The following is a 243,793-nucleotide window of genomic DNA, read 5'->3' as shown; positions in this document are numbered from 1 at the left end:
TTAACAATGATCTGAAGATCTAATGAGAAAGTTAAATTATGTTTCCATTGTATGAAAGGTCAGGCTTCTGTATATTTTAGAAAGACATCTTTTATGTCAATGATGTTAAGTACTGAAATATTTGATTTTATTATTTCAAATAATACAATGGTGAGATTTTTCAAAGGACTAATTTTTTTTAAAGATTTATTTATGCATGCATACAAGAACTGGGGTACAGGCCAGAGGTGTGGGGAGTGAGAGGATTCACCAGAGACAGAGTAGGGAACAGAACAGGCAGATTGACAGAAGTACACTGCTGAGGGGAACAGCGGGCAAGTCAGGAGAGGTCTGCTGCGCCATGTGGGTAGCTCCCTGGCCAGGGATTGAGCTCGTGCTGCAGTGTCTGCGGATTGCTTCATAGGTTGTGCCTTAACCTCTTGTGCCACCAGGGAGGCCTGGGACTGATCTTTAAGTATATATTTTCACTTATTTTTTTAAAAATGTATTTAAATGATTTTTTATTTTTATTAATTTTTTTAGAAGATTTATTTATTTTTATATAAGAGCTGGGGTACAGGCCAGAGGCACGGGAGGGTGAGAGGATTCACCAGAGACCAAGCAGGGAGCAGAACAGGTAGATGACTGAAATACACTGTTAAGGGGAGCAGTGGGCGCGACAGGAGAGGTCTGCCATGCCATGTGGGAATCTCCCTGGCCAGCTGGGAATCGAACCCGTACTGCAGAGGCTGCGGACAGCTTCACAGCACTGCGCTCAACTCGCTGCACCACTGACTTATCCAGAAATTTCATTATATGGAATGGATCCATCCCCAGTGTCTCATTAGTGGTACATTAATACACAATCATGAATCACCTACAAAGGCCTTTCCAAATATGCATTATGATGAAATAAGGACAAATGCTAAGATAAACCAAAGTTTTTTGTCAATGGTTTTTGTTTGGTGGTGAAATTTTTGTTGATTAAGGACATGGGAAATCCATTTAGGTAGAAAAAATCTTGTGGAGTTGAATATTAAGTGTCTGTGAAATCGATGCTTCAAGATGGAGATCAAAGTCGTCAGAACACTATAGGATTCACAAAGTTGCATTCTTTTTCCTCTCTTCAACCCAAACTTACAATCCAAACCATTGAGGAATGGCAAGCCCAACGATTAATAACTACTGGGGTTTCATTTATTGAATTGCATTATGTACGGATGAGTAGGAATCTCAAGGAAGTTAGGAGGTGACATATGCCCCAAGGAGGGTGATGACATAAGTATGACACACAAGGGGCATTATTACAATGTGTGCAGGGCTGGCCTGGGAGGAATGGGTGGGAGTCAGGGAGAGAAGTGCCCTCCATCCTGTGCAAGCGCCACTGTGGCCACCCCACTGATCGCTGGCTGACTGGCAGGCTTGTCCAGAGGCATCGTGGCCAGAGGCATGGCGGTGAGTCCTGTGTGGGGAAGGCCAGATGTTGCTAGGAAGGCAGATCTGGGGTTCAGGAGTGATGTTTGTCAGAAAGTTTAGTGGGAGGGGTTGGTTTCACCCACAGAGACTATAGCTAGGAGATAAAACTAGGGAATCTACAGATTTGAAGAGAAACCATTGAAATTGAGACTAAGCAAGCTATTAAAAGTTATAATGGCAAAGAGTTATTGAAGACTGTGTGGGAACTACCAGAAACAATGAGGTTATGCTTATGTATTTTAAATTGGGAAAATGCTGCCATCATTTTGTTCTCTATACTTCATCATTCCTTCATAAAAGAGGGTGTGTTGTTATTCTAGGTTCACGGGTGAGGAGACCGGGCAGTGAACCCCGGCCTCCTCTGGTCACATCAACACAGGACTTGAGCTGAGACGAAATTCACTGCCCTGGAGCTTTTCACTATCAGGTAAGCCTTGACCTGTATTTTTCCAATACTAATTTTTTTTTCCTTTCTAAGTAAAATCCTTCATTTCTAATAAATATATTGTTTTTTCATGGAAGATAGTACATGCTAGAAGATAACATGTACAAAGATATTTGTTTAAAATCATATGTTAATACTCTGGTTTCCTCAGCAAAACTAGCATACTGGGAAGTGGCCTGAATTTTAGGTGGCTTGGTTATTTTAAGTTTTTAGAGTCACCAGTTTTTTAGTGCTTTTAAAACTGAGACTTCTATTTCAGCAGAACAGACTCTACACTAATGTAGGTAACGTACGTGCCCATTAAAGATGTGCTTGACTAAAGATTTTTATCTAAAAACGAAGGCATTCATCTGTTTTATAGGCAATGAAGCAAGTGCTTTTTCTTGTATGTTTGAACCTTCAGTGGAAATTTCAGAAAAACACTCAAATTGAAATTATTTATGTTATTTAAGTCCATAAAAAGATAAGCAGGTTGATGAGAATGAGTCTTGGTCACATTTTCTCAACAGAAAGTTTCATTACTGGGAGTTAAATCTTTAAATCTGATTTACTTCTATTAGTTACAATCCAGATATCTCAAGGCACTGTTAAATTCAATTTACTGTTTGTTCTGCAAACTAGTTTAGGACTTAAAATAACAATAAAATATCAAGGTAGGATCAGTCTTTTCTTCATATCACACCTCTATGGTAGGGCGTTCTTGTAGAAAAAATAACCCTGAAGATTGAAGAAAGATCTTTTGGGTCCTAAAGTGAAAGAGAGAACAAGGCCTTGAAAATCAGGAACGATTAAGGCAAAATATGGCAGTTCACATGTCATCAGACATGTGTCATCAGATCAGAATATTCTGAGATGTTTATTAGAAGTGAGTATTACTAGAAGTCATCCTAGAACTACTGAGTAGAGTCTTTTGGAGAAAAGTTGGGGAATCTGCATGTTAAATAAGTTTTCCAGGTGATTCTGTGCACGTTACTTCTAAGAATTTGTGCATTTGAAGAGGTTATATCAAACTTTTTGTTAAGTCATCTGCCTAATGTAACCTCTTCTGTACACTCTTCTTTCTATGCCCACTTGGTAAGAAATATTTCATTTAATTTTTAACACTTTAGGAAGAGACAGACTTATGTGTGTTCAAAGTGTTCCTTTTCAACAAATGAAAATACATCTGGGAGGATTTAGGGGTTCTCATCTATGTTCACATACTGGGGAAGTTTGACTGAAGGCAGTGTTTCTCAAATCTAGTATTTAATTGGATCCTTTTAAGAAAAAAAATTGATATAAAGTTGTAACTTAAGATTAAAAAAAATAATGTTATATATATGAGCAAATATAATATTAGATATAAACTATGAGGGTAAGTCTTACATATGTCTGAAGCCATAGCAAGATGTACAAATGTAATACAAACAAAACTATAAAACTAATAGAAATTCAAACTGGCAACAGTGATATGAGACAGATGTCACTGTTTACTGAAATTAAATTGCACCTGTTAGGTTTGTAGCAGAAAGATGTAGCTTCAGGTCCAATTCTATTTTTGATTAAAGTGATATGACTGCAGATGAGACTTTATTTTTGCTAAATCAGAATAATCTTTGTATCTAACAAAACTTTCCCTAGCAAGTAATCTTTCAATGTCACATTTAATGAGGTTTCCATGTATCTTTCAGACACCCATAGTTCTCCTGATCAGAAGCTGTACGTTTTGTTTTTTTTTCTGCAAAGGGCCAAATAGCAAATCTTTTAGGCTTTACAGGCAAAGGGGCAAAGTTGAGGATATTACGTAGGTACTTACATGACTAGAAAATGTCTTATCCAAATAGGTACTGCTGAATACTAATATCTTTCATGAGCATGTGATTTTAATTGATATTTTAGATAACTTGAGGCTTTTATAGAATTCTATTATAATCTTTCTTTGATATTTGCCTTTTAGTTTGTTATCACATTATATATTGATGACTCAATTGAAGGTTAAGTGGAAGCTTCTCAACTACATAATTGCATGGATTTTGCAATATGGGACTTTGTGCTTGCACTGAGTTTCAACATACACTGCTGAGACTGTAACCTGAGCTTGGAAAATATATTATTTGCAAATTTATGTGGGATGGATACCTTGCTTTTTGTTTTAATTTATGGCAGCATAGAAAGTGAATAAAACAGCTTGACATTATCTGTGACTCAAACAGTATTTGTGATCCATATGACTTTATTGCAGTATAAGTTTTGTATATAGACTCAGTTTTGCCTAAATGTTTTAGGCAAAATTCATTAAGAAACATCACCTGTTTCTTAACAAGCTCATTTAGCATCTAATAATAGTGGATGAAGAAAGACTTAATTCAGAAAAAATTTCCATCTTGACCCTGAACCAAAAAAAAGAAAATTCAATAAAATTTCACCTCTGCTAGAACCACTGAAATACTGGGGGGTATGGCAAAGATTTCCTTCTATTTATGGTGAAAATTCATGAGGCTAAAGAATCAAGTCCATGTTCACCATTCACTGTTGACACTTCTAATTCAAAAAACACATAGTGGTCAAAAGTTTTTCTCACAAGAACCTGCTGGTGAGTGATACAATGAATATAATAAAGTCTTTAAATACTTCACATTTCCAAAATCTTTGCAAATTTATCCAACTAAGCCTTTTTCTTCTCCACTTACACTTTTATCACCATCAGTTGTAGCATGTTGTAGCAGATTCTAGTTCAAGATATCCTGAGTAATAGTCATCTGTTCCTTAAATGAAAGGAACAGTCTGTCATTAGGAGATTTCATCATTGTGCAAACGTCACAGAGTATGCTTACACAAACTTAGATAGTTTTGCCTAATATACTCCCAGGCTGTCTATGTGAACCACTGTGGTATACACAATATGTTGTGGACTGAAACATCGTACAACAGTACATCACTGTAGGGCTTTCCCAATTTCTTTAAATATATTCTTAATTATAATTGTTCCACATAGATCATTCATAGAAGTAAATGTTAGGGACTTCAGACCTGGCCTTGCCACCTTGTGGAAAAAAAACAACAACCTAACAGAACTATCAGTTGACCTATAATAAAACAAGGAAAACCACTTGAAATCATTTGGTTTGTTTTTCAATTGGCTATTGATGTTGCTTACAATGTCCTCAACTCTCTGAGTAATTTTTTTCCCAAAAAGCTAGTTGTGTTTTCTCTGGACACATTTCTTTGACTTCTGAATTCAGTATGACTTAACTAACTTACCACTGATAAATGGCTTCTTTGTCTTTTTTTAAATTTTATTTTATGTATTTTTTACATCATTTTTCATTTTTTGCACAATGTATGCATTTTCATCTTGGTTATAGTCCCCATACAATTGCCACATGAATGAGCAATTTGGGAACAGTCCATCTTAGAATACGTGTACTTGAAAAGAATGTATATTCTCGGCCTCCCTGTGGCGCAGGCGGTTGAGCGCAGCGCTATGAAGCTGTCCGCAGCCTCAGTAGTGCCAGTACGATCCCTGCCGGCCTTGGAGCAACCCACATGGCGAGCAGACCTCTCCTGTCTCGCCTGCTGCTCCCCTCAGCAGTGTATTTCATCAGTCTGCCTGTTCTGTTCCCCGCTCTGTCTCTGGTGAATCCTCTCACCCTCCCGCACATCTAGCCTGTACCGTGGCTCTTGTATAAATAAAATAAATCTTTTTTTAAAAAAAAAGATGTATATTCTGTATATTCTGCTGTTGCTGCTTGGAGAGTAACATAAATATCAAGGATCCTTTAGATCCTTGCTGACAGTCCACCTACTAGCTTTATAATGGAGAAAGGGGTGTTGAATCTCCAACTACAATTGTGGTTTGTCTATGACTTTCTTTAGCTCTGCTTTTAGTGTCATTAATATTGCAGTTTGAAGTGAAATCATCTGATATTTTTCTTTTTCCTTCTGGCTTATTTCACTGAGAATAATTCTTCTAGCTCCATCCATGTTGCTGCAAATGGCATGAGTTTATTTTGATTGTTGAATAATATTCCATTGTGTTTATATGCCACATCTTCTTAATCCAGTCATCTATTTTTGGGCATTTGGGTTGTTTCCAGGTTTTACCTATTGTAAATAGTGCTGCAATTAACATAGGTATACAGGTGTTCTTTTGAATCAATGTTTTTGTGTCCTTTGGGTAGATCCCTAAGAGTGGAATTGCTGGGTCATATGGTAGCTCCATTTTTAGTAGACTGAGGAACCTCCAGACAGCTTTCCACAATGGTTGGACCAGTTTGCATTCCCACCAGCAATGTAGGAGGATTCCTTTTTCACCACATCCTCTCCAGCATTTGTTGTTGCTTGTTTTTTTGATATGTGCCATTCTTCCTGGTGTAAGGTGGTATCTCAATGTGGTTTTGATTTGCATTCCCCTGATTATAAGGGATGTTGAACATTTTTTCATGTGCCTGTTGCCCTTTTGCATTTCCTTTTAGATTTATTTATTTATTTATTTATACAAGCACTGGGTACAGTCAGAAGCGCAGGAGGGTGAAAGAATTCACCAGAGCCAGAGCGGGGCACAGAACAGGCAGAAGGACCGAAGTACACTGCTGAGAGGAGCAGCGGGCCGCAGGAGAGGTCTGCGCGCCATGTGGGACCCTCACCGGGCAGCCGGGGATCGAATAGGCGCTGCAGAGGCTGCGGGCAGCTACGCAGCCCAGTGCGCAACTGCTGCGCCACTGGGGAGGCCCTCTTCTGCCCATTTCTTGACTGGATTGTTTATTTTGTTTTTGTTGAGCCGTGTGAGTTCTTCTTAAATCTTTGCAATCAGTCCCTTATCAGTTGAATGGAGTGCAAAGATTTTTTCCCAATCAGTGGGGTGTCTCTCTGTTTTGGTTAATGTCACTTATAACAGGAATATAGGGGAACCAAATAAGACATGAGTGTAAAAAAAATAACACTGTAAAACACAACAAAGCAAAAACAGACAATTATCAATCAGAGACATACTGAGGGGAGGAGGAGCGAGAGGGATCAGTTGGAGGGAAGGAGGAGCACAGAGGACAGTGGTGATGGTGTTCGGGTGCCTTGGGGAAGGAAATTCTATGGGGACTCAATCTGATGGGGGGGGGAAGCAAATGTTGTTTAAAAATAAAAAAAATTAAAAATTAATCCACATGGTGCCTCCCCTGGTGGTGCAGCAGTTGAGCGCTGAGCTGTGAAGCTGCCTGCTGCTTCTGCAGCACCAGTTCGATCCCCGGCCGCCGGTGAGGGTCCCACATGGTGCGACAGACCTCTCCTGCTGCGCCTGCTGCTCCCCTCAGCAATGTATTTCATAGGTCTGCCTGTTCTGTTCCCCGCTCTGGCTCTGGTGAATTCTCTCACCCTCCCGCGCTTCTGACTGTACCCAGTGCTAGTATAAATAAATAAATAAATCTTTAAATAAAAAAAAATTAATCCACATGTAGGATTGTTATATCTTCTTGAAGAACTGCCTTTGTATTATTGCGTTATATCTGTCTGTATCCTTGGTAATTTTCTATGTTCTAAAGTCTATTTTGGGGCTGATATAACCACTCTCGGCTGGCCTTTGATTAATATTTGATTGGTATCTCTTCCATCATAGTTTTACTTTTAACCTACTTTAATCATTATATGTGAAGTGGGTTGTTGTAGACCCCATGTAATTGTTTCATTTTAAAATCTGTTTTGAAAATCTGTCTTCAAATTGTGTTTAGAACGTCGCATTTATAAAGATATTATGAATATGTCTGGATTTAGAGCTATCATTATTTGTTTGCTATGTGTTTCCTGTGGGTTCTGTTTCTTTATATTTTGCATTATTTCAATATTTTCTGTGACTTTATTTTAATTTACTATTTATTTTTCACACTATCTCTTTGTAGTTTTTTTTTTTAGTGGTAGCTCTAGGAATTATATATACATACTTAACTTTTCAGTCTACTAAGAACTTTACCTTTGCAATTGGAATGTAGAAACATTGCCACTTTATGTCTTTTACCCTCCTCATTTTGAGTCATAGTTGTCTTATTGTCTTATTAATAATATTTGAAAATTGAAAAATCTATCATATAATGTCATATTTTAAATAATGTCAAACATATATTAAAGAACAACACATTTTAAAGAACTCAAGAGAAGAGTCTTATTTTTACCCAGATAGGTATCATTTCCTTTGCTCCTACTTCTCTATGGACCTTCCATGCCTCCTCCTGATATCATTTCCAGAATGATAGGGATGCTATGACATAAACACATACACAAGTATATAAACACACACACAGAGAAGTGCCTGTCAGGTAGATTTACTTTTTCTTTTTTTTATATATATTTTATTGTATATATATTTTTACATAATTTTTCATTTTTGCACAATGTATGCCTTTCCATCTCAGCTATAGTCCCCATACAATTCCCACCCCCTTTATTTTGACCATAATCCCTCCTACCCCATCCCCACCCCGTAGTGTGTGTCTGGCTTATAGTTGCTTGTTGATTTTGATTTTTACTTTATTATAATTAGTCTCTCTCCTGCTCCCTCATTTAGGTTTTCTAAATTCCTGCTATGAGTGAGGCCATCCGGTATATTTCTTTTACTTTCAGGCTTATTTCAATGAGCATGATCCCTTCCAGCTCCATCCATGTTGCTGCAAATTGCATGAGTTTATCTTTTTTGATTGCTGAGTAATATTCCATTGTGTATTTGTACCACTTTTTCTTGATCCATTCATCTATTTTTGGGCATTTGAGTTGTTTCCATAGCTTACTACTGTAAATAGTGCTGCTATAAACATAGGGGTGCAGGTGCCCTTTTGAATTAATGATTCTGTGTCCTTTGGGTAAATACCTAGGAGTGGAACTGCTGGGTCATATGGAAGCTCTATCTTTAGTAGGTTGAGGAATCTCCACACAGCTTTCCATAGTGGTTGGACCAGTTTGCACTCCCACCAGCAGTGCAGGAGAGTTCCTTTTTCTCTGCATCCTTGCCAACATTTGTTGTTACTGGTTTTTTTAATATGAGCCATTCTCACTGGTGTAAGATGGTATCTCATTGTAGTCTCGATTTGCAGTTCCTTTATTTGCATTTCCCTGAACATTTTTTCATATGCCTGTTGGCCATTTGCATTTCTTCTTTGGAAGAGTTTCTTTTTAGCTCTTCTGCCCATTTTTTGACTGGAGTATTTACTTTGTTTTTGTTGAGAGTATTCGGCTCTTTATAGATTTTTGTGATCAGTCCTTTATCATTAGTGTTGTGTGCAAAAATTTTCTCCTGTCGGTGGGGTGTCTATTTTGGTTACTGTCTCTTTTGCTGTGCAGAAGCTCTTTAATTTGATGTAGTCCCAGCTGTTTATCTTTGCTGTTGCTATCACTGCTTTAGGTGATGAGTCTTTAAAGATGTTACTGAGGTGTATGTCATGTAGTGTTTCACCTATATTTCCTTCTATATATTTTATGGTATCAGGTCTTATGTCTAGTTCTTTAATCCATTTTGAGTTGGTTTTTGTGCATGGTGTGAGGTAGTAGTAAAGATGCATTCTTCTGCATGTAGTGACCCAGTTTTCCCAGCACCATTTATTGAACAAACTGCCTTTGTTCCATTGCATATTCTTTGCTCCTTTGTCAAAGATTAGTTGACTGTAAATCTGTGGGTTTATTTCTGGGTTTTCTATTTGGTTCCATTGTTCTGTGTGTCTGTTCTTGTTCCAATACATGCAGTTTTGATTATTATGGCTTTGTAGTATAGTCTGAAATCTGTGCATGTGATGCCTCCATTCCTTTCTTTTTTCTTTTTCTTTTTTTTTCAGGAGAGCTTTGGCTATTTGGAGGTTTTGGTGACTCCATATGGATTTCATTAATATTTGTTCTATTTATTTGAAGAATTTCATTGAAATTTTTATTGGAAAAGCATTGAATCTGTAAATTGCTTTTGGTAGGATGGCCATTTTGATAATGTTAATTCTTCCAATCCGTGAGCAGGGAATGTCTTTCCATTTCTTTGTGTCTTCTTCTATTTCTTTTAACAATGTTTTATAGTTTTTGTTTTTTTTTTGTATAGGTCCTTTACCTCTTTTGTTAGGTTTATTCCCAAGTATTTGATTTTTTTTTGTTTCAATAATAAAAGGGATGGTTTTCTTGATTTCTTCTTCAGATTTATTGTTTGTATATAGGAAGGCTACTGATTTTTCTGTGTTGATTTTGTATCCTGCTACTTTACTAAACTGATTGATTAGTTTGATTAGTTTTCCTGGGGAGTTTTGGGGGTTCTCTATGTATATTATCATATCATCTGCAAATAGTGATAGTTTGACATCCTCCTTCCCTATTTGGATTCCTTGTCTTATCGCTCTGGCTACAACTTCTAGTATTATATTGAGAGTGGACATCCTTGTCTTGTTCCAAATCTTAATGGAAATGCTTTCAACTTTTCACCACTGAGAATGATATTGGTATGGGCTTGCCAAATATGACCTTTATGATGTTGAGGTATGTTCCTTGTATCCCGAGAATTTCAAGGGCCTTTATCATAAATGGGTGCTGTACTTTGTCGAAAGCTTTCTCAGCATCTATTGATATTATCATATGGTTTTTATATTTCTTTTTGTTGATGTGTTGGATTACACTGATTGATTTTAGGATGTTGAGCCATCCTTGTGTCCCTGGAATGAATCCTACTTGGTCATGGTGAATTATCTTATGGATACATTGTTGGATTCTGATAGCTAAAATTTTATTGAGTATTTTTGCACCTGTGTTCATTAGAGAGATTGGCCTTTAGTTTTCTTTTTTTGTGTTGTCCTTGTTTGGTTTTGGTATTAATGTAATGTTGGCTTTGTGGAATGTATTTGATATTATCCCTTCATTCTCAATTTTTTGAAAGAGTTTATGAAAGATAGGCACTAATTCATTTCTGAATATTTGATAGAATTCATTTGTGAATCCATCTGGTCCTGGGCTTTTGTTTTTGGGGAGGGTTTTGATGACCATTTCAATTTCACTGTTTGTAATTGGTCTGTTTAGGTGTTCTATTTCTTTTTTTTTATTTTTATTATTTATTTATTTATTTATTTATTTATTTATTTATTTATTTATATAAGCACTGGGTACTGTCAGAAGTGCGGGAGGGTGAGAGAATTCACCATAGCCAGAGCCGGGAGCAAAGCAGGCAGAAGGACCAAAGCACACTGCTGAAGGGAGCAGTGGGCAGAAGGAGAGGTCTGCGTGCCTTGCGGGACCCTCCTCCAGTGGCTGGGGAGCAGCTGGGGATCAAACCAGTGCTGCAGAGGCTGCGGGTAGCTTCGCAACCCAGCGCTCAACCGCTGCGCCACTAAGGAGGCCCTAGGTGTTCTATTTCTTCTTTATCTAGCCTGGGTGATTATAAAGTTGCAGGAATTTGTCCATCTCTTCTAGATTGTTAATCTTGTTTGCATATAACCGTTCATAGTAGTTTCTGATTATTCTTTTGATTTCTGCTGTCTGCTGTGATTTCTCTCTCATTTGTGATGCATTTATTTGTGCTTTCTCCCATTTTTCCTTTGTGAGTCTGGCTACGGGTTTGTCTATTTTATTTATTTTTTTGAAGAAACAACTTTTGGTTTCGTTGATCTTTTGGATTTTTTTTTTTTTTAGTTTCAATTTCATTTATTTCTGCTTTGATTTTTATTATTTCCCTTCTTCTACTGGTTTTAGGGTTTTTTGTTGTTCTTTTTCTAGTTCTTTAAGCTGTGAGATTAGGTTGTTTCTTTGAGTTCTTTCTTGTTTCTTGATGTGAGACTGTATTGCTAGATATTTTCTCCTTATTACTGCTTTTACGTGCCCCATACATTTAGGAAATTGATGTCTTCCTTGTCATTTTAACTCAAATTATTTTTTAATTTCTTCTTTGATTTCCTCATTAATCCAGTGGTCTTCCTGTAGGGTGGGTTTCAATCTCCATGAGGTGGGAGGGTTCCTTGTCTTCTTTTTATGATTTATTTCTAGTTTGATGCCTTCATGGTCATAGAAGATGGTTGGTATGATTTCAGTCTTGGTGTATCTGTTGATGTTTGTCTTGTGTCCCAGTATGTGATCGATCCTGGAGAATGATCCATGTGCGATTGAGAAAAATGTGTACTCAGGTTTTTGGGGTGTAGTGATCTATAGATGTCTGTTAAGCCCATGGAGTCTAGATCCTTATTTAGAGCTTTAATGTCCTTACTTATTTTTTTGTCTCATTGATCTATCCATTGTTGATAGTGGTGTGTTCAAATCTTCTACTATATATGTGTTTTCTCTGATGTCTGTTTTCAGAGATGATACTAGTTGTCTGATATATTTTGGTGCTCCCTCATTTGGTGAGTATATGTTAATGAGTGTTATTTCTTCTTGAAGTATTGTCCCCTTGATCATAGTGTAGTGACAGTTGGGGTCTCTTTTTACCTTTTTGAGTTTGAAATCTGTTTTATCTGATAAAAATATAGCTGTTCCTGCCTTCTTTTTTGGTCCATTTGCTTGTAGGGTTGTTTTCTATCCTTTTACTTTCAGTCTATTTTTATCTTTTGTAGTTAAATGAGTTTCCTGGAGACAGAAAAAGGTTGGGTTTTGTTTCTTAATCCAGCCTGCGATTCTGTGTCTTTTTATTGAAGAGTTTAGTCCATTTACATTTAGAGTTTATATTGATATGTTAGGGTCTGTATTTGCCATTTTGTTTGTCTTTTCCCTGGATTTATTTTTTTATTTTGATTTTTTTATTTTGATTTTTTTGTCTTGTTTCTTTCTTATTCATCCCTCTGTTGGTTCTGGATTTAGGACTCCTTGTAGTATTTTTTGGAGTGGGGGTTTAGTCGTAATGAAATTCCAGAGTTTCGGGACTCCCCGGTGGCGCAGCGGTTGAGCGCTGGGTTGCGAAGCTGCCCGCAGACTCTGCAGCGCCGGTTCGATCCCCGGCTGCTCCCCAGCCATGGGAGGAGGGTCCCACATGGTGCGCAGACCTCTCCTGCCGCCCGCTGCTCACCTCAGCAGTGTGCTTCTGTCCTTCTGCCTGCTCTGCTCCCCATTCTGGCTCTGGTGAATTGTCTCACCCTCCGTGCTTCTGACTGTACCCAGTGCTTGTATAAATAAATAAAAATAAATCTTTAAAAAATAAAAATAAATAAATAGATAAATACATAAATAAAGAAAGAAAAAAGAAGAAATTCCAGAGTTTCTGTTTGTCTGGGAAGGTCCTATTCTTTTTTCATAGAGGAAGGTAAGCTTTGAGGGATAGAGTATTCTTGGTTGGCATTTGTTATCATGGAGTCTGTTGACTATATCCCTCCACTCTCTCCTTGACCGTAGTGTTTCTTTGGAGGTCTGATGTCATCCTGATTGGTTTTCCTAATATGTTATGTATGTTATCTGTTTCTTCCCTCTTGTCAACTTCATTATTTTTTCCTTGTCTAGGATTCTTGGGAGCTTTACTATTTTGTGTCTTGCTGTATTTTTCCTTGCATCATGGAAGTTTGGTGTTGTTCTTGCTTTCTGTATGTCTATTTTCAGCTCCTTCTTCATGTTTGGGAAATTCTCTTCAATTATTTCCTTGAATATTTTCTCTGTTCCTAGGTCTCTCTTCTCTCCTTCTGGGATTCCTATAACTCTTATATTTCCTTTCATGGAGTCAGATAGTTCCCAAAGTCTTTCTGCATTCTTTTTCATTTGTACTGCTCTTTCCTTTTCTGTTTTGGTTCTTTTTATTTCAGTGTCTTTGAGAGTACTTATTCATTCTTTCATTTCATCTATTCTGCTTTCACTGCTATTTCCAGAGTTCTTTAGCTCCTCCATTAATCCTTTGATCTCCTCCATTTCTTTCACTTCCCTCTTTGGGGATTCAATTTCATTCTTTTGATTGTTGATTATTTTTCCCTTATCATTGTTTTCCTTTATGACTTCTGTCAGTTTTTTTTTTTTTTATAGAGGCATGCTTTATTTATTTGTTTGTTTGTTTGTTTGGTTATACATGCACTGGGCACAGCCAGAAGCGCGGGAGGGTGAGAGAACTCACCAGAGCCAGAGCGGGGAGCAGAGCAGGCAGAAGGACCGAAGTACACTGCTGAGGGGAGCAGAGGGCGGCAGGAGAGGTCTGCGTGCCATGTGGGACCCTTCTCCGGTGGCTGGGGAGCAGCTGGGGATCGAACCGGCGCTGCAGAGGCTGCAGGTAGCTTTGCAACCCAGCGCTCAACCGCTGCGCCACCGGGGAGGCCCTCTGTCAGTTTTTTAATCATGGCAATTTTAAATTCTCTTTCTGGAATGCTCAGAAGTTCTTCCAAGTCACTGTTGTTGCATTCTGGTGGGTGATTTTCTTTTTGTGGTACGTCATTTCCCTGAGGACTTGCTTGGTTGTTTGTAGTTTTTCTTCTCCCTGCTGCTTGTTTTCTAATTTGTCCTATGCGTTGGGACACTGTATCGCTGGTACTGGCCAGCATCTTTTTGGTGTGCTCTTTCTGGGATGTCAGAAACTGGTGGTCCAATCGAGTCAAATACTGTTATGCCAGAAGTCCAGTAGGGCAGTGGTTCTGTGAATATGTTAATGGTCGCTGTCACAGAATATCTCCTCCTTCTGTATTTGTTTAATTCCAATGGTGTGTCTTGAGTTCCCACAGACTGCCCTGGAGGTGGTGTGGCTGGATGGCTCGCTGGGCTCCAAATCGCTGGATCCCCCTCTGAGCTCCAACTCCCTGCCAAACAGGGCCTGGCCTGGAGTGTGGGGCTTTTCAGCACACCTCTGGCTGTGGGGGCAGCCCTTTCCCTGTTCCAAGGAGTCTCAGTGGACGCAAAGATCCCTGTTCTAAAATGGCAAGTCAGAAGGGCACTTCCCTGCACCCATGGTCTGCCCTGGTGGCAGCCAGATCCCCAATTTACTTTTTCTTTATTAAATTTTTTATAATTTACCTTGTTTCACTAATCAACACTAGAGCCACTCAATTTCCTGTCTGACATTATAGTCCTAAGTAAAATTTTCTTGTTGATTTTAAAATACTAAAGTTTTTCTTTACTAAATTTCAGTAAAATGCATTACTCAATGCATTTTAAGTCAATGTATCAGATATCGTCTGTATAAGTCAATGTATCAGATATCGTCAATGTATCAGATATTGTCATTACATTAAAAAGCTCCCATTTTTTTCAGGGAAATACACATAAAAGGTGTCCTATGCATGTTATTTATATAACATATTAATATAGGTAATATATATAAATTAAGCATAAGAAACTTAATTTCAATTTAGCTACTGAAAGACACCTTTCTAATTCTTAGCTACTTAAGAGGACAAAAGGAAGAGGGCCCATTCTTCTGTTATGTCTCTTTACAGGCCACACAGAAATTAGAGAGAACTTTGAAGTTGTCCATTCTGTCTGGATCGAACAAGGTAATCTCTTAGCCCATTTTTCTGGCAGTAAAAATTTTATAAGTAGGCTGAACTTTTTTTTTTTAATTTAAAAGAATGTCCTCCATTTAGAACTTAAAAGGATTTGTTCATATCGGACTCACAAACTCAAAAGTTAGAATCACTGCCAAGGATCAAAGCAATCATGATTACAAAAATGTTCTATTATATTTTGTCCACATAGAAACATTGTGTCCCTTTTCTTCAAAAAAGAGCAGCAGCTCTAAAATTATTTTAAAGATTTTTTTACTCTATTTAAACAATTTAAAATAATTAAAAATTTAGAGTAAATTTTTTGAGATTAATACAATAAAATGCATTCATTGTACATATACTGTATGATAAGTTTTAACAAATAAGTACATAAGTGTAATGACCACCAAAATCAAGATATAGAACATTTCCATGACATCAAACTGGTTAACATGTCAGTAGGAATCAATCTTCTTCATGCCTGAACCCAGGCAAACACTGATCTTTTTTAGCGAGAGCAGTAGATTACTTTCAGTTGTTCTAGGACTTTATTTAAATGGATTTATATCATATATATTGTTTTGTGTCTAGCTTCTTTTATTCAGCATAATACTTGGGGGGTTTACTCACATTGCTGTGTGTACCAGTAGTTTATTCTTTTTATTGTTAATAATATTCCATTGCACAGATATACCACAGTTTGATTGTTCTTTCACTGTTTTAACTATTGTGAAAAATTGCTATGAAAATTCTTGCAAAAGTCTTTGTGCAGAAATGTGCTTTCACCTCTCTCTTGAGTGAAAACCTAGGAGTGGGTTGGTATGGTGAAAATATGCTTAACTCTATAAGAGAATGCCAAACTGTTTTCCAAACTATAGCATTTATATTCCCACCAACAATGCATGAATGTTACACTTACGCCACATAGTATTGACAATCTTTTTAAATTTCAGCTGTTCCAGTGAGTAGGTAGTAAATATTGTTATAGATTTTATTTCCAATTCTGTAATGACTAAAAACACTGAGCATCCTTTCCTGTGCTTATCAGCACTCCTTTACTGAGAAATAGCTCTTAAAATGATTTGCCCATTTTTAACTTAGATTCTCCTGAGTGTCAAAGTGTGTCTGTGTGTTCTAGTAATGAATCTTATCTGTTGTATGGTCTGCAGTTGTGGCTTGCTTTTTTTTGTTTCCTTCCTGCTATATTTTGAAAGAGAGAAGCTTTAAATTCCAACTTAAATTTATACTTTTTTTTATGGTTTGTGCTTTTGTTGTCCTTAGAAGTCTTTGTTTATCTTAAAAATTGCAAATATCTCCTAGGAGTTTTATAGGTACATAAACCATTTAAAGTTAATTTTGTTTGTGGCATGAGGAGAGGATCTAAGTTTGTTTTGTATATAGCCATAAGGCTATCCAGTTGTGCCAGCACCATTTGTCCGAAGGAATATACTTTCCCTATTCAATCATCTTGCAACCGTTGTGGAAAATGAATTGATCAAATGAAACATTCACTAATGCATTAATATATTTCAGGACTCTTTCTCACTTTGATTATGATAGCTTCATAGTAAGTCTTAAAACCAGGCAGTGTAAACCCTTCAATTTTGTTCTTTTTCATATTTATATTTTGACTACTTGAGGTCCTTTGGAATTTCTTATTAATTCTAGAATTAGTTTTTAAGTTTCAAAAATACTTCTGGAGCAGTGATAGAGACTGCATTGCATCTATAGATCTATATTGAGTTTGTGAATCTGTGAACATTGATACAATTATTTAGATTTTTAAATTTTTGCTTGGAAATGTTTTAAATTTAGTATATAGGTCTTGCATGTGCATTGTCAATTATTTTAAAGATTAATTTTTATTTATGCATGCATGCATGCAAGAACTGGGGTGCAGGCCAGAAGTGCAGGAGGTGAGAGAATTCATCAGAGACAGAGTGGGGAGCAGAACAGGCAGATCTACTGAAACATACTGCTGAGGTCTGCTGTGCCATGTGGGTCAGCTCCCTGGCCAGGGATCAAATTCATGTTGCAGTGGCTGGAGATAGCTTAATAGTGCTGAGACTTAATACCTTGTGCCACCATGGAGGACCTACATTGTCAACTTTTTTCCTTAAGTATTTCATCTGCATATTTTTGAAGTGATATTAAGATTCATTTTCAAAATTTTGTTGCTTGTATGAAAAATAGAGGGTCTTTTATTGACCCTGTATTATATAACCTGTTTATATCACTTCTTAGAACTAAGGTCTTTTTTAAACATTCCTTAGGATTACCCATATATGCAAATATATCCTGTGGGGGGTGATGGATATTTCACTTCTTTCATTCCAAACTGTGAAAATTTTTCTTACTTCATTGCATGAGATAGACCCTTTGGAAAATGAAGAAAGGTAGTGAAGATAAACATCCCACCTTGATGCCAACTAGGGTAAATCATTTGGTGCATCATCATTATTAACTTGGGCTGATTTTTTTTTTGGTTTGTTTTTGTTCTTTGCTAAATTCCTTTATCAGGTCAGAAAAAGTTCCTTTCAAATACTTGTTCGGGGCCTCCCTGGTGGCACAGGGATTAAAGACAGCACTATCAAGTTCACCAACTACTGCAGCATGAGTTCAATACCTGGCTGGCCAGGGAGCAACCCACATAGTGAAGTAGACTTCTCCTGCCTTGAAGTGGGCCTGCTGCTCCCCTCAGCAGTGTATTTCAGTCAATCTGCCTGTTCTGCTCCCCACTCTGTCTCTGGTGAATCCTTTCAACCTCTACCCTGGTACCTCTGGCCTGTACCCCAGTTCTTGTATGCATAAATAAATCTTTAAAAAATACTTGTTTACTAAAAAGTTGTGTTGCTTGTATTTTAAATAATCATAAAAGGTGTTAAACTTTATTTTACTTTTAATCTTTTGAAAAGGTATCTATTTAGCTCTTCTGCCCATTTTTGATTGGATTACTTCTTTACTTGCTGCTGAGTTGTATGTGTTCTTTGTGAATCTTCCATCTCAAAAACAATATGCTAGGCAAAAGGAGACTTATATAAGAGTATTATACAGACTATATAATTATATTTTTATAAAGTATTAGGAAAGATATATATGACCCATAGTGACAGGAAATATCTGAGTGGTTGCCTGGGACTAGGGAAAATTAACTTGAATGGGCACAAGGAAATCAGGAGTAGATGAGGTTGTGATGAAATGTTCTGTATTTGATTGTGGTAGTGGTGATTACACCGACATGTTTTCTCAATACTCATCAAAATTTTTTTAAATTAAAATGTGTGCATTTTGTTTTATGCAAATTAGATATCATTACATTTTTTTGAAAGGGGAAATAAAAAGCATTATAGATATAAACCATTTCAATTTTCTTAGTTCAAATCAAAATCCAGATCTGCTTGTCTGAGCTGTTCTAGTTCATTTTGACTGAATGGGGATGGCCAAACATGTCAGCTTCATATTTCCAAATAAAACAGATAATTTATATTGTTTATACTCTAGTTAATTCTTTGTGTTTTTATAGTGTGTTGATGCTTAAAATTTAAAACTCTCCCAGGAGTTCTTTGAGTAGTGTGATAGTGGATGTTTTCATCATAGCCATCAAAATGCTGTGCACAAATAACTACTATGTAGATTTGTGCACAAATAACTACTACTCAGAGAATTAGAATGGTCATAAAACATCCCTTATGAAGATAATTACTAAATTTAGCCTAATGTTTCTTTTATCCCTCAAAACTACCTCATAATCTTATGGTTTTTTTAGGCATAAAAGCAGCACTCTATAATTAAAAAATTCCTCAGCGGTCTTTTGTATTTTGGTTCTGCATCAATATGAGTTTCCTGTTAAGCCTCCCCAAATCACTAAAGTCTAAGTAATGGTTCCCTCTCTCAACTGTTTCTGGGGATATTGCTTATTTGGCAATTTAACTCTTCCATGTTTGCTAACTCTCTAACCGACTCTTCGTCAACTTGAGGCCATAGCAGATATCCAAGTATTTGTTGATTAATTTCCCTTTATTGATTAATAGAATTGAGGGATTTTTTCAACTATTTTGTTGTATAGGGCTTTCATTACAAATCAAAATAAGCTCAATGTTTAGTAATTTTGAAGAAATGTAGGTCTTCAGATTTATGTTGATCGATCATGCCGTTTAATTCACAGAGCTTAGTTGTCGTGATCGCCTTGAGAGAGGATGATGCACAGGAGAAGGCGCTGACAGAGGAGTGGGAAACCTGGATTCTCGAGTGGGCAGTAACAGGGCTGGATCTGGTTTAACAACACAGGTACTGTGAACCTCCCATTTCTTGGGACAAGGCTCTAAGCTGCACATGCCAGAGTTCTCCTTCTATGGTTTCTTTCTTTTTTTTTTTTAAGATTTATTTCTTTATGCATACAAGAATTGGGGTACAGGTCAGAGGCGTGGGGGGTGAGAGGATTCACCAGAGACAGAGTGGGGAACAGAATAGGGAGACTGACTGAAACACACTACTGAGGGAGCAGCGGGCAAGTCAGGAGAGGTCTGCTGCGCCATGTGGGTAGCTCCCTGTCCAGGATCCCACTCGTGCTGCAGTGGCTGCAGATAACTTCATAGGTTGCGTCTCAACCCCCTGAGCCATCAGGGAAGCCCTCTTTCTATGGTTTCTTAAAAGAAATGAACCATACATCTGTCGGTCTGTTTGGGTTTAAGTTTTAATATTTCACTCTCCCTTTTTACAAATAAATGAAATATATGAACAAATGAATATATATTTGTTATATACACACATATTTGTTATATGTATTTATTTTCAAATTTAAACCTTTGAAAAAATACTTTTCAGTGGAGAAGACAATGGTCTTCATTTTGGATATACTATCTTTTAAAATGTTTTAGTTATTAAAAGGGGCAAGTAGATTCAACATAATGCTTATTACAGCTCCCTTAACTGCATAGCACAACCCTAGGGAGAGAGGGTGGATAAAGGCAGAGGGGTAGCATGGCTCAAAAAAAAAAAAAGAAGCCCAGTGACTGGACATAAGGTATCTTAAGTAGCAGGATAGTCAGCATAATTTTTTTCTTTAAAGCTTTATTTATTTATGCATACAAGAGCTGGGGTACAGGCCAGAGATGTGGGAGGTGAGAGGATTCACCAGAGAAAGAGTGGGGAACATAACAGACAGACTAACTGAAATACACTGCTGAGGGGAGCAATGGGCGAGACTGGAGAGGTCTCGTGTGCCATGTGGTTTCTCCCTGGCCAACCGGGGATTGAACTCGTGCTGCAGAGGCTGTGGATTGCTTCATAGTACGATGCTTAACCCCTTGCACCACCAGGGAGGCCGTCAGCATAATTTTAAACTAAGTTAAATAAAATGGAGGATAATATGTTTAAAGCACAAAGGCAAGAAATTATACTAGTTGATACCTTTTAGCTTAAGAACTAAAATTATATACAGAATGCCAAATTTCTAAGTTGCATTTTCCTGCACTAGAACCACTGTTTCATCTCCTGGTCTAATCACCATGGATGAGGCGTCTTGCAGCTTGGATTCTTTTCCGGCACAGGCATGGATTCTGCGTTACAATTTTTGTTGTTTTAGCAAATCACCATGATTTAGACAAAGACTAGTAGAGGGAAAAGCATATCAGGTAAAGGATTTACTTTGGCTGTTCTTTTTTAAAGACGGAATATGCATTTACTGCTTTTGGGGAAAACAGACAAGTTAAAAAAAACAGGAAAACAATCAACTAAGTTTTGCATTTTGGAGGTAAACATTGTTAACATGGTCTAGTTGTGAATATGCCTAGAGACATCACTTTGCATGTATTTTCACAGGAATACATAGTTTTTCGTAAATAGGATCAAATAATGCATTCGGTTATATGCTTTTTCTCCCAGTATTTCATGGCTTTCTATAATGTCTGGTATATATTCATCTATATTTTAATGACTTCATAGAATTCCATTGTAGGAAGCAAAATTTAATAGTTAATGTCACACCATGGACATTTAGGTTGTGTTGCATTTTCCACTATTATAAATGACACTTCTAACCATATCTTGCTCAAATAACAAACATCTATGGGTGTTACTCTTCTTTTCAAATAATTTTTAATCAATTAGACAGATTTGTGAGTAGAGAAAACTGTTAGCAAGAGTAGAAGTGTTTTATTTCCTGATAAGTTCTTTGCTCTATTTCTTCTTTTCACACTATTTCAATGTGCACCTTCAGAGTAAAGAAGATGGGTGACTTAAAAATTTCATCTCTTCTGTTTAGTCCTTTATACACAGAAGTGTATCCAGGCAAAATTGCAAACTACATTTGGGAGGAGGTTAAAGTGGGAGGACATTAGGTCTTAGGTAAGTCTTCTCTATACTGATTTTACATTTTTCACTGATTCTTTATGCACTTGGTACCCCTAGGTTTTTCCCTAAGAGCCTCAGGCCCTCCTCAATGGCTCCTGGATGGATTCCCTCCCACAGCTGGCCTTGTCTTGCTTTTCTCCTTTCACTCAAGTCCTCCAGAGTTGTAGAGAGTGAAGATGTTACCCTGTGCTTTACCATTGCTTTAGTGCCTTGAGAGGTGATGGTTCTGGCTGATCAGATATACTGTTTCTGTGCCATTAGAGAACAGTGAATGAATGTTCCAAATACCATTTATCAGACACAAAATGAGATTTTAAGGCTTTATTCCCAAAGGGATGGCCGAGTAAGGATTTCAGGTACCCTGTTAGTTAGAGAGGATGGCATCAGCAAGCAAAGTTGGCCTTTGCATCCTTAAGCCACACTAGGCAGGGTGGTCCCTGCTTTTACAGACTCTCTCCAACCCAGTACCATGGCACAAAGAACCATTCAGGGCTTCCCTGGTGGCGCAAGGGATTAAGAGACAGCCTATGAGGCTGTCCGCAGCCACCGCAGCATGAGCTCGATCCCCGGCCAGGGAGCTACCCACATGGCTCAGCAGACCTCTCCTGACTTGCCTGCTGCTTCTCTCAGCAGTGTATTTCAGTAGATCTGCCTGTTCTGTTCCCCACTCTGTCTCTGGTGACTCCTCTCATCCCCCACACCTCTGGCCTGTACCCCAGTTCCTGTACGCATAAATAAGCAAATCTTAAAAAAAAGAGCTATTCAGATGTTATGGAACTGATCTTATTTTAAAACTGAAGATCCTGACTTTTAGGGCTGATGCTAAAAGATATAAAAATGGAGCTGTAATGAAGGCAGTAGAGATCTTCACTTCTTTATGTAAATCATATTTATTGATATTTAGCATACAGTGACTGTTCAGCATTCATTAAAACTTAGCATCATATACTGTGCCAAGTGACGTTCCCAAGAAATGCAGAAGATAGTAACTAAGCAACTGGAAGAGACTTCTGTGAGCCTTGTAATAATTATGTATCATTTCCCAGCTTGTTGAGTGACTTGGGGTAAGATGACACAATTATGAAGAAACATTGCAGGTATAAGTTCATCTGCTGGACAAAATGAAAAACAGGAATGGCAACAGGATAAACAAAGGCAATTTGGAACTTGGGAAAACGATAACCTGAGGATTTGTTAGAGTTGGATTGAGATTAAGATAGTTCTCTAATTTTGACAGCTTCCCTCTGTCAAGTGTGCAAAACTTTATTCTGGTTCACAAAAGGGAAATTGAGAGTGAGACAGTTACTGTTTCTGGTGATTGACCTGAAAAGTGCCTTGGTGTTGATAAGTGTGTTACTATTCTCAGTGGTGGCGTCTGTTTGGCATTACTGTCTTCAGTACTCGGGCTACAAAATATAAGACAAGTTCTGCTTTTCACTTCAGAATTTAATAGGAGAAATGGAGGTTAAAAAAAAATTCATATTGATAAGTGCTGTGGTTACAGGAATGTATAAAATGCTGCCAGAGGCAAAGGAGTCTCATCCAATTGTAGATTACAGAATGGCCAGAATACTCTGAACTTGGAGTATCAATAAGCAAACAATTTACAAGTTAACAACAGTATTAACTCACTAAAATACTGTATGCAATACTTTCCAAGATCTTTTTAAAAGTTTCATTATGGTCAAAATGACTCAGAAACTCATTTTCCAATAATTTCTTTTATGGAAACAAGCAGATGCAGAAAAAGATCAGCATATAAAAATGTTCACCTCAATTTTTTTTTTTTAATTATACTAAACAGAAACAAATGAAATACTCAGTAACTGAGAAAAGTTAAATAAATTATGGTATATAATTTATATTCACTGTAGTTAAAAATTAATTGGTATAGTTTTGATGCTATAGAAAAAAAAGGAGGCTGTACAATTTTATGCCATGATCCCATCATGGTAAAAGAAAAAAGATGGAAAATGATCAAATGATCAAAGGAAATCTATCCCCCAATAAGACAGGAAAAATATTAATGAAATACTGAATGAGAGCTAATATGAAGGAAATATTATCTCTTACTCTAAATAAAGGCAGTAGTTTTTTCTGTACCTTGCACATCATATCAAGTCAAAGACTTCGTCTTCCAAGCTCATAATGAATTTGTTCTCATTTAGTTTTTTTTTTTTTAAGATTTATTTTATTTATTTATACAAGCACTGGGTATAGTCAGAAGTGTGGGAGGGTGAGAGAATTCACCAGAGACAGAGTGGGGAACAGAACAGGCAGACTGACGAAATACACTGCTGAGGGGAGCAGCGGGCGTGGCAGGAGAGATCTTCGCGCCATGTGGGACCCTCTCCCTGGTGGCCGGGGATGGAACTGGTGCTGCAGAGGCTGCGGGCAGCTTCGCAACCCAGCGCTCAACTGCTGTGCCACCAGGGAGGCCCTGTTCTCAATTAGTTTAAGGGAGGAAATCAGGTATAATCCTGCTTAGCTACAACTGGGAAGATTCTGAACTCACATATATCAATATATTTGTAGACTGATTTGGAAAAACTTGAACCAAAATGATTGCTTAAAAAGCCCTTGAGTAGGAATTAAAGTGTTTTGAAATTAACAATCTTTTTTTTTTTAAAAAAAGCAAGTGTCTTATTGTTATAGGACAGGGAGAGGGTCAGCCCAAACCCCGCAAACCTGCCTATTCTAAATGGGTTCTGCCATCCGCCGCATCAACACAAAACATAGGAGACTTGAATGGGAAGGAACTTTAATAAAACTAGGAAACAATACAGGTAAGGCAAAGAGTCTAGTTTCTAAATGAAGCACCCAAAGTTACCCGTCCCCTCGTGGGTAAAAGTCCATCCAAATGGGATTGGCCCAGAACAAGGCCCCAAAGCCTGCCACAAGTCTAAAGCATCTTCCAGTGGGGACCCACAGCAAAGGGTCACAAACAACCGGACAAGCCCGGAAGGAAAAGAGCAAAATCAACATCAAGATAAAAGCTGCCATGGTCACCTCCCCACGGGTCTCACCCACATCTGTGTCACCCAGTCCACGACCAAAAGACAAGCACAGTTTCTTCACGTGTCTCTAGGCTCCATCCTGCTTCCTTCCTTCTTCAGTCTCTTCTTGCAGCTTCTTCTCTTCCTGCTCAGCTCCACCCTTCCTTGGGTGGGGCAGGGAACCTGGAACCTCCCCCTTTCCTGGGGACCACCCTGTTACATTATTTTTTCCTTTTAAGCAGTTTTCAATGGGAAGCTAAACTAGTTAATGAATTCTTGATAGAGTAGGTATTATTTTCTTTCAGTTGCTACCAAAAGTTAAAGGATGTGTATGTTCTGATAGAATGAATGATACATTTTTTTTAAAGATTTATTTATTTATGCATATAAGAACGGGGGGGGGGGTGAGAGGATTCACCAGAGACAGAGTGGGGAACAGAACAGGCAGACTGACTGAAATACACTGCTAAGGGGAGCAGCGGGCGAGTCAGGAGAGGTCTGCTGTGCCATGTGGGCCGCTCCCTGGCTGGGGATCGAACTTGTGCTGTGGCTGCGGATAGGTTGCATCCTAACCCCTTGTGCCACCAAGGAGGCCTGAATGATACATTTGAAGTGAACCATCGGCAAATTTCCACCCAGGTTTTCGCCACCTTAGCACTATTGCCATTTGTGACTGTACAGTTTTGTTGGTGGTGCTGTGCACCGTATCTCTGGCTTCTCCCACTAAATGTTATTATCATCCCCTCCCCACTGGTGACAATTAAAAATATCTTCAGGGTTAAGAACCCTGATAAATATATCTCTTAATTTCTGTTACTGCCTTATGTATGTTGGTACTATTTGATATATATACATACTTATAGAAATCACTTCTTGTGTTAGACCCTTACTCATAATATAGTATCTTACCTCTTTTTAAACTTTCTTACTTGAAAGTTTATTTTATCGGATATATAAGTGCAACAGGGTGGTCCCCAGGAAAGGGGGAGGTTCCCTGCCTCACCCAAGGGAGGGTGGAGCTGAGCAGGAAGAGGAGAAGCTGGAGAAGAGACTGAGGAAGGAAGCAGGATGGAGCCAGGAGACCTGGAGGAGGCGCATGGAGCCTAGAGACACGTGAAGAAACTGCGCTTGTCTTTTGGTCGTGGACTGGGTGACACAGATGTGGGTGAGACCCGTGAGGAGGTGACCATGGCAGCTTTTATCTTGATGTTGATTTTGCTCTTTTCCTTCCGGGCTTGTCCGGTTGTTTGTGACCCTTTGCTGTGGGTCCCCACTGGAAGATGCTTTAGACTTGTGGCAGGCTTTGGGGCCTTGTTCTGGGCCGATCCCATATGGATGGACTTTTACCCACGAGGAGATGGGTAACTTTGGGTGCTTCATTTAGAAACTAGACTCTTTGCCTTACCTGTGTTGTTTCCTAGTTTTATTAAAGTTCCTTCCCATTAAAGTCTCCTATGTTTTGTGTTGATGCGGCGGATGGCAGAACCCATTTAGAATAGGCAGGTTTGCGGGGTTTGGGCTGCCCCTCTCCCTGTCCTATAACATAAGTATACCTGTTCCTGGTTGGGTTTTTCTGTTGTTTGTTTGTTTGTTTTGGCTGCCATTTGCTTGTATTACTGTCTTCCACTACTTTTTAGCTCTAAATTTATGCTTGTCTGTTGTCAAAGTGAGTTGCTTGTAAACAGCAGGAGTTTGGGCTTTGTTTTGAAATTTATTCAATTACTCTTTATCTCGACTTGTGTGTGAGTTCAAGCCATTTGTATTTAAGGTGATTAATGAGATATGAGTGTTCATTGTCATTTATTATGTTTTTGGTTTTGAAAGGTTCGGCTCGGTAAAGAAAAGGAGAGCCAGGCTACATTTCTCAAAGGGAGGGAAAGTTTATTGCGCCCCGGCGGACCTCACGCACCCAAGGTGGGGGTCAGTGAAGCCGCGCACATTGTTAGGGGGAAGCAGGGTTTTATAGGGCGAGGAGAGGTCAGGTGGATAGTTGGGCTCGTAGGGCGGGAAAAGTTTGTAGGGCAGGTAGAGGTTCTTTGTCAGAGATGAGACTCGTAGGGGGAGGGGGGAGGCTCATTGTCTGAGTCCTCCAGGCAGGTATCCGCATTCCTGCCCCCCAGGTGGGCTTCCTGGTTGGCTCCTGCATTCCGGCCTGCTGCATGGACCTTTCAGGTTTTTGTCTTGTCTTTTTTTTTTGAGGGGTTCCTATCACATTTTAAGTTTCATTTTCATTGTTTTATGTGTTCTATTTTTTTCTTTTGAAGGTTCTAATGATGGACTACTGGTGTGAACTGTTAGAAGTTCTGGTCTCCAACCTTTTGTTTTATTTTATTTTATTTTTTTGGCTTCTTTTAATGACCCACATTGTTGCTTTCTTTTTCCTCCCCCATGTTAAGAAATTTAGGTATCTTTGCTGTGATAGTCACTGTTCTGTTGTTTTATAATAACCACTTTAGGAATTCATTCCATATGCAGCTTGGTGTTGATAAATTCTTCTAGTTGATAAATTGCTTTCCAGTGGAGCTCCTAATTCTTTCTTTTATGTTGATTATTAAATCTTGCTGGTATACTTGGCTGAAAGTCTTTTTCCTTTAGCACTTTGAATATATGTTTTCAATCCCTTTGTTATTAGAATGTTTCTATTGAAAAAATCTGCTGGTAGTCTGACTGGCTTTCCCTGTAGATTTCCCTTTTTCTATTGATTATTTTGAGTATTCTGTCCTTGTCACTGGTTTTCAACAGCTTTATCATTATGTGTTTTGGTGTAGGTCTATTGGTATTATTTTGTTTGGAATTCTTTGGGCCTATTGAATCACAATTTCTGGTTCAATCCTAGAGTGAGATGTTTTTCAGTTATTCAGTTATTATTTTGAAAAATAATTGTCTATGCCTTTTCCTTTTCCCTTTCTTTTCTCTTTTCCTTTTCTTGGAGCTACATAATGGATGTTAATTTCTCCTTAAGTTTTTCCAGAGAGCTTTTATACTGTTTCCATTATTTTTATTTTTTTCTTAACTTTGTTCTATTCTTATATTCTCCAGTATTGTGTTTTCAAGTTCATTATCTTCATTGCTTCTGTTTGTCTATTATTGAAGACCCTAAATTGTATTTTTTAAATCAGCTATAATGTTTAATGCCATTACTTCTGAATTTAGCTGCCTCATATTTCCACTATCTTTATTCTGTTTTTTAAATAAATTTATTTATTTTTAATTATTATGTTACTGTTTTATATCCTCTTGCTTTTTTTTTTAAAGTTCCATCAGCATTGCCAGGACTGTTGTCCTGAATTCACCTTCTGTCATGCTCAGCAACTCCTTTGAGTTGGGGCTTCCACTTCATTCAGGGATTTTTTTGTTGTTGTTGTTCTGGCATTTGTATCATGTTCTTCTGTTTCCTTTTTTGATTTAGTGAAGATAAATTTCCAGCTATTGTTTTGTAGTTGTAGTCATGGGCCTGGCTGGTATCAGTGAGGGGTAATATGTTTAAAAGAGGATCAGGACAATAGACATCAAATGATCACCTCTAGTAAACTCAAGAATTTGAAAATCCTTTTGTAAAGTGTTTTGGGTGGCAAGTGTTTTAGATATTTCAGCTTGGGACAGGAGGTGGCTGGTGTTTTGTCTTAGCCTAAGGTGTTGAGTGGCAGATGTTTCAGATATTTGTCTGAACTTCATTAGTAGTTTCTTCTATTAAGTTCAGGTGCTCTGATCCTATTCAAGTTACAGCTGTTCTATGTTATAAGCCTTAAATTCAAGCTGGTCATCCTTGCTCTGTCTCTTCATCCCTGTAGCTAACCCGAAATGCTGCCTTCTTCCTGGATTTCTGCTTGTTCAATCCCTTGTCCAGTGCAGTGCCAAGTCTTAGGAACCATGATCTACAATCATCACCAGCTACTCTCTTCTCCTGCCCCAATTCACCCCCTGCCCTTGTATTACTGAGAACAAAGGGAGGAGAAAGAAAAATACCAGACTAGAAGATGAAGGTTGTAGGGTAAAGAAAATGTCAGGCTTTTCTGCCCTTCCGCCATCAGGATAGATGATGGATTCTTATCCTAAATGCATGCCTGATGGCGGGCACCTGGAATAGGGTGTGGGCATAGGTAGATGGGATTCAGCTGAGCTAAGACTGTGCTTTTTAAGGGCGGTGTCACGGGGGGACGCCAGCAGCACCAGTAGCAGCACCAGTAAAAGCCAAAGCCGAAGCTGAAAGAAAAGCCGAGAAGCAGCAGAACCAACGCCAGAGAGCCCAAATAGAGTGAAGACTTGATGGGGGCTGGGAGGCCTGCCAACCTCCCAGCCCCCCAGCCAGCACCCCGCCTGCCATATGCCTGGTGAACCCCAATAAAAGACTCTGACTCCTCCTTTACCCGGTCTGCATGGGATCAGAAAACCTGCACTGTATCTGCAACAGGGTGGTCCCCAGGAAAGGGGGAGGTTCCCTGCCCCACCCAAGGGAGGGTGGAGCTGAGCAGGAAGAGAGGAAGCTGAGGAAGAGACGGAGGAAGGAAGCAGGATGGAGCCAGGAGACCTGGAGGAGGCGCATGGAGCCTAGAGACACGTGAAGAAACTGCGCTTGTCTTTTGGTCGTGGACTGGGTGACACAGATGTGGGTGAGACCCGTGGGGAGGTGACAATGGCAGCTTTTATCTGGATGTTGATTTTGCTCTTTTCCTTCCGGGCTTGTCCGGTTGTTTGTGACCCTTTGCTGTGGGTCCCCACTGGAAGATGCTTTAGACTTGTGGCAGGCTTTGGGGCCTTGCTCTGGGCCGACCCCATATGGATGGAGTTTTACCCACGAGGGGATGGGTAACTTTGGGTGCTTCATTTAGAAACTAGACTCTTTGCCTCACCTGTATTGTTTCCTAGTTTTTATTAAAGTCCCTTCCCATTAAAGTGTCATATGTTTTGTGTTGATGCGGCGGATGGCAGAACCCATTTAGAATAGGCAGATTTGCGGGGTTTGGGCTGCCCCTCTCCCTGTCCTATAACATATCCAGTCCTGACCTTACAAAGGTAAAAAAGAAAGAATGTTCAGGTACTCATTCAACCTACTCAATCAGCTAACAAATAGTTGTTAGGTGCTTCCAAGATACCAGGCATGACTGACTACAAAGAAGGAACTTGAGGGGGCAAGGGTGTTCTTTAGGAACTTATTTTAGTAGGAAGAGAAAACATATTAATGCATATAAACAACAAAAGTAGACAGAAAATGGCTTTAGATTCACTTTTTGTGAGTGTGTGTTCTCCAGGTTGAAATAGAGAAAAATCAGTGTTTGGGCTGGGTCTTGAAAGGCAAGCAGGAATAAAACCCATGGAACTGGGGGAGGAGGCTGGCTGGATGTTTCAGGAGGATGGGGTTAAATGAGCAAAATGAGAGGCAGAATGGCAGGCATAAGAGTGAGCTGTGAGCAGTTCTAGTGGGCCGGAGAGAAGGTGACTTGGTCGCCCGGCAGGCTGAGTTTTCATTCTAAAAACAAGGAAAAGTTACTGATTTTAAGCAGGGGAGTGACAAAACCACCCACTTCAATAGTATCTAGCTTCTCTTTGTGGAAGAGAAGCTTCTGTTTGGAACTCCAGGGCTATCTGAATCTTGAATTATAGCTGAAGAGTGTTTTGAGTTCCCCAAGGTTAATAATAGGTAGAAGGAATAAGTTCACACAACTCAACTATCCTTGTTTCACTTTTAAAATGCTGGTGGGTTTTCTCATGAACGAAAACAGTGTGAACTGAAGCAAGTAAAACTAGAGTCATGTGAAAGTGCCTTGGTCATGGGAGACACTATCCTCTGTGGGTTCCACCCCTCCCCCTCAGTCATCTTAGACTAGAAAGACTTCTTACCTGTCTTGGAAAGAGTGTAATGTAATAGAAACCACCTTTCCACTCCTTTTCAAATAGCCAATGGAGGAATCATGAAAACTGGCTTAGGAAAGAAAAGTTTTCTTGTTTCTTTTTTTTAATTTTTATTTTGTTTTTTTAAATTTTTATTTAACTTAATTTTTTTATTTTTATATTCCCCATACAATTGCAACCCCCTGATTTTGACCCCAATCCCTCCTTTCCCTGCTCCCCCCAACAAAGTGTGTCTCTGGTTCATAGTTGTTTGTTGATTTTGATTTTTTTCTTTCTTAGTTATTCTTTTCACTGGTCCCTTATTTAGGTTTTCCAGATTCCTGTTATGAGTGAGACCATCCGGTATTTTTCTTTTTCTTTCTGGCTTATTTCGCTGAGCATGATCCCTTCCAGAGCCGTCCATGTTGCTGCAAATTGCATGTGTTTATCTTTTTTGAATGCTGAGTAATATTCCACTGTGTATATGTACCACATCTTCTTGATCCAGTCATCTATTTTTGGGCATTTGGGTTGTTTCCAAAGCTTAGCTATTATAAATTGTGCTGCTATAAACATAGCTATGGTCAACTAATCTTTTACAAAGGAGCAAAGAATATGCAATGGAACAAAGACAGTTTGCTCAATAAATGCTGCTGGGAAAACTGGGTCGCTACATGCAAAAGAATGAAGTTTGACTACTACCTCACACCATGCACAAAAAACCAACTCAAAATGGATTAAAGAACTAGACATAAGACCTAAAACCATAAAATATATAGAAGGAAATACAGGCGAAACACTACATGATATGCACCTCAAAGACATCTGTATAGACGCATCACCCCAAAGCAGTGATAGTGAAGGCAAAGATAAACAGCTGGGACTACATTAAATTAAAGTTTTTTTTTAATTTATTTTTTAAGATTTATTTATGCATACAAGACCTGGGGATACAGGCCAGAGGTGCAGGGGGGTGAGAAGCTTCACTAGAGACCGTGTGGGGAGCAGAACAGGGAGACTGACTGAAATACACTGCTGAGGGGAGCAGTGGGTGAGTCAGGAGAGGTCTGCTGCACCATGTGGTTGTTCTCTGGCCGGCTGGGGATCGAACTCATGCTTAAGAGGCTGTGGACAGCTTCATAGTGCGGTGCATAACCCCTTGAGCCACCAGGGAGGCTGAAAAGTTGTTTTTTTTTTGTTTTTTTTTTTAAACAGGATTCAATTTCCTGGGTCAGGTGGATCTTCAGCATATGAACCAGGTACATTCACGGAGTTTCTTGTTCACAGAAACCTTTAGCTCTATTTCTGGGGATGCTGGAAGGAACACTAAATTAAAAGTATAGCAGACATTTGATTCTTTTAGTTTCTTGGGGAACTAACCTTTCTTTTGGAAGAATTCACTTCTTTTTGCCACCAAGGTGCTGTTTGGGCTCCAGTCTTACTATTGCATTGTAGGGGCAGGAAGGCACAAAGCAGGATCTCTATGACCCTATGCAGAGGGGTAAAGGAGGAGCCCTGGAGTCCTCAGTGGCTTTTCAAGATTTATTTGGGATTTTACAAGGAACACGGCAGGCAGGAGTGCTGGGGGGCCAGCAGGCTGGCAGGCCTCCTAGCCCCAGTGAATCTTCACTCTTTCTGGGCTCTCTGGCGCTCTCTCATGGTCTCTGTGTGTCTGTTGGTTCTTTCATTCTCCTTCCTTCTCTTGTTCTCTCCTCCTGGTTCTCCATGACACAGCCCTTATAAGCCCAGTCTCAGCCCAGGTGCACCCACCTATGCATGCCCACACCCCACTCCAGGTTCCCGCCATCAGGCATGGATGTAGGACCGCAGGGATCCATCATCAATGCTAATAGCAGGAGGGCAGAAAAGCCGGACACTTTTTTCACTTACTCTACATGCATCTTTCCATTTCAACCTGGATTCTGCTGGGGGGTGCTAAGTATATGTGACAACCCCACAGCTATAGATCAGAGTCCCCATTTTCTGGGGCCAGACACTGAAAATTGTCTATGTGAATACATAAAACCGTATTAAAGACTAATGCCAAATCCTGGCCAGATAAGGCTCAGCTACTATAACTTGGGAGTTGAAAATATCAGTGGTTTATACAATGCTTTATTTCTATCATGTAAAGAAAGCATACAGGGACATTATCTTAGTCCATGGCTTCCATTTAAAGGTCACTTGGTATTCAAAAGTGCACACTGAAATTCCAGTCATAATGTCTACATTCTAAGCAAAAAAAATGCCTCGTGTGCATCATTAAAAATGACTATACACTACATTATGTTTACCACTAAAAGCCCAATTCTAGCCTTCACCATACATTTTTAATTTTAGCTGATTTACCAATCACAGCTTCTACTTTCCCTATGGTAATCTCTAACTGGTCTTATAGTATAAAGGTTGTTTTTGTTTTGTTTTGTTTCTGTTCTAGTTAACCATCATTTCCTCTATATACTATGTAGGGGCAGGAATGGACATGGAGCACGTTTTCTGATCCAGCAGACTGGGTGGGATAAAGGAGAGAGTCCTGGAGCCCTTGGTGGCTTTTGCAGGCTTTTATTGGTATTTACCAGGTACACAGCAGGCAGAGGCACTGGGGGGCCGAGAGGCTGGCAGGCCTCCCAGTCCCCAGCAAGTCTTCACTCTGTCTGGGCTCTCCGGCCTTCTCTGGTGGCCTCTCTGCTTCTCTTCTGCTCTCGTGGTTCTGTTCCTTCTGGCAGTTCTGGTCTCTGCTTTTGTTGGCATCCCGGTGACGCCGCCCTTAAAAGCCCAGTCTTAGCCCAGGTGTATCACATCTACACATGCCCACAACCTATTCCAGGTGCCCGCCATCAGGCATGCATTCAGGACTGCAGGGTTCCATCATCTATCCTAATGGCGGGAGGGCAGAAAAGCCTGATACTTTTTACCTTACCCTACAACTACGTGAGTGAAATCACAGTGTGACTCCTTTAGTTTATTTCACTAAGTGTAATACTCTCTAGATCCATTCATCTAATGCCAAATGGCAGAATTTTATCTTTGTTCTAGCTGAGTAGTATTCTGTTGTGTATACATCTTCTTTATCCATTTGCTTGTTGACAGGCACTGAAGGTTGTTTCCAGCTCTTGACATTGTAAGTAATACTGCAGTAAATATGGGGTGCATATATCTCTTCAAATTAGTGTTTTTGTATTTTTTGGTTAAACGCCCAGAAGTGGAATAAGTGGATTTTATGGAATTCCTATATTTAATTTTCTGAGTCATCATCATATTATTTTCCAAAATACCTGTTCCAATTTACATTCCCACCAACAGTGTATAAGTGTACACTTTTCTCCACATCCTGTCCAACACTTGTTTCTTATCTTTTGGGTAATAGTCAGTCTTATAGGTATAAGGTGATATCTCATTTTGATTTGCATTTCTCTAATAACAAGAGATGTGGAGCATTTTTCATGAGTCTTATTGGCTATCTGTACGTCTTCTTTGGAAAAGTGTGTATTCAGATTTTCTGTCCACTGTTTAATCAGGTGGTTTGTTTTTGTTGTTGAGTTTTATGAATGCTTTATGTTTTAGATATTAACCCTTTGTATGAGGTTCAAATATCTTCTCCAATTCAGTAGTGTCTTTTCATTTTAATGCAGGTTTTGTTCATTCCACCTGCCATTTTATTGGCCAGACAGTCACACGGCCAGCTATCATTTTTGAGGTGTGCATATTGCTTTTCCTCAAGAAATGAAGGGACCTGTTACTATAGGAGATGGGAGAAAAGGTATTGGCTAAGGAAGTAGCAGTCTCTCCCATTTTGACCTGTGCATTACCTATGAGAGGCTGGACTTTGCCTTAGCAAAGGTACATGCTAGTTCCCAAGCACTCACACAAACATTGACTATTTCTACTATTGGTGAGCACAGAGGGATAAAGAAGATAGAGTTTAGAAAGAGACGCTGAATTTCCCGTTTAGCTGGGGGGAAGTTGAATATTCTGTGATAGGGCAGACAAATCATTTTCCAGGTGGGCTGTCTTCCAGACCCCCAGAGACTATGGCTAGCCCCTGCTTCATTATTTTCATTCCACAAGCAAAGGTTTTACTCATGGCAGATTTTATTCATGACAGTGTTTTCCCCTGTGTAGCTGGAATGTGATCTCAGCATCCTTCTCAACATAATGTTCCTGGTAGTCTGGTTCAAAAAGACTTGGCATTAGTGTTTTTTTTTTTTTTTTTTTTTTTAAGATTTATGTATTTATGCATACAAGAGCTGGGGTAAAGACCAGAGATGCAGGGGGTGAGAGGATTCACCAGAGACAGATTGGGGAACAGAACAGGCAGATTGACCGAAGTACACTGCTGAGGGGAGCAGTGGGCAAGTCAGGAGAGGTCTGCTGCGCCATGTGGGCTGCTCCCTGGCCGGCGATTGAACTCCTGCTGCAGAGGCTGAGATTGCTTCATAGTACAGTGCTTAACCTCTTGCGCCACCAGGGAGGCCTGGCATTATTGTTTAAATGTACTAGCTATCCTTAACAGAATCACTAGATGTAATTCTTCATAGGAATAAATCTTTCATAGAAGAATTTTTAGGTGTAAACACAGGCAATAAAGGTAAATGGCAGCAGTCTTAGCATTCTTCAGATTTTATCATGAAGTGACTACATTCTTCAGATATTGACATCACTGGCATGTTCTAAACCTGTTCTTTTAACTACCTTAGTAGACTGTGAGTTTCTGAAAGGCAAAAACTGTATCTTATGCACTCTTAACTCAAGGTGCCTGGCTCAGTCTACTTTCAAGAAATATTTTACTAATAAATGAATTACTAACATTGGTCAAGGTCGAGTGGCTATTAAAAACTTTCCTGATAACTGATTACATGGGCTGCTTATTGAGTACCAAAGGGAAGGCCTTAATTGGAGAGAGGTCTCTGGAAAAGAGTGACAGGAAGATCAATGTGTACAACAAAGGGTTTTAGTTATTCCATAACTGCCTTCAGATGTTTGAGTAACAGACACAGGAAACTGGCTTTACCAGGTGATAAGGGATTTACTTGGAGCAAGGTTTTTTTTCCTCTGAAACTGTTTCTTTTCTAGGTCCTGGATTAACTTGTTTCAGTGTTTTCTGTGTCCTAGGAGGTGATTGAAGGAGTTGTAGAAATGATTCATATTTCATGGATATGAGTATGGCTGAAATAAAACTGTAATTATGCTCTACTTGATTCACTTTAAGTCAATCTATTCTGATTTGTTTTTATCTTATGAATTGATACTGATATTGCTGATGTTTTAAATACTGTGGTTCCAATGGAAACTTATTGAAAAGTTACTATTGCTGAAAAAAATTTGAAAAGTTAGTTAGCTCACCTAAGTTCCATATATACTTTTTTATAATGGCCAAAATCTTAGTAATTATGAAGAAAGGATGAAGGAAATACCCAGATGATTTTTTCTGTTCAAAGAAAGGTAGGTTATGAGTAGATCCAGACTGATGCTCGCTTTTTTTTTTTAAAGATTTATTTATGCATACAAGAACTAGTGTGTAAGCCAGAGGTATGGGAGGCGAGAGGATTCACCAGACAGAATGGGGAGCAGAACAGGCAGATCTACTGAAATACACTGCTGAGGGGAGCAGAGGGTGAGGCAGGAGAGGTCTGCTCGCCATGTGGGGTTGCTCCCTTGCCTGAGGATAGAACTAGTCCTGCAGTGGCTGTGAATAGCTGGATAGCGCTGTGTCTTTAACCCCTGCACCCCCATGGAAGCCCCCAGATTGATGCTTTCTAAGAAAACAATGTTTCAAGGAGTAGGTTGCAGAATTCACCTTCCTTTTCCCAGTCATCCCCAATTCTGGGCTAGATCTATATTGTTTTTGAGAACTATCCCTGCTAGGAGATTCCCAACTGATACAATGTCTGAGATGCTGTAGTTAACCATACATGTTATTTCTTCATAAGCTTCCTCTCAACCTTGTTGCCTGTCAAGTGACTGATTAGGAAGACTGGGATCCACAGAAATTACAAGCCTGCTCTTTTCTATCTTTAAGCAATCATTTCTAACTCTCTTCAAAAGAGAACAGAGAGGAGAGAAGCAACACTAGGGTCTCTCTTTTTTTTTTAAGATTTATTTATGCATACAAAAACTGGGGTACAGGCCAGAGGTATGGAGGGGTGAGAGGACTCACCAGAGACAGAGTGGGGAGCAGAACAGGCAGATCTACTGAAATACACTGCTGAGGGGAGCAGCAGGTGACAGGAGAGGTCTGCTGCGCCATGTGGGTAGCTCCCTGGTTGGGGTTTGACCTCGTGCAGCGGCTGAGGATAGCTTCATAGGTTGCGTCTTAACCCCTTGTGCCACCAGGGAGGCCCTAGAGTCTCTTTTCTAGCCAAAACTTCTGCAAATTTCTTCTCTCATTCGAACTGGCAGGATTTTGGGGCAGATGCAACCCTGAGCTCAGGGTTTTTGTAATCAGAACCAAGCTCAAATCCCCAGTTAGGCCATTTCTCAGTAGCCTGACCTTAGACAGCTCTAATTAAAGTGTCTTAATTTGGAAAATAGAGAATAACAGGAGAGGCTCAGATGTCAATAATTCTTGGAACAGTACATGGCATCTAGCAAGTATTCCATAAAGGATACCTTTCCTTAAGTGTCACTGTAAGTCAAGCAAGAGGCATGTCTGGCTGGAGGAGTTTGAAGTGTGTGTGTTAGGTGAGAGTTTAGCATTTATTGTTCCTACCCAAGACTATTGACCAAAAGTCACTTTCCTGACTAAGACCAAGAAATGCACCCCTAAGGGAAATATGGCAGGAACATCAAAGGAAGGTGATAGGATATGAGTGGGGAGGTAAATGAAAAGCCCCTGCAGATTTTTGTCTGTCTCATTCTTTGGGAAGAATCTGTGGCTACCCTGACCACCAAGTCATGTCTGCCCCACCTCCAGATAAGCTTCCCTGTTTATACTTAGTCCAAAGACCCATCAGAACAGGATGCTTGCAGCAGCCAAGCTACATCGTAAGTGCCATTCTATCTCTCTGAAGTCCTTTGAACAATATCATTAATATGAATTTTAGGATTTAATGACTTTAACGTGCCTGAGTGGATATGACATACACATATGCTTCAGTGATAAAATGTTTACTTTCATAGAGTGCCCAAGTTACAAAACAGCAAATAAAAACAAAGTAATCCCTCTCCCACTTTACAGTTATCTGACCGACACATTGTAGTGCTAAAATATGACTGTACACAACCACTGGCTTATAGTTATGTCCCAGTCAAACTTTCCTGGGAAGCACAAAGGTCAGCACTGCCTTCCTAAAGAACATTATTGAGGTTTGTTGCTATGTACTTACCTCTTGGGAGCAGCAATTCTTCAAACTTTCTCACCTTGTCAGCATCAGCCTTTGCTACCATTCATTTTTCAAGGACATCCACCACTTATCCCAACAAATGGCATTATTGCAGTTCAGAACATGAATCTTTTTAAAGCAGGGATTGATAAATATACAAACATTACTGCAAGAGAGGGGAACAGCATAGATTTAAAAAAGACTAGATGCAAACAACAGTGTTTACAAAGCCTTGGGCAAGATGGCCATACATTACTGATACTACAGAACTATTAGTTTCCTTACTCTTTCCTTCCCTTTTATTACTGGTGTCTGACAAACTCCTACCGAGATCTTGGGCACACCAGAGAACATCATCTTTCTGGGTCTCAGTTTCCTCATATATATAAAATTAAAGTTGTACCAGGATTTTTTTTTTTCCTGTTGAATAACAGTTTTTCAGCCGAGTCTGTCCTCATGACTCCTTCACTGACTATTTGGAAAAAGCCTGGAAACGTTATTTATACTGCCTTGTAGCCTTCCCAACACAGGCAAGAAGTGATAGTCTTTCTAGTGGAGGAAGTCTGGTATTGGGGGATAACAGGTGTAGGGGTGTGTGTGTGTGTGTGTGTGTAAATCAACAATTTCTTGGTGTTTCCCATCGGGGTATCAAGCGTAGGGGTGTGTGTGTGTGTAAACCAACAATTTCTTGGTGTTTGCCATGAACCAGGCACTTTTCACATCCCTTTACTTCAGTTACCTGGCCTCAGCTGAAACCCTGTTTCCAACCCCAAAAGCATTTAAAAAGTAAAACGATGACTGAAGCCACGTGTCTCTACCTCACATTCACCTCCACGGAAATCCCAAGCACTCCGCAGTGGTTTTGATTCCGCATTTAAGCAACTCAGAGGTCAGCAAGATTTACTTGAGCCTTGAAAAGGTGACCACAAGTCTTGGGCAGACCCCGAAACGTGAGCATTCCAAGTCAAGGCCCAGCTTCCTCGCACACTTGTAATAACACAACCCCCCCCTTCCCCGCACCACACCCGCGCCCCGGAGCGGCCAGCGCAGTCCCGGGGGGAGGGGGCACCCCCGTGTGGCGCCCGCGTCCCCCGCCCTCCTCCCGTCCTCCGCGGGCCCGGGCGCGCCGCAGGCCGCCGCACGCCCCTCGCGTCCCGGCGTTTGGCCGGGGCGGAGGCCGCGGAGCCCCGCAGGGGGCCGGGACCCGGACGCGGGGCTGCGGGTGACGTCGCGAACGGCTCCCCAACGCCCGCGACGGCGCAGCCCGCGGGCCCGACCCCCACCCTCGCTTGGGCCGCGCCCGCCGGGACCTCCCTCCTCCGCCGCGCATCTGCTTCCAGGGCAGAGGGAAGAGGCGGCGACGCGGCGGGGCGGGGGCTGCGGCGGGGGCGGGCGCCGGGGAGGGCGCCCAGCGTCTCTGCAGGCGGCCCGCGCCTCTCGCCCCGGCCGACGGCCGCGCCCGCCGGCTGCCCCGCCGCCCGCCCGCGCGCGCGTCCGCTCCTGAACCGGAACCTCTCGCCGGGCCCGCGGCCGCCGCGGCGCGCCTCAGGGAGCCGGGAGTCTGTGGGAAGCGCGGGGGGAGGCGGCCTGCGCGGCGCGCCCGCCATGGCCGCGGCGGGGTGATCGGGGCTCGCCGGCCGCGCTCCTCCGCCGCGCACGGGCGCGCCCCGCCGGGGCGAGCGCGCTGAGGCAGGGTCGCCCGTCGCCGCCGCCCATGGCGAGGCCCCGCCGCCGCCGCCGCTGCTGACCCGGGGCACGGCCGCGGCTTCCGCCTCCTCCCGCGGCGGCGCGCGGGCGGGCCTCCCCTCCACGCCCCGGCCGCCCGCGCCCCGCGCCCGCCCGCCCGCGCCCCGCGCCCGGGGACGGCGTGGAAGGCCCGAACGGCAGGAGACCGGGGGCCGCCGAAGATGGGGAACACTACCTCGTGCTGCGTGTCATCCAGCCCCAAGCTCCGGAGGAATGCACACTCCCGGCTGGAGTCCTACCGGCCCGACACGGACCTCAGCCGCGAGGACACCGGCTGCAACCTGCAGCACATCAGCGACCGGGAGAACATAGACGGTGAGGCCGCCGCGGCCGGGCCCCGCGGCGGGCGGGGGCCCGTCTCGCCCTCCGGGCACCCCGCACCGCCCGCCTCCGCGCTGCGCTGGCCCCGCGCGTCTGTCCGGCCGGGCTGCCTTTGCGTCCCGCCCAGCCTGTCCCCAGGACCGGGCCAGGCTGGGGTGGTCGTGCCCGGGATCGGGGCGTTCGCGGCCACGCTGCCGTCCAGCAGCCCCCTGGCGTGTGCCCCCGGCGGGAAACTTTGCCGGCGGGCGCCCGGAGCAGCGCGGGGCGCGGGGTGCGGGCCGCGAGGTGACGGGATCTGACCCGGTCCGTGCGCCGGTCCCCAGTTCCCCGGGCGCGGGCGGCCTCAGAGCCGGGGATTCCAGGCGATTGTCTGATGGAGCCACAAGCTAAGTTAGGAGCGACCAGGGTGAGCTTGTGGGGCCTTTCGGAGGCGAGGGTCTAGGAGACGCTGGCAGAGCTGAGGCGCAAATCCTCCTTTGGGTGTCACGGTCCCTTCCAGGAGTTGAAGAATAGGGTGGGTCTGTGCCAGCGCCGGGGAAACTTACACGTTGACCTCACTTGACTGTCCTCCACCCTCATTTCCGTTAAAAACTTAAAAAGATGAAAGGATTTTTTTGGGGGGGCGAGGGGGAGGGTCGAGAGATTGGAGTCAAGTAGCTTCTCGCTCATCTGAATGCTTGTTTTAGGGTACTATCAAAATTGGAAACTGCTTTGGTTATGTCATCACGTTTTTTCTTGGGGCTGAATTCAATTCTGTGAATTCCTGATTTATGGGAGTCACTTTAGGTTTGGACTAGCGGTTTTTTGTTTGTTTGTTTGTTTTAAAGATTTATTTATTTATTTATTTATACATGCACTGGGTACAGTCAGAAGCACGGGAGGGTGAGAGGATTCACCAGAGCCAGAGCGGGGAGCAGAGCAGGCAGAAGGAAGGACAGAAGTACACTGCTGAGGGGAGCAGAGGGCGTCAGGAGAGGTCTGCGCGCCATGTGGGACCCTCCTCCGGTGGCCGGGAGCAGCGGGCATTGAACTGGCGCTGTAGAGGCTGCGGGCAGCTTCGCAACCCAGCGCTCAACCGCTGCGCCACCGGGGAGGCCCTGGACTAGCGTTTTTAAAGGAAGTTAAAGGGCTGATCACAAGTATCCAGTTGAGTGTGTTTTGTTAGTCTTACAGTATGATAACTAGTACTGTTTTATGTGGCTTAGTGATAGCTTCAGATGGGCAGCCTGTGTATTGTGCTTGAAGTGCAGTTTTCATAATTTCAACTTAAAGGAATTTGAAATGGGAGAGAGTTGCTTTTTATGGCAACTTGACTTTATTTTCCCAAAAATCTCACAGTTGATGTAGTTGAGCTAATCTGGTTAAAAAAGAAGTTCTTGTATGAATGGACATAATTCTTTTCCAGTTCTCCATTGTCAGCTTTAGATTGGTGCATTCCCTCCAGTATAGAAAGCCAAATTTAAACTGTATTACAGGACAGAGTTTTCTCATTGTGTGACCTCCTTTAATATTTTCTAGATAGTTAATCTCTAGGACAGCAACTTTATTAAATGAGTATCATATAGAGACTTGTTACAGCATTGGGTTTAGAGTAAGCACTTAGTAAATTATGGTTCTATATGATATCAAGTGTTCGTATTTTTAGACTTAAATTATTACCTACTCCCCATGTATTTGAACTACAACCATACTTTATTTTGACGGTTGCACATTTAAAGTCACATTGAAGGATGTTTAGACCAGGTCTGTCTTGATCACTGTACAGTCCCAAGTAATATCTAGCACATAATTAAGCATTGTATTTTAAATGAATGAATGAGTTTATTATAGAAAGCCATTACCCAGTCTTCCCAGTGTTGACAGGCAAACATTTGGAAATAATTTCTCATTTATTTTGTGAACTAATATTGGGTACAAATGTTATGTTTATAATGACGCTTACTATTATAGTAAGGAAACAAGGAATAAAGAAATGTAACCAGCTATTTGGCACTAAGACCTAAGTCTTAAGAATTTTACTAGAGGAAAAATAGAAGAGTATTGTGTCTTTCATTTGAAAAAAATGCCTACGTTTTGGTGATTTTTTTGAGAAAACGTTTGAAAGTCTACAACTCTTGGTTTGGAGATTCAGGATAGTTAAAGAGACTATAGAGCAGGTTTAGGGAGTTTATAATCTATGCTCTAGTGTCCTTAAACCTCAGAACACAGTTCACAGGATACTAGTTTAAACTCAGAAATAATAATTCACCATTTAAACAGTGTTCTTTCTGTCTCCCGAATTCAGCGATTCACAGCATTGGTTTCAATTAGACAACTGTCTAAGCATTAGTAAGTTCAAAGCTCTCCAGGTAATTCTAAGATGCAACTAGGGTTGAGAATCCCTGAGTAGTTGAAATCTTGAAAGTGTTACCTGCTTTTCAGGTGTTTTCAGTAGAAATTCATTGAGTATCAGAGGCTGGGAGGAGAAAACAGATTTAAATATAGGCAGATCTACATCTATACTTTAACTTCTGAGTTACATTGATAGATGATTAGTAAACATTTTAAAATTACCTCTCAGGAATTCTTGATTCTAATATATAACAAAAGCTGAAGTGCTTTTTTATATCTTGAAAACTCTCTCAGACAACCAGAATTAAAAGTTTCAGAGAAGCTCATGGGACTTCTGGATAGGTCAGTTTCTTTGAGTCATAGAGATAGGAGGTGTGTATCCACGTTTTCCCTGACTTAACATATAATAGGTAGTGTTTGTCCTGCAGAATTTGAATGACCAAGTTAAGGGAGTTAGGTTTCCTGGGACACCTGCAGTGAACTGGTGCTGTTTTGTACTCAGAGCCAGTGTATCTTAGGTTATTTATGTTTTTGAAATTTATATTATACTCATCAGTTCCTCAGATATAATTTCTCACAAAATCATTGAGATTGAGAAATAACAAAAACACTTAACCACAACGATGGTAATAATTGTAACCCTTATTTATATAAGGTTTTCTCTGTGCCAGATGCTGCTCTAAGTGCTTCACATCTCTTCATTTAGTACAAAATAACCCTTAAGGGTAATAGTAGCCTTACTTGAAGACAAAGAAATGAGACAAAAAAGGAGAAATGACTTGTTCATTCTGCCTGTATACAGCATTAGAAACTTGCCACATTTCTTGAGTAGCCATCAGCATAAACTAGTCTGGGTTGCCTTCTGCGGTATGGGGTCTGTTGTCATTGCAGTTGTATCTGTAGTTTTTCAGAGAAAGATCTTCATTGCTTTGCAGCAGACTGGGCATCTCTAGTTAGCTGGTGTCTGTGGGAAGAGGAGAAAGGGGATGGACTAAAGAGAATTTGAAATTCAGTGAGACTAAATAAATCAGAATACCTGTAACATCTGAACTGTAGTGTGACACTGGGGTTTTGCTCACAATGATTGATAGTAACTTCATCCTTTGTAGATCATCTGTCATCCTTGACAATCCAATTTCTCTTGCATGTCATATTCAATCTGCTAGAAAAGCATGACTCTTTACCTTCAACATTGTATCCACAGTTTGACCACTTCTCAAAGGTCACCTACTCCTTTTCTGATGTAAGCAGCCATCATCTTTGCTAGCCTAAGTGATCTCCTTTTTTCGAACCTTACCCACTACAGACTTCTCAACACAGCAGCCTTGGTGAGATCCTTTTTAAAAACTTTCCATTTAAAAACTTTGCTTAAAAATGCAGTGACTCCTTATTTCTCATTGAGGCAAAACCTTACAATGCACTTTTACAGTGGAGTCCTCAGTGAATTCCAAGTTTCTTTGTGATCTGTCTGCCCTACTAACTCACTCTCTAGATAGCTTACTGCAGCCACACTGACTTCCTGCAGTGCTGTTCCTTGAACACGTCAGACATACTGTCATCCCAGAACCTTTGCTCTATCCCTTGGCTTTTGTGTATCTTCATGGTTAGCTCCCTCAGCGCCTGCAGTCTTGGTTCAAGTCATTGAGACCTTGTAATCGCCCATTTTAACACCTGTCTTGCCACCTAATCCACAATCCAAGTAATGCATTATTTGCACTACTGTTTCTTTATTCCTTATCACCTATAATACATTATATGAGAGTACAAATATATAATGATAACAATTTCTACTTAATGGCATGTAAGTTACATTAGGACATTTTTTCATTTTGTTCACAAATATATCCCAAGTATCTTGAGCAGTGCATGATGTTTTAAAAATTGTACATTTTTGTTGAGTGAAGGACTGAAGCTAGTTCTTACCTGAGTCAGAATATCATCATGTGTATTTATTGAGTGAGAAAAGGTAGGGGGGGGGAGGGAAGAGAATGAACAAAAGTTGTAATGATTACACTAGAGTAAATGCAAAACTTTTTGGTTTTGTTTGCATTGTAACCTGAGAGGTAGCAGATAGGGTGAAGTCCTGAAAATGAAACCCATGAAAAAAACTCAAATGAAACAAAATCCAAAAACACCCACACCCAAACTGAAAGAAAACCTTGGCTCGTGGAAATCTGTTTAACAATGTGTGTATTCGCTCTTTTGTCCTTTCACATGGCTTTAAACTGTGGCCTTAAGTCCTTGAGGGTCAAAATGAAGGACAGTTGGTTAATACATGAGAAGTAGTAGGTAAGCATGTCAGTTATGAACATAGCCACTCATGTTGGTTTTCTTGTGTTAAACAAGTACATACAACAAACAATGTTTGGGCTTCCTGTAGCCAGACTCTGGGTTCCACTGTAGGTAAGAGAAAAATAACTGGGACAAGTACACTCCCTGTTGTGGGGTGACAAATAAGTGGTTTAAAATCCAAGTGTTTGTTGTCTATAGTGTGAATTATTGTTCTTGGTTTCTTTGGGCATCTACAACTTGCTCAACTTTTTCTTGAGTCTCAGTCCCTCCTTAACACTCTTGGTCCAGTGACCAAAAGCATGCCTGTGGACTTTCATTCCAGGCTATAAGATTTATTAGCCATGCTGCCTGTAAGATTTGTGAAGACACTGACCAAGCATGCAATGACTGCCTATTAGCCATGTTGAGAAAGACTGTTTAAAGATTTGCTGAGAGAGCCATTCTCCAAAGCACTGATGACTTCATGACCCACCTCTTACTTATCCTCCTCTCTAATTTAGAATCAGTGAGCCATTTGTTCTCACACCCTCTCTTTATACGGAAGGAAACTGAATCTTGGAGAAGTGCAGTGACTGGCTCAGGTCATGCAAATCATGGACGAGGCAGTCGGATTTACTGTGCAAGTAATTATACTTGCCCGCATTATCTATTTAATTTTTTCAGGGAGTGATCTGAAAAGCAGATCTTATCAAGCATAACCTTCCTGATGCCACACCCACTTTGTTACAAGAGATTGTCATTTCCTGTATGCTTTTGGCTAGCAGTACTTTGTAATTAGGATTTTATTTTTCTTACGCTTCTTGAGAGGAGTGAAGATTAAATAATTTTGTGAAGTGGTAGATTTTTCTCCCCCTTTTCTACAAAACTAACTGTGTATATTATCTAAGGAGATTAATTACTTTCACATTTCTGGCCGGATGAAACTAGCACAAAGATTCAGTCCATCCCCGTGCAGGAAAGGACATAATCAAAAGGAGAAAAAATGAGGCAAGACATGTTGAGTCACTTGGAAATTCTGTTTTAATCACAAGGTCAGATTTAGCTCCAGGCCTGTCATATTGGACTTAACTTTAAGGAAGCGGGGTGGTGATATAAGCCCCTCTCATGCTTTCAGTATCATTTTCAGCTTGTAGCTTGAAGAGGGATAGAAAGTTTAATTTCCTTGCAGCCTTTGCATCATCTTGAATCTTGAGTAGTTTGTTGCTGGGAATCTTGGTCAGGACACCATTTTCAATCTGGCTCTGAGACTCAATATTTATTTCCTGCGAAAGAGGCTCAAGGAGGGTAAATTCAGAGAGGGCTTTTGGGATTTACAGGAGCTGCCTTTAGCTCTTATGAAGTTGGTGGAAGGCAAAGAGCAAGAGCCCAGTAATAAAAACACTTGTGTTCCAGATGTGGCTCCATGTGTACTGTGGGGCTTGTGTCTTGTGGAGGTTTACTTTCCTCCATGTTTAAAAATACTGCCATGCCTATTCCCTGAGGTAACTAAAATGGAGCATCAAGATGAAGCTAAATGCTTAATTAATCAAAAAGTACTAAATGATTATGTCATCATGAAGTAGTACTCAGGTAGATTTTCTTACATTAAATATGAAGTGTTTTCAAGACCTAAAACAGAATATGTTTGAGCTTTCTGTAGCCAGAGAAGCTAGAAGCCTAAGTGACTCACCTAAGAAAGATATCAATGCCACGTTCAGGGTGGTACCAAGAGAATTGAAATTTTAGAACCGGGTGGGATGAGGTTATACAGAACTGTATGACCTTTGAATGGGAAGCTATCAATAACTGGCAGTAGAGTTTGCAGTGGACCCGCTGATCTTTCTAGCATTTATTGCTCTTCTGGGTTGCATCTTTCCAAAGCAACACAGTGAGAGGCCACACAGAGAGCAATGGGATAAGTATTTGGAAAAGCTTTTTCTGACTCTGGGGAATAACAAAGCCCACCCAGGCTGTCTGCTCCCAGAATCTTGGATCCTCAGATGGAGGCTGAAACCACGGCCTTTTTTTTTTTTTTTTAAATCAAAGAATAAGGTTTTCATGCATGCATACATGTGCTTTATGATATTAAAAGACTTCTTTAAATAAAGGGGAATTAATGGATTGAGCAATGAGTTCAGGTAACCCTAAGCAAGATATTGGAGACTATTTGTACCTCTTTCTTCTAGAATATCTGACTGGCTGGATGCATAGTTGTGCAGTGCTCGGGACATACCTAACTCATTTCTCTGTTCCCTTTCTCGGCCACTTGTGCTGATTGTACTTGCTCCCTGTGGTTCTCTTCCTGTACTATTTCTGTGGGTTTCTTACCTATCTGCCAGCTTGTAGGAAAGGAATGTGCTAAAGCTAAAAGTGAGTCTTGTTAGTTAGACAACACACAAATTGGCAAATTCCTCAGATCATCAAGATTTGCCTGGCAAGTCACTTGGTGATTCTTGAGAAGGGAGATTCTCTCAGGGGTCGGTCAACTCTAAACTGCTGTACTCCTGGCATCTTTTTCCTTGCCAGGAAGGTTGCTTTTAAACGCTTGTGTGGAAAACCTTGAAATCTTTTTTACTTCATCTTTGACAGAATATTGACACTCTATGCATTAGCTTTGGCTTTGTAAAGAAAGTGTTTTTTTTTTTTTAATTTGGTTTTTAGTATGGCTCAAAAATTGAATTGAAAGGCAATTCTTTAAAACGTACTTACAAAATATTTAGGCAGTCGTGGTGATAACATCTCTTGCTCTCATAGTTTTATACTGTTTTGATAAATTATTTTGACATGGTTTCATTACTTTATAGATACGTTATGTAGGATATGTAACTTTAATTCCTGGGCCATTATTTTGTGATCTTTATCCCCTACTCAAAATGTATAGGGGACTTCATTAGATCTCACAGATATGTCTTTCTCAGAGATGTGCCAGCAACTGTATACATGTCATTTGGCTCCTGGCACTGAGAGTAACGCAGCTGGAATACACTAACATTAATTGTTCGCAACTGCAGTTAATATTCTTAACAGTGGGCTTGGAGTGCCTTGCACAAATCTTCCTTGGATGGTGAAATGCAAACCACTTCAGACACCTGTGATCATAGACCTGACTGTAAGGAGAGTGAATAGAAAATACTCCGTGTGGAATTCATACTTAATGTTACAAAACTGTTAATACAGGGCTTACAATTTTGGTATAAGCTAGTTCTTTCCTGTGTATAGATGCTTCTGTTCTTGGTTGGAAGAAAGGGGAAAAAGGTTATTTAATATATTTTCATTATATTTGGTGTCATATTTTGCAAATTTAACATCAATCAGGAGAATTAATGCACAGATACATACATTGAGAAGTCTTTCCTTTGCCTGTGAAGACAAGATTTTACTCCAAATTTATAATTCTGTCCATTAATGAACCCTTGACTCTTTCAGAATATTAGTTGATTATAGCTTTTCTGTTAACTGTAATCATAAATGGCCATTAAATTATTTCTGGCTTTTAGATGGGGATGCAGTTTGTATAGTTGCTTGGAAAGTGCAGATGTTAGGACTCTGCATAAAATTGCCGAAGTCTAGGATGAGAAACAAAATCATGATTCTGTGTTTAATATAACTTTAAAAATTTCACACCTATAGATTCATCGAGGATCACTTTCATTTATAGTGAGTATCGTTTTGTCAGTTTATATGGATAATCTTATTTTTCCACAGCCGTTTTTTCCCCTCAAGCTGTGTGTAAATGATGGACTTTATTTTAATGTGTAGTTGTTAACCCTTTTCCTGAAAAGAATTTATGTAGCATTAGAGGTTGCCTTCTGTCTTCTGAAAATTAAAGTTGATGTTGTTGAAAAGATAGTTTATGCACTTTACTTTTTTAGTATGTATTTGACTTTTCTGTAAATCGAGTGTCTAATTTTCCATTTCTTATAATTTTGTAGGCAGTTCTGGAGGAAGCCTAGCAAAGCTGATTTCCAAAAGTGTAACTTTACCATAACACAGGGATTCATTTAAGGGGTAACAAGCATGATCTTGCTTTGCAAACCATTGGCTTGCATTCTTTCTGACACCTGTGATTATAGATGACTGTTTCTGTTAGGTCATATAGCTTGTGCTCTGCAAGTACACTTGGTTGTTTGTAGAATTCTGTTCTGCAGCAAGAGGGCTTCTGCTTAACCTCATGGTGGCAGTCTTTGGAGATTGGAAGTGGAGGAATTGCACAAAGTGGGTGAGGAAGAGCCGTGGCAGCTTTGCTAGCATGGGATGAGTCAGGGTGGAACCAGTGCAAGAAGGTGCATGTTGTGAAAGCAGGTAAAGCATCAAGAAGCAAAAAAAAAAAAAAAAAAAAAAAAGGCATCAGAAGTGCATCATTTGTTTTTATCGTTGGTGATATTTGGTGCATCTGTATCCTTGAGAATGATTTGGTCTGGACAGCAAGTCTGGCAGTGATTTCAGTCAGTGGGGAAGGTCTGTTGGTGTGAGGCTCTGTAGACTTCTGACATGAAACCAGGAGACTGGAGATAACAGCACAGATTTTTCTTGCCTTTAATAATGTTCTGAAAGGAATACTTATTGAAGCCTAAGTTAGGTTTTTTAAAATGAAATTTATTCTTGTGTCCAGAGTATTTATAAAATGGTATCATGACAGGAATAAGAAGAGGAAGTGACAGGAATACATGGTCCTTGTGTGGGAAAACCTGTGTCTGAAGTGAAAGTCAGATAGGAGGGATCATGTAGATGGTGAGCGTGGCCAGCAACCTGCCAGATGACAGCCTGTTAACTCCATTTAGGCATAACTTAGTGTGGCCTTATTCTTGCCGCCCAGTCTCCTGGGTCCTCAGTTTCCATGACAGACAAGGGTGTTTTCCCCATGCCATCTGTGTCTAGCCTTAATTAACATTGTTTAAGTCATGGTGTTAAACTACAATGTTGATGTCCTGTAGAGAAGGACAGACATAAATTGATTATGTACTTTTAAGATTTTTATTCCCCAAACTTACCTTCATAAGTGGGTTTCTGTTCCAATTAACCATACTCATGCATGAAAGTCTATTTACTGAGTGTTTCTTGGTGTGAAAGTCAGGGACATTTTTAATAAAGCAGGAATCCTTAAAACTGTAGCAGGGTTTCTCAACATGGGCATTACTGACATATTGGCAGGATGACTCTCTGTTGCTGGTGGTGACTACTCTGTTGTAGGATATTTTGTAGCATCCTTTCCTCTACCCACTAAATACAGTAGTATCTCTTCACCCCTGGTCATAATAATCAAAAATGTCTCCAGACAGTGCCACCCTCCAAGATTCTTCTTGAGAACCATTGTCCTGTTGGCTCCAGAATTTAAGGTGAGAGAGGCAGAGTACAGACCTACTGGTTCTGCTCTCTCTGTCACTTTCACAAGTGCAAGGCCCCAGGTTAGGACTTCATGGACATCAGCCTGTACGGCTAAGGGAGGCACCTTTGACTTCAAACTTGCCCAGGCCTTCCTCCGCCAGTTTTGACAAGGTTACATTGTAAATTCTGTGTGGCCTGGGAGCAGCCGGGGATCGGGGATCGAACAGGGCTGAACAGGGCTGCAGAGGCTGCGGCAGCTTCGCAACCCAGCGCTCAACCACTGCGCCACCGGGGAGGCCCTGTAACCTCAAAGAGGTTTCTCAACTAACCATCCTGGCCCCCTTTTCAACTAGCCTCCTAACCAAGATAGAAAAGACTTGGACTGAAATTCTGACAATGGATGACAGGCTACCTTTCTTTGAGCACCGTAAAGTTGAAGTTGTATAATTTCTCTACTCAAATTCAAAAATCATTTAATTTTCTTCCCTTAAACACTGCTGCCAAGAAGCCAAGACTGAATCCCAAATAAGTGGATTTTCAGTCTGGAACTCTATTCTGGGTGGTGTGGAAAATTGTGCAGAAATCCCGTGTTTCACCAGCACTGAGGAGGCAGAGAGAACCTGTGTCAATGGAGCCGCTAGAGAGCTGGGGGGCTGACGGGAGATGGTCTCTGGTATGGGATGAACGTTTGTGTCTTTTCAGATCCATATGTTGATTTCCTAATGCCCAATGTGATAATATTAGAGTGTACGACCTTTGGAAGTTGCTTAAGTCACGAGGGCTGTAATGGCAGGATGGGCCACTGAGCAGATTGTCTATGATCCAAGCATACTGGGTAAAGGAGAGTCCTGGAGCCCTCCGTGGCTTTCTCAGGCTTTTATTGAGCTTTTACATGTAGTGCAGCAACCAGGTACATGGCAGGCAGGGGTGCCCCGGGGGCCACAAGGCCTCCAAGCCCCTGGCAAGTCTTCACTCTGGGTCACTCAGGCGTTACTTCTCCCTTTCCCTCGCCTGCCTCTTTTTTCTGTCTCTGCTTCTCTTGGCGAATATATCAATACTGCTCCTATGGCCCACAGAAGTAAACAGTACAACTTACAACAATGTAACAACTGCAGATGCCCTATCAGGCAGGGCAATCCTAATGGCAGAGAGCAGAAAAGCCTGAATATCATTTACCCTACAGGGTGGAGCCTTTTTTTGTGGTAATATAACGTTAAAAAAAACTCCAGAGAGATTGCTTGCTTCTTCCACCACGTGATAGTATAGTGAAAATTCTGTAACCCCAAAGAGGTCTCTCAACTAACCATCCTGGCCCCCTTATTTTGTCCTTCCAATGTCCAGAAATGTGCAAAATAAATTTCTGTTGTTTATTACTCACCCTGTGTGTGCTATTTTGTTATTGCAGTGCAATGGACTAAGAAAGTCTCTTAGTGGCCCCTTGTGGTTTAGTGCATGGTCAGCGAGGAGCCATGGGGGAGCCACTCTTGTGTACCCCTTTCACTTTGTAGTGAGATTGATAACTCTACACAAAAATAGTCTTAATCACCTTTGACTGTCACTCACCTATCTGCTGTAGTTCCCATTGTCCTGCCCAACCTGTCTACAGATCTGTTCTATAGTTAGCTATTGTGTGATCAGTTTGTTCTTAGGGTCCTTTTTTGGTCTATCCTACTCTTTATATCTAATCTAAATTCATAGATGATATTTGCTTGAGTATCCTAGGTCAGGCTGTCCTTGATGTATCTAGAGCCACTGGAGTGGCCAGTGGTTATTGTGGATAGAAGAACATGAGAACATTTCAGGCAGAGTGGAATGACGGCCTAGAGGTGGGAAATTACAGGATTTACTTGGCTCATGGTGAATGGAGTGTTTACTCAGAAAAGACTGGAATAGATTGGACAAGTGTTGAGTCTGATGACTTCATGTATTATAGTTCCCTGAGTGCCACATTAAGGAGTGTCAGGCTTTCCTGATCAAAGTAGCCTCAGGATTAGTATGTTAAAGATAATGGAAACTGTTGATAAATGGGGCGGGAAAGATGGAGCTAATGAGATCAGTTGCATGAGTTCATGGAGAAGGTCTGGGTTGGAAAGGAAGTTAGGGAAGCCACGCTGCACTGTAGTCCTGTTCAGATGTTGAACAAGGCGTTTGAAAAAAGTTTTCGTATTTTCCATCCCTCCCGACACTGAGTACGTATGAAATCATTGTTGAAAGAATGATGAGGTCACAATATAATTGTGTGCCTAAAAGCTGTAAGATAGAGGGAGAGTTCAGAGTTGACCCTGCCTCTTTGGGGACTAGATGAATAGAAATTGAAAAGTGAGGAGGAAAAATTGGTTTTGAGGAGGGAGAGGGTAAAATTTGAGGGTTTAGGCAGTTTTATACAATCTTTGTCAATGTTAAGTGATAGCTTCTGCAAAACTCTTCCTAATATATTCCTGTTAAGAATTTAATTTTCTAATTCTGGTAATACAAAAAGATCTGAATGTTCTCATCTCCAGACTGGTGTCAAAAAGATATGATAGAATGATACAAAATTATAGTCAATTTACATGATGCGAATGTGTGTTTACAGCAGCTTTCCGTAATTTGGGGTCCTGTAATCTTGTTTCTCATATGACTTCTGGTCTTTCAGCCTCTTCAACTACAGTTCACAGCCATCTGAATAAGAGTAGTAGCCAGTGGGGCTGAAATTCAAATACTCAACTTTAACAAATACTGCTTTTTGATTATTTTGGTCTTAAAGCTATTGAAGATAGCATTTTTCTACATTAACAGCAGTAATAGAAAGTTGACTGAATTTTATGTCCTGTTTGTCTCATATGTAATTAGATAAATCAAGAGGTTGCTTTTTGACCATCAGAGCAGTGTTTTTAATTTGTTTAAACATAATGTTATGCATATAACTAAATTTAAAAATATGGTTGATGGGTTAAATTAACCATTAGGATGATTTTTGAAATCATAATCATAGTAGTGTAAACAGTAAGAGATGTGTTTATTTCTAGAGTTTTGAATTCTTACTTGAAAATTGCCTTTAATTGTAACATTACCTAAATTTGTTTTTGTATTACGCATTCCACTTCTCTGAATTCTGTTTTTATACTTCATTTTTTTCCAGTACTGTTTTAGTGTTTTTTAAAAAACTTTGATTCTTTATAGGTTAGCCTCTTCTTTATTTTTATTGCAGCTTAGGAAATCATCTTCTTTACAAATTGAGATATTTACCAAAGCAAAGGCACTATAAATCTTCCTTGGGGAATGGTTCTAAGTGAGAATTGGGTCCTTGTAGTCAAAATGTTGAAATTTTCTGTTATTGCTGGTGGTGTCCAAGACCACCATGTGTATGTCTTTGAAACAAGCTATTCAATCTATATTAATAATCAGTCTTAAATGGAACTTAGGACATTTGCTCCTTGGAAGGTGGAAAATTCCAAATGCTGGTGAAAGATTTTTATCATAGGGCTTTATACTTTTATCTCAAACTTAACTGGCAGTGTTTAGTGAACTGATGAGGTTTATGAAGTATAAATAAGATAGTTTATCTTTCCTGTCGGACATTGATTATCTTTACTGGAGGACATTTGGTATTGAAAGCAAGAGCAACATAAATTTGATATGAAAGAAACACACACACACACCTGTATTTATGTTTAATTTGTCTTTATGATATAAAGACTTTGTAGCAAAGAGTGATTGACTCCCTTTTTAAAAATTGCAGCCTAAATAGCATAAAGTAAAACAAAACTGGGAGTCATTTCTTTTACACTTGACAAATGAGACATGTCTGTGCTTCCTGCTATCAATTGAAAAAAAAAAAAAGTTGCACTTCGGGAATAAAAAATCACATACTAATAAGTAACCAAAACTAAAGTTCTCCCTCATCTGTATGCTGTTACTGTCAAGATTGCCTGCTGCTGGATTACCTACCTCATCTCTGTTTTTGGTTTATTTATCTGGGTTTTGAGGTAGCTAAATTTTTTTTTTTTGCTCCTAATAATCTTTATGGTTAGCAATTGCCATTTTAATATTAGCTAGAAAGAAAATGGCTATTAATGTAAATACATCTTTTGATAATAGTTTTAATGTTAGTTTGAAAACTGACCTGTGTGTTTATTATTAACCTTGGGAACCTATGAAAAAGGCTATATGGGAACGCTGGGCTATTTTATAGTTCTTCTGTAACCTAAAATTTGTTTCAAAATTAGAAGTTAAAAATTATTATCATCTACTATTAGTTTATTATAAAACCTGATAGAAAATTTGTCTGTTGTAGGGACCAGGTAGAGATTCTTTCTCTGTGGATGGTCGAATTCCTTGTTCATGTAATTTAACCTGAAAACATGAATTGATGTGTTGCAGGATGAAGATGCTGTATTAGTGTTTAGTAAATGCAGATTTGTTCTTTTTCTGTGTTATATATCTACATGTGTAGGTACATATAGATAGCAGTTTGCATGCATTATTTTATTCCATGTATCTAAATGAGGTCTCTGGCTTTCTAAAAATGTTATAAAATTTCTTTAGTTTTGGAATTTTGTCCCTGAAACCAGTTGCCAGCTTGGGTGTGTAGTGTGTATGGAGGCTTCTGCATACCAACAACCAATTCTCAAACAACAGCAGAGGGTGTCTGGGAATTCAGCTGAATTTTGACACTATATACCTGGAGATAGCCTCAGGTTCTGCAGGTTAAGGGCTTAAGACTGTCCCCTAGGGCCTTCCCTGGTGGCGCAGAGGTTGAGCGCTGGGCTGCTGGGCCGTTCCCTGGCCGCAGGCGAGGGTCCCACAAAAAAAAAAAGGACTGTCCCCTATTTCAGAACACTGATCTAAAGCCCCAGACAAGCCCTAGCCATTACCTGGGTTTCTGACCAGCTAGCTACAGGCTGATCTCTTCAGTCTTCACATATCCATTGCAAGCTCAGATTATTATCAGTGTGTTTGAATGATTGACTATAAATAAGAGGTTACAGGAACACACTTGTCAGGGTTAATTTAATTTTTGATTGTTTTTTCAGAAAAGCACACAGAAATCAGGAAATCTGGTTACTCACCATATCACCCATTTATTGCAGAGATACAAATCAACAAATGGAAAGACGCATAGGGCAAGGTATGGGGGAAAGGTGCAGCGCCTCCTTGCCTCCTCCATTTGTGTCGTTCTCCCCAAATCTTCACGTTAGCTAACCTGGAAACTTTCTGAAACCATTCCTCTTGGGACTTTTATTAAAGATTCATTACATCGGCATGATTGATTAAACCATTGACCATCAGCTATTGAAGTCAACCTCTTGCCCTTCTCCCCTCCCAGGAAGTCAAGGGGTGAGATTGGAATCTAATCACACGGCAACCAACCCCCATTTTTATGTGCTTTCCAATAGATACTTTATAAATATAGCTAAGTATACCTTCAACGTGTTCAACCCTTAGGAAATTTCAAGGATTTTGGGGAGCTATATATGTATGAATCAAGAATTGTATGGGAAGACCAAAATATACATGAGAAGTAGTTTTCATATAGATGACCAAATGTATGTATATTTATTATAAATCATAGTATCGTTATACATTTATTTTCTTGTTATACGTTTGTTTTCTTGATTGGATGGTGGCAATCATATGCCTCTTGAGAATAGATTAGAATCTTTTATTTTGCCAAAAGCATGTGATTTGGGGCTTCATATATAAGTTGAATGATCAAACGCTTGAGTACTGATTTGCATCTAAATTTAACAAATGAGATTTATTTTCGAAATGAACTCAGAATGAGTTCATTTCCAAAGAATGATGCAGAACTTTTATTTGTGCAGTAGATGTGGACTAAGTAGGCTAAGTTTAGCATTTGCAGATTTCAGCTTGAAAAGATAATGCTTAGATGCATCTTGGCTTATATTTATTATAAATTATTAGTGACATTTTATTACCACATGAAAGAATTCCAGGATTCAGCAGTAGATATATAGGCTATACTATATCCTAGTGTGGGCACTAACCTGGAAGCTTGGTCGGCACTTCCCATTATTTATTAGTTAAGCTCCATTTTATCATCTTTGTGCCTACCATTTTCCCTTTGTTGTAGGGCAGTGCTTACCAGTCAAGTTTTTCGTGATGATAGAACTCTTCCATATGTGGCTATTGAGCACGGAAATGTGTCTAGAGTGAATGAAGAACTGAATTTTAAATTTTCTTTAATTTAATTTTTTTTTTTTAAAGTTTACTTTTTATTTTATTTTTTTTAACACATTTTTTTTTATTTATAGAGGCATGTTTTTATTTATTTATTTATTTATTTGTTTGTTTGTTTGTTTTGTTTATACATGCACTGGGTACAGTCAGAAGCGCGGGAGGGCGAGAGAATTCACCAGAGCCAGAGCGGGGAGCAGAGCAGGCAGAAGGACCGAAGTACACTGCTGAGGGGAGCAGCGGGCGGCAGGAGAGGTCTGCACACCATGTGGGACCCTCCTCCGGTGGCCGGGGAGCAGCTGGGGATCGAACCGCTGCACCGCAGAGGTCGCCGGCAGCTTCGCAACCCAGCGCTCAACCGCTGCGCCACCGGGGAGGCCCAATTTTCTTTAATTTTAAAGAATATAAATGTAGTCGCAATGTGTGGCGAGTGGCTATTGTTATTAGACAGCATAGATAACGGGCTGTCATTGCGGGTTACTAGAGGGGTCTACTTTGAATGCCAGTTTAAGTGTTAAAGAAGGGAATGGAGTGTTCATTGTTAACATAAAATCTCATCAAAAGGGTTTTAACTAACTTGCTGTGGAAATGATATTACCATGTTGACTCCTGGGGTACTCATGTTGCTCTTGGGGTACCTTATATGACACGGTTACTGGCCCTGACCCAAAAGAATGGGTCCTTTGCCCTCTGTGGAAGGAATTCACAAGAGATCTGTTGGTGTAGTTAGAGACTGATGTGTGTAGTTAGAAACTGATGCGTGGGGAAAAGGAGAATTTAGTCTGACTCTTTGATGGGATTAGAAGAGGATATTTAAAGGGTAATTCCACAAAATTAGTGGCAGGAGGGGAAAGCAGCATCATAACTTGATTTGGGTTGAACTGTGCCCGAGAATTGGCATACGGCTTACATTCCAACTGTGCACGCAGGCTTTCGACCTTCTCCCTTCAAGAGATTGTGGGATAATTATTCTGACGCTTATGGTCTATTGTGATGCCTTACGGTCAGTGTGGTAGACCAGATTATTTGGACTGGATGTTGGGACAGGGCTTGCCAGTCTATGATTTAGTCTACCTGTCCAGACAGGATTTGGGGCAACTCTTATAATGCCGGTTTTCAATTTCTTTTACCTAGGCTGTCTCAGAAGATAGTATTTGAGTATCATTTTAAAACTTAATTTTTTTCACATATACTTTTCCATGATAATAAATATACTTACATCTCATTTTTAACAGTGTGGTAGTCTGTTTTATGTACCTGCCATTGTTTACTTATCTAATCCCTATTTATCATTTTTTAGTGTTACATATAGTTTTTATTTACATGCAATTTTAAAAAGATAAATCATATGCATACATTTTGGGGTTGCATCTTTGCTTTGTTCCTGAGGAAATTTCAAGAATTAGAATTTCTAAATCAAAGGGTAGGCATATATATTTAGAGTTTTGTTTTGGTAATACTGCCAAGGGCTCACTGTTCCCCATACCCTTTCCCCTTCATCAAGGTTGGACCCATGTACTCTCGGAGTTAGCATTTGTGAAAGGTTGTTTGCCAGAGTGAGACACATTTTAAGGTTAGTCTTTACACAAAGGTGATTTTAAGATAGCATCTTCATATTCATAGATATTTTGTTTGCCTTCTTTCTATTCTCTGCAGGACAAAAATAAAGTGACCCAGAATGTTGTGTATTTGATATTTGACTTTCTTGGGTTGACACTGGGGTGATTTTTTTCCCTCCTCACCCTGTCCTGGGGTGAGTTCTTAAAGAGGCCTCCATGGAGAGAGTTGAAGCTCATCTGACAGGTCTGTAGGTCTACTATCATTCTCTCTGCCTGTGGTTCCCCACACACTTTCTGTTGCCTTGCTTAAACCCAGTTCCTGGGCTGCAAATGTGTCATCACTGGTTGAGGACAGGACTCTTGTGTTCCTGCCCTAGGTTAGTACTGCTGCCCTCTCTGATACTGAAGGCCCCATCTAAGCACAATGATGTGTTGTTCATGGATCTTATACTGGATTTAGCCGGTTTTCTGTGGTCAGTGCTTTCATTGTGGTTCCACAGTATTGAAAATGGGTTGCTTATTTTACATTTGTGTCAAAAGGAAACCTTTTTTCATTCACACTTTTGTTAGGATGCTATCTAATTTTGAAAATCTTCTCTAGTTCGTAGGTTTTTCACCCCCTTCTATTTTCATTGAAGTAACAGTGAATAACACTGTATATCATAACACACAAGAATAACACTGTATAGATTCACCTCTTCACGTGGATGTGATCACACCAAGTCACCAATGAATCTTCATCATAGTCCAGGTCCCTTCCCTCCTTTGCTTACTACTTCTAGTAGCTACCATTCTGGTAGTCTCATTTTTGTAGTCAGATACCTAGTTTTTTTTTTGTTGTTGTTGTTTTATCTTTTCCTTTGTTTTGTTTCTTTAGAGTCCACATATCAGTGAAATCAACAGGTGTTTTGTCTTTCTCTTTCTGACTTATTTCACTTAGTATAATCCCTTCCTGTTCCATCCATGTCTTCACACACGGCAAGATTTCATCTTTATCATTTTTTTTTATAGCTGATAGCATTGCATTGTGTATTTATGCCACATCTTTTTTTCTTTTAATTTTACTTTTTTTGGGAGGGGAGGTTACATTTACTCTTCCCTATGTGCGAATTCTTCACTCACCCTCCACCAAACTACCTCTGCCAGTACCTCATTTGCCACCCACCCCCATCCCTCTTCTCCTTGCCCCTGTTCCCGCTGGTAACCATGATATTTTTTCAATGAGTTCAAAATTTATTCCTACGGTATATTGCCTGTGTAGCTTTTTTCATTATTTATATTCCACAGAGGAGTGAAACCATCCCATATCTTTCACTTTTTGACTTATTTCACTCAACATAATTACCTCAAAGTCCATCCATTTTGTCCCAAATGACAGTTTCATCTTTTTAATCGCTATGTATGCCATTGTGTATATTTTCCATAATTTCTTTATCTATCCTAAGTGAAGGGACTCTACCCCTGACTCCCTGAATGGGTTCTGCTAGGAACTAGCAGGTGGAGCAGAATTGCCATGGGCATCTTCAGGAGACTGAACGTGGGTGAACTGAACCTCTTTTTTGTTGTCTTCTAATTGTACCCTGGGCTCTGCTCATCTGATCTGTCTGCTAGTAGGACACACATCCTTTTGTATGCCAGCCTATAAAGTTTTTTTTCTCTCTTTGTTCTCCTTTTCCTCAATCCCTGTGTACATCTGCTTTTGGGGCTTGCCCTGTATTATTAAGCAGGCAGGGACTGACAAATTGTCCCCTGTGAATGACAATTTGGCTTCTTTCAAGTTTTGGCATTTTTGGTTCTATATGCAGGTTTTTGCGTAGACATGTTTTCAACTTCTTTGTGTTAATACCAAGAAGCATGATTGCTAGATAGTATAAGGGCATGATTAGTTTTTAAGGTGATCTCCAAAATGCCTATACCAATTCGCATTCCCACCAGCAGTGACTGAGGCTGTTGTTCCGTGTCCTTACCAGCATTTGGTATATTGTCGGTGTTTGGAATTAATCATTTTAATATATGTGCATTGGTGGCTTAATGTTGTTTTAATTTTCATTCTCCTGATGAAAAGATGTGGATAATCTTTTTATATGCTATTTGTCTATATTATAATATAAATTATTAAGTTAAAATTGTGGGAACAGATATATACAAAACTTTAATACTGGTTGGGACAGAATTCTCCAAATTTTAGAATGGATGATGAAAGTTTTTTTTTCATTCAGTAGATACTGAAAATGTGCAGACTATAGGGCTACAAAATGCATGGGGGAGAATAGCAGTGCTTGCTCCTCAGAGAAAAGAGTGTTTATGTGGGAAATATAATGCACATGAAAATTCACAAAATAAGCTACTTTTATTATATAAGAATTTGGAAGAGGCAAGTGGATTGACATTCACTGAGTATTGGTAAATGCTGTTCCTGTTTGCTTTATATCCATTCCTAAATTAAGGTAACTGAAGAGGAATGTCATGGGCACCCACAGGTAGTGTCATATGAATTGTGCCAGCCACATGATTCATCTTGGAGCAGGAAGACCAAGTGTGAGATCAGTAGTATGGTGAAGGCTTGAGTTGATACTGGGAAACAAAGTCAAATTTTGATGAAGAGGAAAGGATGAGCTTACTAGGCATGGAGGTACAGATAAGAGTGTCCTCTTGTATCTGTGGGGCGGAGGCCAAGTCCATCGTTTGTTCCATTATATATACTAGCTTTTAGCGCAGTACTGATGCTAGTGGATGTTCAAGAAATAGTGACAGGCACAGCATCCCAAAGCAGCCGAGAGGTGTGCAGTCCGAAGGCCACTTGTGGTCCAGAGCTGGGAAAGGGGTCATCCTTGTGACAGTGTGGAAGACCCAGTGCCCTAAGGTGGCAGCAGAGGCATGCAGCACCTATAAGACCCCTGGTCCCAGGGTGGGGATGGAGTCACACCCAACAGAAACCGCACCAACAGCAGGGGGGCCCAGAAAGCAAAAAAATGGGGAGTTGGAAAATGTAACAAATGGAAAAAGGAATCCTCAGGGGAATATTAAACCACAGGAAGAGAACAAATCTCCAGAATCTAATCACAAAGACATGAAAGGTCTGTATTTCCTATCAGACACAGAGCTCAGAATTGTCATAAAAAAGAAATTCAAATAAATGGAAGAAAACTCACAAAAGCTGATCGAAGGTATATAAAAGAAGTTATATACAAGTTACTGAACTCAAAGAACAAAGGTGCTAAACAAAATGACTGTTTTGCAACCATCCCAGGCTGGGTAGGTTCACCGTCAGTGCAGGCAGCTTAAAAGAGAAACTTGGAGCCCTTGGAGCCCTTGGCATCATCCCCACATATTTTTTAATAGTACGCAGGGGAAAGAAGCCAGCAGGGAGACAGCAGCTTGGGCCCCCTGTGAATCTTTATATGCTCTTTCCTCTGGGCTTCCCCTTGCAGCCGTCACTTGTCCTCACATAGGCGGTCCCTGATGCAGCTGTCACCTGTGTGACGCAGTCCTTATAGCCTCAGCCTCCGGGCTCATGGGCGCACACTCACACATGCCCACACCATGCACCAGGTATCCCCCATCAGGCAACGCGTACCCTGAGCCCATGTTCCCAATGCCTTCTGCATTCATGGCCGCAGGTGACAGCCACAGAGGGAATCCAGCAGGTAACTTATAAAGGAACCCTGAACAGAATAATACATGATTTCTTTGACGAAGTAGTATGGGCAAGGAGAGAACAGAATGACGAGATCAGACTACTTAAAGATAAAAGCTGCCAGCCAAGAATGCTCTATCCTATGCAGGATAAACCCTTCACTCTGAGCTGTTGTTTGTCTTTGGTGTTCAGGTGTGCTTCATGGCCCTCTGTCTTTAATTTGGTGACCTCATTACATTTACATTAAGCGTGACTGTTGCTATTTGCAAATTTGTTGCAGCCATTCCTTCCATAATTTTGAGATTCTGTTTCTTTGTTCAGTTCTTTGTGGGTGTTCCTCACTTTGGTTTATATACACGAGTCATTTCTTGGGAGATAATATGGGTTTAAACTCATGGATTTTATAGAATTAAAATGCTTTAAAATTTGGGACAGTTTATAAACATAGAGTGGCATGAGATTCTGAAAGAGGCTGGCTTCTACAGAAGTCACGTTTTTAGTGTATCTTCCCTCTTCCTCTTGAGCGTTGTAATCTGGAGATGGGTAGAGTGGTCAGGGTACACCTGTATAAATTTAACTTTTTTCTGATTTGCAGTTTCACAGATTTGCAGTTTCAAAATATTTTTTCTAAGCCGTAGCAAGGCTTGTGAGGGGCCTTCCAGTTTTGCCCAATCTGAGTAATCAGGTACGCAAAAAAAGGCGTATACATAATTCCCTCCTGCTCCCCCTTCTCTCATAGGCACACCCTTTTTTAAAACTTCAGAGTATATAGATCATGGTTAAAAGTGCCTGGTTAATACTAGGTGTAAGCCATTAGTTTTTTTTTTTTTAATCAATAGGAAGAAATGGGTAAAATTATCAGAAGAGTTGTTTAGTTACTTATGTTAAGGAAACCATTGAAGGTAGGAAAGGATAGACTCCGGAATTGATTACAGATGAGACTGCAGAGTCTTCTTGCCTGGAGGTCATTACAACAAAGATGAGAACTGCTTATTTGGGAAGACAGCTCTGTATTGGGAAAACATCCAACCAGAAATCAGAAGCCTGGTATAATGTTCACCTAGCCTTTTAGCCTCACGACCTTGGGACAGTCTTAGACATTTTCTGGGCTTTAAGTTTTAATCCTCAGACTGTGCTCTGGTATTTTTCATTTGTAGAAACTGCTCTGCTACTACTATGGAATATCATAGTCTTTTCCTAATTTGTGAAAAAGCCCAAACTTTAAAAATTGACTTGAGGACCTCCCTGGTGGCTCAAGAGGTTAAGTCGCAGCACTGTGAAGCTATCCACAGCCACTGCAGCATGGTTCAATCCCTGGCCAGGGAGGTGACCCATATGGTGAAAGTAGACTTCCTCTGTCTCGCCCGCTGCTCCCCTCAGTAGTGTATTTCTGTCACTCTGCCCGTTCCTTCTGCTCTCCACTCTGTCTCTGGTGAGTCCTCTCACCTCCCGCATCTCTGGCCTGCACCCCAGCTCTTGTATGCATAAATAAATAAATCTTTAAAGAAATTGAGTTGATAAGCTTTTCTTTATTCTGAATTTTTCCTATATAAGATTGTCTTAAACTTTTTTGCTTCTCTTTCATATATATGTGCTTGTTCTTTTCATAGATGTGGTAGACCATGGTTATTATTTTCTGTTATTCAGCTGTTATAACCATCTCTCTAGTGAAACCATTCCCATATTTGCAGTGGGAACTGTCCACATCCACTTTTCGTGGTGTTTTTGGAGTGCTCTTCAGAGACTGCTAAGTGATACATAGATTCCTGCACTGACTGCTCCACAGACTGACCCTGTGGGTTTGGGGCAGGTCAGTTGCAGGCTTGAAGCATGCCCTTCTCACTTGGGATTAAAGAAGATTTTTGATGGAAAGAGTCATAAAATCATAAATTTTAGATGCTTAAATGGACCTCTGAGACCTCGAGTTTCTTGACCTAAGGCTGGAAGTTATCTGAGGTCACAAAACTGTTTTGTAAAGGACACATGAATTGTGCTGAGTGAACATATCTCTGAATTCAAAGTTGGTGTATTTTCCCCTTATTAATTCTGAGATTTTATGACTCTTTATATTTAGAAATCATTCACTGTCTTGCGTTTTTTTAGCGCACCGGAAGGATAACAGTGACCTGCCTATTATATTGAGGAACTTCCTTCTGATCTGACATCATGGAAACTCATCCACTTTGCCTTGTGGAAATAGTTCAGTGCCAAAACATATAAAAAGCAGTCTGAGCCAATAAATTAGCAGCTCAACACAGCCTTGCAGTCTGTTGTATACAAGATTAGATAAGAGTATATGAGGTGCTGGTGACTGTATGGGCTTTGACTTCCATCCTTGTGGGACATAGGGACAGAGCAACACATGTGAGCCTTGACAGAGTTGGTAACTTTGGACTCATTGGCATCATATTTCATCCCATGAGGGGCATCAGCCAAGCTGTTACGGGTATGACCTTTGCTTAGGTTCAGAGGTGGATTTGTTGTTAATCACATTTGCAAAGCCAAGAATAATGCTCCACCGAGTTTAGGGAAATTGTGGTCTCAGGACAGACTTAAGCAAAACTATTCTTTAATCCCTGAAAACTTGGGTTTTTGCTCTCAGAAAACACAGAAGAAATTTCAGTCAACTTTTATGGCAAAGAATCATGAAAATATAAATTAAAGGAATAAATCTTGCCTTTATATACTCCTTTGAAAAAATTGCTATATTGGGCTTTCCCCTGTTAAGTTTATTTTGCCTGAGATTGTCATAGGATTTTTGCTTTTATTTTTTGTCACTCTAAACTTTTAAAAATATTTAAAATTATGCCCTATAGATACTTACCTGCATCAGAATTACCTGAATAGTTGCTTGAAAATACAGATTTCTAAATCAAAATTTGTAAGGATGAAACTGGGGAATATGCATTTTTAGTAAATTGCCCAGTTGACTTGCCTTAAAGTCTTAGCTCATAAAAGCATCAGGATTTCAGTGGTAAGGCTATATATGCAAAGAGGGAAAGCGAATTCTGTTATCCCACCCTTTTTCTTTAGACATTTATGTATACTTGCTTTGTGCGTGAAAGCAGACTAGATTGGATGCCTAAATTGAATGTTCTATATGTAACCCTGATAATTAGAGATCTTGGACGATGACTATTTGGAATCTTCTGTCTTTTTTGCTGTGTAGTTATTCCAGAGTTAATGTGAAGTACCTCATTCTTTACCCAGCGTTACTTTTTTTTTTTTTTTTAAAGAGGCATGTATTTATTTATTTGTTTGTTTGTTTATTTATACATGCACTGGGTACAGTCAGAAGCGCGGGAGCGGGGAGCAGAGCAGGCAGAAGGACCGAAGTACACTGCTGAGGGGAGCAGCGGGCGGCAGGAGAGGTCTGCGTGCCATGTGGGACCCTCCTCCGGTGGCCAGGGAGCAGCCGAAAAACGGCACCGCAGAGGCCGCGGGCAGCTTCGCAACCCAGTGCTCAACCACTGCGCCACTGGGGAGGCCCTCCCAGCGTTACTTTTCTTCCCTGGTAAACTGTTTACTTTGTGATTTTTGGTAGGGGCTCTTAACACACCCTTCTAAGGTGTTTGTCATTAGGTGACTTATTTTACTTACTGCTCTGTGACCTTTTTAAAAAAGGCTGCCTTTGTTTTCCTGTCTTCCCCACTTAGCCTGTGTGTTCCTTCACAGCAGGAACAATATGGATCATGTTTCTAATACCACTGCCTGGCCCCATGCAGGGACAGAGGAAGAATAAGATGCCTTTTTAGAGACTGATGAGAGAGGACCTCAACAGCTGATTTTCATTTGTTCATTCATCTCCAAAACACTCACAAAACTTCATCCTTTCTTTTCCCACTGTTGCCACGCTAGTGCCTAGTTTTATTTCCCAAAACTGAACAAAATTATCTTCCTTGACTCCATTTCTGTTTTTGGATCCATCCTTCACAATCTTGCCAGCCTAATCTGCAAACATTACTTTGGTCGGGTTACCTCTTTCCTTGATGACCTTCACTGACCCTCCCTGGCGTGTGAGGTCCTCCTCAGTGTCTCTTCTTCCTACCTTTCTAAATGTCTCTTCTTGCCCTTTCCAAACTGAAGTTTGTGCCAGTGGGTGACATATGTTTTCTTGGTTCCCATAGTTTTAAATTTGGGGCTCAAGATTAGTAGGAGGATTGGGACTGGCAGAGATGTTGCAGTTATTCCCATGGCACTGCCATTTGGAGTAGAGGATGGAGGATTTTGACGTGCAGTACCTGTGTTTGGGAGGCAAGTAGAAGAGTGAAAAACAGGATGGTCACAAAACAAAGTCAGAAACTAGGAGAGGCAGCCTTAGAAAAGTCTAAGGAACTTCAAGATAAAGAGAATGATCAATAATATTCAGTATTTGGGTAAGTTAGGAAGACTGAGTAAATTTTATTGCATTTGACGACTTATTGACTACATTTTGGTGTGTTCTTTAAAGATTTCAATAGGAACAGAAACTGAAGTGCCATATTCAAGATGAGAAGGATGCAACCATGAGGGCAAGTCACTCATTTGTGAGATTTGAATGTGAAAAGACCTGTTTAATTTTTTTCTCAAATGACAGCTGCTTATGTGTTTTGAAGATTCGGAGGATGGAGCCAAATTAGAGGGAAATATTCAAAATAATTTTAAAGAGCAGCCTGGAGGAGGAGGGAAATGATGGGTTCCTCCCAGGATTTTGCTAATCCTGATAGTGGGAAAGAAGATGAAGATAGAAGGTAGGAGGGAACCACTACACTCAGATTGCTTCATTTTTTTCCTCTGTCAGGTAGGAGAGGAATTTTACTTGTTAGCAATGTGCATGGGGCAGATTGAATGGAATCTACAAAAGTCTGTCTTGTGTTGTGTCTCTGTAGACGACTCACTGTGAGCCTCTGGTAAGCCCCAGTGACTTTGATATCTTGAAGTATGGCTCAAGTCCATCTCACAGGCCGTTTGCTTTCACTCTGCCTTTGCAGTCTCTCTGCTCCATTTGTCATTCTCTAAACATTCCCTGGCTTGTTTGCCAACGTGCCTCTGCTCACACTGGCTCCTGCCTTTGCCAAGACTTAGCCCTTCCTGTTTTGCCTTTTTCCTTTATTTTTCATTATGTGTTAATTGTGTATCTCATCTCATAGAGAATTGAAACTCACTGCTTGAAATTGATTATTTTTATTCATGCTTTTATTTTCTTTGCTAGGATTTAAACAAAGAATTTTTAAATCTGGGATTTATATTAAACATAATAAAATGTAATGAGAAAACTTAATATTTAAGTATCAGAGGATAAGCCTGGTATTGGACCAACCTGAGATTGAATCCTGGCTGTGCTTCTCACTGGGTGAGGTTGGGCGGTTGCATAGTGTCATTTTTATTAATTTATTAATTAATTAATTATTTATTTTTTTTATAAATTTTATTGTTATATTCCCCATACAATTGCCGCCCCCCATTCTGACCCCAATCCCTCCCCTCCCGCCCCCGCCCCCCTAAAAGTGTCTCTGGTTCATAGTTTTTTGTTGATTTTGATTTTCACTTTCTTATAGTTTTTCATTTTCCTGGTCCATTATTTAAGTTTTCTAGATTCCTGCTATGAGTGAGACCATCTGGTATTTTTCTTTTTCTTTTTGGCTTATTTCGCTGAGCATGATCCCTTCCAGCGCCATCCATGTTGCAGCAAATTGCATGTGTTTATCTTTTTTGAATGCTGAGTAATATTCCATGGTATATATGTACCACATCTTCTTGATCCAGTCATCTATTTTTGGGCATTTGGGTTGTTTCCAAAGCTTAGCTATTGTAAACAGTGCTGCTATAAACATAGGGGTGCAGGTGTTCTTTGGAATTGATGTTTCTGTGTCCTTTGGGTAAATACCTAGGAGTGGAATTGCTGGGTCATATGGAAGCTCTATGTTTAGTAGGTCCAGAAATCTCCACACAGCTTTCCACAGTGGTTGGACCAGTTTGCACTCCCACCAACAGTGCAGAAGAGTTCCTTTTTCTCCACACCCTCGCCAACATTTGTTGTTGCTAGTTTTTTTAATATGTGCCATTCTCACTGGTGTAAGATGGTATCTCATGGTAGTTTTGATTTGCATTTCCCTGATGACAAGTGATGTTGAACATTTTTTCATATGCCTGTTGGCCATTTGCATTTCCTCTTCAGAGAAGTTTCTTTTAAGCTCTTCTGCCCATTTTTTGACTGGATTATTTTCTTTGTTGTTGTTGAGTCTCATCAGCTCTTTGCAGATTTTTGTGATCAGTCCTTTATCATTAGTGTTGGGTGCAAAAATGTTCTCCCAGTTGGTGGGGTTTCTCTTTGTTTTTGTTATTGTCTCTTTTGCTGTGCAAAAGCTCTTTAATTTGATATAGTCCCAGCTGTTTATCTTTGCCTTCACTATCACTGCTTTGGGTGATGTGTCTGTAAAGATGTCTTTGATGTGCAAATCACGTAGTGTTTCGCCTATATTTCCTTCTATATATTTTATGGTTTCAGGTCTTATGTCTAGTTCTTTAATCCATTTTGAGTTGATTTTTGTGTATGGTGTGAGGTGGTGGTCAAGCTTCATTCTTTTGCATGTAGCGACCCAGTTTTCCCAGCACCATTTATTGAACAAACTTTCTTTGCTCCAATGCATAGTCTTTGCTCCTTTGTCAAAGATTAGTTGACCATAAATCTGTGGGTTTATTTCTGGATTTTCTATTCGATTCCATTGGTCTGAATGTCTGTTCTTGTTCCAATACCATGCAGTTTTGATGATTATGGCTTTGTAGTATAGTTTGAAGTCTGGGAGTCTGATGCCTCCATTCCCTTCTTTTTTTTTCAGGAGAGCTTTGGCTATTCGGGGTTTTTTGTGATTCCATATGAATTTCATCAATAATTTTTCTATTTCTTTGAAGAATGACATTGAAATTTTGATTGGAATAGCATTGAATCTGTATATTGCTTTTGGAAGGATGGCCATTTTAATAATGTTTATTCTTCCAATCCATGAGCAGGGGATGTCTCTCCATTTCTTTGTGTCTTCTTCTATTTCTTTTAACAGTGTTTTATAGTTTTCTTTGTATAGGTCCTTTACCTCTTTTGTTAGATTTATTCCCAAATATTCGATTTTTTTTGTTTCAATAACAAAAGGGATGGTCTTTTCGATTTCTTCTTCTTCAGATTTATTGTTTGTGTATAGGAAGGCTACTGACTTTTGCGTGTTGATTTTGTATCCTGCCACTTTACTGAACTGATTGATGAGTTGAATTAGCTTTTCTGTGGAGTTTTTGGGGTTCTCTATTGCTTTTCAATATAATACTGGAAGTCCTAGCCAGGGCAATAAGACAAGAGAAAGACATCCAAGGAATCCAAATAGGAAAAGAAGAAGTCAAACTATCACTATTTGCAGACGATATGATATTATACATTTTTATTAATTTATAAAGTGGGAATAATGAAACCTATGTTTCAGGATTGTGGGGCTTAGGCCTCTACAAATAATGGTTTTACTTTTGCATGGTAATTGCACAGAAGTATTCTAGGAAAGTTGTGTATACATGGTTAATAGTGTCCCTTTGTGCAGGCTTTTTTTCCCCTTAGTTTGCACCTGGTTGGAAAGAGTACATAATTAGATATGTATCGCATTTATAGCAAGAGGCATAGTTTATAAAATGAAAGTTTCCCCAGTTAAGGTCCCTGTGATTTGTCTTTTGCCCATAGACCACTGCACATATTGAATGAATGACTTTTTGTTCTTTTCCTTTTCAGAACAAATGATGAGGCTTAGAAGTTTTATTAAGGCAGCTGTGTGACGTGTACATGTCATATAGTTTGTGAAACCAGAGATGGAATATTACCAGGGGATTATTTTTTTTTCTTATTAATTTTTAATGCATTTGACATTGTTCAGGGGTAGTTGATTCCTCCAGTTTCTCAGTAGGAATACAAATGTTTCCTGTAGAGAAACAGAAAAAGAAACTTTGTTTATACAAACAACACATCAGTATCATGTTTTAACAGAGTACTCTGTTGATCTCCATGGTCAGTCACTTGGGGTTTTATCTCTCATTCATCTTTGTGATATATTTGAGTGCACATTAGTTTTTAGTGCTGTAAAGTATGTCTTATGACTTGGAGACAAGTGACAAATGACACTTTCAATCAAGAGACTGTTGAGATGTTTTGCAGTTGCAGGGGATGTTGTTTCATAACTGAGCCAATTGAAAGTATCCCACTGAATTGTGAACCAGCTATGAAAATTACTCTTTGTCAACTATTTCTTGCCTTGTCAGACATGCATTCTGAAATGATTTATGTCAGTAGCATAGCAGAGGTCCTAATATCTGGTTCTCTGAAAAATAGAAATATGTTAAATATAATGCTTATAAAAAGGGTGGAGGGGAAGTGAAATTACTGCACTTTGAAGAGATTTGGATTGTAAAAAACCAGGATGCAAAGGAGACAAAAGTGAATCGGCAGGACTTGAATGAAGTGGTAGGAAGCAGGTACGCTGATGCTTGTCATTTGACAGAAGAAAGGGCCCAAGAATAAGGGTTCAACCTGTAAGAGAGGAAGATGGAAAACTCAGGGGGGAAAGTGTTAATAGGTGAGTTAGTGCCTTCTTACTTATGGAATAGAGTGGAGGATATGGTGGGAGTAGGGGAGAGGGCAGCAATCTTAAAAGTATAATTTCTAAAAAAAAAAAAAAAAAATTTAAATTGCATTAGTTTTCTACTATGGCTGTGGCAAATTACCACAAATTTAGTGACTTACACCAGCATAAATAGATTATTTTATAGTACTGTAGGCAGAAGTCTGCCATGGGCCTCAGTGTATAGAGTCAAGATGTCGGTAGGACTGTATTCCTTTCCAGAGACTCAAGGGAGAACCCATTTCCTTGCCTTTTCCTGCTTCTGGAAGTTATAAATCAACCACAGTGGGTTGAGTTCTTTTCACACTTTACCATTCTCATTCTTCTGCCTCCCCGTTCACTTTTAAGAATGCTTTTGATTTTATTGGGCTCACCTGAAAAAATCTAGGCTATCTTCCTATTTTAAAGTCTGCTGATTAGCAACTTAAATTCTATCTGCAACCTCACTTCCCCATTGCTGTGAAAGGTAATATATTCCTAGCATCTGGAGATTAGGCATGAACTACTTTGACAGTCATTATTTGTCACATAAAAACATAAAAACCATGCCATTTCTTTACCTTTTTATTCCAGTTGAATTTTATATAAATGAAATTTGCTTTTAGGTTGTGTTCATGTGAAGCACATTCTTAATCCTGTCATCGTACCCCTAAGGAGTCACTGTTGTTTCATGTTCTAAGTATTGAGTGATCTTACATGAATTTTGTTAGGGTACTGAAATTCAGGGGAAACTTCCCTTTGAAAATCATCTGAGATTTGGTTTCAGTATAGTTAGGCCTTGGTTTTTGCTGTTTCACAAATACAATAAATATTGCAAACCTCAGTTAACAGAGAATCCCCCATCCTGGAATTCTGTAGTAGCACTGAAGCTTATGACAAGTTGAGAGAAAATGTATTTGTAGATGAAGAAACAAGTTCTCTGACTAGAGGCAGAAGCTACTTGTTTGATGTAATCCCATTTATTAATTTTTGTTTTTACTACTTGTCCTTTAGGTGTCACATCCAAAAAGTCATTGTCAAGGTAATGCCAAAGGACTTTTCCCCCTGTATTTTCTTACATGAACATTATGGTTTCAAGTCTTACATCTAAGTCTTTTATCAATTTTGATTTAATTTTTATGAGAGGCGTAAGATAGGGGTTAGTTTCCATCTTTTCATGAGAATATTCAGTTTTCCTAGCACCATTTATTGAAGAGACTGTCTTTCCTTCATTGAATATTCTTGGTTCCCTTGTCAAATAATAATTGACCAGATAGGCCTGGATTTATTTTTATCTCTTGATTCTGTTTCATTGGTCTATGTGTCTGTTTTTATCTCAGTATCATACTGTTTTGGTTACTAGAGCTTTATAATATAACCTGAAATCAGAAAGTGTGATATCTCTTGCTTTGTTCTTCTTTCCCAGAATTCACTGTTTGGATCTTTTCTGTTTCCATACAATTTCTGTGAAAAATGCCATTAGATTCTTAATAGAGATTCATAGAATCTATAAAGATTTTGTATAGTATGAATATTTTACCTGTATTCCTCCAGTTCACATGATTTCCTTTCTATTTATTTATATCTTAGATTCTTTTCATCAATGTTTTGTAAATGTTAGTATAGAGATCTTTTACCTCCTTGGTTAAATTTATTCCTGAATGTTTTATTTTTTCCAGTGCTGTTGTAAATTGAATTATTTTTGCTACTTTTCAGATAATTCACTGTTAATGTAAATTTTATCTGCTGCAGTTTTTATTTTTTGTTTTGTTTGTCAACTGAGTTTTTTTTTTTTTTTTTTTGGTAGAAACTAGGATTTTCTATATATAAAGTTATGCCATCTATAAGTAGAGGCAGTTTCATTTGTTACTTTTCAACTCTGTTATTTTATATTTCTTTTTCTTGCTTGATTACTCTAGCAAGGCCTTTTAGTAGTAGTGTGTTGAATCGTAGCAATATGAGTGGGTATTCTTGACCTCAGAAAAGCTTTCAAACTGTCAACATTGAAGTATGATGTTACCCATCATATTACTTACAGCCTTTTTATATCATGTGTATATTCTTTTGCACAATACCAGTACTTATCAGAGATAGTTTATTAAAGGTTAGTTACTATGTGGAACCTAAAACCATTCTGTTACATTAAAATTCATTGATCTTAAAAATTAACAATGATGTAAAAAATAAAAAAATTAATATAATAAAAAAGAAAAAAAAAAAACTGAAAAAAAAAAAAAAAAAAAAAAAATTCATTGATCTAATTCATACTTTAGATGGATCTTTTACCCATGCAAGATTTTGTAATGCTGTGTTTTGATCATTTTGAAAATTGTTTGCTGAGTTATGCAGAGCTTATAAACGTTGACAAATTTCATTATCTTTCTTTCAGACTATCATTGATCTATCAAAAATTGTACTTGTTTCATCACTGGTCTCATGAAAGTCCTTTAATTATGGGAGATTTTAAGATTATGGTGGCAGACATGAGTTTTTCCAAGTTCTAACTTCTAGGTGAAAGCTTGAATTTTATCACTGGCAATTTATATTTGAAGTTACAGACTTATTCCATTAAATGTTTTTGAAGGTATTAATGGATAGGCCAGTCTGCTCTTTGTTCTTTTAGTTAAAAATGGTATTCCTTGAAAAAGTGGCAAATGAACTTTTAACTCAAGTGATTGCCATATGCTGAGTGCTTATCTTCAAGGTGATAATAGAAATACTAATAATTTCATCAAGTAGAATATTTAAAAAAATTGTACTCAAGGATAGAGATTTAATAAAATTAAAAATGTTTTACTTCATCAAGGATACTCTTATGTGAAATTGACCTTTTTTTCAATGAGTGTGTGAGGTAAAGGTGTACCAATAACCACTGGTCTAGTCTAGTGTCACTACCTTGATCTGTGCAAAGATGTCACAGTTTTACCCACCATTCCATTTGCACCATATTGCACATGTCAACACAACACAAAGGCAAATGTCTTAGTATTACAATGCAAATAGTTTCAACCTTGCAGACCTCTAAAAGTTTCTTGGGTACCCCCAGTTATTAAGGCATCACATTTTGAGAACCTTTGGACCAGCACATAGTAAAAGTTAAGTACACACATCCAACAGATATTGTCATCGTATATTTTAATTCTTTATAACTTTATCTTCTTTGGTCCAGACTCTTATCTCTTCATTCCCATGCTGGTCACACTGTACCAACGGTAGTAGGGCATTGATAAGTATATAATTACTGCATGATGTCCTGTGGACTAGTATTGAAAGGAAGTTATATTAAGTAGCTACCTGTTATGCAGGATCTTAAAGTGAAAGAGACTACTTTACTGGATGTATATAGTTCACCACATGGTGCTTTCTTGAAAACTTTGGTGTGGAATGTTTTTCTGAGGTTAACAAGGTAACTGTAAAATATGCATATCTGACATTTGAGTGTTTACCTCACTGGAGTTTCTGTGGGTGAACTTTGAACTCATGAAGACTTCACTTTGTATACAGATGCTCATGAAGTGGGGGCCACTGGTTGACCTCTGCTGAATGTAATAGACACCGAGTGTAATAGACACGAGTGTCAGCTGAGGCAGCTGAGATGGGGAGAGGCTGAGTAGCTCCTTGTTCCACATCAGTTAGTGCCAAAACCATGATCATGACCCAGTTCCCTGAGTTCAATCTGGATCCCTGTCTACATTAAGACCTGATTTCTGTACTTGAATGCTTTCTTTTTTGTGTATTTAAATTTTGATGACCAAAAGTTCTTGAGTACTAGAGCTGTTACTTTAAAGGGTTGAAAGATATTTTTTTTTTTTTCTGTATACTATCCTAGCCTTGATATACCTGGAGGTGACTGTTGTCATATTTAGATTTTCAAAATGGTCATCTGCTTGGCTTCTGAACTTGTCCTTATTGTAAGTGGGAGAAGTTGCTTTCCTTTCCCCCCTTTTTTTGGTAAATGGATTCTCTGTGGCTTGACCAAAATAAATGCTCTTCCAAAGAATTCAGGGGTTGAAAGGCGACCCTAGATGTTGCCTTCTGTGAGTGTGATAAAAAATGTGATCGTCAATAGTTTACAATATAAAAGAATAAATTTTACCTGGCATTAATGTATTTTTTATGGGTAACTCCTTATACAGGATTACCTGGATCATCTCTTGTTGCTTCTTTTTTTTTTTTTTTTTTTTAAAGATTTATTTATTTATTTATACAAGCACTGGGTACAGTCAGAAGCATTGGAGGTTGAGCGAATTCACTAGAGCCAGAGCAGGGAGCAGAACAGGCAGACTGACGAAGAAGTACACTGCTGAGGGGAGCAGCGGGCACCAGGAGAGGTCTGCAGCACCTTGTGGGACCCTCGCCCGGTGGCCGGGCATCAAACCGGTACTGCAGAGGCTGCGGGCAGCTTCACAACCCAGCGATCAACCGCTCCGCCACCAGGGGAGGCCCTCTTGTTCCTTCTTATTCTACAGTTGGCTGTGTGTGTATTGAGAAAAGTTAGGAGGGCTTTTTGGTTCTTTTATTTAGTTTTAGTAACTTAGTAGCTCCCTACAAAAGCCTTTAGATCATTGACGAGATGAGACTAACAGAGCAGAGGGAAGTGTTGGGGGAGATGGAACCTAGAAAGTATTGAGGGAAACTGACTCCTACCTCGGAACTATAGTATGTTTTTGGACTGCTGTCCCATATCTTGCCCATTTTGATTCTCACCATGAATTAACTAAGGAGGTGGTATAATTACACTTCTTTCATAAGTATAAAAATTGAGACTTAGAAATGTCAGTCTTAAAGACATATAGACACTAGTCTAAAGGCCTGCTTCTAATGGCTGGTTGTAACAGCAGTAGGCTTGCTTTCTTAGTGAGAGAAGTTTCTCATGGCCAGAGTCAAGGGAGACCTTGGAGAAACTGGTGTGCAACATGACCTTAGGTCAGACTTGGACTGAAGTCAGAAGGAGTCTACAGACTGAAGAAGATGGCTGCTGTAGTAGGAAGGTTATTCTAGTTTTTGTTTGCTGGATATTTGTCTCCTTTATAGGTTCTATGCTTCTTCCCCCTACCCAGCTTCAGTAACTTTTCTTTGTCTTGAACTCTTGGAACTTTCACTACTATGTATGTTGGTGTATGTCTCATTTTGTTTAGGTATCCTGAACTTTTTTGTTTATTTCCTTCTCCAGGCTTGGAATGTTTTCTGCTGTTATTTTAAAAAAGTTCCTGTCACCTTCTCCCTCCTCCCTCTCTCTTCACTCTATTATTCTTCTATTGCCTTTTCTTGTGTAGTTGGATATTTCTCAAAATGTTTCTTCATCTCTCTTTATTCCCACCTGTTTTATTTATGCATTCACATCTACAAGGTCATTGATTAAATCTTCCATTTGATCTATTCTTTTTTCATAGCTTCCTCCAGAATTTTTCATCTCTTTTGTTCTTTTTACTTTTTTGCATCTGTTGTTTTGTTATTTAGTATGTCAGCTTTGAGCTTCTATTCCTTAATTTTGTTTTTTAGGACACTCATTTGTTTTATGAGTTTTCTTAAAGATCTTTGATCAACTTTTCCGTGTTTTCTGTCATTTCTTTGAATTTATCATGGCCATTTCGAACTTTGTATCTGATAAGAGGGAAAGATTCCCATGTCTTTGTGATTGACTTCTGTATATTTGTTTTCTTTCTGTGGCATGTCATTCCCCTGAGGTCTTATTTTGTTTGTTTGCTCCATTTTCTTTCTCCTTTTTTTTTGCTTTTGTGGGCCCAGTACTTGGAGTGGGACTTAATGGGTATTATGCACCCCTGTATGGAACCAACTATGGCCCGCCATTGCCCCAGGCCTCTGCTCCTGACATGGGGCATTGGGGTTTCTGGGATGGGTGACTAATTTAACTCTAGTAATGTGTGTGTGTGTGTGTGTGCGCGCGTGAGAGAGAGAGAGAGAGAAAAAAAAAGAGAGAGAGAGAGAGAGAAACTCATGTAGATCTTGTTTTTGATAAACCACTTATGGTGGCAGAATCACTTAACTGATCATGTATGTTCTCAATTCCTGAGGTTTATAGTTTATATAGTTATTTTACTTTTTTGTTAGCTGATTTAGTGTCTGTATACATTTCTAGGTATTGATTGTGTATACATAGGGTATTTATTGAACTCATGAGTTACATTTTGAATTCTTTGTAATTAGGATAGGGCTTTATTTTGTATACCTTGGACTCTTTTCTGTTTCCGTAGTACCCTGATCTGTGTTAAGTCATATGGAAGTGATATGTTTAAATATATTTTATTCCTACTAAATTTAACAGACTTCTGAAGGGCAGCCACTGTGTCTGTTTCATCTTTGAATTCCCAGCGTTAACCATCGCACCTGGCACATGTGTGGGTGCTCAACAGTGTTTGCCAAGCTATACAGAATGATTTCAACCTCCTGATTTTATTTATGAACAAATTAAGAGCTAGGGAATTGTGACTTTGAACAGCAAAGCAGCACAAACTCAAAAGCAATTTTATATCTGATGTCCATAGAACTATTAAATGCAAGGCTCAGAAAACCTGTGTGTGCAGTGAAAAGGTGTAATTTTTGCCTTCTCTAAAGGCATCATCTGATACCAGTCACGTGCCTGAAAAAAATTTCACAAAATGAATTACTTCTTGTTTATCTTGTTTATCTGACTGCTCTCCTCTAAACAGACTTTAGTAATAAATAATCTCAACATTTAGAAGAGGATGATCTCATACCTAACACTCACTAGTTTGCTTTTAAAAATTACACTTGCAGCTGTGAGTTCTTTCAGATTATGTTTGTATACGAGATAGAATATAAATTAAATCAACATGATAGCATAATTTGGCCTTGCTTTATCTTACAGTTGACTATAGATACAAACTTGTCAATTGATTTTGACTGTTGAAATTCTCTTTTTGCTGCTGTTCAATACTTTCTTAGGAGAAGACAAACCTAGGATGGAAAAACACCCAGAAAACCTTGCAGAGGAGCCAGCAGACAGCATCCATATCCCAGGGGTAGGGATACTAAGAAAACCTATATTCTTCTACAAGATTTGCACATATCCAGGCAGTTTTAAAATAGAATTCCACATCTGTTGCATTTGTTTTGGTACTTGACATTTTTTATATCAAGCTAGCCCTAATAAAAGGAACATATTTTCTAAAGCTTTTATGTAAATGCTGGTTGCCTTGAGAATGACTGCACATTTGGTTTTGTTGTGCAGCAAGACTGGCAGTGATCAATTAATAAAAGGATTCCTTTTTTAAAAATTTATTTTTTTAAATTTATTTTTGCATAGAAGAACTGGGGCGTAGGCCAGAGGTGCAGGGGCATCAGAGGATTCACCAGAGATAGAGTGGGGAGCAGAACAGGCGGATCTACTGAAATACACTGCTGAGGGGAGCAGTGGGCGAGGCAGGAGAGGTCTGCTGCGCCATGTGTGCAACCTCACTGGCCGGGGATTGAACTCAGGCTGCAGTGGAACTAGCACTGAGACTTAACTCCTAGACCCCAAGACTCCTTATTTTTGCCTTACTTCTGAACCTTGGGAACTTTGTAGGCCCCTCTCATTTCTCTGTGCTTCTCTGTGCTTCTTAGCACATGGCCAGGGCTGGTCTCTTCCTCGTGTTCTGCAGTCCACCATACTTACCAAATATATTTCAGCTCCCTTAGGGCCTTTGTAGTTGACTGTGTGGCATAAGATAATTGTTTTCAAACCATTGTTTGTTCTTCTGAAGTACTGGAACTTCTATTTTTCTTTTTATATGACTTCTTGTACGGGTGGTCAAAATACATAAAATGAATTGAAGTGGAGCAACTCAGATTGATTGATACCAAATGGGAACCCAGAGACTTCTTGCTCAGGGCTGGGGCCTGACACCCAAGTGTCCTTGGATCCCTTGGGTAACATAGAACTCAGTTGAAAAATTACCAGGAGAGTGGAAAGAGCACAGATTGTGTCACTTACTAGATGCATGAGTTTGACAAGGAACTTAAAACTAAAGTCCCTGGCTTTTGGTTTTCTCCTTCTTAAAATGGAAATAATAATAAATGTCCCTGGGTAGTTGCCCCACTCTTCTGTGTCCTTCCTGCTTCCTTCCTTCTCTTCCACACTTCCTCTTTCTTCTCTTCTCCTCACCACCTAGCTCTTTTTTTAGCTTCCAGTTCTTCATGGTCTAACTGGTGCGCCTACACTTTTCACCACTCCTACCTTATTGTTCCCAGTCACATGAATCTCAGCCTTCTCTACATTCCTATAACATTTATTATAAGTTCCTTTAGAGTTTTCAAAGTAACTCTTTATTCCAGGAAATTTAGAAAACATAAATAAGCCTAGAAGAAAATACCCAACTTTCAAGATAAGGACTCTTTTCTTATTGTAAATATAGTGGAAAATATCCATTTCATAATTAATTGTAGTTTTTGATAGACAAAACCTATTATTTTTAACTTTGTGGTGTTTTAGTAACTAATTTGAAAGAAATTTTGAGTTTTTTGATAATGGAAAAAAGGCATTTCCCTTGAAATTATGAATATAATGATCAGGGGATGGTGTTGCAGGTGTTGTGAGGATGCATAGTGGCCTGAGACAAGGATCCCTGTCCTCAGCAAACCTGAAATTCATATGGAGCTAAATGCTTTAAGAAAGTGAATATTAGAAATGTTACAGTTGATATGTCCCCTGGACTCAGCAAAGACGAGGAGGCCATGTCTCACTTCGGGGAGAGATGGTCCTGAGAAGGCTTTTAAAGTCATTGGGATTAGGACCAGAGTTTGAAGTGAGTTAGGATTATGAGTCAGGATTTCAAGAGGTGTCACAAAGGGCATACTCTGGGGGGTGGGAGGGTGTGGGGGGAAGTGGGTAGAAGAAAGGAAAGGAAAGGGGCAGGAAAGTACCAGGTGTCTGACTGAAAACTGTGTCCTCCGAAAACAAAGCAGGTGAGGAAGACCTGGAATCCCAGACGGATCCCCCAGAGCCTGTGATGTAAGTAGTTTAAACGCAAGCATTCATGAGATTGCAGATTTGAAGAGCTCACATTTGCTTAACAAAAATCATTGGGAGAGAGGTCCTTTAAAGTTGACTGGTTTAAGAATCAAGTCTTAAAATATATAAATCACTTTGCTGCATGCTGCTGAGACTACACTTGGTTCTAAGTAATGGACTGTTCTTGGTCTGTTCTTACATAGATCTTAGTTAATATGTGAAGTGACCATAACTTTTTATAAATTTTAGTACAGCATTTTTGTTTGTGTTGTTTTTAGGATAAGTCTCATTTCTAATTTCCCCTCAATTTTGAAAGACCTTCCTGACCACAGGGCTCTCTATAAAATGACAGAACCAGAGTAGGACTCTTAAAAATTGTGATTCTACATCTTATGAAAATTAAATGTACTACTGTAAACTACGAGAACTTTAAGAAGTTATTTTTATTATGGTGAAATAGATATAATGTAGTTACTGTCAGACCCATTTTTAAAGTGTACAATTCAGTGGTATTAAATACATTCCTGTTGTTAGGCAGCTGTCATAACTCTTCATCTTGTAAAGCTGAAATTCTACACATACTAAATAATAAGCCCCATCCTTCCCTCCTCCCAGCCTCTGGGCAACTACCATTATGCTTTCTGTCTTTGATTTGACTAAGTACCTCATGTAAGTGGAATTCATACAGTTGTCATTTTGTAGTTGGTTTATTTCACTAAACACAATGTCTTTAGGGGTCATCTATATTTTGTAGCATATTACAGAATTTCCTTCCCTTTTTATACTAAGTAATATTCCATTATAGGTACATACCACATTTTGCTTATCCTTTCATCTGTTGATAGACACTTGAGTTGTTTCCATGTTTTAGGTATTGTGAATAATTGAGCCATGAACATGGTATGTAAGTATCTTTTTGAAGCCCTGTTTTCAGATTTTTTGGGGGGGGGGATGGGGGAGGTGCGCAGGAGTAGAATTGCAGAATCATATGGTAATTCTATTTTTAATTTTTTGAGGAACTCTGCCTGCCATAAAATGCTTGTACCATTTTATATTTCTATCAGTAGGTTTCCAAATTCTCTGTATAAAGGTTACCTTCTTTCCACTTTCTTGTCAACACTGGAGCAAGGAAAGCCTTTTCAATAAGTGGTGCTGGGAAAACTGGACAGCCACATGCAAAAGAATGAAGCTATATCACTGTCTCATACCACACACAAAAATTAATTCAAAACTTGAGAAGTTTTCAGACATTATTTCTTCACATATTCTTGTTGCCTCTTTTTCTTTTGGGACTGTCATGATACATATGTTAGCTTGCTTAATGGTGTCCCAAAGGTTCCTTAGGATCTGTTTGCTTTTCTATTGTCTTTTTTTTTTTTTCATTCTTGATAGTTTACATTGTTCTATCTTCTAGTTCATTGATTCTTCTCCTTGATGAAATCTTTCTTCGAATATTTATAATGAATTTTTCATTTCAGGTATTATGTATTTCAGTTCTAGAATTTCTTTTTAGGTTTTGTCTCTTTAGTGATATTTCCATTTTGTAAATACATATTTTTCTTGGCTTTCTCAGTGTCTTCCTTACATCTTTAAAATAGTTGTTTTAAAGTCTTTATCTAGTATATCTGCCATTAAGTCTCTTCCAGAAGGGTTTGTGTGGATTTTTGCCCCTCTGAATAGACCATGCTTTTTTTTCTATGCCTTGTGATTTCTTTCTTTCTTTTTTTTTTTTTTTGGCGGCGGGGGTTGGGAGGATGCTGGACATTTGAATCTAATGATGTGGTATTTCTGAAAATAAGATTTTTTTGCCTTTCCCAAGGTTTGCTGTTTTTGCTATTGTTTTTCTTTATTACTACTAGTTTTTATTTGTATAAGTTGTTTCTGTGCCAAGGATTAGCCTGAGTTGTTATTTTTTTTAGATCCTTTCCCTAGGCATGTGCTTTACCAATTTTTTATTTTCTAATTTTTCCTATATATGCAGTTAAAAAATTCTTATTTTTAATGTCTGAGTCTCTAAGAAGAAAAAGTGAAAAGTTCAGTGGAGGGGGAGCACGAAAAGGGGAAAGACTGTTGGCCCGTTAAGTCCCCTGTTAGCCAGAGAGGGAAGGGCTTATTTACAAGGAATGGAATTATGTACGACAATGACTACAGGCCCCTGTGATCAGAAGCAGCAGTCTGCAATCAGATCACAGAGTCCTGATTTTTGGAGGATAGATACCTACCCTGGTTCCTGCACCTTATGTGTAATCTGCTACAGGAACATGTGCAAATATATTGCTGGAATGGAATCCAAATAGAAAGGAGGAACAGTATCCACATGTCTTAAATCAGGCAACAGACTGGGGAGTATGCCCAAAGGGCTTCACTGAGCAATATAATATATTTGATGTGGGCAACTTCACAGAGGAATCCTGATTCACTGTGAAATCCTAAAAACTCATTCTTGTAGTTTGATGAATAGGCATTTTATTCAGAATATCCCTTGTACTGTGTTGGGGGTTTTGGTGCCCTTCTTGAGGGGGGATGCTGCACAGTTACCTTCTTGTCACCCCCTTCCCCCCATTTTGGGAATGAATATTCAGAATAGGTTGGTTTCTTTGAAATAGCCAATTCACAGAAAAAGAATATACTTCTGTTTCATTGCCTGGAGCCTTGTAATTGCTGATCTGAATGGATTACTCAAAATAACCTTTTATCTTTTGTTAAGAGTATGCTTTGTTAAGAAAGAACATTTGTGTTCTAAAAAATTGTTTTTTCCTGGCCAACATCTCTTCTGCCCCCAATCAAAAGAATTATCAGATATTTTCAGTTAGCTATTGTTTGTTAGATAATTAGTTGTAAAAATGTTAATGGTGCAATATGTACTTAAACAGTATTTTGTATGGGGAGAATTAAAGTAGATAAAAAAATGAGGACATGCCTTATCCCTCCTCCAGGACTGTGACTTGATTTTCCTTCCCCCCTCTTCTATCTTTTCTGGAATCTTTTTAAAACATTTTGGAAAGGAATGGTTAATATAACAAGTTGGGCTGTGGAGCAGTTGCTGTGGAAACCATAGCATGAATTTCCCTGCTATTGTGTTTCCTGTTTCGTAGTAGGCATACAGTGGCATTGATCTGTTATTTTAATGTGCTCTTTCTTTATTTAAAGAGAAAGAGAATATGGTAGAGAAGAAAAGAGACTTTTCAATGTGTTCTTTATGGAACACTGACTGAAATAATAAACCATGGGCTAAAGGACTTATAGGATCACCCACAGTGGACGTGCCCAGGCCCACAGACCATAGCCGCAGTTGTGCTTTATCTGCATCCAGAATCATCAGTTCTGTGTTTTTTGTTTTTATACTGAGTATCATGTGCTTGGAATCCTCACACTTGAACTGTGCAGGTTTAATATGAGTAGAATAAGGGAACAGAACGACACAGATGAGTGCAAAGGTCTTCCACTCTGTAGAGGAGTGGAAGCTGCTGATGTGTCTGACTAGTTAAATTCTCATTGCTTGGGAAGTGATACTAAAACACTGGAATCCACAAGAAGACCCCAGAACACTTTCACCTTCCAGCTCTGCTATTTTTAAATCAAATGATTATCTGATAGTCTCCTCCTTGAGAACCTATAGCAAAAAGGTTTTTTGTTTTTTTTTTTTTTTTTTGCCAGAAGCAGAGTCATTTCTAATTTTCCCAAAGTACTTGGTGAAGGAGGGGCAGGCAGTGATTAATTTCAAGCAAAGGCATCTTTCCTTCTCTCCCTAAAGTATTTTTTCCCAAAATAAGTGATGTAATGGATTAAGGAAAATTTATTGTCTAAAGAGAAAATGAACAAAAAAAAAAATCTCCATTTTTACTTGAGGATGTTGAAGATGGAATAAACAGAAGTTTAGAGAAACTGACTATAGAGCTTGATTAAAACAAACCAACAAGGGCCTCCCCGGTGGCACAGCGGTTGAGCGCTGTGCTGCGAAGCTGCCTGCAGCCTCTGCAGAGCTGGTTGGATCCCTGGCTGCCGGACGAGGGTCCCACATGGCGCGCAGACCTCTCCTGCCGCGCCTGCTGCTCCCCTCAGCAGTGTATTTTATCGGTCTGCCTGTTCTGTTCCCTGCTCTGGTGAATTCTCTTACCTTCCTGCACTTCTGACTGTACCCAGTGCTTGAATGAATGAATGAATAAATAAATAAATCTTTAAAAAAGATTTAAAAAAGATAAAAAAGATAAAAAAATCTTTAAAAAACAAAACAACACCACAAACCAACAAATCACATTGTTTTATCATTGATGACTCCACCTAAGTTCTTTCATCATTCTGCTTAATTTTCTTCTCCTCCCACTCCCCTACCCCCACCAATGTTGCCTGGAAATAGCTCTGATTACCCTGTTTTTTAAACTATGATTTTGCCCGTAACTGTGGAGAAAAAGTTGCTTCCTGGGGTTAACTTTCTACCTTTTATATAAGGTTTGTATAGCAACTTAATCTGGAGGATATTGTCTGAGATTAATTTCTTTATGGTTAATTTGTGGCATTACAGAAAATATTAAAAGCAGGTCTTAAGACAAAAATGATTCAGCATAGCAATATAGAGCTACACAAGGAATTATGTACATTGGATATGGTAACTACATGGTTAAATATATGTTCTTTTCCTATTTTTTAGCACCTGCTGGATACCATTTTCTGTTTTTCATCACTACCATTCTCTAATACCTTGCTGCCTCCCTCTTAACTTAAGAGCCCTCATTGTGTTTATTAACATCTACTAGTTTTTATAAGTATTTTATTGAGTCAAATTGGTCACTATACGCTTTTGCCATTCTGACTTGTTTTACTACACATAATTTCTCCATTTTGCTCTAAGTGACTGCATTTCATCTTTCCATATGGCTCCATAGTGTTCTTGATCCAGTTGTCAGTGATCTGTCATCTGGACACTTAGGCTTACTCCCATGGCCAGGCTATTTTAAATAGTGCTGCAGTAAACACTGTAGAGCATATAGTTTTTTTTGTGTGTTGATGGTTTGATATTCTTTGGCTTGATGCTCAAGAGCGGGATTGCTGGGTCATACAGGATTTCCAGGTTTTGTTTTTTAAGATGAATCTAAATTGCTTTCCCTAATAGCTGTACCCATTTACATTCCCGCCAGCAAGGTAATAGGGCTCCTCTTTCTTTACATCCTCCTCAGCACATTGGAATCCTTTCCATATGTGCCATTCTCATGGATGTGAAGTGGGGTCATGTGGTTTTAATCCATCCTGCTTAATGCTTGCTCTTGTTTTCTAGTTTCAGAGAAAAACAACAACAAAAAATTAGTCTTTTGCTTTTACCCAGGCACAGCGATGAAAGCAGAAATCAAATATCTCCTATTTAATTGCTTATTATAAGGCAAAGAAGCAAACTACATTGAGAAGCCTAATGTTTACCTTTAAGGAGTGCTAGGCTGTATGATTTCAGCCAGGAATTACCATGCTTCTGACTCAAATCCAAGCCTGTTACTCTGTAGCCAGCTCCTTTCATGGAGGTAAGTCTGGCACTTACTGTGATTATCACACTTGAATACTAGTGAATTTGTTGTGGTGTACCGAGATCATAACAAGGACAGCTTCAATGCCTTTGCTGCCTTTTTTCCAGACCTCTGCCTGGTACATTCCCCCGAGACAGGTGTGGGTGCTGGCTTAGAGGGACAGTGTGCCGCCACTGCAGCTGTTGTCTGGGTGTCTGGGGTAGGGCAGCTGTATTCAAGGCCTACACTCCAAGAAGTTTAAGTCACTGTGCAGTATCTACACACAGCTGGGAAATAACAGATGTGAACTGAAAAAGGAATTGTGTCCTGCTCTATGGAGACTGGACCAGAGTGGAGAGAAAATGATGCATAGAGCTAGGAACAGAAAAGAGAAAATGTCAAATTAAACAACAACGTCTCAAAATGTTTGAGCATATTTTTCTTGTCTCAATAAAGAGAAAGGTTGAAACCCAACTCTGCAGGATCCATTTATAAATACTGGGTCCTTTGTAGAACTTTTTGTTTTGCCATTTTCATTCTCTGTTGTGTGCCTTCTTCTGGTGTGGCTTCTTTCTTTAGCATTTGAGAGAATCAGATATTTCTCTTTTAATTGCATTAGTTTATTTTAACTTACTCGCTCCAGTAATAATGAATTGGGGCAGCTATTAGGACTGACTTCACTATACTCCAGAGAATTGTAAGAGTCAACACATGCTTTGAGGGTCTCTTGGCACGTTTCTGGGTTGACAGAGCTAGGGGAGTAAAGAGAAAGCTACTGGAAATAGTTCAGTCACTGACAATCTGTTCTGTTTTCTCATCAGCTATTTCCAAAAAAACCTTCAGCAAAGTGCTGTATGACATTCAGCTGATAGCATTTGCACTTGATCTTAAAAAGCAACAAACCCATGGTCTTTTGGAGGGTGTCTCCTTGAGGGAAAATCGTCTGTAAAGCTTGAGGCTGTTAAGTGTAAGATAGATTTTGTTATGCAAGGTAGAAAGCAAGTGATTTAGCTTCAATTTTAGTGACAGACTCAGAGTTTATATACCAAAGATCCAAGTGCACTCTTTCATATCAGGACTTGTAAGCATTAATGATTGGGAACAGGGAAATGGAAACTTCATTGGCCTGGGTGAAATGTTTAATGAGCGGTTCCATATTCAGCATCTACCTGTATCTGCCTCCAGTCAGGAAGATAGGAGTGGAAGGACTCTTGAGCATTATATCTTTTAGAGGAAACTTCCATGCCACGAAACTCTTTCACATGTAAATGTAAGAAACTGGTAGAGTACAAGACAGAAATGTATCCTTGTTTGAGCCTGCAGAGAGGAGTTACGGTTTCAAACAGTTTTCATTGGTCAGGCACGGAGAGCCTTGTGCTAGGGGCAGAATTATACATAAGGTCTATAAGACTCTACCATGCCACTTAGGTGTGATGTGGTCATAGTCCTACATAAAGATAAATGGAATAAAGAATAGCTGATAATATGCCCGTGGAACAGAGAGCAAAGAGAATACACGCTTGGGGACAGTGGAGTGGGACTGAAGGAACAAGCATTGTGTAGTGATTGCCCGTGGGACCCTGGAATCTGACCCACTGATTTGACTCTTGGCCCGTTGTTTGTTCGTGTGAGCTCATACACAGGCAGTTTATTTCACTGTATGCAGTTTTTTCCTCTAAGTAATGGGGATAATAGTGTTTACATCATAAAGAAGTTGTGAGTTAATCCCTCTTAAGTACTTAAGACAATATGGAAATACTTTGAGTGCTCAGTTTTATTACTTTTATTTGGGAATTCTTTATGGTAAATGAAAAGCAGGTTTGCGGTTCATTGTGAAGCATCTCTAATGTGATATGATAAAAAGAATTTGGATTTTATCATATAAGCCTTAAAATTTTTAAGCAAAGAAATGACATGAAGAAAGTGTTTTAGATATTGGCACACTGACACTGTGGTCCCGGATGGATCCAAGGTAGGACAAGAATGGTAACAGGAAGACTGACTGGGAACCTGCTGGAATAATTAATACAGGTGTGCTTCAGGTTGTGCACTGGGGTGATAGGAATGGGGTCGTGAAAGAAAAGCTGAATCACATTGCATCTTTTCCTTTCTTTGCAGTGTAAATGGTATTCAAGGTGCTAAATTATAGGTCAAAAGAATGGGAGACTGTCCAAAACCGGACTCCTATACATACCCCACTCATTTTACTTTTATGAATTGACCTTAAGCACTTGGTCTTATAAAACACTAAAGTATAAGATGCTTTAGGTTCTGACACTTTCCAGTCATTGGTATAACGTTATGATTTCATTCTGCTAAAATTAAGGAAATAGGTTGACTGATTAATTCCTAAATAAACTTTCTAATTCAAAGAATAAGGAAATATAGCTGTCATGTTTTATTAAGCACCATTCAGATGTAGTCCTGCAAATGATTTTTTTCCTTACCCAATTTTGTTTTTTCCTATATGAAAAGTCTTACTGTTTTTAATTTTCTGCTGCTCTTAATTTGGGTCCTATGCCTGTGCTTGCCTGATTTTTCCTGTGGCCATCTCTCTTTTCTATAAAACGGTGGAAGTATCATCATGTATATAAATTCCGGAAATACTCATTTACACCATTTACTACTTAGAGAAATAAATCCACATTATGCTTTGTCTTATTTTGTATATAGGGGCATAAATAGCCATGCCTGAGTGCTATATGTCCTGCTGTGTTGCAAGAAGAGTACTTGGCAAAGTTCTGGAATTGTTGGGTAAAGTTCTGGAATTGTTCGCTTTGTATCTAGTGGAGGCCAGTGTAATCTAACCTAAACGGCCCGTATGGGCAGGATGGAGCTAGCTTGAGAAACTATGTCCTCCTGGATATTCTCAGTCTTTGTAACTGGTCTCTTATTCCTTATGAAGGTGTGAAGCTTCTAGATGATATTTCTAGGCCTTTGAAGTGGTCCATGTAGCTTTTCTGCCTATTTTATCCTACTCTTCCCAGATATCTTCAATTTGAGGTCCAAAATCAGCCAAAAATGGTCAGATTTGATATAAAACTCACACATCTTATGTGAATTTTAACTCCGTTCTCATAATAATTTTAGGTGGTAGGTGTTCGTTTTATACCTGTTTTGCAGATGGGGAAACAGAGGTAGAAAGAGGAAAAGTAACTGCCATGGGTCAAGTTGCTGAGTGGGGCAACCAGCATTCCATTTTATACAGCCTGGCTCCAGTGCCTGTTCTCATGGACATTCTCTATGTTGCTTGCTAGTTCTTGCTATCTCTGCTTTCTGGAATCAGCTTTCCATCTGGTCTAGTGGCCACAGTATATAAGAAGGTGTGGTGTTTGGGAGATAGATCTGGGGTCCTGGTTTCAACACTTGCTAAATTGTGATTTCAGGCCAGTTTCTCTTTTTGTGATGTGACATTTGAAAGTATTAAAGGTAAGTAGTAAAGTTTTGGGAACAGAATTGATGTTCAGAAAATGGCAGTTGTAAAAAATGTTGAGCTATATTAACTTGGAAGTGTGTTATTTTATGTTTACATTTAATCAGTAAGTTCTGGTTTGTGATGGATGGGGCCAAGAAAAGAGATGTCTTTTAATTCTCATTCAGTTTGGGAGAAAGCACGGATTTTTTAAAGGGATATATGTATCTCATATATATATAAAATCCCGTATCTCTATGTATATATGAGAATCTTGCTTTCAAAACAAAAAATACTTTTAACATCTAGTTAAATGTGAAAATATTGATTTATCTTTTACACATTTCCCCCCGCTTTATCTCTAAAAAATACTGACTTATTTAATTGTGTAGCTGAAGTGAAGGTCCTCTAACATTTTTTTCTCTAAAATCTCAGTAAAATAGTATTTGTTTTCATGAAATTACTGTCTTTGAAACTTCAGATTTTGTAGCTTGGTACTAAATCATAAGCAGTTTCTCCTTAATGGGACTGAAAAGTCACTTGATTTGTAATCTCTGTTCTGAGCATGTTTTATATGCTGAACTCTCTCCACCTGTGTCAGTCTACTAAAATAAGGTAACTGGTCCTCAGGTGGCATTTTGTCTGGGATGTTTGAGTTTCATTCAGTCTAACTTTCTGTAGTTAGTCTTTAATTATTTATTGCTAATTTTCTATTGAAAGAGGCCCTTTTTTTGGGGGGGGGCATGCGCCTGTTCTTGATGGTGTTAATAATCAGCAAGTTATGTTGGTATACTGGAAACTAACATTTTTATTAGAGTCCCCTTACTTACATATTACCCCCCCCCACCCCACACACACAGTTTGTTGAATGGTGGCAGCTGTCTCAGTTTGGTTTCCATGACTTAGTCTTTTTAGAGGACCATGCATGGAACCCTTGTGTCCAAGAGCTTTGAGCTGACTTAATTCCTGGGTTACTGGCCATAGCCAAATTTGGTAAATGATTAAATGTGGCAGAACTCTTTCAGAGACATAGCCTTTTGGAAGTTCCCAAGTTTGCTTTTCCTGAACTTCACTTAGGCTGTACTTATCCAAAGATCACTTTTTTTAATGACCTAAAAAAAGTTCATCACAGCATTTTTTATAATAACTCTTTGTTGGAGGTGGGTTAAATAAGTCATGGCACATTCCTAAAATAGAATATTATATATGGCTTAAAATGACTTTTGTAAGTGCCCTGAGTAAGTAAAAGAGAGGAAAATAAGAGACCACAGAGGAAGAAATGAAGGATTTGATTTAGAAACATTTATTATCATAGTTCAGAGTAATATTTTACCTGGGTGGAGGGAGCATAACTTAAACTTTTGCATTTCTGTATTTTGTAAATGTCACATAATTATATGTGTTGCTTTTGGAGTCTAAAATGTGAGAACAACTTAACAATTATTAAGCCAATACCCATGACCAAACTTGATCCCCGTTCTCCTCTGGGAGGGCACTTTCTCCTCCTTGACACTGCCGAGAGGTTTCAGGAAGACCTGTAACTTCCTATTGTCGCTTGGGAAGATTCAGCCAGTGGCAGTGCAGCCAGTAGTTCTGAGAAGCCATGTCATTCCTACTGCATCATTCAGTTCAAACCCTGGCCTCCCTTCTCTCTTGACCACCCCAACACACACCCCCACACTCACTCAGAAACACACACAATGAGTAGCGCTTAGGCCTTTGCTCTGAAACCTTCTCTACAAATATGCAGTGTTGCCTTGTTTGCTGGCAGCAGTTTATCAGGAAGGCCTGACAGTGAAGTAGGAGATAGAAGAACCACAAAAATAACAATTGAGGCTTCAAAAAATCCACACGTGAGCACGTATGTGCGTGCATGCATACACACACACGCACACACACAAAATTCCATTTTATGTTGGTGCATATGGCCAACTGGGTCCCAGTAGTCACTATAGATATATATAATTGCTGTTGCTGGAGATTATGACTACTATTTTAGCACGCATCAGGGACAGGCAAAATACCATTTAATATACTCTATTTAGGGATGGTTTTTTTGATTCCTAAATAAACATCCCTTTTATTATTGAAACAAAAAAAATCAAATATTTGGGAATAAATCTAACAAAAGAGGTAAAGGACCTATACAAAGAAAACTATAAAACACTGTTAAAAGAAATAGAAGAAGACACAAAGAAATGGAAAGACATCCCCTGCTCATGGATTGGAAGAATAAACATTATTAAAATGGCCATCCTACCAAAAGCAATATACAGATTCAATGCTATTCCAATCAAAATTTCAATGTCATTCTTCAAAGAAATAGAACAATTATTGATGAAATTCATATGGAATCACAAAAAACCCCAAATAGCCAAAGCTCTCCTGAAAAAAAGAGAAGGGAATGGAGGCATCACACTCCCAGACTTCAAACTCTACTACAAAGCCATAATCATCAAAACTGCATGGTATTGGAACAAGAACAGACATACAGACCAATGGAATCGAATAGAAAATCCAGAAATAAACCCACAGATTTATGGTCAACTAATCTTTGACAAAGGAGCAAAGACTATGCATTGGAGCAAAGAAAGTTTGTTCAATAAATGGTGCTGGGAAAACTGGGTCGCTACATGCAAAAGAATGAAGCTTGACCACTACCTCACACCATACACAAAAATCAACTCAAAATGGATTAAAGAACTAGACATAAGACCTGAAACCATAAAATATATAGAAGGAAATATAGGCGAAACACTACGTGACTTGCACATCAAAGACATCTTTACAGACACATCACCCAAAGCAGTGATAGTGAAGGCAAAGATAAACAGCTGGGACTACATCAAATTAAAGAGCTTCTGTACAGCAAAAGAGACAATAACAAAAACAAAGAGAAACCCCACCGACTGGGAGAACATTTTTGCACACACTAATGATAAAGGACTGATCACAAAAATCTGCAAAGAGCTGATGAGACTCAACAACAACAAAGAAAATAACCCAGTCAAAAAATGGGCAGAAGAGCTAAAAAGAAACTTCTCTGAAGAGGAAATGCAAATGGCCAACAGGCATATGAAAAAATGTTCAACATCACTTGTAATCAGGGAAATGCAAATCAAAACTACCATAAGATACCATCTCACACCAGTGAGAATGGCACATATTAAAAAAACTAGCAACAACGAGTGTTGGCGAGGGTGTGGAGAAAAAGGAACTCTTCTGCACTGTTGGTGGGAGTGCAAACTGGTCCAACCACTATGGAGAGCTGTGTGGAGATTTCTGGACCTACTAAACATAGAGCTTCCATATGATCCAGCAATTCCACTCCTAGGTATTTACCCAAAGGACACAGAAACATCCATTCCAAAGAACACCTGCACCCCTATGTTTATAGCAGCACTGTTTACAATAGCTAAGCTTTGGAAACAGCCCAAATGCCCAAAAATAGATGACTGGATCAAGAAGATGTGGTACCTATATACCATGGAATATTACTCAGCATTCAAAAAAGATAAACACATGCCATTTGCAGCAATATGGATGGTGCTGGAAGGGATCATGCTCAGCGAAATAAGCCAAAAAGAAAAAGAAAAATACCAGATGGTCTCACTCACAGCAGGAATCTAGAAAACTTAAATAAGGGACCAGGAAAATGAATAACTATAAGAAAGTAAAAATCAAAATCAACAAAAAACTATGAACTATGAACTAAAACTATGAACCAGACACTTTTTGGGGGGTGAGGGGCGGGAGGGGAGGGATTGGGGTCAGAATGGGGGGGCTGCAATTGTATGGGGAATATAAAAATAAAATTTATTATTTAAAAAAAATAAAATACTCTTTAGGAAGGGAGACTTGTACACATATATTTTTAAAAATGCTCTTAAAATTTTATCAACAGTACAGTTTATTAGTGCTTCAGTTATCTGGAAGTTCTCTGATGCTGAATCAGTAGTTTCACTGACTTATAAGCCAGTGAAATCAGTCTTCCTGAAATGCTGTCTTAAAAATAAAATGTTAACAGGAAACCAAAAATCTTTCTGAAAACTCTGCCATCCTTGAATCTCTTCCACCCTGGTGCAATATTCTGAACAATCATTTTGAAAGGGGAGGCATAGCGCAATAAGCGGGTGCTATTTTCCCTGCCCCCTTACATGCATCCACCTTGTACTAGCTGTTCGGACCTAGGGCAGAATTGAGTAGCTAGGTGAAGCTTTATAACCCAAAAGGCAGGTGGGCTTTGGGGTTCTTCTCTCTCAGGCTTTGACTTTCACACTGGTCCTACTGGGAAGGAGACATGGAAGGAGACAGGTGGAGAACAGACAAGTGGAGACACTTAAGAGAGACCCATAGGTGAGAGATGTGGGAAGACTGTCCTTGGCAGAGACAATGACAGCTGTTATCTTGACTTTGATTTTGTTCCTTTTGTCCTGTGGCTCCCTGGCAGAAGTCACCATAGATTTGTGGCAGGCTTTCAGACTTCAGCAGCCCAACATCAGGCTTACCTTTTTGGCTAGATATTTGCCTAGGAGGGGATGGTTTATTTTGGGTGTTTTATTGGGAAATTATTATTAGGAATATGTTCTTTTCCTTCTATGCACACTAATTTTATTAAGGATATTTCACAGTAAAAGTTGCCTCCTTTGTCTTTATATGGTGGATGGCAAGATCCTGTTTTACAGTGTGCACCCCTTAAGTTTGAGATTCTGGGTACCTCTTGATCATATGCTAACAATTTCTGCACAGGCAAGCACTGACAGAAAATATTTAACAATTTTGTCTTGAAGGAGCCAAATTTCCAACCTCCTATGTATTACAATAGTCCTCGCAGTATGTTATAATTACTGGATTGAATTATAATGAAGAAAAGCCATTGTGCCTCTCAGTGCTTCCTGTCTCAGCCCACACAGGTGGAACCACAGTTATAGAAACAATTTCTAAGATACATTGGTGCACTCTTCTAAAGTATAGTTGTCTCATATGTAGAGCAGAAATAAGATCCTTTTAATATTTGGGGACTTTAAGTTAAATGCAATAGTCCCTATGACAAATTTACTAAGCATTGTAGATTAGTCCACTGCTTAAACTGCAGTACTCAAGAGACGCTGCAAGGAATGAATTTTGCCATAGGACAGAGTTGGTACCTGGCTGGGCTGAGGCCTAAAATACTAGAATGAAGAATTGTGGTACTTTCCAGAGACTGTGACCCCTGTTGGGTCTTTTATGAAAGTGGCTGGTCTGGCATGCTGTTTAGTTAAGGCTACCCCCAGGTCTGTGCTTCTTAACTTTAGCTGCCTGGTGGATCTCTAGTGCCTTTGACAATCTGCCAGTTCTGATCCCCATCCCAGACCAGTTGAACATGATACTTCCTGGGTGGACCCAGGCATCTGTGTTTTTGGAACTTGCTAGATAAGTCTAATGTACAGCCAGGATTGAGAATTGCTGCACCCAGGGTGCATATTTTATCTGGTGTGGAATAGGGCCCTCTAATGAATGAGGAAGAGTGAATAATGTTTAGGTCACGTTTCTCCCCTTGTAACCATTTGAGGAAGTGATCATACCTTATTTTTGATATCTAGGTACATGATGTCATAAATTAAAAATAGAATGAAAGAAAATGGAAAACCGAGGTTGAAAACATAAAATAAGACAGAAGTGAGGCTTCACATAATTCTCGAGTGACTTCAGACCTTGTCATGACTTTGGTTCTCAATTTTGTAGCAGCCAGGGTCACAGGGAAGTCTGCGCTTCACAGTTAACTAGGGGTTTCCAGGCTTTACTCACATCAGTCTGTCTGGGGCATCTGGGCTGACTACACCATGTTCTGGGTAGAGAGTTACTCTGGGACTTTGGTTTTTTCATAATGTGTGTTTCCAGCTAGGCTAGCGAGGGTACAACCAAAAGAGACAATTTCAAAAAACTTAAAAAATGAACTTTATTACTCTTGTAGCTTCCCCCCTTTTCTTTGATGCTTGTTATTGAATGTAGTTACATCTGGCCTGAGAACTCATTCCTTGGTGAAGATGATCTTAGAAGAAACCCATTGCACTAGGTCTGTGTATGCCCAATGTTTGCCTTTGATATGGAAAGACTAAATTAAAGATGATTTTTTTCTCTTATTAAAAAAACAAAGCCAATATAGCATTTCTATTTTCAAGCTCCTGAGGTGCTCCTTATTTGTATTGAGCAGTATAGTAAAGTTAACTAATGAATTTTTCAGAAGAGGTGATGGAGACCCATGTCATAGGGTCTATTGCATTTAATTACTAACTTAAAGTTCCCAAATATTAAAAGGATCTTATTTCTGCTCTACATATGAGACAACTATACTTTAGAAGAGTGCACCAATGTATCTTAGAAATCTTTCTTATAATAGAGAAATGGGTCTCTGCCACTTAGCACTTGTATCCTTGGGCAAGGTGTCGTATTTCTTGGATCCCTCATTTTCTACATTTTAAAATGGACATGTTAATAGAATCTTCCTAAAAGTCTTGCATTATAACTGAAATAATGCATGTAAAGCTATAGTATGATTTGTGGCACATAATAAGTGCTCCATAAATACTAATTACTTTGTATATGTATAAAATAATATTCTTATGCAGGCACCCATACTATAGATAGGAAAATAAATAGCATGTCTATAAATGAATTAATTAGTATGTAAATAAATAGCTTCTAAGATTTGCTAAAAATAAGGTATAATGTCATCAGGAGACTGTCAGAGTTCTTGGCAAGACAGACTGAAATCTAGTTTAAAATTGTATCCGTCATTGAGATTTAGGGAAAAGCAGCAAACCAAGTATTAGCAGTTACCAACTATTGAGAGAAACATAGCACCACGAGCTTTGTCTTGAACCACACACCCCCAACTTGGACCTGGCAGCAGCTCCTGGGGCAGGAGTCAGTTAGCCAAAACCTCTAAACTCCCCTTTCTTTTGGCAAAATGCCTGGTAATACCAAGTAATGAAAGTTGGCGAAACACTTTACAGTTTGTGGCAGCATAAACTGAACTTTATTGACTCATTCTTTATATATATGTATTGTTATAAGTACATTCTGATTATGTGTTATTTCAGTCATTTAATAGCTATATGCAAGCTTTATGTAGCCTATATAGCTATATGCCTATACTACATGTCAAGCTTTTGGTTAACATATTGAATAAAAAAAATACTGTTGTTGCTCTTACCTTTATAGTCAGGCAGCGGAGATGGACTTTAGTCAGATCAAACCACTGATGGATGAGTACTGGGTGCATTCCCTGAGACCCTGACATGGCCCGGGGCTCAGGGGAGATTTGACTGATGACATGATGACTGAGCTGAGATCTAAATGATGAATTAGGGATGGAGTGGTGGTGTGGGATGCTTTGAATAGAGGGAAAAACATGTGAATTATTGCCATCAGGAAGCCAATCTGGAACTAAGGAGGGAGAAAGGGACAGAAGGGTGAGTTATGAGAGACAGGCAGGGGCCAGATTAAGCATGGCCATGTAGACATCTTAATGCTTTTAGTATTTATACTAAGAGCAGTGAGATACCCTTGAGGGATTTAAGAAGGAGAAAGGAAGGAGGGAGAAAAAGATATGTGAGATAGACAGCCAGCTATCTGCCAGAGTGTCTGGCAGCACTGGAGAATAGCTTAGAACAATCTGGATTGGATATGTAGAAATGAGCTGTGTGGGTGAAAGATGATGGAAATGAAGCTGAGTGGTAACACTGACAGAATATGTTGGATATGTTGGGTAAGGGGACTATGTTCTGGTTTGTACGATCACATGGATTCACAAACTTCAGGGAACAGTGGAAGAGAGAACTTTGGGAGGGCAGGGTGATATATTTGAGTACGCGTTGCCTTTGAGACATCCAAGTGGATCTCTTCAGTGGACAACTGGTCTTGAGCCTAGAGGAGAGGTCTTGTTCTATGACATAATTCTGAGTACTGAGGGCCCACCAAAGGAGAGAGCATAGGTTGTAAAAGTTAATGCAGTTATAGTTTCATTAATAAAAAAGTTAAGTAACTGTATTATAAATCTATAAATTTATGTGACCTGAGTAAATATTTTAGAATCTGCACAGCAGGGCCTCCCCGGTGGCGCAGCGGGTTGAACACAGCTCTGTGAAGCTGTCCGCAGCCTCTGCAGTGTGGGTTCGATCCTGGCCGGCCGGCGAGAATCCCACATGGCGAGGCAGACCTCTCCTGTCTCGCCCACTGCTCTCCTCAGCAGTGTATTTCGTCAGTCTGCCTGTTCTGTTCCCCACTCTGTCTCTGGTGAATCCTCTCACCCTCCCACGCATCTGGCCTGTACCCCAGCTCTTGTATAAAAATAAATAAATCTTAAAAAAAAAAAAGAATTTGCACAGCAAAACACAATTGAAAGAAAAGGAAACCCAGATATTTTCTGTAGGAAGTCCTTCTTTATATTATTTTTCAATAAACGTCTAGAAACGTTCCAGTGCTGTTTAAAATAATTTTTCATAAAACACAGTACAGCTTTGTATCACTAAAAGAAAAAGTGTGGAAGGATATACAAAATGTGTTTACAAAATGGAAGAATTGGGGTCCCCCCACTGTATTTTCTAAATACTCTGCAGCAAGCATGTGGTATGTTTTAAGTTAACAAAGTAGTTAACAAAAGCTACTATAGATATTTTGTATATTCCATACACTACTGTAATTATTTAAAAATGCACTGGAATAAAGCTTACCATAATGTTTATAGGATTTATTTTGAGTTGTAATATGAGTGGTGGTGGTGGTGGTAGTGGTGGTGTTGCTCTACATTTTTTGTTTCCTTTTTTTACTTAGTATTTACCTTCATAATGGATAAGTTTGTTTTTTTTTTAAGATTTATTTATTTATGCATACACGAACTCGGGTTCAGGCCAGAGGTGTGGGGGATGAGAGGATTCACCAGAGACAGAGTGGGGGACCGAACAGGCAGATTGACAGAAGTACACTGCTGAGGGGAGCAGTGGGCGCTACAGAAGAGGTCTGCTGTGCCATGTAGGTTGCTCTCTAGCCAGCCGGGGATCGAACTCGTGCTGCAGTGGCTGTGGATTGCTTCATAGAACAGTGCTTAACCCCTTGCATCACAAGGGAGGCCCCCACAATGGATAAGTTTTGATAAAAAAAATGAAGGTAAAGAAACATATTTAGAGATATGAGAATTTCTACGAATCATTCAGCTATAAAACCTGTGCATTTTGCTACCCTGAGAGGAAAGTGTCATGGTTGCTAATTTAATAATTAAATTTCCTTTAGTTTTCTGGTTGTGTTTTCTTGATTTATAATAGAACATTAGAAACTAAAGAAATTTTTGAAATCCTGCATCATGGCATTTTAAGGGAGATATTCAGTGTTTTATGTGGGTGTTTTTAGATTCCAGAGAAGGAATTCTAAGATATCTGATGACATATTTAATTTTTCTGCTATAAGCCTAGTCATCCATTTTTTCTGAAAGGAAGTATTTTGGTGGTAGAGAATATTGAATTATAGTTTATCGTGTTATATGGTTTATCTTATATTTCATTTTAAAAATTTGTAGCCAAGTTAATATTATTTCATTTCACAGTAATCATTTGGAATCAGTCACTTTGACAATAAATTACATATGACACATTGCTTCTTTAGTAGAGAAGTTTCCATGAAGAGTCTGAGAGTCAAACAGTAAGTAGATATAAATATGATAGCTATAAAGGGAGTTCCATTCCCAGAAAGCAGTAAAATTGATAAAATCTCTTCTTCTGGCATTAATATGTTTAATGTTTGGTTTCTTATAGTTGTGTTGATTAAAACATCAGGTCATTTCCAAGTACTTTATTTAATGATAATCTTTTTTTTTTTTTGAAAATCTTACTATTTCCTAATTTCCTTTTATGTATACAGTATTATTTGCTTTCCAAGTATATTTATTTATTTAATAAATTTTATTTTTATATTCCCCATACAATTGCAACCCCCTTATTTTGACCCCAATCCCTCCCCTCCCTACCCCCTATCCCCCACCCCCATAAAGTGTCTCTGGTTCATAGTTTTTTGTTGATTTTGATTTTCACTTTCTTATAGTTATTCATTTTCCTGGTCTCTTATTTAAGTTTTCTAGATTCCTGCTGTGAGTGAGACCATCCGGTATTTTTCTTTTTCTTTCTGGCTTATTTCGCTGAGCATGATCCCTTCCAGCACCATCCATGTTGCTGCAAATTGCATGAGTTTATCTTTTTTGAATACTGAGTAATATTCCATGGTGTATATGTACCATATCTTGATCCAGTCATCTATTTTGGGGCATTTGGGTTGTTTCCAAAGTTTAGCTATTGTAAACAGTGCTGCTATAAACATAGGGGTGCAGGTGCTCTTTGGAATTAATGTTTCTGTATCCTTTGGGTAAATACCTAGGAGTGGAATTGCTGGATCATATGGAAGCTCTATGTTTAGTAGGTCCAGAAATCTCCACACAGCTCTCCATAGTGGTTGGACCAGTTTGCACTCCCACCAGCAGTGCAGGAGAGTTCCTTTTTCTCCACAACCTCGCCAACATTTGTTGTTGCTAGTTTTTTTAATATGTGCCATTCTTACTGGTGTAAGATGGTATCTCATGGTAGTTTTGATTTGCATTCCCCTGATGACAAGTGATGTTGAACATTTTTCATATGCCTGTTGGCCATTCGCATTTCCTCTTCAGAGAAGTTTCTTTTTAGCTCTTCTGCCCATTTTTTGACTGGGTTATTTTCTTTGTTGTTGTTGAGTCTCATCAGCTCTTTGTATATTTTTGTGATCAGTCCTTTATCATTAGTGTTGTGTGCAAAAATGTTCTCCCAGTCGGTGGGGTTTCTCTTTGTTTTTGTCATTGTCTCTTTTGCTGTGCAGAAGCTCTTTAATTTAATGTAGTCCCAGCTGTTGATCTTTGCCTTCACTATCACTGCTTTGGGTGATGTGTCTGTAAAGAGGTCTTTGATGTGCATATCACGTAGTGTTTCGCCTATATTTCCTTCTATGTATTTTATGGTTTCAGATCTTATGTCTAGTTCTTTAATCTATTTTGAGTTGGTTTTTGTGTATGGTGTGAGGTAGTAGTCAAGCTTCATTCTTTTGCATGTAGCGACCCAGTTTTCCCAGCACCATTTATTGAACAAACTTTCTTTGCTCCAATGCATATTCTTTGCTCCTTTGTCAAAGATTAGTGGACCGTAAATCTGTGGGTTTATTTCTGGATTTTCTATTTGAATCCATTGGTCTGTGTGTCTGTTCTTGTTCCAATACCATGCGGTTTTGATGATTATGGCTTTGTAGTAGAGTTTGAAGTCTGGGAGTGTGATGCCTCCATTCCCTTCTTTTTTTTTTCAGGAGAGCTTTGGCTATTTGGGGTTTTTGGTGATTCCATATGAATTTCATCAATAATCGTTGTATTTCTTTGAAGAATAACATTGAAATTTTGATTGGAATAGCATTGAATCTGTATATTGCTTTTGGTAGGATGGCCATTTTAATAATGTTTATTCTTCCAATCCATGAGCACGGGATGTCTTTCCATTTCTTTGTGTCTTCTTCTATTTCTTTAACAGTGTTTTATAGTTTTCTTTGTATAGGTCCTTTACCTCTTTTGTTAGATTTATTCCCAAGTATTTGATTTTTTTTGTTTCGATAATAAAAGGGATGGATTTTTTTGATTTCTTCTTCTTCAGATTTATTGTTTGTGTTTAGGAAGGCTACTGAGTTTTGCATGTTGATTTTGTATCCTGCCACTTTACTGAACTGATTGATGAGTTGAATTAGTTTTTCTGTGGAGTTTTTGGGATTCTCCATGTATGTTATATCATCTGCAAATAGTGATAGGTTGACTTCTTCTTTTCCTATTTGGATTCCTTGTATGGCTTTCTCTTGTCTTACTGCTCTGGCTACAACTTCCAGTATTATATTGAAAAGCAGTGGTGAGAGTGGACATCCTTGTCTTGTTCCAGATCTTAATGGAAATGCTTTCAGCTTTTCACCATTGAGAATGATACTGGCTGTTGGCTTGTCATATATGGCCTTTATGATGTTGAGGTATGTTCCTTGTATCCCAAGAATTTCAAGGGCTTTTATCATGAATGGGTGTTGCACTTTGTCGAAAGTTTTCTCGGCATCTATTGATATTATCATATGGTTTTTATATTTCTTTTTGTTGATGAGTTGGATAACGTTGATTGATTTTCGGATGTTGAACCATCCTTGTGTCCCTGGAATGACTCCAACTTGGTCGTGGTGAATTATCTTATGGATACATTGTTGGATTCTGATAGCTAAAATTTTATTGAGGATTTTTGCATCAGTGTTCATTAGGGAGATTGGCCTGTAGTTTTCTTTTTTGTTTTGTCCTTGTTCTGTTTTGGTATTAGTGTAATGTTGGCTTCATAGAGTGTTTGGTATTATCCCTTCCTTCTCAATTTTTTGGAAGAGTTTGTGAAAGATAGGCACTAATTCGTCTCTGAATGTTTGGTAGAATTCATTTGTAAATCCATCAGGTCCTGGGCTTTTGTTTTTGGGGAGGTTTTTGATTACCATTTCAATTTCACTGCTTGTAATTGGTCTGTTTACGTATTCTATTTCTCCTTTATCTAGCTTTGGGTGATTATAGAGTTGTAGGAATTTGTCCATCTCCTCTAGATTGTTGAACTTGTTTCCATATAACTGTTCATAGTAGTTATTGATTATTCTTTTGATTTCTGCTGTGTCCGTTGTGATTTCTCCTCTTTCATTTCTGATCCTGTTTATTTGTGCTTTCTCCCTTTTTTCCTTTGTGAGCCTGGCTAGGGGTTTGCCTATTTTATTTATTTTTTCGAAGAACCAGCTCTTGGTTTCATTGATCTTTTGGATTGTTTTTTTTTTAATTTCGATTTCATTTATTTCTGCTTTGGTTTTTATTATTTCTTTTCTTCTACTGGTTTTGAGGTTTTTTTGTTGTTCTTTTTCTAGATCTTTGAGCTTCGAGATTAGGTTGTTTCTTTGAGTTCTTTCTTGTTTCTTGATGTGAGCCTCTATTGCTGTATATTTTCCTCTTACTGTTTTTGCTGCATCCCATACATTTATGAAATTGGTGTCCTCCTTGTCATTCAATTCAAAGAAGTTTTTAATTTCTTCTTTGATCTCCTTGTTAGTCCAGTTGCCATAGAACTTAATTTTTACCCTTATATGACATGCACTTTTATTCTAGCTGCTTTAGATAATGTAGATCAGTTTTGCCTTCACAAAGTAGTTCTTCGTTTGTTCAGGATGGTAGTTCATGAAGTCAAGAATACTTTCAAAATAATGTCAACCCATTGCTTTTTTTCATTGTGTTGACATTGCAGTAATGGTAACACTGGTGGCTCCTTGGCACTCATTAAGCAGTAGCAGCAAGTGGTACTAGTTGTATATTTTTTACTGCCAACCAATTGCAGTAAAAAAGAAAAAGGATTTAACCGCCAAGTATTCTCAGGAAAGCAATGCAAAGTATAGTTTTATTATATCTTGCCTCTTGAGTATCTTTTTTTATACTTTATGCAATGAAATAGTGTGTATGAAGCATTTTTGCTCCATTGTACAGTGGTTTTTCTCAAGGAAAAGCACTTGGTATGATGAAATTGCAAACGAAACTAGATTTTTTTTTTTTTTTAATGGGATGGTTGACTTAAAGGTGTTCAGGGAGATGTTTTCCTCAGAAGTCACCCTGTGACTTTAAGGAAGTAGTTGGCGATATATGTAGCCAACATTAGAGTCTAAAATTTCATGCAAAATTAAAATTTTGGAAAACTTGTATTTGCTACCTGAGTTTGACAGCTTCTTCCTTACAGATTGTTCTCTTGTGTTGGGGCTGGTATTAATATTATTTTCAGAAAAATACTGTAAAGTGAAATGTGTTAGTAATTAGAAGATGTGCATATAACTCAGTGAATTGATGTTTTTCAAATGACGAACATACAGTGTTACAAAATCTTGCTTGAATAAAATATTCATTCAAAATACAAATTAGACCAATATATTTTAATGTAACAGAGCACATAATGTTCATTGACGTAATTTCAGATTAAATACTTGTACCTAACCTTTAAGAAACTAATACTTGTCAAGTTTGGGCATAGTGTTAAAGAAGAATATTTATATTTATCTGGGAAGGCTATTCAAAACATTCTTTGTCCTTTCATGAACTCATATGTGTGAAGTCAGATTTTCTCTTTGTACTTCAACCAAAGCAGTTTATTGTCACAGATTAAAGTAGTTAGGATAACCTCACTGTTGTCTGAAGCTGGGCATTAGAGAGATTTGTAAATTGTGAAATATCATTCTTAGCCTTATTTGTTTTGAGAAATGCGTTTTTATAGAAACAATTTATTATAACAAAATTAACTTAAATAAAGTAATGCCATTAAAATTTCTGAGTTAATTTCCAGTATGATTAATATCAATAGCTGTAACACACTAGCCATAGCTTTTTGGGATCTTCATTAATTTAAAAAGTTAAGACTTTCAAAATAGCTGATGTAGGGGCCTCCCCTGGTGGCACAGTGGTTGAGCGCTGGGCTGTGAAGCTGCCCGTAGCCTCTGCAGCACCGGTTCGATCCTTGGCCGCTGGGCAAGGGCCCCACATGGCGCAAAGACCTCTCCCCTACTGCTCCCTCAGCAGTGTATTTCAGTCAGTCTGCCTGTTCTGTTCCCCGCTCTGGCTCTGGTGAATTCTCTCACCCTCCCGCTTTCTGACTGTACCTGGTGCTTGTATAAATAAATAAATAAATAAATAAATAAATCTTAAAAAAAAAAAATTGCTGATGTAGGTCCTCCCTGACTGTGTGATATTAGACAGGTTGTTTTTATCTTAACTCGTAGCTTCAATGATATCTTTTTTAAATTTTTAAAATATAATTTATTTACTTATATATATTTTATATCGTTGTTTGGTTTTGTACAATGTTTGCTTTCTCCTCTCAGGGTAGTCCCCATAGAATTCTCATCACCAGATTGCCTGTGCACCATCACCATAGTCCTTGTGTTCTTCCCTCCCCTGTTGTGATCCTTCTCCCTCCCCACCCCTGCAGAATGTCTCTCATTTATAGTTGCCTGCCAATTTTTTTTGTTATTATTTTTTCCTCTGATCCCTTATCTGTTTCCCTATATTCCTCCTATAAGTGATACCATCTGATATTTTTCTTTTTCCTTCTGACTTATTTCACTGAGCATAGTAACTCCATCCATGTTACTGTGAATGGCATGAGTTTATCTTTTTTGATTGCTGAATAATATTCCATTGTGTATATGTGCTACATCTTCTTGATCCAGTCATCTATTTTTGGGCATTTGGGTTGTTTCCATGTATTACCTATTATAAATAGTGCTGCAATAAACAGGTTTCCTTTTGAATTAATGTTTTGGTGTCCTTTGGGTAGATTCCTAGTTGTGGAATTGCTGGAGCATATGGAAGCTCTATCTTTAGTAGGTTGAGGAATCTCCACACAGCTTTCCATAGTGGTTGGACCAGTTTGTACTCCCGCCAGCAGTGTAGGAGAGTGCCTTTTTCTCCATATCCTTGCCAACATTTGTTGTTGCCTGTTTTTTTGCTATGTGCCATTCTCACTGGTGTAAGGTGGTATCTCATTGTACTTTTGATTTGCAGTTCCCTGATGTTGAACATTTTTTCATATGCCTGTTGGTCATTTGCATTTCCTCTTTGGAGAAGTTTCTTTTTAGCTCTTCTGCCTATTTCTTGACTGGATTGTTCACTTTGTTTTTTGTTTTTGTTTTGTTTTGTTTTTTGAGTCCTGTGAGTGCTTTGCAGATCTTTGTGACCACTCCCTTATCAGTTGTATGGAGTGCAAAAATTTTCTCCCAGTCTGTAAGAGGTCTCTGTTTTGCTTAATGTCTCTTTTGCGGTACAGAAACTTCAGTTTGATATAATCCTAGCTGTTGTTCATCTTTTCGTTTACTTTCTTTGCTTTGGGGGATGTGTCTTTAAAGATGTTACTGAGAGGTATGTCATAAAGTGTTTTACCTGTATTTTCTTCTAAACCAGTAGAAGGAAGGAAGGAAATAATAAAAATCAAGGCAGAAATAAATGAAATAGAAATTAAACAAACAAAACAAAAAAAACACCAAAAGATCAATGAAACCAAAAGTTGGTTCTTTGAAAAAATAAACAAGATAGATGAACCTCTAGCTAGGCTCATAAAGACAAAATGGGAGAAAACACAAATAAACAGGATCATAAATGAAAGAGGAAAAATTACTACAGACTCAAAAGAAATCAAAAGAATAATCAAAATTACTATGAACATTTATATGCAAACAAGTTCAGTAATCTAGAAGAGATGGACAAATTCCTAGAATAATATAATCATCCAAAGTTAAATAAAGAAGAAATAAAACACCTAAACAGACCAGTTACAAGCAGTGAAATTGAAATAGTGATCAAAACCCTCCCCGAAAACAAAACCCCAGGACCAGACAGCTTCACAAATGAATTCTATCAAATGTTCAGAAATGAACTAGTGCCTATCCTACACAAACTCTTTCAAAAATTTGAGAAAGAAGAAATACTACCAAATAAGTTTTTACGAAGCCAACATTACACTAATACTAAAAACAAAGACAACACACAAAAAGAAAACTTAAATTATATCTTTCTTCAGAATGGGGAGAATATATTTACTGTGAATGTGAAAATAACCTCTTTTATGGCACCTGCCTCTTCATATTATCAGGGCCATTTCAACCACATTGTATGCTTTCTTAGCTGACTGTGTGTCTGTACATTATAAGTGAAATACACAGAATCTCTCACTGTTGAAGCAGGTATTTAGTAAATGCCTAAGTGTCCACTGATAGGGAATTGGATTAAGAACAGGTGGTATATCCATACTATAGAATATTATTCAGTTATAAAGAAAGGTAAAATTTTGTCATTTACAGCAAAATGGAAAGACTTGGAGGGAATTATATGTAATTAAGCAAGTAGAATGACAAAGATAAATATTGGGTATTTACATAGCAGGCAAAATACTTTTAAAAACTAGCAGACACTGATAAAGTTTCTGAGGTTTCTAAGGTTGAGGGAGGAGGGAGTGCAGGGAGCATAAGGAACGGTAATGGAGGGAAAAAAAAGTGCCAACTTTGTCTATTTCATGATACAGCAGGAGGGTATCACTGAGGTACACTTGAAGAAGGAGCATTTACTTACTGCATATTGCTATTTTCCTCTTTATTTTGGAGATCCTTTGGTAAATACTACCTCTGTAGAACTTATTCCAATTTTGATTTCTACCCATTTGATGAAAATGAAATTTTCAGAAACTTTAAAAAATGAGGTAGTTTTCCTTTTTCATGTTTTCTTTCCCTATCAGAAACCTGGTTTATAAGTTTATGATTTGAAATTTCCATTTAAAGTTTTACATTCACTTTGACTTGATGAAACTGAGTTTGATGGTCCTGTGTCCTGTTGCTCCTTTCTATTTGTTTATTCAGGCAAAGACTTGATCATTTCAAATCATATTTTCCCATAACTGTGGCCTTAGGCTCAACATTTATAGCATGCTTTTTGATTCAGTTGCTTGACTATTAAAAATACCCTGTTAAAATTTAAGTATGAATGTAGCAGAGACCACTTGGCAATTTCAAGGGTGTCAAAAGATCTGTAGCAGTGTTTAAAAGTATAAATATCTAACTGTGGTTTCTACTCCCCTTGAATTTTTAGAGGCATGCTTCTAGGTTTTGTCTTCAGGTTAGGAACTTTACACTGTCTCTTAAGAAGTTGTGAAAATTTTTATAGTTTTAGATGGATAATAAAAAATAGGAAGGAATGAAAATAGTAAACTGAGAAAATTGTTCCTTTTTCCCCAAAACTGCTTTGGGGAATCAGGAGTAAGGAAAGAGTATTACGTATATCAGAAGCATCTGATTGGCATCTGATTCCTTTATTCTATACACTTCTAAAGATTAACTGGCTTTACACATTCTTCTTCACCTGGGGAATACCATCTGTCTTTCCCCATATCTAGGTGATTCCCAAACATCTGTGTCCAGTGTTGGCCTTTCTCCTTAGTTTATCCTTAACGCTAAACCAGGAATCAGTAGATCTTTTCTTTATAGGGCCATGTGATCTCTGTCTTAACTGTTCAGTACTGCATTGGTTTTGCAGATCATCGACAAGATGTAAATGACAGACCTGGCTGTGTTCAAGTAAAACTTTTCTTATAAAACAACCTGAGGCTGAATTTTTCCATCTCTGCTTTCTACTTCTCATGTCTCCTAGGTGATTCTTTCCTAGCTGCCCTAAAGGTTTCTGAGTGCAGCTTATACCAGTGTTCTAGAACCCTGTTAATGGCATCTAGTCACTGAACATTTGAATCTTGGAACATATCCAGTAGTGACATTTGCCTGTGGGAAGAAAATCAAAAGGCTCCAGAAGAGACCTCCAGTTCCTGAAAATAGGGAGATCCTGGGGAGCAGCAACAATGGATCCAGAAGCAGACTTCAAAGTAGAGTAACACTGGCTCTCCAGTTCTGGTTTTTTACTTCTGATACACATTGCCTGAATTTGTTAATGCACTTGTAAATTATCCTACCAGAGAGATTTAATTTATAAAATCAGCAGAAATGTATCTAGATTTTCATATAACATCATTATTTTAAGACATTTCTTTTACACACCATTTAGTTTGTATCCCCATGAAGGTTGCTTAACAATGGATGTTTTTATTTCTATTATGGCTATGGGGCTAAGACATTGAGAAGTGTGATTTTTCTCCAGGTGAAAGTATTGTGATTGCCAATCTAGAGTTCATTCTGTTGATATGATGTTAGCACCTTTCTGAAAGGCCCCATTTTTAGAAATATAGTCGAAGTATCTTAAGTTACTTCTGTGGAAAAAATGAATAACATCCCTATATGTTCTACCAGAAGCCTATAGGGAAAGTCAAAAGTGGTAAATGTTCATGGCAAAAAGGTAATTCTATCCCCGCCTTACCCCGTAAACTTCTTTGTTGTAGAAATGGACGTGTTAAAATTACACTTATTTAAATTGCTTGAAATATAAAATTTCTGGAAAGGTTAAGTTTTCTTTATTAAAATATAATATTAGAAATTTAGTAAAGGACCTTACTTCTGATTTCCAAGTACAACAGTTATAAAATAGTGAGAGTGAAAGTACTTTTCCATAAAGTCCCATATTTTGAAAGATGGGCTTTTGTTCAGTTCCCAGTTGTTAATATTTTGCCACATGTGTTTTATTATTATTTGTCGTTCTTACATACTACCTTTAGCCTGAGCCTTTGAGAGTGAGTTGTACTCTGTAGGCTCTCATACTTCAAATTTTTTCATATTTTATGGGTTGTTACATGTAGCAACCTTTATTCTCATAAGCAAAGGTCCTATTAGAAAATAAACAACTCCTAAAAATTTTTGCACATTTTTGTATTTGTCTCATGGGAGCTTAAACAGAAAATTTGGAACTAAACTAGACTGTAGACTTCTAAAAATACAATTTTTAATAGATACGGTTCTTTGCTGATTAGTACCTGCTCAATATAAAAGAAAGTGAGATGTCAGATCAGTGAAGTTCAAATGTTTTAAAAATGCTTTACTTATCAAATACCTAGTAATTCCTGACTTAGACATTGGAGAAAAATTTTCAATGAAAAATGTGAATTCTCCCTTCCTATCCCCAATATAGAACAATTAATTTATTCATTATTTTATTTATTTTTATTATTTTTCATTTTTTCACTTCATAGTTCATTTTTAAACAAATGATGATTTGCTTCCCCCTACCCCCCAGTGTAGTCCCCATAGAGTTTCCTTCACCATTGCACCCTGCACCATCACCTCAGTCCCCTGTGTTCCTCCCCTCCCTCTGATCCCTCTCCCTCCTTCTCCCCTGCAGGATGTCTCTGATTTATAATTGTCTGTTTTTGCTTTATTGTGTTTTGTACTGTTGCTGTTTTTTTCACACTGATGTCTTATTTGGTTCCCCTATATTCCTGTTATAAATGAAACCATCTGATATTTTTCTTTTTCCCTCTGGCTTATTTCACTGAGCATAATTCCTTCTAGTTCCATCCATGTTTCTGCGAATGGCATGAGTTTATCTTTTTTGATTGCTGAATAATATTCCATTGTGTATATGAGCTACATCTTCTTGATCCAGTCATCTATTTTTGGGCATTGGGGTTGTTTCCAGGTTTTGCCTATTGTAAGTAGTGCTGCAGTAAACATAGGTGTACAGGTAGAACAGTTAATTTAAATAGTACTTAAAGTATGCTAAATTGTCTGACTTCCTGAACACATCTGTGTGAAAGAAGTCACTCCTTTGTCATTTCCCTGCTTTTAGTAAGAACATGGCAATATATTTGTCATGTATTGTGTATATTTTTTTTTTTTTTTATAGAGGCATGCTTTATTTATTTATTTATTTGTTTGTTTGTTTTGTTTATACATGCACTGGGTACAGTCAGAAGCGCGGGAGGGTGAGAGAATTTACCAGAGCCAGAGCGGGGAGCAGAGCAGGCAGAAGGACCGAAGTACACTGCTGAGGGGAGCAGCGGGTGGCAGGAGAGGTCTGCGCGCCATGCGCCATGTGGGACCCTCCTCCAGTGGCCGGGGAGCAGCCGGGGATCGAACCGGCGCCACAGAGGCTGCGGGCAGCTTCGCAACCCAGTGCTCAACCGCTGCGCCACCGGGGAGGCCCATATTGTGTATATTTTGAACATAAAACTCATGAACAAAAATTGTCGTGAGCTGTCACATCAAATTGTTTTTCATGAGTGGCTCCCTTCTTTACTGGTTCTTTGTTGGTGGAGAGTAGTGTCAACTCCCTTGGCCCAGGCTTACTGGGATCAGGCAAAACACTGACAGTTCTGGGCTGGTGCTCTGTATCCCTGTGGGTCTGGAACACTGACGGTATTGGGAGCTTACAGTTGACCTCTCTGGATATTGCTCTAGGACTGTTTGTGGTTCCTTACTCTGCTTGTTAGAGATAAAGGTTGCTGCTTATTTCATTTCTTGACATTTTCAAAATTGCATCTTAATTCATTTCTTGGCATTTTCAAAAGTGCATCTTAAATAAATTCTAAACTTAAAAATCAGTATTTTTTGGTTTCTAATACAGTTCGTAGATAACCACTTGATAACAGATTTGGGAAAACAGGTTGCCACCTAAGCTAAATGAAGATGGTTTAGTTTGGATTCTAGAGAAATTGTAGTTAAAAATAATATGTGGCTTTGTAATTAGGACTTTAAAATGTGATGACATTTCTAAAAGACAGGAAGCCTTACTAGTGAAAACATGTAAACCAGAAAGAGAGTTTCATTTCTAATTTAAAAGCAGATGATAAAAAATATTACTCTGGTCCTGAGATGATGAGATGATGATGATGATGATCATGATCTCAGTTTCTAACCAGTCTGGATTTTACCTACATTTTTCCTTTCTTAAGAAAAATATAGAAAGACTGAAAATAATATAAATAAAAATCTTAATTTCTACGGTATAAAGAAATTTGAGGGTTTTTTTTTTTTTAGTAATGTCATTTCAGAAGCTTGAAAGATTTATAAATAATAATCCAAGTGTAGTGTTTCTGTCTTGAAATGCCAGAAATCATGAGTATGTCTCACACTTTGGGGGAGTTTTTGGGTTTCATATGATTTCTGTTCTGTTCATGTTCATTCTGTTTAGCAGAAGTTGGCCATTTGTGCTTGGTCTGTTATTTGATGGGAGAATGTGGCTGAACTACAGAGTTTGCAAAGAAATAACTGCTAAAAAATTATATGCTTTTAACAAAGATGTGTATTTCTTTTGATCAGGGTAGCTATATGCTGTGCTTTTCTATCCCTGATGTACCTAGTTACCTTGGGCTTCCAGAAAGGTCATTTGTTCCAAGCCTTTGCATTTTTGCTAAGCTTTATCTAGGCTACTGCCCTCTTCCTCCAGTCAGTAAAAGAGAGCCTCAATGCCAGCAGGGGAATCCAGTGAATTTCATTTTAATTGTGATGTTACTTATGATTTGATAAAAGCTTTGGAGGGGAAACAGAGCCTTCGTCTCTTGAGAGGGTAGGTAGGCAGATTAAGGATAGAAAGGGACTCTCACACACTCCTCCCAGAGGAGCACAACTGTGTATGAACGATCTGACAGTCTACCTGGGCCAGTGGCTTTGTTCCAAGGACCAGATAAGGTCCGCAGGTCTGGAGGAAGGCCTGGGAAGAGTCTTTTCTAGTTTCCCTGGACTTGGAAAGAGGGAGGCAGGTAGTTCCAATTAATCTGGAATCAGGAGGAGTGATGGGAGTGAGGTATGCATAATTGAGAGGGACTCCTTTCCACCCAGAAAGGAAAAATCTTTAAAAGCCCTATTGCTTCACCGCTCAGTGCAGCTCTCCTGCTTCCTAAGACTGCCCATGCTTCTCGCAGTGTTCTATCCTATCACTTCCTAAAAAAAACTTTGTTGCTGGCATCATTTTGGGGCTTTGTGAAATTCTTTTCTAGAGAGACACCAAGGACCTTCGGTGTCACGGTCTTTAACAGTTGTGTCGATACTGAAGGGATATAAGTAATGAGGGGAAAATATCTGATGCAGGAGTTAGAAGTAAGATTGCTGAGTGGGACTGTTTTTTGATAGGGAGAGGTCATAGAGTGTACATTATTTGTAACTGGGAGGAGAGCAGTGTGGGAGACAGGCAGATGGTTGGGTACAGTGGAGGCAGGAGTGATTCTCTTGGCTGCTGTTTTCTCAACTGAATAGTTGTAGTTTGAGAGTAAGGGGATGGTAGAGGTTGGAGAAGAGAGAAGGCGTGAACTGTGCAGTTCGAGAAGAGAAACTTACCAGTACCAAGGGCCCACCTGAGGGGTTGATCAAGAATTTATAGTGAGGCCAGTTGCAGAATTGTGCATTTTCCTCCAGCTGGGTAAAGCCGCTGGAGATGAGAGAGAGATGGAGATTTGGATTTAACCTTCCTGGAATTTACTAGGAAGTTTTCCAGAGGGATGGAGAAGTATGGTGGCAAGAAAGTACATCAGGGTGCTTTATAATAATGTGGTGTCAACTTGAGCAAGTGAGGACAGAGAAGGGATGAAGGACAGCTGGAAGATAACAGAATCAGTGTGTATTCTTGATAGGTTGGGATTCCAGAGGATGCAAGTTGGAAATGGTTGAGCTGATTGCTAGAGGATTTGCTGGGCTTTGAGATTAGGGCTTGTCGCTGTTAGTGACTGCAAGGTCTGGGGTATGTATTCCAAAGGGACAGGGGACAAGGGTAGGTTGAGGGGATAGTCCTGTAGGACAGAAGGTCAAGGAAGTAGAAGGCAGATCAGTGAAAGGATCATTTACCTATATATTTAAATCACTAAAAATTATAAAAAAAAGCATGGTAGAGTTGGTAGTGAGGGCAGGGCCAGAGAAAGGAGGAGTCTGGTGTAAATGAGTTTTGAGAAGAAAAGCAGCAGACCCTGTAAGTGGTGTGCCCAGGTAGAGCAGGGAGTGGGGGGATGTAGGGCACATTACTAAGGATGGGTTGTAGTTTCATAAGGATGGGTTTTGGGAGTTGGGAGATGACATCAGAGGTTATGTGGAGCTTTCTGGGACTGACAGTTGGGATAATCAAGGACAGCCTGGGAGTTGTAGACTTCCTAAGTTGACTGAAATAAACAGATAAAGGAATTTTGTGGGGAAAAAAAAGAGAGATGATGTTGGGCTGTTGGTATAAGTAATTGGTATCTTGTTAGGATCACACGGTATATGATTCTGAATATTGGAGATGGGGCATTCAGGGGAGTTTTTTTTTTTTTAACCTTTTGTAAACCTGTATTTCTTTTTTAAAAAAGATTTATTTATGCATATAAGAACTGGGGTATAGGCCAGAGGTGTGGGGGGTGAGAAGATTCACTAGAGACCAAGTGGGGAGCAGAACGGGCAGACTGACTGAAATACACTGCTGAGGGGAGCAGTGGGCGAGACAGGAGAGCTCTGCTGTGCCATGTGGGTTATCTCCCTGGCTGGGGATTGAATTTGTGTTGTAGTAGCTGATAATCGCTTGGTAGTACTGTGTCTTCAACCCCTGCACCCTGAGGCCCCAAATATATATTTCTTAATAAGAAATATCTGTTTAAATACAGTTGAAGTTACTTTATCACTACATTTTCATTTGCTCTCTATTCTCTGTTTTGGAGAATGATACTATTAAATAATTGGGCCAAATTGCTTGTCTGAAGCAGACTGTATTGCTGACAGGAGCCTAGTGTGATAGAGCAGTAGACTGAGCCAGATCTCTGTTCTAGGTACTTGTGACCTTTGAGAGATTACTTCCTTTAGGTCTCTTATTCCTTTATTCAAAAAAGTGGGGAGAGGTGTCCAGCTATATAATTCTTTGAAAGTTAAAACATTTATTATAACACATCTTCCAATTATGGCCTCTAATGTTCTTTGTTTTGCACATTTACACCAAATAGCACATTTTGTATTTCATGCAGATTTGGTATTTTTTAGAGTGTCAAGCAGAATAAGCATGGGTTTTAGGAGGTACTATTGATAAGGACTTAAAGAAGACCCAGAATTAGCATGTGTGTTTATATAAATTGCAAAATAATCCCCTACTGTCCTACAAAAATGAATTAAAAGTTGAGAGAAGAAAAGCCCCATCACAGATTGATCGGGGTATAGTTGTTTTGCTTGATAGGTTCAGAGTTGGCTGCATTCGTAGCCTTTTTTGTGTGTGCTTGGGAAACTGTAAACATTACCAAGTGCGTCAGATTCAGAATGAGTTGGTAATTTTCCATTTCTTTAAAAAAAAATCAATGATTAACATAAGAATATTTTGCTCTCCAGAATATAACTAAAAGCTGTGCTGAACGAACTAACCTTTTCCAAGCAAGTGTTTGATTTGGTTCCCTCTTGTTGGCACTCTAATGAGGATCCATTCTGTGTGACACTCATCAGAGGTGGTTGGATTTGAGAAATGAAATATTATGATGTGGGTTGAGAAGGACACAGGCATGTCCAGGAGCTTCTTGAGATCAGTCTCTCACCCTCATAGTTCTTGGGCCAACCCTGCATGGCCTGTTACTTGGGGCAAGCTTAGAGCACTTGTCTTTCACCCTCCAGAACAGGGAGGCTTGGTGTGAGATTGCTGACTCACCCCAGAGAGAGGCCTGAGCAGGAGAAGCCTGGATTGCTCACATTCTCCTACCCACTCGCACTGAGCCAGCAGCAGGATTGTCTTCTGGAACACCTGTGTCTGTGCCATGGTGACTTGCATGGCAGTGACATCTGGCATGGCAGTGCCCTTTGCCAGTCTCTCCACTCATAATCTTATTTCAGCTTTCTATACAGTATTTAATAAGATGGTATCTTTCCTTTTTATTCTTTAATAGTTCAAACAGTTACATAATGCAAGGATCAGATTAATATTTTGTCTTTTTATTCAGTCATTTTCTCTGTGTTCCTACATGGGCTAATTTATAAGGGACAAGTGAAGGAATAGTATATAGAACGCCTTGTTGAATATTAGTAAATATGTAAAATCAATAAATAATGTGAGATCATTATTTACTAATTTTACATATTGAAGATATAGCTGTAACTGTACTGCATTCCACAGTTAGGCTCAGGGTAATTAGAGTGATTTCTGTGATTATTAGTTCTGTGTTTATTGTTGGGCCATTTATTTGTTTCTGCATATACCTTGATGTCATTAAATGCAGCAGAATGAAAAATAAAATTCAGACTTCTTGCCTCCTACTCAGCCATCTGAATAGCTTTTTTAGTTCGTATGAGATCAGTAAGAATATTGGGGTTTGTAAACCTTCCATCTGGGATATAGCCCTGTTTATCTTAGAATGAAACAGTAATTCTATTCATAGGTAAATAAAGTTAACCATGTTTATTTTTTAACAATAGTTTTCCCATTTCATGGTATGAACTTTTTTTTAAAGATTTATTTTTATTTATGCATGCAGGAACTGGGGTATAGGACAGAGATGTGGGGGTTGAGAGAATTCACCAGAGACAGAGTGGGGCGGAGAACAGACAGGTCTACTGAAATACACTGCTGAGGGGAGCAGGGGACAAGACAGGAGAGGTCTGCTGCACCATGTGGGTCACTTCCCTGGCTGGGGATCGAACTCAGGTTGCAGTGGTTGGAGTGCTGAGACTCAACCCTCTGTAGGCCACCAGAAAGGCCCAGCGTGGGCCTTACTAACCTATTCCCCTTTATTCGTATGTGACTGATTGCTAAAGTCTTCACCACTAGAATAAATTTGTTGTTTTCAACAAATAAAAATTAAATAAGAAGATTTTTTGTTGAGGTAATGTTTGTTTACATTATTGTTTGTGTTTTGGGAGTATAGGATCCTCCCCACTTCAAGTGTTATTACCATAGTGTACCCATGCTCAAAGTACCCTTACTTTACCACCTTAGTCCATTGTGCTCCCACCTTGCTTTGTTCTCAGCTCCTCATGTTTATTAGTATGTTTATTAATATGCTTATAAGCTCAGCAACTGGAACAGAGTCACAAGGCTGAATGTATTAGTAGGTCTGACCCCAAGCAGGGGACTTGTGGAAGAGAGGAAAGAATGTGGATTTCAGTCTTAACTCGGACAGCTGTTAAATATATAGGAAAACCGTTGAACATTCACTCAATATTAGTTTTCTAATTTTTAAAACAGATATAAGCATGTGTATGTTACAAAGTTATGGTGAAGAGAAGCATATATTCATGTGAAATACATAACATGCTGTCTGTCCTGCAGTCACTGGATAATTGGTAACAATATCAGTCAAGCCTCTGCTCTTCCTCTCTCTCACTTTCCGAGCAAAGAGACAACCAAATAATCAAAGCTGTCCATGTGTTAAAAGCCCATCTCTTGTAAAATGGACCTCGTAGACAAGCTGAATTTGAAATAAAATATGAAGGAGGCTGTAAATTGTAGAGTAATCTTAATTTTTTTAACATCACTTATTGTGTTAGATTATAAACTGCATATCAAAATAAAGAAAAATGCACCTAAAAACAAATTAAAAGTCTCCTTGGTCATCAAGTTGAGGTGGTTTTGATCTGTGTTAGAGTAATTTATTGCCTAACCTATGAATAAATTTCAAAATATCCAATTCAAAAAAAAATTGTTGAAGCTCCTTTCCCACTGCATTCCAGGTCTCAGTTGTTCAGAATACGCTACAAATACACATACTCTCAAACCCACACACTAGACAGAAGAATTAGTGGGTGAGGATCTAACCAATACTTCACTAAATAGAATGGTTTGGGTGATACTCTCCCCTCCACACCGGATTCTTCACTTCTGTAATCAGTTTTCAAGGGTTAGTTTTTAATTTTGGTTTTATCTGTCCATATGTATAGTTTATATTCCACTTATTCAGGTGATACCATGTGGTATTCATTTTTCTCCTTGTCATAATCCCTTTGAGCTCCATCAGTGTTACTACAAATGGCATGAGTTTGTCTTTTATGATAGCTGAGTAGTACTCCATTGTGTATAAATACCACATCTTAATCCATTTGTTTTCTAGCATTTAGGTTGTTTCCATATTTTGCTATTGTAAATAGTGCTGCTCTGAATCATGGGACTTCCAAGTTTTTCTTTAAATTAGTGTTTGTGTGTCCCTTGGGTGGATGTGTGGGAATGGGATTGCTGGGTTGCACAGGAGATCATTTTTAATCTTTTGAGGAACCTCCATACTGTTTTCCATAAAGGCTGAATCAGTCTACATTCCCACCGACAGTGTAAGAGGATTCCTTTTTCTCCATGTCCTTGCCAGCATTTATTGTTTCTTTTTTTTTTTTTTTTTGGTGTGGGCCATTCTCATAGGAGTGAGGTGATATCTCATTGTGGTTTTGATTTGCATTTCCCTAAGGATAGTGATGACGAACATTTTTCCATGTACTTGTTGGTCTTATATGTATCTTCCTTGGAGAAAAGTCTATTCAGCTCTTCTACCCTTTTTTTTTTTTTGACTGGGTTTTATGTTTACTTTTTGTTGAGTTGTATGAATTCTTTGTAGATCTTTGATAACAGCCCCTTGTCAGATGTATGGTGTACTAATCTTTTCTCCCATTCGGAATGGTGTTTCTTCACTTTTGATAGATTTCTTTTGCTGTGTAGAAGCTTTTCAGTTTGATGTAGTCCCACTTATATTCTCTTGCTTTTCTTGCTATTACAGATGAATTTGCAAGGACATCACTAAAATTTATGTTGTTTTGCTTGTTTTTATCTATTTTATGGCTTTAGGTCTTACATCCAAGTCTTTTATGCATTTAGAGTTGATTTTTGTATATGATGTGAAATAGTGGTTTATTTTTGTTTGTGGCTGTCAGTTTTCCTGGGACTACTTTTTTTTTTTTTAAAGATTTATTGATTGATTGATTGATTGATACATACAAGCACTGTGTACAGTCAGAAGCATGGGAAGGTGAGAAAATTCACCAGAGCCAGAGCGGGGAGCAGAGCAGGCAGAAGGACCGAAGTACACTGCTGAGGGGAGCAGCGGGCAGCAGGAGAGGTCTGCACGCCATGTGGGACCCTCCTCTGGAGGGCGGGGAGCAACCGGGGATCGAACCGGCGCTGCAGAGGCTGTGGGCAGCTTCGCAACCCAGTGCTCAACCGCTGCGCCACCGGGGAGGCCCTCCTGGGTCTACTTTTTAAAGAGGCTTTCCTTGGCTTCTTTGCAGAAGATCTTCTACTGTCCATATAGATGTGGGATAATTTCTGGTGTCTCAACTCTGTTCCCTTCATCTGTGTGTCTGTTTTTATTCCAACACCATGCTGTCTGAATTATTATGGCATTGTAGTACAGTTTCAAGTCTGGTAATGTGATGTGATGCTGTCATTCTTCCTCTTTTTTGTCAGGATTGCTTTGGCTATTTGGGATCTTTTTGTGACTCCACATGAATTTCAGTAATGTTTGTTTAATTTGTTTGAAGAATGAAAATTCAAAAAAAATTGGAATTTTTATAAGAATTTCTTTGACTGTATATTGCTTTGTAGGGTAGCCATTTTGACAATGTTGATTCAATTCTTGAGCAGACAGTATCTTTCCATTTTATTGTTTCTTCTATCTCTTTTGACAATCCTGTTGTTTTGTTTGTATAGCTCCTTCACATCCTTTGTTAGGCTTATTCCTAGGTATTTAAGCTTTTTGGTAAATGGAGTTGTTTTTTTAATTTCCTTCTCTTCTGTGAGCTCCTCATTTACATACAGGAAGGAAAATGATTTTTGTGCATTGATTTTATAACCTGCCACTGTGCTGAAATAATTTGTTTTATTTTTTCAGTGGAATTTTTAGGTTTCTCTAAACCTAAAAATTATCATATAATCTCTAAACCTATGTATTATCATATAATGACAGTTTTACTGCTTCTTTCCCAATTTGAATTCCTTTTATCTCCATCTCTTGCCCATTTTCTCTAACTAGGACTTCTAATATGTTAAACAATAGTGTGATGTAGAAAATCTTTCAGTTTTTTACCATGGAGAATATTAGTGTGGGTTTATCATGTGACTTTTATTATGTTAAGATATATTCTGTTTATCCATAATTTTTTTTAGGGTTTTCATTATGAATGGATGTTGAATCTTATTAAATGTTTTCTTGGCAACTATAGATAGGATCAGATGGCTTTTATCTTTTTGTCGATGTGGTTAATTATGTTGATTGGTTTTTGGATATTGAACTGTTCTGTGTCCTTGGTATAAATCCCATTTGGTCATGATGTATAATCATTTTTAATGCATTGTTGGATTTAGTTTGATGAGATTTTACTTAGGATTTTTGCATCTGTGTTCATTTGGGAAAATAGTCTGTAGTTTTCCTTTTTGTGTGTTGCCTTTGCTTTTGGCCTCATAAAATGTTTTTGGAGGTATTCTTAACTTTTTTGGAAGTCTTTAAGCACTATGAGTATTAGCTCATCTTTGAAGTTTTACTAGAATTCACTTGTGAAGCCATCTGGTCCTGGACTCTTGTTCTTGGAAGAGTTTTGTTTACTTTTTTGCTTTCCTTGCTTGTGATTGGTCTGTTTAGAATTTTATTTTTTCACTATTCAGCCTTGAGTGATTCTATGATTCTACAAATTTTTCTGTTTCATCTAGGTTATTGCACTTAATATATTCATATAGTCTTATTATCCTCGGATCACGTCTTCTCTTTAGTTTCTGATTCTATTTGAATTTGCTCCCTTTTTTTAAATGAATCTATCTACCTAGAGGTTTGTCCTCCCCCCTGCCCCCCTAACTAACTTTCAGTTTCTTTAATCGTTGGGCTTTTTTATTTTATTTCTACATTTTTTTCTGCTCTAATTTTTATTATTTCCTTTTTCTGCTGGCTTTTGGGTTTATATTCTTTTTCTAGTTCCTTGAGGTGAGAGATAAGATTATTTTTGCTCTTTCTTGTGTCTTGATATGGGCCTGTATTGCTATGTATTTCTCTTTCCACACTGCTTTTTCAGTGTCCCGTAAGATTTGGAAGGTTGTATTTCATTGCTATTTGTCTTAAGGTATTTCTACTCTGATTTCCTTGTTTACCCAGTAGTCATTCAGTAGTGTGTTGTTTGGTCTCCATGTATTAGAAGTTTCCCTGCTTTCTTCTTGGAATTGATTTCTAGTGTGGTACGCTTATGGTCAGAGAAGATGCTTGGAATGATTTCAGTCTCCATGATTTTATTGATACTTGTGATAATTGTCTTGTATTTGTTGATACAAGTATGTGATCCATCCTTGAGAATATCCCATGTGAACTTTGGAAAAATATGTATCCACCTTTTGGGGGGTGTAGAGCCTTATAAATGTGTATTAGGCCCATTTGTTCTTATTCATTGTTTAAGGTGATTATGTCCCTATTTTCTGTCTAGTTGCTTTGTCTGTTGGTAAGATTGGGCTGTTAAAGTCTCTTTCCACAAATATGTTTATCCCATTGTCTGTTTTCAGAGTTGATAGTAATTATCTAATGTAGTTTAGTGCCCCTTTGTTTTTTGAGTATATTGATAGTCATGCCTTCTTGATGTTTTTTTTCCCCTTAATCATCATATAATGACCATTCCTGTCTCTCTCTACCTTTTAATCTAGGAGTCTGTCTTATCCAATATAAATACAGCTGTCTGATTTCCTTTCAGTCATACTCACTTGTAGTAGGATCATTTCCCAGTGGCTTACTTTTTAGTCATTTATCCTTGGAGCTTCAGTGCATTTCTTGTAGACAGCAGAAGGTTGGATTCTGTTAACTAATCCAACTAGGGATACAATGTGTCTTGTAATTGGTGAGTTTAGTCCATTTACATTTAGAGTGGTTATTGTTATGTGAAAGTTTGTTGCCCCCATTTTGCCCATAATTTTGTGGTTTTATTTCCTTGTTCAGTTCTTTTTGTTTGTTCTCAACCAGCCACTTGTAAGCCAAACACAAGAGATGAAAGCTAAACAGGTATTACTGGGGAGATGGTAGGCTCATGCCTTACAGAAACCATTTCAAATATTGGAACTTCAGTAAGGTTTTTATAAGGGTATCTTGAAAAATAATAATTTACTGCAAGTTCATGCCTTGTCTCTACTCCTTGTTTGCAATTTAGAATTTATTATGCTTGTTCTTTTCTGGCTTATGGGTTGTATCTCTGTGAGTCTCATGTCAGCAGAGAAACTCAACTGGGAAGTATTGGAGGTTTGCTTAATACCCTTTAGGGGGATTCACATGTGAATAATCTAAAGTATACAACTCAGTATTCTAAAAATCACAATAATGACTAACTGAGGCTAACTGTATGTTGTTTTTGCACTTTAATTAGGACATACTGTGTGTCAGATCATCTTATTAGAATCTCAGGATAGGCATTAATGACTTAAAACTTCAGATGCAGTCTCCAAAATTACTATGTGACGGTTCATTACACTAATATTTGAATTAGCAAGAACTCCTTATTCAGTGTCTAAATTGAATAGCATTTGGTAACTTGTTTTGTATTCTTTTTAATTACATTCTTCCCTCACATGATTAGACCCTTTAAAAGATTTTAATAAGTAAAGATAGAAAATCTGGTTCTTTGAGCTTTATCTTTAGCAATAACCATACTTATGGCTTTCCAATTTTTTGACTATATAAGAAAACATATATAAGAAAAATGTATTTTGTGTCCGAATCTAACTCTGTATTTCATCTTTATAAACATGCATGAAACAATATCTATCTTTATGCACTTAACATTTTCATGTTTCAACATTTATTTCATTTTTTTTAAGAAGATGAGTCATGATCTTCTAAATTGATTTTGTATCTTTCTAAAGGGTCCAACCTGCAGTTTGTGAAAAAAACTATACTTACATAACAGATACTGAATTTACTGGAACACAGGTTTTTTCTGACTACTTTTTCTATGTGTGGGCAGGGATCTTGCATTCTTGTTTTCTGGCAATATTTGATACATAAGAAAGTTTAGTATCTTACCCTAGGGCATGTAGTTGTTAGTGGTCAAGCTGGATTGTGAGCCAGCTGTGACTGACTCCTAGGTCCAGACTCTCAACACCATGTTGTGCAGCCCAGCTTTCTGGAGCTTTTACGCCCTTCAATATGGAAGCCATTTCAGTTTCTGCTGTGTGACCAGAGGAGCAATACACAAAGTCTGACTAACTACAGGTTTATAGAAGTACTGCTCACTTTGAGTGTACTGTGAAGTCCAACCAAGGAACTGTAGACAACAGAGTAAACCAGGGTGAATCACAGATTTTTCACACTCAAGTTTCTTCCTTGAAATATTGGCCAAGTCTGCTTATGGATGGGGGAGGCTGGGGAAGTTAGAAATGGAAAATCTTCTGAAGGAAGATCTGACGATAGGGGCATCTGCTCAATGTTCTTGACCCTCCAGAACCTCAGTGGCTTTCTGTGCCCTGTCTGACTGATGCTGGGCTGCACTCAAGGTACATTCCTCATGTCAGTGACTCACTGGTTCTATCTATTTAAACTAAGCTCAAACTTGTGTCTACTGAAACAGTTCTCACAGAGTAAATCTGTTGGACTGCTTCTCAGGTTTGAATCCTCACTTTGATTATCTAATAAACTCCTTGTCTATGAAACTTTATCTTCAGTAAACACTTGGGATGCTCAGAAAAATATTGCATTAAAAAAATCTAATTTTACCAAACCTGGCAGATTGCCATAGGAAAAAAAATGGAATGAATGTGGATTCCACACTCCCTCCTTTTTTCCAGCACAAGAAATCTACCAGAGGGCCCAGCTTCTAATTCCCATCAAACAGTTGGAAGTAACTGCTGTCTCTGGGGTCACTCTTAGCTGAACCAGGGAGTACCTCTGAATCTCAACTCCTCCACTTACTTGGGAGCTAGGACAAATGTCCAGTGGGTCTTTGACAGCTGAGGACCCTAGACCTAGCTTGCCTGGGACCCAGCAGGCAGTGGTTAATTCAGCAGCCTTTCTTGTCATTCTCTCACTGGGTCTTGAGAGGAAATGAGCCAGAACTGAGTGGTGGGACTGTGGCCTTTGGCATATTCTATTGAGTGCTCTTTACTAGATTAACAAACCGGGAAATCTGAGTGACCTTTTTAAGGTCCCGGTACAATCTTACTGTAATTTTCCCTTTATAGTGATGATGACTTAAAATGGTAGACTTTAGGTACATTATCACAACTTTACAACCTATTATTTTCCTTCTAATATTTCCCCCTTGTTTCAGTGTCTCAGGTTTTGCATAAGAGTGGCATTTGTATGTATTTACAATTACACTCGTGTTTAAGATTGTCAGGTTGCATTGATCACTCACCAGGTAGTTATGGAGACCTAACTGAGGCTTTCCCATCGTGTGCCTCTCTGACCATGCAGCTGATTCAGAGTCATGTACAGACCTGCTCAAGTGATGCTTGGACATGCAAATAAAACACGAGAAATAGGACTGAGCATCTATTATGCTAAGTGCCTTATTATTGATTCAGCTTTAGAAATGTAATGGATTCCCTAAACATTTTTGTTTTCGTAATTGTTTTAATTCAGGTTTTATTAAACCTACAGCAGATCTTTGATAGTAGAGGATTCTGAGGCCTATTTATTTGGCTCTTGCAGTGTATCTTTTCTGAATGCAAATCTTGTATGTTTGACTGCCTATTATCCATCCCTCTGAAGCTCAGCAGACTTGATTAAATTCAACGCAGCTCTGCCTTGGTAATTGCATCTCAAATTTTATCTTTAAAAAATCATTATGCGTCACATTTCTTGTGTCTGAGGTGACTCTTACAGGCCATGATATTCCCTTTATATTTTCCTCAGAATGAGAATGTTTGAAAGGCAGATTGTAGTTACAGATTGAGATAGGAAATAATTCTAGATTGAACTTTCTTATTAAAAACAAAATGGAAAGGAATGTGGACCTACACACAGGGAATTGCTTCAGTCACCTCAAGCTGAGCCACATACAAGAGAACATATCTTGTCTAGCAAATGCAAAACAAAGGTTTTAATCTAGCTGATAGTAAAATAAAGTTTTGGTTTACCAAAAGGTAAAATTAGATGGAATTTGTGCATATGTTCCTCAGTTGAATCAGAAAGATCCAAGCACACCGAGAGGGAAAGCTGCCGAGAATCAGAAGGCTCCTGTGGCTGGAGGCTAGATAGAGCTGTTGGCCTAGAAGGCTGCGAAGTCTCCTCCAGAGGTGTCCAGGAAGGAAGTGGGGCATTTCTCCAGGCACTGTGACACTGAGTGTTTCATCAAGGCAGATCCATATTTTCCAGGGTTTGTAGTAAGTTGTATAATTAAAAAAAAAAAAAAATCAGTCTTTGGTTGGTTGACAGTCAAGAAGCACCTTGTTTAGGGTCAGTCCCCAGCATCTTGAAAATCCTTTGGGGAATATGTAGGACCACGTGATGAGAATTTGATCTGAAGATCTCTTTATTGTGTTGTATGTTCTTTGTGGTAAGTATGGGTTTTTAGTGATTATGTGTGTGAACGTAGAAATAAAGTTTGATTTGTTACTGGGCTATCTCAAATTCAGGAACTTGTATTGTCCTTGAAACTTGTTTTTCAAAGTAGTCTGTTTCTAAACTGCTTAAATAAATCCTTTTGTGAACTGAATTTTCTTGGTGTTTTTGTATTTTTATGCATCACATTGGCCATCCTCTAAGGAACTAAAGTCTAGACTTTAACTCTAGAATAATCAAATCTTTACATATATGCTATAAACCTCCAAAGGTAGGTTGAATAGGACTTTTTATGTTATATATGAATATTACCTTAAATTAATGAAACTGAAAAGTCTCTAACAAACCTTTATTTTTACGTTGAAAGAAACAGTATTTTTCCAAGTAGTTATGTTAAATGGAGCTTGGGTGTCTTTTGGAACGGCAGGACAGCTGCTTTACCAGCAACAGAAGGAACCCCATCTCATGATAGGATAGTTTCGTTCACAGCTTTTCTCCCTTAAGAAAAGTGTTCTCATTTTCACTCCTTAAGATCTCATCCATATAGTTTCTTGTCATTCCTCTCTTACCCCTTTTCTGTTGCTTCATCATTGAATCTGAGAGGATACTTTGTAAGAATCCTTGAAAACCAGGAGACTTTGAGGTGGGGAACCAAAGTGAGCCTGAACTGGGAAATAGTAATGTTCTGTAATGTGGAGGATACAGTACTTTTCTGCTATAACTTTTGCATTTGACATACTCAGTCAGCTATAGCTTCTCCTGTGGTGCTACTTAAGGTTTGGGAGTAGAGGGAGGTATCTTTTGGGATAGAGGGCACAGTGATGGACTAACTAGCCACCTCCCAGCCCAAATTGGAAACATCAGCTATTCACAACCACCATCCCCATACACACACACACACACACACACACACACACACACACACAGCATGTGCATGCATGAGTCAGGGAGCTGCTGTGCAGGTTGTGTTCAAGCTAGCAATGTCAATGGGCACCTTTACGAGGTACCTCTACCATGTCCTGCTTCTTTACCATGAGGAAGGCGGAAGAGCAGAGTGGCATTGTGGGCATTTCTCAGGACTGCTTTGTGTATTAGCTACATTATGCCTTAATTTGAAATGTTTGAAGAAATGAATACCAAAAAGCTAGTTCCCTTGGTAAGCTGGAATTTTCTGTATATTGAAAGCCAGGCTTTGTCTCTTGTTTGGCAGATGGGGGGTCCTGATCATCATGGTTTTAACTGACTTCTTTCTCTAGAGGAATGCATGCTAGGGTTTCACATTATTGAATTTTATAAAAGGATGAACCAGTGACTTTTTTAGTTATGGAATTCTAAAGAGACAAGCTAGTGGAAGGTAACAAATAATGAAACCTTGGCAACACCAAATTTAGAAAGAAGAATGAATGAAGCTGAAAGATTACAATTTAGAAACCAGTGATTTACCAGAATCTCATGACATGTCAAGCAGAACTTTAAAAAAAATTATTAAACTAGTTTTAAAAACTGATATTTGGCAACATAGTCTTAACTTGGAAAAAAATAGAACCTCAAATTTCCTTAGAAATTTATGGATATAAGCAAATGATAAACATTGCCTCTGGTCATCACAGGACCCAGTGAAGCAACCGATGTATTGATTCTTATTTTATTGAGACTCCAAAAATTAACATGATTTGCTCAAGCATCCAAGCAGAGACTAGAATTCAGTCTTTCAGGTTTCAGTTGCACATTTTTAATACTGTTGTATGCTGGACCTTAAACACTGCTGTTTGTGCTTAATAATATGATGCCAGGGCAAACTAAGCATTGTCTAGTAAAAGTATCACAATGAATGATTTTTCTGTTCCGTTCAGTAAAGCCTGGAACACTTTCTGTAAGTGTCATCTCTATGATCCTTCCTGCATTCTGCATCACTTAATGATTATTTGTGGAAATATGTGTGTGTATGCGTGTGCACACACGCACCTGCCAGTGGATAGAATTCCTAGATAGTGGCACTGTATCTGAAATAGCTTAGTGTTATTTCTGGTTTCTGGTTCAGTACCTTGATGGCATATAGAAAACATTTGCAGTCAGTATGCTTTGGGGAATATACATTCACATCAGCGGTCATAGAGACACAAAAAACCCCATGGAACACGGGCCTATCTACTAAGCAAGCCTAGATTGAGTCAGGGGGTCTTCTGTGGATTATCAGCCTCCACCTGAACTTGAGGGGAACAGGGATGGCCCAGGTGGACTCCCCTAAAGAGGGTTATCCCTGGCAGAGGATGATCTGGTCAAGCTCATGAGAAACTGAAGGCATATTGTGTTTTGGGCATGAGGTATGAGGCAGAGAGGAATGGGAAAGAAGTTCAGCCAGTTTTGCAGATGAGTGATGACTAAACATGTAGGATAGCAAGAGCCTGAGGGTCCCCAATACTGTGGGCATAATACAGTATTCTTGAATCTCTCAACTTGTACTTGTGCTTCCATTAAATCTAATGTGAAAGGGAGCAGGCACTAGCATTAATCTGTTTGCTCTTCTTTGCCTGTCCTCTGTTTTGCCTTTCCATAACCTTTTTTTATGTCTTCTTCTGCAAGACCTGTAGTGGATGTGAAAGTAATTAGCAAAATGCTTAAGGGGGAGGAAAGTTAGGATGAAATAAGTATCCTGGAAAAACCTCCCCCTGAACTTCAGCGGGACTAAGCTCTCACTGACGGGTAACCCTTCCTGCTCTTGGCCCAGAGATCTCTCTCCTCTCTTTGCTTAGGACCTGAATTCATTCTTCTCTTACTTTCTTGCCACATTTTCATAGGCATTTAAAAGGATAGCTATGTTTTTATCTCACATTTTTAAGTGCTTATAATGTAAGAGATTTTAGGTCAAAATATTGAAATTTTTTGGTATTAATATTTAGTTGGTAATAGAACTGTGAACAGATAGTGATAATCTTTTCACTTTCTAGGATTGCTAATTCTGAGTAAAGACCTTGCCTGTCATGTTCACAGCTGTCTCCCAGCTCAACATGCAGCACATGACACTGAATAAGGATGTGTATGCATGTGAATAATTATACGTATGTAAACATGTATGTGTGTAGAATATCTGCCTATACATACACAGATTTTTTTTAGCTCATTTTATAAATTTCATAATTTTCTGTATAAGATCCGTCAGTGCCAGCAAGGCATAGAGCAAGTTCTCTGTGGATTGGGGCAGATGGGTAAAGGAAAGTCCAGGAACCCTCAGTTGCTTTTTCAGGCTTTTAATAATCTTTCTACACCATTTGTCATGAGGCAGTCAGGTGCAGGGCAGGCAGGGAGGCCTGGGGCTAGGAGGCTGGCAGGCTCTCTGGACACTCTTGTGGGCTCTTTGCTGGTCTCTACTGCACTCTGCCATCTCCCGTCCTCTGCTGCCACCCTTATAGCATCAGTCTCTTGGCTCAGGTGCGCTCACTCATGCACGCCCACACCACACTCCAGGTGCTACCATCAGGCACGTGTGCAAGACCACAGATGTCAATCATAGATAGTAATAGTGGGGGTGAAACCTGATCACTTCCAGTGATAACTTTAATAACTTCAAGTAATCCTTTATCAGATTCTAAGAGTCTTTTTAAATCTGGAATGATTAGGAATTCAGAACTACTTTTTTCATTCTATACATTGTAACTCTTGATCATTCTGTGCTTCACTCTACATGATTTCCTGGCTCCATTTTTCAGGGCACCTATTCTGTGTTTAGGTGTGTCTAATCTGCAATTTCATCCATCTATTGAGCTTCAGGTATCAGTGATAGTGTTTTTTATTTCAAGACTATACCTGTGTTTATGTGCATGTATCCACCCATATATATGTGTATATGAAAACACATAAAGACATGACTTTTTCCAAAACTTTCTTCATTTTCCTTGTGTTTTTTTAAATTTCATGTATTTAATTAGCACATGAAATTGTGTGCATATTGATTTCATGTTCTCTATCCAATTGTTAATATTATTCCAAGTTTTTCAGGTCTTAATCTTGCTGTTTGTTGTGCTTCTCTCTTGTTTGAGGTACTGTTTCCTTCTCTGTCTTCCCATTTTGGATTATGAACCTTTTTACAGAGAGTATAATGTGGAGTTCTGGAAGGGAGGCTTCTCCATAGTGTTTTACAATTACTTCTGCCAGGCACCCAGGGGTTTCAGTGGCATGTGACTGACCAATTGGTTAGAAATGTCTTCTCCAGGGATTTTCTGAACTTTATACATTGAATAGAGTAGAACTCCAAAACCACACTAGAGACACAGACAAACCAGTGATAACCAGTTACTGGGGGAATGGGACATTTTTCTCCTTCCAGACCCAACCTCCTTTTTTCATCTGGGTTCATAGATAACTTTTCATCCCAGTTCAGTTTTTATTGATACTGTAGTCTTTTAAGAGATCCAGGTGTATATAAAAGCATCAGTTCCAACTCATATCCTGTTGTGCAGGATGTTAAAATAAGGTAACTTCTCAGCCAAGATACTTTTAAGTAAAGGAGATTAGGATTAGTAATTATGCCAGGATAATAGGTGTAAGCCATGCCATATGGGCGCCTTGGCCAAAATTCAAAACCCAGTTCTCTCTCTGGAGTTGCTCTGCTGAAATATCTGAATTCTCTCTTTGGATCGGGCCCAAGGTCATTTTCCTCTTACTTTCTTGCCACACACTTGCAGGCATTTAAAGGATGTCTCACATTTTTTTTTTTTTAAGATTCATCCATCCATACAAGAACTGGGGTACAGGCCAGATGCACGGGAGGGTGAGAGGATTCACCAGAGACAGGAGGGCGGGGGGACATAGAACAGGCAGACTGATGAAACACACTGCTGAGGGGAGCAGCAGGTGAGACAGAAGAGGTCTACTGCGCATGTGGGACCCTTGCCGGCTGGCCAGGATCAAACTGGCACTGTAGAGGCTACGGACAGCTTTACAGCGTGGCGCTCAACCACCTGCGCCACCAGGGGAGGCCCATGTCTCACATTTTAACTCACATTTCTTAAGTATTTGTAGTAATAGAGCTTATAGGCTATTTAGTCTGCCATATTGGCAGAACAGTTTTATCTTTGGTCTAAATATTGGGACCTTTCACTATCTTCTTTGGTTAAGACAGAATATTAAAAAGACAGTGAAGAGCCTGGAGAGGGGTCAGGGATGGAGCTAGGGGAAGAGGACACAGACAGATACAGGGAGACAAAGAATGACTAGAAGAGATACCAAGAGATAGTCAAGTTGGAAACAGAAAGAGAGGCAGATAGAGAGGGTAATGGAAAGATACACTCTGAATTAGTAAGATGTGTGCTCTCAGACAGATGCACATAGACACTCATACATCCAGGCACGGACTCAGGTCCACCACATGTAGATGTTTGGACACAGACACACATACAGAGCCACAGAGTGCACATGCAGCACTCCCAGGGATGTAGGCAGCTGAAAGTAGACAGTGAAAATAGAAAATAACCAAATCTAAGTGTGTTAGAGTAACTGTGAAGAGTGAACTTGAAATCAGTGGGAGTAGAAGAGATGGCTTTAGAATTAACTGGAATTGCAGTAACAACAGTTTGCTGTCACAGCCACAGCAACAGTGGTTGTTATAAATAGGGATGCTGATGCAGGCTGCTAGGATTGGGGCTTGCCTGGTGACAACCATGTGGAGCAAACTAAAGGATTCAAGTTCTTGATTTTGGCTTCATTGGCACTTAGTGAATAGAGATAATCAATTTCCAGATAGTGGTACAATAATAACCAAAAATTAAAAGCCAATAAACCTGTTCCAATCTGATTTAAAATTAATAGGATTTATTCGTTGATGTTATCCTTGCCTTGTAGATAGATCATAGCCATATTCAGAAATACAGCTACTAACGTTGAAACTAAAAGTTCAAGATTTTGACCTTGTCAAATATTTGTCTAAGGACAACAAACATACCTGATCGTATTGTCTAATATTAATATTGGGGTAATTAGGCTAACCATAGTTGGCCTTCAAATCAAAGTTGGCTTTCTACCATGAAGTTCTGAAAACTATCAGGATATTGCAGGATCTTTGAATTCTTTGGACCCTGCTCACAGACATTTTCTTTTCTTTTTTTTTTTTTCCTTAACGATTTATTTATTGGGCCTCCCTGGTGGCGCAGCATTTGAGCGTTGGGTTGCAAAGCTGCCCGCAGCCTCTGTGGCACTGGTTCAATCCCCGGCCACTGGGTGAGGGTCCTACATGGCATGCAGACCTCTCCTGCTGCCCACTGCTCCCCTCAGCAGTGTACCTCATCATTCTGCCTGCTCTGCTCTCCGCTCTGGCTCTGGTGAATTCTCTCGCCCTCCCATGCTTCTGACTGTACCCAGTGCTTGTATAAATAAATAAATAAAATCTTTTTAAAAATTATTTATTTTTAAAATAAATAGGCCAGATGCGCGGGAGGGTGAGAGGATTCACCAGAGATAGAGCAGGGAGCAGAGCAGGCAGACCAACAAAATACACTGCTGAGGGGAGTAGCGGGCGAGACAGAGGAGGTCTGCCATGCCATGTGGGATTCTCGCCAGCCAGTCGGGATCGAACCGGCGCTTCAGGGGCTGCGGACAGCTTCACAGCACTGCGCTCAACTGCCTGCGCCACCAGAGGAGGCCCTCACAGGCATTTTCTAGACCTAAAAGGACAGCCCATGTTTTGGGATAATTTATTGGAATAAAGAGAAACCTGGGACCCTCAGTGCAGAGAAAGAAAGTAGGAGTTGAGAAGTATGTTTTGTGCAGATGGTTTTTGTGTGTCCTTGTCTGTCCATATTAGACTTGACATATTTTAGACATTGTTACTTTTCTCTTTTCCTTTTTTGCATGTCTTGAGACTATTCCGTGATAGATAATGACTCCTGCATATCTTTGGCATTATTTTATTGCATGGATTCTTTATAACACTAATGTTAGTTTAAAAGTAGGGATGAGCAATTGTGGCTGGCTGATAAGTATACGTCAGCATCTGTGGAAAGGATGGAAGGCAGTTAGGTTACCTGGTGTAGGAGAATACCAGAGTTAAACTGGTTAGCAAACATGCTATTCAATTTATTTTCAGTTTTAGATAAAGGGATCTTGTCATACCTTGTACTCAGCTGAGACATGAATTGAAAGCAGTGTGACAGAATAATTCCATTATCACTTTAAAGTCTGACATGACTTTTAGGATGACTGTTCTATTAATATTTTAATTTGCCTGTATGTCTTAATAGGTATCATTATGAAGAAGCAGTGGTTCAAGACTTTGCTTTCTGAGTATTAGGTGGAAGTCAACTCTAGGGATTCCATGACATTTCTTGAAACTGCTTTTTTTTTCTCTAAAATATTACTGCTTCAGAGCCTAGTTTATCATATTATGGATCATCTTGTTATTTTTTTAAGCAGTAGGAGAATCTATATCAGGATGGTGAAATTCTGAAGTTTCAAACATTAATTTCCTGCCAGAATACCTTAGAAAACAGAAAGTGTGTATTAAAGATTAAATACCATCTTTAGTGTCTCTGAGTTTAGCATACAGGTCTTGAGAATTTAATCTTGTTAGTACTGAGCTAGGTACTGTGGAATAATGTTTTCTAATACACTGAAATTTAAATAGCCATTATTTATGGGGCACCTGTTATGTGGCAGATATCCTGCTCATTTCTTTATATACATAACTTATAATTATCACAGCAATAATGTTAGGTGTTTTATTAACCCACTTTGTAGATGAGGAAAATGAAACCCAGAATAGTATGGCAATTTGCCGAACACATATAATAGAGAGGAATTCAAATCTAGATTTTTTAGCTTTATAGGTTGTTACACCATTTGAGCTTCACAAATGGTGAACTTTGGGGACTGAATATTTGCTAGAACTCCAGGACAGTTGAACTTCAGCTTTCTGTAGGTAGTTTATAAGGTTTACAGAGTATACTTAGTGGGTTTTTCTTTTATTTTTCTCCACTGATACTTCACACCTTCAACTTAGATGGGTGTTCTATTAGAACAGAAATGTGATCTGTTTTGTTCGCTACTATAAGTAGAAATGTCATATGATGCATTTTGAAGTTATCTAAATATATGCTTTGTCTTAACCACTAGTTGACTTTAGTCTTAAAACCTAGAATGTTTACTTATGAACCATTAAACAGTTAACATAGATGATAGATAAAGCAAAGATGTTGACTCCCTCAAAGTAGTCTTTTGATACCAACAGGACTGAACACAATACCTGGCATATAATAGGGACTCATTTTAACTGAATTTAATTGAATAGTCTTAATGGGGGGGGGAGTATAATAAATTTTTGACTCTGAGAAAGATTTCAGTGATTAAGCTATTTTAATTTAAACACAGTATTCTCCATCTCTTAGGGTTCAGTCAGATATTTCCATCTTCATCTTTCACTAGCTGGTCCTGTGTTCTAGTAGTATCATGTCCTTTTCCTTGCCTTGTTGATTACAGTGTAAGTTCATGTGGGGTAAACTATCTCACCCTTCTCTGTGCCAGGTGCTCATTTTCCTTTCTTGCTGAGCTGTTGGCTTCTATGTGCTATCAGTCGCCAGCTCATATCTCTGTAGGCCTTTTCTTCTGGATGGAAATGTATGTTCCAGTGGGGTGTCACTCTTTCCAGGATATGCAGTGGTGCCTGCTAAAATGACACCAAAAAGGGACCCAACCAAGTAAATAATAATCACCTGTTGTGTCATTGCTTCTTTTGGATATCTTAGCACATCATGTACTTGAAGAGCTTCAGGAGAACAGGTGGAAAAAGCAAAAGCCGGGATAACAGGGCAATGTATGTTTCCAAGAAGAGTTTGGGGATGGGTTTGGAGTGTTTGATTTGGTGATTAAATAAGAAAGGATCTAATGTCAGCAGTAGTAACTCACTAGTGTTTAAATTGTGACTTAAAACAGGTATACCAGGTGCTCGATAATGTTTCATTCAACATTGTTCCATTATAACATTGATAAGACAAAGACACCTACCACATATGTCATTTTGTTAAGAGTTGCAATTTCCAAAAAGCTATAAATACCATTGAGAACTTACTGTGATATATTGGTGGGACTGACCTTAGCAGAGTGGTTTGCATTCTCTAGCAGTGAAGTTTATTTCCTCTATGATCTCTAATTTTAAACTTAATATTCCATAAATCTCTTCCTTTTGCTTCTTGCCATTCAGAAAAAAGAAATTACTGAGCCATTGCACATTTCCAAATATGTTCCAACTTAGTGAAGTGATATCAAATAATACCAGCTTGGGGTATGATTTTTCCTGACTCTTCACTGTAGGGAGTCTTTTCTTTTTGGTAAAAGTAACAGTTTTGTCATACTTGAGAGTGTGAGTTTGAGCAATGCGACAGATTTATTTTGCTCGGTTTGTTTGAATGCTGCCTCTTACCATTTTTCTGTTTCCCACCTTTCCTCACCAATGCATGTATTGAAATTATCATATTTCTCTTCAAGACCTCTAGCTGAAATCTTGGTACCTTTGTATTTTGCTATTTAAATCAGTGTTGGATAAGCCAAGTTCTGTGGTTGGGCCCCCTTCACTTGAAGGGTTACTTTGAGAAATCCCTCTTTCAGGCTTGTCCTTTAAGGATTTTGGCTGCTTTCGTGGTGAGTGTAGTGTGGTAACATACATCTGAAGAGGTAGCCCCAAGTCCTATACAGAGTTGCAGGTCATTGTTACCGCAATAAAAATAATGCAGTTAAATAAAAATAAAACAATAAAAAATAGTAGCGCCACTATATAAAATTGTTTTAAATTGTGAAAGTTAAAACAGCAAAGAGCAAAAATATGCCCAGTGCAGAAAACAGAAGAGTTAAAAAAAATTCAGTTGCTTTTTTCAGATTATTACATTTTGATATATCTCCTTTAAAAATGTTTTCTGTTATCCCCCCAAAAAAGAGATTGGGTTGTATTCTTTACCTAATGACATGGCTTATCTATTCCCATGTGAATAATATGTTCTTGATAAGAATTTTCCTTATTTGTTAAGGTTTGTTTTACTGTATACATATGTTTTAATGATAATGCCATTATTTTACATCCGTGTTAATTTTTTCACAATATGGGATTTCTCCCCTTAGCTGTGGTTACCATAGTTCTCCCACCACCAAAGCACCCATAATCTTCCACCATAGTGAACTGTGGTAAGTTTTTAGTGGTAGAATATTACTTATCTTGTTGTATTATTATTTAATATAAAAATACCCTATTATTGAAGGGGGGTTCTCTCAGAATCTGCGGCTTTCAAATTTTTAACAATTTTGTGTACTTGTGTGCCTTGTAAGCACACTGTCCTAATTTCTAGGACAACTTGCCTTCCAAGACATTCTTGACATAAAAGCAGGATCTCAATTTCCTAAGAAATTGGCAGTCTTGTGCGCTTTTGTCTCCAAGAAGAAAACAAGACAATTTTAAGAAAGTGTGTCTTAAAGAAAACTGAGAGATGAGTCTGGGGTCTTAATGTTGCCCCACAGGCTTGAAGTGCTGTGTGCACAGTATATAGTTTCTCAGCTGGTGTTTTACTGTGGGGATTATGAATTAAGATTTTGGGCAATATGCATCATGGTTGGGATTGTATATATGCCCTTATTTTTCATATGGGAAGTTCCTACCCTCATCAGAACAAAACAAAACAGCAAAAAAAAACTAGCACCTTCTTACAAAATCTTAGTTGAACAGGAAACCTCATAAAATTCACAAATACTCATTTTCACCGGGAAATTTCTGGTCTTACTTTATTTCAAATTGAAGAAAGTTTGAAAAATTCTCTCGAGCCTCCTCTGGTGGCACATCGGTTGAGCGCTGGGCTGCGAAGCTGCTCGCAGCCTCTGCAGTGCCGGTTCTGCTCTGCCGCCCGCTGCTCCCCTCAGCAGTGTACTTTGGTCCTTCTGCCTGTTCTGTTCCCTGCTTTGGCTCTGGTGAATTCTCTCACCCGCCTGTGCTTCTGACTGTACCCAGTGCTTGTATAAATAAATAAATGAATCTCAGAAAAAAAGAAAAAAAAGAAAAATTCTCTCTTTCACTTGTCTTTTTTCTTTCCATCAAAACACTGTTAAAGCCTGAGTTGTGAAACTACTATATATGACTTTAATAGTTATCACAGAAAAACAACCAAATAATTAAAATAGCATTTAAGAGTTCATCGATAGTCTTTTAAACAGGCACTTAATGAGAGGTCAGAAGCCTATAGACTGGTAAACCATTGACTAATGTAGGAAAAATTCCCTTGCTTCAAAGGTTGCTGAGGGTAAGTTTCTTTGAATTAGGTGTTGTCTCAATGCATGCATGACCACATGTTTTTTTTTTTTTTCTTTTATCCTTGATTTGATTAGCTGTTAACATTAGGAACAAATCCCATCTGTTTGTGTTGGTATTGTTTTTTCTTTGAAAGTATATTGAAATAATTGAACTCAAAATAGTGTTCATTCTGATTCTATAAAAATATTGGCCAATTTGAAGACCATTCTGATTTTTCAATAATTTTTTCTTCTTGTCTCCCCTACTTAATTCTTTTGTTTTATTTACCTATTCGTTCTCAATGGAATCAAAATTTTTTTATACTAGAGAAACTCGTCTGTGCTAAGATTCTAAGATTTTTATACCATACTGACTATCCCTTGGAGACTGCTAAGCCAGGAATTACAAAATCAAATGTCTGAGGGGTGGTACAGTACAAAAGTGAGGGACAGTGCCAGGACCAGGGAAGCAGAGGTCAGAGCTGGAGTTTTCAGTCCCACCAGAATGGGTCTGGAGCTGCAGCACTCTAGCTCATTGGTGATTGTGACTGTTGGGTTTGGGCTGATGTTGCCAGTTGATCTGATTTCTCAAGATAAGATGGAAATATGGTTGTTGTTTTTTCCTTTATGGTATATGCTTGAAGTATAAAAATCATGTTGGCCCAAATTTTGGAAAAAAAAAAAAAGGAAGAAAATGTATGAACCAAATAAAACACGTCCATGGCTTAGATGTATGCCCACAGAGGGCCAGTTTGCAACCTTTGCTCTAAAGGATAAATGTCCATTAAAAAATAATCTTAATTAAACAGAGTAAGTGGATGTTAATTTGGTCTAACTACTAAGCTATGCCATTTTAATCACCCTTAACAAGGAAATACCATTGACTTAACAATAGAGTTTAGATGAGTCAGTTGTAGCACAACTGCCTGCCCATGTTGTAAGATTCTGATGCAGATAAATAAAAAGAAAATGGAGTTTCAGGCTAAGAGATCTCCATCCAGGAGATTTTTCATGTTTGACATTCTCAAATTTCTGAAATAGCAGTATTCTCAGTTGAACCTAGAGTAACTATTAGCACAGTAGCTATGGGTATTTTTCCAGAATCCTTGACTATATTAGCAATTTAAGGTTGAAGAAAATTAATTATGCTTCACCTTCCTCCCCTCCTCCCCAGTTCTTAGTTATCAAATGGATATTCATGTATTTCTTTTTCTTTCTTAAAGATTTGAACATGGAATTCAATCCTTCAGACCATCCTCGGGCCAGCACAATATTCCTCAGTAAATCTCAGACGGACGGTAAGTTAACTGTTTTTTTGTTTGTTTTATATTTCACTTAAAAAAAAAAAAAAGCAGGCTTATGTTGGTAACTAGCCTAAGTCTTTATTTTCCATAAGATTTTGATTTTCAAGATAAAATACAATCCCCTTTAATTACCCCTAAGCATGCTAGCTGATGCCTCTTTTAAGGTTTCTTTCTTTATAGTAAATTATGTTTTTGGAATTTACTACTTTTGCCAATCAATGGAATTATTTCTGTGTATACTCAGTAGCAATAGTTTCTACCTTGGAAGGCAGAAATTTTCCTAGGAATTGATACTTGTATAAATTCTCAAAAGATCAAAAATGTTAATTTTTTAGGCATAAATTAAAAATGAAAATTTAGTTCTTAAATAAAAGCACCATTATCTCCGTTGCATTGTTTGAATCTGTAGTCTATGGGTAGATGCTTTCTTTTAGTCAAACTTCTAATAACTAGTCTGTTCTGTGATCTCTAGATATGTGTGCAGTTTCTCCTATGGGTTTTCCTATCTTTTCAGTCCCTGGCTTTTCTCACTGTTCCCTTGCCCATGGCTACAGAGGAGTTATAAAATTTAAACAATATAGTGAACTCAGATCTTCTTAGTTAGATTCCTATAGAAAAGTGTAGCAGGAGAAATTTTTTAAATCACAGTAAGTCACCAGGATTTTATGTGACAGTGCATGAGTCCTGTATGATTCTATCCTAGTTGTTTGACAAATTACTAGGCTAAATTAGAGAAGATCCTAAAATGACTATAAAATAAACATTTTAAAAGCAGTAAGTTCATTTCTATGAGCTGATAACTTCTTAATGAGGGATTAGTTAACAATCATGACATGATACAGCTGATTACAGTGGTCATCTTAAGCAAGCTACTGACAATTTTGAAGTGAAACATTGGTGCATTTATGAAAAATAATTATTTCTAAGTAAATCATGGTTGACATCAAATACTTGTGAAGTAAGATTTGAGTGTAATGAGTGAAAAAAGCAATGATTTTTTTTTTCCTTGTCCTGGTGAAGTGGGAAGCTACTGGGAGAGCAGTAGGGTATTGCAGGGAAGTGGCAGTAGGAATGAGAGTTTGGGAGAATGTAAAATGAAAATTTAAAATCTCTTTTTTTCTGGGGCCTCCCCGGTGGCGCAGCGGTTGAGTGCTGGGTTGCAAAGCTGCCTGCAGCCCCTGCAGCGCTGGTTCGACCCCCAACTGCTCCCCGGCCACTGGAGGAGGGTCCCACGTGGCATGCAGACCTCTCCTGCCACCTGCTGCTCCCCTTCAGCAGTGTACTTCGGTCCTTCTGCCTGCTCTGCTCCCCGCTCTGGCTCTGGTGAATTCTCTCACCCTCCCGCGCTTCTGACTGTACCCAGTGCTTGTATAAATAAATCAATAAATCTTAAAAAAAATTATTTAAAAAAAAAATCTCTTTTTTTCTTTACATTTAATGCAAGTACTGTGAAAATAAGTTTCAAGGTTGGCAGAGTTTCATGCTTGGTTCTTGCTTCTGTGAATTCAGGGCACAAACAACAAAATTTTCTAATTAGATTCATATTAGGACCTTTGAATAGATGGCACAAACTTGGTCATGGCAAGAGCATTGACCTAGCAGAAAGACTGTTGCAGAAATTTGTTAGGGATGTGTATCTTCCCTTTCCCCCTTTACTTCAGATCTCATCCCCCTTCGTCTTCTGGAAAATCAAGTATCAATTACTCTGCTCTTTCTGTTTATTTCTTTCATTTTACCTGAAGTGCTGCATCTTTTCATTGAACACATAAATCTGCCTGAGTCTCTTAGGTTAAAAAAAATGAAAGGAAAAATAACAGCAACACCCTCTCCTCGGTACTACTTTTCTTTCCATTCAGTCTTCCTCTGAAATCTTCTACCACCATTGTCCAGAAATGTGTGTCCTAAGTTTTACCACCCTTTACTCTGACCTCTCATATGCACATGCTGTCGGAGCTGCTCTTTATGCCTTGCTCTTCTGTCTTCCTATGCTTAAGCAGGCACGAACTTAAGCGCTTGTCTTGTAATCATGCTGAGAACATGGCCATTTCTTTGACAGCTACTTTACAAATAGTTAAAAGAAACAAGCTTTTAAAATAGGCAAATTTGAATACTTAAATGAATGAATTCTTTGGTGACTGGCTGTGGGAGAATTGGTCCCCAGAAATCCTCTTTCTTTAAGATCCATTTAAGACATCACAACCAACTTCTCCATTTATTACTTTAACATTAGTTTATTGTAGGTATCTGTGTTTCACCCTTTTCTCCTTTTGGCCTGCACACAGTTCCTGGCAACTTCCATGCCAACTGTAATGTCCAGCCAGATTGTTCTATGCAGAGTTCACGACTCATAATCCTGCTCTCTGCTGGATATCTTTATAACAAAGGCTACACTTCCTCTAACTGTATATATCCCAAACAGAACTTAAGTGCACTTAACTTCCCACATCTCCTACTCTGCCAAGATCCCCAAGTTAGGGGGATCAAGAATTCTCACAGGGTGCAGGAGGTGAGTGGAGGAGTTGTCAGGTGAGACAACTCTTGTAATCATGTAATCATGATTACAACTCTTGTCTTGTAATCATGTAATCATTTTTTTCTTGCGAGGAATAATTTGGTTCCGAGTGTGTTTTCCTTTTCTATATTATTTAATTCGTGTTTTCAAAGACTTGAATTACTAGGTGAAAGCAACCATATTTACTTTTATTAGTATAGTTTTAGAAGTTCTTTGCTTTAAAAAAGAAGCTGGACAAAAATAAAACCCTGTGTGTTTGCCATGAGTTCCTCAAAACCGTTAAAGGAATTATTATTTAAAAAGGAAAGGATCTGTTAAAGTAGCAACACTGAAATTCAGAAATAAAAATACGAACCATTGTTTTCTTTGCACATTCTTTAGAAATATGGGAATGGAAAAAATGTATTGTGGTCCTCCCTTGTTTAGAGTCCTATTTTTATTCCTGGGGAGTATTTACTTCTGTATCATGAAAGGCCCAAACTTTTTGTTCTCCTTTCATCTAGCATTTAGAAGCACTGACTTCTGTGCCCTGATGGATTGTTCTCTCATCAGTGTGTCCTATGATTTTCCTGTCACCTCCTCTTTCTGCAGTTTACTTCAACATCTTGGCTGCTGTGCTCTAAGATGTCTGCTTTTCAGTTCCTTCTCAGTCACTGTGTTCTTCCCCATGGCTTGTTAGCTCCCTCAGGGAATATTATGCAGCTAGATATTGAGGAATCCGTAGTAAAACAAAACTCTTATGTTGGTAGTTTTCATATTCCTTTTTTTGACTACCATGGAATTTTATTTTGAAAAACTAAAATACCGTAAACATTTTCATCCTTTCAAAGGATATAATTTCATTTACTGTAAACATTATTATTTTAAAATAAAACTATTGTCCTTTTAAAGAATGTTTGAAATAAAATCATAAAACCACAGTGACTTGATAATCTGCCATCAATCATTTGAAAAATTTATGAACATGCTCGTTTAACAGTTAAGTATTTTATATCATTAATTTTTCATCTTGAACTTGTTCTCCATGGAATTTTATCCTAATTACTTTGATTTCTAAAATTCATTCCTCAGTATTACACTTTTCTTTCATGACTATATGGATCTAAATTTAGTTTGTTATTTTGCATAATTAAAATTATATGTTGAAAATAAATTCTGGATTGAGCTATATTATCCTCATTAGCCCTTAGTTGATCAGAATACCACAAACATGCTAAAATTTTAATGAATGATTATTAAACAGAGAAGTAAAATAATTTTTAGAAAAACATTACTGTGTTGCTTATGTGGATGAATATTACATATTATTGAGATGAGGAAGCTATTCATCAAATTCTATGTTTTTATATATTTAAGTGCTGAAGAACTTTGTTTATAAACATAAATAGATGGACATAGGAGTTTTGTTTCAGTAAGTCACTGAATTTCTTCTACTCCATCTGATTCATATGTCAAACATCTCCAGGGGATTTATCATTCAAACCAATGTCTGATAATCAGCTACAATTCAATCTTGCTTTCCTTCAATTTTGTTGATAATAAGGAATAGGAGGAATTCACTTGATTTGCAAAAGAGTTTCTCACCCATTATAGAAGTTACTCAATTTTGCGGTTTCTGGGAAGTTCACCAAAATGGCTTTATCAGAAACACATGACTTTTCGTTATTACTCTTTTGATTTGATGCCTCTTGGTTTAACCTGATACATTCTGAAAACTTGGGAAAATAAATCTATGACTCATTTCAGAACACCTCCCATGATTCCATTGATGACATTGCAGGCTGCACACCCCTTTATTAGAACAGCAGTCTTCATTGTATTGTTAGTATTGACTGTAGGTCTTTTTGGAATTTACATCTTTATGTACAATGGCTTGCCCAAGAAGGAGCTCAAAAATATGTTGAAAGAAAGATCCCCACCTGCCCTTTTTCTCTGAGCTAATATTTTTTTAGTTTCTCTTTTGCTTTATTTTTTTTTTTTCCAAAACATTGCATGTCCTTCATCTGAGCTTTGTAGGCAAAGCTAGGTATTATTGTCAGCCAGTCAAATCAAATCATAGTTTCTGTCAGAAAAGGTATGATTTCATTTTTTTTTCAATTCCTGTAGCATATTAATACACATACCCGTCACTGCCACCATTCTTCTGATGGTGATAAATGGGTAGACAACCAGAAGCAAGTGCTGCTGGAGAGCACGCAGAGAAAGAGGAGCCTATTATTCTGATGGTGAGAAGGTAAATTGGTACAGCCATTTTAGAAAATGGCCTGGATCTACCTTAAAAACTAAAAATGAAAATACCATATGATGCAGCAACCCCACTCTTAGAAATCTATCCAGAGAATTTGAAGCCATCAACTCAAAAAATTATATACTCTGCAGTCTTTCTTGAGGCATTGTTACAGTAGCCAGGGTATGGAGAAAACCTTAGTACTTAGAGCATTGGATCAAGAAGATTTGGTATATCCACTAGTGGAATACTCTTCAGCCATTAAGGAAAGATGAAATTTGCCATTTACAGTAAAATGGAAGGCGTTTGAGGGAATTATGTATAGTAAAGCAAGTTGAAGTGACAAAGACAAATATTGGACATTTGCACAGTGGATGATTCAGTAAAGCAAAATACTTATAAAAACTAGTGGACACTAAAACAAAGTGAAGTTTCTGAAGTTAAGAGGGACCTGGGAGGGAAAAGGCGTTATTGGGAGTATAAGGATGGTGTGGGAGGAAAAACAAGTCAAGGCTTAGATAATCTTTATAGAGAGCTACTGTGTAGGAGGGGGGCTGGCAGCAAGGATAAATAAACAAATGGCCACACAAGTGTGGTGATGTGCAAGGCAGCCACCAGCTGCTACACCTTCCTTTTGTTCCCTGTGCCCCCTTTGCTCTGCTTTCCGGGACCTCTCCCACCAGCAAGATCGGGTCCTAATGGAAATGGCCTTTGTTGTGTAATACTGTAGGCTCAGAGCTAGAAGTCCTCCCTGCACCCTTATCCATTGACTGTGCTGCAGGTCATAAGACTGGATTAAGGGCATCTGCTTCAACTGCAAGTCTACTTGTTTCCCTGTTTGATGTCCTGAAAACTTTCCCAAGTTTTCAGAATGTATCAGGTTAAACCAAGGATCTTTCAAGCCAGGGAAGAAGACTTCTAGGACTGGTCAACATGCTTTTTTCTGTAAAGCTGGGGGAAAGATAGTTGTAAAGGTGCAGGTATGGGAGCACCGCTGTAGCCGCACCTAAGCTATCTTAAAGACCTCTTTGAACACACAGTTTCAAGATTGCTTCTCAACCCTGAGTTATCCTTTAACCAAACTATTTCAGGGAAAGAACTGCAAAAACTAGTATCACCATACTTTACTTCTCTCTAGTCTGAGGGAGTAGATGCCTAAGAATATTAGTTGAGAGCAGTAATACTTAGTCCATAAGTGTTGGGCTGACTGTGTTTATCTTTAGCCCATGACCAAACTCCACCTTGCAGAGATGGCCTTTGGTCTCCAGTTTGGCAACCAGTGTTCGAGAACTGACTTTAGACTCTTATCTGCTATTAGTCAGTTTCCTAGTTACATCATCTGGGTCATAGTTTCCTGTATGTTACCTGTGTCACATCAGAAGATTGTTGTCATGAGACAAGAGTATGATATCTTGGGTACACAGTAAGCTCCTGCTCAGTCAGTGTCTTGCTCTTACCTGTGAAGAGGGTCCCTCAGCCTGACAACTAGGACTACTCTGAAGTTCCCTGCAGCCACTCTCTCTCAGGACCTCAGGCAAAGAGAATTTCCCATCTTGATCCTGTATTTCTAATATCTTAATGCTCCCCCTGACGGATTGACATTCCTTCTGACAAATCCCACAGACCCCTCAGATGGTGTTGCCCAAATCAGAATCACCTTTCCTGCCTGCCTCTTCTTCCCCGTCACCTATTTAAGAGAAAACCCACTGTCAATCTCAGTCCCCTGCTAGCAACCCACAGGAGACCTGTGATCAGTATTTTAAGTCCCATTTATTCCCTGAGTACCTCTTATTTAACTTTCCCCCTCCCTCACTCTGCCTCACAGCTCATCTTTTCTCAGTCGATCTGTGGAGGTCTCTCCCTGCCTTCCTGTTCCATTTCACTCTTTTCTTCCACATGACTGCCAGAAGGAGCATCTCTGGGTTCACACTGTCCTCCTCTATTGGTTCCTGCTTGCCCACAGAGGAAGTGAGTCCCCCAGTGTGGCAGGAGCTGTCATTCCTCCTGCTGTGCTCTCTCAAAGTTTGGAGCTACTCCCAGTCCTGAAAGGCCAGTCCCTCTATGTTACACGGCAGCAGATGTGCATCCTTTGTCCACAGTGAATGCCTTTTCCTCTTGCCTGTGCCAGCCCAAAATTGGCCCCTTTAGGTGGTGCTTCCTTGACTTCCCCACATTCATCTGTTCTGATAATCATATTTCCCCATCTGTCACATGTTTGAAATCAGGACTGCCAGTGGCTTGTCACGATGTAACTAGCCACAGAATGATCATGTTCCATAAATCAGTGGAATTAAATTCGGTGTAATTTGTGTGTTCCTCTTGTAAAGGTGATCTCTTTTTTAGTGGTTAGTAAAGATCTAGTCTGTTTGTTTATCCACTGTCTTCCATGTCGCTTCAGGTTAGGGACTGGGACTGTGTGGTGTCATTCTCATTTTACATTATCTGTGCCAAGTCCAGTGGCTCACACAAAGAATAAACTTGAGAAGGGATTGAATGAAGTAATGTAAGACTGAAGGCAGGGAGATATCTCCTGGGCATGCCATGGCATCGTCATAACCTTCGTGGCTTCTTGTTTTATGCTGCAACATCACTTTCTTCCACCTTTCGTAACTTAATTAAATAGGGACATGTCCATTATTTGAGGGAATGCCCAGACAGTGTATTTGGACTTCTCTTTCCCAGGGCTGACTCAAAAATGACCTTTATTCCCTCAAGTCAGCTCCTCTATCTCTGTAATCATCTCTTGAGCTGCATGAGGTGGATGCAGGGTCTCTGAGCCATGCCAAGCCTTGTAAGTTAAATGGATGAGGGAGGCACTTTGGGGGCTCTCTGGCCCCCATTTTAGAAGCATCAGCCTGCTCCAGTGTCTGATGTCTTGAGCCTTCCACTCTGGATATTGCTGCATGCACAGTACAACTCAGCTGAGGTCAGACCCAGAAAGCCAGCTCTCCACAAGATTCCTTTTATTGTGTACTGCCCCTTGACATTTATCTTCCCCAGATTCAGTCAGTAGAAAGTTGCTCAGTGAGCAAGACCTAGAGCAAAAGGTAGGGGTAGTAGTTTACCCAGGCTGGAATGAAGTTTGGTGCCCTTGCCACCACAGCTGTGTTCTGCTGACAGATACGCCCTCTGGCCTGTTAGTCAGTAGCCATAAACTCTTGCTTTCCCACAACTTATTTTGCAACTCCGCCTCATAAACTGTGAGAACCCTCAGGTCTTCTTCGGTTATTAGTAACGGCTCACCCTTTTGGTATTTTCGTAGTTCTTCATGTTGATAGCCTGTGTTGTCTGAATGGATGATGTTACGGGGCAGCTGTCCCATGACATCTGGGGAGGCAGCTGAATGTTACCGATGATCAGCCAGAGCCACTATGCAAGCACAATCAAGACCTTGGAAAGATTTCCTGAAGATAGTGATGATTAAAAGCACAGTCCTCAGACATCAGACTGTTGGGAGTGGGAAGCTTAGGTCCATCACTGTCTGTGGGATCTTATACACCTGATCCATGTGATCTTTGTAAACCTTGTCTTTCTCCACCTGTGAAACAGAGTTAGTACCTCTTGATGAGATTGCCAGGAAAACTGAATATGTAATCTGTCAAAGTACTGAACATAGTACCTAAGACATCAGGAATTCTGACAGAAGTTCTGTATTACTTACTCTGGAGTATTGATTCTTACATGCTCAGTTTGATTGAGTTTCTTTCCTGACCTGGATCTCTGCCATGTTCTTAGCTTGTCTTTTCTTAGGTTTCAAGTCCTTTATGCTAACTGCAGTATCTCACATTAACACACAAGGTCTGACCAGGAGGAGTAGTGAAGAATAACAGCAGAAGAGTCTTGGGCTCTCTTATATAAGACCCATCTTTTTATCTCCAACTTTCCTTAACCCAGACATCTTAACTCCCCTATTAAAGACAGGCCTGCACACACCTTGGAACACTTGAGAAGTAGCTTTATAAAAGTACACACTGCAGTTTGAATCTCACCTAAAATATCAAGTGATAACCTCGCTACCACAGGCCAGAGTTGATTGCTGGTGGATCACCTAGTTATAGATTGTGATGAATATAATCGTAAATCTCTGGAAGCAATGTAAGTGAATATTAATCCCAGAATAGGAAAGGTGGCATATAAATTTACAATAGCAATGGAAGAAATGATCTAAAAATGAAAAGTCAGATCAAAATGCATCCTAAATATCACCTGTTTTTAATCATCAAATGGGAAGAAAGTTTGGTATATATATTAACAAAAGATTGTTAATATGCACTAAGCTTTGTGTATTTGTATGTATTAAAGAAACTTTATACAAACATTGAAAATATTAACATAGCAGCAGAAAACAAGCAGTATTTCTCTTGGCATGTATGTGTGCACATGTGTATTTTGCTCACTTAAATATAAATATACTGATTGAAAAAGTGTACACATCTGTATAAGTATGCATAGAGGGCACACTCCCTTTGTGAGGATATATACGAAAATATTAATAGTATTTATCTCAGTTGTTTCTTAATGTACTTTCCAAATCTTAATTTGCGTTTGTATTTGCATTTTCTTCTTGATAGTGTTCTGTATTTTGTAAATTTTCTGCAGTAAGCATGTATTACTTTAATAGTTAGAGAAAAGTTGTAAAAGAATTTCACTTTATTTAGGATCTGAGCTTCTGAGGAAATTCTTTTGCCCTAAGTATTCTTCAGAGAAAACTGAAAACTTGAAGTGAGTTGGCGGTTTACTAGACAGACATTTGGTGTTCGGATGTTTTTTTTTTTCCTTAAGCCAATACCTACTACTGTCCCCTGTTTTCATCCCTGGAATTTTCTACTCTCTGTGACTGCTTACTGTAGACATCTTTGAAATTTTTTCTTTCTTTTCATTTTGTTTCATCTGCCTTGCTTATTTAGATTTCACTATGATTGTACGGAATGTCCTCTTCTTCTGTGCTGGGGTTTAGCAGTAAACAGAGATCCAGGACAATTCAGAGTACACCAGAGATCTTGGGGAGAAGCTGACTTCCTTCCGCATGGAAGGGGGGCCACATAGGGAAATGACCTCATCAGGATGCTCATGTCACTCAGGCTTGGGTGCATGTTCCTACATAGTTCAGATCTGTGTCCTAGTCACTGGTATCCACGACTTACTCCCCTGTGGTCTCAGCAAACTGTGAACCTCAGAGTATCTCTGCAGCTACTTCTCTGCCTGCTCCTAATAGGTACTCAACATTTGGTGTTTTGAATTGAGTGATTGAATGCACTGGATTGCTAAAAAGTATAGGAATTACATGGTAACTTCAACTTTATTGTGAGAAAAATTAAAATAGAATTTCTGATTTAGTTGTTCAAAGCCTGATCTATGGTACAGGAAAAATAAAAGGAAAATAAAGCCTTTACTTTTGAACCAGATTTCTGTCTCTGCTATACAGCAATCAGTTTTACATCTCAAAACAAAATACTGCATTTTTACTTGATTGTAGAAATCTTCCACTGGTGTGGTTCCCAGTCCTTTATATCCAGAGTAATTATAAACGAATTAATTTTTGTGTGGGTGTAGAATAGCTTAACTTTGTTCATATGGAATCCTAATTACCATTCTTTTGTTAAATGGAAATCATCTTGGCAAATTCCATGCTTCAGTGGCACTGCCCTTGGAGGGCGAGTAAAGGATATCTGGGAACCCAGCAGTCCACCTCTTGTCTCCCTCTTCTGGTCCTCCCATATCTGGGCCTGTGAGGGCTACTTTCTTATTTTCAAAGGAGAATGTTGGATACCTATCTTGGGGTCTCTGTAGTCCTCACATCCTGTGTTTAATGGTGACTGACACTTGCCACTGGAAGGACTATTTTAGAAATGGAATAGGAAAAAGCAAGGTGATTTGTTTTCCAAATTACTTAATTGAGGTAAAGTAGGTTAATATCATTTTATCTGCTCCAAGGGCTATATGTTCCAACCTCTACAAATGTACACTTTTAACACCCTACCCACCAACAGTGTCGCAGTGGTCATCCACCATGTTCCATTGTGCCTCTGCCCTCCACCACTCCCACCCCTGCCCCCTCTGCTTGGGTCAGTTTTATGGCCAGATGTTAAGAGATTAATACTGGTTTTATTGACTGATCCTTTGTTTCATTTCTCTGTATTCCATATATTTGGCATTTGTCTTTCTCCTTCTGACTTCTTTCACTTGGCATTATCCTCTTCATTTCCATCTATGTTTTAGCAAATGGCAGGAGTCCATCCTTTTTTTAAATGGTTAAGTAGTATTCCATTGTGTGTGTGTGTGTGTGTGTTTGTATATATGTGTATATATGTATGTGTGGGTCTATTTTATTAATCCGTTCTTCTGTCTTGGGGACTTAGACTGTTTCTAAAACTTAGCTGTTGTATAGGGCTGCAGTGAACTTAGGAGTACATGCATCCATTTGAAATTAGCATTTTTGTCTTCTTTGGTAGATACCTGAAAATGAGGATGAAGGTACGTATTACAACCATACGTCGTAATACGACATTTTTCTCAACTCCTTGTGAGCAGAGCATCTATTTTTAATATTTTGAGAAATCTCCATGCTGCTTTATGCCATAGGGGCTGTACCAGTTTATATTCCCACTAGCAGGATACAGGGGTTCTTTTTTCTCCATAGCCTAGCCAACACTTCTGGTTTCTGGTCTTTTAAGGTGGGCCATCCTCACAAATGAGAGATGGTATCTCATTGTGGTTTTGATTTATATTTCTCTGATGATGAGTGATGGTGAGAAGTTTTTTACATGCCTGTTGGCCATTTATATGTGTTTTTAGAGAAGCGCCTGGCAGTTGGTCACTTTGCCAATGGTAGAGCCACATAAACCCCCATGCTCACAATCTCTTTGTTAGCACACTCAGAGGGGCAGCAGTGTGCATGCCCCTAGCCTCAAAAGCATGTTGTCCAGAAGCCCACTCTGGAGAATGGTGTGCTTCATATGCTCATATGCTCCATGGCAGCCTGACAATCCACCAAGCAGACCAAGCTCACTGTGGCCTCCCATAACCTCCCAGTAAGTACAGACTGGAGGACTTGTATGTCTGGAGGAAAGGGATAAGTATCTTCCCATGTGCCAAGGGCAGTCACAGACACTCCCTGGAGCCCAGAGAACACATGAGGGATAACTGTGTGGCTCTCTCCACTGCTGAATCCAGTCTGGTCACCTGGGGGTCCCTTGTTGATCTGTGAAATTGGCTATGCTCTCTTTTTCCCAGGCTGGAGGGAGAGGCTGGGGACTGTTGGGGTAGGACCAGCAGCCTTGCCAGTGAACTGGTCCTGCTCCTGACTTGCTGTTTCTCAATCTTTCCTTCCCTTTCTGATGGTTTCTGACTCTCCTCGCCGAGACACTAATCCTTAATTCCCCAACTCCCTTCTAGATGAGGCTTTTTAAATACCTGCCTGTAAAAGAAGTTAGCTCAAGTTGCATTTAAGTTGTTAACAAATCCTCAGTAATTAGAAATTGGGTTTTTTAGAAAGCTGTATTAATTTTTAAGAGCAAAGAAATTTTGCTTCTGTGACATTGTGGCAGAGGGGTGACCTATAATAAGATAAGTGGTGTTTTGTTAATCCCTCCTTTTGCAGATACTGTGACAAACCCCTTTTTTTATAGAAGACCTTTAATGTCAGCAATGGTGTTTTGCTCATTTTAGATGACTTGTTTTTAAACAAGTAGTAGATTGTAGATTTTGCATTTAAGTCTTTATGGACAATTGCAGTAGCCAATTAAAGGACCTTTCACAGTTAAGACATCATAGATAGGATCAAAGGCGATAGCTGTTATTCTTCACAAAAAAGTGAAATTTATGAACTACATTATGTGGTAATTCACTGCATGTTTTCCCATTATAGTAAAATGTAAGTATTAGTATTGATTCTGTAAGGAGTTGAGAATTCAAGAGATTTTGATTGATAGGTAATTTAATAAAAAATATTGAGATTTAAATATGATTAAACCCAACATTGGAAATGACTTGGCATATTGCTTGTACTATACATAAAGCAAAATTGCTGAATGACTTTGAATTTCAGAGCTGATTAGTGGCCACAGTGGTTTCAAATTTATTTCATTTATTTATTTGTTTATTTATTTTAAAGATTTATTTATTTACACAAGAACCAGGGTACAGGCGAGATGTGCAGAAGGCTGAGAGGATTCACCAGAGATATAGTGGGGAACAGAACAGGCAGACTGAGTGAAATACACTGCTGAGGGGAGCAGCGGGCGAGACAGGAGAGGTCTGCTGCACCATGTGGGTATCTCCCCGCCCCGCCGGGATCGAACCCGCACTGCAGAGGCTGCAGACAGCTTCACAGCACTGTGCTCAACCACCTGCACCACCATGGAGGCCCGGTTCCAAATTTATTTTAAAGACAGGTTTAGATTGGGGTGATTTTATTGGTCTTTTAAAAAAAAATTTTGGTGATAGCAGTGTAAGAGTGTTAACTTACTTTATTATTTCTCCTTCATAATTGTGTCTTAGTCCTGCTCTTAGCTTAGGGGAAAAGGAATCATTAATTTTAAGGGTATCAGGGTCTTTCAGAAACCTGAATTGTGGCCAGCCTAATGCCTGGTACCTCATGGCCCAAGGGTGAAGGGCTCAGCCTCCTGGGGCAGCTCCAACAGATCTAAGGACTAAGCCATTAAGAACTAAGGAAGCACATAACTTCTCCCTGTGGACCCCCGCACCTCTGCCATCTGTTCTTGTCTACGTGGTGGCTGTTTTGAAGTCCTTAAGACCACCCCAAGTTCAGTGATTCAGTAAGAGGAACCATAGCATTTAATGTAGAGTCTTGCGGTGAGGACCTATTAAATGGAAGGCTACGCAGCAAAATCAGGGTAAGTTAAAGATGTCTGGGATGAACTCCAGAGGAAACCAGGTAAAAGTTTCCAAAAGGAGTCACACAGGACACACTAGCTTTCTCTAGTAATGAGTTGTGCTATGTTGCCAGTCAGAGAGGCTTCGTAGAGACGCAGTGACCACAATGTTTTTTTTTTTGTGGACTGGTCATATAGGAAGTATCTGCCTTGTACATACCAACACTCTAGATTCCCAGGAGGAAAGCAGGAACTCGGCATAAGCCATATTCTTTGTACAGTTTAAACTCAGTGAATCACCCTTATAGTTAAGAGTGGTGGGATCCTGGCCTCCCCGGTGGCGCAGCAGTTGAGCTCTTGGTTGCGAAGCTCCCCACGGCCTCTGTGGTGCCAGTTGGATCCCCGGCTGCTCCCTGGCTGCTCCCCGGTCACCGGAGGAGAGTCCCACATGGCGCGCAGACCTCTCCTGACGCCCGCTGCTCCCCTCAGCAGTGTACTTCGGTCCTTCTGTCTGCTCTGGCTCTGGTGAATTCTCTCACCCTCCCGCGCTTCTGACTGTACATGTACAAACAAACAAACAAATAAATAAATAAACAAATAAATAAATAATACATGCCTCTTAAAAAAAAAAAAAGAGTGGTGGGATCCCTCCCCAAATCCACACTCCCAGACACCAGCCAATGAAGCCTTTCTTGCAAGCTGGCCTTTTAAAAGACGGAGCTCAAATCTGCTGTGCTAATTTTGTTCTGTGCAGGAGATGCACACCCCACCCCAGCCTACCTCCACTCCATCCCACATCCAGACTACCCCGCTCCATACCTGAAGGTAGATTCTACTGGTGATAAGCTAGCATTTCCAAATCCCCAGGAGAGGGAAATAGCCCAGCTCTATTAGGAATGGGTATCCACCCATTATGGTGAGGATCATCTGGTGTAGACACAAGGAATCTTCCCTGTTTGCATAGAGATAGGCATTTGGTTTAAGGATTCAGGATACACTTCAAAAGGAAATCAGTCATATGTATGAGTGGAAAAGCCTCTCAGATACTGTGCAGATTTGATCTTGCAAAGGCCCTCTTAGGAATGACATTAAAAAATAATACAGGAAGGTGATACCTAATTCAGGCATCATGAACTGAAATTTCAGCTCAGGTCAGCAGGCTCAGTTGAGCTTAGGTAAATTAGATAGTGTTTAGGTGGTCATTTGTATAAAAACAGTGAGTGCCTAAGCTATTCTAAAATAGAGTCAAATATCTTACCCTTAGGTGAATAGTCTTAATAAACTTCTGCAGCTAATTGGAACCTGTTGGGTTCATGAAAATGAAAGTGGACTGATTATTCCCTGATATTTTCCTGGTTGGGGAATCTATAAGAATAGCATGTACTTTTGCGATATCCCTAGTCATTTCTGTGCTTTTGTCTTCTATTTAAGTTTTCTTGTTAAAACTTAGAAACTTAACCAAGCTATTAAAGATTCTGTATCTCAACTGTCTCCTATTTTTAATAACTCTTACTCGTCAGTAATAAGAAGCTCCAGTATTTCTTGAGGTGTGGATGTCTTTTATCTGCTGGAGGCAAGGCATGATGTCAGGTTTTGCAGTTCCCATGACTGGGAGATATAATATCTGCACATACCTATATTGGTGGGATGTTCTAGAAAGGGCTGGCATCTTAGGAATTTGCTGGGAAACCAGGCAGGTTGGCAGCCTGTGTAGAAAGTAGCTTTCAGCCAGTGAGAAGTCACCATAGAAATGTCATCATTCCCTCATGTGGTGGAGCAACCTTGGCTACATGCACAATAATTGAGTATTGAATTAATTTAAGGAAGACACAAATGTATACACACACACCCATACACATGCATGTACACACACACACATGTGAACACACACAAAGTATGTATGCCAAAAAGATAAAATCCAGTGCTTCTTGGCAGATCCTCATTTTCTTTTCTGTTATGGGTTCATATGTGTATGTATATGTAATCATACAGTCTCTCACATAGTGACCAGCAGACATTGTCAACTGCCATTGTCTGTGCACTGAGCTGTTTGTGCTGGCCTTCTGCCTGGCTAGGGTACCTCTGCTATGTGTGTGGTGTACAACAGTGGTGTGTTGGTAGGCGCATCTTATGGCTGGCCGTTGGCACCTTTTCCCAGCAGTATTCTCAGGCTGGTGTTTGCTTTTGCTTCTCGAAATAAAAAAAGGAAACAGCATTCATTCCAGAGAGAAAAGAACTAAGGAAAAGAGACATGTTCCCTTGTGAATCGGCGATCAGAATGTAAACACAGGAAAACAGTTACCATATCCCTCCATCATCTCAGTTGATGGACTTTTGAAAACTAGTGAATCTGCATTTGGGGCATAGACTCCAAGGGGAAAAAACTTGCTCAGTCGATAAACTGGATTTGTACACTATCATTTTAGGAAACCCTGAGATAACATTACTGAATCCAAGGAAACGCAGATGTCATCTTTTTGAAGGAAGCCTACTCTTTATATCCTGTACAGTGACCTACTCAATAAATGTGTTGATTGATTAGTAAATACCCACAAAAGTAAGTTTTCAAGAAAGCAAGCACAAAATTCAGTAACATTAGGTATTAAAAGGTTCCCTTTCTGCCTTGTACATCTGTGGGACTAAGGTCCATAATTTCAAGAGAAAGTAAGTTTGGGATACAGAAGGCTGAGCCACTTACTGCATTTGTGCCAAGCACATAGCAATGTGAGAAGCAATATTTTAGACAAGGTAATTTTTATTGTAAATTTCATTAGCCTCATGGAGGGAGAAGGGGCTGTAAGATGTTCCAGGAGGTCCCTAGACAAAAGCCAGTTAAATTCACTAGCACGGAGAGTAATTGGTTTCCACGATTAATGCTGCTGACTACATTGTCTATGCTGTGTCTTAATGCTGTGATCAATATTGTTTCTATTATTTATTTTTTATACATATGGGCCTTTATGGGTCTGATTGGGTTAGAAATAGTCCTTTATTTTTTGTTTAACATTTTATTTAATTTTTTAAAGATTTATTTATTTATACAAGAACTGGAGTACAGGTCAGAGGCATGGGAGGATGAGGATCCACCAGAGACAGAGCAGGGAACAGAACAGGCAGACACTGCTGAGGGGAGCAGCAGGCGAGACAAGAGAGGTTGGCCACGCCATGTGGGTTTCTCCCTGGCTGGCCAGGAATCGAACCCACACTGCAGAGGCTGAGGACAGCTTCATAGCGCTGTGCTCAACCGTCTGTGTGCCACCAGGGAGGCCCTGTTCAGCATTTTATATCAGTGCATGCTTACAAATTTTATGAAATAATTGAGCAACTGGGTACATTGTTTGGTGGAAGGTTGGAGCCACAACACAGAGGCCCAATCCTCAGCAGTCTGCAGGGGTTGGCATGCAGGCGTGTAACATTTCTGTTGCTTCTTTTGTTTTCACAGTGAGAGAAAAACGCAAGAGTCTCTTCATTAACCATGTAAGTGAAGCTGTCTCCCTGATCTTCTTCATAATGATTGTACCGTGTAAACACCTTAAATAATCATGCCTGTGATGGGGATAAAATGGCTCATGTACTTTGTTGATACTTGAGAGAATGTCAAGAGTGTTGTAGTATAATTTGCACTCAGTTTGGTTTGCAATTGGACAGTCGTGACTTTGTAGCGCTGTCCCAAATGTGTTCCTAGAGGTACCAGACTGCTCCTGTTCATGGCAAGATGTGTACGAACAGTATCACAGCAAACATCACACAGGTCCAAACAAAAGGCAACTTTAAAAAAATTTCTAATACTTTCCTTCTTCTGCCCTCACCCCCATATTACTCTTTTCCCTCTCTGTAATACAGTTCCATTTGAATGAACACATAATTGCTTTCCACAAGGCTCTACACCTTCATACACTTATTCCTCCTCCTGATTATTTTACAGGTCCAGTAGTGTCTCCATGTTCTTTTGGTGTTCAGAGAAAGGATAAACTTGATTTTTAAAATTCGGCTCTATTTTTTATGCCATTCTGAGCAGTATCTCCTTTCAGATACTAAGTGTCCCACTGAGATACTTTATCCTTTTTCCTAGAGTAGCAGGTGGGACTGGTTTCCTCCATCACCCCACCCCCTGGGAAACCCCACCCTCTGTGGCACCCCTTTGGAGTGTGGAGCCTACCACCACCAGGTTATAGCTATCCCTTTACCTCTAAACTTACTCCCCTTTCTTTAAGAAAGAAAGCTTGTCCATGAGTTTTAAAATGATGAAGTAGATAAATAACCAAAATAAATATACTAGAAATTCTCATACTGAAAACAAGGTCAATGTATTTGACTTTATAAGGATTTTTCTCAGGATTTCTAGATAACCTGCATTTAAGTTTTTGTAGATCTTGAAGTACTTGGCAGTGACACTGTGTGTTAAAGAGACTTTAAACCATAATATTCTTTTCCCTACCTGTTGAAAATCTGGACAAAATGCTGTTGAAAAGAAATTCATAAGCTAGATCTATACACTCAAGGGCTCCATGCTGGAGCCTGAGGAGATAGGTGATTCATTCTTTCATAGGCAACATCACTGTATATGTGTGTGTACAGTGTTCTAAGGGTTGGAGAGTAGTCTAGTTTCATCAGATTCTTCAAGCAATGCATGGCCTCTTCCTTTGCTCTCTTAAATTTCAAAGAATCAATATAAAGCATTTGTGAAATGACAATACAGATCATGTAGAAAATATGCTGAAAATTCCCTTGTCTTTTACCTTACTTGAAAGTGGTATATACCTGAACATAGAAATTTGAGTGATTTGATCTGATTCTGTAAAGTCTTACTTTCATTTCTTTGCCTGCTGGATGCACTTGAACATTTTCCCTCTGACTAATGCACCTGGCAGGGCGTTTTCAAGGGAAAGAAAATTGCTGAAACTACAGCCAGGCCATTCTTACTGGTCACTGCAACTCAGTTAAAGGTGTACTAAAAAAGGAAAACTAGTTTGTTTTTTTTTTTTTTAAAGATTTATTCATTTTACACAAGAACCAGGGTATAGGCCAAATGCGTGGGAGGGTGAGAGGATTCACCAGAGACAGAGCTGGGGAACAGAACAGGCAGACTGACAAAATACACTGCTGAGGGGAGAAGCAGGTGCAAAAGGAAAAGTCTGCCGCACCAGGAAAACTAGTTTGTTTATGCACTTTCTTTAGGAAAGAAAGCTATTTCCATGAGATATGAAATGATGAAGTATATAAATAACCTGTTTTGATTGTGGCTAACCTCACACTTATGTCATGCACAGTCCTGACAGCTGCCACACTGGGTAATTATCTGGTGGATGAAAATTAGATATGCTTAGATAGATTATGATGGTAGGCTACGTATTCTAACTCAGTGTATCCTCTGAACACCATCTCTTACCCCTCCACAACCATCCCCTTCCAATCCTCAAACCTCTGTAAAACCTCTCATCTGACAGAGTAAAATCACACAGTTGTTGAAATCTACTCAGATGCATTTCTTTTTATGTAAAAGAAATCTCTGTACTGAAATGTCTTACATAACAGATGACTGTGTAACAGCATGACCCTTCAGTGAATAAACAGGCCTAGTTGCAAAGGAACACATCAGTCTGTCCATGCTGGGACTGTGCCATTCCAACCAACTGAAATACAGTTTGAATAAAATTACCTACATATTCAACTAATAAGCCATGAACATGTGCTTTTCAGATTTTTTGAAACTTGGGAGTCTTGAGTTTGAACAGTAGAGAGCATAAATAAAAATAATAATCATTAGACTCTTTTGAGTGCTTTACCACATTTTTGCCTGACTCAGTTCTAATTGGTTCAGGAATGTTACTTCTTCAGTTTGTTCTTAGTGGATATTACTAAAGTAACCTACAAAGAGGCTGAACTTATGAAAAAATGAAAGCAGTGGATGTAGACAAGTCAATTTAAAGAGACTGAGAGTGATTGAGTTCTACTCCTGGGACCCAGTATATAGTTTAGAATAGTAGGCTATGCATTCTAAGTCAGTGTAGCCTCTGAACCCCTACCCTATCCATATCCCAAAGCAAATTTCAGATTCAGGGAAAATAGCTTTCACTTGATGGAGAAAAAATAAAGTTGTCTGGCTTCCAGCTAACAACACACTTTAGCAAGTGAAAGGTGTAGACTTAGGAAACAGTTTCCAGGGGAAGGCTCGGTAGTAAATGGAACCCAGATTGGAAAAGCAGTGGACCTTTAAAACTGGCTTGAAATATCCAAGGAAGGTTTAAAAGGTTAAGTAAAAGGGGACTGCTTCAAGTGAAATTATTTAAGTTTTAAAGCTTGAAACCATTTGAGGATAAATGCCTCTAAGAGTTTAGACAGCAAGTTAAGTCAAAATAAATTATAAACTTTTTTTTTTTTAAATCAGCACCTATGTTTTAGATGGAATTAACAGTTTAGGAAATTTTGGTCTATTAAAGGCATACCTAAGTATTTTAAAGAGGCTTGTGTGAAAGGTTTTATTTAAGTTTGTACTTTTATTTAAAACTTACTAAAGTTTTGTTTAAGGTTAGCTATTTTAATGAATTTTAAAATTAAAATGTGGAAATACCTGATTATAAATTGTGGGTGACATTGTAGGTGACTGGATTTTGGAATCACTCTCCTGAAACTTAGGGAAATTCATGTCTTTAGTAAAAGCCTTATTTTCTGTATGACATTCTTCTGCCACTTGGTGACAGCAAGTAAATTGATCTAAGAAATTAAAAAAAGATACTAAAACAGAATTAGAGTTGAACAGTGGACTTCCTTTACCCTAATGCAAAACAGTAATAGTATTTTTCTTAATATTAGAGAGGTGATAGATAAGGAAACTTTCTGAGGAAACAAAGAGTGTTATTAGTTAAGTAAGAATCACAATGATAACAGGTTTTGAAGTCAGAAGAATTTTTTTAAGCCTGAGATCTACGATCTGCTAATTAATTGAAGGACCTTGAAAAAGTCTAAGTTCTTTCATCTCAGAGATTGGGTCTAATTCCCAAACTACCTGACTCAAGTGAAATAATGGAATGGGAGCCAATTTACAAACTAATTATAGTACCATATAAATATGTTGATGTTACTGTTACTGCCCTCTGGAGTATAGGTAGATTCTGTTTAATTTTTTAAGTTGTTATCAAAAGTGATAAAAGTCCTTATGGTATTATAAGTATGGATATAATTCTTTTATAATTATTAAGAAAAGGATTCCTGGGTGAAATGTATTCTGTCAAACTCCATTTGGGAATATTGCCATAGAGAGTTACAGTCTTCTTAAATATTTCGCTTCTGAATTTGATTTCTGCATTCTAGTTTTGAATGGAGTAAGAGTAGATTCCTTACAAAACAGTGTCTATTTTGGTTATTCTCTTTATCCCATAGGTTTTTTGGGCCTTTGGTCTTTCACTATTTTTTTCTTAAACAATTTTATTGGTTATGTAAGTTACATACCCTAAAATTCACCCTTTTTATGTGTAAGTTTATGGATATTAGTATATTCACAGAGTTGTATAACAATCAGTTTAGAACATACTCATTTCCCCCAGAAAGAAACCCTGTGCCCATTATTAGTCACCCCTTTTTATTCCACCTGCCCCTGCCCCTGGCAGTTACACTTTCTGTCTCTCTGGATTTGTCTGTTCTGAACATTTCTTATAAATGTAATCATACATTTCATTTAGCATGGCATTTTCAGGGTTCATATATACTTTACTATATATTAGAACTTTGTTCCTTTTTATGCCCAAAGAATATTCCATTGTATGGATAATATGTTTTGTTTTTATTTTTCCAGTTGATGGACATTTGGGTTGTCTCCACCTTTTGGCTGAGCAGAGAACAATGCTATCAGCATTACTTTACTTATTTTTGTGTAAACATATGTCTTCATTTCTCTTGGGCATATACCTAGGAATAGAATTGTGGTCATTCTATATTTAACACTCTAAGGTGTTTAAGGAATTACCAAAGTTGTTGGTCTTTGGCTTTTAATATTTTGTTGTAGTCCAATGAATTTAATGTTTAGCTCTGATCAGCACACTTTGTTTTTAATGATTAAACTTTTCCCAATTGAAGAAATGACCATCTGGTACTGGAAAGGGTTTGGCCAATATGGCTACATTCCTGGAGAATTTTGAAGGGATGTTGCTTAAGAACAATTTGGTATAGCAAGAACCTTTTATTAGGAGTCGAGTGACCTGAATTTTTCTGCTACTTTTCAATTTTGTGATACCAAGTTACTATGTCATTTAGTAAAGTGCTTTAATTGTAGCACTTACAGCGGCAACTGAGAGTCGTTACCTTCCTATCTCACAGGAGTTGTGAATGGCAGTGGACATGGGATGTGCATTGGCCCTTAAACATTTGTATTATATAAATACTTTGCTTATTTGAACTTCTAAGACAGGTGCTCTATTATGTAGAAAAAAAACTTTTAACAAAGGGAAAGAAAGTTGAATTTCTTACATTCTGGGGCAAGTCTAACCCATTTTAAGTCTTTTTTATAAATTAAAAATTTTAAGACCTACACTTAGATAAACATCTGCCTTACAAACTCCAGCACTCTAGGATAAGCTCATTTCACACACCACCTGACCCCCAAAACTCCAAACCTTAACCTGTATGACCCTTGCATTCTGGAAGTGCACTAATAGGTGAATTTTTTTTTTTTTTAAATGAGCCTTTGTTTTATTTTTCTAGCTGCAGACAAAACCCATGCTATTTCTGTGCAGGAGATGCCTTCTGAGGTATAGGGGCTCTGGGTGGCGCTATGCACGACCTCAAGGCCATCACAAAAACCTCTTCTCCTTGGATGATGCAGTTCTGATGGCTTGTGTTTCTGGATTTTGCCTTACAGACAGAACTGTAATTGAGAAAAAGTACTTTTCATTATAGAATCAGTGCACAGAGCCTTAACGAAGTCAAGATTTCACCTGGGATTGAAGGAAATTACGAATTTAAAAATATTTTGTGGAGATCACTCATAGGAGCAGAATAGTACCTGATAATTGGCATTTTCCCAGTTTTTGTTCTTGGGAGCGAGTGTTAGTTTATTTTTGTGCTTTGTACAGTAATGACTTGGTCTACTGCTATTGTTAATTCCATGGCTATTTGCTTTTTCTACCTTTTAGTCTTTACCTAATGTAAAAAATTGATCCTGGGGAGAGCTGTTCAGTCTTCCTGTTTCCTTCCATGGAATATTAGTTTGTTAATACCTTGAGGTCAAAGTTGAAGGGGTTTTCCTTCTCTTTGTTCTTTTTATCTTGTGTTGTTGAGGCCTGTGGTGGTAGCAGAGAGATGATGATGGAGCTTTCCTTTCTCGTCGCCCTGGTGGCATCTGTTGTGAGTCCTCCTCCCACTCTTTGTTTCTACTTTCCCGGATAAGTACTCTGGGTTTGCATAGACTGGAATTCCACAGAATGTCCTGTTTCCATGCCACATTACCTGTGTGACTTGGGTAAAGATAACCTTTTAAATTTGTTTCCTCATTTGTAAAATGAGAAAAAATGCCCTACCCTGCCCTTTGGTTCTGTGAGACTGTCTGTACGCTGTGAGGTTTAGATGGTGGCAGTGGGCACCCAGCCTCTGTCTCACTCCTGTACTGTCCTAGGCATGTTTTATATTCACTAGGCCTTCATTCTTGATAAAGAAATGGTGGTGCAGATTTCATTCTCTGTCAAGGTTGTAACTTGCTCTCCTTAGGGTAAGGGGGAAAATTCATAGAGATTTTGTTTATATCTTTTTTTTTTTTTTTTTTTTTTTGCAAACATATACCACTTCTTTTCCTCTAGTGTTACCTGTTATTTTTAGTGCTTTGGGGTTTTTTTGATCCTAATAAACTAAGAAGTAATAGGATAATTTTGCCCAACCATTCAAAATGAGAAGTTGAAGCAATGAGACTGTTACTGAGTGACTTAATAATACTCATTGAGCACATCTATGTGCGAAGCTCTGCAGGTATTATCCCTTGGAGCCCTCACAGCACTCTGCTGAGGGGTAGGTTCTGCTTTCCATGTTTTGTAATTGAAAACATTAAAGATTGCGGAGGTTACACATAAGACAACCTTACAATTTATTGTCAAAATCCAGACACTCTGAATTGTATAAAGGCGCTATTATTGGTTGCTCTGGAGCAGCAGGCAAAGCTAAGACAGTCCCCAGTAAACCAGGACACGTGATCATCCCACTTAAGTTACTTGCTCTGGCTTATACAGCTAATCAGAGCTACATTCTACACTGGAAGCTTTCTGGCTCCAAACATACAATTGCTTATTCTATAATGTCTTGTCCGTGGTTCACGGGGTCACAAGAGAGCCAGAACGTTGGCTCCTTCCTCTGCCAGTCACTACTCCACTGCAGCGTGTCCTGAGTATGTCCATTTCTCACTGCCAGTAGCGTGGACCCTTGCAATGAGCGCCTGTTTGCCAGCTTGCTGACACACTGTGCCCTCCTTTTCTGCCAAGGCTGCACTGTTATCAGCAGCGCACCACAGACCCAGCTGCTGTCATAGAGACAGACGTCCTGTGTGGCAGCATTGGTGTGAGCCAGTGAGGCGGTCTCATTTCTTGTGTGGACTGCTGCTTGTTTGCTTGCTCGCTCAAGAAAATTGTAAACTCTTCCTCCTTGTACACACCAGACCCCAGAGAGAGCATAGACAAGTGAGCTGAAAATTAACAGTGGAGACCGATCAGTGCCATGGAGGGTCAGAGCTCAGGGCAGTGGGAACACATGGGCGCTCAGCCCAGAGGAGCAGGAAGCAGGGCGGTGTTCTGAGGCAGCGCTGTCAACAGGATCTGAAGGATGGATGAGGTTAGAGAAGGAAAAAGCACTTTTGAGATATTTTAGAAAAGATCTGGGAGAAAATGGCACAAATGAAAAACTATAGAAGCATGGACTTTGGAATCTGACAAATGTGGTTTTGTGCTCCAGACCTGGAGAACATTACTTTATTTTGTTGGCCTTTTCTGACTTATCTGTAATATGGGAAGTCTATCCAGCTTACTAGGTGTGTATAAGCTGTAAATGAATTGTTCACTTATATTTGATTGTCATTAAATAAAAGTTAATGCTGTTACTATTAACATTTAATTGTCCTAAGTATAGTGTACCTGGAAGGAAGAAATGAGTGGTAACCTGATTAGACTTCAGACATAAAAAGCTTTTCTGCCCCGTTTTATATATGTTTTATGTGAATTTTCATTTCACAAGTACTGATGTAATATGTTGGTCCTGTTCTGAGCAGGCCATAAATATTAACCATCAGCTCCTTGTAATGACCCTGTTGGGCAGGGTGGTTATTTTCACCAGTTTTACAGATAAGGCAGCAGAGGTGCGACAGGCTGAGGAACTTTCCTGGGTCTGAGAGCTAGTCATAGCCAAGTCAGCCTCAGCCTGTGCAGTACACAGCATCTGTCTTCACTGTTGTTCTCTGGTGTGTAAGATTGCTATATTGTTTATTAGCAAATACTGGAACCTAAAAAAAATTCTATTTGTATCAAACATACATAGAAGCATATTGATTTTTCAGTATCACAGGACAGCTCAGTATTTTGATTGAAGCTGAGATATCACATACCTTGTGCTTATTAAAAATATTTAACAAAGTGGAATATACTTTTTCATATATGTGCATGTGTTTTGATTCTTCAGCGGCAGCATCACAGAAACTTAAAACTGTCTATGTCCCAGAACACATATTGGTACTGTATGTCTGAAGGTGCCTGGTTTGGCTCTATCTTTCCTTTTGAACTAGTATAAACAAATCAAAACAGAAAGTCAATCCCCCATCAAGAGCTTCTCTGGTACAGGGACTTTAGTTTGTTTTAGCTTTTTACAATGTGGGTCTCATACCAAGAGACGTTTACTGCGTCTTTTGGAATAAGACAGGGTATTAGAATAAAATACCCTGAAACAAGAACTTGATGTAGCTTAATATTTAGGATTTTTATTCAATTCAGTAATTGTAAGATAGTTTGAATGCTGAGCTAAGGTCTCCCTGGCAAATTGAAGGCTTTGGCACATCAGTCCCTAGTTCTTGGAGGCACGGACTAATAGATGGGGAAATCCTGAAACCAGGACTGGCCCCTTTATGGAGCTAGTTTTGAGTTAACCATTTGGCCATTAGGGACTGTACCTGACGGAGGGGTGTTCCTGTGTGTAAGCTCATGAAGGTAGTTTCTTAGGAGGGATGTCTATTGTGCTTACCCAGTGTATCACTTCCTTGACTGTTGCTTTTATATTTTCTTAGGGAAACCATTTAGTCTTTGCTGTTATTGTCACATTTTAATTTTGGACTTTGTGTCAGAGGAAATAATGGAAACCCCACCATAAAAGTGAATTGTCCTTCATTGTTAAGATCGTGCCTAAAGTTATCCTTTGTCTCTGAAAATACATTACTGTCAGCTAGTTACTGAATTTTCATGTTTAAATAATATCTCTATGTTTTGTTTTGTAGTAGATTTTCTACCAGTGGGGAACATTTCATAAGGATTTTTAAAGTTTTTAAGCTATGTTTGATTGAGTTTTCAGTGTGTCTGGTGTAACTTGAATGTGTTTGCTAAAGGAACTAAAGAGAAAGAGAACTGATTTTTAATATCTTTGGATTATATGAGTGAGAATGTTTTGATTAATTTGATAGCTGTGAAAATACTGTCTTAAAATAAACATTCAGATTGTTACTTGAGCCTCATAAACTTTCTTCTGTTCTTTTCCTTACTTGATAAAGAAAGTCCTAATCTTTTGAATTTTCTGACTTTATTTCCTTTTGGCCCTAGCTATTTACGTAAAACTGGTGCTAGGGGGCTTGTTGGTGTTCAGTAGTGCAATGATTTAAGGAATCAGGTACTCCAAATAGTGATATCATTTATTATTTTTGAAAGGAGATTTATATATTGCTTTTATATTTTCAAACTGTTATATATTTCATAATTTCATTTTATAGAGGAAGCTTCACTAAACAAGAAGTAAATTTTAACATAGCACACAGAGTAGTTGGTCTCTGATTAGCTAAAGATTTCTTTGCAATCATGAATTGTACTAAATGGAGGGTTTTGTTAAGAGGTGGGCAGTTGAGGCATGCAATTTTATTATCCTTAAGGGATTATTTTTTTGTTTGCCTAAATATGCTTGTAAAGCTATCAACATAGCACCAGACAAATAGAACTTATTTGGATGATTTGATACTTTTTTCCTAACTTGCTTTTGAAGAATTATCCAGATTGATGTCTACTAATTATGTGGTCCATACAAGTGCTAACATCTACTTAGTATTCAGTTAGATGCCACCAATGTATAACATAAATTCTGTTTTCTTTACCCATAACTTTCAGAAGTAGTACTCAGTTCAAAGAGCTCAAAGTTTATACAGTTGTGAAAGAACCAGTTGTAAAACTTCAAAAGTATCTGATCGTCTTTCCCTTTAAGATTTATTTCACCCCTAACAAAGGAATACTTTTTTCCTTTTTAATTTCACCTCCTGAAATTCAAGCAGATTAACTAGGAGATTTTAAATTAATATAGGCTAAATTTTCCTTGACTCCAGATCATCTGTACTCCAAGAATAGAGAAAATGAATATGCTAAATTTCTGAGATTTTTCTTTATCTTGATGCATAAAACCAAAGTGCTGCCTTTGAATAGGGGTTTTATTGACCTAATGAGCAGTATACTTCTTGTTTAACACAGGCCACAGGCAGGTAATTTTTATGGAGACTCTGGCACATTATCTGATGCTCGATTATAAGAGTTTATTGTTCTTTAATAATGGAGGTTTGGGACTAGGAGTAGTGATGGTATATGTGGGAAAGCAAGAAATTTCAATGTATGAATGAAATGTTTTTTTTTTTAATAAAAAATTTTATTTTTATATTCCCCATACAATTGCAACCCCCTTATTTTGACCCCAGTCCCTCCCCTAACACCCTCTACCTCCCATAGAGTGTCTCTGGTTCATAGTTTTTTGTTGATTTTGATTTTTACTTTCTTATAGTTTGAATGAAATGTTTTTGTACTCTTCTTAGCGGTAGTGTTAACATTTCTTGCTGAAGACGTTTTTCCTGTGTGCTCTGCTCTCAAATTTAAGGGGATGATATTTTGTGGAAAATTTTTGAACCATGTTTAATTGTCATTGTCTTGTTGCCATTGTTTTCTAGCATCCTCCAGGACAAATAGCAAGGAAATACAGCTCCTGCTCTACTATTTTCCTAGATGATAGCACAGTCAGTCAACCAAACCTCAAGTATACAATTAAATGGTGAGTATATTGATTTTTTTTTTTTTTTTTTTTGCTTAACTGAATACCTTTCTTTGCTTAACCTGATGTCTGACGGATTGGTTGTGGGGTCTGGTATGATAGGAGTGGGCAGGGGGAAACCGTTGGCTATTCAGGAAGACTTCTGAAAATGATTTTGGTAGTTAAAACATATGTGCTCATGACTAATTTTCATAAAAAGACAAAATTTGGAAATTATTTAAATGGTTGACTAATGCACATTTTTTTTTTTATTCATACTTTCTGCTTTGCCTTTCCACATCCTGGCATAACTTTGCTAGTATCTCACCTTCTAAAGAAAATGGGGCTCATATTCCAAGTTTGAAACTTGGGATTATGGTAGAAAGCAGGCCTGATGTAATTGAAAGCACAGCTGCTGCAGTAGAGAGAGCTGAATTCTGAACCTGGCTCTCTGACCCATGAGAAAGGTTTGGGTCAGACCTTTCTTTTGGGGGCCTTGTTTTAAAATTTAGTTTAAGGGCCTCCCCTGGTGGCGCAGGTGATTGAGCGCAGCACTGTGAAGCTGTCCGCAGCCTCGGTTTGATCCCCGGCCAGCCGGCGAGGGTCCCACAATGTGTGCAGACCTCTCCTGTCTTGTCTGCTGCTCCCCTCAGCAGTGTACTTCATCAGTCTGCTTGTTCTGCTCCCTGCTCTGGCTCTGGTGAATTCTCTCACCCTCCCGTGCTTCTGACTGTACCCAGAGCTTGTATAAACAAACAAACAAACAAACAAACAAATAAATAAATAAATAGATAAATCTTTAAAAAATAATTATATAAAATAAAATTAGTTTAAGGGAAGGGGAGTCTGGATAAAATTCTTTCCTGTTGGATGTTTTGGCTTCCCATTTTTTTAATTGGAAGATAAAAAGAAAGGGTTTTCTGTACTATTCAGGCTAACACTGTGATATTTACAACCCTGACAGGGACCACAGAGATCCTGATGTGCTGGGGCCTGTGGTCATCAGTCAGCAGTGAGAGTCTCAGATATTTTATCTTTATGCTTTTTAAAGAAAGTACATGTTCAATAGCAATACATGTTAATACATGAAATGAGTTTCTGAATAAGAAATATTCTTTGCTTTCATTGGGCTGGGTGTTCAGACTGGTCTGAATGTGAATGTGACCCTAAATGACAATCCATCATGGCCCCAGTCAGGCAATGGGACTGTAATAGTCTTCGTGGAAAGTATCCACTTGAAAGGAAAATCGGACCACTTGGAGGGATACTGTCTTCTCTGTATGGGATAGCATGCTTGCAATGGAAAGGTAGCTCCCTCCCTTATTACCTTGGTGTTTAAGGAAAGTGATAAGTGACTAGTGGGCATAAACCAACTCAGCAGCTATATCTGGGGAAAGGTATGCCTGTCAGCTCCACAGAATATTGCCTTGGCTGAGCCACTTAACTGTCCTCAGACAAGATCTATTTACAGGAATGGCAGGAGGGGTGCAAGGGAGGAATGGGAAGTCAGTCACTCTAGGAAGTATTTTCTACACTAAATCAGTTGTGGGGAAAAAAGGAAAGCTCTGAAGATCTGTTCACCCTATGACTGTGGCATCTGCTCCAAGCTCTGGTGATTCCAGAGGGAATGCTGCTGCCTTCCCTTTGACCATCTTCATGGGAGGTGAGGCAGAGAGGAGCAGTAGGCACCTTCCCTTGTAGAGCCAGGAGGCACTCTTGGGATTTATACCTGGGTAGGACCCACTTGCTAGGTGGGCAGCTTGAAACTATTATTGCTAGTGTTGGATGTGAAGACTCTGCCTGTGACATCTGTCACTCCATTAGTCACCAAGGTTAGTTCAACTGCTCTGGCTAGCTCTTCTTTCCTCACTATTTATTCCATGTGAAGCTGCTCAACAGAAGATGAACCTCTGAGATGAGGAGGATTGTTCTTCTCTCAAAGGCACCTCAGTAGTAGTTGCTCTGTCCTGCTAGAACCTTCAAATAAGCTTCAAGATGCACTTGTAGGAAAACATAGGGTAGATAAGTTTCCAGGACTCCAGGCACATTCAAATGAAGTGTTACATGTGGCTGTCTGCCTTTATTTTTAAATGTTACCACTGGTTATGACAGATACTTAGGAGCCCTATTGGAAAACTGGGTGACAATTTGGTATGTCAATGTCAAATATGGGAAGTGCAAGCATATAAGCTTACAAATGTGCATCTATGTAAATCAGCTGTTCTAGCCCATGGCTGTACCTGGTTGCTTAAAAACACCTATGTTTGATATCTCACCCACAGATCCTGATTGAATGTGACAGAGGTGTAGCCTGGGTACATGGATTTTTAAATTCCCTGAGAATATTCTAATAGCCAGTCAAAGCTGAGGACCCTTGATTTTAGTCAATAACTACTTCTTACTCTCCCACTAATGTTCCCTTGAAACTTAAAAAAAAAAAGTCATGGTTGATACTGGGAATAAAAAGGAAAAGCAGGACCAGTTAAGGTAGCTAACTTGTGGGTAAAATCATTGTGAATACTGTGAGTTTCGTAACCCAAAATACATTTTTCTCTTTACCACCAAAATTTGAAATTCTTTCAGTCAATAAACGCCACGGCCTCTTTAAAAAATGCACATTTTGTACTTGGAATCTGGGCAGGGTAGACTCTGATTGAAGTAGTATCGTCAGAACCCTTCCCTGTAAATACCTGATTTTTATACTTGGCTTGGTTATGATGAAGGAACTAAAGAGTAAAAAACATTTTGAGGTGTTAACAAGCTTGGATGAGTTCTTCAGCCAGACACTTTGTGTAAGGGGGAAGGGATTTTCAGAAGGGTGTCAAAAAGGAGAAAGGCAGAGGCTAAATTTGCGTACTGCCTTATTCTAAAATTTTACCTAAACATATCCTATATCTATTAAAGGAAAATTCCTTTTTTTGCTTTTTCTGCCTTCCTTAAATCAGGGGCCCTCTTGAACACCACCTCCTATTACTGACCGGAGCCCAAAAGAGTGAGTCCTTTGCACTTTGTAAGAATTCACCAGAGAGCTCTAGATGTAATTGAACTGAGCAAGGCTTTATTAGAGACTCATGGAGTGGGGGAAAGGAGAATTTAACCTGGTTCCTTCAAGTGAGTTAGGATGAGGTATTTAGAGGGTAAGTTGGAGTACTCCTGACTTAAATGGGGTGCAAGAGGCTGCTCACTCATACCCTGCAGGCACTCCCAGGGTATTTTATCAGTCCAGGCAGCAGTTTCTACATCACTCCCCCTTCTACTGTACTCCCAAGGTGTAGTTTTATCAGCCCTGGCAACAGGTTGGGGTGAGGGTCTGCCTTACTCTCTTTGTTGCTTTGAGCTCTCCCCAGGCTTTACTGGCCTGCCTGTAGATTGAGTGGGGGGACTTCCTTGTCCCCTCTGGGCCTTTCTTGGCTCTCCCCTAGCTTTATCTGCTCTAGAAAGTATTTCCTGGGGTCCATTTAATTTTCTTTAGGCACACCCCCCCCCATCCTAACTGCCTAATTAACTCTGTTGAAAATAGGTTCTTAATACTAAATAATTGATTTGTAAGCTAATTTTTAGAACAAAACCTATGAATAAATTCAGGTTTGCCGAAAGGAACAAACATTAACAAGGTGTAGTTTGGGAATGGCTAGAGGATTGAGTGGTGTTCTAACAGTGAAATAAGTTTAAGTATAAAAAATTTGGGTACTCAGTGGTCTTTTCATAGGCATAATTTCTTTTTTAGGAACTTGATTTTCCTGTCTTTTCCCCAAATGCTACCAACCATGAATTGTGAATTACTAGTTTAGAATTTGCCAACCAATCCTCCCCCTACCCCTTTCCAAATGACCCATTCCCCCCCCCTTTCCAAATCTATATTATAATGAACATAAGAATGATGATCAGAGAAAAGGGACAGAGGGTAGTGAAGAGTTCCACTCACACAGCAGGCCAAATCATCCATGAACTGGGCCTGTGAAGTTGGAGAACAGCTACTTGCCAGCCTGCCTCTCTATCTCCGTGTCACCCCCTCTGCACAGGCAGAGTCCACCTCCTCTGGATCTTGAGAGGTCTTACGATTATCACAGGCTTTGCTGATTTAGGTCTAGGTAAGAAGTGAGACAAGTATTGTGCCGGCAATCATGAATCTCTTGTTTTCTTGATCAAGAAAATAGCATTTCTTTCTTCCAGTCTATGTGGAAAAGCAGTCACGCAAACCCTTTGATTTACATGTACTTCTTGGTTCGTTCTGGCCTTTCCTTGGTGAGACCTCACCTTTTTCTAAGGATGTGGCAGAACTATGAGGCCTCTAAATTTGGGCATTTGTAGTAAAGTCTGAAACCTGATGCTGATTCCATTTCACCTAACTGACTTTGCTCCCAGCAACTGCTTCTTTCAAGAAGATCAACTAAGCTGGTATGTGGAATGGTTCTGTACATAAATTCTCAGTTTGGTTTTTTTTGGATTTTCAAGATAGAACCCTAAATGGAAATTGGCCTACAGAATGGCTCTGTTTTTCATCAAACACTAAGGCCATGGTAATGCCTAGATTTGCTTTGGGTCAGGAGATTTGGAAGGTGTTGAATTTGAAGCCATGAGGATTTTCACTTAAGCTACAGAGCCAGACTTGAGATGAAATTATTGATAAGGAAATAAAAATTGTTGTTTTATAACTTTGTATTTGAAGTTGTGCTTTCATATATTTCATTTGGTTTTAATACAACCCTGTGATGTAGATTATATTGTTCTAATTTATAAATGAGGAAATGAAGGCTCTGAGAAGTAAATGAATTCTAATAAAGAGCCAGGTTTTGAACATAGAATGGTCTGATTTTTAATTCAGTCATCACTCTAGGGAGTGATCACACTCCCTCACAGTGGAAGCAAGAACTACTTTCTCAATCAGATTAATCACTATACCAAACCCAATCATATGAAACATTCAATTTAAATCTAACATTAGGTTAGGAAAAGTCATCATAGCATGACTATTAACTGAATCAAACAGTAATTTCTTCCTTTTTCCCAGAGGCAACATGGTATAAGGAAAGGGCACAAAACCATTTATACATATCAGAAATACTGGCAGCAGAATTTTCTCATATATAAAGTAGAATCAATAACATCTACTATTTTCCACTGCAGGACTGCTAGTGCACATGAAAGCACATTCAAAATCATTATTAATTCTGAAGCCTTTGACTCCAATTACAATTCTGTCATCAGCATAGATTTTTTTTAAGATTTTATGAGATAGAGACTGTATTACTATTGCCTGATTAGTACTTTCAACATTTAGCTGAAATTCTTGAGTAAGTAGTCCTAGAAAGAAAGACATATGAAGGGATCTAATTTCTCTTGTGATAAAGTAAGAATAACTATTGTCAAGTTCAGTTACAGTAAACAGCTGAGGTATATGGACTCCAAAGTACGTGCCCCAGTCGCCCCTTTTACCAAGCTAAAAGGTTGAGGACTCATCCCTCCAGCTCCACATTGATACCGTGGAGGATGGTTTCTATCTCTAAGACCCAAAATACAATCTGATGCAGTCAGTTAGCTCTGTTCTTAGAAGCATAAAAAATGATTTTTGATCTTCTCAGTAAATTTTAAAGCAAAAATGGTAAAAGGATGTAGAAAGGTGACCAAAAGAAAAAACATTTAAAAAAGTTAAGCAGTCTTTACAGCAAAAAAAACCCTTCATTATAAAAAAGGCAGCTAACTGAATGAGAGAAGATATTTGCATGTCACACGTCCAACAAGCAGGTCATATCCAAAATTAATAAAAAATTCATATAACTCAACAACAACAAAAGACCCAATTAAAAAGTCAGCAAAGAATCTGAATAGATATTTCTCTGAAGGAGATGTAGATGGCAATTAGGCACATGAAAAAATAGTCATCATCACTTTTTAGATATAAGCAAATCAAAACTTCAATGAGATATTTTTATATATGGCTATTATCAAATAGTATGGATGTTATCAAAAAGATCAGAAATAAGAAGTGTTGGTAAAGGGAATCCTGGTAATCTGTTGGTGGGAGTGTAAATTGGTGCAGCTATTGTGGAAAACATGAATGCCTCATAAAGTCAAGAATTAAAATACCACTTGATCAAACTGTTCTACTTCTCGGTACTTGTCTGAAAAATATGAAAACACTGTGCACCTTTCTGTTCTTTGCAGCATGATTTATAATAGTCAGACATAGTTGAACAACTTAAATATCTAACAGCAGTTAAATGGATAAAGAAGATGCAGTATATACATAAATACATTGTGTGTGTGTGTGTGTATGTAATGTGACTCAACTATAAGATGAAATCTTGCCATTTGCTACAACATGGATAGACCTTGAGGGTATTACACTCTGTGAAATAAGTCCATACAGAGAAAGAAAAATACCTTATGATTCACTTATATGTGGAATATGAAGAAGCAAAGCAAATGAGCAAATGAAAATAAGTTCTTAAGTATAGAGAATAGATAGTTGCCATAGGGAAAGGGATTTCGGTGAGAGGGGAAGTGGGTAAAGGGGGTCAGTTGTATAGAGATGAATAGAAACTGGACTTTTGGTGGTGGTGGTTATTGTAGTGTATAGAGATGTTGAATTATGATGCAGTATACTGGAAACTTGTGTAATGTTGTAAACCAATGTTAACTCAATAAAAATTCATTTTTAAAAAATGGCTAGTCACTATGAATGATCCTGCAAACTTGATAAGTGAGCAAAGAAACTCAAATTGAAAAAGGTCATACTTTTTTAGCTAGTATGTGAAATATATTTTTTCAAAACATTCAAGGTGAGTGTTGCTGAGAGTAAAATGAAGTAGACACTGATGGGGAAGCGTAAACTGGTGCAGTTTTTCTGCAAAGATATTTGGCAGTATAGGGCCTCCCCGGTGGCGCAGCGGTTGAGTGCTGGGCTTCGAAGCTGCCCGCAGCCTCTGCAGCACCGGTTTGATCCTCTGCCACCAGCGAGGGTCCCACATGGCATGACAGACCTCTCCTGCCGCACCCGCTGCTCCCCTCAGCTGTGTGTTTCGTCTGTCTGCCTGTTCTGTTCCCTGTTCTGTCTCTGGTGAATTCTCTCACCCTCCCGCGCTTCTGACTGTACCCAGTGCTTGTATAAATAAATAAATAAATAAATAAATAAATAAATAAATAAATAAATCTTAAAAAAAAAAAAAGGATATTAGGCAGTATATGTGGGGAGCCATATAATTTTTCATGACTTTAGATCAAGTAATTCCAATTACAAGATGTTTTCTTACAGACATAATAATAGTCATAGGTTGCACAAAAATTTCTCTTTGAGGATGTTTGTTATGGTATTAATTATAATTGCAAAGTAATAGAGCAACTTAAATGTTCAATGTTAGGGGAATGGTTAACTATTGAACAACTATAGGATGGATTATAATCAGCCATTTAAAAAATCATGTTTTAGATGAATGTTTTAATTGATGGTAAGAAAAATGGTAATGAGAAAAACAGGATGTAAATCTGTATACATGTGCAGTTTATGGATAGAAATAGATACCTATGAATCTTAAATGTAATAGTAGTTGTCTTTAGACAGATTTTTTCTTTTTACTTCTAATATTTCAGAATTTCTATAATATGAATATAATACACTTTATAATCAGAGAAACATTACTTTAAAAGGGCCTCCCTGGTGGCTCAGCTGATTGAGCACCATGCTGTGAAGCAGTCCGCAGCCTTGACAGTGCAGGGTTCCATCCCGGCAGGCCGGCCAGCCAGAATCCCACATGGTGTCACAGACCTCTCCTGTTGCACCTGCTGCTCCCCTCAGCAGTGTATTTCTGTCGTCTGCCAGTTCTGCTCCCCACTCTGTCTCTGGTGAATCCTGTCACCCTTGCGTGCCTCTGGCCTGTACCCCAGCTCTTGTAGAAAAATAAATAAATCTTAAAAAAAAAACATTATTTTAAAAAATTGAGGGGAAGGAAGTGTTTTTATTAAATTTTGATCTTTTAAAGTGTAAGATATAATTTCAGGGTAGTGTTACAAGTAAGAGTTTGAGTGTTACAAATAAGAGTTTCAGCAAGTGAATGAGTAAATTGGGCCGATTGCAAGAGGCATTGATTTGAGAGGAAAAATAGCAATTCATTGAGCATAATATTCTGGTCATTTTTCTGATATTGTAAAGATACCACTAACTTTCTGAAATAGTGCTCGAGGAGAGATTTCCAAAGATGTTTACTTTGTACCTTCTGTTTTATATCTAGTGCTTATAAGCAAGGAAAGCTTAAAATCTCAGATATAAAGAGAAATTTATTTCTGAATATCAGTTAAAGTTTTGTTTTTTTTCTGGAAAAGTTTTAATAATTACTGAGGATGAGTGCTAGATTAATTTATTTTGAAGAATGCATCTTTTTTTTTAACTTTTTTTTTAAAATTTATTTATTTATTTACACAAGCACTGGGTACAGTCAGAAGTGCGGGAGGGTGAGAGAATTCACCAGAGCCAGAGCGGGGAGCAGAGCAGGCAGAAGGACCAAAGCACACTGCTGAGGGGAGCAGCGGGCGGCAGGAGAGGTCTGCGCGCCATGTGGGACCCTCCTCCAGTGGCCGGGGAGCAGCCGAGGATTGAACCGGTGCCGCAGAGGCTGCGGACAGCTTCGCAACCCAGCGTTCAACCGCTGCGCCACCAGGGAGGTCCTGAAGAGTGCATCTTGATCAGCGTTCTGAATGGATCATGTGACTTCAGTATTCACGATCATACCGATGTCAGATGAAGTATAATTTTTTTGCACATCCTTATGAAACATTGAACTTTGTTTTTTTATTTTACAGTGTAGCTCTCGCAATATATTATCACATCAAAAACAGGTATGTGGATGATTAATGTTGTGCAGAAAACATCACACATTATCTTCTATTACATTTTTTCTGTTTTTTCCTATTATGCTCTAGTTGCCTCAACTTTTGAATTTTATGTTCTTAATTCGTATATTCATAGAATTTCTACTTAGTGTATTTATCAGGTAAGTGCTAAACAACTTCTGAATCAGAGGAGACCAAATGTGCATTTGTGTTTGAAACCAGCAAAATTTCTTGATAATGTTCAGCCTCTTCACTCTTTTTTGTATAATTTGTTCAAACATTTTATCTTTAAATGTTTTTGTGTAACTTTAGCGTTAAAAATGTTTATAGTTTTAATTCAGTAAAGGAACTGAATATTTTTATGAATATAAAAATATTTTATGAATAAAAAAATATGAATTTTTTTAGAAGCTCTCCGCTAGGTGTGTCTGTAGACCAGTTAATTTAAAAAGTCAATTAAAGGGAATTATAGAAAAATCACTAAAATAACTTTTTAAAAATGTACTCTATACATTTTACATATTTCAACTAAAAAAAGATGAGGGCTCAGCAGATTCTTGCTAGCTTGGGTCTTTATAAAACAAGTATAACTAGGTGCACTCAGAAGAACCTGTCTATATATGTTCAACCCCCCTTCCCTGCTAGTGAAAATGAGCACAGGCATAAATATTCACAGCTTTAGAACAATCCCTGTTATATGTAATGAAAATGAGCTATATACTGTTTTTAATCCTATGGTAAATTTTTAGATCAGAAATTGTAGAGTTGACTTCCTAATTAATGAGTGGCTGTGAAAGCTTCAAATAAATTTCTCGGACATATTGAATGCTCATTATTAACCCTTGAACTTCTTTCCTGTGACCCACCATGTAGTGGTGATTTAAGCAGATTCATCAGTCTGCTCACAAACAATATGTTGAAGAAATTTAAGTCATTTGCTTAGATTGACTTCATTTGAAAACTTAGAAAGTTAAAAATCTAGATTTTTACTTTTATTTCAACTAAGTGTGGTTCATAATTTGTATCTCATTCACAATTCAAACAAATATGACTATTTTATGCACAAAAAAATTTTCACAAATGACTGCATTTCTTACGTTTAGCACAGCCTTCTGTTTTCTTGCAATACAGTTGAACCAAAATTATCTTAAATGATACTTACAGAAAGTGAACTCCATTTTCTATTGTTTCTCCACTAGGGACCCAGATGGAAGGATGCTCTTAGATATTTTTGATGAAAACCTTCACCCTCTTTCGGTAATCTCCTCCTTGTTTCACAATTCTGTTTAATTATTTCTCTTTTGCTCTTATGGGTGGCCAATCATCTGCAAATATTTCCTTTTGCAGAAATCCGAAGTGCCACCAGATTATGATAAACACAACCCAGAGCAGAAGCAGATTTACCGGTTTGTTCGGACACTGTTCAGTGCTGCTCAACTGACAGCTGAATGTGCCATTGTCACCCTGGTGAGTGAGTGCCTTCAGGATGACCAGAGCCATCCTGTAGTTGAGTGGAGTAGGGAGCAAGCAGGGGATCTTCACCAGGTACCCTAGGACAGCTACAGCTTTGCCTAAAAGGTTGTCTTTTTTTTCCTGGGAGAACAGAGAGTAGGTCTTCCAAAAGCATGTAAAGTCTCTTTCACACTACCATCTAAAGTCAATTATAAAACCACATTAAAAACCAATAAATGCTGAAACATTAAATGCAGGTAAGTAAAACATTGGACTGATGGTGGAAAACAACAACCGCCCCCCCACCCTTAACATCCAGTTTTCCTTTTGTTAATTCTCTACAAAGGTTTTACTGTGAATAAGATGTGATGAAAACATGCATCCTGTGTGAATATACCTATTTAGGAAAGGATGGTGTATATTGCTAGCTTATCTTTTGTGGAAACAGTGAGTCTGTAAGATAACAGGGACAACATGGAGGTACTCTGCACTTTAAGTATTAAATAAGATAAACATCTATAATCTGTAATCGTTAAATTCAGTAATTCTTAAACTTTAGGACTCTAGGTTAAATCTCTTGGTAAATATGTTGACAATGGGACTGTTGCTACTGACCTTTTAGTGGTGTACTCAGATAAGAAATTAGCTTTACCTGTGACTGAGCTGTTTTGGGAAGAAATCAGAAAGCCATTCCTAGTAATTTCTGAGAAGAGATTGCTGTCAAATGCAAAGTTTACATCACACCTAAGGGCTCTCTATCTCTGCCACAGAAAGTGCTTTGTGCTCTTCAGCAAACTCAGTTGTTAGCTTGTTTATTAATTCATTTCACCATTTGTTTATTCAAATGGATGTGTTCCTTGAACTTGCCACCTTATGGATAACACAGTCCCTCAAGTAATCACTTACTAATTTAAAATTGATTGTACCTTCTTACTTATACTTAAGAAGCGTCTTTATTATCCAGCTTTGTTCCTCAAAGGATTTCAATTTCCCACCAAAAAACACAACAGGGCAACAGGGTTGAAATTTTCTTTCTTTTTTTTTCCCCCTATCAGTCATTTCTCCTATGTTAACACTTTTTTTTTTTTTTTGAGGTAACATTATTGTACTTATAATATGGTATATAGTCTAGAGATGTAGGACCTCCCCAGAGTCCCCCACCATAGCCTATTGTACTCCCTCCCACTTTGTTCTCTGCCCTAATCCTATGGTAGCCTCAGTTCTGCCATCAGATTTGTTACTGTCTTAGCTTTTTATGACCCTGTATGTTGTTTCTCTATATTCCACATATAAGTGACACCATCTGGTATTTGTCTTTCTCCTTCTGAACTATTTTGCTTAGCCTGATTCCCTCTATTCGCATAATTCCATCCAATGCAAAAGTCAAGAGTTTATCTTTTTTTTTTTTTAAATAAATGGGTGGTTTTCCATTTTATATATACCACCTTTTCCTGCTCCAGTCATCTGTCTTTGAGCACTTAGCTGTTTCCATAGTGTGGCTATGTAAATAGTGCTGCAATGAACAGAAGAGGAAATATTTCCTTTTGAGTTAGTGTTTTTGCATTTTTCAGGTAGATATGTAAGAGTAGAGTTGCTAGGTGATACGGTAGAAACATTTTTAATATTTTGAGGAGCCTTCATACTGTTTGCAAGAGGCTGGACCTGTCTGTATCACCACCACAAATGTAAGAGAGTTCTTTTTTCTCCACATCCTTGCCAGCATTTGCTTCTGGTATTTTTGATATAGGCCATTCACACAGGTATGAGTTGGTATCTCACTATCATTTTGATTTGATTTGCATTTCTTGGATGATAAGTAATGAGCATTTTTTTTTTTTTCATGTGCTTAGTCCATCTGAATGTCTTTGGAGAAGTACTTACTTAGGTTATCTTCCCATTTTTTTGATTGGGTTATTTGATTTCTTATTGTGAGTTGTATGAGTTCTTTGTAGATCCCTTCCAGCTCCATCCATGTTGCTGCAAGTCTAGTAGTCCCAACTATTTATATTATCTTTTGTTTTTCTTGCTGTTGGAGATGAATCCATAAAGACATCACTGAAACCTGTATTGATACTTGGGTATCAATCCCTTGTTGGGCACTTCTTTCGCATTCAGTAGAGTTTTTATTTTAGTGATAGTTTCTTCCGCTGTGCAGAAATTTTTTTTTATTTAAATTTTTTTATATTCCCCATACAATTACAGCCCCCTTATTTTGACCCCAACTCCTCCTTTTCCCGCCCCTACCCCCGATAGAGTGTCTCTGGTTAATAGTTGTTTGTTGATTTTGATATTTTCTTTCTTACTCTTTTTTCCTGATCCCTTATTTAAGTTTTCTAGATTCCTGCTATGAGTGAGACCATCCGGTATTTTTCTTTTCCTTTCTGGCTTATTTCTCTGAGCATGATCCCTTCCAGCTCCATCCATGTTGCTGCAAATTGCATATGTTTTATCTTTTTTGAATGCTGAGTAATATTCCATGGTGTATATGTACCACATCTTCTTGATCCAGTCATCTATTTTTGGGCATTTGGGTTGTTTCCAAAGCTTAGCTATTGTAAATAGTGCTGCTATAAACATAGGGGTGGGGCCTCCCCGGTGGCGCAGCGGTTGAGCGCTGGGTTGCGAAGCTGCCAGCGACCTCTGCAGCACTGGTTCGATCCCCAGCTGCTCCCCGGCCACTGGAGGAGGGTCCCACATGGCGCCCAGACCTCTCCTGCCGCCCGCTGCTCCCCTCAGCAGTGTGCTTTGGTCCTTCTGCCTGCTCTGCTCCCCGATCTGGCTCTGGTGAATTCTCTCACCCTCCCGCGCTTCTGACTGTACCCAGTGCATGTATAAACAAAGAAACAAACAAACAAACAAATAAATAAATAAAGCATGCCTCTATTTAAAAAAAAAAATAATAAAAAATAAACATAGGGGTGCAGGTGCTCTTTGGAATTGATGTTTCTGTGTCCTTTGGGTAAATACCTAGGAGTGGAATTGCTGGATCATGTGCAGAAATTTTTTGTTTGAAGTAGTCCCAACTGTTTATATTATCTTTTGTTTTTCTTGCTGTTGGAGATGAATCCATAAAGACATCACTGAAACCTTTATCATGGAGTGTTTTGCCAGTATTTTCTTCTATGTATTTTTTATTTCAAGGCTTAACATTCAAATCTTTTATCCATTTTATGCATATGGCTGTCCATTTCTCCCTACTTTATTTGTTGAAGAAGCTTTCCTTTATCCAGAGGATACTCTTAATTCCTTTGTTATAGATGAGCTTTCCTTAGAGGTGTGGGTTTATTTTCTGGGCTTCCGATTTTACTCTATTGGTCAGTGTGTTTTTGTTCCAAAACAAACTGTTTTGATTATTTTAGCTTTGTGGTATAAAGTCTGAGAGTGTGTTACCACCATTTTTTCTTATTTTGTCAGTATTGCTTTGGCTATTTGGCGTATTTTGTGGTTTCATATGAATATAATAAAGTTTATTCTGTATCTTTGAAAAATGCCAATGAAACTTTAATGGGAATTGCATTCGATCTGTATATTGCTTTGGGTAAGGTGGCCATTTTAATAATGTTAATTTTTCCAATCCATGAACAGGGGCTAGCCTTCCATTTCTTTGCTTCTTCTATTTCTTTTAAAAGTATCTTACACTTTTCATTGTACAGCTCTTCTACCTACTTTGTTAATTTACTCCTAGGTATTTAATTCTTTATGATGCAAAATTATAAAATGGGATTGTTTTCTGATTTCTTTTTCTTCTAGCTCATTGGAAAGGCAGCTGACTTTTCTATATTGATTTTATAATCTGTCACTTTGCTGCCATGATTTTTTTCCCTGTTAGATTTTTAGTGGAGTCTTTAGGATTTCCAGTGTATACTATCATGTCATCTGCAAATAATGACAGCTTTCCTGCTACTTTCCCAATTTGGATTCCTTTGCTGTCCTTTTCTTGCCCAATTGCTTTAACTGGGACTTCAAGTACTTTGTTGAACAAAGTGGACATCCTTGTCTTGTAAACACATCAAGTGGAAATTCTTTCAGTTTTTCAGATAACAATGATGTTACCTGTAGGTATGTCATATATGGCCTTTATTATGTTATGTTCCTTCTATCTCCAGTTTTTTGAGAGTTTTTAATATAAATGGTTGTTGAGACTTATCATATGCTTACTCTGTATCTGTTTGTATGATCTTAGGGTTTTTATCTTTCCTTTTGTGGATGTAGTGAAAATTACGTTGATTGATTTTCGAATATTGAACCATCCTTGTTTCTGTGGAATAAATCCCACTTGGTCATAGTGTATGATCCTTTTAATGCATTGCTGAATTTGGTTTGCTGAGATTTTTGTTGAGGATTTTTGAATGCCTTTGTGTACATCAGGGTTATTGTTCTGTAGTTTTCTGTTTTTGTGATATCCTCATCTACTTTTGTTATCAGATTATAATTGGCCTCATAAAATGTGTTTGGAAATACTGCCGTTCTTCATTTTTTGGAGGCGTTTGGGAAGGATAGATATTAGCTCCTCTTTGAAGGTTTGGTAGAACTCACTAGTGAAACTCTGGTCCTGGACTTTTGTATTTTGGGGAATCTTTTGATTTGCATCAATTCCCTTGCATGTAATTGGTCTGTTCAGGTTTTCTCTTCCTTTCTGATTCAGTCTCAGATGGCTGTATACTTCTAAGAACTTGCCCATCTCTTCTAGGTTATTCACCTTACATACAAATGATCATAGCAATCTTTAGATCCTCTGAATTTCTGAGACATCTACTGTAACTTCTTTTTCATTTCTGATTCTATTTGAGTTTTCTCCCCTATTTTGTGAGACTAGCTAAAAATTTGTCCATTTTATTTTTTTTAAGAACCGGCTTTTGGTTTCCTTAATCTTTCGGATTTTTTGGTTTTACTTCATTTATTTCTACTCTTATTTTGTTTATTTCCTTCTACTGGCTTTTGGTTTTATTTGTTCTTTTTATTGTTCCTCAAAATGAGAGTTAAGATTGTTTTATTTTGCTCTTGTTTCTTGAAGTGGACATTTATTGCTGTATACTTTCCTCTCCATGCTGCTTTTGCTGTGTCCTATTAGTTCTCATAGTTGGTGTCCTCATTTTCGTTTGTCTCAAGGTGTGTTTTATTTCTTTTTGATTTCTGTCATGAACCCAATATTCATTCAGTAGTTTGCTGTACAGTCTCCACATATTACAGTTTCTTCCAGGTTTCTTTTTTTGGTTTGCTTTCTAATTTAATACCTTTGTTATCAGAGGAGACCCTTGGTATGATTTCAATTTTTTTGAATTTATTGATACTTATTTTGTATCCTAAAATGTGTTCCATCCTGAAGAATGTTCCATGTGCACTTGAGAAGAATGTGTATTCAGCTCTTTTTGGGGGTGCAGTGCCCTATAAATGTTCAGCCTATGTGGTCTAATTCTTTGTCAAAGGCTGTTGTGTCCTTGTTTATTTTCTTTGTGGTTGGTCTGTCCATTGGTGAAAGTGGGGTTGTGAAATACCCAACCATCACTGTGTTTCTCCTGTGTCTGTTTTCAGATTTGATAATAATTACCTTATATATTTTGATGTTCCTGCATTGGTGACTATATATTGATGAGTGTTATATCCTCCTGATGTATTGTTCTCTTCATCATTATATAATGTCCATCCTTGTGTCTTGTTATCTTTTTTAGCTGGAAATCTATCTGATATGAATTTTATCTGATATGAATATGATTGTCCCTGCCTTCCTTTGAGTCCCATTTGCTTGTGGGATTGTTTTCCAACTATGTTTATCTTTGGAGCTCAGTTGCACTTCCTGGAGACAGCAGAAAGTTGGATTTCTGATCCAACCAGCCACTCTGTGCTCTTTGATTGGTGAGTTCAGTCCATTTACATTCATAGTGATTATTGATATATAAGGGTTTGCTACTGCCGTTTTGTCCTAATTCTCTAGTTCTATTCCTTGTTCATGTGTTTGTGGATGTCCTTCACTCCAATTTAGATATGTGAGCTCCTTTCAGTAATTCTTGGATGGGAGGTCTAATGTTTTCAAACTCCTTCAGCTTCTATTTGTATGAGACCTTTTATTTCTTCCTCATATCTGAAGGATAGCCTTGGAGGATAGATTATTCTTGACTTGCAGTTTTTTATCTTTATTTTGATCATGTTATTCCTTTCTCTCCTTGCCAATAGTGTTTCCTCAGAGAAGTCATATGTAAGCATGATAAGGGTTCCTTTATAGGTATCTCTCCAGCTTCAGTATTCTTTCTTTGTTTTGAATTATTTGAAGTTTCACTACTGTGTGTCTTGGTGTATGTCTCCTCATATTTAAGTGACCCCATCTTCTTTTAGCTTTATAAACTTGTGTATTTAGCTCCTTCTCCAAGTTTAGGAACTTTTCCTCAATTATTTCTTTAAATTAGTTCCTGTTCCCTTCTCTCTCTTTTCTCCTTCTAGATTACCCATTATTCTTCTGTTACCTTTGCTCATGTAGTGGGATAATTCTCAAAAGTGTTTCCTCTTCTTTTTCCTTTGTGTTTCTCTCTCTTCTTCCATGAATTCTTTATGCTAATTAGGCATTCCATTTGGTCTATTCTACTTCCATAGTTTTTGCCAGAATTTTTTTCTACTCCATTGATCTTTTACATACCATGTGTCCATTTTTTTATTAAAAGCTTCAATTTTGGGCCTCCCCTGTGGTGCAGCGGGTTGAGTGCAGCGCTGTGAAGCTGTCCACAGCCTCGCAGTACGGGTTCAACGCCCGGCTGGCCAGGCAGATAACCACATGGTGTGTCAGACCTCTCCTGTCTCGCCCGCTGCTCCCCTCAGCAGTGTTTTCGGTCGTTGCCTGTTCTGCTCCCCGCTCTGTGTCTTGTGAATTCTCTCATCCTCCTGCACCTCTGGCCTGTACCCCAGTTCTTGTATAAATAAATAAATCTTTAAAAAAAAGGTTAAATTTCAATCTTCTTCATTAATTTTATTTCTCAGGGCATTCATTTGTTTTTCTGTGTTTTCGTATATCTTCAATGAGTTTTTCTGTGTATTCTTTCATGTCCTTGGGTTTCTTTGTTATGGTAATTTGAAACTATTTGATAGGAAAAAAAAGATCTTCCATGTCTTGTGATTGGTTACTGGAGATTTTGTACTCTATCAGTCATGAAATATTCCACTGAGGACTTAAGGTCCCATGTGTTGTTTACTCCATCTACCCATTATCAGCTTTTTAAGTTGTTCAAGTGTGTTAAGGGTACAGGACATTGACTTTTCCAGTGGATGGCACTGTATTTCTGGGAGAGCTGATCTGTAACTGCTGCATCTGGTAGTGGGCAGGGGCCTGGAAAGCGATGTGTGTGGCAGCTGTTGCTTGGTGTACCATTGATAACCCTCCTCTCTGGGTTTCACAACTGTGTCTCTGCAGTCTGTGGGCCAGGCTTTCAGTGTACCTTCGAGCCTAAAGGGCAGTGTTTGAGGGAGCTGTGATGTTCTGCACTTTGTCTTCTTCACTGTGTCCCTGCCTACCTGTCTCACCCTAGCACTTTTACACATTTCCACAGTTTCTTACTAAACAGCTCTGTGCTCCTCAGGACTGCCCTATCATGGAGGCTTGGTTTTGAACTGCAGTTTCTGCCCTGGCTGCTGTCTCCAGATGCCTCTCACAACTCACCTTTTGTTACATTGAGTTGAATTTCCTCAGCATCTCTTCTGTCACACATGGACAGCATAGGTCTCCAATGTCTATTTGGTACTCTAGTTTCTCCCCAAGTCATGCACTTCCCTGAATCCTGTGCCTCTCTGGACTACTTTAGATAATCCTTCTGGGACCAGTGCAGGAGCCTCCTCTGATGCCATCTTCCCCACTTACTGTTTTTTGCTTAGGGTTGAAATTTTCATGTAGGGATATTTCAATTAGGGGAAAAGAATGATAAGAAAATTAAATGAGATTAGTACTAAAATTCATACCACAAAAAAATATATATATTTATAAATAGATAGCTATATACAGGTGTTCACAGTAGCAAATGAGGACATAACTGAAATACCCATCTTGGTTAATTAAGTAAAACATAATTATGTAATTAAGTACACACACACATACACACACACAGTAGGACATTATTCAGCCTTAGAAATAAGGAAATTCTGATACACGCTATAGCATCATAATCTTTGAGGACATAATCTTTGAAGACATTCACTTATGCTAAGTGAAATAAACTAGACAAAAGGACAAAAACACTATGTTTTTGATGTGATGTCATTCCCAATATACAACCTTATATAAGGTATCTAAAACCACCTATTATATACCACCTATATAAGGTCTCTAAAACAGTCATATTCATAGAGACAGTAAGAAGGTGGTTGCCTGGGGCTGGTTGGGGAGAGGTTTAAATTGGGAGTTATTGTTTGGCAGATACAGAGTTTCAGTTTGGGATGATAAAAAGTTCTGGAAATAAATGGATGGTGGTCATTTCACAGCAAAGCAAATATATATAATGCCACAGAATTATACACTCAAAATAGTAAAATGTTAAACTTTATGTTTATTTTTCTACAATTTAAAAAAAAGGTTTATTAACTGTAAATCTGCAGTTACTTCAAGGTAAAATGTTTAAAAAAAATAGATAGGGAAAAATAGGCTTAGTCTCTTCACAATTTTTGTCTCTTTGTTAGAGTATTTGTTGTTTGTGAATTTATATTGATATTGTTGAAAGACTGAAAAATCAACTTGTGACTCCTGGAGTTTATTCCTGCCTCAGAGACTGAAGATCCAACTACATCCACATTGTTCAGTGGTGGGGTGTGTGCCCTGTAGCCCTTTTCATATCAGACTCACTGAACCCTTTGACTTTTTAAAAACAAGTATGATCAGGTAATAAATTCCCGTTGAAAGACTGGTGAAATAGTTAAACCATTTTAGACTTTTTTTTTTCCTCCCTATGCAAGTGTTTAGGAGAAAACAACCAAGTCACTTAGCTCTGGAGTCTTCCTGTCTTCCCAGGTTTACCTTGAAAGACTCCTAACGTATGCAGAGATCTATATCTGTCCGGCCAACTGGAAGCGAATTGTTCTAGGGGCAATCCTGCTGGCCTCCAAGGTGTGGGACGACCAGGCTGTGTGGAATGTGGATTACTGCCAGATCCTAAAAGACATCACCGTGGAGGACATGTGAGTGTGGGGTGATGACAGCGTAGTCAGTGTCCAAGGAGGGCTCCTTGGGAAGGAAACCACATGGTTTTTTGAATGGTCTTTGTAGTATAGAATGAATGGATTTCACTGAATGCCTATTGTGAGCTGTTACAAGGACATAGTTGTACAACATTTTATGTGAAACCCTCTATTTCTCTTCTTTGTGGGTATGAACAGGTACTGGTTTTGTAAAACCAGCAACATTCCTGCTTCCCTAAGGAAGTAAACATTTCCTTTATCTTAATTAGAAAGGCATAAACCATGCTGTTACAAGTCTGTGATACATTTCCTGGCTCTGTGTCTCGCTGCAGTCTGAACGAGTTAATGCCCTGCACAGCTTTTGTGTGTTTAACACCTTACCCAAAAAAATAGAAAGGCTAAAATACCTGTTTATGTTTAATTTCAGGGAGAAATTATTCATTACTTTGTCATGTTTTCCAAGTTTCTAAGTTGTCCTCATTTTCAGGGCTGCCTGTTCTCCCCCAATTGGGCGTGGAGCCTCACAGCTCATTAAAAGTGCCGTAACTGCCTCTCCACTCCCATATCTGTCAGGGTATCATTACAATTGGTCAGATTTGGGTAAAGATTTCTCAGAAGCTTGTAGGCCTATTGTCTGGCATCTCTAGGGTCCGGGGAGAAGGCAATAGTCTCAGAACTGCTTATGAGGAAGTTTCTGTTTTGGAACACACTCAATCCAGAGGAACAATTTATAGCTCTTTATTGTTAATAGGCACTGTGACACTGTTCTCACTACCAGTTTTTCTCATGTTGTTTGTTTAGTTTCCTTCAGGAAGCTTTAGGCTGGAGGTTTCCAGCAGTGTCCCAGTTCATATCCATTCCTCTGGGCCCAATAATTGTGGAGTAATAAGATCTTCACAGCAACTGTGACTGCTACCATAATGGGAGTGTTTCATGGATATATTCATTCCATATTCCTCACCAGCCAAGGGTCCTCCTTGCCTCTGGTCACTGATTCACTGGGCACCCATTTTTTTTTTTTTTTTTTTAATCTTAAATTTTATTTTTATATTCCCCCATACAATTGCAAACGCCCCATTCTGACCCCAATCCTTCCCCTCCCGCCCCCACCCCCCAAAAAGTGTCTCTGGTTCATAGTTTTTTGTTGATTTTGATTTTCACTTTCTTATAGTTATTCATTTTCCTGGTCCCTTATTTAAGTTTTCTAGATTCCTGCTATGAGTGAGACCATCCGGTATTTTTCTTTTTCTTTTTGGCTTATTTCGCTGAGCATGATCCCTTCCAGCGCCATCCATGTTGCTGCAAATTGCATGTGTTTATCTTTTTTGAATGCTGAGTAATATTCCATGGTATATATGTACCACATCTTCTTGATCCAGTCATCTACTTTTGGGCATTTGGGTTGTTTCCAAAGCTTAGCTATTGTAAACAGTGCTGCTATAAACATAGGGGTGCAGGTGCTCTTTGGAATTGATGTTTCTGTGTCCTTTGGGTAAATACCTAGGAGTGGAATTGCTGGATCATATGGAAGCTCTATGTTTAGTAGGTCCAGAAATCTCCACACAGCTCTCCATAGTGGTTGGACCAGTTTGCACTCCCACCAACAGTGCAGAAGAGTTCCTTTTTCTCCACATCCTCGCCAACATTTGTTGTTGCTAGTTTTTTTAATATGTGCCATTCTCACTGGTGTGAGATGGTATCTCATGGTAGTTTTGATTTGCATTTCCCTGATTGCAAGTGATGTTGAACATTTTTTCATATGTCTGTTGGCCATTTGCATTTCCTCTTCAGAGAAGTTTCTTTTTAGCTCTTCTGCCCATTTTTTGACTGGATTATTTTCTTTGTTGTTGCTGAGTCTCATCAGCTCTTTGCAGATTTTTGTGATCAGTCCTTTATCATTAGTGTTGGGTGGGCACCCATTTTTGTGGTGCACTGTGAAGCATACTTGTTTTTTAATGTTCCTAGTTCTTCTGATATATAGCATGTTCTTACTGTAGACCTGTAAAAATGCATTCCTGTGTCTCAATATTTTCATTATAAAAAGTAAGAAAATATAAAGAAATTTTTAAAGCAAGAAAATTTAAATTCTTGATTATATTTCAAGGTGAAACAGTAATTTTTATTCAGACCATCAAGGAAGTGAATATTTGGGTGAAAGGTAGTAAGAAGTGTTAACTTGGGCCTCCCAGGTGGCGCAGCGGTTGAGCGCTGGGTTGCGAAGCTGCCCGCGGCCTCTGCGGCGCCGGTTCGATCCCCGGCTGCTCCCCGGCCACCGGAGGAGGGTCCCACATGGCGCGCAGACCTCTCCTGCCGCCCGCTGCTCCCCTCAGCAGTGTACTTCAGTCCTTCTGCCTGCTCTGCTCCCCGCTCTGGCTCTGGTGAATTCTCTCGCCCTCCCGGCTTCTGACTGTACCCAGTGCTTATATAAACCAAACAAACAAACAAATAGATAAATAAGACATGCCTCTAGAAAATTAAAAAAAAAAAAAAAAAAAAAAGAAGTGTTAACTTGTTTTCTTTATTGGGGCTATTCTTTCATTAACTCCATGATATCATTTATTGGGGGTTATTCTTTCATCAATTCTTGGACATCATTTGACACTGAATCAATTGCATGCCTTGGGAATGACATCACAGTTGGCCCTACTTGTGTCTATAAAGTAGATGTATGACCAGTGACTGGGTGTGGGTGGGTAATGCCTATAAATATATACTTAACTACTATTTCCATTTTATGGGTCTGGATACTGAGGCCTAGAGAGGTTAAATAATGCTCCAGTAAACAAACAAGTAGGAAATCTTATTCCCCACTTTCTTAACCCCAGTGACCATTATAAGCTCGTCATAGACCACAACAGTGGAAATGAGATGTACTTTACCCTCAGGCTTTCCATGAAGAAGTGCTAACTAAATATCTGAACTGTTAATTTTTACATTTGTCATTATCTCCTTACATAAAAAGGTGAGAAGATAAAAAATAATAAGTAATTTGAAACTTTAGATACTTAGGCTCTATTTAGTGACAGCTTAAATTACCAAGTTAGGAAAAATCAAACCACTGCCAAGAATATTTCTAACACCAGCCACTGTTATGGCCACCATTCTGATAATAATGGCAGCAGTCATTGATTGAGCAGTTCCTAACCTTTGTCTACAGTAATTCATTTCTCAAGTTACCTGTGAAGGTATTAATGTGATTATTCACATTTTAATCTTATTTATTTATTTTTGTATAGAAGAACAAGGGTGCAGGCCAGAGGTGCAGGGGGTGAGAGGATGCACCAGAGACAGTGGGGAGCAGAACAAGTGGAGCTACTAAAATACACTGCTAAGGGTGAGACTAGAGGGGTCTGCTGCACCATATCTGGCCAGAGATCGAACTCAGGCTGTAGTGGTGATAGCGCTGAAACTTAACCCCTAGGCCACCAGGGAGGCCCACTGTTCACATTTTAGGATGAGTGTGAAACCTTGAGAATTTCACTAAGATACCAGGTCACTTGTTCATAACAAAGTCAAAATTGATGTTTCTTCTAAACAGTTTAAGATAAAATTAATTCAATTATTTAGTATTTAATAAGAAATAAAAGTTAAAGTCAAGATGTTTGGTCAAAATTTAATAACAGGGCCTCCCTGGTGGTGCAGGCGATTGAGCACAGCACTGTGAAGCTGTCCGCAGCCTCTGCAGCACGGGTTTGATCCTGGCTGGCTGGAGAGATATCCACGTGGCGCGACAGACCTCTTCTGTCTCGCTGCTTCCCTCAGCAGTGTATTTCAGTCAGTCTGCCTGTTCTGTTCCCCGCTCTATCTCCGGTGAATCCTCTCACCCTCCTGCACTTCTGGCCTGTACCCCAGTTCTTGTATACATGAATAAATAAATCTTTTTAAAAAAATTAATAACATATGCAAGAAATTAGAAAATGTGACCAAAGTTCATATAACTGAAGTTTAATATCGAGAATGCCTTTAAGAATATTTATAATATTCTTTCAGAGAACAAATCAGTGCCTTAAGCAGTTCTCAATTATAGTGAAACTGGATTTTTTTTCAAGTGCAGACAAGTAGTGGTAAAGGTTTTATTGAATGAAACTGCTTCAAAAAGAAAAGCATTAATATTTTAAAAGAACGAGGACTATGATCAGTCTAATAGTAGTCAGTAAGTTTGCAAACGTTTTATTCCATATAACCTGAAGAAAATTGAGAATTTTTTTAGCCTGGTTTTTGTTCCTGTCTGGAAGCTATTTGATGATCAGACTCCGTCATCATACCATACACTGATTGAGCCTCAGTGCTTCACAACAGCATTTGATGAATTCATCCAGCTGCATTGGCCGGGCAAAGAAGAATGCATACAGGAAGAACTTTTGTTCAAAAATTCTCAAATTGTAAACAGTTTTTTCCTGAGGAAACGCCCAAGTAATGCCCTTTCATTTCAATCTGCCAGACTTGAGAAGAGATTATCGGTAGGACTCACTATGAGCAGCCTGTGCCAGTAACTTCCTGTGCTCTCCCCCATTCTTGGCAGAGAGCTGGGACTGTAGACCCTGAGTCAGACCAAGTAGAAACTAGGCCAGACTGAAGTCTACCATTTGTTTTTGAGAGCTTTTGTGATCATTAGTAGTGTGGTTAATCTGTTATTATATATATTACCTTGATATAAGAGCCTATATGTTATAAGAAAAGCTCATTGAACAATTGCATATGTGCAAATTTGGGAAGGAAAATGCAAGTCCCTCCCCTTGCCCATTTGGATTCTCTCTAGGAAGGGATGTTCTCTCAAGTAGCTGATTGTTGAGATATAGAGGAAATTCCTCCCCACCCAGTCTGGGTTCTTCTAAGACTGAACTGATGAATAAGTTAACATCAGATGGATTAGAAGGAGAAAAGGTCAAAATTTAATAACAGATATGGAGAATGTACATGGTCATAAATCCCAAGGAATAGTGGAGTGGACTAGGGATATTTTTCCCATGTTTAGGGACCTGGGCACCAAGAATGGGGGGAGGGAGATACTTTACATGACAGACAAGAAAGGGGTTACTGCACCCTTAGGGCAAAGGTGAGATTCTTAGGTAGAGGACATGTTCACTGAGGAACCTACAAATGGGTGACACCCCAACACTACCACGACTGCATTCTTCTGGGTCAAAAAGGTGGAGAAATGATTGTTTCTCCAATTGGGAAAAGGGCAGACTCTTGGAGCATAATAATCTATTCTTCAATTAGGGAAGGATGGAGGACTTAGGCAGGGCACAAAATCGTCTCCTCAGCCTTGAGGGCTTTCATTGCTCTTAGATCAAAATACTTAGCATGCCAATGTGGGTGTCTTGAGGAGACCAGTTCTGAGAGTCTTGAGGTGGTCTGATTTGGGCACCTTCAGGGTGTTAGCTGAAAGGACACTCACATGCAGTGTGTTACTGCTCCTGATTGAGCACAGTTGTGTCTCCATAACTGTTTTGAGGGATAAGCCAGGTTACCATGATTGCAGATGTCTTCACACATTTTGATTGTCCTTCCCCAGAAGAATTTTGGAAAATTTTCTATCCTCACCTCAACTTTAAACTGATACAAAAAAGAATTTCATCACAGATTTCAGTAATTGAAAAGAATGTTATTTACATTGTTAACTTACGTTATTTTTGAGTAATGTGTTTTAGGTAGTGGAATTCCAAAACTATGTGATGTCCATCATCCATTTCTTACAGTTGAAAATCTTCTGTTATTCCCTTTTCTCCTTGAACTGCCTATTTCTTTCTTAGTTTTCTCTAAAGGAAGTTTCTTCCTGAAAATCCTTTCTAACAAAAATGTGCATGCAAGTTAAAACTGGGATATTATTTTTCTGGACTATAAAATTTTAATTTACTCAAAATCTCCAGGTGAGTTATCATTACTACACAATCGGGTAGAACAAACACTGCAGTTTTTTTATATGTGAATTATATTAAAAATTCAGGTGTTATGAGAAACATCTCTTAATGAGGTCAGTACTTTTTTTTTCTCCACTAGCTCAAATTTTTATATATGACTATTACTGATAGAGTAAAGCAGCAGTACAATTTTTACATTTTTCTCTTCATTAACCTGAGAGCTGAGAACATGTTCTTAGTAAGTAAATGGAATTGCAGATTTTGTTATGTCACTCAGGTCTTTGTTTAAAAAAAAAAGATTTATTTATGCATACAAGAACTGGGGTACAAGCTAGAGGTACGGGCTGTAAGAGGATCCACCAGACACAGAGTGGGGAACAGAACAGGCAGATTGGCTGAAGTACACTGCTGAGGGGAGCAGTGGGCATCAGTTCAGTCTTTAAACAGTTCTAGAATTATTTGGGTTTTTTTCCCCCCCCATACATCATTGTTCAGTGCTGTGTTTGATTTCTCCCCTAGGTGTGGTCCCCATAGTTCTCCCACTGTCATAGCACCCTTTAAAAACACATCTAGAATTACATGCTAAAGTCACATTGTTTCAGGGTAATGTGAGGGGCAGCCCAAGACCCCTAAAACTGCATACTCTAATTGGGGTCTGCCATCCACCACATAAAGACAAACCTACTCTTAGTGCATAAGACCTTCAATAGAAAATAACTACAATTAGTGGGCAATGAAGAGAAGAGACATACAGTTTAAAATTACCCATCCCCTCATGGGTAAATGCCCAGCCAAACAGGGTTAGCCCAAAGCAGAACCGCTTGCCCCAAGTCTAAGGCACTTTCTGCTGAGAACCCATAGTAAAGGGGCAGAAGGGGCCAGGCAGTCTGCATGGAAAAGAGCAAAACTAAAACCCAAGTCAAGATAAAGGTTGCCATTGTCAGCCTCCCCATAGCTCTCTCACCCACGTCTTTATGTCTTTCAAGTCTCCTTCCATATCCCCCAAGCCTCTGGCACAGGTCCAAGGCTGGAGAAGCAGGTACAGCTTTTTCACATGTCTCCCTGCTCCCTGTGCCTCCTCTGGGTTGTCTTCTTGATCTCATCCTTCTTTTTCCTAGTCTCCTCTAGCTTCTCATCTCTGCTCAACTCTACCCTCCCCTGGGTGGGGCAGGGAACCTGTATCTTCCCTGTCTATGGATAGCAAATTGTTATAATCTATCAGTAAAATAGTGAATGGACCTGTCAAGTCTTCAGTTTGTTAAAAACAAAAATTGAAAACCATTTACGTTATTAGCTCATCGTTTTGTCAACACTAAATACTGAGCTAGCACCTGTAGTAGACTTTCAAAAGTTTTCCCCTTGGAACAATGAACCTTAGCAATAGGGGGATGGAGGGAGCGGCCTGCCTTTCCCTCCCAGTGTGGGGGAAAACTGATGGGTAAAGAAGAACCTGCACACTTGATGTGTTTCTGGCCAAGTCAGTTTTAAAAGAGAGAAATGGAAGTAACAGATCCAGAAATCTGTTCATTCCCTAATTTCCTTGTGTTTGTTCCTGGCATGCTTAGAGGACGTCTTTGTGTACTATATGGGAATGCATAACATACCCCAGCATTAGGAACAGTGTCCCCCTGAGCCCTATAACAGGTACTTAGTGTTATGAGCTTATCTGTTTCCTCAAAATTCATATGTTGACGTCCTAACCACCAGTACCTCAGAATGTGACTGTATTTGGAGCTAAAAATCACTTTAATGAAGTAGTTAAGTTAAAATGGCATCATTAGTGTGGCCCTAATCCAATATGACTAATGTCTCATAAGAGGAGATTGGAACACAGAAAACAGAAGCAGAGATGGGAGATGACACAGAGAAGATGGCCATCTGCAAGCCCAGGAGGGAGGCTAGAGAGGAAACCAGATCTGTGAGCACCTTGTGCATGGACTCTGAGCCTCCAGAATTATGAGAAAATGAATTATTTAAGTCATCCAGTCTGTGGTGGATTATTATAACAAGCCTAGTCACTAATGCAGACTTCAGTGGATGCTACTTTTATAAATAAAAGTAAGGATATAGAAGTGGTTGTGAAACTGGATCGTGGGCAGTCTGGAGGATTCTTGATATACATGTTAGGAAAACCCTACATTAACTTGAAGAGGTTGTTGGTAGAAATATGGTTATTAAAGGCAATCCTGGTGGAATTCAGAAAGAAAAGATCTCATCTCAGAGATGTGCTATATAATCACAAACAGAATGTTCCTCAAATTAAGAATGTTAAAAGTGTAAAAAAAGTGCTTCCAAAGTGAAGTCTCAGATGGAAATGAAGAGCTTGCTGTTGGACTGGTGCAAAGGCAGTCCTTGTTATAAAGTCCCAAAGAACTTGACCAAAGTATGTTCTAGTGTTTTGTGGAAAGTAGAACATTTAGGTCATGAAATTAAACCTTAGCTTAGGAAATTTCTGAGCAATAGTAAAGGTACTACTTGGTCCTCAAGCCACATTCCTTACCTGCAGCATGTTACACGAGCAGTGGTTCATCTGCATATTCCACCTAGTTGTCCTCACACGGGCAACATCTATGCCACACAGGTGTTACTCTCGGTGTACTATGGAATATCTGAGTCTCAAAATTCTCCTCTTACTCTTCCTCCGAAATGTAAACAGTTAGTGGCTACTTCCCACTGAGACATGCTCAACTCTGCTGAGATCTGCACCCATCTTGTACGGAATGACCATATTTTTCTAGTAATCCTATAACCCAGAAAAAGTTATTGCCAACATTTTGACATATAACTTCCTAATGTTTACATATATCTTATTTTTGTAAAACCACCCTTGTAAATGCATTTATGAGCTTTTAAACACTTAGCAAAGTGTTAATCTCAGGTCATCAACCAGTCATTCTTTCCTGGCAGAGACAACTTGAGCGTTGTCTCTTGACTCCAGCAGGAAGTCCTAAGTTTCAGAAGGAAAGCTTTGTAAAGTGTGTTTTTCAGTGCTGTTTGACCTTCCAAGCATCCTCCTGACCCACTCTGCACCCTTCTTTCTCCTTTCTCAACCTCATCTGTGTACTAGCATCCCAGTGTGACCTTACTGATATTTCTAAGCCCAGGTTCATCTCCAGTTCAAGTATTATCCAGTAATGAGTAACCCGATTTAAAGTCCCCGCACTTACCTTTAGGCTTCAGTGAAGTCCTGTCCTGAAAGCAGCAGAATATAAAATGGAATAAAACGAAGAAATGGAAGAAGGCATTTCTCTTGCCTTCTTGAAGGCAAGAAGATTTGGAAAACCTCAAATTTTTCAATTTGAGCCTAGTCCATGTGGACACACAGCTATGGGAACAAGTTGGAGAATATTTTAAGAGGTGTCCATGAAACCGGCAAGTAGAATAGTTGGGGCAATGAACATGCAGTTAGAGAACGTTCACCGACACCAGACAGATTCGGGCTGAATAGGGCCCGGGGCCGGTTGGTGTGAGTAGTCACCCCCACACATGCTCTGACAGTCACTTTGGAAGAGAAAGGGCCAAGGACAATTGGTAGATAAATGCTTTTAAAAAATTACACTTTGGGGGGTGGTCTGTTTTGTGTGTCGTTTTTGTTTTGCAATATTCCTGAGTCCTTTTCATATGTAGACAAAGAAATTCCCAAGTAAGAGAAGCCAAGCGACTTGTCTAAATGCCGTATGACAGATGCGGACACGTAGCAGGAACCTTAGTGCCATCCAGTCCTCGCTGCCTGATTTTTTGTTTTTTTCATTGTGGTAAAATAGACATAGCATAACATTTACACTTCGTACAATTCTGTGGCCTTAAGTATATTTACGTTGTTGCATAACCATCACCAAACAGAAACTGCCTAGTAAGGGGTGCAGAAACTGTACCTTTTAAACATTAAGTCTCATTTTCCCCTCTTCCCAGCCACTGGTAACCATAATTCCATCTGTCTTTATAAATTTGACTGCTCTAATTACTGCATATATTGGAATCATATATTACTTGTCTTTTTGTTAGTGACTCATTTCAATGCATATTATGCTTAGGGTCCATCAAGGTTGTAGCATGTGTCAGAATTTTCTTCTTTATCAAAACTGAAAATGTGCCATGTATATAACATTCACATGTTATTTGTCCATCTGTCCATTGACATGCACTTAGAGACTCGGGTTGCTTCTACCTTTTGGCTGTTGGGGATGATGTTGCCATGCACATGGGTGTACAAATATCTCTTTGATGCCTTGCCTTCAATTCTTTTGGGTATTTTACAGAAATGGCATTGCTGGACTGGTGACTGGTTTTTTAATTGAATTGATTTTTCTGGGGTAAAAAAGAAGCTGGCAGGGTTGATGATGAAAGCAAAAACAACTCTGTTCCATTTCAGAAGCCTATTTACAGGTTGCTAAATTGCACCCATTCAGTTTGGTTTCTTTACAGTGTTGATCTAATGTAATAGGTAATTACAAAATGTATTTCTTTATTGATTTGAATTTATTTGCTATAAAGTTTTACATCAGAGCTATTTCTTCCTAATTATCCAGTTGAGGGTAATAAATCCACCAAGCCCATTTGCTGTGTATTATTAATTTTCTGGTAATTTACCACATTAGCATGCTATGAGATGTTCTTTTTAGATGTACTGCTGCAGTTTGGGAATTTAAATTTAGGGAAATATTTGTATTTTCTAAATTTCCCCTTAGTTTAAATATACAGTAACTCTTTTTTTTTTAAATAATAAATTTTATTTTTATATTCCCCCATACAATTGCAAATGCCCCATTCTGACCCCAATCCCTCCCCTCCCGGCCCCCACCCCCAAAAAGTGTCTCTGGTTCATAGTTTTTTGTTGATTTTGATTTTCACTTTCTTATAGTTATTCATTTTCCTGGTCCCTTATTTAAGTTTTCTAGATTCCTGCTATGAGTGAGACCATATACAGTAACTCTTAAGATCCCTGTTTTCCCTAGAGCTTAAACAAAAAAAAAATTTTTTTTTAAGAAAACGTTCAAGAAAAGTTTGGAGAAAAGCTATTCTTTTTCCCAAGGAACCCTGGAAAGTGCCATCTTCTTAAACAGATTTCTGATCTGTTTAATCATAGGCTGTCCCTCAGCAAGAGGCATTGGTACTATATGCCATTTGTGGCAGGATTAACACACTAGCTCTCTTAAAAGATTAAAAAGTCCTTTGGGTAAATAAGCCAAAAAGAAAAAGAAAAATACCGGATGGTCTCACTCATAGCAGGAATCTAGAAAACTTAAATAAGGGACCAGGAAAATGAATAACTATAAGAAAGTGAAAATCAAAATCAACAAAAAACTATGAACCAGAGACACTTTTAGGGTGGTGGGGGCGGGAGGGGAGGGATTGGGGTCAGAATGGGGGGGCTGCAATTGTATGGGGAATATAACAATAAAATTTATAAAAAAAAAAAAAGATTAAAAAGTCAAGATGTTCTCAGCATTAGAGGAAGATCTACTGTGACACCTTTTAACCACCAGGTGGCAGACTGTCCACAGGCAGCCTCTGCATTGCCCTAGGAGAGCACCTTCTAGCCCTTTTGCATTGACATTCTTGTCTTAACCAAAATCATATCTGAGTTCTGGTACTTCATAGGATAATCTCTTACTAAATCTCACTAAATGAAGAATAAATGAAATATTTTATTAAGTAAAAATCAAGGCCTCCCTGGTTGCCTTAGTACTATGAAGCTATCTGCCTCCACTACAGCATGAGTTCAATCCCCAACCAGGGAGCTAACCCACAAGGCGCAGCAGCAGAGCTTTCCTGTCTTGCCTGCTACTCCCCTCAGCAGTGTATTTCAGTAGATCTGCCTGTTCTATTCCCCACTCCGTCTCTGGTGAATCCTCTCACACCCCCTCCCCACCTCTGACCTGTACCCCAGCTCTTGTATGCGTAAATAAATAAATCTTTTAAAAATAATAATAATAAATAAAATAAAATAAAAATTATCCCAAACAAAGTAGTATATTTTTAAAGTGTAAAATGTAGCACAATATATCCATCTGAACCTTAACTCCTTTCATTAGGCTATATATAAACAGTGTGAAAATTATGCTGTTTTTTCGACTAAAAGATCCAAATGTGACTTCATAATCTTTCCACCTGGAGCTCTTAGGACTTCAGTAGCAACTTACTGAGTCTCTTGATTCTTATTTGCCCAGTAGTTTCTATGTTTCTAAAGCCATCTACTCAAGCTCAGATTCCAGCCCCCCCACCCCACCTCCTCTTGTCCCCTGTTGTCATAGCAACATGAGACTGGGCACAGTCCTTCTTGGTCTCTGATGGTTTAGTGAGGTTACCCACCAGAAACAGATTGAGACTCAGGGAATCCATGAAAATAGCATGGGGCTGTGTTTGAAGCCTGCAGTTGTCATGCACCTGCATACAGGGAGTAGAACTGGGAAACTTCATGCCTTGTGGAGTGGGTATTGGCTGTGGTTGGGGTCAGGAAAAGCGAGGCCTGGGACTAGGCATGTCACTATTCAGTTCCATTTAAGGAAATGATGACAGGCCATGCAGTTGTTTGAGTGGCTCCCTCTTGGTGAAAATACCCCAGAGAACCCTTGTTTCTCTCCATCAGAGCTCCATGTTTCCCTAACTCTGTTGTACTCTCTCTTCTGTGGGAACCTTCTTTGGTCCTCCTTCCTGGTTGAGGTGTGCTCCATTTAGTAACTGTAATTATTGAGCACCAACTTCATGTTAGGTATTGTGCTGGGGACCAGGCATATAAAATCAGATGTTACATTTTCTGGCTATGAAAAGACAAGTAGGGGAGGCTGAATTAAAATGACAGTAGAGGGTGATAAAGAACAGAAATGACTGTGTAGTGTGTTGTGACCAGGGCTCCTTTTGTGACCTTTGTGTGAGAGGTGCCACTGAGACTGAGTGTCTGGCCCAGGACCAGTGCCCAACAAGCAGGTCTGTGACTGATAACTATTCTCCCCCCAGATAGTAACTGTTGAGAAATAAACCTAATTCAAAAGATCACTGACTTAGCAAACTTCTCACAAAACAAGTTTTTAAATTTATTCTGACTACCTATCATTTGTTTTCATCAAAATGTAATTGGATTGGCTACATGGATTTTAAAGCCTGTGTTCGCTCCTTTACCAATCAGTCTCTGTCGTTGGCTAAAACCAGCAGAATCAGCCTCCTTAGGAGCTTGTTAGAAATACATATTCCTGGGCCTCCCTGGTGGTGTAGGAGCTAAAGTTTCAACACTATCAAGCTATTGTCAGCCACTGAGGCCATGAGTTCAATCCCTGGCCAGGGAGCTAACCCACATGGTGCAGCAGACCACTCCTGTCTCACCAGCTGCTCCTTATTTCAGTACATGCACCTATTCTGCTCCCCACTCTGTCTCTGGTAAATCCTCTCACCCACCCACCCCCGTACCTCTGGTCAACACCCCAGTTCTTATATGCATAAATAAATAAAAATAAATCTTTAAAAAAAAGAAATACACATTCTCTACCAAAGGAGAGGCTAGGAATGGACCCCAGCAGTCTGTTGTAACAAGTCCTCAAGGTGAATCAGATGCAAGCTCAGGCTTAGGAACCTAAATGAAAGAATAAAAACCTGTTTTCATTCTTTAGAGTTGGTTGAGTTCCCTTTTTAAGAGATTGGGTCAGCAATTCACCCTCTCCCTTCTCTTCCCTTTACTTAAAGAATCTCCTACAACAACAGATCTTCCACTCTCCTCCCAGGAGGAAGTGAAGAGCCATTGAGAAAAACCCTCTAGATCTAATAGGGCAGCTGTCAGGACCTCAACTAGACTCTACATGACCGCTCCTGACTGCTTCATCTGCCCCATATTTGAGATCTGCCACCAGAATGCTATCTATGTAGGTCTCATTGAAACTAATCATCCTGAAGTACTTCATGGTGATCATCCCAATTAATCGGGCTTTACTTCTGGACACTGGGTTAAGTAAATTCAGCTTCCAGTAACAATTTGGTGGTTAAACCGCAACTTTGGTGTCCAACTAGTCAATTTATTAGATGCCTTTTGTGCCTGTAGTATGCAATTTTCTGTAATCCAGTCTCCAACAGCTTGCCTTGGCAGGCCACACAACCTGGTTCAGCACTAAATATGTGCTGTTTTGTCTTTGCTCTGCAGGAATGAGCTAGAGCGACAGTTTCTTGAATTGCTTCAGTTCAACATCAATGTTCCTTCCAGTGTTTATGCCAAGTATTATTTTGATCTTCGTTCTCTGGCAGAAGCAAACAACCTGAGCCTTCCCTTGGAGCCTCTGAACAGGGAGAGGGCTCACAAGTTGGAGGTAAGATTCTTTTATCATGTTGGTCTTGGTGCATTATTGCAGATGCATCATCGTGGTAATGTAGCATCTGTGTACTCAGTGATCATTTCTCCCTCTATGTCTTGTTATAAGGTAAAAAGATGAAATACCCTGGATTTAGAAGGAAAAGTCAATTCAAGGGGCATAGTCAATTTAGTATAATTTGTATCTCGTGTGTTTTTTGCATCTTCTTAATTCCAGTTTTTACTTAATGTGTGTTGATTCTTTTTTTTTTTAAAGCATGTTTTTTTAGCCCTGTGTTTTTAAAACTTTATAAGCCCACAGAAATGTATTCCCCAGTATCTACTTTTATAAGGAAATGTTACCAGATAAACACAACAATATGAAATCCAAAACGTGTGCCCTTGCTGGCAGAATTGACTTTCACCGTGAGTGTGAAATACTATGCTATTTCTTGACTGAGCGCTGGGACAGAGTAAATGATATCCCAGAGTATCAGAATGGTGATAGCATTAGTAGGGGTAAAACCACACACCCCCTACCTCTGGGAAAGTGAGGGTTTCAGAGGTTGGAGAAAAATCCCCTGTGAACTGTGGAGCCATGCTATAGAGAGTCAGGGGCCTGGAAAGTAGGTACAGATTCAAGTTCTGTCTGGTTGTGGAGGGAGAAGTGGGTAGTATAGGATTGCCACCCTTGGCTTGCCCTCCCTTGCCGCAAGACTGACTACTTGTGACATTTGAACTCCCTCTTCTCCACACCTCCTCTCACCACCTAAACAGGGGTTCCAAAATTAAGGTCACAGTGCCACCTACTGGGGGGGGGGAGGAGGCAAGACATATGCAAAGGAAAGGTCAACTCAGGGAACACAAGAGAATGGAGTCTAAAGTTTTAGACACTTGACACAGAAAGGCAGCTACGGCATAATCAGAAAAGGTACCCAAGAACAGAAGGAATTCTTCATCAAAGAAATTTAAGCTATAAAAAGACCCAAACAGAAATGATGGGTAGGAAATACAGTGAAAGAACTGGAGATAAGAATAGAAAGCATACTAAGAAGGCTTAATGTTGCAGAGGAAAGAATAAGTGAAGTAGAAATTAAAAAATGTACAAAATATCTCAAATGAAATAGGAAATACAAGATTTAGGAAAAATGAAACAATGCAGAGTATCAGGTTACATTATAAGAGGAAACACGAGGTAATGGGTATCCCAGAAAAAGAACAATGAAGAGACCAGAGACCCTATCCAAGTAAATAATACTGAAAATATTGCAAACCATCGATGTCCAGGAAGCAGACAGAACACTCAAATTACTAAATGCAAAGCGAGTTACACCAAGACACATCATTGTTAAATTATCAAAAGTCTCCACTTAAGAAAAGCCACTAAAAGTGTGCGACATACAGAGGCACCTCTGTCAAGCTTTCATCAGACTGTCAGCAAAACTACATGCTAGAAGAGAGTTGAAAAACTTTCTAAAAGTAAAAACTACAAGCTAAGAATAATCGACCATGCAAAGTTAGCATTCATGTATGACAAAGAAATGAAGACTTCCCTAGACAAATAAAAAAGGTTAAAGTTCTTCTAACACAGATTTAGAAACAAGGATGAAATGGGACAAAAAGATTAGATGGGAGAAAGAAAAAAACAAAAGATTCAGTGGTGGTAATTAAGCTCTGTATATCAATGTATCAGTAACTCACCCTTAATGTGAATAGTCTGAACTCAACAATCACTCACCAAGAGTGGTGGGTTAGAATTTCAAAAGCATTGTTTATCAATATTATAAGTACAGGAGTCTCACATCAAATCTAAAGACAAATAGACTTAAAGTGAAAGTCTAGAGCAAGGTGCTTCAGGCTAATAGCACAGAGAAAAGTAGGAATGCTATTGGTATAGCTTATCATTTAGACTTTCAGCCAAAAAGGTAAGTGGTGGTAAGGACAGATGCTGATCATGGGGACAATCCATCAGGAAGATATAACTGTCATTAATATTTATGTACCCAAACAGATGCAAATATAATATATAAAACAGCTATTAATAGACATAAGGTAAGATACTGACAACAGCACAATACTAGTAGGTGATCTCAACACGTTACTTTTATCACTGGATAGATCATCTAGAGAGAAGGTAAACAACAAAATAAAGACCTTAAATGAAGTAATGGATCATATGAACTTAATGGACTTAATATGCAGAACTTTTCATCCCCCCAAAAATGAATGCACATTATTGCAGTGCACATGGAACATTTCTCAAGGTTAGATCATATGCTGGGACACAAAACAAGTCTTAGTGTGTATATACCACAGAAACTGAAAGTCAGCCTAATCATTGGGAGAAGATATTTGCACATTCACATGTATGATAAAGATTTAGTTTCCAAAATAGATAAAGAACTCATACCACTCAAAAGTAAAAAACAACCCAATCAAGAAATGGGCAAAAGACCTAAATATACACTTCTCCTAAGAAGACATACAAAATAGCCCACAGACACATAAGAAAATGTACCATTGCTTATTGTAAGGGACATGCAAATCAAAATTATAGAGAGATATCAGCTCACACCTTTGAGAATGCCTATGTCATAAAGATTGAAAACAAGGGTTGGTAAGGGTGTGGGGAAAAGGGAACTTTCATTCTCTTTTGGTGAGAATGTAAATTGGCACCTTTATGGAAAATGTTATGATGATTCCTTTAAAAACATACCATTTAAATACCATATGATCTAGCAATCCCTCTTCTAGGGGTTTACTCAAAGCATGTGGAAACACCAATGTATAAGATATATACACCAATGTATAAGATATATGTATAAGATATATACACAATGTTCATAGCAACATTATTCACTTTAGCCAAAACACAGAGTCAACCTAAATGCCCATTGGTGGATGACTGGAAAAAAGAAGTTGTGGTTTATATACTCAGTGGAATACTACTCGGCTATTTAAAAGATGAAACTGTGCTCTTTTTGACTCCATGGATGGAACTTGAGATAATTGTGCTAAGTGAAATAAGTCATAAAGTGAAAGACTAGATGGTTTCTTTCATTTGTGGAATATAGATAACCAAAGAAAATGAACTGTCAAGGCACACCAAAAGTAACTATTAGATTTAGTGAAAAATACGAGATTAGAGGAGGTTGCAGGGGAGGGAATTGGGGAAGAGTGATAGTTCAGTAGCACCTTTGGTGATGAGTGAGGTATGTGACATGTTGAGGTATGAAGCTGTACTTTGAAATTATATAGCTTTGTAGATAAATGGTAATTCAATAAAATTTGATTTAAAAAGGCTTAATTCTGCTTTTTTATTCCCCAAAAATCCTTCTTCCATGGCCCAATTAGAGCTGGACCAGCCCCCTTGGCATTGGTCTGGCTCATGGCCTTCATTGTTAAGCTGTGATTTTGGTTTCTCAAGCTTATAGTGTCATGTTTGCACCTAGCTCTTCCCATCTGACTTGTGACCAAATATATTGGGGATAAAGGATCACTGGCGAGACCTCCCCCCTCCAGAGAGGTGTGCTGGGGCCCTCTGCACTTCATCTCTGACACCATCTTGGACTCATCCCCACAGAGCTTTTGACAAAAGCAGTAGATGGCACAGTCATCTCCCAGACTTGCTGGGACCCAGGAGGTCTGCGCTGCCTGCCCCATTTTCCAACCCAAATGAAATGTCCCCAGTCAGTAAAGGGTCAGGGTGGTTAATGATTGCAAACAAAGCAGTGCTGAGAGGTAGGGAGGATGAGCGTTATTATGGATTATAAACCTAAGAAAACAGAAATTTATGTAGTTAATAATGTGCTAATCTCAAGAAGGAAAGAGCATAATTGTAGGTGAGACTAGATGCACAGTGCTAGGCTTACATAGCCCTGGAGGTAAAATGAAAATCCAGTTTGGTTCTGAAAACCACTTTGCTATGATTGTTTAACAGCCATTAGAATAAAAGTAGTCTTTTCCGTCTCTCCTTTCTCTTCTATTCAAGAGTAGAAATGGAAACCCTTTCTCTTGAAGGATTTGTCCAAGGCAAATGTTGTCACATCTCTGCAGGCACACATTATTAGCAGCATCAGAGTTAGATTTCACAGTGAGCAGGAACCCAGTTTCAGCCTGTGTGACAGTCTGCAGCACCCTTTATGTGCCACTGTCTTTGCTAAGGACAGGCGCTTGGTCTGTTGGCCACCGCTTAGTCGCACAAGTGGGCGGGCCTGTCGTTCTCCCTGAGGGAATACATTCAGTTTCCGGCCAGCCACACTGAGAGAGCCAGGGTCTGAGACTGGGGGAGTTAGTGTTACTCTCCGCTCTGGCAGGCTGTGTAAGTTGACGGTAGGGGGAACTTGCCTCCCTGTGGGCTGCCAAATAACTGCTCCTTCAGGTCACCGTGGGGGAGGAGGCCCTATCTTCCTCAGGAGGCTCTTCTGTCTCCCCCAAGGAGTTCCCACGGACTCTCTGAACTGGACAGAAGTCCAGAGGGGCTCCTCCTCTGTGAGCCTGGACAGATGTACTGTGGAAAAGCAATTGACAGCCTTTTGAAATGATCTCTAAGGAACAGAAACTGTGTTTCATTATTTTCCAGACCCTGGCATCCTTGTTAGCCATGTGGTCATCAGCAAACTTGAACCCCACAGTGGAAAGCAAACAAGAGTGAGGTATTCGAAGTTGCTGTTACCTCCAGTTCTGTATTTATTCACATGTACCCCCAAGTAACAGTTTGATGTGTTGGTAACAGGTCTGTCCTGAGAACACCATGCACAAAACTGACCCAGCCCTGTTGGAATTTACATTCCACTGGGAGGAGATAGTAAGCAGTAAATATAAATTGGCTATTACATTAGAGACAGTCGGTGGGGGGGGGGGTTGCTTTACTCAGTAGCCTCATTGAGTACATGATGATTGTATGAAGACTTGACTGTGGGATGAGTTAGTCTTATAGATGCCTCTAGGCTAGGGAAAGAACTGCTGCAAAGCTTGCAGGAGTGAACTCAAGCTCAGGTTATGGGGGCCACTGGGGACACCATAGAATATGGTGGTCAGTAGAGAAAGCACAGGAAGGAGAGTCTAAGGGGGAAGCAGAGAAACATTTAGCAGGATTGTTACCATGATTCCAGCAAGACCCAGTGGAAATCTGATCAGAGCCTGCCAACACTGGCAATGGAAAGTGGCCAACTACACTTGTGTGTCTGTCCCTTTACTGTGAGTTCTTTCGTGAATGGCTGCTGTGTCTGTTTCCCTAGCCCTTGTCACAATCACTTGTACTGCCGAGCTGGCCTAGCACTTGAACTGACCCTTGAGTCATCTAGTCAGAGAAAGTTAGCATGACTGGGACAAGCCATCTGGGTTGATGTGCAGTGGCTTGCAACACTGCAGCAGCCCTGGAGGAGCTCTGTCTTGTCTCTGTCTTGGCCTCAGGAAGGCCTGGCCTGGCTTTTGGCTAATGCAGTTTCCTTGGAGTCTCACTTTTCTCATCATCCCATGTACCTGTAGTCCCCTCCAGCTTTCCTTCAGTGGTTATTTGGAGCTGATCAAATACCTGTGATCCATTTGCTGCTAAGCACTTAATTCTTTTTCCAAGCAATAGCTTGGGAGACAGGTCACTATGTGTGGGTTCTCACCCTGAGTGTCCACAATTGCAAAACACCACTCAGGCTCATGGTGCAGCAGCAACAGGATTTATTAATAAAGGGGCAATTGGGGTAAAGGAAAGACTTTCTAAGGCCACAAATGGCTGGCTGTCCTACCCAAGTGTCCAGTAGTCCAAACCAAAGACTACTCATACTGCATGGTGGCGTCCCTTCAGCAAGAGTCTGGAGCTGTTGGCACACTGGTAAGAGGTGAACCAGGATCCAACTCTGATGGTAGTTGGAGGTGATCTAAAGTGGAGCTGCTGAGGTGGTACCACAGCAGCCAGCAGTGCCTATCCCGAGGGTACCCTGGCCAGTGCCAGATACCAGACCAGACAGTGCCAGAGGCAACTCCAGAAGACAGTGCCAGAGGATCAGAAGCAGTACACATCTCTGAGAGATGACCAGGCACAGCTGAGCAGTGCCCATCAGCAATGTCAATCAGCAGTCGAGGCGCCAGAGGATGTTTGCATAAGCGAACAGCAAACAGCTCTTTTGGAGATACCAAGCACAGGAGAAGCAGGCTACAATTTGAAGTGGAGATGAGATGCAACGGTCTGCAGAGGTCTGAGTCCCAATGAATCTCCCCAGTGAATCTGCTTCAAAAGTCTGAGTCCCGATGCATCCATAGAATGTGTCTCAAGACCTCTGGAGCCTCAGCTCCTAGCTTCTTCAGGGTGCCTGATCTGTCCATTTCCAATTCCTGCATGGTATTTAAAAGTGAAATCCCAACTGGCTGTCCAAACCCAAACTATGCCAAGGTCAGGCAGGTAACTACTGCTGCCACTGCAGTGCACCCCAGGCTGCACACACCACAGGCTTCTTTATGTCAGCAACTTCTCCCAGGGTCCACCGTCTCACCTGGGTATGCTCCTTGGTGACAGCGGCCACCACAGGGCTGTTGTTTCAATATGCAGCTGAAGATGAAGCTCAGTGCTTACCCAACAACCCTGCGAGGCAGGTGCTGTTATTACCCCATCTTCAGACATGGATGCTAAAGACTTGAAATGGGCTGTGTGCCCAGGGTCTCTCAGTCCTAAGTGGGAGCCAGCATTAGCCTCAGTCTGCTTTACCCCAGGCTGTGCCTTAGAATTGGTTCAGATTCTGAGATCTTTTCTCAATTGAAGTTTTCTCAATTGAACAGAAACTGTGTCTACACTTCCCTTGTATCCCCCAGCTGTGACTGGCACAGTGCTGGGCTGGGGGGTGTAAACGCCATGGGGCAGTTGTTCTTGTGGGTTTTTGTTAACAAATATCCTCAGTGCCTAGAATGACAGGGCACTGAGCCACGATGGGATCTGATTAGTGAGTGAAGGAGGGCCCCCTTGAGGCTGAAGATGCTTACATGTGAGTCCGACCCTGACTGAATTGTCTCTCTTCTGCCCTGTAGGCCATCTCTCGCCTCTGTGAGGACAAGTACAAGGACCTGAGGAGACCCACGAGGAAACGGTCAGCAAGTGCTGACAATCTGACTCTGCCCAGGTGGTCCCCAGCCATCATCTCCTAACTGTTGGCATCTTCACTGGAGGCCATACCATCCCGCAGTTTCTCCTTTAATTTGAGAAAAGACACACTTGGGGTGGTTTTGTTTGTTTTTCCTTACCTTTTCTTTCTTAATTCATAGCTGCGTCAGGCTGCCCGGGTGACTGCCTCTAAGCTGTGTGGCCCACTCACAGCAAGGCTTTGAGGGAAGCGAAATCAGTATTCTGGAAATCCTGTTTCATGCCTTTCCCCATCATCATTAACAGCACTTTCTTCCTGGAGGAAAAAGACTCTAATCCCGGAGGAGGAAATAAAGGGAAAGGGAAGTTGTGTAGAGGCGGAGGAAGTGGTTAAATGACTTGGCCATTTTCTTAAGTCCCTCGTCTGATCAATACGTGAATAGGACGGAAAACACAACAGTAGATAACAAGGTTGGACGTGCATTAAAGACAAGAGTGCCGCATTTATTACCCCCCATGTGTATCAGTATGTTCTGTGTGACTTCTTGCATTCCTTCTTGCTGTTTTATGGGGTTTGGGAGATTTTTGTTTGTTTTTGTTCTGTTTTGGTTTTGGCCCCACAGAGCAGAGAATAGTTTGTTCCCCGTGGCACAGCCAGCCAAATAAATAATACCGGTGGTTTCCGTTTGCACTATTCCTATGAGCTGTCTTCTCAGCTTTCTTCCTCACAAGTAGGATGCGCTTGACACATTTCTGTACACCTTTATTTTATAGTTTTTCTTCAGTAATGGTAAAAATTAACTTGACTTTAGTACTGAACCAAAAGTACCCCTTTCTTTCCTAATTCTTCACCCTAAGAACATTCTAGATAACATGGGTGCTTGTGCCTTTCTTGCATTTTTTTTTTTTTTTCTTTCTCTGACTTGAAATCATAGCTATGAATCAGTCAGACTTTTGGGCTGAAGGAAACAGTGTGCAGCAAAGGGTATCCTCCATATGAGATTTTTCCAGAGTGCTAGGCGTCTGCCTGAAGTTACTGAGTAGGAGCCATTTCTTTGTACTCCCTGCTCACTTCATTCCTCTACTTCCTTGTCCATTGTTGCAAGCAATATTCTTCTCAATTTTTATATGTTTACTTTAAATCAAAGTTAGTCTATTTGTATAAAGTTTTTTAAAAATCTAAAATTGAAAAAAAAATAGGGGTGGGTGGGTATTCCAGTGGGAAGATCATTGAAGGGCAAATGTTCCTATTTACTGAAGTATTTTTCACAGAATGATTGATTTAAAAAAACTCAACTTGCATTTTCATTGTGGGTGCTTAGAGAAGTTACACAAAATTCAAACTGTGAAGGTTTATGCTTCATTCATTATCATCATGCCTTTTGTTCTCTGATTACCCCTATTCTTTGAATGGTATAGATAAGAATCTTTTATATCAAGTTAAGTAAAAGGTTAATGATAGAATATCAAAATGATAGAATTTCAGAATTTCAAAAAGTAAATTTGATATTAGCTCTAAGAATTTGAGTCAATGAAGCTTATGATGCTTTGGGTTTATGCATATTTTCTGGGTCACAATGACAAAGGTTTCTAAGTTTTTTCCTTTTTTAAGCCTCTGAGGCAAAATGGCAGCCAAAAATCTGTGTTTCACCTTTTTCCTCTGTGAACTTGGAAAATTTTGGAATCTTACATTAATTAGTCTTGAGTACCCTAAAATCATACACCTGGTCCCCAAACATGCCTGCTGCTCCTGATGAAACATGCTTTGGAAATGGAAGGAACTCAGAAAGTTGAAATCCCAAGAATACCAAGCCAAAAGTACTAGGCAAGTTTCAGTGAAATTTGTATCATGTGTAAACATAACTATTTGGGCCAGAAATACTAAGGTTTTTTTCTTGTCTAGACTTTCAAAAGCAAAGAAGCTGAATATGAGAAGTTAATTATCTTTCCATTATATTGTGTTGATACACTCTGTGTGAGTACCAAAATCATCTTTTCTCTTCAAGAAAGAGTTGGATCTAGAACTTTGGATAGAGGTCTAAAAATGTAGAAAGTATCATTTTATATATTCCCTAATCTATATAGCTTAAAAAGGGACATATTTTCTTAGTGAATATGAATACCTCTCAACCATAAATTAGTTCCTCTCATGTAAAGTATCTTATTTTACCAGTCCATTTCAGGAAAGAGGTTCTGCTGCCTTTAAAGCAGAAATCTTATTTTTATCCCTTTTATTTGAATGAGAGAGATTTGAAAATTGAATTATGTAAATATTTCAATGCATCTGCTATTATTTTGTGGAGTTTATTAAACTACTTTTCAAAGTTGTATAGTCTATTTATTGTATGTATGTACATATAGTCTGATAACTTAAAATTTAAAGTGGATTCCGTAAAACCTGGCTCAGTCTTGTTTAGACTTTTGAACATTGTTTTAGCCTTGTGCACTGGACTCTACCTCTGTATAGGAAAATTTTCCATATTCATTAATAAGTATTGGTCTGTATTAATTGGTTATGTTCCTTGCAGTAAGGATTTTTTAAACTCTGCTGTAAGTGTAGATTTTAGTTCACTTTTGCAGTATGAATCACTTGACACATAGGTAGATACTTTAGGTTTGTTTTATTTTTCTACAGGATGATAAAGACTTACATTTTGTTCTCTGGATTGTTCTAAGTTTGCCAAAAAAAAAAAAAAAACAACAACAACAAAAAAACCAACTCAACAACCAGTACAGTACCTAATGGTAAAATCACAGTGACTGTAATTTGTTTGCAAGGTGATTCAATGCCCTACAATTAAAGCTGGATTGCTCTTTAGGAACACATTGTCTTAGTGTAGTTTTTGAATGAACAGTTTTCATCATTAATGAAGGATGAAGAAAACCATGCAGTTTGACTTTAATTTTCTATTAAACAACAAGTAAAGTCACTGGGAGAATAAATATATCCTGATGGAATTTTTTTTGTTTATATTTTTTTTTGATTGGGAAAAGGGAAAGAAGTGACGAATTTACAAATTGGAAGGCAAGGTGGGACCCTAAGATCCGATTTGTGCTCCCGCGCCTGAATGCACTGGGTGTAGCTGGTGTTAGCCTCATCCCTGTTCCCTCTGGCTCCTCTCCCGGGCTGACTCTTGAGTTCTCATTGTCTTTGGCGGGGCATCTCCTTGGGGTATCCTTTGGTTCTTGGGATTTTAATCCTCAGCTGAGTTGCAAAGCAGAATTTTGGGAGTGAGCAACTTTCATCCTTTCCAGCTGCTTTTGGTAACCTCTCACCTGGGGCCATATTTTACAGCTTTGAATTTTTTTAAACAATAAAATTTAATTATTGGTTCATTGTAGATACTTAACAAGTGTTAAATAAATAAATATATAGAACAAATAGTGCTGGCTTCTTGCTGCATTTTTTAAAGTACTGAGATAAAATTCAACAGATTTTATGGATGTTCAGTGAACCAGTTCTTTGCCAAGAGCACTGGAAAAAAGTATTGGTAGTCCTGTTAGTCTTGAGTGATTCACAAAAGGATGAGCCGTACTTAGAAAATTCCAATAATTGAGATGGTTGCACAATAGGGACCTATTAGAGCACATCACTTTCTATCCCCTATTTCATACTCAGTCACTTTATCCCCCCTGACTTCAAAGGAGTCAGCATCTCAAGGCTATTGTTGGGTGGATCTTAGGACATGGATCATCTTCTGAATTCCAAACACTGAGAGCCCCTTCCTTTGTTGGAAACAAAGAAAAAATATGAAACATGCCCTCAGGCTGGCTGGAGAAAGGATACTTAAGGCCTAATTTCAGACTTATGTTTTAGCTGAATGGACTGCAGGGAAACCACAACCAACCTCATTAAGACCATGACTTGCTATACCCAATGCAGACCCTTTCTAGAACTCTTACATCTGAAAACAAACCACGCCTCCCATACCCACCTCTTCACATATGGTGCCAAAGGAGACATAATGGGGTATTGAGATATGTAGGAAACTTGTAATTGCAAAATTGGTGATGATTTGAGACTTGACGAGGTCAACTGAATTCCGGGGGCGGGGGTGGGGGGTGGTTAGTTTTTCTAAGTCTCTGTATGTGATGCTGCTGAAGGTCTAATGGGTCAGTGTAGATGCCTAGGTGAGGACTCGTCCACCAGAAGCAGGAGGAGGCCTCAGTTTCCCTAGAATCTTTAGAAAGCACCATCCTACTGATGCCTTCATTGCAAACTTTTAACTTTCAGAAATGTGGGAGAATAAATTTTTGTACTGTAAGCTATGTAGTTTTTGGAGTCTGAGGGTTTGGAGTGCGGGGCCTTTAGGTTCACTCTGGGAAAGGTTTCACCAGAGCTCCCGTTTCAGCGACATACAGCCAGTTTCCCCGGCGAGTTTCTCCACGAGACAGAGACAGTAGTTATATTTAAAGGGCAGGTTTAGTAGGGAAGGGATAAAACAGTAAAAGATACTTGCAGAGACACAAGTGGGCAGGAAGAGCTGCCTCAGAAGGGACAGGTTTGCTAAGAGAGGCCTGCATGGCTGCAGGTGGGCGGCCTTGACAGGTCACGTACAGGCTGGAAGCTGCTGCCCTGCAGAGGGAGAGAGTTGGTGAAAAGAGGCACCTGCATAGTCATAGGTGGCCAGATGGAGTGCTACCTTGAGCCAGTGCAGAGACTGCACTGATAATAGTCTTCTGTTTGGGAGGGGTCACTCCTTATGAGCTCTTGGTTGCTAATTTTGGATAACTATGTAGAATTTGAAAGGGACTGGAGATTCTACAATGGGCTCAATCTCCATATCTTTACCTTTGGGGTCTGTTGGGCCACTGCTCTAGAGAGCAGTCTGATACCTGCTTGGATGTTATGCTTTGTAATCTAGGCTTCTGTGCCTCAGGATGCTAGTTTCCACAACTGTGTCGATGGTTATGCTAATTTCTTCTGCCCCCACCTCCTTGTGTGAGCCAGGTTTCTGGTCTTGTGGTGAGCCCTTTTTTAGTTGTTGTTTTTTTTTTTTTTTTTTTTTTTTCTATTTTTGTCCTCCATCATAAGCCACCTAACTTGTGAAAATTTGTGTAACCCATTGTCATGAGGGAGAATCTGGTATAGACCAGAGGCGCATGGGTGAAAGAATTCACCAGAGACCCAAGTGAAGAAGAGAACAAGCAGGTTGATTGAAATACACCACCCAGAGAAGCAGCAGGTGAGACTGTAGGGGTCTGCTGCGCATAGAGTGAGGGTCCTGAGGCTCTGTTTATACTCCAGGCATCAGTGACTGGTTAGGGTGGCTCACCTTCGGGTGTCCTGATGGATATTCTGAATTAGCACAGAGGATCATTAGCTTGTGGGATCATCAGCTTAATGTCCAGGTTCCCATGGCATTCCCAACTACCCCCTTTATCCATTCAAGTCTCCCAAACTTGCCTGCTAGGCCAGGGGTGGAGACTTTGTTTTTAAATTTAAACTTTAATTTAAGCAATACCTAAATTAGGAAATTGCTGAATTGTATTTACAGGCGGTCATCAGAAAGACCAGAATGCAACATGCCATGTACCTGCATGGGAGCTCACAAGACTAAAATTGTCATAACTCCATGTGTTCTTCCTACTACTTATCCCCTTCATCCAATGTACTCTTAAGTACCCCAAATTCTGTCCCGCATCACTCATTCTTTCCAGATGTTTACTTAAATGTCCCCATGACTCAGGACACCTGTACACACCCCCATAGAAGGTGCCCACCCTTGTGCTCTGCTAGCCCCTGATTTTAAGCCTGCATAGCTCTCACCACTTGACCTTTATTGTTCATTATCATCCTTCTGTCCCTGGAATGCTAGCTCTCAGAAGAGCCATCTGTCTTAGTGCTTAGCATAAGCCCCCCTCTTCAAGAAGGGAGGGTGGGAATTCAGGGAATTAGCAAGGAAGATAGCCTTGAGGCACGATGAAGGCCAGAAGCAGAACTTGAACTGGGTATGTGTGGAATCTGAATAAAGGGGAAGAAAATGAATTTCACTCAAGAACTCTATCATCCCCTCCTCCCCCAAACCTCAACCCTGCCCCCCACCACTGAGTGCTAGTCCACCCACCCTCTCAGCTAGGGACAGCTTTAGGGAGAAAGGACCGAGTAGAAGTGTACATATAAATATGAAAGCCTCTGGAAGTTAACCAAAGAATTTTAAATAGTATTAATCTATCAAGATGTGCCTTAAACATAACTTTTCCAGAAACATCCCTTGTATTTTTGGGTGCTTCCAGTTTATAAAATTTTCTTATTCATCTCCTCAGCGATTCCCTGATGTAAGTAGAGCAGATGTTTTCCCTGTGATTTCCCAGGTAGAACTGAAGTCCAGAAAAGCCAGGTGACTGGGCAAAGGCCGCATAGTCAGAGCCAACAGGGCTTCCAGTTCATCCACAGCTGCCCCTCAAACTGCCAAAAAGGCAAGCTTCAACTGTCATGTCAATCTCTGTGAGGGTCATCTGTGGAGAGGAGACAGCTGCCATATGTTAGCTTTATTTTAAAAAGCTTAGCAATACCTATAAGCATGAATGGTATACAGGGGCTGTTATTTTTGTGGTTCTAAATATAGATACTACACAGATGGTGGGGCTGGCCTATTAATAAGCATTTCACAGAAATCTAGGAGTTGCTATCTCAGAGTTGCTGCTTGGCCCGCTGGTGATGTCCTCCCCTCCCCCATCAAGTCATAGTTTAAGTGTTTTAGAGAATCTGGAAACCAAGTGTCCCCTCCTCTGAGGCCATCACCCCTCCTTTGGCATTCATGGATCCTTCAGGACTATGGGATTATTTTTCTATGCTTGTGATTTCTCAATTTTAAGTTTGAAGTACATTTTCTAGCTCAAAATATGCCCAACCTGTGACTTTCACTGGATGTCTCCCTATGGACAGTTTTTCATTATCTCAGCTTGAAAGTCATCCTTTCAGTGACCTTTTCTGGCCAGCTCCTCTGAAGTAGAGATTGGTTAATCTGTACCTCGCACCCATCACTCGCTCATTTTTTTGACATGTCATTATCTGACAGTACCCACTTAAGTACTTGTGGTTTAAGTTGCTTCTGTCTTCTCATCAAAGGCAGAGCCTGTCACTCTCTCTGCAACAGAAGGCTGCAAAGGTATTGCTTGCTAAGAAGGAACAACTAGAAGGTGCCATTTCTGAGCAAAGGAGAGAACTGACTTCATAGAGGGTGTTTGAGAGATGGGCTTCAAGGTAATCTATTAACCAAACATTTTGGTTTCAGTTGATCTTGAAATATGTATACTTTTTTGAGACACCTGCTGTTGCCTGGCCCTACCTGCTGCTGTGAAGTTCTGTTGATCTATGAGAATGGGTTTTAAACCAGTTGGGATGTCCTTCCTGCAAGGATATAAATTTCACACCCTACATCCTGTAACTTTTTTTTTTAAGATTTATATATGCATGCAAGAACTGAGGTGCAGGGCAGAGGTATGTGTGTGTTTGGGGGCGGGGGGGGGGGATCTGAGAGGATTCACCAGAGACAGAGTGGGGAACAGAACAGACAGATGTATTGAAATACACTGCTAAGGGGAGAGGCGGCTGAAGCAGGAGAGGTTTGCTACGCCATGTGGGTAACTCCCTGGCGGGGGATTGAACTTGTGCTGCAGTGGCTTCGGATAGCTTCATAGGTTGCATCTTAACCCCTTGCACCACCAGTGAGGCCCCATCCTCTAACTGAATCAAGGTGTAACTGTATCCCCAGAGCTTAAAAAGATACTCATTCTAGGCACTCAAAAGCTATTGTCCAATGGATAAGAGAATTAAATAACAATGGAAAATCATCTCAGCCTCTTTGTGAGAGCGGCCATGAGGTCTGAACTTTGAAGTATTGAATGAAGACAATGAAAAATGGAGTGAATGTTACACTTGTTCTAGAGAGCAGGACTGGAGGCAGTGCTGGGTGAAAGTTTACAGAATAACTATTCCCGCGCAGTGTAAGAAAGACCCTGTAAGGTTCAGAGGTAGAAATGTTGGTCTAGTCATGGTAAATGAGGAAAGACTCCAAGGGTCTATCACTTCTCACTATATGAAGCCTGACTCAGAAATCCTGTGGACTGGATATGAGGTAAGATAACATTTGCTTTCTCTTCCAAACAAAATATATTTTCCATGCTGCATATCTTACTGTTGTTATCAAAGGAGTAGAGTCAGATTCTTTGGGACCAGCTCTTATTCACTGTTAGCAGACAGATTAGGAATGTCCTCATCTCCTCATAGCAGGCCTCATTTCCAGCATTTAAAGGTTGAGGAAATTGACCAAATGTATAGACTGAGTCATTTAGAAAGGAAAGAATTTGGAGAGTGTAGCCAAATAGGCTCCCTGCTATCTGTTTATCAATGACCTATTTTTCTTCCTATACAGACACTGAATTAAAAAAAAAAAATTTTTAATTAAAAAAAAACCCTGGAATTCAAAAAAAAAAAAAAAACCTACCTGGATACCTCTATACTGATTTCTACCCAAAATATAAGGTGCCCGTGTGGACATGCAGGCTCTGTAAGTAGCGGAGAATCTGCACCAAGCCACACTGACTTCCTTGGATGCAGGAGAGAGGAGTGAGAATTGATGGATAGACTCAGAGTACAGAGTTTGTATGAAGAGGCAAAGGACAAGTCATCAGGGGCAGCTGGATGCCTGAGCTGAGCCCTAGCCAGGACTGGCTCCATTTGTGTCACTAATCATCCAGACCTGAAAGAATCTGTTAGTGTCACTCACAGGGGCCAAGCTGGTCAAGACATGGGTCTTGAGAAAACAGTTAGCTTGAGTGGGGCAGCATATTTTCCCTCAGTCTCACAGGCAAAAGCCTTTTTTTTTTTTTTTTTTTTGCCACTTTAGAGGATTTACCACATCAGTGAGCTAGTCTTGCAGGCCAGATGATAAAGATACACTAAGCTTAATGGAAGAAAGATCCTTTGGATTCCTAGCTAACGAGAAAAGACACACCTGGCTCTGTCCAGCTCTGTCCAGTTCTGTTTAATTTGACCCTTTTCTTCCTTGCTGTTCCAGGCAAGTGGTTTCTTTGGAAGAAACTTAGAGATGATCTTGTTCAACTTTCTCACTTAAACAGATGAGAAAACTGAGATCATGCAACTATCTTGAAGAAAACTAGGATTATAGTAGTAAGTGACACCCAGTCTCCATGTAATACGTTTTCCCCACTCTGCTGTAATCATCTTCAATATGCACACATGCTTGTGAGAAAGCAAAGGGCATACCTTGGATGGCCATGGCACTGACAGCTGAAGAGTGCCTCTGTCTAATGCCATGGGGACAGCTGGTAGGGACCGTCACACAGTCCATGTTTAAATCGAGCATGTTTACACCAGTTCTGTGTACATCAGTGGTTATTGATGTCGTTTTCCGTGTCGGTGGGTTTGTAGTGTGGGGTCCTTGGGTTCAGTCTGGGATGTCACAAGAGCTCCCCTTTCAGCAGCACACAGCGAGTTTCCCAGGCCAGTTTCTCCATGAGGCAGAGATGTTAAAAGAGCAGGTTTATTAGAGAAAGGGACAGAAGAATAAAAGTTACTTGCAGAGACACAAGTGGGCAGAAAGAGCTGCCCCAAAAGGGATAGGTTTGCAAGAGATGCCTGCATGGTTGCAGGTGGGCAGTCTTGAGGAGAGCTGCCTCTGCTGAGAGGTCAGTGAGGAGAAGCCCTGGCATGGGACAGGTGACGGGCAGGCAGGAGGCTGCTGCCCTGCAGAGGGAGAGAGTTGGTGAAAGGAAGCACCTTCATAGTCACAGGTGGGCAGAAAGACTGCTGCCCTGTTGTGGGGGCAGCATTAGGTTTTGTCATCTTCAGGAAGGGCCTCATCTTTGTGGGTGGATGGTTTGTGCTCCTGACACTCCCTACAGCAGTCTGATAGTTTCTGGGTGTTGCACCTCCTGATCTGGGCGTTGATGCCTAAGGGTCTTGGTTTCTATAATTGGGTTAATGGCTTATGCTAATCCCCTCTACCCCTCCCTACCTCTTTGTGTGAGTTAGGCTCTTGACCTTTTATCTCCTTTCCTCTATCAGTTATCATCACCTACTTCCAGGCTTTTATAAAATGACTCCTTTCTGGAACTCCAGTATGTATTGGACAGGAATATAAATCTGCTTTAATAGCAGAAATCACGGAGGGCCACTTCTTACTCACTTAGCAATCCCTGAAAAACCATTAGCAAACCTTAAAATTCAAAGAAACAAGTTTGAGAATTACACCTTACATTATTTTTTAAATTCTCTAATTATCCCATGCAGTGTTATTACCCTACTTTCCAGTGGGGAAAACTTTGGTGAAGAGAAGTTAATTAACTTGAGAATGGCAGAGCAAGGATTTAAAGGCACATCAGTCTGATTCTTTTTGTTTTTACATTTTTTAGAATTTATATATATTTTACACCATTGTTCATTTTTAAACAATTTTTGCTTTTTTCCCCTTTTATTCCCCTCAGGTGTAGTCCCCATAGATTCTTAAATCATGTTCACAACCACTAGAGTGTAGGAGCCATGATTTTCAGATTCGATCTTAATTTTGCTCTCCTAGAAATTCTGGTGACATTTAGTAATAGATGAATCAAGAAAATATTGCCTTAGGGCCTCCCTGGTGGCGTAAGGAGTTAAGACATAACCGATGAAACTATCCGCAGCCACTGTAGCACGAGTTCGATCCCCGGCCAGGGAGTAACCCACATGGCACAGTAGACCTCTCCTGACTCACCCGCTGCTCCCCTCAGCAGTGTATTTCATTCAATATGCCTGTTCTATTCCTCACTCTGTCTCTGGTGAACTGTCTCACCCTCCGCACCTCTGGCTTGTACCCCAGTTCTTGTATGCATGAATAAATAAATCTTTAAAAAAAAGAAAAAAAGAAAAAATATTGCTTTAAAAAGTCTTGAAGAAAAATTCACATTGAAAGGAACTGAGCAAATAAAAAAAGTACCCCATTAGTCAATGGTCTATTTTTTAAACAACCTGGTTCTTAATACCAGTGAAAATGCTTTCCCATCCATTGCTGGGCCCACAAGGTATGGAAACTCATTTATTCACAGCAGTATCTTCATTCACACTACCTTCTTGCTCTACTAAGTGGGGGCTCTGAAAGACCTACTGGCTGTTACTAGATAAGGCATTTTGAATGTAAAATTATACTTTTGTAGGTGCTTGAGGTTCCAATTACATTTTAATTTTTCAGAAATTGCTCTGAGCAAAACTTATTCAAATCCAGTTTTTTGTTTCTTCCACTAGTGGACCTTGTGTAAATTGCTTGATTTATCCCTTTCTAAAGCTTAAAATAAGCTGACATTGTGTTGCAAATAAGCTCTAAGGACACTGCTCTAATAGAAAAAAGTATTTCTGGCAAGGCAAGAAAGTCTTAGTTAATCCCGCCCACCCAGGACTCTAATTTTCCTATGTCTTTTTTGTTTGTTTAATTAATAGAGTAGCTACCTGGCAAGTCTGTGTCCTGGGTGTCCACTCAGCCTAACTGGGTGCAGCATTGAATTTATTCTGCCATTTTTCCTGATCAGTTCATAATCTTTTTGTAACTTCTGAATCTCAGTAATCAAATCTCACCAAGTACTGGTGAAATCCGAATATTTTTGCCTGTTGAAATGTCTTTGATTTGGTGAATAATATTTTCATGTACTTGTGCATCTTGTTTATATAACCTATTTGAAAGAAGAATTTTGGTATTTATATAATTTAAAATTACATAATTTAAATGTAATTTAACATTAAGCCATTACTATCCAGAGTCTATGCCTGCACATACTTGTTAGAGTAAAACAAGTTCTATTCTTATTCCTAAGTCCTCAGATCAAAGAGATTGTTGGCTTCTGATGAATTGGATTGGCAATTTAGTGCTCCTGTGGAAAATTTGTGGCAACCAGAAACAACCTGGAGCAGGAAATTGTCCTGAAAAAACTAGAAAAACTGGGCATAGTACAGGATTTTCCAGCATGGAAGACTGTTTATTTAGAGTCCCAGCCCAAACCAAAGGCTGGATACCCAGGGCTTCAAGGCTAGTGTAAGTTTCTAGAACGACAGAGATTAGGGCTAGATTTAGAGGTATCGGCTTTATGTACTCGTTTATGAAAATTAACTCCCTATTGATTCAAAAGGTCTTAATGATCATACATCTGTGTTTTTTCTGGAAGAAGCTATCCAGGGCAAGTGTTGCCACCAACTGGCATCTGAATACAAGATTGCCTCAAATTCCCATTGATGACTCTAGCAGAAAATGGTTTTTTTAAGTGCTGAGGTGAGGCATATTTGCATTAGCAAAGGAGGTTTCTCCTCCTTTGAAAGGCCAGTATGAAAGGCCCACTAGCTATTGTCTAGACTAACTTTGCAGGAACTTTAATTCAGAAACATTCCCAACTTAGTGTCCAAGTGGATACTCAAGTGACCATGTAGGTCATGTGTGGATTATAGAGAAACCCCACAAAGGATCAGATAGAGACAACCTTTGAAACCAATCCTTGAAAGCTGACCACACAGGTCTGGGTGATCCAATAGGTGGGTGGGGGGAAGTAGAAGGGGAGAGATGAAGGGCCCGGAGAGCACAATGGAAAATCATGAAGGACTTTGGTGCTCTGGTGGTGGGGGAGCTACAGTGACCACACCTGAGGGTAGAAATCCTATATTGTCAAAATATTAACATGGACATGAAACAATGTTACTTCATTTAAAAAAAATTGCAAAGAAAATTACAGTTGGTGGAAACCTGTGATATAAGTGATGAAGATGGAAACTTCTGAGAAACCAAGAGAATGCCTCTAATGAGCAAGTCATGCAACAGTAAACGTTTTACTTGAGATTTCCTAAGTCTTTGTCTCCAGCCAAACACATTCGCACATCCAACTGTTGAAGATGTCTCTACTTGACGAGGCTGCTCTTTCTTCCTCCCTGGCCCTTGGCCCCACCCCTGGTCTATCTCTTACATGCCCACCTCCATGATGGCAGCCCCATCTGCCCAGTCACAGGGACAAGGAACATTTTTTCAAGCACTCCTCCACTAACATGCGCTCACACACCCCCATCACCTGGGAGTGGAAAACACTGCAAGTAACAAAACTCCATGATGATGTAAAAAGCTAGAGGAGGCATTTTATGGAGAAAAGTTACAGAAGTCAAAACACATCGGCTAACCCGGTATTAAAGGGAAATGATGCAGTCCTATGACACAAGGCTGAAAACACCAAGGCAGACTAGGCTGGTGATCTGACAGTAAATGGAAAACCTGGAAAAAAGGATGAGGTATGGAGAATTATGACCAAATGTAAAGGGAGAGAGAAAACGGTCTGGAAGTTCTATGTTAGAGAAGCATTGAAGACTTAGGAATTGGTCTCAAAGCAGGGTGAAGCCATAATTTATTCTTTCTTTGTGCAGTCACTCAAAAATAGCCCTGATCTAAGCTCTTAAAACACCATGGGAACACATAGGCATTTACGCTTAAATTGGGATGTTTGGTGGTGATAGCACCAGAACTGTCTGGAACAAGCTGGGAAGGGAACAGAGTCCTGGTGTTTAACAAAGTCACTGCTACAGACTCCTACTTTGGGGTGCTAACTCTTACTCTGTCATATACAACTGTACATAAAGTGCCTTTGCCTTCAGAAAGTCAGATTTAGAGTGTTTGCTGTACAACGTACCGCTATGCTTCTAACTTGAGTCTCTAGAGTTAAACTTCTTATGACCAATATAAGTAGTGTTTGACCTGCGCGTTTTCATTATAGGTCTCTTTGCCTTCACAGGACTAAACAGAAAAAACTCTTCAAGTTCAGTTCCCTATTACATGTGTGTGGGGGGTGAGGGGAGTGTGGGTGTGTGTGTAGACAGCTCTTTCACATTCTTGAAAGATTCTATGTGATCTTGGGCACATTCCCTCTCTTCTAATATTAACTTGTCTGGGCTGCCATGACAGAATCCCACAGACAGGTGACTTACACAGCAGAAGTTAATTCTCTCACAATTCTGGAGCCTAGAAGTTCAAGATCAAGGTGTATGTAGAGAAAATTGGTTTCCCCTGAGGCCTCTCTCCTGGACCTGAAGATGGCTGCCTTCTCTCTTCTCTCAGTGTTCTCATGTGTCCTTTCCGCTATGTTTAAGCATCCCTGGTGTTCCTCTGAATGTTCTAATCTCCTTTTCTTTCTTTCTTTTTTTTTTTTTAAAGATTTTTATTTATTTATTTATACAAGCACTGGGTACAGTCAGAAGCACAAGAGGGTAAGAGAATTCACCAGAGCTAGAGCAGGGAGCAGAACAGGCAGACTGAAGAAGTACACTGCTGGGGGGAGCAGCAGGCGGCAGGAGAGGTCTGCGCGCCATGCGGGACCCTCCTCTGGTGGCCGGGGAGCAGCCGGGGATCGAACCGGTGCTGCAGAGGCCGCGGGCAGCTTCGCAACCCAGCGCTCAACTGCTGCGCCACCGGGGAGGCCCCCTAATCTCCTTTTCTTGAAATGACAATAGTTCAATTAGATTAGCATATACCCCAATAGCCTCATTTTAACTTAATTGCCTCTTTAAATGTCTTATCTTCAAATTCAGTCACATTCTGAGCTACTATGGGTTAGGGCTTCAAGATATGAAATTTGGAGGAACACAATTAGTTCCATAATAATTTTCTTAACATTACTTTCACCCTTTGATATCTGAAGGAGTTCAGTCTGTGATTTCTTACATCTTTCTAGATTTACTGATGTCTGAGATTGTGTGCTTCTCTCTTCAGAAGTACCTTTTTTAAAAGATTATTTATGCCTATAAGAACTGGGGTACAGGCCAGGGGGTTGTAAGAGGATTGACCAGAGAGAGAGTGGGGAACAGAACAGGCAGACTGACTGAAATACACTGCTGAGGGGAGCAGCGGGCAAGACAGGAGAGGTCTGCTTCACCATGTGGATAGCTCCCTGGCCAGCCACCGGAGATCGAACTTATACTGCAGAGGCTGCAAATAGCTTCACAGTGCTGTGCTTGACCCCTTGCACCACCAGTGAGGCCCTATGGCAGTGACCACGTTGTTTGCTTTCTATATATATTTCCTTGCCTGAAGATAACGCCCCTTCCCTTCAATCTATTGCCATTGTCAAGGTTGTCTGAGCTGCCCCCTATCTGCCTTGGACTTGAGAGTAGAATCAGTGAGCAGAAGGGCATTCATTAGGGAACTGACCCAAGCCACAGACACGGTGTGGCTGCTGTGTGCTCTGGCTCCCCTAGGTCACAAATATCATTCCTAGTAAGGCATGTACCATGCGGTGGGATCCATGGGTACAGCTCTGTTCCTAGTAGGTCAAGACACGCACCTCCATCCTAGAGATACTGCCTGGGTCCCACATCTGCTAACATTCCCATCCTTGGTTCAGAATCATTGAGTATTACTTCTTTCTGAAATACCCCACTTAAAGCAAAGAGAGTGGTGGACTGAACTGGAAATCCCAGAAAATAGTCATTTTAGTAGCTAAACGAAATTCTTGGTTGAAGTTGTCATTTAGGGAAAAGCTTTTCTCTTCTCAGCTTCAAAAAGATGCATCCAAAATAGGTCAGAAGCTCATACAGGGAAGTACATACTTATCCTTGGTTACTTAAATTGCTCCAAATGGCCATGTACTTTGAGACATTTTTTCACATCTTCAGCTCCAGATCTGCCTTAGTGTTTCCATTTAAAAGAAATGAAGGAGAAACAAAATACAACTGGTTTTAGATGTTGGTTGTCTCTGAGAAATGGTGGGAACATTTTTGGTAAATCCCCTGAAATTTTTTATTGAATAAGGGCATTTTTTTCAATGGGCCAGAAGCCAAAATAACATTAGCACAAAAAGTACATTGGATTTCCAGTCAGCTTTCTTTTGTCAGAAAAATTACCCAGTTTCAATAAATCTGGCAATAGTGGCAGCAGCAGTTCTAAAGAGGTGAGTCTGGAATGCAAGTAAGAAATTAGAAATACAGCAAGAAGTAAGAATTCAAAAGTTGCCTTTAGGATGGATTATTTGCTGATGCCATAAACCATATATGGTAAGTCCTTTTGCTGTGGAAGCAGAAGGGAGATGTAATGTAGTAGCTACATTATATAGCACAGTTAGATGCTCATTTAGAAACAGGCTCAATTTTTTGGACATCATTCCACACCTACCTTCTCTAATCTGTGTTTCAATGCACATAGCTACAAGGTTCTTATACTTTTGAAAAACTGAATTAATGGAGAATTAAACTTCTTATATTTTTCTTATCTGTTCTTTTGGGATATTTTTTCCTCCTTCCTTTCTCTTTTCTTTGTTTTTTACCTTTATCCAGTCTCTTGCTTTGGTTACTCTTTCTTTCTTAAGGGTATACCATGTGTGCTGTAATTAATTATACCAGTATTTAACTATCATTTTCATGACCTAGCTAGACTATTTTGGTAGAGTCCTAGTAGGAAATACATAACTCCATATAGGAAAAATAGAGTAGAGATTACTGAAAGGAGAAATCTTGCTCATTCTCTATGTCCCCAGGGTAAAAGGAAATTAGTCAGGGTTGATTAGATTATTAAGTAGAGTTTTTGCCCATAGTCATGACAGAACATATGATACTGCACTAGACCTCCAGCAGCACATTTGTGATACTAGAAATGTGAAGAAAAAATGTTCAGACATTGAAAACAGGCAGCAAAGGACTGTGATCTCTGACACAAAGGGAAACGATGGAAATGACCCCTACAATTATTTCAGTTTTATTGTTTCAGTTTATCTGAAGGCACTATTTGGACTGTGCCCAAGGGGAATCCAAGCAGAGCATGGAAGCCATGCTGAATTGAAAAGACTGAGATTAGAGTTTGGGGTGACTGACATAGCTGGAGAGTAAAGGTTGAGAGACCAGAGAAGGGGGAGATATAGAATTCTAGAAATGTGCATAAACATTCCCTTGAATGTTTGGTTGAATACTAAGCTATATGTACAAAGAATGAAAGTTCCTAACATCAGGAAATGAACAACTTCAACAAAGTTTTAAGCTGGGACCTCCCTGGTGGTGCAAGGGGTTAAAACGCAACCTATGAAGCTATTCGCAGTCACTGCAGCACGAGTTCGATCCCTGCCCAGGAAGCTAGCCACATGGTGGAGCAGACCTCTCCTGTCTCACCCACTGCTCCCCTCAGCAGTGTATTTCAGTCAGTCTGCCTGTTCTGTTCCCCACTCTGTCTCTGGTCAATCCTCTCACCTCCCACACCTCTGACCTGTACCCCAGTTCTTTTTTTTTTTTTTTAGATTTATTTATTTATTTATCCATTCATCCATTTTTTTTATTAATTTATTTAATTATACAAGCACTGGGTACAGTCAGAAGCACGGGAGGGTGAGAGAACTCACCAGAGCCAGAGCTGGGAGCAGAGCAGGCAGAAGGACCGAAGTACACTGCTGAGGGGAGCAGCGGGCGGCAGGAGAGGTCTGCGCGCCATGTGGGACCCTCCTCCGGCGGCCAGGGAGCAGCCGGGGATCGAACCGGCACTGCAGAGGCTGCGGGCAGCTTCGCAACCCAGCGTTCAACCGCTGCGCCACCGGGGAGGCCCTGTACCCCAGTTCTTTTATGCATAAATGAATAAATCTCTAAAAAAAAAAAAGTTTTAAGCTGAACAATTTTCTAGTTCTTACACAGGTAGGGAGTTCAAACCAGTCAGAATGGAAAGACTTTGTTAAACAGAGTTCAGTAAGAACTCTAGAAGTGTAATAATACTCTGGTAGTATTAGGGCCAAATTAAGTTCACTCTAATCTCAGAAAGATCAAACTAATACTCAAACAATTATATATCAAATCAAAATTCAACACTTTTTGTTTTTAAGATTGATTTATTTATGCATACAAGAGTTGGGGGGCAGGCCAGAGATGCAGGGGGTGAGAAGATTCACCAGAGACATAGTGGGGAGCAGAAAAGGCAGATGTACTGAAATACACTGCTGAGGGGAGCAGTGGGCGAAGCAGGAGAGGTCTGCTGTGCCACATGGGTCACTTTCCTGGCCGGGGATCGAACCTGTGCTGCAGAGGCTGAGGATAGATTCATTGTGCTGTGTCTTAACCCCTTGCACCACGAGGAAGGCCCCAAAATTCAACACTTTTTGAACGAAGGTGAATTCAGACATTCTACAATATAACACACATGCAATAAAAATAACTAGACATGTGAAGATGCAATGTGACACATAATGAGGAGAAAAAAAAAAACAGTCAATATCAATCGACCCAGAAATAATAGCTCCAGATGATGAAATTGGCAGACAAATACTTTAAGACCAGTTCTTCTAAATATGCTCAAGAATAAGACCAAACAAATATAGTGAGAAGAATAACTATATTAACATCAGAAAAACATACTTCAGGGCAAGAAATATTACTAACAAGAAAAATTTCATAATGATAAAATGGTCAGTTCATCAAGAAGATATACATCTTGTACCTGGTAACAAAAATTCAAACTACATGAAGCCAGTCAATCAGGAAGTAACAACACTTACAGTTACTGATACCCAGATTAAAAAATTGAAAGATAGGTCTCATGTCGTATTTTTCCTTAAACTTCTGCCTTCAATTTTTTTTAAGATTATTTATTTATTTTTGCATAGGAGAACTGGGGTGTAGGCCAGAGATGTGGGAACCGGGGGGCAGTGAGACAGAGTCGGGAACAGAACAGACAGTGAGACAGAGTGGGGAACAGTAGAACAGTGTATCTACTGAAATACACTGCTGAGGAGAGCAGCGGAGAGACAGGAGAGGTCTGCTGTGCCATGTGGGTAGCTCCCTGGCCAGGGATCAAACTAAGGCTGTGATAGTGGGCCATCATGGTGGAGGCGCTGAGACTTAACCCCTAGTCCACCAGGAAAGCCCTGCCTTCAGATTTTGAATCGAGTAAATCATTAAGCACTCACTGGTTATTTTCCATTTTGAAGTGTTATTGCTTGGCCTTACATATGTCATAGCAGTTGCTTAGTCATTCCTGTTATGTGCAGTGGTTACATGATCTTCTCCATTTTGCTAGAACTCTCAGAATTGAGAACCTGGTGGAGAATCATTGTTGTCATTAACAAGTAAGACCAGAGAGTTCATTTGGTGTCCCAACCAGGCATTCAACAGATGCTGTAGGGCCCCTTCTCTGCTTTCTGCCCACTTATGATAAAAGTAGTGAGCATCTGTGTACTCACATTAGGACAATGTATTTGGAAAATAGATTAGTTCTCAGGCTGACTCACGCTCATTATGGTCAATTAAACCAGCAAAGCCCCACTTAAGATGAGAAAGGAGCCACTCCTTGGGAAAAAATCATCCTTATATATACACTTTATACACACAACTTAATCTTTTAAAATTCAATTTCCCAAGGAAACTGCCTGGAGGCAGTTTTGGGATTAGAATGGATTACCCCTAAAAGAGTCTTTAGTCTTTAGTCCAAACTCAGCTAACAGGAAGGGCTCTTAGTTACCTTTTAATAAATGATTGAATTTATTTAAGCTATTTCTTTCCAAGAAAGATTTAAGTAGCTTACTACAGACTTAGTAGCTTACAACCAGATCTTAGCTGGTTCCAGAAAGGAAAAGTAGATGCCCCCAAAAATGTCTCTGATAAATCTAACCTGGGAATGAGAACTTCTCCGTGAAGCTTTTCCCAGGTTTCCCAATTGCTATCACCTCTGTGTAACATAGAAAGACTATGTCCTTTTGTGTCAGAGAAGTTGGAATAGAATCCTAGCTCTGCCCCCTCACAACCTGGGAGGTCTTTGGCAGTCATGAAGCACTATTAACCTTTATCACCTTCATCTATAATATACCTCATTTGTAGGGACATCCTGTGTGAGAGTGCACTCACATATACACACTTTACAAATATTTGTTCTTTTGCAATTTATTATAGGCTTTATCATCCATTATCATTATATGACTCTGTCTTACTTAGATCTTTGGGATCTGTAAAGTTGTCCTTAGAGTCATATCCTTGTCTACCTCCTTCTCCTTGAAGGGAAGGGCTACATCTTATCACTTGCATGAACCCTCCTTTTTAAATTTTTTTATTTAAATTTTATTTTTATATTCCCCATACGATTACAACCCCCTTATTTTGACCCTAATCCCTCCTTTACCTGCCCCCCGACCCCCATAGAGTGTCTCTGGTTCATAGTTGTTTGTTGATTTTGATATTTTCTTTCTTATAGTTATTCTTTTTCCTGCTCCCTTATTTAAGTTTTCTAGATTCCTGCTATGAGTGAGACCATTCGGTATTTTCCTTTTTCTTTCTGGCTTATTTCGCTGAGCATGATCCCTTCCAGCTCCATCCATGGTGCTGCAAATTGCATGTGTTTATCTTTTTTGTGTGCTGACTAATATTCCATGGTGTATATGTACCACATCTTCTTGATCCAGTCATCTATTTTTGGGCATTTGGGTTGTTTCCAAAGCTTAGCTATTGTAAACAGTGCTGCTATAAACATAGGGGTGCAGGTGCTCTTTGGAATTGATGTTTCTGTGCCCTTTGGGTAAATGCCTAGGAGTGGAATTGCTGGATCATATGGAAGCTCTATGTTTAGTAGGTCCAGAAATCTCCACACAGCTCTCCATAGTGGTTGGACCAGTTTGCACTCCCACCAACAGTGCAGGAGAGTTCCTTTTTCTCCACACCCTCGCCAACATTTGTTGTTGCTAGTTTTTTTAATATGTGCCATTCTCACTGGTGTGAGATGGTATCTCATGGTAGTTTTGATTTGCATTTCCCTGATTACAAGTGATGTTGAACATTTTTTCATATGCCTGTTGGCCATTTGCATTTCCTCTTCAGAGAAGTTTCTTTTTAGCTCTTCTGCCCATTTTTTGACTGGATTATTTTCTTTGTTGTTGTTGAGTCTCATCAGCTCTTTGTAGATTTTTGTGATCAGTCCTTTATCATTAGTGTTGTGTGCAAAAATGTTCTCCCAGTTGGTGGGGTTTCTCTTTGTTTTTGTTATTGTCTCTTTTGCTGTACAGAAGCTCTTTAATTTGATGTAGTCCCAGCTGTTTATCTTTGCCTTCACTCTCACTGCTTTGGGTGATGTGTCTGTAAAGATGTCTTTGATGTGCATATCATGTAGTGTTTTGCCTATATTTCCTTCTATGTATTTTATGGTTTCAGGTCTTATGTCTAGTTCTTTAATCCATTTTGAGTTGGTTTTTGTGCATGGTGTTAGGTAGTAGTCAAGCTTCATTCTTTTGCATGCAGCGACCCAGTTTTCCCAGCACCATTTATTGAACAAACTTTCTTTGCTCCAAAGCATATTCTTTGCTCCTTTGTCAAAGATTAGTTGACCATATATCTGTGGGTTTATTTCTGGATTTTCTATTCAATTCCATCGGCCTGTGTGTCTGTTCTTGTTCCAATACCATGCCGTTTTGATGATTATGGCTTTGTAGTGTAGTTTGAAGTCTGGGAGTGTGATGCCTCCATTCCCTTCTTTCTTTTTCAGGAGAGCTTTGGCTATTTGGGGTTTTTGGTGATTCCATATGAATTTCATCAGTAATTGTTCTATTTCTTTGAAGAATAACATTGAAATTTTTATTGGAATAGCATTGAATCTGTATATTGCTTTTGGTAGGATGGCCATTTTAATAATGTTTATTCTTCCAATCCATGAGCAGGGATGTCTTTCCATTTCTTTGTGTCTTCTTCTATTTCTTTTAACAGTGTTTTATAGTTTTCTTTGTATAGGTCCTTTACCTCTTTTGTTAGATTTATTCCCAAGTATTTGATTTTTTTCTTTTGATAATAAAAGGGATGGTTTTTTTTTATTTCTTCTTCTTCAGATTTATTGTTTTTGTATAAGAAGGCTGCTGATTTTTGCGTGTTGATTTTGTATCCTGCCACTTTACTGAACTGATGAGTTGAATTAGTTTTTCTGTGGAGTTTTTAGGGTTCTCTATGTATATTATCATATCATCTGCAAATAGTGATAGTTTGACTTCTTCTTTTCCTATTTGGATTCCTTGTATGTCTTTCTCTTGTCTTATTGCTCTGGCTGGGACTTCCAGTATTATATTGAAAAGCAGTGGTGAGAGAGGACATCCTTGTCTTGTTCCAGATCTTAATGGAAATGCTTTCAGCTTTTCGCCATTGAGAATGATACTGGCTGTTGTCTTGTCATATATGGCCTTTATGATGTTGAGGTATATTCCTTGTATCCCAAGAATTTCAAGGGCTTTTATCATGAATGGGTGTTGCACTTTGTCAAAAGCTTTCTCGGCATCTATTGATATTATCATATGGTTTTTATATTTCTTTTTGTTCATGTGTTGGATAACGTTGATTGGTTTTCGGATGTTGAACCATCCTTGTGTCCCTGGAATGAATCCTACCTTGTCGTGGTGAATTATCTTATGGATACATTGTTGGATTCTGATAGCTAAAATTTTATTGAGGATTTTTGTATCAATGTTCATTAGGGAGATTGGCCTGTAGTTTTCTTTTTTTGTGTTGTCCTTGTTCAGTTTTGGTATTAGTGTAATGTTGGCTTCATAGGACATGTTTGGTATTATCCTTTCCTTCTCAATTTTTTGGAAGAGTTTGTGAAGGATACGCACTAATTCGTTTCTGAACATTTGGTAGAATTGATTTGTAAATCCATCAGGTCCTGGGCTTTTGTTTTTGGGGAGGTTTTTGATTACCATTTCAATTTCACTGCTTGTAATTGGTCTGTTTAGGTGTTCTATTTCTTCTTTATCTAGCTTTGGGTGATTGTAGAGTTGTAGGAATTTGTCCATCTCCTCTAGATTGTTGAACTTGTTTCCATATAACTATTCATAGTAGTTTCTGATTATTCTTTTGATTTCTGCTGTGTCCGTTGTGATTTCTCCTCTTTCATTTGTGATCCTGTTTATTTGTGCTTTCTCCCTTTTTTCCTTTGTGAGCCTGGCTAAGGGTTTGTCTATTTTATTTATTTTTTCAAAGAACCAGCTCTTGGTTTCATTGATCTTTTGGATTGTTTTTTTAGTTTCGATTTCATTTATTTCTGCTTTGGTTTTTATTATTTCTTTTCTTCTACTGGTTTTGGGTTTTTTTGTTGTTCTTTTTCTAGTTCTTTGAGCTTCAAGATTAGGTTGTTTCTTTGAGTTCTTTCTTGTTTCTTGATGTGAGCCTCTATTGCTATATATTTTCCTCTTATTACTGCTTTTGCTGCATCCCACACATTTAGGAAATTGGTGTCCTCCTTGTCATTCAATTCAAAGAAGTTTTTAATTTCTTCTTTCGTCTCCTCATTAGTCCAGTGGTCTTTCATTAGTGTGGGTTTCAATCTCCATGAGGTAGAAGAGATCCTTGCCTTCTTTTTATGGTTTATTTCTAGTTTGATGCCTTCATGGTCAGAAAAGATTGTTGGTATGATTTCAGTCTTGGTGTATCTGTTGATGTTTGTCTTGTGTCCCAGTATGTGATGGATCCTGGAGAATGATCCATGTATGCGTGAGAAAAATGTGTACTCAGACTTTTTTGGGTTTAGTGTTCTATAGATGTCTGTTAAGCCCAAGCACTCTAGATCCTTATTTAGAGCTTTAGTGTCTTTATTTATTTATTGTCTCATTTATCTATCCATTGTTGATAGTGGTGTGTTGAAGTCTCCTACTACATATGTGTTTTCTCTGATGTCTGTTTTCAAAGATGACAATAGTTGCCTGATATATTTTGGTGCTCCTTCGTTTGGTGAATATATGTTAATGAGTGTTATTTCTTCTTGAAGTATTGTCCCCTTGATCATAATGTAGTGACCTTTGGGGTCTCTTTTTATCTTTTTGAGTTTGAAATCTGTTTTATCTGATATAAGTATAACTGTTCCTGCTTTGTTTTTTGGTCCATTTGCTTGTAGGGTTGTTTTCCATCCTTTAACTTTGAGTCTATTGTTATCTTTTGTAGCTAAATGTGTTTCCTGGAGACAGAAAATCGTTGGGTTTTGTTTCTTAATCCAGCCTGCGACTCTGTGTCTTTTTATTAAAGTGTTTAGTCCATTTACATTTAGAGTTAATATTGATATGTTAGCATCTCTATTTGCCATTGTGTTTGTCTTTACTTTGATTTTATTTATTTATTCTTTTAATAACTTCTTTTTTTTTGGCCTTCTTTTGTTGTTATTTATCCCTCTGAGGTTCTGGCTTTAGGACTCCTTGTAGTATTTTTTGGAGTGGGGGTTCAGTCATAATGAAATTCCAGAGTTTCTGTTTGTCTGGGAAGGTCCTTATTCTTTCTTCATAGAGGAAGGAAAGCTTTGCAGGACAGAGTATTCTTGGTTGGCATCTGTTGTCTTGAAGTCTGTTGACTATGTCCCTCCACTCTCTCCTTGTCCGTAGTGTTTCTTCGGAGAAGTCTGATGTCAGTCTTTTTGGTTTTCCTTTGAATGTTATCTGTTTCTTCCCTCTTGTCAGCTTCATTATTTTTAACTTGTCTTGGATTCTTGGGAGCTTTACTATTATGTGTCTTGCTGTATTTTTCCTTTCATCATGGAAGTTTGGTGTTCTTCTTGCTTCTTGTATATCAGTTTTCAGCTCCTTCTTCACGTTTGGGAGGTTCTCTTCAATTATTTCCTTGAATATTTTCTCTATTCCTAGGTCTCTCTCTTCTCCTTCTGGGATTCCTATAACTCTTATATTTCCTTTCCTCATGGAGTCAGATAGTTCCCGAAGTCTTTCTTCAGTCTTTTTCATTCTACTTCTCTTTCCTTTTCTGTTTTGGTTCTTTATATTTCTGTGTCTTTGAGAGTGCTTATTCGTTCTTCCATTTCCTCTATTCTGTTATCACTGCTTTTCCCAGCATTCTTTAGCTCTTCTGTTAATCCTTTGATCTCCTGCATTTCCTTCATTTCCCTCTTTAAGGACTCAATTTCATTCTTCTGTGGGTTGTTTTCCTTAATGACTTCCATCAGTTTTTTCATCACGGCAATTTTAAATTCTTTTTCTGGAAGGCTCAGAAGTTCTTCCAAGTCACTTTAGTTGCAAGCTGGTGGGTGGTTTTTTTTTTTTTGTGTGTGTGTGTGGTGTGTCTTTTTTCTGAGGCGTTGCTACTTTGCTAGTAGTTTTTCTTTTCCCTGCTGCCTGTCTTCTAATTTGCCTTATGCTTTGGGACACCGTGCCGCTGGTACTGGCTGGCATCTTTTTGGTGTGTTTTTTTGGGAGTTTTAGAAACTGGCAATCCAAACGAATCAAAAACTGTTATGCAGAAGTCTAGTGAGGCAGTGGTACTTTGAGTATATTAATGGTCACTGTCACAGAATCTCACCTCCTTCTGTGTTTAGTTACAAAGGTGCATCTTGAAGTCCCACAGACTTCTCTGGAGGTGGGGCAGCTGGATTGCACTCTGGGTTCCAAATCTCTGGATCCTCCTCTGGACTCTGACTTCCTTCCAGGTGGGGCCAGGCTTGTGGGGGCCTTCAGCTCACCTCTGACTGTGCAGGGAACCTTCTCCCTCTGGCTCCACAGGGAGCCTTCTGACAGATTCAAACAGTCTTTATTGAAGAAAGGTCCCTGTTCTAAAATGGCACTTTGGAGACAGGCACACTCTTCTGCGTGCCTGGTCTGCCCCAGCAGTTGGTGCCTGCTCCCCCTCTGGGTTCGGACTGCTGGCCTGAAGGGGCCTGGTGTGGGTGAACTTCCCAGCTCACCTCTGGCTCCTCCGGGAGCCTTCTGCTGGTTTCAAGCAGTCTTTACTGAAGAAAGGTTCCTATACTAAAATTGTGATTTGGAGACAGATGCACTCTCCCGCGTGCCTGGTCGGCCCTGGCCTTGGGTCCCCACTCCTGCTCTGGGCTCAGACTGCTGGCCAGAAGGGGCCTGGCGTGGGCAAACTTCCCAGCTCACCACTGGCTCCTCCAGGAGCCTTCTGCCGGTTTCAAGCAGTCTTTTTTTTTTTTTTTAAATTCTTTATTGTTCCCTACTACACTTCTTTTTTTTTTTTTTTTTAAAGATTTATTTATTTATTCATACAAGCAGTGGGTACAGTCAGAAGCGCGGGAGGGCGACAGAATTCACCAGAGCCAGAGTGGGGAACAGAACAGGCAGACTGACGAAGTACACTGCTGAGGGGAGCAGCGGGCGGCAGGAGAGGTCTGCGCGCCATGTGGGACCCTCACCCCGCGGCCGGGGATCAAACCAGCTACGGGCAGCTTCGCAACCCAGCACTCAACCACTGCACCACTGGGGAGGCCCTCAAGCAGTCTTTATTGACGAACAGTCCCTATTCTAAAATGGCTATTCGGAGACAGGCACACTCTTCCGCGTGCCTGGTCTGCTCCGGGGGTGGGTGCCCGCACCCTCTCTGGGCTTGGACTGCTGGTCAGAAGGGGCCTGGCTTGGGCGAACTTCCCAGCTCACCTCTGACTCCTCTGGGAGCCTTCTGCTGGTTTCAAGCAGTCTTTACTGGAGAAAAGTCCCTATTCTATGGGTTGTTGGTGATTTTTTTTTCTGGTCGCTAGGTGGTGCCAGAGATCTCTCCTAGTGTCCTTGGGGAGCTGTTTTTTTAACCCCGTGGGACATGGGAACAGAGTGGGAGTGGTGGGGAAAGCCTCAACGGCTTTGGGGTGCTGTGTCTGCCTTGTGCCCCACTGTCGTGGGGATCTCACTCCCTGAATTTCGTGCCCCAGGTCTGTTTCAAAGCCCTCAGGTCCAGGATGTGGGCTGTAGCCCAGTTCAGTGTCCACAGAAATGGTGCCTTTTGCACCCCGCTCCCGTGTCCGGGCGCCTGGTTTCTGATTACTCAGTGAGGGACATTCACGACAGTGAGGGCCCCATGCGTCTCCCCACAAGCCTAGGTCACAGGCGCGGGGACCTGGGTAGCTGCGATCTGCTTATCCTTTTCAAACACAACGCTTTTCCACACAAGTTTTCCAGCTGGCCTGGGGCTGTTTCTAGGTCTCTGGGAGTCTTTGTTTTTCTCTAATGGCGCCTGGAGCTGTTCGCTCACCTCTACAGCAAATCCTGCAGGGTTCTCCACAGCTCCAGTTCACTGGGTGTGGTGGCTGAAATAGTTCCTTTCCACTCATAGTCCCACTTGATGCGTAGTTTGTTCTTGTTGGTTGTTTTAGTTTTTTTGTTTTTTCCTCCTTTCTGTTGGTCGGAGAGTGCCAACTTTGTGGGTGGGGGAGGGTAGCAGGGTTCTGAGCTTTCCTCCCTTCTAGTCCTCTTTTATGGCAACTTTCATCTTCGGGTAGAGAAGTTGTTTGCTGGAGTCACCTGTTTATCATCTGTGTCCCAGTTCTCACTGGGACCTGCCGCTTTTCCTCCCCATTAACTTTTTTTTTTAATGGGAGATCTTACTTGCAGCATTTCCTAGCCACCATGTTGATCCGCCTCCTCTCCTTTTTTTAAATTGTTGAATGAAACCCTCCTTTTTAGGGCCTCCCTGGTGGTGCAAGGGGTTAAGTCTCAGCACTATGAAAGTTATCGGCAGCCACTGCAGTATGAGTTTGATCCCCAGCCAGGGAGCTACCCACATGGTGCAGCAGACCTATCCTGTCTCACCCGCTGCTCCACTCAGCAGTGTATTTCAGTCCATCTGTCTGTTCTGTTCCCCATTCTGTCTCTAGTGAATCCTCTCACCCCCCATAACTCTGGCCTACACCCCAGTTCTTGTATGCATAAATAAATAAAAATAAATCTTTTTTTTTAAAAAAAGAAGTAAGATAGACAAGAAGAAGTAAGCTTATTATAGTTGCCATTGACTGTGCCAGGCAGTGTCCGTGTGTCATCTCATTTCATTCTCTTAACAATCTGAGAGGTAGATGCAATTATTATCTCTGTTCTCAATTAAGGTAATAAGACCCAGAGTGAGTTATGGGACTAAGACCAAACCTACACCTTTCTCCTCTATCCTTTCTGCTCCTTTTTAAGATTAAATGTAATTAATTTATTTTTTTTTATTTTTTTTTTTAAAAGATTTATTTATTTATTTATACAAGCACTGGGTACAGTCAGAAGTGCGGGAGGGCGAGAGAATTCACCAGAGCCAGAGTGGGGAGCAGAGCAGGCAGAAGGACCGAAGTACACTGCTGAGGGGAGCAGCGGGCAGCAGGAGAGGTCTGCGCGCCATGTGGGACCCTCCTCCAGTGGCCGGGGAGCAGCCGGGGATCGAACCGGCGCTGCAGAGGCTGCGGGCAGCTTCGCAACCCAGCGCTCCACCGCTGTGCCACCGGGGAGGCCCTAATTAATTTATTTTTATTGATTGTATTTGACATAAATTTAAGGTGTACAGTGTGTTACTTTATACATTCATATAGTATAATATGACTGCCATTGTGGCAATATTTGTCACCTTACATAATTATGATATTGTCTATATTCATTATACTACACATTAGATCACTTTGGTTGATTTATTTTTTTTTAAGATTTATTTAAGCATACAAGAGCTGGAGTACAGGCCAGAGATGCGGGGGGTGAGAAGATTCACCAGAGACAGGATGGGGAACAGAACAGGCAGACTGACTGAAACACACTGCTGAGGGGAGCAGCGGGCAAGTCAGGAGAGCTCTGTCTCACCATGTGGGTTGCTCCCTGGCTGGCCGGGATCGAACTCATGCTGAGACTGAGGATTCCTTCATAGCGCGGTGCTTAACCCCTTATGCCACCAGGGAAGCCCTGGTTGATTTATTATTTTTTTCAAATTTGTACCCTTAAACTATATCAATCTTATCTCCCCTAGTAACTACCTATTTTCTATAAGCTTGGCTTTTCATATTTCAGATATGTGATTAAACTGACTCCCAGCTAAGAAATGGTGCTTGTAAAATAGATCACTGGACAGTGAGGGGAACTGAGATCACATTGTGGTCTGTGGAAGCTGGTGTGGCAGGACAGAGACTCTAGGTTGAGGCAGACACTAAGCAATTAATAATGCCCAGCATTGCCCGTCATGAGTATAAGCAGAGGATACTATGTGAGCACAAATGAGGGTGTTTAACCTGGCCTTGGGCAAAGGAGAAGAATAAGTTCCCCCAAATGGAGGAAACAGCAATGGCAGGTTTCAAAGGCAATAGAAATCACAGGGAACTGCAAAAGTTCTGTTGAGACACAGGATTGGGGGTGGGAGGTACAGCATGAGTTCGATCCCCAGCCGGCTGGGGAGATTCCCACATGGCACGGCAGACTGCGGGTTTGACGTCATCCCACAGGCGAAGGGAACCATGGAAAAGTTTAAGTGGTGTTTAAAGCAAGTTGGGTACTAGAATTTTGTCTTGAGTGAGCTGTATCTTGGCGTCACTAAGCTACAGAGAGAACACAGGAAAAAGTGCAGTCTATTGAAATGGGTGTTTGAGGTGTCGATCCAGAATGAAGCTGAAGTGTCCTATATTTCCACACAATATCTTTTGGAAAATGCTTGTTAAATTAAATATGTGAGAGACTAATATCACCTTACTGTATCTAGAGAACTTAAAGAAATCCCTAAACATATTCTATGTGTAAGATGTAATTCCAATTTTGTTCTAATTCTTGTTGAGGCCAGCAATTTGACAACAATCTATGGCTCAAGTCTATGAGTTGATGAGATCTTCACGTCTGGTTACTAATAACATCACTTTCATTTTCCAGTTTTCCATTAAAATTTCTGAAATAATAAGGGCAAAACATGAAATTGGGGAGGGATTTGGTGACTGCCTCATATCTTGCTTGAGATCCTGTCTAAGCTGCTGCCGCATCTGGGAGGGCTTCCCTAAAGCACTTGTGAGTTGGTTGCTCTCTTGTTTCCCATACAGTAGCACCCTATACTTTCCTTATTCTGCATCCATCACACTTTAGTGTAACTACTCTTTTATTGCATTTTAAAATTATCTTTCTGCTAGAAGCCCATTCCCTTTTTCTTGAATGTATTTCTAATACTTGTCTGAGTTCTTAGTAGGTGCCCAATATCTTTAGAACGAACAAATCCTCAACTCCGTGAAGTCACTATCATTTTCATTTGAAAGATAAGAAAACAAGCCCCTGTTAATAGTTGCTCAAGGTCAAGATAGGTTAATATTTGCTCAAGATCAAGTCCTAAAATCCGGCTTGTGCCCGGTTCCTCTAACCTTGAAGATTGTTATCTGCCTCCTCTTTTTGTTTTTTCTTTTTTTAAAGATTTATTTTATTCATTTATACAAGCACTGGGGTACAGTCAGAAGCACGGGAGGGTGAGAGAATTCACCAGAGCCAGAGCGGGGAGCAGAACAGGCAGGCAGACCGAAGACACTGCTGAGGGGAGCAGCAGGCGAGGCAGGAGAGGTCTGCTGCACCATGTGGGAATCTCCCCAGCCAGCTGGGGATCGAACTCATGCTGCAGAAGCTGCGGACAACTTCAAAGCACTGTGCTCAAACCGCTGCACCACTGGGGAAGCCGCTCCCTCCTTGTTATCTCTTTACCAGTGACTGTTTTGATGAATACTTTTTAACTGCATGTTTGTGGCAGGTGCAGTGACCACTGTTGGACACCCGTGGTGTTCATATGAGAAAACCGTGACACCTAGGAGTTGTTCAGCAGGACCCTGGATTTTCAGTGTGACTCAGCTGCTGCTTCAGCTCGGGAGAGGGATGTTACTGATGTCAATCAGAAGTTGCACCAGGAAATATGGCCCATATGCATAAAGGATTGTTGGGCATTTAGTAATTTCTTACTTGGCTGTGGGTCCAAGTAAATTAGAAAAGAGAACAGGAATTAAAGAGGAATTACATGTGGCTTGGGACAGCCATTAACTCCCTCCTTCACCCACTTCTGTCTGCTCAAATGTACCCTTCTTAGGGAGGTTGTCCCTGACCACCACTTAACCTTGGCATCTAACTACTCCCTTTGTACTATTCTTTGTACTGTTTATCGTCATCTGATTAGCAATTGATTTTCCTGAGGATATTTATCTTATTTATTGTCAGTCCTTTTCACTGGAATGTAAGTTCAAAGAGGGCAGGATGTATATGTGTTTCATTCTTTACCATTTTTCCAATACCTAGAACAATGCCTAGGACTTAGTAGTTGCTTAGCAAATATTTATTGAATGGACTGTATTCATCATATTATCAATATTTTAAAAGCCATCAATAAGTCAACAGACAATGATAATAATAGTAACAAGTAAAAAGATGCTTCCTTTCTTCCTGGAGGTAAAAATCTGTTGGATTTGATTTTGACTGATGTCACAGTGTCTTAGTATATTGGGCTGTTATAATATAATGCCACGGTCTAAGAAGCATTAAACCACAGAAATTTATTTCTCACAGTTCTGGAAGCTGAAAATTCAAGATGAAGGGCTGACAGATTCTGTGTCTGGTTAGGCTCATAGGAGGCAGCCTTTTCGTTGTAACCTAAATGGTGGAAGGGACAAAGCAATTTTCTCAGATTTCTTTTAAAAGGATGCTAATTCTGTATATTACCTCTTATGGGTCCCGCCTCCTAGTACCATCACCTTGGGTGTTAGGATTTCAACATATGAATATTGGAGTGACACAAACATCCAAACCATAACATTCAGGAAGGGAATTCTGACATACTGCCAACACCTTTGAACAACACCTTTGAAAAAGCAAGTTAATGGTGAGACGTTTCCTTTCCTTACCTACACTCCTCCTGCCTATGCAGTCTGTCCTGATTGTCTGCTTATTTCCAAGTGGTGCCTTAGAAATATTTCCAAGAAAAAATTAAAATAACACCATTTCAAATACCTAAATACCTAAAAATGTGAAATGCAGGTAACTGAATTTTTTTTAAACATTTTGAGCAGTTGAAAATTTTTTTGTACTTTAATATGTTTTGGATCAAAAATTCTATAAACAGGGCAGGGACATCAAGTTTCATTAAAGTCCTGTAATGATAAATTGATTCTATCATGAGGCTGGATGATCTTGGTCATCACTTTTTTTATGTATATTCAAAGGGGTAGATTTATAATAAAAAAGAGATGGGAAGTAAAGGACACTTGTACAAATGGGCAGAAAGAGCTGGCCCCGAAAGGGACAGGTTTGTTAAGAGAGAGGCCTGCATGGTCACAGTCAAGCAGTCTTGGGAGGAAACTGCCTCTGCTGCTTTGCAAAGGGAGAAGGTTGGTGAAGAGAAACACCTGCATAGTCACAGGAGGACAAGACAGTTGCTGTCCTTGGTCATCACTTTTATTTGATCTGTAAGATCAAGATGATGGACTAAATTGATTTTAAGGTGACTTCCAAGTCCAAATTTGCACGAGCAAACCTGCGGAAAATGAATTTTGGGCGGGGTGGGGGTGTCTTTGCATTCCTTTTTTGGGTTCCTTTCTTCTGCCTTGTGGATAATGTGGCTTAATGTATAGGAGAACAACCTCAGAAGATGCCATTGATTAGTGCCCCTTTTTGACATGCTTGCATCTGACAGGTAGTTATTTTGTTAATCACTTTCCTTCAAGATGTTAGCAATTATTTTGTTGTGTTTGATAAGATGGATTTGTGTTGCTTCAAGCTTTCTCAAAAGATGTTAGCAGACCTTATCTGATCTGAGAACAGTATCTGGAAGTTCTTTTCTTCCTTTAGAAGAAAAGTCATACCTTTCTGTTTTTAAGAATCAATCCAATAACTACAAAACAAATTCCAGGGCGTGCTGTGAATGCTGTTGTGGAGAAGACAGTTGCCTCTGTTCCTGGAAGCTGTCGGGTTGAGTTGAACTGGAGTTGAAAATACAATGCAGGAATGAGTGCTTTGGGACTATAGGAGCAATAAATGATTCAATGTAGGGTAAGTGAAATTGGTCAGGCAAGTTTTACGCCACTGGCCTCTATGGCTACCACCTGCGGCTGTGAATGAAGAAGGTGCTTGGGAGTGAAGGCCCAGGGCACGCACGCCTGGTGGTGGACACCTGAAGTATGGTGTGGGCATATGTAAGTGGGTACACCTGAGCCTGGAGGCCTAGGCTCTGAGGGTGGCGTCACTCAGAGACAGGACATCTACAGCAGAATGGCTGAGGAATGGATACAACGGAATGGCTATGAAAGGACAAGTGACAACAGAGAGGCAGGACCATGAGAACACCAGAGAAAGCCCAGAAAAAAGCATACAGATTTGCCTCCTGGCCCCCTGGCCTCCCTGCCTTGCCAGCCTGTGAGCTTACCCCACCACAATAGGCATAGAAAGTGCATTTAAACCTGAAAAATCCACCGAAGGCTCTGGAACTCTCCTTTATCTCTCTGGCCTAATCTATAGAGAACCTGCCCTGTGCATGCTTGAAAAACACTCAACCAAAGAAACTATCCTTCTTGTGCCAGTTCTCCAGGATTTCCTATTACCCAAATTGTCAATTTTTAGTTGTTAGTCTAGTGTAGGGGAGAGTATTGGGATATGTGAGAGGGTGTCCCCCTGATTACCTATCCTGTGGTAAACTTTATTGTCAGAAAAGTAAGTTGTTATAATCATATTGTTACTAGATTCCAATGAGCAGATGAGACGCTTTTAGAATTTACGCTTAGCTTCTTACAAGTATGTGCTACCATACTGATCATAGGGACCACACTGTGTACCACACCCCTGACTGATTTATGTTATAATTCAAAGTTTTTACCTCTTGATACCCATCACATGGAAAACTATTTAAAATAGAGATATTTATTTGGCTAGTCAATATAACTTTTCTTTCTTGAGTTAAATGTAGTTGTTTCTATTATATCCTGAAGCATCTGGTTTGCTTAGTGGCGTCACGTGAGCACTGCCACAGGCCTGAAATGTCCCAAGAGGGTAAGAATAGCCACAATGAGCGATGATTTCTTCTGTCTCCTTGTCACTGCAGTTGTCAGGCATGCTTTACCACAGAGGCAAACAGCTCAGGGCTGTCTCAGCTGGCAGACTGAAAAATTGACCTCCTACTCTTGGGCTTGAATCATCCTTTTCAGATCTCCAGCTCTAACCTTTTAAGTCCTCTGTAGCTAAGATACATTTATTCCTGCAAAGATTTCCCACCTCCTTGCAGAACACAGGCTTCCAGCCTCTCCTGCAGCCCTGAGTCAGTGACACTCTAGTAGCATGGAGCATGTGGACTTGCTGGGGTTCCTCATTGTCACATTAAATTGCAATGTGACCTTTGTGGGTGAGTAGAGGAAACACCTTCAAAGCTCTTATTCTGGTTTTGTTCTTGCCATTTTGTCTGTTTGCCCCCTCCCCCTCCCCACCTCCCCTCTCCCCACCAAGAGACAGGCATGTATGTTGCTGGAGAGAAGGCAGCTGTCCCTGCAAACTGTTGTCTAATTCCTCCTATTCCATAATCACTTAAGGAAGTCTTGGGTGTGAGTGTCATTCTCGATGATTGTGTGTTGAGTCAAAAGACTCGAATAGGTAGAAGGAGTATTTTTGTGTAACTCTTCTCTGATTACTTTATCAGGAAAATGATGAAGAGAGAAATTATGATAGAGAGAAATTAATGATCGAGAGAAATTAATGCCTGACTATGCTTTCTTCTTGTTCATGTTTTTTAGGGTTTACCCTGAAAACTAAATTCATAAAGATTGGTAACTTCTCTTGCATATGTTAAACCAAACCCCACTTTTAGTTTTTTAACAAAGAAAATAATTAAAACGTTCGCATTTCATGTGGACAAGTCAAATTTTCAGAGCAGAATGGAGTCCTAGAAAACAAGATTGCAAAAAGGATTAAGAAGTGGTTAATTCTTCTCCTCTTTATTATTTTGTAGAATTAACACAAAATCAACTTAGTTTTAAATGTTTGAGGCAATAAGTAATGAAATTCTTTGAGTTTAATTGCCTTCATTTATAATAGTTTTGTTTCTCTGATATCAGATGATGTTTTCTGTATCTCCTCATAAAACAAGTATTTGTAAGTTATTTTGATGAATCTTAAACATGTTCCAAAATAACTGACTCATGATATGAAAATAGGACTTTGAAGCTATTTTGATTTCTTAGATTGGTTTCACTTATTCATTGATAAATTGAAGAAAGACAAACTTTACTGATTCATAATAACTGGTAAGAGGGGGAATGAATTTTCAATTATTAAAAAATCTGAAAAATTGAATGTTGTTAAAGAAATTTGATTTCAAGGACCCTAAAGAAACATTTAATACAAGTTCTATGATTAAATAAAGGATTTGTGGACCATCATCATAAATAAATAAGGCTTATTGAAATGAACAGCTTCTATTTGTTGCACACCATTGCAAGAATGTGCCCTTTAAAAAGGTAGTTCTCCAAGAAGAGTAAGATCTATTTTATTTTATTTTTATTTTTATTAATTTTTTTGTGGAACCCTCGCCGGTGGCCGGGGAATGAACTGGTGCTGCAGAGGCTGCGGGCAGCCTCGCAACCCAGCGCTCAACCGCTGCGCCACCAGGGGAGGCCCGAGTAAGATCTATTTTAAGCATAAATTCTCTCAGCCCAGCTTTCTTTCTAGATCTTTCTTCAGGAGCATCAACAAAAGTATAAATAAGTAGTGTAAAATTAAACATTTTTAGTCTCTAATGCTTCTTTAAAATCTGCTACTCTGAAAGCATTGCATAAAGTAGTTCAGCAGAGTGTCAGAAACAATGTAAATGCTGAATATATATTTGTCAAATGAGTCAACTTGCAATGCTGTTGCTGTGACTGAAATACATACTTATTGACTTCAAAGTTCTCCAGTCTCTCTCCCCACAAATGCTTTAAATCTGTTTTGAGGACATACTAATGTGGTGGCTTGCCCTTCTTGCTTCCTCTTTTCCAGGGAAGATCTGGCTTATTTTCATGATCCTGCTGAGGATGGGGGTAATCATCCTGGCAGGGTCTCCAGTATACCAGGACGAGCAGGAGAGGTTTGTGTGTAATACTCTGCAGCCAGGGTGCTCCAACGTTTGCTATGACATCTTTTCTCCAGTGTCCCACTTGAGATTCTGGTTGATCCAGAGCGTGTCTACTCTTCTCCCTTCCACTGTGTTCAGTATCTATGTACTCCACAGAGGAGCCATGCTTGCAGCCCACGGGCCCTGTGGGCCAGATGGCAGTCCTGGGGCTCATGAGCCCTCCGATCGGACCCCGGGGGACAGGCGCTGCTCTCAGTCCTGCAGGGAGGGGAGTCATCTGATCGTGCCAGACTTATCCTCTGGTTACATTGTCCATCTCTTCCTTCGGACCGTGCTGGAGGCAGCTTTTGGTGCCTTGCAGTACCTCTTCTTTGGGTTCTTGGTCCCAAAGAGATTCTCTTGCACTCACTCTCCTTGCACCAGTGTGGTGGACTGTTACATTTCTCGGCCCACAGAGAAGTCCATCATGATGCTTTTCATCTGGGCGGTCAGTGCACTTTCCCTCCTGCTCAGTGTTGCTGACCTCATCTGCAGCTTGCAAAGGAGGATGAGCAGGAGGTCAGGCCCCAAGTGTGTACCCAAAAGCATCTCCACCAGGAAGATGGCGGCACATGGCAGGTGGGAAGCAGAGGAGGTGCCCACTCACCCTGAGCTGTGGATGGGAGGGGAGGGGCCCGAGAGTCGCAGTGCTAAGTCTGCTGTGTCGGGGCGGACGGAACTTGCAGATGAGGAGGAGAGTGAGGCCTTGTCCTCTGTTAGCAACAAGCCGACTGTGACTCGCAAAAAACTGGCGGACAGGCCTCAGAAAGAGGCCACCCAGGAGCCAAGAAGCGAGGGCCCTTCTAGGGCACAGGAGCATCCCTCAGTGCCTCAGAGTCAGCTGGCCCAGCACTATCGATCCAGTCACCAGCAGCCCCTTGACTGGCTGGCCAGCTCGGGGAGTGCTGCCCACCTGAGAACCAGGAAGTCTGAGTGGGTGTGAGCAGGAATGTTGGGCAGCACAGAGGAGCCCAGCTCTCCCCCTGGGAGCGCTACTGATCTGTTCAGATGGAGATGCCCAGCCACTAAGATGCAGGCTCACCGTGGCACATGCAAAATCGTATCACTCGGCTGTGTTCTGGAACATCAACAGGCAGAAAGGGGAGCCGACTTGGAGATACATGGATTTTGTGGGGGACTCTGATAAACCCTCAATACAGCTTTAATTTAGATCACACTTTCTGCTGAAAAAAGTATTTGACATTCAAACGCAGACTGGAAGCTAAGATGATTCACTGGAGAGAGTCAGATTACCGATGCCAGGCTCGGATTCTGTTGTCTCATTTTTTACCATTAAGCAATGAAGCAATGTGTGCTTATTGTAAGCATGTTCTTTTACATTAATAGAGCTCATTTGTGTTTTTTTGTGAATTATTACATACTTTTGTTTTTTGTTTGATGTTTCTGTTTACATAAAAGAAATATGTTACATGCATGGCATCAATACAGAGATATTAACTCAGCTTCTCCAAACACCTTTAATAAAATGAATGCTGACTAAATTGTGATACACTTCATTCTTCATTGTGTCATAGGACAAATGACAGATGCAGAAAACATACAGAAAAAACAATGTTGGAGGGTGGTGGGGGTGTCATTGTAGATTGTTACTATATAAGAGTGTACAGCTTGTGGGGTGGACCCTTGGCTTGCTTCATTGTCCTGAGTGACTTCCAGAGTTGCTCTAAGAAGAGGCTGGTAGTTACAGGGTTGCCACAGCTTATCTAGTGCAGGTTTGTCTGTCTTTGGAGAGCTTTACAGTCAAGTTTTCCTGAGAGTCTTGGAGTTGCTGTGAGCATATGAAAAACACTGTGAGAGCTGTGGCCGGAGAGGCCTGTGTTCACGTTTTTTGTGTGTGTGTGCGCTAGAAATAGACACTGAACTTGGATCTTGGGATAAACTTCCATTAATGCTCTGTGCACTTGGCATTATTCTGGTTTTAGTCCAAGTGCTGCCCAAGTTAGAGCTATAATGCCACCTTGAAAGGCCAGTTGGGAAACACAGCCTAGCACCAAGATCTGCTCTGGGACCAAGTAAACCTGCTCACCTTCATCTAGAGAAGAGTGAGAGTCATCTGGGTTTAATACCAGAACTGATGAATATTCTCTCCTCTCCAAATATGAGGTGGCTGAGAAAGAGGATTTGCCCTTTGCTCTAGCAAATAATCAAATGGTGAAACAATGTGCTCATGAAACAAATGAATACTTTCAGCTGTTCTAAAGAAAACCTTGGCAATGAGGGCCTTTCTGGTGGTGCAAGGAGTTAAGACGCAACCTATGTAGCTGTCCACAGACTCTGTTCTCGTGTCCAAAGCATGTGTTTGATCCCCGGCCAGGGAGAAACCCACATGGCACAGCGGACCTCTCCTGTCTCACCCGCTGCTCTCCTCAGTAGTGTATTTCATCAGTCTGCCTGTTCTGTGCCCCACTCTGTCTCCAGTGAAGACTCTCACCCTCCACACCTGTGGCCTGTACCCAGCTCTTGTATGCATAAATAAATAAATCTTAAAAAAAAAAAGAAAACATTGGCAATGAAATGTCTACCAGAATGGAGAATAACATCCTGCTTGTTATCTCTATAGGATCTCAAGGAAATTGGTTTAAATGTAAAAAACTATTTGAATGAATGTGTCTATTTTGAACATATTAAGAAATCCCCCTTCCTCCCCTCCTCTCTCTCTCTCTCTCTCTCTCTCTCTCTCTTTCTCTCTCTCTCTTCCCTCCACCCAGTACAATGAAAACTAGGAGCCATGGCTAAGTCCCCTTTCTTCAAAATTTAGATCTCTGTCCGCCGCACAGTAAGTATACTGAATAAATGTGATTTGAGTATTCAGGGGCAAATCTTATAGCAAGGAATTCTGATGGACTTCCCCAGGTTGGAAATAGTTTTAGATATATAAGAATTCTCTAGGGCTTCATTATTTTTAAAAAAATAAGCTCCACAGAACGCTAATATGAGCCTTGATAATGTTAAGTGATGAAAGGAAATCAGCTCGACAAATCTTGGAAGTGAAAGGAATGTGGAAAAGGCTAAACCTTAGAGAGCAACAGGCAGACATTTTAACTTCCCAGTTTCCATAGGCACAGAGACCTGATTCTGCAGTTGTTGAGCCAGGGGTGAGGGAGGAGCCAAGTGGGGACAGCCATTTTTGTAAACATTATTGGGGTGGCTGGCTCATGTTTGCGGCACTGTTGATATTCCTCTATTCTGGAGTTCCAGATCCAAGACTCTGCAGTCTACCTGCTATCAGTTGACTTCACAAGGTCCCAAGGGGTGGGGCGGAGGTGCACATGTCAGAGCATTGGTGTCCAGCTTGTGAGGAGCACCCCAGTTCCTCCACGTGTATCTCTCCCAGTAAAGGGTCTGTGCCTACACACTGTTTAGCTTTCCTCTTCCTAGTGCTGCTAAGTGGCAGCCTCTTGCTTCCCCAACCACAGCCTCCAGGCATTTTGCTCCACCCACCTCTCATTCAATGAAACGTGAATCTCTGTGTCCCTATGGTGAGTTCTGTATTTTCTCTGCTGCCCAAGAGTTATTCCAGTTTTGTCCCAAGTAATGGAATTCTCTGCATGTAGTTCCTGAATGGTAACCTTATATGATCATTTCAGGAGTGAAGCAAGGGACTTCTTCTTATGCCATCTTGGTCAGTTTGCTGTTGCAATAATCTGTTGATTGGCATCTACATTATTCCCACATCTTGGCTATTGTAATCCTATTATAATTGGTGTGCATATATCTTGTCAACATCTTATTTTATTTCCTTTGGGTATATTCCCAAAAATGGAATTTCAGGATTGTAGAGTTGATCTACTTTTAACTTTTTGTGGACTCTCCATATTTTTCCAGTGTTCTGACTAATTTACATTCCCACCAACAATTCGTAAGAGTTCCCTCTCCATCACATCCTTGCCAGAGTCTGTTGTCTCTTACCTTCTTAATGATAGTCATCACCACACCTGTTAAGATGTGACGTGCTATCTCATTATGGAGTTGATTTGAGTTGCCAGTCAGTCTAACATTAATAGGGGTTCATTTATTGGGCCCTTCCATCCTGCTAACCACCTAAGCATGTTTAGGTAATGAAAATCATCAGAACAGGAGAGGTCTGTGCATCCTGGGAAGAGCTACCATGAAAGAGAGGGGAACTCCATAGAAGGTGAGAGGGAATTATGAGGATAATTTGCTGACTTTACACCCTACTGAGTGATGGTGGTGCTGATTGCACAGACATTTTGGTCACATGACATGACCCAACCAATAAGGAACAAAATTGTAGATGAGGCTTTGAGAGTTCAGGAACTTGCTTGGCTGTGGTAGTTAGCATGACAACATTTGTGGCAACATGCAGATGGAAACCATCCTTCTCTTTGCTCTCATACAGGACACCTCAAATTGCCCCTGGTTTTGTAACTTATGTTCTGAAGTCTTTTCCAGCCTTTTAAAGGAAGGAGAAAAAAAAATCATAGACTATCTCCAACAGGTTAAAAAAAAAAAGGTCTAATTTTAATCTAATATTTAAC

The 243,793-nt window shown here is 39.5% G+C and overlaps 2 protein-coding genes across 9 annotated transcripts; both read left to right on the top strand.

The window, feature by feature from the left end:
• Window positions 1–1,299: 1,299 nt before the first annotated feature.
• Window positions 1,300–206,884, top strand: CCNY (cyclin Y). 8 transcript variants are annotated; one of them, XM_054694995.1, is made up of 14 exons: window positions 1,300–1,434; window positions 1,776–1,882; window positions 15,208–15,264; window positions 19,421–19,542; window positions 31,647–31,690; window positions 135,000–135,074; window positions 152,096–152,130; window positions 162,800–162,900; window positions 171,676–171,711; window positions 172,905–172,962; window positions 173,053–173,172; window positions 182,138–182,304; window positions 196,297–196,459; window positions 203,458–206,884. In XM_054694995.1, exons 6-14 carry the CDS (start codon window positions 135,008–135,010, stop codon window positions 203,572–203,574), a joined length of 864 nt encoding a protein of 287 aa, XP_054550970.1. In that variant the 5' UTR covers window positions 1,300–1,434; window positions 1,776–1,882; window positions 15,208–15,264; window positions 19,421–19,542; window positions 31,647–31,690; window positions 135,000–135,007; the 3' UTR covers window positions 203,575–206,884. The 8 variants fall into 8 exon arrangements, with proteins under 8 accessions (XP_054550970.1, XP_054550969.1, XP_037366333.1 ...); XM_054694994.1 differs by lacking the exon at window positions 31,647–31,690 and having other exon boundaries at window positions 1,301–1,434; XM_054694993.1 differs by lacking the exons at window positions 1,300–1,434; window positions 1,776–1,882; window positions 15,208–15,264; window positions 19,421–19,542; window positions 31,647–31,690 and adding exons at window positions 86,980–87,100; window positions 87,582–87,624.
• Window positions 206,885–237,466: 30,582 nt separating this feature from the next.
• On the top strand, window positions 237,467–240,216 carry GJD4 (gap junction protein delta 4). Its single transcript, XM_037509825.1, has 2 exons — window positions 237,467–237,530; window positions 239,159–240,216. Exons 1-2 carry the CDS (start codon window positions 237,467–237,469, stop codon window positions 240,214–240,216), a joined length of 1,122 nt encoding a protein of 373 aa, XP_037365722.1.
• Window positions 240,217–243,793: the final 3,577 nt, after the last annotated feature.

This window comes from Talpa occidentalis, unplaced genomic scaffold, assembly GCF_014898055.3.
Source record: "Talpa occidentalis isolate TD23 unplaced genomic scaffold, MPIMG_talOcc4v2.1 talOcc4.14, whole genome shotgun sequence".
Lineage (NCBI taxonomy): Eukaryota > Metazoa > Chordata > Mammalia > Eulipotyphla > Talpidae > Talpa > Talpa occidentalis.
This window is presented reverse-complemented; position numbering and strand designations above follow the sequence as displayed.

Excerpts from the sequence above, each read along its gene's own strand:
- CCNY (XM_037510436.2), top strand. The coding sequence starts at position 39,661 with ATGGGGAACACTACCTCGTGCTGCGTGTCATCCAGCCCCAAGCTCCGG. Across the intron at positions 152,131-162,799 it reads AGAGTCTCTTCATTAACCAT|CATCCTCCAGGACAAATAGC; the intron begins GTAAGTGAAGCT and ends ATTGTTTTCTAG. Across the intron at positions 162,901-171,675 it reads CTCAAGTATACAATTAAATG|TGTAGCTCTCGCAATATATT; the intron begins GTGAGTATATTG and ends TTTATTTTACAG.
- GJD4 (XM_037509825.1), top strand. The coding sequence starts at position 237,467 with ATGGAGCATGTGGACTTGCTGGGGTTCCTCATTGTCACATTAAATTGC. Across the intron at positions 237,531-239,158 it reads TTGCAATGTGACCTTTGTGG|GGAAGATCTGGCTTATTTTC; the intron begins GTGAGTAGAGGA and ends CCTCTTTTCCAG.